A 288358-nucleotide genomic window follows, 5' to 3' on the forward strand; every position below is an offset into this window, starting at 1 on the left:
GTAAAAGAGGGGGTGGGGTGGGGTGGGGGTGACAATGCAAATAGTCCGGGTAGCCATGATTAGCTGTTCAGGAGTCTTATGGCTTGGGGGTAGAAGATGTTAAGAAGCCTTTTGAACCTAGAGTTGGAGCTCTGGTACCGCTTGACGTGCGGTAGCAGAGAGAACAGTCTATGACTAGGGTGGCTTGAGTCTTTGACAATTTTTAGGGCCTTTCTCCGACACCGCCTGGTATAGAGGTCCTTGATGGCAGGAAGCTTGGCCCCAGTGATGTACTGGGCCGTACACACTACCCTCTGTAGTGCCTTATGGTTAGAGGCCGAGCAGGATGCTCTCGATGGTGCAGCTGTATAACTTTTTGAGGATCTGAGGACTCATGACAAATCTTTTCAGACTCCTGAGAGGGAATAGGCTTTGTTGTGCCCTCTTCACGACTGTCTTAATGTGTTTGGACCATGATAGTTTGTTGGTGATGTGGACACCAAGGAACTTGAAGCTCTCAACCTGTTCCACTACAGCCCCGTCGATGGGAATGGGGGCGTGCTCAGTCCTCTTTTTTTTCCTGTAGTCCACAATCATCTCCTTTGTCTTGATCACGTTGAGGGAGAGGTTGTTATCCTGGCACCACATGGCCAGGTCTCTGATCTCCTCCCTATAGGCTGTCTCATTGTTGTCGGTGATCAGGCCTACCACTTTTGTGTCATCTGCAAACTTAATGATGGTGTTGGAGTCGTGCCTGGCCATGCAGTCATAGGTGAACAGGGAGTACAGGAGGGGACTGAGCACGGACCCCTGAGGGGCACCCGTGTTGAGGATCAGGGTGGCAGATGTGTTGTTACCTACCCTTACCACCTGGGGGCAGCCCGTCAGGAAGTCCACGATTCAGTTGCAGAGGGAGGTGTTTAGTCCCAGGGTCCTTAGCTTAGTGATGAGCTTTGAGGTCACTATGGTGTTGAACACTGAGCTGTAGTCAATGAATAGCATTCTCACGTAGGTGTTCCTCTTGTCCAGGTGGGAAAGGGCAGTGTGCAGTGCAATAGAGATTGCATCATCTGTGGATCTGTTGGGGCAGTATGCAAATTGGAGTGGGTCTAGGGTTTCTGGGATAATGGTGTTGATGTGAGCCATGACCAGCCTTTCAAAGCACTTCATGGCTACAGACGTGAGTGCTACGGGTCGGTAGTCATTTATGCAGGTTATCTTAGTGTTCTTGGGCACAGGGACTATGGTGGTCTGCTTGAAACATGTTGGTATTACAGACAGTCAGGGACATGTTGAAAATGTCAGTCCTGGTAATCCGTCTGGCCCTGTGGCCTTGTGAATGTTGACCTGCTTAAAAGTCTAACTCACATCGGCTACGGAGAGCGTGATCACATAGTCATCCGGAACAGCTGATGCTCTCATGCATGCTTCAGTGTTGCTTGCCTCGAAGCGAGCATAAAAGTGATTTAGTTCGTCTGGTAGGCTTGTGTCACTGGGCAGCTCGCGGCTGTGCTTCCCTTTGTAGTCTGTAATATTTTGCAAGCCCTGCCACATCCGACGAGCGTAGGAGCCGGTGTAGTATGATTAAATCTTAGTCGTGTATTGACTCTTTGCCTGTATGATGGTTCGTCGGAGGGCATAGCGGGACTTCTTATAAGCGTCCGGGTTAGAGTCCCGCTCCTTGAAAGCGGCAGCTCTACCCTTTAGCTCAGTGCGGATGTTGCCTGTAATCCATGGCTTCTGTTTGGGGTATGTACATACGGTCACTGTGGGGACGACGTCATCAATGAAGCCAGTGACTGATGTGGTGTACTCCTCAATGCAATCGGAAGAATCCCGGAACATATTCCAGTCTGTGCTACCAAAACAGTCCTTTAGCTTAGCATTTGCGTCATCTGACCACTTCCTTATTAACTGAGTCACTGGTTTTTACTGCTTTAGTTTTTGCTTATAAGCAGGAATCACGAGGATAGAATTATGGTCAGATTTGCCAAATGGAGGGCGAGGGAGAGCTTTGTACGCGTCTCTGAGTTTTTTTCCCTCTGTTTGAGGTTGAAATTAGGTAGAACAAATTTAAGTTTCCCTGTATTAGATAAAATTACAGTCAATTAGTGTCCCCGGCCACTAAGAGCGCTGCCTCTGGATGAGCGTTTTCCTGTTTGCTTATGGCCTTATACAGCTCATTGCGTGCAATCTTAGTGCCAGCATCGGTTTGTGGTGGTAAATAGACAGCTACGAAAAATATAGAAGAAAACTCTCTTGGTAAATAGTGTGGTCTACAGCTTATCATGAGATACTCTACCTCAGGTGAGCAAAACCTCGAGACTTCCTTAGTATTAGATTTCGTGCACCAGCTGTTGTTTACAAATATACACAGACCACCACCCCTTGTCTTACCGGAGTCAGCCATTCTATCCTGCCGTTGTAGAGTATATCCCGCCAGCTGTATGTTATCCATGTCGTCGTTCAGCCACGACTCGGTGAAACATACGATATTACAGTTTTGAATGTCCCGTTGGTAGGATATCCTTGATCTCGTCCATTTTGTTTTCCAATGATTGTACGTTGGTTAATAGGACTGATGGAAGAGGCAGATTACTTGCTCGCAGTCGGATCCTTACAAGGCACCCCGACCTACATCCACGATATCTCTGTCTCTTTCTCATGCCAATGACAGGGATTTGGGCCTTGTTGGGTGTCTGTAGAATATCCTTCGCGTCCAACTTGTTGAAAAAAAATCTTTGTCTAATACGAGGTGAGTAATCACTGTCCTGATATCCAGAAGCTCTTTTTGGTCATAAGAGACGGTGGCAGAAACATTATGTACAGAATAAATTACAAATAATGCGAAAAAACACACATAATAGCACAATTGGTTAGGGGGCCGTAAACTTCACTAATATCACTAAACTAATTCAATCTGTAAGTGGTTAGATTAATTGCAACTGTTACTAAGATGGTTGTTCAAGTTTACATGCTGTACGTGTCAGGGTGACGTGTATGCGGTAAACGAAGTCAAGCGCAGGACACCGAGCTACTGGCAGACGTACTTTACTGAACACAGTAATCAAAGTACAAAACAAACCTCCTAACAGGGAGGAACAATAACTCGCACACAAATGCAACTGCCGACCTAACGAAAAACAATCACACACAATACACCATTAGAGACAGGGGGTTATAAAGGGAATACAATGCAACATAATTGGAAACAGGTGTAAACAATAAAGACCAAACAAGACAAACACCGAAACATAGATCAGTAGCAGCTAGTACTCCGGGGACGACGAACGCCGAAGCCTGCCCGAGCAAGGAGGAGGAGCAGCCTCGGCTGAATCCGTGACAGTACGTCAGGGCTGTCCAACCCTGCTCCTGGAGAGCTACCCTTCTGTAGGTTTTCAATCCAACCCCAGTTGTTACTGACCTGATTCAGTTTATCAGGCAGCTAATTATTATAATCAGGTGTGCTAGACTAGGGTTGGAGCAAAAGCAAAAACCTAGAGTACGGTAGCTCTCAAGGAACAGGGTTGGAGGGCCCTGATGTATTTGTCTTTGTATTTATTAGGGATCCCCATTAGCTGCTGCCACTCTTCCTGGGGTCCAAACACTTATATTACATCTCAAGACATCCGTCAAGAAGCTTGGTCGCAAATTACTACGGTTTGCAACTGCACATGGGGACAAAGATCGTACTTTTTGGAGAAATGTGCTCTGGTCTGATAAAACAAAAATAGAACTGTTTGGCCATAATGACCATCAAGATGGCGTAGCAGTGCGGTCGTGGTTTTATTCTGTGTTCTAGTGTATATATCCAGTTTCTTGTTTTTTTGTCTATTTTGTATATATTTCTCAATTTTACTTTTCATTCTTTAACTAAATATACTTTTTTAACTAAATATACTTTCCCAACGTGGAAAGGATTCTATTATTTCTTTATAACTTTCATCAAGAACCTTAAGCTGAAACTAGTCTAGCTGCAACTGAATGGCTACTTGCTATTAGTCACCGTTAGCGTCTTCACCATTTTCAGTGGCCTACACTATCCACCAGCCAGCTCTAGCCTGGACAATTCATTGGCCAGTCTGCAAAGCGTGCTATCGACCCAGAGCATATCGGACTTTCTGCCGGAATCACTGGACCCTAGCGCCGGATCATCGCAACCAGCTAGCTGCAACCTGTTGTTGGCTAATTACCATTGCCCCATAGCAAGCACCAGTTAGCCTTGAGCTAGCCTCAGGCCCATCTCCCGGCTATCCACCTCTCTGTCAACCGGACGGGACCTCCTAGTGTTGACACTGAGCCCCGCCGATCCAACACGACTGGTTTGCCGATGAAATCGTCTGATGTGGTTTCAACAGGCTTCCCGTTGCGACGACCACGAAGATCCATCTGCTAGCCCCGGCCCGCTAGCACACGCAAACTACAACTGTGCTTCCTGCTAGCTGTGCTGAAGCACCAATTTGAACTGCTCTCGGACTCACATATTGCTGTTCACTGGACCTTATGATCACTCAGCTGCACAGCTGATGCCTGCTGGACTGTTCCTTTACACGGTACCCTGTACTGTTTATTCTGTTTAGCCTCAGCCCAAACTTTATCGCTATTACCAGTTGTTGTCTTAGCTCTCTCTAATAACACCTGTGATTGCTTTATGCCTCTCTCCCATGTCAATATGCCTTGCCTATTGCTGTTTGGGTTAGTTCTTATTATACAATTTCACTGTAGAACCCCAAGTCCCTCTCAAACTGCCTCAAATAGTTCCTTTGTTCCACCCCCCATACACGCCGAGACCGGCTCAATCGGTGCCTCCAGTGATGCTATCTCTTTCATTGTTACCCAACGCTTAGGTTTACCTCAACTGTACTCATATCCTTCCATATCCTTTTCTGTACATAATGCCCTGAATCTTTTCTACAACGCCCGGAAATCTGCCCCCTTTATTCTCTGTACCCAACGCACTAGAAGACCAGTACTTAAAGCCTTTAGTCATATCCTTATTCTACTCCTCCTCTGTTCCTCTGGTGATGTAGAGGCTAACCCAGGCCCTGCAGCCCCCAATATCACTCCTACTCCCCAGGAGCTATCATTTGTTGACTTCTGTAACCGTAAAAGCTTTGGTTTTCTGCACTCCTTCTAAGTTTGAGTTATTCACTGCGTTAGCACACTCCGCCAACCCTGATGTTCTAGCAGTGTCTGAATCCTGGCTTAGGAAGGCCACCAAAAATTCTGAAATTTCCATCCCCAACTATAACATTTTCCGTCTAGATAGAACTGCCAAAGGGGGTGGTGTTGCAATCTACTGTAGAGATAGCCTACAGAGCTCTATCATACTATCCAGGTCTGTGCCCAAACAGTTTGAGCTTCTACTTCTAAAAATCCACCTTTCCAGAAATAAGTCTCTCACTGTTGCCGCTTGCTACAGACCCCCCTCAGCCCCCAGCTGTGCCCTGGACACCATATGTGAATTGATTGCCCCCCAATCTATCCTCAGAGTTCGTACTGCTTGGTGACCTAAATTGGGATATGCTTAACACCCCGGCCATCCTACAATCTAAACTAGATGCCCTCAATCTCACACAAATTATCAACGAACCTACCAGGTACAACCCTAAATCCGTAAACATGGGTACCCTCATAGATATCATCCTGACTAATTTACCCTCTAAATACACCTCCGCTGTCTTCAACCAGGATCTCAGCGATCACTGCCTTATTGCCTGCGTCCGTCAGTAGAGGATGCCTGGTTGTTCTTTAAAAGTAATTTCCTCTCAATCTTAAATAAACATGCCCCATTCAAAAAATACAGAACTAAGAACAGATATAGCCCCTGGTTCTCCTCAGACTTGACTGCCCTTGACCAGCACAAAAACATCCTGTGGCGTACTGCATTAGCATCAAATAGCCCCCGCGATATGCAAATTTTCAGGGAAGTTAGGAACCAATATACACAATCAGTTAGGAAAGCAAAGGCTAACTTTTTCAAACAGAAATGTGCATCCTGTAGCACTAACTCCAAAAAGTTTTGGGACACTGTAAAGTCCATGGAGAATAAGAGAACTTCCTCCCAGCTGCCCACTGCACTGAGGCTAGGAAACACTATCACCACCGATAAATCTACAATAATCGAGAATTTCAACAAGCATTTTGCTACGGCTGGCCATGCTTTCCACCTGGCTACCACTACCCCGGCCACCAGCTCTGCACCCTCCGCTGCAACTTGCCCATGCCCCCCCGCTTCTCCTTCACACAAATCCAGACAGCTGATGTTCTGATAGAGCTGCAAAATCTGGACCCCTACAAATCATCTGGGCTAGACAATCTGGACCCTTTCTTTCTAAAACTAGCCGCCGAAATTGTCGCAACCCCTATTACTAGCCTGTTCAACCTCTCTTTCGTAACGTCTGAGATCCCCAGAGATTGGAAAGCTGTTGCGGTCATCCCCCTCTTCAAAGGGGGTGACACTCTAGATCCAAACTGTTACAGACCTATATCCATCCTGCCCTGCCTTTCGAAAGTTTTTGAAAGCCAAGTTAACAAACAGATCACCGACCATTTCGAATCCCACCGTACCTTCTCCGCTATGCAATCTGGTTTCCGAGCTGGTCATGGGTGCACTTGAGCCACACTCAAGGTCCTAAATGATATTATAACCGCGATCGATAATAGACAGTACTGTGCAGCCGTCTTCATCGACCTGGCCAAGGCTTTCGACTCTGTCAACCACCGCATTCTTATTGGCAGACTAAATAGCCTTGGTTTCTCAAATGACTGCCTCGCCTGGTTCACCAACTACTTCTCAGATAGAGTTCAATGTGTGAAATCGGAGGGCCTGTTGTCTGGACCTATGGCAGTCTCTATGGGGGTGCCACAGGGTTCAATTCTTGGGCAGACTCTTTTCTCCGTGTATATCAATGATGTCGCTCTTGCTGCTGGTGACTCTCAGATCCACCTCTACGCAGACGATACCATTTTGTATACATCTGGCCCTTCATTGGACACTGTGTTAACAAACCTCCAAATGAGCTTCAATGCCATACAACACTCCTTCAGTAGCCTCCAACTGCTCTTAAACACTAGTAAAACTAAATGCATGCTCTTCAATCGAACGCTGCTGGCACCCGCCCACCCGACTAGAATCACTACTCTCGACGGGTCTGACCTAGAGTATGTGGACAACTACAAATACCTAGGTGTCTGGTTAGACTGTAAACTATCCTTCCAGACTCACATTAAGAATCTCCAATCCAATTTTAAATCTAGAATCGGTTTCCTATTTCGCAACAAAGCCTCCTTCACTCATGCAGCCAAACATGCCCTCGTAAAAAACTGACTGTCCTACTGATCCTTGACTTCGGCGATGTCATTTACAAAATAGCCTCCAACACTCTACTAAGCAAATTGGATGTAGTCTATCACAGTGCCATCCGTTTTGTCTCCAAAGCCCCATATACTACCCACCACTGTGACCTGTACACTCTTGTTGGCTGGTCCTCACTACATATTCGTCGCCAAACCCACTGGCTCCAGGCCATCTATAAATAACTGCTAGGCAAATCCCCGCCTTATCTTAGCTCATTGGTCACCATAGCAACACCCACCCGTAGTATGCGCTCCAGCAGGTATATCTCACTGGTCATCCCCAAAGCCAACACCTCCTTTGGCCGCCATTCCTTCCAGTTCTCTGCTGCCAATGACTGGAACAAATTGCAAAAATCTCTGAAGCTGGAGACACTTATCTCCCTCACTAACTTTAAGCATCAGTTGTCAGAGCACCTTACCGATCACTGCACCTGTACACAGCCCATCTGAAATTAGCCCGCCCAACTACCTCATCCCTATATTGTTATTTATTTTGCTCATTTGCACCCCAGTATCTCTATTTGCACATCATCTCTTGCACATCTATCATTCCAGTGTTAATACTAATTGTAATTATTTTGCACTATAGCCTATTTATTGACTTACCTCCATAACTTGCTACATTTGCACACACTGTATATATATTTTCTGTTGTATTTTTGACTTTATGTTTTGTTTTACCCCATATTTAACTCTGTGTTGTTGTTTTTAATCGCACTGCTTTGCTTTATCTTGGCCAGGTCGCAGTTGTAAATGAGAACTTGTTCTCAACTGGCTTACCTGGTGTGATGTCACGAGAGGCTACACAGCTTTCAGCGGGATTGCTCAAGTAGTGCAAGGAGACCAGGTTCAACCAAAACAAGGATTTTATTAAAGGTCTTGGGAAACTAACGAAAGTATAACACAATTCTGTTCTCTGGTGGCTCTTTAAGGGTTAACAGTTCAGGGATGTCTCTTCCACATCCAAAATCATAACTCTCCCTCGCTCAAATAACTTTTCCCCAGTCTTACTGTATTCCACGTTGCAGCTAGTGGCCAACCCAGCAAAACGTCCTTCCAAATGTCCCACACGTATTTCCACAGGTGCATATATCCAAAGGTGAGTATTTCCCAAAGGTAAGTATCTCCAAATCCTTATATTCCTCATGGAAGTGGACGTGCAGCACTCTTGTCCTCCAGAGAGCCCAGGTTGGAGACTGTGTTTCTTCACCCCCCACACACCCTCTCAGTGTGTCTCTTCCCTTCCCAACCCTTCAGCTCATCAGCTCCTGATTTGTTTCAGCTGCGTGGGAAGATTGGCCATAGAGGGGTGGAGTTCCCGACCATACCAGCAGATGGAGCCATAGCTGTCTGGGTTTGCAGCCACCTCAGGGGATGTAACGTCCCTCCAGGACACAGCCTCTCGTGACATCCACATCCCCCTCCCTCGGGACCGACGTCCTCGTCGGGTAAAGGCAGCGAAGAAGGCATCACGCCGGGAGAGGGCGTCCGCATTGCCGTGGTGCTTGCCAGCCTGCTCTCTCTTCAACTCCTCCACCTCTAGGACCAGGGACTCAGCCTCCTGTTGTCTCTCCTTGAGTTTCTTACTGAACGCATCAGCCTTGGTTTTAGCAGAGTTTAGCTTCTGTTGAGCAGCTTTCAGTTCCTTCTCTCTCTCTGCCTCCGCATTCTTCATCTTGTTCTCCAACACCTTGTACTTCTCCTCTGCCTTCTTCTGGACCTCCTTACTACTGCGCAGGGTCTCCTCACACTCCTCGATGGTCCTGCGCAGCCTCTCCAGCTCCTCCTGTTGCTTAGGGAAGGAGCTCTGTTGGAGTTTAGCCTGGAGGATATCTAACTCTTCTGTCTTCATGTCTAACTGTTGCTTTAACAAACGATACCTCTCAGCGGTCCCCTTCAGACCAGACAGTTCTTTGTCCAGATTCTGTAGCTCCGTCTCTGTGTCGGTCTGGGCACCTGCCATCCCTATCAGAGCCCGGGCGGGAGTGAGCAACTCGGAGGATTGCACCGGAGCCTTCCCAGGATGAGTCTTGCCTCTCCGTTTCCGAGGTACTCGGGTTATCTTCTCCTGAGACTCTCTCCAGAGTGGGTAAAAGGCTGGGCAGTCTCGTCCAATGAGGACAGGGACGGGGAGGGAATCAACCACCCCCGCCGTCGTGTGTATGGTTCCCCGTGTGCTGGTCATTGTAAGTTCAGTAATGGGGTATTCTCTGGTGTCCCCATGGACACAGGAAACTGGGAGGACTTTCCCCGGGGTCAGACACGTTGGGCCCACCAAATCCTTACGCACCAGGGTGGCCCGGCTACCAGAATCCAGTAAGGCCTCCACATCATGGTGATTCACAGTTACCGGGCAGGTGGGGGGTCGATCTGGGCCGCCATCTACGACTCCCAAGAGCGAGGCAAAACGATGTGTGGGTGCTGAGCTGGAGGACTCCGCAGTGGGCATAGGTTCATCGGCTGGTTTCCCACACTGCCAGGAGATATGTCCCATCTCCCCACACCGGTAACACTGTCGAGGTTCCCCATCCTGGTGTACTCTTCTTGGACCCGCCTGGTTTCTGGCTCCCCCTGGAGCCGGGATAAGTCCTGACGCGGCTGGGTTCGAGACCTTGGGGTCCTTTGGACGGGTTCTTCCCATTTGTGGTGGGGCCGCACTCCTGGGGTCTTTTCGGGAAGCATTCAGCATCTCCGCTGTGGCCTGGTACTTTTCCACAGCTTCCACGGTCAGATCAGCCGTGGTCAAGGCCTGTTGACTGATGAACCGTTTTGCCTCATAAGGCAGGGCGCGTAGGTAACGATCCACCACAACGGCCTCCACCACCGCCGCTGCTGTATTCCTCTGCGGATCCAGCCATTTCCCTTGCGATTCGGACAAGTTCATGCATCTGCGCCCGAGGAGGTTGGTCTGGTTGGAAGGTCCAACTGTGAAAGCGCTGGGCCATACCAAACTTTGTGAGTCCATATCTGCTGAGGATCTCAGACTTCAGGGCATCATAGTCAGTAACCTGGTCAGGGCCCAGGTCCCGGACAGCATTCAGCGCTTCCCCGGTTAGAAAGGGGGCTAACAGACCAACCCACTGTTGCTTGGGCCAGGCTTCCCTAGTGGCCGTGGCCTCAAATGCATGCAGGTATGCCTCAATGTCATCGGTAGCTCCCATCTTAGATATAAAGTCACTTGCCTTTATTGGGCGGGTATTTTGGACCACCCTCTGTCTCTGCAACTGCAATTCCTCTGCCTTCAGAAGGTTGGCTTTCTTTTGCTCCTCCAAGAGAGCCACGTTTGCTTGCATCTGGGCTTGCTGGCCAGCAACAAGGGCTTTCAATATGTCCTCCATTTCAGTCGGCGGGGAGCCTACGGCCAACTTGGAAAACTGGGTGATCAAACCTTCGGTATCCTCCTCTGACATGCACTATTAACGCTTGAGCGTGCCCGTATTCTCCACCATCTGTGATGTCACGAGAGGCTACACAGCTTTCAGCGGGATTGCTCAAGTAGTGCAAGGAGACCAGGTTCAACCAAAACAAGGATTTTATTAAAGGTCTTGGGAAACTAACGAAAGTATAACACAATTCTGTTCTCTGGTGGCTCTTTAAGGGTTAACAGTTCAGGGATGTCTCTTCCACATCCAAAATCATAACTCTCCCTCGCTCAAATAACTTTTCCCCAGTCTTACTGTATTCCACGTTGCAGCTAGTGGCCAACCCAGCAAAACGTCCTTCCAAATGTCCCACACGTATTTCCACAGGTGCATATATCCAAAGGTGAGTATTTCCCAAAGGTAAGTATCTCCAAATCCTTATATTCCTCATGGAAGTGGACGTGCAGCACTCTTGTCCTCCAGAGAGCCCAGGTTGGAGACTGTGTTTCTTCACCCCCCACACACCCTCTCAGTGTGTCTCTTCCCTTCCCAACCCTTCAGCTCATCAGCTCCTGATTTGTTTCAGCTGCGTGGGAAGATTGGCCATAGAGGGGTGGAGTTCCCGACCATACCAGCAGATGGAGCCATAGCTGTCTGGGTTTGCAGCCACCTCAGGGGGATGTAACGTCCCTCCAGGACACAGCCTCTCGTGACATCACACAGGTTAAATAAAGGTGAAATATAAAATAAATGAAATAAAATCGTTATGTTTGGAGGAAAAAGGGGAAGGCTTGCAAGCCGAAGAACACCATCCCAACCGTGAAGCTCGGGGGTGGCAGCATCATGCTGTGGGGGTGCTTTGCTGCAGGAGAGACTGGTGCACTTCACAAAATAGATGGCATCATGAGGAAGGACAATTATATGGATATATTGAAGCAACATCTCAAGACATCCGTCAGGAAGTTCAAGCTTGGTCGCAAATGAGTCTTCCAAATGGACAATGACCCCAAGCATACTTCCAAAGTTGTGGAAAAATTGTTTAAGGACAACAAAGTCAAGGTATTGGAGTGGCCATCACAAAGCCCTGACCTCAATCCTATGTGTGGGCAGAACTGAAAAAGTGTGTGCGAGCAAGGAGGCCTACAAACCTGACTCAGTTACACCAGCTCTGTCAGGAGGAATGGGCCAAAATTCACCCAACTTATTGTGGGAAGCTTGTGGAAGGCTACACGAAACGTTTGACCCAAGTTAAACAACTTAAAGACAATGCTACCAAATACTAATTGAGTGTATGTAAACTTCTGACCCACTGGCAATGTGATGAAAGAAATAAAAGCTTAAATAAACAATTCTCTCTACTAGTATTCTGACATTTCACATTCTAAAAATAAAGTGGTGATCCTAACTGACCTAAGACAGGGAATTGTTACTAGGATTAAATGTCAGGAATTGTGAAAAACTGAGTTTAAATGTATTTGGCTAAGGTGTATGTAAACTTCCGACTTCAACTGTATCTACAACACAAAATGTATGGGAATACTATACATACAGCACCAAAAATGTAGGCTATGCATTGCATTTGTATTGGATGTGAAAATCTGATGTACATCAGTGACATCACTCATTCCCTCAGCCAATTGTCACTCACAAACTGACAAACTAGGCTCTTGCTGTATCAGTTGCCTTTGAGCTGTGTCTGTTATTTTGCAGAAGGTTGCTGGTTCTTGTCCTGCTTGGGGCATAACAAAATACAGTCCGTTACTCATTCACTGTACTGTGAGTGATTTTGGATAAAATTGTCTGAAGTGGCATGTATTATTACATTATATGCATGAACGGAAATGTATATGCGAGACCAGAAATCGGCTTGGGCATTTCTAACACGCCGGCCCATTTTGCCCCTTGAGGCCCCATTATTAGCCAAATAATGATCATTCTGCAAAACCCCCAATTAAAGGGATACTTTAGTATTTTGTCAATGAGGCCCTTTATCTACTTCACCAAAGTCAGATGAACTCGTAGATACCATTGAAGGAAATTGCTAACTAGTGCAATTGCTAACTAGCAGATGCTAGCAGAAACCCATAGACTTCCAATCATTGTGCTAACACTAGTTAGCATTGGCTCGCAAAACTACTTCTAACTTCCTTCATACTGGACACAGAGACGTGAAAATGGTATCCACAAGTTCATCTGACTCTGGGAAAAGCATTTAAAGGGACTCATTGACAAAATCCCAAAGTATCCCTTTAAGATGGACCAGCCCATCTGGTATTTTCCCAAACTGCCCTACGGCTAGACCATTTTCTGATTTGAACAGCATAGAAGTGGATAAAATTGTCTATTAAGTGGCAGTTATTATAATTTTTATTTTTTATTTTAGCATACCAGTATCATGTCAGTATCATGTTCATGCTACTGTAGATCATGGCACAGACCAGGACAGACTTGGCTCTGTCTTACATCTCAAACTGTACTATACTGCTGTAACTCAGCAATCAGTTGTTAAATAGAGGTCAATGTTCAAATACTGAGGTCAATGTTCAAATACTGTGGCAAATGAAATGTACTGACACGTCACTAATACCTGGTTGGATTCTAACATAACTTTTTACAGTACGTAACTTGAACTTCTTGTAAATTATGCATATTCATTTTAAAGGGAGACTGGGTTAGACTTTGGCGTTATGCCATAGGATATTTTAGTTACAACATACTGCATCTCAAATAGCATTTAATTAAATAACTTGAATGTATTAATTTTAAGGGGTTATATTTGTGTTTCAGGGTGGAAGCTCATGCTGTGACTTTCATATCAAATCAATTGAGGGGGTGGTTTATGGGGCAATTTCAGTGCCAACAGAAACTGTATTTACATTTTTATTTAGATATTGCATTTGAATTCAGTATTTTAGAATTTGTAATGCACAAATTGAATCGATAAATGTGACTTGTATTTCATGATTTGAAACTAAATTGAATGAATATTGCATTCAGTTTTAAAATTCAATTTCAATTTAATTGAAAATTCAAATTCAATATTTATATATTCAGTTTCAATATGGTAGATATAGCGTTTTTTGTTTGTGTATGAAGTTTACAAACTATAATTTACTATCTACGATGTTCACAGGACGCGCAGGACACGTTAGAAGGAAGTGTGACAAAAATCACAATTTGGCCCCCATAAGAATATAGTTGAAAAGCCCTGTCATAGCCCTTCTAAGGATAGTTTTCCACTCCCTATTTAATCTTGCTATTGTGACTGACTGGGTTTTAACCCAGGTCTCCTGGGTGCCACAAGACTGTGTTAGGCCACTTAGCTAAAGCTCATATACAGTGCATTCGGAAAGTATTCAGACCCCTTGATTTTTCCCACATTTTGTTATGTTACAGCCTTATTCTAAAATGTATAAAATTATTTTTTTCTTCATCAATCTATACACAATACCCCATAATGACAAAGCAAAAACATGTTTTTAAATTTTTTTGCAAATGTATTCAAAATAAAAAAAATGGAAACATTACATTTATGTAGGTATTCAGACCCTTTACTCAGTACTTTGTACTGTCATACTCAGTACTCAGTATGACGCTACAAGCATGGCACACCTGTATTTGGGGAGTTTCTCCCATTCTTCTCTGCAGATCCTCTCAAGCGCTGTCAGGTTGGATGGGGAGTGTCGCTGCACAACTATTTTCAGTTCTCTCCAGAGATATTAGATCGGGTTCAAGTCCGGGCTCTGGCTGGGCCACTCAAGGATATTCAGAGACTTGTCCCGAAGCCAATCCTGCGTTGTCTTGGCTGTGTGCTTAGGGTAGTTGTTCTGTTGGAAGGTGAACCTTCGACCCAGTCTGAGGTCCTCAGCACTCTCGAGCAGGTTTTCATCAAGGATCTCTCTGTACTTTGCTCCATTCATCTTTCCCTCGATCCTGACTAGTCTCCCAGTCTCTGCTGCTGAAAAACATCCCACTGCCACCACCATGCTTCACTGTAGGGATGGTGCCAGGTTTCCTCCAGACGTAGTGCTTGGCATTCAGGCCAAAGAGTTCAATCTTGGTTTCATCAGACCAGAGAATCTTGTTTCTCATGGTCTGAGAGTCTTTTAGGTGCCTTTTGGCAAACTCAAGCGGGCTGTCATGTGCCTTTTACTGAGGAGTGGCTTCGGTCTGGCCATTCTACCATAAAGGCCTGATTGGTGGAGTGCTGCAGAGATGGTTGTCCTTCTGGAAGGTTCTTCCATCTCCACAGAGGAACTCTGGAGCTCTGTCAGAGTGACCATCGGGTTCTTTGTCACCTCCCTGACCAAGGCCTGTCTCTCCTGATTGTTCAGTTTGGCCGTGCGACCAGCTCTAGGAAGAGTGTTGGTGGTTCCAAACTTCTTCCATTCAAGAATGATGGAGGCCACTGTGTTCTTGGTGACCTTTAATGCTGCAGAATTTTTTTGGTACCCTTCCCCAGATATGTGCCTTGACACAATCCTGTCTCGGAGGTCTATGGACAATTCCTTCAACTCATGGCTTGGTTTTTGCTCTGACATGCACTGTCAACTGTGGGACCTTATATAGACAGGTGTGTGCCTTTCCAAATCATGTCCAATCAATTGAACTTACCACAGGTGGACTCCAATCAAGTTGTAGAAACATCTCAAGGATGATCAGTGGAAACAGGACGCACCTGAGCTCAATTTCGAGTCTCATAGCAAAGGGTCTGAATACTGATGGAAATAAGGTATTTCTGTTTTGCAGAAATGTATAAAACCTGTTTTCTCTTTGTCATAATGGGGTATTGTGTGTAGATTGATGAGGAAAAAAATATTTTATCAATTTTAAAATAAGGCTGTAACGTAACAAAATGTGCAAAAAGGGAAGAGGTCTGAATACTTTCCGAATGCACTGTATATCTAAATACAAATTTTGTTGGTATGGAAATCGCTCCATAGTGGTTGTTGACATATGCAAACATTTGATATTTCCATTAGTTTGTTTTATTTCTGCCTCTTGGCTGAATGTGTTTGTATTAACTCCTCATGATGCCAGAGGCAAAATTGGAGTGACTGAAAGCACCTTTAAAACCTCTTGAACAAAATGTAGATTTCCACCTAAATAGATACATATTTTTCATGAGGTGGCCATAAACAATAACTAGTAATTCTGCATAGTTCTAAAAAAGGTGTGGAACTCACCTTTCTGGTAAAACATTTTATAAAATGCTGAGGTGTACTCACCTTTGAGGAAAGAAGCTCAAGTACATAGTACTAATATTATGAAAATATAAAACACCATACTGTATATCATTATTTTCCCTATTCAACAAAAATGGGGGAATAGGGCTTGAAATGACTGAAATGCTTTCTAAATATAGTACAAACCTAATTATAAACAACATACTATAAGATTTCACCTTATAAGTGTAAAATAAATATGATCATATTTAGTAACAGTTCAAATTTGGCCCTATTTCATATAACTGACAACAGAGCATTTTCTGCCAAGCCTCCTTGGAGTGATGCAGAGACACCATTCAAATGTCTTCAGACTCTTTACAACTTCAACTTCACACACACACACACACACGTACATACATACACACACACACACACTGACACACACACTCTCTCCTCCCTCTGGCCCCCTACCAGCCAAAAGGACTGAGACTTGTTGCACTGTAAAGCTCTGGAAATGAACATCGATCTGTGTTTGATAGGAAACAGCAAAGTAGGCGGGCTTATTTAGCTGACTATCTTCTTCTGATGATTTGATAACTCTCTCTGTCTTTTTCTCTCTTTTCTCTCTCCTTCTCTCTCTCTCTTTCCTCTCTCTCCTTCTCTCTCTTGCGCTCTCTCTCACTCACTCTCTTTCTTTCTCTCTCGCTCCCTATCTATTTCTATCTGTTTGTCTGTTTCTCTCTTTTTCTCTCTAGGAAAAAAGGTAGATAGGTTCATTGCAAACCATTCACCAGGAGCCTAACAGTGGGAGACACCTGAAGGGACACCTGAAGGGACACCCCCTCCCCAACCCCACACACACACACAAACAGCCTGATAGTCACTCACAGAGTGAGTGAGATTTTAGCTTCTGAAGTCACAGAGTCACATGTCAGAATGCAAATTATATGGCACCCAGTATGTGTGCGTCATTCACAGCTTCAGCTAGTATGAAAGTCGCTGGCGCTTGTTAGGTAGATTCTCAAGGAATGTATAAATTACACCCCAATTCATTAAGTTTTATAGTTAGCTGGAGAGAAAAGTGTGAAAGGCATGGGTGTGTGGGGGATTGTGTGTGTGCATATGTAACAGAGAGAGAGAGAGAGAGAGAGAGAGAGAGAGAGAGAGAGAGAGAGAGAGAGAGAGAGAGAGAGAGAGAGAGTGAGAGAGAGGTCGACAGGGGCAGTGGGTCTTGAGACATGTCTCGTCTGTGACACTGCCAAGCCTCTGACACAAACATACAGAGCACTCACACACAGCATCCAAGTGTACTGTAATACCCCCCTAAATTGGCCTCTTTCTTGTCTCTGTGCATTGTATCATTGTCAAGTGCGTGTGTGCGTACGTGCATGTGTGTACTTGCGCTTCTCTGCATCTGTCTGTGTATGTATGTGTGTGTGTCAGTCTGCATTCATTGTCTATGCTTTGAAGTGTTTGGGTTCCTCTCAGAAGTTTACTGTCACTGCGTCTCTAAGCGTCTGTAAGCATATAACAGTCAGCCTATTGTCAGAGCTGAATACACATCTATACACTGTCCCAGAAATATGACAATCTGTTTGAAAAGACTTGGAATAATAAAATGGGGAAGTTATAAAAACAGGCAATGTCAGTCTATACATAACAGCTCAATTTAGTAGAAATTATGGGATGGATGTAGAGGAATAATTTGTATGAATTTTGCTATTTTGAAAAGTTGTATTGAACATTCGCTGACAGTGAAAAATACATTTGTTCTCTTCATTTGATCAAGAATCAAGCTTTTCTTAGAAATTAGAAATTCAGTGTTGCACAGTATTTAGTTCATAGCGTAGGCCTACATTTTACTGATCATAAAATGAAGATACACATGATTAGGCATTGCACATGTAAGACAGCAAATACTCTGCTCAGGCTGACTGCAGGTAGTCTAGCGATTAAGAGTGTTGGATCAATAACCGAAAGGTCGCTGGTTTGAATCCCAGAGCCAACTAGGTGAAAACTCTGTCCATGTGCCCTTAAGTAAGGCACTCAACCCTAGTTCTTCTGGATAAGAGTGTCTGCAAAATTAAATAAATGTAATGCAAATGCTCCTAAAATTAAAAACAATCAGTGCATACTCTCCACCTCTCTCTCTCTCTCTGTCGGAAACATAATCTATATAGGTGTCTATATTTAATTATTTATTAAAGAATTTATAATGAAGCTTGAGGTAGATAGACAGACAGACAGACAGAGTTTAACCTTTTCACTTTTGGGGTGTCAGAGCTTGCCATTGCGCATTATATGGCGTGACACGCTTTCTCTCTCTTTCTATTTGTTTCAGAAGAGCTCTTTATGTAAGATGATACCTGCGAGTGTGGGTACCCCAGCCTACTTGCTCGAGCTCCCGCCTATCCACCATAGCGAGGGCTCTCTCTCTCTCTCTCTCTCTCTCTCTCTCTCTCTCTCTCTCTCTCTCTCTCTCTCTCTCTCTCTCTCTCTCTCTCTCTCTCTCTCTCTCTCTCTCTCTCTCTCTCTCTCTCTCTCTCTCTCTCTCTCTCTCTCTCTCTCTCTCTCTCTCTCTCTCTCTCTCTCTCTCTCTCTCTCTCTCTCTCTCTCTCTCTCTCTCTCTCTCTCTCTCTCTCTCTCTCTCTCTCTCTCTCTCTCTCTCTCTCTCTCTCTCTCTCTCTCTCTCTCTCTCTCTCTCTCTCTCTCTCTCTCTCTCTCTCTCTCTCTCCTCTCTCTCTCTCTCTCTCTCTCTCTCTCTCTCTCTCTCTCTCTCTCTCTCTCTCTCTCTCTCTCTCTCTCTCTCTCTCTCTCTCTCTCTCTCTCTCTCTCTCTCTCTCTCTCTCTCTCTCTCTCTCTCTCTCTCTCTCTCTCTCTCTCTCTCTCTCTCTCTCTCTCTCTCTCTCTCTCTCTCTCTCTCTCTCTCTCTCTCTCTCTCTCTCTCTCTCTCTCTCTCTCTCTCTCTCTCTCTCTAATGATAGCCTATCAACAGTGCGTTTTGCCTGTTCCGTACTGAGCAAGAGACCACGCTTGAAAAGAGAAGAGCATCTTCAAACCACTACCGGGCTACAGAAACCGCAGCCAGAGCACATTGGAACTAGGGGGTAGATTACCAACGGCAACACATTTTTTATGTTTCACCTGTGGCGGGAGCAAATTCAAAGCACTATTTATTCAATTTGAACGGATTTAGCGAACATAAGTGACTACACTGCCCGGCGGATGATAAGCGTTCCGGACCGGAGTTGTCGGTTTCGCGAGGAGGCAGGTTAACATTACCAGAGCGAGAAGGTGAGTGAGAGTGAAAGTTTCAGAGGGAATTAATGAATTAGCCTATAATGTCCACTATAATATACAGCCATGGGTCTAAGAACATGCAGTAATGTATGTCATTGTTAACATAATGTTAAGAGGCTTACAGTTTTGGAATTGTTGCATTTTTACAACATTGGGTCAGTGTGCTTGTTGGTCATTATAATGCCATAAATCACAGTAGGGTATGACAGTGTTGTCGGCTGTCTTGGCTCCGTCCTTTAGTTGTACAGCAGGTGTCGGTATGAAGAGCTGTGGACTATTTTAGGTTGAAATTAATATATAGTTTGGCATGACAGGGAGCATGCTGGCAGCCGATCTAGAAGCGAGAGAGTGATGATGGACTCTCGAATTTGACTCGACACGAGCTGTTGCTCTCGAAGTGGAATGAACTTGCCCATTGATGTTATGTCAGATCTTGCATGGTTGAAGTCAGTGATGTAGAGGGTAGGCAATACTATGCACTTCTAAACTCATGTAGTCATCTTTTTACTGTGTTTTAGGGTTTACCCACCTATTAGTATGAATTGAACGGGTTGCTTGCTGCACATTCACTATTAGCTGATCTAGATAAAATGTCCATCGGCATGGCTAACTAGCCTGTGATGACACGTTGACCTGATGGTCCATTCAGTTTTTTTTATACCAACCTTTACTCGTTGATTCGGAACACACCGGTGTCTTATAAACTTATGTGTCCAGTTGCAGGTGAAACTCCAAAAACTAGAGAATATTCAGATAAATATTACATTTTGCGGTTCTCGTTCCATTTTGGCAACCCCATATCAAAATCCAACACTCCAACATTTTGCTGGCTGTGTTCTGCATGCAGATTGGCCTCTAACCCAGCGGTTTCCAACTTTTTTTTTTTTTACTGTGGTACACCTAGGATAAAAATTATTGCAGCCCATGTAAAATGTCCCTATTAATTTATTTAGTGATAATGACCTCCATCTAATCTGATCCATATTGCAAATCATCTATTTTCTGTGACAAACGTTTTTTAAATAGATTAAATAGGGTTTCTTTGAACTATTATCATAGTTTGATAGTTCCTTACTCATGATTATTGATTTGTGTGTAGCCCTTTAAAAGCCTCCAGCAATCTGCACCAGAGAGAAACAAATGTAGCTCTGGTAAAATAGGTCTTAGTTTTGAAAGGTTTGAGCTAGAGAGTAGCGGTTTTCTGCATTGTAAAAGCCATGGTCCGTTTGTTTCTATGGCAGATGCTGTGGTACAGCTAAACCTAATCAGACTTGCCTGTGCTAATGATTCTGGCAGGCAAAGTAAAATTATACAAATTACTTTGCTGGTGATGCACGCCCCTCAAATTAGACAGCCTGAGCACACTGTACTTGAAACAACGATACAGATGTAACCATGTGCCTGCCATTTAGTGTATTATCTGAGCAACACTGGTGCTCCCAATCAAAATTCGACGTGCATTCCACAGGTCACGCTTATAAGTGAGCGTTCCAAAAAATTATAAAGATTAGGAAGAGTTTCTCAAGGCACACTGGTTGAAAACCACTGCACTAACCAGTAATGTAATACACATTTCCAGTTTCCATGTGGCTTTTGAGTTGTCTTAGTTTCAACAGCGCCAGGGCCGGCTCCAGAACGAATCAATTGGACAGGCATTTGATTTCCATAGGGAGCAAGTCTTTTTCACGCATGAGCAGTCCAAATGACTGCTTTAGTGGTTCTACTGTGGGTTTTATAGTAAAGACGTAATTTCTCTGTAAAACATTATTACTTTTTAATGTGGCATGAACACAACCAGTCATGATGTTTTCATCTGATTGTCAAACAAATCACTTCAAAAAGTAGGTTACCTTCGCACGTTCATCCAAAATTATTCCAGCATCCGAACAGTGCACCCACCAACTTTCCTTTAATTCGCAAGTGGCTGAAACTACCATCTCACCGGAGAAAGCATCCAAGCGAGCGAAACAGTGCCCTAGGTCTTACTATATGTAGGCCATGTTTCTGATGCTGTCTGGCCATTAAGAGTATGACAGGCTGCACATACTGAGACAGAGGGGCGCTATTTCACTCGCTTGCATGATTTACTGAGATTGATCCGTCTTTCTGTCTGCACATGTCTCGGTCAAAGAAATTATCAATATTAAAATATTTTTTGGGGGACGGGCAAGGAGATACGGTAGGGCGGGCCAGGCCTCCTAAGGCCCGCCCATAACGCCGGCCCTGAGCTGAATATTTTTGTCTCACGTAATGATTGTGCTTGATTGAGCATGGATCACTCCTAAAAACATTTATTCAAAAACACCTGTCTCTGTCCACTGTACTGTGCTGCTGAATTTAATAATTCCGATTTCGTCGCTGTCCAGCCCTTATGCTAACAGTACTTTAGCATCGGACCTTTTACTCTTGTGGCAAAATCGCAACAATCCTAGTATTGTTACAGTTAAGGGGCCGGTTTCCCAGACAGAGATTAAGCCTAGCCCTGGGATAAAAAACCCGGGATCATAGGCTTAATCTAGTTCAGGGAAACTAGCTATAGATTTTTAACCCAAACATGTGTTAGATCAACCAGCCTGTGTGTTTGGTGAAGTTGGCTATAGACACTGATCTTGGGTCAGTTTTGTATTTTCCCAATTAATGGTTAAGGTTAGGATTGGAAGAGGGGAAACTGATCCTAGATCTGCACCTAGGGGAAACTTATCCTGGAGCGTGTTTATGTACAGGATTGACTGGTATTGACCCGCAGGGGAAACTGACTGTATATATTGTTTGTAGTCTATTGCTTTGTCAACAAAAGGGTTAGACTGTATTTCACAGCCCTGTTATCCAACATAGAATAGAATACAGTATAGTAAGGGTCTTGCTATAGAATGATATATAATATGGGGTAAATGTAAAGCACTGTGACAACTGCTGCTGTAAAAAGGGTTTTGTAAAATGTAATTGATTGATTGATTTAATAGAGTAGAAAAGAAATTAAACAGCCAGCTTCACTTTAAAGCTAACAGTACAAAGTAACACTGAATCGAATAGAACAGATATAAATAACTTAAATTTTCACTCAGGAGAATACATTCACAACATTCTTCCAATTACAACATTCACAACATTCTTCCAATTATTTCCATTCAATTATTTTCTCTCACTCTTTCAACATACCTTTTACCCTTTCAAACTTTCAGACAGGAGTCTACTAGGGAAGTCACTGGTTTTAAATAGTCACACATTTTCCACAGACAGAATACACCAATTCACCCAGTCAAGTCAGGGTAGCCAGAGAAATACAGAAGATACATAGAATATAATAAAAAACATATTTTTCACTAAGGAGTAGACATACTGTACACATTGCTTCTATTTACTATACTGATGTCCTTTCTATTGCATTCTCACATGCCTCAAACATTCAAAAGGAATCTCGGGGAGTCATTGGATTTGTATAGTCACATATTTTTTTGCAAACAGAACATACCATTTCACCCAGTTAGGTCAATATTTTTAATTTTACACTCAGGACTGGACTTACTTTATGCCCTCACATCTACCATCCAGTGGCATTTATTTTCTGTCTCTCTGTCAATATTTATTTTTACCCTTTCAAACTTCTAGGGGAGTCCTTGGCTTTCTGTAATTGCGTACCATGCCTTCAGAAAGTATTCACACCCCTGGACCTTTTCCACATTTTGTTGTGTTACAGCCTGTGTTTTAAATTGATTACATTTAGATTTTGTGTCACTGGCCTACACACAATATAATGTCAAAGTAGAATTATGTTTTTAGAAATTGTATCAAATTAATGAAAAATGAAAAGCTGAAATGTCTTGAGTCAATAAGTATTCAACCCCTTTGTTATGGTAAGCCTAAATAAGTTCAGGCGTAAAAATGTGCTTAACAAGTCACATAATAAGTTGCATGGGCTCACTCTCTGTGCAATAATAGTGTTTAACATGTTTTTGAATTACTACCTCATCTCTGTACCCCAAACATACAATTATCTGTAAGGTCCCTCAGTCAAGCACTGAATTTCAAACACAGATTCAACCAACAAGACCAGGTAGGTTTTCCAATTCCTGGCAAAGAAGGGCCCCTATTGGTATATGGATGGCGTATCAATATACCCAGTCACTACAAAGATACAGGCATCCTAACTCAGTTGCCGGATAGGAAGGAAACTGCTCAGGGATTTCACCATGAGGCCAGTGGTGACTTTAAAACAGTTGCAGAGTTGAATGGCTGTGATAGGAGAAAACTGAGGATGGATCAACAACATTGTAGTTACTCCCCAATACTAACATAAATGACAGAGTGAAAAGAAGGAAGCCTGTAGAGAATATAAATATTCCAAAGCATGCATCCTGTTCACAATAATGCACTTGTCATCAAGGACTAGGGAGTTTTTTTAGGATAAAAATAAACGTAATAGAGCTAAGCAACATACACTGGGAGACAAATTCACCTTTCAGCAGGACAATAATTTAAAACACAAGGCCAAATATATACTGGAGTTGCTTACCAAGACAACATTGAATGTTCCTGAGTGGCCTAGTTACAGTTTTGACTTAAATCGGCTTGAAAATCAATGGCAAGACTTGAAAATGCCTCTAGCAGTGATCAATAATCAGCTTGACCAGTGGAGGCTGGTGGGAGGAGCTATAGGAGGATGGGGGTCATTGTAATGGAATGGAATAAATGGAACGGTATCAGACACAACAAACATACAGTGCCTTCGGAAAGTATTCAGATCCCTTAACTTTTTCCACATTTTGTTACGTTACAGCCTTATTCTAAAATGGATTTACACACAATACCCCATAATGACAAAGCAAAAACAGGTTTTTAGAAATGTTTGCAAATGTATTAAAATAAAAAAACGGAAATATTCCATTTCCATAAGTATTCAGACCCTTTACTCAGTACTTTGTTGAAGCTCCTTTGGCTGCGTTTACAGCCTCAAGTCTTCTTGGGTATGATGCTACAAGCTTGGCACACCTGTATTTGGGTTTCTCCCATTCTTCTCTGCATATCCTCTCAAGCTCTGTCAGGTTGGATGGGGAGCATCGCTGCACAGCTATTTTCAGGTCTCTACAGAGATGTCAGATCGGGTTCAAGTCCGGGCTCTGGCTGGGCCACACAAGGACATTCAGAGACTTGTCCCGAAGCCACTCCTGCATTGTCTTGGCTGTGTGCTAAGGGTCGTTGTCCTGTTGAAAGGTGAACCTTCAACAGGACAAAAATAGCCCTGGAGCAGGTTTTCATTAATGATCTCTCTGTACTTTGCTCCATTCATCTTTCCCTCGATCCTGACTAGTCTCCCAGTCCCTGCCGCTGAAAAACATCCCCACAGCATGCTGCTGCCACCACCATGCTTCACCGTAGGGATGGTGCCATGTTTCCTCCAGACGTGATGCTTGGCATTCAGGTCAAAGAGTTCAATCTTGGTTTCATCAGACCAGAGAATCTTGTTTCTCATGGTCTGTGTCCTTTAGGTGCCTTTTGGCAAACTCAAAGCGGGCTGTCATGTGTCTTTTACTGAGGGGTGGCTTCTGTCTGGCCACTCTACCATAAATGCCTGATTGGTAGAGTGCTGCAGAGATGGTTGTCCTTCTGGAAGGTTTTCCCATCTCCACAGAGGAACTATGGAGCTCTCTCAGAGTGAGCATTGGGTTCTTGGTCACCTCTCTGACCAAGGCCCTTCTCCCCCGATTGCTCAGTTTGGCCGGGCAGCCAGCTTTAGGAAGAGTCTTGGTGGTTCAAAACTTCTTCCATTTAAGAATAATGAAGGCTACTGTGTTCTTGCGGACCTTCAATGCTGCAGAAATATTTTGGTACCCTTCCACAGTTCTGTGCCTCGACACAATCCTGTCTCTGAGCTCTATGGACAATTCCTTCGACCTCATGGCTTGGTTTTTGCTTTGACATGCACTGTCAACTGTGGGACCTTATATAGACAGGTGTGCCTTTCCAAATCATGTCCAATCAATTGAATTTTCCACAGGTAGACTCCAATCAAGTTGTAGAAACATCTCAAGGATGGTCAATGGAAACAGGATGCCCATGAGCTCAATTTCGAGTCTCATAGCAAAGGGTCTGAATACTTATGTAAATACTTATAAAAACCTGTTTTCGCTTTGTCATTATGGGGTATTGTGTGTAGATTGATGAGGAAAAAAGGTAATTTAATCAATTTTAGAATAAGGCTGTAACGTTACAAAATGTGGAAAAAGTCAAGGGGTCTGAATACTTTCCGAATGCACTGTATACTTTCCCACCCAGCACATGACACCCACATATCAACTGGTCATTTTCCATTGCTGTCCAGTCCCTCTTCACACACCGCATAAAGGAGTGGTTTGCTGCTGGCTCCTTATCGCTTCGGGCACTAGTGGCCCAGCTCAAGTCCGAATTATTCTTTCTTGTATCCACTCAAAAGTCCTTTCAATTCACATGCTTATACACATTATGTTTTCCCACTACATCTAAGTTACATTTCTAAATACTAATTAACACAGTATGATTATCTATACACATTACACAATATGAATACATGAATGGACACATGAATACATGAATATACTTGATTAACTGAATAGGCTTTACAGAACTCATCACTTCCCTCTATTAAATCATAAATCTCAGATTGTTTAATTTCCATATTAAATGTCCATATACAGTTGTAGACTTTCTTGTCCTTCCTTCCCTCAGGGACCTAGACGTTTGATAGCAAAGAACTTAATAGAACAGAAAGTGAAGAAAAACAACAAAACACGACAATGGATTAATATAATCATATAGATGCATAATATAAACATTAAAAAAACGTATAGAGTCACAGCTTGAGAAAACTGGCCACTCCCACACTCTTGATCCCCACTAAAACGCTGGTCTGCTTTACTGCTGAGCTTGTCACAAAGCAGAGTTTCTAATTAACTCTGTCGTGCTTTCCCTCAGTCTTCCACCAGGGGCGGTACGTTCACAGGAGATTTTCCAAAGCCAAACCTCCTCACTGTGCTACACATTCAGGGCCACCCTGTAAACACGAGCTGGAGCCTGAATCAGCTTCACCTCATCTTGTGGTAGATTTCAGCATCACAGCCTTCCCTACGTGATAGCCCAGCAAGGCTGACAGAGCGACACCTGCCACTGCTAACGCGGCCCATAGCGCATACTCAAAAATCCAACTCAATTCACCCATAGTCCAACTCCATGCTACTCCTACAGCCTCTCACACAACATTAGTGGCATCCTGCGCTATTGCTTCCAGACTGCGGTGAGTATTGCCATGGTTTTGAATCTGTCTCCCTTTGCTGCTTCTCTCTTATCTGTAAGATCTAATAATGAGTCAGTGAGATATTCTCAGCCTTTCTCCCAGTGTTATCACAACTTCTTCCTCAAGAGCCTATCTATCGTCCCCTAATGTTGTGCTACAGTGGGTATTGGTGGGTATTATACAACGGGTGGATCTAATCCTGAATGCTGATTGGTTAAAACCACATTCAAGCCGGTGTCCATTCTACAATTTGCCACTGGCTAAATCTATGACGTTATGGGTATTGGTGGGTAATAACTACCATTACTCTCTCATCCCACGGCTTGTCCACTCCCCACCCGCCTGAGAAAACCCACCCGCCTGAGAAAACCCAAGGAGCGACATACACTATATGTACTGATGTATGTGGACACCCCTTCAAATTAATGGATTCTGCTATTTCAGCCACACCTGTTGCTGACAGGTGGTCCTCTGTAGCTCAGCTGGTAGAGCACGGCGCTTGTAACGCCAAGGTAGTGGGTTCGATCCCCGGGACCACCCATACACAAAAATGTATGCACGCATGACTGTAAGTCGCTTTGGATAAAAGCGTCTGCTAAATGGAATATTATTATTATTATTATTATTATAAAATCGAGCACACAGCCATGCAATTTCCATAGACAAACATTGGTAGTAGAATGGCCTTACTGAAGAGCTCAGTGACTTTCAACTTGGCACCGTCATTGGATGCCACCTTTCCAACAAGTCAATTCAAATAATTTCTGCCCTGATAGAGCTGCCCCGGTCAACTGTAAGTGCTGTTATTGTGAAGTGAAACTGTCTAGGAGCAACAACGGCTCACCCGCGAAGTGGTAGGCCACATTAGCTCACAGAATGGAAACGGCGAGTGCTGAAGCATGTAGCGCGTAAAAATCGTCTGTCCTCGGTTGCAACACTCACTACCGAGTTCCAAACTGCCTCTTGAAGCAACGACAGCACAATAACTGTTCATCAGGAGCTTAATGAACGCTGAATGCGAGCCAGACCTAGTCGCCCAACATCAGTGCCCGACTTTACTAATGCTCTTGTGGCTGAATGGAAGCAAGTCCCCGCAGCAATGTTCCAACATCTAGTGGAAAGCCTTCCCAGAAAAGTGGAGGCTGTTATAGCAGCAAATGGGGGACCAACTCCATATTAATGGCCATTATTTTGATATGAGATGTTCGACAAGCGGATATCCACATACTTTTGGTAATGTACTGTGTGTATATATATATATATATATATATATATATATATATATATATATATATATATATATATATATACAGTACCAGTCAAAAGTTTGGACACACCGACTCATTCAAGGGTTTTTCTTTAATTTTACTATTTTCTACATTGTAGAGTAATAGTGAAGACAACAAAAGAATGAAATAACACATATGGAATCATGTAGTAACTAAAAAAGTGTTAAACAAATCAAAATATATTTGAGATTCTTCAAATAGCCACCCTTTGCCTTGATGACAGTTTTGCACACTCTTGGCATTATCTTAACCAGCTTAACCTGGAATGCTTTTCCAACAGTCTTGAAGGAGTTCCAACATATGCTGAGCACTTGTTGGCTGCTTTTCCTTCACTCTGCCGTCCGACTCATCCCAAACCATCTCAGGGTTGAGGTCGGGGGATTGTGGAGGCCAGGTCTACTGATGTAGCACTCCATCATTCTCCTCCCTGGTAAAATAGCCCTAGTCCCACTAAGTACAATTACATTTACATTTACGTCATTTAGCAGACGCTCTTATCCAGAGCGACTTACAAATTGGTGCATTCACCCTATAGCCAGTGGGATAACCACTTTACAATTTTTTGTTTTTTTTGGGGGTAGAAGGATTACTTTATCCTATCCCAGGTATTCCTTAAAGAGGTGGGGTTTCAAATGTCTCCGGAAGGTGGTGAGTGACTCCGCTGTCCTGGCGTCGTGAGGGAGCTTGTTCCACCATTGGGGTGCCAGAGCAGCGAACAGTTTTGACTGGGCTGAGCGGGAACTATGCTTCCGCAGAGGAAGGGAGCCAGCAGGCCAGAGGTGGATGAACGCAATGCCCTCGTTTGGGTGTAGGGACTGATCAGAGCCTGAAGGTACGGAGGTGCCGTTCCCCTCACTGCTCCATAGGCAAGCACCATGGTCTTGTAACGGATGCGAGCTTCAACTGGAAGCCAGTGGAGTGTGCGGAGGAGGGGGGTGATGTGAGAGAACTTGGGAAGGTTGAACACCAGACGGGCTGCGGCATTCTGGATGAGTTGTAGGGGTTTAATAGCACAGGCAGGGAGCCCAGCCAACAGCGAGTTGCAGTAATCCAGACGGGAGATGACAAGTGCCTGGATTAGGACCTGTGCCGCTTCCTGTGTAAGGCAGGGTCGTACTCTCCGAATGTTGTAGAGCATGAACCTGCAGGATCGGGTCACCGCCTTGATGTTATCGGAGAACGACAGGGTGTTGTCCAGGGTCACGCCAAGGCTCTTCGCACTCTGGGAGGAGGACACAACGGAGTTGTCAACCGTGATGGCGAGATCATGGAATGGGCAGTCCTTCCCCGGGAGGAAGAGCAGCTCCGTCTTGCCAGGGTTCAGCTTGAGGTGGTGATCCGTCATCCATACTGATATGTCTGCCAGACATGCAGAGATGCGATTCGCCACCTGGTTATCAGAAGGGGGAAAGGAGAAGATTAGTTGTGTATCGTCAGCGTAGCAATGATAGGAGAGGCCATGTGAGGATATGACAGAGCCAAGTGACTTGGTGTATAGGGAGAAAAGGAGAGGGCCTAGAACTGAGCCCTGGGGGACACCAGTGGTGAGAGCACGTGGTGCGGAGACAGCTTCTCGCCACGCCACTTGGTAGGAGCGACCGGTCAGGTAGGACGCAATCCAGGAGTGAGCCGCGCCGGAGATGCCCAGCTCGGAGAGGGTGGAGAGGAGGATCTGATGGTTCACAGTATCAAAGGCAGCAGACAGGTCTAGAAGGACAAGAGCAGAGGAGAGAGAGTTAGCTTTAGCAGTGCGGAGAGCCTCCGTGACACAGAGAAGAGCAGTCTCAGTTGAATGACCAGTCCTGAAACCTGACTGGTTTGGATCAAGAAGGTCATTCTGAGAGAGATAGCAAGAGAGTTGGCTAAAGACGGCACGCTCAATAGTTTTGGAAAGAAAAGAAAGAAGGGATACTGGTCTGTAGTTGTTGACATCAGTGGGATCGAGTGTTGGTTTTTTGAGAAGGGGTGCAACTCTCGCTCTCTTGAAGACGGAAGGGACATAGCCAGCGGTCAAGGATGAGTTGATCAGCGAGGTGAGGTAGGGGAGAAGGTCACCGGAGATGGTCTGGAGAAGAGAGGAGGGGATGGGGTCAAGCGGGCAGGTTGTTGGGCGGCCTGCAGTCACTAGTCGCAAGATTTTATCTGGAGAGAGAGGGGAGAAAGAAGTCAAAGCATAGGGTAGGGCAGTGTGAGCAGGACCAGCAGTGTCATTAGACTTAACAAACGAGGATCGGATGTCATCAACCTTCTTTTCAAAGTGGTTAACGAAGTCATCCACAGAGAGGGAGGAGGGGTGGGGGGGGGGGGGGAGGATTCAGCAGTGAGGAGAATGTGGCAAAGAGCTTCCTAGGGTTAGAGGCAGATGCTTGGAATTTAGAGTGGTAGAAAGTGGCCTTAGCAGCAGAAACAGATGAAGAAAATGTAGAGAGGAGGGAGTGAAAAGATGCCAGGTCGGCAGGGAGTTTAGTTTTCTTCCATTTCCGCTCAGCTGCCCGGAGCTCTGTTCTGTGAGCTCGCAATGAGTCATCAAGCCACGGAGCTGGAGGGGAGGACCAAGCCGGCCGGGAGGATAGGGGACACAGGGAGTCAAAGGATGCAGAAAGGGAGGAGAGGAGGGTTGAGGAGGCAGAATCAGGAGATAGGAGGGAGAAGGATTGAGCAGAGGGAAGAGATGATAGGATGGAAGAGGAGAGAGTAGTGGGAGAGAGAGAGCGAAGGTTGCGGCGGCGCGTTACCATCTGAGTAGGGGCAGAGTGAGTAGTGTTGGAGGAGAGCGAGAGAGAAAAGGATACAAAGTAGTGGTCGGAGACATGGAGGGGAGTTGCAGTGAGATTAGTAGAAGAGCAACATCTAGTAAAGATGAAGTCAAGCGTATTGCCTGCCTTGTGAGTAGGGGGGGACGGTGAGAGGGTGAGGTCAAAAGAGGAGAGGAGTGGAAAGGAGGCAGAGAGAAATGAGTCAAATGTAGACGTAGGGAGGTTGAAATCCCCCAAAACTGTGAAGGGTGAGCCATCCTCAGGAAAGGAACTTATCAAGGCGTCAAGCTCATTGATGAACTCTCCAAGGGAACCTGGAGGGCGATAGATGACAAGGATATTAAGCTTAAATGGGCTAGTGACTGTGACAGCGTGGAATTCAAATGAGGAGATAGACAGATGGGTTAGGGGAAAAATTGAGAATGACCACTTGGGAGAGATGAGGATTCCTGTGCCACCACCCCTCTGACCAGATGCTCTCGGGGTATGCGAGAACACATGGTCAGACGAGGAGAGAGCAGTAGGAGTAGCAGTGTTTTCAGTGGTAATCCATGTTTCCGTCAGCGCCAGGAAGTCGAGGGACTGGAGGGTAGCATAGGCTGGGATGAAGTCAGCCTTGTTGGCAGCAGAACGGCAGTTCCAGAGGCTGCCTGAGACCTGGAACTCCAGGTGTGTGGTGCGTGCAGGGACCACCAGGTTAGAGAGGCAGCAGCCATGCGGGTGTGAGGCATTTGTGTAGCCTGTGCGGAGAGGAGAGAACAGGGATAGGCAGAGGCATAGTTGACAGGCTGTAGCAGATGGCTACAATAATGCAGAGGAGATCGGAATGAAATGAACTAAACATCTGGGAAAGGAGAGAGCAGGGCCTCCCTTACCAAAAAAAAATATAACTCTCCCAACTTCCACCTCAGAAACTATAATTGTTTCACTGAACCACCCGAATAAAACTCTCCCAACTTCCACTTTAGAAATTAGAATTGTTGTAAACTACAGCGGTTCAATGTTTCAAGGAATAGACTCAACTTACTTTATTCAGCTAGCTAACTATGACGCCATAGCTAACTAGCATGCTAGCATCCAATAACACACAGTTTAGCACCAATACTTGGTTACAACAAACTACCAATAGTGTGTTAACACACTAAACAGATAATTCGTGTCCGTGTCTAGTTCTTTCATAACGCAGCAATAATTAAACGTTGGCTAGCTAGCACAAATAAATTGTATTTAGTTACCACAGTACAGCTAGCTGGTAGTGTTGGCTAGCTAGCAATGGCTGCTGTGTTGACTTTGTTTGAAAAACGGCGTCGCTGCGAACCAATGTAGCTGGCTAAAAGGATATTGTATTTAGTTGCTACCGTTGCTAATAGCTACTCCAACTAGTCCAGGAGGTGAGTTAGCTAGCTAGCTTCGTGCTACACCCGGCACCGCCGCACCGCCGAATACAAAAGTAACCTACAATAACTACATACAACAACTACCCACAACAGCCCACGATGCCTACCTATAATACCTAGTAATATACAGCCCACGATGCCTACCTATAATACCTAACTACAATCTAAATACATAGTTTAAGCCTTACTCGACAAAGCCCAAGCTATGTATAAAGCCAAACTTACCCGACGCCAGCTGTCTGGGTGGCAGACTGCAATCAGTAGCTGTAATTAAGTACAGCAGCTACCAACCACCTAACGTTAATGCCTCGGATAATGAGGTTAGAAAAACAGCTGAATGGTAGGCAGCTAGCTGGCTCAATTACAGGTACTCTTAAGCGTGAAATAACATTGGAAACAACTAACCACAGTTGCTAAAAGTTACCAGTAGCTACCCGCTAGCTAGCTTTGTTGGTCCAAGTAGTGGGTTAGCTAGCCTCGTGCTTCGCCGGGGTCCGCCGAATACAATACTTACCTACAATAATTACCTACAATAACCTACAATAACCTACAATAACCTACAAAACTACCTAAGTAAACTACCTATAATACCTAACTACAATACCTACCTACAATCGAAATACATGGTTTAAGCTTTACTCAACACCAACACCATCCAGATGGGATGGCGTATCGCTGCAGAATGCTGTGGTAGCCATGCTGGTTAAGGGTGCCTTGAATTCTAAATAAATCACAGACAGTGTCACCAGCAAAGCACCCCCACACCATCACACCTCCTCCTCCATGCTTTACGGTGGGAAATACACATGCAGAGATCATCCGTTCACCCACACCGCTTCCCACAAAGTAATGGGGGTTGGAACCAAAAATCTGAAATTTGGACTCTAGACCAAATTACAAATTTCCACCGGTCTAATGTCCATTGCTCGTGTTTCTTGGCCCAAGCAAGTCTCTTCTTCTTATTGGTGTCCTTTAGTAGTGTTTTTTTTGCAGCAATTCGACCATGAAGGCCTGATTTACACAGTCTCCTCTGAACAGTTGATGTTGAGATGTGTCTGTTACTTGAACTCTGTGAAGCATTTATTTGGGCTGCAATTTCTGAGGCTGGTAACTCAAATGAACTTATCCTCTACAGCAGAGGTAACTCTGGGTCTTCCATTCCTGTGCGGTCCTCATGAGAGCCAGTTTCATCATAGCGCTTGATGGTTTTTGCGACTACACTTGAAGAAACTTTACAAGTTCTTGAAATGTTTCGTATTGACTGACCTTCATGTCTTAAAGTAATGATGGACTGTCGTTTGTCTTTGCTTATTTGAGCTGTTCTTGCCATAATATGGACTTGGTCTGTTACCAAATAGGGCTATCTTATGTATACCCCCCCCCCCCCTACCTTGTCACAACACAACTATATAGATGAATATAGATGAAAACTCTCTTGGTAAATAGTGTGGTCTACAGCTTATCATAAGATACTCTACCTCAGGTGAGCAAAACCTCGAGACTTCCTTAGTATTTGATTTTGTAAACATCAGCTGGTGCACAAAATCAAATACTAAGGAAGTCTCTTTACCACCACAAACCAATGCTGGCATTAAGATTGCACTGAATAAGCTGTATAAGGCCATAAGTCAACAGGAAAACGCTCATCCAGAGGCAGCGCTCCTAGTGGCCGGGGACTTTAATGCAGGGAAACTTAAATCAGTTCTACCTAATTTCTACCAGCATGTTAAATGTGCAACCAGAGGAAAAAAAACTCTAGACCACCTTTACTCCACACACAGAGACGCATACAAAGCTCTCCCTCGCTCTCCATTTGGCAAATCTGACCATAACTCTATCCTCCTGATTCCTGCTTATAAGCAAAAACTAAAGCAGGAAGCACCAGTGACTCGGTTAATAAAAAAGTGGTCAGATGACGCAGATGCTAAGCTACAGGACTGTTTTGCTAGCACAGACTGGAACATGTTCCGGGATTCTTCAGATAGCATTGAGGAGTACACCACATCAGTCACTGGCTTCATCAATAAGTGCATCGATGATGTCGTCCCCACAGTGACCGTACGTACATACCCCAACCAGAAGCCATGGATTACAGGAAACATCCACACTGAGCTAAAGGGTAGAGCTGCCGCTTTCAAGGAGCGGGACTCTAACCCGGACGCTTATAAGAAATCCCGCTATGCCCTCCAACGAACCATCAAACAGGCAAAGAGTCAATACAGGACTAAGATTGAATCGTACTACACCGGCTCTGACACTCGTCGGATGTGGCAGGGCTTGAAAACTATTACAGACTACAAAGGGAAGCACAGCCGCGAGCTGCACAGTGACACTAGACTTCCAGACGAGCTAAACCACTTCTATGCTCGCTTCGAGGCAAGCAACACTGAAGCATGCATGAGAGCACCAGCTGTTCCGGATGACTATGTGATCACGCTCTCCGTAGCCGATGTGAGTAAGACTTTTAAGCAGGTCAACATTCACAAGGCCGCAGGGCCAGACGGATTACCAGGATGTGTACTCAGAGCATGTGCTGACCAACTGGCAGGTGTCTTCACTGACATTTTCAACATGTCCCTGACTGAGTCTGTAATACCAACATGTTTCAAGCAGACCACCATAGTCCCCGTGCCCAAGGACTCTAAGATAACCTGCCTAAATGACTACCGACCCGTAGCATTGACGTCTGTAGCCATGAAGTGCTTTGAAAGGCTGGTCATGGCTCACATCAACACCATTATCCCAGAAACCCTAGACCCACTCCAATTTGCATACCGCCCCAACAGATCCACAGATGATGCAATCTCTATTGCACTCCACACTGCCCTTTCCCACCTGGACAAGAGGAACACCTACGTGAGAATGCTATTCATTGACTACAGCTCATCATTCAACACCATAGTGCCCTCAAAGCTCATCACTACGCTAAGGATCCTGGGACTAAACACCTCCCTCTGCAACTGGATCCTGGACTTCCTGACGGGCCGCCCCCAGGTGGTAAGGGTAGGTTACAACACACCGGCCACACTGATCCTCAACACGGGGGGCCCTCAGGGGTGCGTGCTCAGTCCCCTCCTGTACTCCCTGTTCACCCATGACTGCATGGCCAGGCACGACTACAACACCATCATTAAGTTTGCCGACGACACAACAGTGGTAGGCCTGATCACCGACAACGATGAGACAGCCTATAGGGAGGAGGTCAGAGACCTGGCCGTGTGGTGCCAGGATAACAACCTCTCCCTCAACGTGACCAAGACAAAGGAGATGATTGTGGACTACAGGAAAAAAAGAGGACTGAGCACGCCCCCATTCTCATCGACGGGGCTGTAGTGGAACAGGTTGAGAGCTTCAAGTTCCTTGGTGTCCACATCACCAACGAACTATCATGGTCCAAACACACCAAGACAGTCGTGAAGAGGGCACGACAAAGCCTATTCCCCCTCAGGAGACTGAAAAGATTTGGCATGGGTCCTCAGATCCTCAAAAAATTCTACAGCTGCACCATCGAGAGCATTCTGACTGGTTGCATCACCGCCTGGTATGGCAACTGCTTGGCCTCCGACCGCAAGGCACTACAGAGGGTAGTGCGTATGGCCCAGTACATCACTGGGGTCAAGCTTCCTGGCATCCAGGACCTCTATACCAGGCGGTGTCAGAGGAAGGTCCTCAAAATTGTTAAAGACTCCAGCCACCCTAGTCATAGACTGTTCTCATTGCTACCGCGCGGCAAGCGGTACCGGAGTGCCAAGTCTAGGTCCAAAATACTTCTCAACAGCTTCAACCCCCAAGCCATAAGACTCCTTAACAGCTAATCATGGCTACCCGGACTATTTGCACTGCCCCCCCACCCCATCTTTTTACGGTGCTGCTACTCTGTTAATTATTTATGCATAGTCACTTTAACTCTACCCACATGTACATATTACTTCAACTACCTCAACCAGCCGGTGCCCCCGCACATTGACTCTGCACCGGTACCCCCCTGTATATATAGCCTCCCTACTGTTATTTTATTTCACTTCTGCTCTTTTTTTCTCAACTATTTTTTGTTGTTTTATTCTACTTAATATTAAAAATAAATGCACTGTTGGTTAAGGGCTGTAAGTAAGCATTTCACTGTAATGTCTTCACCTGTTGTATTCGGCGCATGTGGCCAATAACATTTTATTTTATTTTATTTGATTGTCTCAAACGCATTAAGAAGGAAATAAATTCCACAAATTAACTTTTAACAAGGCACACCTGTTAATTGAAATGCATTCCAGGTGACTACCTCATGAAGCTGGTTGAGAGAATGCCAAGAGTGTGCAAAGCTGTCATCAAGGCAAAGGATGGCTACTTTGAAGAATCTCAAATATAAAATATATTTTGATTTGTTTAACACTTTTTTGGTTACTACATGATTCCATATGTGTTATTTCATAGTTTTTATGTCTTCGCTATTATTCTACAATGTAGAAAATAGTAAAAATAAAGAAAAACCCTTAAATGAGTAGGTGTGTCCAAACCTTTGACTGGTACTGTATATTTAGGTCTACTGTGGGGACCCGTGTGCCCCACAGCCTTCAGCCATGCATGAAACACGAGCCCTCACCCCAGAACTCTCCACTGCGGTGCACACAAAGGAACAACTGCCCCCTGGTTTTTCCGTTCCCCACCCCGAAGACCATGTACCCATTAATCTTAATTATGGGTAACACTCGGGAACTTGCCACATCCTGGTTTTTCTGTTCCTGCCAAAAGAGGGAATGGCCGGCAGGGATGTAGCTCAGTTGATAGTGCATGGCGTTTGCAATGCCAGGGTTGTGGGTTCGATTCCCACGGGGGGCCAGTATAAAAAAAAAAAAAAATATGTATTCACTAACTGTAAGTCGCTCTGGATAAGAGCGTCTGCTAACTGACTAAAATGTAAATGTAAAAGACCATGCACCAAAAATTATTTAAAATGAAGCAACACTAGGGAACCACCTGTAACCAGTTTTTTCTGTTCCTCCCAAAAGACAGTGCGCCGATAAGTCTTAAAAATTAGGCAACACTCAGGAACCACCTGCAACCTGGGGAGACCTGCTACAGATACAGCCGCCTCCTCCTCAGGACTACAAACCAGTTGCCTGAACCCCAGACTATAAACCAATAGTCTGGATCTGCGATGGCCAACCGCACCTGTGGTGTACCCCACCGGTCACACTGGTGTCAATAAATGATTGAAAGTTCACTACAGATACTTTAGATTCAGAAACCTCAAAAACATGTCTAGAGGGCAATCAGAATGTGTAGATGTCCCTTATGGGGCACAGGAGGCATTGGAACAAGCTTACCTTTATTTTTTGTCCGGCCACCTACACTACAGATTCTCCGTCCAACCAAATCTGCTTTCTAGGGTGAATTCCGCCAATTATTAGACAGATAAACCTTGTGCTCTATTTCTAATGTTCCTCTTAATAGAACCTGAGACAAAACCACTCTAAGTGACTTTAAAATGTTTACTCACCAGGAGTGTCATAAGCAAATGGACAAAAATCTGAATGTTACAGAAAGCTCTATACATACTTTCCCACCCAGCACGACTCCCATTGCTGTCCAGTCCCTCTTCACACACCGCATAAAGGAGTGGTTTGCTGCTGGCTCCTTATCGCTTCGGGCACTAGAGGCCCAGCTCAAGTCCGAATTCTTCTTTCTTGTATCCACTCAAAAGTCCTTTCAATTCACATGCTTATACACATGATGTTTTCCCACTACATCTAAGTTACATTTCTAAATACTAATAAACACAGTATGATCAACTATACAAATAACACAAAATGAATACATGAATGGACACATGAATACATGAATATACTTGATTAACTGGAAAGGCTTTACAGAACTCATCGGCTTAAAAAAATATATAAAAATATTATGCGCTATTACCATCAAGTACTGTATCATCTAGTATTTTCATGGCATCACGAGTTCCCGCCCAGTGCTGGGCAATTTTATTTATTTTTTTGTGAGTGGCGAGGAAGAAACATATAAACCTTTTCAAACGTCCAAAATCAAAGTATATTTTTAGTGATCAGGCTGTTATATTAATGTGCATTGTATCCTTTCAAATGTTCAGATACGTCTAAGAGTTTTTTTTATGGTCACATATTCTCCACGGACACACTATGTAGCCCTGTCTGTCTGTCTGTCTCTCTCTCTCTCTCTCTCTCTCTCTCTCTCTCTCTCTCTCTCTCTCTCTCTCTCTCTCTCTCTCTCTCTCTCTCTCTCTCTCTCTCTCTCTCTCTCTCTCTCTCTCTCTCTCTCTCTCTCTCTCTCTCTCTCTCTCTCTCTCTCTCTCTCTCTCTCTCTCTCTCTCTCCTCTCTCTCTCTCTCTCTCTCTCTCTCTCTCTCTCTCTCTCTCTCTCTCTCTCTCTCTCTCTCTCTCTCTCTCTCTCTCTCTCTCTCTCTCTCTCTCTCTCTCTCTCTCTCTCTCTCTCTCTCTCTCTCTCTCTCTCTCTCTCTCTCTCTCTCTCTCTCTCTCTTATACCCTTTGATGGCAATGACACAGGTCAAACGTTTTCTGTAAGTCTTCACAAGGTTTTCACACACTGTTGCTGGTATTTTGGCCCATTCCTCCATGCAGATCTCCTCTAGAGCAGTGATGTTTTGACAGGCCTCTCTCATCTTTTAAGTGGGAGAACTTGCACAATTGGTGGCTGACTAAAACCTTTTTTTCCCCACTGTACCCACACAGTTGTGATGACTCCTCCCCCTCAGGAGGCTGAAAGGTTATGGGAGATGACATGGAAACCGGCCACTAGGGACAACAGTGATTACTGTTACCTTCAAGTAGGTTTCAAGTAGGTTTGGTTTCTGCTAGGGCATTGTGAAGGGGGATGGCGGCTGTGTGTAAGCATCTGCCTCTGATTCCAAAGGTTGCAAATTGAAATCCAGTGCTAGAAAGTTTTTTTTTGTTTTAAGCCTATCCCAAACCTTAACCCTTACCTTAACCATTTGGAGTTAATGCCTAATCTTAAGAACTTGTAGTTGATGCCTGAAATTAAACCTAACCTTAAAAATGTGTAGTTAATGCTTAACCTTAAACACTTACAAATTGTATGTTTGGACATTTTTTGAAATGTTACGTTTGAGAAACATGGATGAACGTCTAATTCTGACGTGAGACTGTGAGAGCTGGTGGGCTACAGAGGGTGGTGAGTACGGCCCAGTTCATCACTGGGGCCGAGCTCCCTGCCATCCTGGATCTCTATACAAAGCGGTGTCAGAGGAATGCCCAACATTCTTTTAAAGACAGCCACCCAAGCCATAGACTGTTCTCTCTGCTACCACACGACAAGCGGTAGCAGTGCACCAAGTCTTGAACTAGAAGGACTCTGAAACAGCTTCTACCCCCAAGCCATAAGACTGCTAAACAAGACTGCTAAATAACTAATCAAATGGCTACCCGAACCACCTGAATTGACCCTTTTTTGCACTAACTCTCTTGCGCTGACTCTATTCTCACACACTAGACTCTACTCACACACTCACACATACTTACACTGACACCCCAACACAAACATACACACTGCAACACACACTACATACGCCCACACACACATAACACACGCACACATGCATACTGACGCCACACACACACTCACACTTTCACACTCACCACATACGCTGCTGCTACTGTCTATTATCTATCCTGTTGCCTAGTCACTTTACCCCTACCTATATGTACATAGTGACATCAATTACCTCGTAACCCTGCACATGGACTCGGTACTGGAACTCCCTGTATATAGCCATGTTATTTTTACTTGTTAGTGTTATTCGTTATTTACTGTGTATCTATTGGTCTTGTCACTATTTCTATTATTTTATTATGTTTATCTTTAACTCTGCAATGTTGGAAAAGGACCCATAGTCTACACCTGTTGTTTACGAAGCATGTTACAAATAAAATGTAATTTGATTTCATCTCCTGTCAGACTACACTGAACAAAAATATAAACGCAACATGTAAAGTGTTGGTCCCATGTTTCATTAGCTGAAATAACAAATCCCAGAAATGTTCCATACGCACAAAAAGCTTATTTCTCTCAAAGCTTTTGCACAAATTTGTTTACATCCCTGTTAGTGAACATTTCTCCTTTGCCAAGATAATCCATCCACCTGACAGGTGTGGCATATCAAGAAGCTGATTAAACAGCATGGTCATTACACAGGTGCACCTTGTGCTGGGGACTGTAAAACACCACTTTAAAATGTGCAGTTTTGTCTCAAGTTTTTAGGGTGTGTGCAATTGGCATGCAGACTACAGGAATATCCACCAGAGCTGTTGCCAGATAATTCTATGTTAATATCTCTACAATACGCTGCCTCCAACATCATTTTAGAGAATTTGGCAGTATGTCCAACCGGCCTCACAACCGCAGACCATGTGTAACCACGGCAGCCCAGGACCTCCACATCCGGCTTCTTCATCTGCAGGATCGTCTGATGGTGGGTAGGGGGGAGTGCTGAGGAGTATTTCTGTCTCTAATAAAGCCCTTTTGTGGGGGAAAACTCATTCTGATTGGCTGGCTCCCCAGTGGGTGGGCCTGGCTGCCAAGTGAGTGGGCCTATGCCCTCCCAGGCCCACCCATAGCTGCACCCCTGCCCAGTCATGTGAAATCCATAGATTAGGGCCTAATGAATTCATTTCAATTGACTGATTTCCTTATATGAATTGCAACTCAATAAAATCTTTGAAATTGTTGCATGTTGCGTTTATATTTTTGTTCAGTATATCACACACAGCGTGGGGTGACCTCTTTTCCCCAGTGTGTTTGTGTGATTGTGTTTGTACACACACACAGTACCATACCTGCAAGCCATGTCAAGCCTGAGTCTAACCAATTTATGAAAGTTGTTATTTGATATTAAATGTACAAGACATAGTCATAAGTTTGAAGTAATACTGTATTTATTTTTCTCCACTAATTTCTTGTATCTTTAATATACTGTATATGTTAACATGGGTGAGTGATTGTGATAATATTACTGACTGTTGGATTAATGATAGGGTACACACACACACACACACACAAAGTGGCATAGGAAGGTCTGAGCGTGTGTGTGTGTGTGCATGTGATGTTAAGCGTTCAAGCTGCATGGAAATATGTGACATTGCAAAGTATAGCGAGACATTTAAAGGGATTGATTTAAACAAAAGAAAAAAGAGAAAAAACCCCAGACAAAAGCATCAAACTTTCATTTTACTCTTTAAATTCCATTACAAAGGAGAGCATACACCTTTGGCTATAAGTCCAAAAACTTCCCATCACTGTGTTTGTGTGTCTTTCTGTTTCTCTCTGGCGTTCTGCCAGACTAGTACACACACACACACACACACACACACACATACAAACACACACACACACACAGCATTAGCGATCTGCTTCCACTTAAGAATTCTGTCTGCTCTGTATGATATGAAACACACACCTAGCCATTAGTGTGTGTGTGAGTGTGTATGTGTGTGTGTGTGTGTGTGTGTGTGTGAGAGAGAGTGTGCGTGCATGTGTGTGTGTGTGTGTGTGTGTGTGGGCAACTGTACGTGTGTTTGTGTGTCATTCTCAGCAGGCCACCTGACTCTTGTTTTTTTCATGATAGAATCTGTGTATGTACACCGGCTACCTTTGCACACACACACAAACACACACACATACACACACACAAACAAACAAACACACACACACACACACACTAACTGAGCATGATGATTGACAGGTTGTCCATGAACAACATTGCTGTGAACAAGCAGCTCTCACATTGAACCAGAAGGCTAACAAGGAACCTTATTTTCATATATTGCACTGTGTGTGTGTGTGTGTGTGTGTGTGTGAAATGTGTGTGTGTGTGTGTGTGTGTGAAATGTGTGTATAATAATTGGCATTGTGTATTGTAACCAGGGCGTAAGTGTAACAGTAACAATTGATTTTTGGCATCTCTCTTTCTTTTATGAATACAATAGGGGTTGACTTGTTGGACTGCTTTATAGAAGCGTATTCAATAATTATTTTCAGTAGATTCAAGACAACAATTACAAAAACTGTCATTTAATGGAGATAAGCAAATTAATCATGGATTTTTTAAAAGCGTGACTGACTTTCTGATTTGGCCTTGTTTTAGATTTGGTTAATTAAGAAATGCTAGCGGCCATGACTGAATTCAAACGTGAGTTGGTTTCCTAGTGTAGTTTGTTGTGGGTGTCTCGTCTGTTAGCAGGTGGAAAGAGTGCGCGAGCATTGCAAAATAAATGTACACATACATGTTATTAAATTATACATGTTATTCAAAACACCGCGCACGTCAACATTGTTCTATTTGTGACGCTTGACGCACTGCAAGTCCCGCCTCTCCCATCTCCTCATTGGTTTTTAGGAGCATATATCCACGTGGGTGATTGAAAGATGAACTGAGTTCCACATTCCAGTCCAGTTGGTGGTGGTAGTGCACCTTAAAGTTGGTTGCCAACCACCATATAAAGTCCAAAGAAGAAGACGAAGCCTGAAGGAGGAGAGATTACTAGAACCAAACTCGGTTTACCCTTTTATCTGTGGATTAATTGTTGGAGTAGAGGACCTTGTGCATTTCAGGTAAAATAACAACCCAATGTTTATATCGCAGGACAAATTAGCTAGCAACCGCAAGCTAGCTAGCTAAATTGCCATAAATGTTTAATGCTTTTCGACCTGTCCCCAAATTAATATAGTTGGTTCAGAGTTCGTTTTGATATTTCAACCTGCGTGTCCTGATCGCGTCTGGTGTGGGTGGACAAAATCAACATGCGCTCGATGGCGCATGCGGACGCACGTGAGTGAGCGGTGTGGTCAGCATGTTAGCCAAATTATTTTGCCAAATAGCTACAGCAGGCTGGTGTGCGACCTTGGCAAAGTTGATTTGAGTTTAAATAGCCTTTCACTGGGGCTAGTTAGGGACTGTCAATAAATTACATAATGTAAATTACACTATATTTTCATGTTGCACACCTTTTAGTTGTCTCATTAGCTAGCTAGTCGAGGTAGTTATCAAGGTAGCTACATTGCTTAGCATTAATTCGCTATTCAGAGTCTGTCAATATGTTTACAAATCACATCTTCATAGTTCCATTTCAGTCCATGCAATGTAGCTAGCTAGCTAGTTACAGTTGAAGTCGGAAGTTTACATACACTTAGGTTGGAGTCATTAAAACTCATTTTTCAACCACTCCACACATTTCTTGTTAACAAACTATAATTTTGGCAAGTCGGTTAGGACATCTACTTTGTGCATGACACAAGTAATTTTTCCAACAATTGTTTACAGACAGATTATTTCACTTATAATTCACTATATCACAATTCCAGTGGGTCAGAAGTTTTCATATACTGAGTTGACTGTGCCTTTGAACAGATTGGAAAATTCCAGAAAAGGATGTCATGGCTTTAGAAGCTTCTGATAGGCTAATTGACATCATTTGAGTCAATTGGAGGTGTACCTGTGGATGTATTTCAAGGCCTACCTTCAAACTCAGTGCCTCTTTGCTTGACATCATGAGAAAATCAAAAGAAATCAGCCAAGACCTCAGAAAAAGAATTGTAGACCTCCACAAGTCTGGTTCATCCTTGGGAGCAATTTCCAAATGTCTGAAGGTGCCACGTTCATATGTACAAACAATAGTACGCAAGTATAAACACCATGGGACCATGCAGCCATCATATACCGCTCAGGAAGGAGACGCGTTCTGTCTCCTAGAGATGAACGTACTTTGGTGGGAAAAGTGCAAATCAATCCCAGAACAACAGCAAAGGACCTTGTGAAGATGCTGGAGGAAAGTACAAAAGTATCTATATCCACAGTAAAACGAGTCCTATATCGACATAACCTGAAAGGCCGCTCAGCAAGGAAGAAGCCACTGCTCCAAAACCGTCATAAAAAAGCCAGACTACAGTTTGCAACTGCACATGGGGACAAAGATCTTACTTTTTGGAGAAATGTCCTCTGGTCTGATGACACAAAAATAGAACTGTTTGGCCATAATGACCATCGTTATGTTTGGAGGAAAAAGGGGGTGGCTTGCAAGCTGAAGAACACCATCCCAACCGTGAAGCATGGGGGTGGCCGCATCATGCTGTGGGGGTGCTTTGCTGCAGGAGGGACTGGTGCACTTCACAAAATAGATGGCATCATGAGGAAGGAAAATTATGTGGATATATTGAAGCAACATCTCAAGACATCAGTCAGGAAGTTAAAGCTTGGTCGCAAATGGGTCTTCCAAATGGACAATGACCCCAAGCATACTTCCAAAGTTGTGGCAAAATGGCTTAAGGACAACAAAGGCAAGGTATTGGAGTGGCCATCACAAAGCCCTGACTTCAATCCTATAGAACATTTGTGGGCAGAACTGAAAAAGCGTGTGCCAGCAAGGAGGCCTACAAACCTGACTCAGTTACACCAGCTCTGTCAGGAGGAATGGGCCAAAATTCACCCAACTTATTGTGGGAAGCTTGTGGAAGGCTACCCGAAACATTTGAATAAAAACTAAACCATTGAAATGCTTATCTTCTTTATACAATGTTTTTTATGCACTACAAGCCCATATTGCTAAAGTATGACCATTTCTGGTATTAGCTTGGTTTCACATGTAATATTTATATATTTATTTATTGTTTCAAATGCAGGTTGATATTTGCGCTTTAGTTCAGCCAACATCTGGGTCGTGTCAAAATGTACTTTTTTGCCAACGACAGACAGCTGATAGAGGCATGGGACAGCCCAGGCTGCCGCAATTGAAAGTGGTTTTGACCAAAGCTAGAGACTTTCTTTGGTTTACTAGTTAATGTGCGTGAGATGTTGTCAATTTCCATGATTAAAACTAAGCATTTTCCTATGTCATGTTAGCAGTGTACTGCAGTGGATGTGAGGAGCTTTTGTTAGTGCTAATGTTTACATGACTATACAACTCCACAGCAAAAAATATTCAAGTTGATGGTAAGTGTGAACTCAGATACAGCATGTCGAGAAAAATGATACTGTAGAAATACATGGTTTTTGTCGCCGCTATCAATTCTGCTCCACTAGAGTTAAACAATTTTGCTCTGTGACCGTCAACGGTGAGTCCATGCAATTCTGAGCAGACACTCTGGCAGACAGCCCTGTCAATTTAACACGCTCGTAGAGAGAGTATGGTGCACGAGATAAAGCGCGTTCAAGTGCAGGCATGCAATTACTCTCACTGCCACCGGCATTGACATTGTAGCAAATGTCCAAGGTTACAAATTGTACCAGTCTTCCTAATCCTATCATCTGAGTGACATTTATGTTGTACAATCTGGCAGTAGCTAGTTCTCCTGTCTTTGGCATAGGTTAGGTTATTAGGCCTAGGCTTCTTCTTTGACCTTCTTTCGGACACACACACACACACACACACACACACACACAATCTTAGTGCAAGAATGTCAGTGGAAAATAAGAGTCCATTACCTATCAGGTGACTTCCAACCATCGTCTACAGCCAAGGATCATATCCTATTAATACTATAGACAACTAATTAAACAGAGAGGGGGAGGGATGGAGAGATGGGGGTGAGAGAGTGAAAGAAAAAGAGAAAGGAGATAGATTGGAGAGACAGAGGTTCTTAAAAAGTGTGACGATAGTTAGGTTTTCTAAAAAGAGAGAGAGAGAGAGAGAGAGAGAGAGAGAGAGGTATAAAGAGAGAGAGCAAAAGAGAGATGAAAAAGTCTAAATAAAGTGTGGAGACAGTTGGCTTTTGCTGACAGCTGAGAGTGAAAAACTGAGTGTGAGAAAAATAGAAATACGTGTTTGATAGAGGAAGAGTGGGAGGAAGATAATTGAAGCAGTTTTTTGCAAATACATATTTTAATGTAAACGAAAAAATGGTAATGCAGGTAATTAGTATTTTATTTAAAATCCAGCCCACATGCTGGCTTTGTCACTGAGAGAGAGAGAGAGAGAGAGAGAGAGAGAGAGAGAGAGGGAGAGAGAGAGAGAGAGAGCTCAAAGACATTGCTCCTGCATTTTTAACAAAAAATATAGATTTAGAGTTAGATAAAGTAGGATTTTTTGGCAGGGACATATACAGGATGCTACCCTCCACAACATAACCTTTATTCCAAACCAAAACTCCAAACCTACAACCTGATTTTGGACGGAATTACCTGGAAAGCTTTCTACTACCAAGGATTACTATTCTCAAACTATACAGCAAATGCTCTGGAAAACAAACAGAAACCTGAAAACACCATCCAACCTGGAACTGAGTGAGTAATGTTTAGTATGAAGCTATTTTTCACTTTCAAAAACCAAGAAGAAAAATTCATTACAATGATATATTTTATATTATAAGGACTGAATTCTAAGGCTACCAAGCTTAAGCTTGCTACAAAGAGATACAATTTCAATTAGCACTGACGTGTGAAGTGAGAGGTGTCAAAGCCCTTGAGCCCAACAATGGCAGGAGAGTCGTACAGTCTACCCCCAACTAGAGGCCTTAGAAGAGGCCTTAGAAGCACCCCCACTGTTCAGAGGTCATTAAAATACAGTACCCTCTGAATGTAAAAACGACAAGACACGAAAAGAGTACAAATTGAAACTTCTTTTGGGGAAGCACGAGACACTTTTTGCTGATTTGTATAAAAATGGGAACATAAGCAACCTTATCTTCCACACAGACCATCCCCTGGCATGGCACAGTGCTATACTAGCACACTACCCCTCTGTTAAGAGGGGGGTGTTGCGACGGGGTGGAAACTCAGGATACTGGACAACGAGGACTCTGAGTCGTCTAATATTAATCTCTATAAATCTGGAACCGTTTTGGTTCAAGGCAACACCAAACAGTTCCAGCTGGACTTTCACCTAATCAAAGAAATAGCTCAGCAGGAGAAGCTGTCCCTTGAGAAAGATACCCCTACCCCCGAGCGGGTCAGACCAGACCTCTTCATTAAATAACCCCACAGAGCAACCCCAAGCAGAAACTCAACTTCCCAGCACAGAGTACTACTCCCTCATTGAAATGAAGGATAAATTCACCCAGCTGGAGGTAAGGCAGGTGGAGCTGGAACAGCAGGTGAACACACTCCAGTCAGCACAGACCCAGACAACAGTCCAGCACAACAACACCCCCTTAACTAGACCTGGAGAGCTGCAGGTGGAGAGAGACATGTCTGCACTCTGGACTGTGGTGAGACAACATCAACAGGAGAAAGAGCAGGAGCAGGAGAAGAACAGAGCACTAGAGGAGAGGATCAGAGTGCTGGAGGAGAAGGTGAGAACGATGACGGGTGACATTGAACAACCCATTAGAGAACAGCCCACCTCAGATCCTGGCCAAAGTCTCGACACCGCAGCAGAACAGTACACCCTAGACCCTGACCATAGCCTCGACATCACACCCAGACAAACAAATGAAGAACCCCAAGCCCTGGGGACCCCAACCCCTCTGAGCAACCCCCCAGTCAGACACCCTGATAGCCCTCATGACGACCCCCCCACACCCACTGAGGACATACACAAGCCACAGATTGTACTCCTTATGGACTCAAACGGGAAATACATACAAGAAAATAAACTTTTTCCAAAACACACAGTGTCTAAACTCTGGTGTCCAAATACCCAGCGCGCCCTAGACCTTCTGTCTAAGGACCGACTAGGATCACCCAGCCACATAATAATACACACAGGCACAAACGACCTGAGAACACAGCAGGAAAGGGTGGCCACATCACTCAAGGGCGTGATAGAAAAAGCTTCTTCTACTTTCCCCAACGCACAAGTGGTTATCTCAACCCTGTTACCACGAAAAGACTTCCACCCTGCTACCATACAGCGGGTAAACGCAAGTATTTCCCGTGACTGTGCATCAAAACCAAATGTCTTCCTGGCCCACCACTCCACCCTGGACGTGAACAGCCTTTACGACCAGGTCCACCTATACAAGGCAGCAGTGCCCACCTTCGCCCGGACCCTAAAGGATATCGCCCTCAACCGCAGACCCAACACCTCACACAGGAGCAACAGATCGACACCCGCCCAGACCAGCGAGACACTCTCCCAGACCTGCGGGACCCCCCCCAGGACCTACACATAGAGGACCCCCGCAGAGAGGACCTACATCCAGACCACAGCACCATCAACCACATCTACACCCCCACCCCAACCAATTAACTCCCCCCCAAGTCAACCATGCCCACACCCCATTTAGGCCCCCTCAGATCAGACCTATGCCCCTCCTACCCACCCCAAGCCCCCACTCCCACAAAGAGGGCCTCAACATGAAAGTCACACATACGCCCAGGCCGTGAGCAGGCAAACAGGCCCAACACCCACTCTTACACTAGCCCAAGCCAATGGCATGTACCAGATGCTCAGCAGGCTCTGCTCACAATTACTGGCCTGAGGCCAAACCACACAACCAACAACATTAGACACTTTATGGAACACAAAGCCTTCACTATTTCATCCTGGAATATCCAAGGCCTGAGGTCATCTGCCTTTGGCCTAAAGAGCAGGAATCTGGACTTCACCAAAGAAATCGGAAATACAGACATTGTCATCCTACAAGAAACATGGTATAGAGGAGACGGACCCACTGGTTGCCCTCTAGGTTACAGAGAGCTGGTAGTCCCATCCACCAAACTACCAGGTGTGAAACAGGGAAGGGACTCAGGGGTATGCTAATTTGGTATAGAGCAGACCTAACTCACTCTATTAAATTAATCAAAACAGGAACATTTTACATTTGGTTAGAAATTCAAAAGGAAATTATCTCAACTGAGAAAAATGTCCTCCTGTGTGCTACCTATATCCCCCACTAGAATCCCCATACTTTAATGAAGACAGTTTCTCCATCCTGGAGGGGAAATCAATAATTTCCAGACCCAGGGACATGTACTAGTCTGTGGCGACCTAAATGCCAGAACTGGACAAGAACCTGACACCCTCAGCACACAGGGGGACAAACACCTACCTGGAGGTGACAGCATTCCCTCCCCCATATGCCCCCCTAGGCACAACTACGACAACATAACCAACAAAAATGGGTCACGACTCCTGCAGCTCTGTCGCACACTGGGTATGTACATAGTCAATGGTAGGCTTCGAGGGACTCCTATGGTAGGTACACCTATAGCTCATCTCTTGGCAGTAGTACTGTAGACTACTTTATCACTGACCTCAACCCAGAGTCTCTCAGAGCGTTCACAGTCAGCCCACTGACACCCCTATCAGACCACAGCAAAATCACAGTCTACTTGAACAGAGCAATACTCAATCATGAGGCATCAAAGCCAAAAGAACTGAATAATATTAAGAAATGCTATAGATGGAAGGAAAGTAGTGTTGAAACCTACCAAAAAACAATTAGGAAACAACAAATTCAATCCATTCTAGACAACTTCCTGGACAAAACGTTCCACTGTCATAGTGAAGGTGTAAACTTGGCAGTAGAAAACCTAAACAGTATATTTGACCTCTCAGCTTCCCTATCAAATCTAAAAATCTCTAACAGAAAACCAAAGAAAAGTAATAACAGTGATAAATGGTTTGATGAAGAATGCAAAAACCTAAGAAAGAAATTGAGAAACCTATCCAACCAAAAACATAGAGCCCCAGAAAACCTGAGCCTACGCCTTCACTATGGTGAATCACTAAAACAATACAGAAATACACTACGGAAAAAGAAGGAACAGCATGTCAGAAATCAGCTCAATGTAATTGAAGAATCCATAGACTCTAACCACTTCTGGGAAAATTGGAAAACACTAAACAAACAACAACACGAAGAGCTATCTATCCAAAACGGAGATGTATGGGTAAACCACTTCTCCAATCTTTTTGGCCCTATAACAGAGAACAAACAGCAAAAAAATATACATGATCAAATGCAAATCTTAGAATCAACTATTAAAGACTACCAGAACCCACTGGATTCTCCAATTACATTGAATGAACTACAGGATAAAATACAAACCCTCCAACCCAAAAAGTCCTGTGGTGTTGATGGTATCCTCAATGAAATGATAAAATATACAGACCACAAATTTCAATTAGCTATACTTAAACTCTTTAACATCATCCTTAGCTCTGGCATCTTCCCCAACATCTGGAACCAAGGACTGATCACCCCAATCCACAAAAGTGGAGACAAATTTGACCCCAATAACTACCGTGGGATATGCGTCAACAGCAACCTTGGGAAAATCCTCTGCATTATCATTAACAGCAGACTAGTTCATTTCCTCAGTGAAAACAATGTACTGAGCAAATGTCAAATTGGCTTTTACCAAATTACCGTACGACAGACCACGTATTCACCCTGCACACCCTAATTGACAAACAAACAAACCAAAACAAAGGCAAAGTCTTCTCATGCTTTGTTGATTTCAAAAAAGCTTTTGACTCAATTTGGCATGAGGGTCTGCTATACAAATTGATGGAAAGTGGGGTTGGGGAAAAACATACGACATTATAAAATCCATGTACACAAACAACAAGTGTGAGGTTAAAATTGGCAAAAAACACACACATTTCTTTCCACAGGGCCGTGGGGTGAGACAGGGATGCAGTTTAAGCCCCACCCTCTTCAACATATATCAACGAATTGGCGAGGGCACTAGAACAGTCTGCAGCACCCGGCCTCACCCTACTAGAATCTGAAGTCAAATGTCTTCTGTTTGCTGACGATCTGGTGCTTCTGTCACCAACCAAGGAGGGCCTACAGCAGCACCTAGATCTTCTGCACAGATTCTGTCAGACCTGGGCCCTGACAGTAAATCTCAGTAAGACAAAAATAATGGTGTTCCAAAAAGGTCCAGTTGCCAGGACCACAAATACAAATTCCATCTAGACACCGTTGCCCTAGAGCACACAAAAAACTATACATACCTCGGCCTAAACATCAGCGCCACAGGTAACTTCCACAAAGCTGTGAACGATCTGAGAGACAAGGCAAGAAGGGCCTTCTATGCCATCAAAAGGAACATAAAATTTGACATACCAATTAGGATCTGGCTAAAAATACTTGAATCAGTTATAGAACCCATTGCCCTTTATGGTTCTGAGGTCTGGGGTCCGCTCACCAACCAAGAATTCACAAAATGGGACAAACACCAAATTGAGACTCTGCATGCAGAATTCTGCAAAAACATCCTCCGTGTACAACGTAAAACACCAAATAATGCATGCAGAGCAGAATTAGGCCAATACCCGCTAATTATCAAAATCCAGAAAAGAGCCGTTAAATTATATAACCACTTAAAAGGAAGCGATTCCCAAACCTTCCATAACAAAGCCATCACCTACAGAGAGATGAACTTGGAGAAGAGTCCCCTAAGTAAGCTTGTCCTGGGGCTCTGTTCACAAACACAAACAGACCCCACACAGCCCCAGGACAACAACAACAACAACAACACATTAGACCCAACCAAATCATGAGAAAACAAAAAGAGAATTACTTGACACATTGGAAAGAACAAACAAATAAACAGAGCAAACTAGAATGCTATTTGGCCCTAAACAGAGAGTACACAGTGGCAGAATACCTGACCACTGTGACTGACCCAAACTTAAGGAAAGCTTTGACTATGTACAGACTCAGTGAGCATAGCCTTGCTATTGAGAAAGGCCGCCGTAGGCAGACCTGGCTCTCAAGAGAAGACAGGCTATGTGCACACTGCCCACAAAATGAGGTGGAAACTGAGCTGCACTTCCTAACCTCCCTGCCAAATGTATGACCATATTAGAGACACATATTTCCCTCAGATTACACAGATCCACAAAGAATTCGAAAAACAAACCCAATTTTGATAAACTCCCTTATCTACTGGGTGAAAAACCACAGTGTGCCATCACAGCTGCAAGATTTGTGACCTGTTGCCACAAGAAAAGGGCAACCAGTGAAGAACAAACACCATTGTAAATACAACCCATATTTATGTTGATTTATTTTCCCATTTGTACTTTAACTATTTGCACATTGTTACAACACTGTATATATACATAATATGACATTTGAAATGTCTTTATTCTTTTGAAACTTCTGAGTGTAATGTTTACTGTTCATATTTATTGTTTATTTCACTTTTGTTTACTATCTACTCCACTTGCTTTGGCAATGTTAACACACGTTTCCCATGCCAATAAAGCCCTTAAATTGAAATTGAATTGAATTGAATTGAGAGAGAGAGAGAGAGAGAGAGAGAGAGAGAGAGAGAGAGAGAGAGAGAGAGAGAGAGAGAGAGAGAGAGAGAGAGAGAGAGAGAGAGAGAGAGAGAGAGAGAGAGAGAGAGAGAGAGAGAGAGAGAGAGAGAGAGAGAGAGAGAGAGAGAGAGAGAGAGAGAGAGAGAGGGGGGGGGGGAGAGAGAGGGGGGGGGGGGGAGAGAAATCTTTATTCTTTTGAAACTTCTGAGTGTAATGTTTACTGTTAATATTTATTGTTTATTTCACTTTTGTTTACTATCTACTTCCCTTGCTTTGGCAATGTTAACACACGTTTCCCATGCCAATAAAGCCCTTAAATTGAAATTGAATTGAGAGAGAGAGAGAGAGAGAGAGAGAGAGAGAGAGAGAGAGAGAGAGAGAGAGAGAGAGAGAGAGAGAGAGAGAGAGAGAGAGAGAGAGAGGAGAGAGAGAGAGAGAGAAAAGAGAGAGAGAGAGAGAGAGAGAGAGAGAGAGAGAGAGAGAGAGAGAGAGAGAGAGAGATGTCTTTATTCTTTTGAAACTTCTGAGTGTAATGTTTACTGTTAATATTTATTGTTTATTTCACTTTTGTTTACTATCTACTTCCCTTGCTTTGGCAATGTTAACACACGTTTCCCATGCCAATAAAGCCCTTAAATTGAAATTGAATTGAGAGAGAGAGAGAGAAAGAGAGAGAAAGAGAGAGAAAGAAAGAAAGAAAGAGAGAGAGAGAGAGAGAGAGAGAGAGAGAGAGAGAGAGAGAGAGAGAGAGAGAGAGAGAGAGAGAGAGAGAGAGAGAGAGAGAGAGAGAGAGAGAGAGAGAGAGAGAGAGAGAGAGAGAGAGAGAGAGAGAGGAAAAGAGATAGTTGGAGCTGATATACAGTATGTACCCCTACCCCTGCACATTAATTCAGTACTGGTACCCCATGTACATAGCCAAGCTGACATTGACTCAGTACTGGTACCCCATGTATATAGCCTAGCTATCATTTCTCATTATTTATTTATTCCTCGTGTGTTTTTTCTATTATTATTATTTATTTATTTAAAAAATAATAATTGTATTTTGCATCGTTGGGAAGGGCCCTAAGTAAACATTTCATTGCTAGTCTACACCTGTTGTTCACGAAGCATTTGACAATTAGTGCTATTCTTGAAGATCAAGGGGTATTAAATTAATTTGAATGACTGGAAATCTGACTCTGTTTTTTTTATTTTTTATCTAAAGATATAACCTAATCATATTATTATCTGTAGTAGAAAGCAATGGGTTAGAAGAAGCCTACATAACCAACCCATAAAATAAAATGCAACATCCATTTATGGCCAGCTATGTAAACTCTAACATAGATTTATACTGCAATAAATGTTGTTAAATTGGTAATATTCATTTTCGTCCTCTTCTAATACCTCTTAAGCAAGTTGACGTTTATTGGGATGTCTTGTCCTTGAGGCAGAACTGAGCAATTTCCACTAGATGGGCCAGCTGCAAAGTCAAAATTGGCTATATTGTAAAAATTAATAAAAACAAAAATGTGCTTAATTTAAGGTTAGGGTTAGGCATTAGGTTTAGCAGTGTAGTTAAGGTTAGATTTTAAATCAGATTGTGTGACTTTGTGGCTGTGCCAGCTACTAACCTGCGCTTCTTAAGGGGAAAGTAATCTCAAAGTAAGTGAAAATAATCAGATTACGTTACTGAGTTTGGGTAATCCAAATTTTACATTACTGATTACAATTTTGGACAGGTAACTAGTAACTGTAATGGATTACAGTTAAAAAGTAACCTACCCAAACCTGACTATGGCGGACACTGTAAAAACTCATTTCACTTTGACAATAAAACATATTTCTTTTTTACTCAGGCCATCAGTGTGTGTGTGTGTGTGTCTGCCTGTGCGTGCCTGTAAGTGCATGCATGTGTGTGTGTGTGTGTGTGCCTGCCTGTGTGTGTGTGTCTGTGTATATATTCCCACGGGGGCCAGTATGAAAAATGTATGCACTCACTAACTGTATGTCGCTCTGGATAAGAGCGTCTGCTAAATGACTGAAATGTAAAATGTAAATGTATATAATGTCTATAAATCCAACTTAATAGAGAAGAGGCTTGAATGTAAATATTAATGTTTATTAAAAGCTTAGTGCAATCAAAATTGTGCAGTTTTTCCTGTATTTTATATCATATTTGTACAACAGCTGATTAAACTAAACTGTAAAAGTGTGAAAGATAAATGTGTTATTTCCCGATAGTTGTTGGTTAAAAATGGGTGGAGTTTTGGTATACCTGGTTACCAGGCAGTATAAGTTAATAGACCAATAAAGAGAGTTTCAAACTTCTCTGCCAATAACAGCTAGTTTTCAGGTTACATATCCCTCCCATTAGGCCCCTCCGCTCTGTTGGATTGATCCCCGCTGTGGTTAATGCACCTATTTGGTGCCTTTCCCCTCCCCATTCAGACCACTCCCAGACAGTCCTAGCTCAATTCCCTTTGATGGGCAGCTGGCTTTAGACCCCCCCCACCCCCCCACCCCCCCACCACCAGCTGGGTGAAAGAGGTTCAGATGACGTGGCGGTGGGGAGGTGGTGGGTCGATGGTGTAAACTTTTGCAAATAAGAGAGACAAGGGGTAAGCATTCTTTTAAATACATCTCAGGATTTACACCCATTGGTGAGAAATAGAGAAAGGTGATTATTGACTGCTATGCCCGTTGGTCTATTAGAAAGCATGGTGGAATTACGTTATTCTACCCTTAGAGGATAATAGGTGATTGACATTCTGTACCTCGTTAATTAATAGTAGAGGAGGAGGAGTGACATGACGTTGTACTGTTGCTAAGACCATTTGTAAACATAACAAATATAAATGTCCCGTTGTGCCCATGATAAAGGAAGTAATGTGAATTAATTTGTACTACTGAAGTTGAATGTAAGAAGTTACATTCAGACCATCCTTCCTGTTGAACTCATGTTGACTTCATTAGTACAAAGTGGGCCACCTGCAGAGCTGACAGATTAATGTGCATCTCTTTACTCAGACATTCCTTTCATTCTCCTCCTCTTTTTCCTCTGAAGACTGGATACTCACAGTCCACCTTTGATTACAGCACTGTGCAGGGTTAGGATGGGAGGATGAGGGAGAGGAAAGGAGGGAGGGAGGAGGAGAGGTGAGGGAGGGGAAAAGAAGAATAGGAGGGTAGAACAAAACTATGACAATAGTTTGGCACATGCAGATCTTATGTTCTTTCTGCGTCTTCCATCACTATGGTTACCCAGCAGGGTGTGTGTTGATTGGGTCAGCAGGACACACAGATGCACACACACACACACCCTTCAATAGTGATGGATGGAGTGAAGGGGGGAGGAGAGGATGGAGGGATGTTTAAAGAAAGAAAAGAAGGAGAGAGGACTTTGATTGAAAACCTAAAGGCTTCACTACAACCTGCTTCTCTCTCTCTCTCTCTCTCTCTCTCTCTCTCTCTCTCTCTCTCTCTCTCTCTCTCTCTCTCTCTCTCTCTCTCTCTCTCTCTCTCTCTCTCTCTCTCTCTCTCTCTCTCTCTCTCTCTCTCTCTCTCTCTCTCTCTCTCTCTCTCTCTCAGCTAGGGTTCACTGAGTTTTATTTCCGCGTCACAGTTTCTCTTGGGCTGTTGCTAGGGACATTGTTTTGTATGTTTGGTTGGTCACAATATTGGAGGCTATACTGAGTACTTAGTCTTTCAAAAAAGAAAATGGATACCAACACCCTATGTTGAATCTATTTCAGCAACACGGTAGTGGAGAGCGCCACCACTGCAGCGGGCGCGCCCAGCCCCCAACAGCCCTCATTAAGAAGAGATGCAACACATCTGTGTGGGGAGGACTGTGGGCTCCAGAAATGTTTGACAGGGTGATTGGCATTTATGATTGGATTTTGTTCCACTTCCCCTATCCCCAAAGTTTAGAATGGTAAACGAATAGGGAATAAAACCTTGATTATTTTCAACTGCAAGTACTGTTTCAAAGACTTACAGATTATACACCACAAAATTGGTGCCGAAACCCAGGAAGGAAGAATTCCTCAAAGAAAACGACAAGAAAAAGGGTTAACCAGGAAATAACCATAGTCGGCCAACTTGCACGATTGAAACGGATTCGAGGAACGACAAGGACGGCTACGACAAGGACGGCTACGACAAGGACGGCTACGACAAGGTCCTGAGGCAGCAAAGCATCCCCAAACCATCACACCACCACCACCATGCTTGACCTTTGGTATGATGTTCTTACTGTGGAATGCAGTGTTTGGTTTTCGCCAGGCATAATGGGACCCATGTCGTCCAAAAAGTTGACTCAAGTTTGCCAAAAAGCACCTGGATGATCATCAAGACTCTTGGAAGAATGTTCTATGGACAGATGATTCAAAAGTATAACTTTTTGGACGACATGGTTCCAGTAATGCCTGGCGAAAACCAAACTCAACTTCCTTCAAACTGCACTTAGACATAAAATTGGTGTCCACGAGTTCATCTGACTCTGAGGAAGTAGATAAAGTATCCCTTTAACTTCCCAGTAGCAGGACAGGAAGTGTTGAATTTGCATACGTTTGTCTCAGTTACACCCAAGAAGAAGATAGCCTGCAGAAGGGTGCATTTGAGAAATCTGAGAAATAACCAAGGGGTTGACATACCCCAACTGTGCACCTCAAATTTGAAAGTGGCAAGTGAACAGACAACAAGAAACAGGGCTGCAAGTGGCCAACATCCCAATCAGAAGTGTGGACACATTTTTACATTTTAGTCATTTAGCAGACACTCTTATCCAGAGCGACTTACAGTTAGTGAGTGCATACAATGTTTTTGGGAATCGAACCCACAACCCTGGCGTTGCAAACGCCATGCTCTACCAACTGAGCTACATCCCAACGAGTTGTCTATTCAAATAGGAGGTGTTGGGAAGAATTAAGAGACTGAACAAAGCCCTAGTGGCTCTGGAGAGCACATACGGATGGCTAGTGCAAGGCACAGAAACATCAGTGTTATCAGTCACAGCTGATCATCAAGACATCAGACTAATGCACGTGAGTGGTGGAGAAGAGCAAGCGCTTTCTGAGCAATTGCGCACGTTTTGGGAAACTGAATCTATCGGTATTCACAATGAAAAAGAACAGAGTGCAACACAGTGAAATCAAGATGCACTGCAGAAGTTTGAAGAGAATGTGAAGTACATCGACAGGAGATATGAAGTAAGGCTTCCATGAAGAGAAGAACAGGTGAATCTATCATCCAATTTTGTAATGGCAGAAAAAAGATTTCAGTCTAGTAAGTCCAATGTTACCCTGTATGACCGATACAACAACGTGATTCAAGACTATATAAGGCAAGGAATGGTAGAGCAGGTGCTTAGTGATCATTCAGATAATCCTGTATACTACTTACCTCATCACGCAGTGATCAAGGAAGAGAGGACAGCTACCAAGCTCAGAGTAGTGTTTGACGCATCCTTGCATGAGAGAGAGTAATTTGTTAAGTGACTGCTTACAAACAGGGCCAAATTATAAACCCTGACCTGTTGAGTATTCTGATTAAGTTCAGGCAGCACAGGGTAGCGCTAATGGCAGACATCACGAAAGCATTTCTGCAAATCTCACTAAATGAAATGGACAGAGACTTATTGAGATTCTTATAGAGAAGTGACATCCCAATGTCAAATGAAGAAATCAAGATGTATACTCTGAGAATGACGAGAGATGCCCGGATGTAATACTCATTTCGGCTTTGACAAAAGCTGATCAGTTATACTGAACAGAAATATAAACGCAACATGTAAAGTGTTGGTCCCATGTTTCATGAGCTGAAATAAAAGATCCCAGAAATGTACCATACGCACAAAAAGCTAATTTCTCTCAAATGTTGTGCACAAATTTGTTTACATCACTGTTAGTGAGCATTTCTCATTTGCCAAGTTAATCCATCCACCTGACAGGTGTGGCATATCAAGAAGCTGATTAAAGCATGATCATTACACAGGTGCACCTTGTGCTGGGGACAATAAAAGGCCACTCTAAAATGTGCAGTTTTGTCACACCGCACAATGCCACAGATGTCTCAAGTTTTGAGGGAGCATGCAATTGGCATGCAGACTGCAGGAATGTCCACCAGAGCTGTTGCCAGATAATTTAATGTTAATTTCTCTACCATCGTTTTAGAGAATTTGGCAGTACGTCCCACTGGCCTCACAAACCCAGACCATGTGTAATCACACCAGCCCAGGTCCTCCACATCTGTCTTCTTCACCCGCGGGATCATCTGGGACCAGCCAGCCGGACAGCTGATGAAACTGTGGGTTTGCACAACCGAAGAATTCCTGCCAAAACTTTCAGAAACCGTCTCAGGGAAGCTCATCTGCGTGCTCATTGTCCTCACCAGGGTCTTGACCTGACTGCAGTTCGGCGTCGTAACCGACTTCAATGGGCAAATGCTCACCTTCGATGGACACTGGCACGCTGGAGAACACAGCAATACCGTGACAAGATCATGAAGCCCATTGCCGTGCCATTCATCCGCCTCCATCACCTCATGTTTCAGCATGATAATGCACGGCCCCATGTCGCAAGGATCTGTACACAATTCCTGGAAGCTGAAAATGTCCCAGTTCTTCCATGGCTTGCATACTCACCAGACATGTCACCCATTGAGCATTTTTGGAATGCTCTTGATCGATGTATACGACAGCGTGTTCCAGTTTCCGCCAATATCCAGCAACTTCGCAAAGCCATTGAAGAGGAGTGGGACAACATTCTACAGGCCACAATCAACAGCCTGATCAACTCTATGCGAAGGAGATGTGAAATGGTGGTCACACCAGATATTGACTCGTTTTCTGATCCACTCCCCTACTTTTTTTTAAAGGTATCTGTCACCAACAGATCCATATCTGTATTCCCAGTCATGTGAAATCCATAGATTAGTGCCTAATGAATTTATTTAAATTTAGTGATTTCCTAATATGAACTGTAACTCGGTAACATTTTTGAAATTGTTGCATGTTGCGTTTATATTTTTGTTCAGTGTAGATATGGGAATGCGCTACCGAAATCAACGAATAGCGGTAAGTAACGCAATCATGCTTGATGCATTCTCAGTATGTGAATTTTCGAAGATCGAGTATGCTTTAAATGCCAGGATGTTATACTTATTTTGGTTTTTCACAGCCACAATGCATTGTAAGAGGGGGGCTGCGAGTTCTGATAGTTAGATCTCGTCCAGTAAACAACCAAAACAACTTGGAAGATGGCGAATAGCGAAGTTTCTGTGGTAGTGTTCAGAGGTAAGTTGTTTTTGTTCTCCTTAAAATGATCGCGAAAGTTTCATCGTAACGATACATCGTTGAAAACAGATATGCAACCTGCTGCCAACCGTGCCTTTAGCGAGCTAGCTACAGTACGTGCTGTAGTAGAATTAGAAGTTATAACTGTATGAATAGTAACGTTAGCTAGAGGGTTACTTGCTTACTGTTGATTGACAACTTCATATTTAACATTAGCCTAGTTAGCTACCTAGCTAGCTGCTTGTTGTAAATACCAGAGCTGGTGTTCAAACTGTTGCAGAGTCTGATGACACTACCAGGCATTTAATTCAGTGGCGAACACGGCAGGAGAAATGAAGCAAAAAAGCTTTTGTGTAAGTCATGTGGCCATGGCACTCCAATGTGGCACTCTACAGAGTTCACACCACTCTACTTTGCTCATGTTTTGGTTAATGTTGTACTTCATCTTATGTCTATTCAGGATCTATGCGAAGGAGTGTGAACTGGAGGGGCAGCTGTCACCTGCATGGGTGAACAAGAAGTGGGAGAACCATAAGCAAAAATACACATTAAGCTACTTTATGTTATCTTGACATTTATTGCTATGCAGTACTTGGCTAATAAAGTTCCCCTTTTCTCTGAGAGCAAGAACACTTTCCCATCTATTTCCTATGCGTCACTGGCATAGTGTGAAGATATACATGTTATTAAGGTGCAAGTATTACATATTTTTTATGAGTTGAAAGCTCCCCCCACCAGAGTCAACACAGGGTGAGGCCACAGACGCATCCTGGAAGGGGTATGCGGTGATGGATGAGGCGCTGGGCGGCTCCCACTCCATCACCCCACCTGTCATCATCTCCTAATCCTCCCTAGGTGCAGCTGTGGGCTCCTCTCCCTTTCAGAAGGTTCCAGATGTGGACGCTAGAGAAGGAGCGGGAGAAGGCGGTGACTGCCAGGGAGGCACGCCTTATGGCCATTTTAGAGGTCATGAGAAGTAGTTTTATGTATTTTGTATGTACTTGATTTATAACTATTATTTATTAATTTTGTACTGATTTTAGTGAAGTTCTTTTTTTAAACCCAAAGTGGATTTCTGTCCTCAGTGAAAAGTGTTTCTTGATTGTGATAAAAAAAACTAATTGATATCGGTACATCGACTGTTGGTGTGTTTTACTTTCAACGTTTCAACATTAATAAATACACTCACACATCTGAGCTATCTTGTTGCAGGTGCTCCGGTAACAATTAGATAAGTTGAAAGAAAAAAAAAAACCTGCACACTGCTCTTGCTAGTATCACTTTTTTATTGAAGTGTACGTGTCGGCCTCTAGGCCTTTGTCAGATCTTTTTTACTAAACAAAATAAACTATCTTTGGTATAATAATTGATTTGATTTCTATAGCTCTTTTCATAACAATCTCAAAGCGTATCAAAAGCAAAAAAAACAAGCAATACAGAATCATGATTTGCCTAGCTATATTTGGCTAGGTCAACCAATAGAGGCCAAGTCTTTCAGTGCATGCATCCTCCAAAGATGGAGAGGGGACAGTTCATAGCTTGATCAGAGGAAGGTGGTCAGGGAGATGGTTGATGAAGATGGAGTCTGGTGACGATCTTATGTATTTTGTATGTACTTGATTTATAACTATTATTTATTAATTTATCTACTTATCTAGCTAGCTACTTATCTAGCTAACGTTAGCCCGAAACAACAACACTCCGGCGCTCCGCTGTAGTGAAAAGTCACTGGGTGGGGCTATATATGATCCTTTTCGTTTCATTTGCTAAGCGTTAAAAACATCAGGGAACTCAGAAAAAAACGTGCTCCGACTGTGAAAAAAACACTTTAAACGCGCAGAAATACTGGCCTAATATGTATACATTTGTTGAATCTATTTCAGCACCCGGTAGTGGAGAGCGCCGCCACTGCAGTGGGTGCAACCAGCCCCCAACAGCCCTCATTAAGAGGAGATGCGACACCTGTATGGAGAGGACTGTGGGCTACAGAAATGTTTGGCAGGGTGAATGGCATTTATGATTGGATTTTGTTCCACTCCCCCTTTCCCCAAAGTTTAGAATTGTGGACCAATAGGGAATAGAACCCAGATTGTACAGATTGGGCCCCGTGTAGCTCAGTTGGTAGAGCATGGCGCTTGCAATGCCAGGGTTGTGGGTTCAATTCCCAAGGGGGGCCAGTATGAAAAAAAAAAAAACTGTAAGTCGCTCTGGATAAGAGCGTCTGCTAAATGACTAAAATTTAAACATGTACTGTTTCAAAGACCTCTTGATTTTACACCACATCCTAGGGCAGGGTTTCTCAGTCTTGGGTCTCCCCCTGGGTACATGTTTTGGTTTTTGCCCTAGCACTACACAGCTGATTCAAATAATCAAAGCTTGATGATGAGTTGGTTATTTGAATCAGCTGTGTAGTACTAGGGCAAAAACCAACACGTGCACCCGGAGGGGGGGTTGTTGTATGGGGAGGGCCCAGGACTGAGTTTGGGAAACCCTGCCCTAGAGATGAGCATCTCTCCTTTCAAGTACGATTCAATACGCATCTAGATAAATGGGCTCCGATACAATACAGGAACGATGCTTATAGTTTAAAATGATTCAGTGCGATACGGTTTGATTAGTGCAACAAATCAATTTGGGTTCGATGCGATACGATTCGATGCACTAACATTTGTTGCATTAACACATTCATTTTTCATTATACATTTAAATCTGATACTGATGGAGCTCAGGAACTGGGCCTCTTGCTGGATTTGTCTGAGCTGACTTCTCTGAGCTGAGTGGCTGTGTGTGTGAATGATGTATATGGTGGGTGTAGGCAGCCACCTGAGCCATAGGGCAGACTGAGCATCTACAACTATTAGATTATGGTGGGCAATATGCTCCTCTCCCCCCACACACACTTTTAATCAGAAATCCCCATCACAAACTGATTAACTTGTCATTTTAGCAGATCATTGTTATTTTTCTAGCTAGTAATACAGTGAAGGAAAAAAGTATTTGATCCCCTGCTGATTTTGTACGTTTGCCCACTGACAAAGAAATTATCAGTCTATAATTTTAATGGTAGGTTTATTTGAAGAGTGAGAGACAGAACAACAACAAAAAAGTCCAGAAAGACGCATGTCAAAAAGTTATAAATTGATTTGCATTTTAATGAGGGAAATAAGTATTTGACCCCCTCTCAATCAGAAATATTTCTGGTTTCCCTGGTGTCTTTTATACAGGTAATGAGCTAAGATTAGGAGCACACTTAGGAGTGCTCCGAATATCAGCTTGTTACCTGTATAAAAGACACCTGTCCACAGAAGCAATCAATCAATCAGATTCCAAACTCTCCACCATGGCCAAGACCAAAGAGCTCTCCAAGGATGTCAGGGACAAGATTGTAGACCTACACAAGGCTGGAATGGGCTACAAGACCATCGCCAAGCAGCTTGGTGAGAAGGTGACAACGATTATTCGCAAATGGAAGAAACACAAAATAACTGTCAATCTCCCTCGGCCTGGGGCTCCATGCAAGATCTCACCTCGTGGAGTTGCAATGAATCAGCCCAGAACTACACGGGAGGATCTTGTCAATGATCTCAAGGCAGCTGGGACCATAGTCACCAAGAAAACAATTGGTAACACACTACACCGTGAAGGACTGAAATCCTGCAGCGTCCGCAAGGTCCCCCTGCTCAAGAAAGCACATATACATGCCCGTCTGAAGTTTGCCAATGAACATCTGAATGATTCAGAGGAGAACTGGGTGAAAGTGTTGTGGTCAGATGAGACCACAGTGGAGCTCTTTGGCATCAACTCAACTCGCCGTGTTTGGAGGAGGAGGAATGCTGCCTATGACCCCAAGAACACCATCCCCACTGTCAAACATGGAGGTGGAAACATTATGCTTTTTCTGCTAAGGGGACAGGACAACTTCACCGCATCAAAGGGACGATGGACGGGGCCATGTGCCGTCAAATCTTGGGTGAGAACCTCCTTCCCTCAGCCAGGGCATTGAAAATGGGTCATGGATGGATATTCCAGCATGACAATGACCCAAAACACACGGCCAAGGCAACAAAGGAGTGGCTCAAGAAGAAGCACATTAAGGTCCTGGAGTGGCCTAGCCAGTCTCCAGACCTTAATCCCATAGAAACCTTAATGCCTTGGAGAAGATCTGCAAAGAGGAGTGGGACAATATCCCTCCTGAGATGTGTGCAAACCTGGTGGCCAACTACAAGAAACGTCTGACCTCTGTGTTTTCCAACAAGGGTTTTGCCACCAAGTACTAAGTCATGTTTTGCAGAGGGGTCTAATACTTATTTATCTCATTAAAATGCAAATCAATTTGTGCAATCAGCAAGATGTGAGTTGTGTCCACTCAGGTTGCCTTCACAACTCTGCAGGTAAAACAGCATTTTCTACAGCGCATTTGGTAACAATGACCCAGCAAATTACATTGGTTGTCACCCAACTAATAAAGCCTATAATTTGACATTGCCAGAGCCATTTTACAAGCTTTTGAATGCTGAAGGTGCCGCGCAGATACAGTTGAAGTCGGAAGTTTACATACACCTTAGCCAAATACATTTAAACTCAGTTTTTCACAATTCCTGACATTTAAACCTAGTAAAAATTCCCTGTATAGGTCAGTTAGGATCACCACTTTATTTTAAGAATGTGAAATGTCAGAATAATAGTAGCGAGAATGATTTATTTCAGCTTTTATTTATTTAATCACATTCCCAGTGGGTCAGAAGTTTACATACACTCAAATAGTATTTGGTAGCATTGCCTTTAAATTGTTTAACTTGGGTCAAACCTTTCGGGCAGCCCTCCAAAAGCTTCCCACAATAAGTTGGGTGAATTTTGGCCCATTCCTCCTGACAGAGCTGGTGTAACTGAGTCAGGTTGGTAGGCCTCCTTGCTTACACACGCTTTTTCAGTTCTGCCCACACATTTTCTATAGGATTGAGGTCAGGGCTTTGTGATGGCCACTCCAATACCTTGACTTTGTTGTCCTTAAGCCATTTTGCCACAACTTTGGAAGTATGCTTGGGGTCATTGTCCATTTGGGAGACCAATTTGCGACCAAGCTTTAACTTCCTGACTGATGTCTTGAGATGTTGCTTCAATATATCCACATAATTTTCCTTCCTCATGATGCCATCTATTTTGTGAAGTGCACCAGTCCCTCCTGCAGCAAAGCACCCCCACAGCATGATGCTGCGACCCCGGTGCTTCACGGTTGGGATGGTGTTCTTTGGCTTGCAAGCAGCCCCCTTTTTCCTCCAAACATAACAATGGTCATTATGGCCAAACAGTTCTATTTTTGTTTCATCAGACCAGAGGACATTTCTCCAAAAGGTACGATCTTTGTTCCCATGTGCAGTTGCAAACCGTAGTCTGGCTTTTTTATGGTGGTTTTGGAGCAGTGGCTTCTTCCTTGCTGAGCGGCCTTTCAGGTTATGTCGATATAGGACTCGTTTTACTGTGGATATAGATACTTTTGTACCTGTTTCCTCCAGCATTTTCACAGGGTCCTTTTCTGGGGTTGATTTGCACTTTTCGCACCAAAGTACGTTAATCTCTAGGAGACAGAACGCGTCTCCGTTCTGAGCGGTATGACTGCTGCGTGGTCCCATGGTGTTTATACTTGCATACTATTGTTTGTACAGATGAACGTGGTACCTTCAGGCTGATTTCTTTTGATTTTCCCATGATTTCAAGGAAGCCTATCAGAAGCTTCTAAAGCCATGACATCATTTTCTGGAATTTTCCAAGCTCTTTAAAGGCACAGTCAACTTAGTGTATGTAAACTTCTGACCCACTGGAATTGTGATACAGTGAATTATAAGTGAAATAATCTGTCTGTAAACAATTGTTGGAAAAATTACTTGTGTCATGCACAAAGTAGATGTCTTGCCAAAACTATAGTTTGTTAACAAGACATTTGTGGAGTGGTTGAAAAACAACCTTCCGTCTTAATAATAAATAATAATATGCCATTTAGCAGACGCTTTTATCCAAAGCGACTTACAGTCATGCGTGCATACATTTTTTTTTGTGTATGGGTGGTCCCGGGGATCGAACCCACTACCTTGGCGTTACAAGCGCCGTGCTCTACCAGCTGAGCTACAGAGAACCACCTACAGTCTTCAACTGTAGGTATACATACGTATGTTAGATCAGGGATAGGCTCTCGTTGGCGCGAGTAACTGCGTTCTGTTCGCACATATTACCTGAATCTGACTGTCATACGTATTTACATGCTTAGTTCGATAGGCTACTGACGGAGAGGACGCATCAATTCAGTCACAAAAGATCAACGTTAGTGAACCGGCGGTTCGTAACATTTTAATCGATTTTCAGATCGATTCATGCTACATTTGGATCGGTATGGGCTCCTGCGGACTGAATCATTCATATCTTAAACATCTGAATGGGGGACCGATGTGTATCGGTGAATCGGTACATCTCTACAACACCCACAAATATGTGTGCAATGCTTTTTCAACAAAATCCTTTTGTGGTGTCGGCAAACTTGTATTTTCAATGGGTCACAAAGTGAAGAAGTTTGGGAACCACTGTTTGCAATGATATGGCCAGTAATTGTTTTGTACTACAGTACAGATACTGAGTGTGAACCTCCCCAGTGAATAAAGCAGTGTATCTCCACTCTCTAAAGAAACACTGGGTAGCCAGTCACTGTTATTAATATGAAATATTTAATATCTATGAATATTTCAACATGTTGGAAAATACACCTACATTTGTACCATTTATCAGACAGAACAAAAGCGGCACCGGTTTAATGCAAGGTGAAAAGTCTGGTGTGTGCGTTCGTACGTGTGTGTGTGCCTGCCTTTGCATGCCCGGATGTGTGTGCGTGTGTGCAAGTGTGTGAGGGTTCAGTCAGGAGTTAATCTCTTGATGTGGTCTTGAAACAGAATCCTATTATAGTTAATTCAGTCTGTTTTTAGTTGTTATTTATCCAATTAAAGAGTATTATTTGCTGGTGTGCGACAATTAGCATGTATTTAGGCATTAGCCCGTTTTTGTTGTTTAAATTATTGAAATCATTTGTGATTGTTCTTTTCGATGGTTTGGCATACATCTGACCATCCTGTTAGACTTTTCTTGGAGTAGCTCCATCGTCTCTGGTTAGAAAATCAGAATTCAAGGGGAACAGTTCTATTTCTCTTTCATTGCTTTCGGAAAGTAACCACATTTTGTTACGTTACAGTCTTATTCTAAAATTGATTAAATACATGTTTTAACTCATCAATCTACACACAATACCTCATAATGACAAATCAAAAACAGGTTTGTAGAAAACTTGTGCACATTTATTAAAAATTAAAAACAGAAATAACTTATTTACATACACTACAGGTCAAATGTTTTCGAACACCTACTCATTCAAAAGTTTTTCTTTATTTTACTATTTTCTACATTGTAGAATGACAGTGAAGACATCAAAACTATGAAATAACACATATGGAATCATGTAGTAACCAAAAAAGTGTTAAACGAATCAAAATATATTTAAAATAGCCACCCTTTGCCTTGATGACAGCTTTGCACACTCTTGGCATTCTCTCAACCAGCTTCACCTGGAAAGCTTTTCCAACAGTCTTGAAGGAGTTCCCACATATGCTGAGCACTTGTTGGCTGCTTTTCCTTCACTCTGCAGTCCGACTCATCCCAAACCATCTCAATTTGGTGGTTGAGATCGGGGGATTGTGGAGGCCAGGTCATCTGATACAGCACTCCATCACTCTCCTTCTTGGTAAAATAGCCCTTACACAGCCTGGAGGTGTGTTGGGTCATTGTCCTGATAGTCCCACTAAGCCCAAAGCAGATGGGATGGCGTATTGCTGCAGAATGCTGTGGTAGCCATGCTGGTTAAGTGTGCCTTGAATTCTAAATAAATCACAGACAGTGTCACCAGCAAAGCACCCCCACACCATAACACCCCCTCCTCCATGCTTTACGGTGGGAAATACACATGCGGAGATCATCCGTTCACCCACACCGCGTCTCACAAAACTAAAAATCTCCAATTTGGACTCCGGACCAAAGGATACATTTCTACCGGTCTAATTTCCATTGTTCGTGTTGCTTGGCCCAAGCAAGTCTCTTCTTATTGGTGTCCTTTAGTAGTGGTTTCTTTGCAGCAATTCGACCATGAAGGCCTGATTCACACAGTGTCCTCTGACCAGTTGATGTTGAGATGTGTCTGTTACTTGAACTCTGTGACATTTATTTGGGCTGTAATTTCTGAGGCTGGTAACTCTAATGAACTTATCCTCTGCAGCAGAGGTAACTCTGGGTCTTCCATTCCTGTGGCGGTCCTCATGAGAGCCAGTTTCATCATAGCGCTTGATGGTTTTTTGCGACTACACCTGAAAACACTTTTCAAAGTTCTTGACTGACCTTTATGTCTTGAAGTAATGATGGACTGTCGTTTGTCTTTGCTTATTTGAGCTGTTCTTGCCATAATATGGACTTGGTCTTTTACCAAATAGGGCTATCTTCTGTATACCACCCCTACCTTGTCACAACACAACTGATTGGCTCAAACACATTAAGAAGGAAAGGAATTCCACAAATTAACTTTTAAGAAGGCACACCTGTTAATTGAAATGCATTCCAGGTGACTACCTCGTGAAGCTGGTTGAGAGAATGCCAAGGGTGTGCAAAGCTGTCATCAAGGCAAAGGGTGGCTATTTAAAGAATCTCAAATATAAAATATATTTAGATTGTTTAACACCTTTTTGGTTACTACATGATTCCATATGTGTTACAGTGGGGGGAAAAAGTATTTAGTCAGCCACCAATTGTGCAAGTTCTCCCACTTAAAAAGATGAGAGAGGCCTGTAATTTTCATCATAGGTACACGTCAACTATGACAGACAAAATGAGGAAAAGAAATCGAGAAAATCACATTGTAGGATTTTTTATGAATTTATTTGCAAATTATGGTGGAAAATAAGTATTTGGTCAATAACAAAAGTTTCTCAATACTTTGTTATATACCCTTTGTTGGCAATGACACAGGTTTTCACACACTGTTGCTGGTATTTTGGCCCATTCCTCCATGCAGATCTCCTCTAGAGCAGTGATGTTTTGGGGCTGTCGCTGGGCAACACGGACTTAAAACTCCCTCCAAAGATTTTCTATGGGGTTGAGATCTGGAGACTGGCTAGGCCACTCCAGGACCTTGCAATGCTTCTTACAAAGCCACTCCTTCGTTGCCCGGGCGGTGAGTTTGGGATCATTGTCATGCTGAAAGACCCAGCCACGTTTCATCTTCAATGCCCTTGCTGATGGAAGGAGGTTTTCACTCAAAATCTCACGATACATGGCCCCATTCATTCTTTCCTTTACACGGATCAGTCGTCCTGGTCCCTTTGCAGAAAAACAGTCCCAAAGCATGATATTTCCACCCCCATGCTTCACAGTAGGTATGGTGTTCTTTGGATGCAACTCAGCATTCTTTGTCCTCCAAACACGACGAGTTGAGTTTTTACTAAAAAGTTCTATTTTGGTTTCATCTGACCATATGACATTCTCCAAATCCTCTTCTGGATCATCCAAATGCACTCTAGCAAACTTCAGACGGGCCTGGACATGTACTGGCTTAAGCAGGGGGACACATCTGGCACTGCAGGATTTGAGTCCCTGGCGACGTAGTGTGTTACTGATGGTAGGTTTTGTTACTTTGGTCCCAGCTCTCTGCAGGTCATTCACTAGGTCCCCCCGTGTGGTTCTGGGATTTTTGCTCACCGTTCTTGTGATAATTTTGACCCCACGGGGTGAGATCTTGCGTGGAGCCCCAGATCGAGGGAGATTATCAGTGGTCTTGTATGTCTTCCATTTCCTAATAATTGCTCCCACAGTTGATTTCTTCAAACCAAGCTGCTTACCTATTGCAGATTCAGTCTTCCCAGCCTGGTGCAGGTCTACAATTTTGTTTCTGGTGTCCTTTGACAGCTCTTTGGTCTTGGCCATAGTGGAGTTTGGAGTGTGACTGTTTGAGGTTGTGGACAGGTGTCTTTTATGCTGATAACAAGTTCAAACAGGTGCCATTAATACAGGTAACGAGTGGAGGACAGAGGAGCTTCTTAAAGAAGAAGTTACAGGTCTGTGAGAGCCAGAAATCTTGCTTGTTTGTAGGTGACCAAATACTTATTTTCCACCATAATTTGCAAATAAATTCATAAAAAATATTGTCTGTCATAGTTGATGTGTACCTATGATGAAAATTACAGGCCTCTCTCATCTTTTTAAGTGGGAGAACATGCACAATTGGTGGCTGACTAAATACTTTTTTTCCCCACTGTATTTCATAGTTTTGATGTCTTCACTATTATTCTACAATGTAGAAAATAGTTAAAAAAAAAAGAAAAACCCTTGAATTAGTAGGTGTTCTAAAACTTTTGACCGGTAGTGTAAGTATTCAGACCCTTTGCTATGTGACTTGAAATTGAGCTCAGGTGCATCCTGTTTCCATTGATCATCCCTGAGATGTTTCTACAACTTGATTGGAGTCCACCTGTGGTAAATTCAATTGATTAGACACGATTTGGAAAGGCACACACCTGTCTCCACAGTTGACAGTGCAAGTCAAAGCAAAAACCAGAAAATGAGGTAGATGGAGTTGTCCGTAGAGCTCCGAGACAGGATTGTGTTGAGGTACAGATCCGGGGAAGGGTACCAAAACATGTCTGCAGCATTGAAGGTCCCCAAGAACACAGTGGCCTTCATCATTCTTAAATGGAAGAAGTTTGGAACCACCAAGATTCTTCTTAAAGCTGGCCGCCCAGCCAAACTGAGCAATCAGGGGAGAAGGGCCTTGGTCAGGGAGGTGACCAAGAAACCGATGGTCACTCTGACAGAGCTCCAGAGTTCCTCTGTGTAGATGGGAGAACCTTCCAGAAGGACAACCATCTCTGCAGCACTCCACCAATCAGGCCTTTATGGTAAAGTGGCCAGACGGAAGCCACTCCTCAGTAAAAGGCACATGACAGCTCGGTTGGAGTTTGCCAAAAGGCACCTAAAGGACTCTCAGACCAAGAGAAACAAGATTCTCTGGTCTGATGAAACCAAGATTGAACTCTTTGACCTGAATGCCAAGCATCACGTCTGGAGGAAACAACGCTCCCCATCCAACCTGACAGTGCTTGAGAGGATATGCAGAGAAGAATAGGAGAAACTGCCTAAATACAGGTGTGTCAAGCTTGTAGCGTCATACCCAAGAAGACTTGAGGCTGTAATCGCTGCCAAAGGTGCTTCAACAAAGTACTGAGTAAAGGGTCTGAATACTTATGTAAACGTGATATTTCACTATGGGTAAATGTCATTATGGGTAATTGTGTGTAGATTGATGATGAGGGGGGAAACAATTTTACCAATTTTAGAATAAAGCTGTAATGTAACAAAATGTGAAAAAAGTCAATGGGTCTGAATACTTTCTGAATGCACTGTGTCTGTTCTTTCTTTGAATGTGTTTTTCACTGTCTATTCTCTCTCCTCTGCAACAGCTTGAATCTCAATCCCCCTTCTCTCCTCTCTCTCCTCTCTCTCCTCTCTCTGTCTCTGTCTCTCTCTCTCTCTCTGTTTCTCTATATACATATCCTTCTCTCGCTCACTCTCTGGCTCTATTCCTCTCTCACTTTCCCTCAGTTTCTCTGTCTTTTTCATCTCCTCTCCGCTCTCTCTCCCTCTCCCCCTCTCTCTCCCTCTCTCTCTTTCTCTCCTCCCTCTCTCTCTCTCCCTCCCTCTCTTTCTCCCCCCTCTCGCTCTCTCCATCGTTCTCTGTTTTCCCCCTATCCCTATCTCTCTCTCTCTCTCTCTCACTTTCTCTGTCATTCCCCTTCTGTCTCCCTCAACTCCCCCGGTCTCTCTCTTTCTCTCCCCCCTCTTTTTTTCTCTCTCTCTCTCTCTCTCTCTCTCTCTCTCTCTCTCTCTCTCTCTCTCTCTCTCTCTCTCTCTCTCTGTCTCAGATAAGCTGTATTAGCATGAATGACAAAGCCACTGTTGCTAAAGCGAAGTGAGATAAATATGGTAATGATCTCTTTCTATCCCTCTCTCCCTCTCTCTCTCTCCATCTCACCCCTCTCCTGCCCCCCCCTCTCTCTTTGTTTCTCTCTGTCTCTCCCCCCTCTCTCTCCTACTATCATTTAATTAATCTCATCACCGATTGCCCTCAGTCTACTCAGACAGACCTCCATGTAACATGTTATACCCACAGGGGGAGTTGAGATATTTCGGCAGATTATTATGTTCTATCAGTCGTGATGTCTTCTTAATTAATGTGGAGATTAATTGACCATGTTTATTTTGCAGGTTGGTTGGATCTAGCCTGTCAATCAAGTTATTTAACTACAGAATATGAGAGATGCTTTGATTGGCATATATTCCCTCAGGAGTTCAATGATGCTTGTCATTGTTTTCAACTTTACCCTACTTACCTCTCTCATAAGTGTGTTTCTATCACTACGTACTGTACCTTGTCAATGGCGCAAACAATTATCGTTTTAATAAATTAGATGCTGACTTAGGTAACTTGACCTCTGTCACTTTCTGGTGGAAGCAATGTTCAGAACAGATATGTGTACGGGATTTGTTTTAGAGTATTCAGATTTGGTGTGTATCCTGACAAGATGATACATTGGTTTAAGTGTGCGTGTTTATTCTGTGTGTGCATGTCTTCAGATGAAGTCTGCTGGGGTGGTGGAAGGAGGACTGTTCACAGAGAGTTACTGTAACATCTGTAATGCCCAGCTCATTTCCGAGTCGCAACGCACAGCACACTACGAGGTGAGTCTACATCACACACTCACACTCATACACACACTCATACATATGCAAGCACCACCAAACGGAAAGAGAAAGAGAGGAAGAGGCCTGAGAGAGAGGAGGAGGACAGAGGGTGTGGGGTTATCAAGAGGGGAGGCCGTGGTGCAGGGAGTTACCATGAGAGGGAGAGAGATAGGCCGTGTCCAAATACCCGTACTTGCGTTCTAATAAGTAGGCATAGAAAGTTTTATTGTGTTTACAGACAGATTATTTCACTTATAATTCACTGTATCACAATTCCAGTTGGTCAGAAGTTTACATACACTAAATTGACTGTGCCTTTAAACAGCTTGGAAAATTCCAGAAAATGATGTCATGGCTTTAGAAGCTTCTGATAGGCTAATTGACATCATTTGAGTCAATTGGAGGTATACCTGTGGATGTATTTCAAGGCCTAATTGTTGAAGGCGGTCTTCCATTCATCCCCCTCTCTGATGCGCACTAGGTTGTAGGCACTGCGTGAATCCAATTTGGTAAAGTACTTTGCACCGTGCATCTGTTCGATCACAGGGAGTATGTGAGGCAGGGGATAACTGAATTTAACCGTAGCCTTATTCAGTGTCCAGTAATCGATACGGGTGTAGACCTCCGTCCTTCTTCACGTAAAAGCAGCTGGAAGAGGCCGTAGAGGTGGACGGACGGAGGAATCCTTGGGCCAGCGTCTCCTGGATGTAGACATCCATGGCTTCGGCCTCTGTATGCGAAAGGGTAGATGTGCCCACGTGGGAGGGTAGAACCAGGCTGTAGGTCGATAGTGCAGTCCCATGGGCGATGAGGGGGCAGGCATGTGGCACGAGTCATTGAAAAAGCAACCTGTCGGTATTCCTCCGGGATAGGGACTCGGGTGGCCTGGTCCGGACTTTCCACGGAGGTGGCACAGATAGACACCGAGAGACACCTCCCCTGACACTCCTGCGACCAACCCAACAACGTCCTCTCTGTCCACGATATACTGGGGTTATGCAACTGTAACCAGGGGAGACCTAAAACTACGGGGTGTGCAGGAGAGTCTAAGATGAGGAACGTGATGCGTTCATGGTGGTTGTGATCAACTGTGAGGGAAATGGGAATCGTGGTCTGGCGCACCAGTCCTGTTCCTAGGGGACGGTTGTCTAGGGCATCGACTGGGATAGGGGGTTGTAAAGGGACTAGAGGAATGCATAATGATAAGGCCACTGACCGGTGTAGGAAATTGCCTGCAGCACCTGAGTCCACTAGGGCAGGACTCAGTGGGGGACCAGGATAGTCTGGGAAGGTGACAGTACGGGCTGGGTGGACAGAGAGGAGCAAGGCACATCCACGCCTACCTGGGAAGGTGCAGGAGCCCTCCTCGGGTCTGTTGCTTCCTTGCCTGGTTCTTCTTCTGGGACAGGTGTTCCAGGGGTGGTCCGACTCCCCGCAGTAGGAGCAGAGACCCTGTTGACGGCGCCGTTGATGTTCCTCTGGGGGAAGGTTTGTCATGCCCACCTCCATGGGCTCAGTCTCGCTGGAGGTTCCTGGGAGAGACCCGAACCCCTGGGATGGGCGACGACAGGCACACAGGAGATTATCCAGGCAGATGGCCATGGCGATGAGCTGGTCCAGCGTGAGGTCCTCATCGCGACAGGCCAGCTCAGTCTGGACGTCCGCCTGTAGCCCGCTGTGGAAAACTGTCAACAGGGCCTGGTCGTTCCAGCCAGTGAACGTAGCCACCGTCCGGAAATCCAGAGCGTACTCAGACGCTGTCCTGGACCCCTGGTGCAGACGGAGGAGACGCTCACCTCCCTTTCGGCCATCAGTTGGATTGTCTAAAATGGCACGGAAGAGTTTGGTGAAGCGCTCATAGGACTGTACTTCTGGACCGTCCCTCTCCCAGACAGCGTGCGCACACTCCAGAGCCCGGCCTGTCAGCACTGAAATCCCCAAGGCCACCTTGTCCCTCTCGGAGGCCGTCCCGGCAAGGTGGAGATCACACTGCAGGAGAAACCCCCTACAGTGAGCTGGGGTGCCGTCTAACCGCTCCGGGAGGGGCAGGTGGACGTTGCTGATCGGACCGGATGATGTAGATGGTGGTGGGGTGGCTGGAACGACCGTGAGGAGCTGGGAAGGTGGAGATGTAGCCTGCAGTTGGTGTACGGTCCGGATCACCTCGTCCATGGCAGTCCCGAGGTGCTCCAGGCACGAGTCGTGCTGTAGGAGCTTTGCTCCAACAGCGGAGAGGTCGGGATGTCCTGCTGCCTCCTGGTTTCTTGGGTCTGTCATTATGTCACAAGTGTAGAGAGGAGTAGGCAGGAGGCAATCACAGGTTTAGAACTACTGAATTTATTAAAGCACCATAGCTTGATGCGGAACGAAACCCACAGTGCAAAATATAAAGTACTCAGAAAAACAAGCAACATATACAATGACCGACAAAGACAAATGACAGAGGGAGTATATACAGTGAGGGAAGAAAGTATTTGATCCCCTGCTGATTTTGTACGTTTGCCCACTGACAAAGAAATGATCAGTCTATAATTTTAATGGTAGGTTTATTTCAACAGTGAGAGACAGAATAACAACAAAAAAATCCAGAAAAACGCATGTCAAAAATGTTATAAATTGATTTGCATTTTAATGAGGGAAATAAGTATTTGACCCCCTCTCAATCAGAAAGATTTCTGGCTCCCAGGTGTCTTTTATACAGGTAACGAGCTGAGATTAGGAGCACACTCTTAAAGGGAGTGCTCCTAATCTCAGTTTGTTACCTGTATAAAAGACACCTGTCCACAGAAGCAATCAATCAATCAGATTCCAAACTCTCCACCATGGCCAAGACCAAAGAGCTCTCCAAGGATGTCAGGGACAAGATTGTAGACCTACGCAAGGCTGGAATGGGCTACAAGACCATCGCCAAGCAGCTTGGTGAGAAGGTGACAACAGTTGGTGCGATTACTCGCAAATGGAAGAAACACAAAATAACTGTCAATCTCCCTCGGCCTGGGGCTCCATGCAAGATCTCACCTCATGGAGTTGCAATGATCATGAGAACGGTGAGGAATCAGCCCAGAACTACACGGGAGGATCTTGTCAATTATCTCAAGGCAGCTGGGACCATAGTCACCAAGAAAACAATTGGTAACACACTACGCCGTGAAGGACTGAAATCCTGCAGCGCCCGCAAGGTCCCCCTGCTCAAGAAAGCACATATACATGCCCGTCTGAAGTTTGCCAATGAACATCTGAAAGATTCAGAGGAGAACTGGGTGAAAGTATTGTGGTCAGATGAGACCAAAATGAAGCTCTTTGGCATCAACTCAACTCACCGAGTTTGGAGGAGGAGGAATGCTGCCTATGACCCCAAGAACACCATCCCCACCGTCAAACATGGAGGTGGAAACATTATGCTTTGGGGGTGTTTTTCTGCTAAGGCCTGCTAAGGCCTAGCCAGTCTCCAGACCTTAATCCCATAGAAAATCTGTGGAGGGAGCTGAAGGTTCGAGTTGACAATGTAGTATGATACAGTGCATTCGGAAATGATTCAGACCCCTTGACTTTTTCCACATTTTGTTACGTTATAGCCTCATTCTAAAATTGATTAAATTGTTTCTTCCCCTCATTGATCTACACACAATACCCCATAATGATATTTTTTTGCAAATGTATACAAAAATAAAAAAGGTAAATATGACATTTACGTAAGTATTCAAATACAATAAAATCAAATGTTATTAATCACATGCGCCGAATACAACAGGTGTAGACCTTACAGTGAAATGCTTACTTACAAGCCCTTAACCAACAATGCAGGTTTAAGAAAGACTACCAAAAAATATATAAAATAATACAAAATTAAAGTAACAAATAATTAAAGAGCAGCAGTAAAAAGAACAATAGCGAGGCTATATACAGGGTGTACCGGTACCGAGTCAATGTGCGGGGGCACCGGTTAGTCAACCCTTTACTCAGCACTTTGTTGAATCACCTTTGGCAGCGATTACAGCCTCAAGTCTTCTTTGGTATGAAGTTACAAGCTTGGCACACCTGTATTTTGGGAGTTTCTCCCATTATTCTCTGCAGATCCTCTCAAGCTCTGTCAGGTTGGATGGGGAGCATCGCTGCACAGCTATTTTCAGGTCTCTCCAGAGATGTTCGATCGGGTTCAAATCCGGGCTCTGGCTGTGCCACTCAAGGACATTCAGAGACTTGTCCCGAATCCACTCCTGCGTTGTCTTGGCTGTGTGCTTAGGGTTGTTTTCCTGTTGGAAGGTGAACCTTCGCCACAGTCTGAGGTCCTGAGCACTCTGGAGCAGGTTTTCATCAAGGATCTCTTTGTACTTTGCTCCATTCATCGTTTCCTCGATCCTGACTTTTCTCCCATTCCCTGCCACTGAAAAACATCCCTTGCTTCAACGTGGGATGGTGCCAGGTTTCCTCCAGACGTGACGTTTGGCATTCAGGCCAAATAGATCGATCTTGGTTTCATCAGACCAGATAATTCTCATGGTCTGAAAGTCCTTTAGGTGCCTTTTGGCAAACTCCAAGCGGGCTGTCATGTGCCTTTTACTGAGGAGTGGCTTCCGTCTGGCCACTCTACCATAAAGGCCTGATTGGTGGAGTGCTGCAGAGATGGTTGTCTGGAAGGTTCTCCCATCTACACAGAGGAACTCTGGAGCTCTGTCAGAGTGACCATCGGTTTCTTGGTCACCTCCTTGACCAAGGCCCTTCTCCCCCGATTGCTCAGTATTGGCCGGGCGGCCAGCTCTAGGAAGAGTCTTGGTGGTTCCAAACTTCTTCCATTTAAGAATGATGGAGGCCACTGTGTTCTTGGGGACCTTCAATGCTGCGGAAATGTTTTGCTACCCTTCCCAAGATCTGTGTCTCGACACAATCCTGTCTCGGAGCTCTACAGACAATTCCTTCGACCTCATGGCTTTGTTTTCGCTCTGACATGCACTGTCATCTGTGGGACCTTATATAGACAGGTGTGTGCCTTTCCAAATCATGTCCAATCAATTGAATTTACCACAGGTGGACTCCAATCAAGTTGTAGAATGATGAAGAAAGGAAACAGGATGTACCTGAGCTCAATTTCGAGTCTCATAGCAAAGGGTCTGAATACTTACAGTTGAAGTCGGAAATGTACATACACTAAGGTTGGAGTCATTAAAACTTGTTTTTCAACCACTCCACAAATTTCTTGTTAACAAACTATATTTTTGGCAGGTCGGTTAGGACATCTACTTTGTGCATGACACAAGTCATTTTTCCAACAATTGTTTACAGACAGATTATTTCACTTATAATTCACTGTATCACAATTCCAGAGGGTCAGAAGTTTACATAAACTAAGTTGACTGTGCCTTTAAACAGCTTGGAAAATTCCAGAAAATGATGTCAAGCTTCTGATAGGCTAATTGACATCATTTGAGTCTATTGGAGGTGTACCTGTGGATGTATTTCAAGGCCTAAACTCAGTGCCTCTTTGCTTGACATCATGGGAAAATCAAAAGAAATCAGCCAAGACCTCAGAAAAACAATTGTAGACCTCCACAAGTCTGGTTCATCCTTGGGAGCAATTTCCAAACACCTGAAGGTACCACGTTCATCTGTACAAACAATAGTACGCAAGTATAAACACCATGGGACCATGCAGCCATCATATACCGCTCAGGAAGGAGACGCGTTCTGTCTCCTAGAGATGAACGTACTTTGGTGTGAAACGTGCAAATCAATCCTAGAACAACAGCAAAGGACCTTGTGAAGATGCTGGAGGAAACAGGTACAAAAGCATCTATATCCACAGTAAAACGAGTCCTATATCGACATAACCTGAAAGGCCGCTCAGCAAGGAAGAAGCAACTGCTCCAAAACCGCCATAAAAAAGCCAGACTACGATTTGCAACTATGGGGACAAAGATCGTACTTTTTGGAGAAATGTCCTCTGGTCTGATGAATCAAAAATAGAACTGTTTGGCCATAATGACCATTGTTATGTTTGGAGGAAAAAGGGGGCTGCTTGCAAGCCAAAGAACACCATCCTAACCGTGAAGCACCGGGGTGGCAGCACCATGCTGTGGGGGTGCTTTGCTGCAGGAGGGACTGGTGCACTTCACAAAATAGATTAATTTTAAAGCTTGGTCGCAAATGGGTCTTCCAAATGGACAATGACCCCAAGCATACTTCCAAAGTTGTGGTAAAATGGCTTAAGGACAACAAAGTCAAGGTATTGGAGTGGCCATCATAAAGCCCTGACCTCAATCCTATAGAGCATTTGTGGGCAGAACTGAAAATGCGTGTGCAAGCAAGGAGGCCTACAAACCTGACTTAGTTACCACAGCTCTGACAGGAGGAATGGGCCAAAATTCACCAAATTTATTGTGGGAATCTTGTGGAAGTCTACCCGAAATGTTTGACCCAAGTTAAACAATTTAAAGGCAATGCTACCAAATACTAATTGAGTGTATGTAAACTTCTGACCCACTGGGAATGTGATTAAATTAATAAAAGCTGAAATAAATCATTCTCTCTTCTATTATTCTGACATTTCACATTCTTAAAGTATTGATCCTAACTGACCTAAGACAGGGAATATTTATTAGGATTCAATGTCAGGAATTGTGAAAAACTGAGTTTAAAAGTATTTGGCTAAGGTGTATGTAAACTTCCGATTTCAACTGTATGTAAATATAGTATTTATGTTATTTATTTGCAAAATATTCTAAAAACCTGTTTTCACTTTGTAATTTTTGGGTATTCTGTGTAGATTGCTGAGGAAAAAAATATTTAATCCATTTTAGAATAAGGCTGTAACATGACAAAATGTGGAGAAAGTCAAGGTGTCTGAATACCTTCCGAATGCGCTGTAAGTACACAGTATGAAGTTTTAGTCATTAGTAGACAAGACAGATTTCGACACGGCCATAATGCCAGATGGATGGATGCATGGATGGATGGATAGATGAATAACGGAGTGCTGGCAGTGGGTGATAACATGCCTGTGTCCAGTCCAGTCTTGCTGCTCCACTGCCCTCATTAGATCTTTCCCCTGGGAGTCAAATACCATCTTCTCCCTGCCTGTCTGTCTGTCTGCCTGCCTGCCTAACCTGCCTCCCTCCCGGCTCCTCTTTCCGTCACATCACTTTAGTGCACTTTCAGATCGCCAGGAGTGAGTGTGTGTGTGTGTCCCTAGTACCTCTTAGACTCAGCCCCAGCATTACCTCTCTCTTTGCCGCTCTTCTCTTTCTCCCTCCACCTCTCTTCTCGTTCTCCCTCCCTCTCTTCTTTCTCCCTCCATCTCTCTTCTCTTTCTCCCTCCATCTCTCTTCTCTTTCTCCCTCCATCTCTCTTCTCTTTCTCCCTCCATCTCTCTTCTCTTTCTCCCTCCATCTCTCTTCTCTTTCTCCCTCCACCTCTCTTCTCTTTCTCCCTCCACCTCTCTTCTCTTTCTCTTTCTCCCTCCCCCTCTCTTCTGTTTCTCCCTCCACCTCTCTTCTCTTTCAACCTCCCCCTCTCTTCTCTTTCTCCCTCCCCCTCTCTTCTCTTTCTCCCTCCACCTCTCTTCTCTTTCTCCCTCCACCTCTCTTCTCTTTCTCCCTCCACCTCTCTTCTCTTTCTCCCTCCAACTCTCTTCTCTTTCTCCCTCCAACTCTCTTCTCTTTCTCCCTCCCCCTCTCTTTTCTTTCTCCCTCCACCTCTCTTCTCTTTCTCCCTCCACCACTCTTCTCTTTCTCCCTCCCCCTCTCTTCTCTTTCTCCCTCCACCTCTCTTCTCTCCCTCTTTTTCTTCTCCATGATCACTGTATACACACTCACTGTACACACACTCACTGTACACACGCACTGTACATACACTCACTGTACACACACTCACTGTACACACACTCACTGTACACACACTCACTGCACACACACTCACTGTACACACACTCACTGTTCACACTCACTGTACACACACTCACTGTACACACACTCACTGTACACACACTCACTGTACACACACTCACTGCACACACACTCACTGTACACACACTCACTGTACACACACTCATTGTACACACACTCATACTATCTTGCTCCTCTCACCATCTCTCCTCTACCACTCTCCTGCTCTATCAGTCTATCCCTCTCTCATTCACTATATTCCTCCCTATATTCAATCTCACTCAACCTACCTTTGTCTTTCTCTTCTTCTCTTCCATGCCTCCTTAGGAATAGTCACACAAATGATATAATAGGGTATTAGTGGGGACTGAATGTGACTGCTTGGCAATGTAAGGAGATATCAGTATAGGGTTATGGACAGCTATGACACACACACACACACACACACACACACACACACACAGGCATGGACATACACACATGAAGGCAGGCAGGCACGCACGCACGCACACACACACACACACACACCAGGAATCTATTTCGAAGCATGTACCTAGTGCGTACCCAGTAATTTTCACTGCTCTGTATTAAAGTGAAGGTTATCAGCGTCAAGGACATTCCACTGTCATTTCACATAAAGTTATACTGATGGTATAAAAGAGTAATAGCACACACACACACACACACACACCAAAAAACAATGTTTGTGGATTCTGATGTAAGCCCGGGGATCCAGTCAGCTTATGACAGGGTCATACAGTGTTTTTGATTGTCCACTGTGAGGTAAGCCAATGTGTTTCATTGGCCCGCTGTGAGGCAACAATCTTTCTGATTGGTTAGCCCTAAAGTCAAACCAGTATTTATAATTGGTTGCTGTAAGCAGTGAGGTAAACCATAGTGTTTATCAACTGTGCAGTTGAGAAGAGATGGAATATATGTTGAAGCACTGATTACTGTAGTGAATGAAAATAAACTTGCCAATAAAACCTCTCTCTCTCTCTCTCTCTCTCTCTCTCTCTCTCTCTCTCTCTCTCTCTCTCTCTCTCTCTCTCTCTCTCTCTCTCTCGCTCTCAGAGTAAGAAACATGCCAACAAGGTCCGTCTCTTTTACATGTTACATCCAGAAGACGGAGGCCCACCGTCCAAGAGACTGAGACCAGACAACCCGGTATGTAGACACACGCATATACACACATACGCACACACACACCGAAATCACGCACACACTCATACACTCACAGTGTTGTTGCCCTCACTCTGTGGTTTCCTAATCTCTCCCAAGAACAATCTTTAACAAAACCATTAAATGATGAATCGACTTAATTTAGCAAGTTATGAGATCTCACAGTTCAGTAGTACTGTATAACAGTCTCCTGAGCATGGATTTAAAATGGATTTTACTAGAACATTTCTTTCTGTCTTTTCCTCAGGAGGTAGTGACTTTGGCATAATTTAGTCCACAGTGCAGGTAAGAGTTTTCTCTTTTAGAGGCCAGGAGTAGACTAGGAGTTGAAGTCGAAGTAGATAGGGTGTCTGTGTAAAGCTATAAGCTCTCCATTCATACTGGCTCCAGAGAGAGTTACAGGAAGCCAGAGAGCCCTGAGGGTCTGTGAGAGTGTGTGTGTGTGTGTGTGTGTGTGTGTGTGTGTGTGTGTGTGTGTGTGTGTGTGTGTGTGTGTGTGTGTGTGTGTGTGTGTGTGTGTGTGTGTGTGTGTGTGTGCATGTGCGTGATTGTGTGCTTGCGTGTATTTTGGACTCCTCTCACACACACATGCACGCAAGCACACACACACACTCACACACACACACACAGAGGTTGTGCAGTGACCTACCCTGCCATGGCCTCCAGTAGACAGATAGAGAGTTTGGCAGCTGTGCTCTAGTCCGGAGGCACTGGGCAACACAAACACACACACACAGCTACAGACTATCCCCAGGTGGGATGGGATTACACATCCGCACATGCACTCACTTTTATATTTTTCATTTCACCTTTATTCATACAAATTATTTTTTACAATGACGACCTGTCAGACAGCGAGTGCAGCACGTATAACACACAATAGGTTTAACAACAGGATACAAACAACAGTCAAATATACACATCATGCACGGTCAGTAATATGCAGCATTTAAGAGGTAGGGGGGAAACGCATGTAGTTATCAGTTAAACTCTTTATTTATTTAACCAGGTAAGCCAGTTGAGAACAAGTTCTCATTTACAACTGCGACCTGGCCAAGATAAAGCAAAGCAGTGCAATAAAATCAACAACACAGAGTTACATATGGGGAATACAAAACATAAAGTCAAAAATACAAACAGAAAATATATATACAGTGTGTGTGAATGTAGTAAGTTATGGAGGTAAGGCAATAAATAGGCCATAGTGCAAAAGAGTTACAATTTCGTATTAACACTGGAATGATAGATGTGCAAAATATGATGTGCAAATAGAGATACTGGGGTGCAAATTAGCAAAATAAATAACAATATGGGGATGAGGTAGTTGGGTGGGCTAATTTCAGAATGGCTGTGTACAGGTGCAGTGATCGGTAAGCTGCTCTGACAACTGACGCTTAAATTTTGTGAGGGAGATAAGAGTCTCCAGCTTCAGAGTTTTTTGCAGTTCGTTCCAGTCATTGGCAGCAAAAAACTGAAAGGAATGGCGGCCAAAGGAGGTGTTGGCTTTGGGGATGACCAGTGAGATATACCTGCTGGAGCGCAGACTACGGGTGGGTGTTGCTATGGTGACCAGTGAGCTAAGATAAGACAGGGATTTGCCTAGCAGTGATTTATAGATGACCTGGAGCCAGTGGGTTTGGCGACGAATATGTAGTGAGGGCCAGCCAACAAGAGCGTACAGGTCACAATGGTGGGTAGTATATGGGGCTTTGGTGACAAAACGGATGGCACTGTGATAGACTACATCCAATTTGCTTAGTAGAGTGTTGGAGGCTATTTTGTAAATGACATCGCCGAACTCAAGGATCGGTAGGATAGTCAGTTTTACGAGGGCATGTTTGGCAGCATGAGTGAAGGAGGCTTTGTTGTGAAATAGGAAGCCGATTCTAGATCTAACTTTTGATTGGAGATGCTTAATGTGAGTCTGGAAGGAGAGTTTACAGTCTAACCAGACACCTAGGTATTTGTAGTTGTCCACATACTCTAGGTCAGACCCGCCGATAGTAGTGATTCTAGTCGGGTGGGCGGGTGCAAGCAGCGTTCGGTTGAAGAGCATGCATTTAGTTTTACTAGTGTTTAAGAGCAGTTGGAGGCTACGGAAGGAGTGTTGTATGGCGTTGAAGCTCGTTTGGAGGTTTGTTAACACAGTGTCCAATGAAGGGCCAGATGTATACAAAATGCTGTCGTCCGCATAGAGGTGGATCCGAGCTTCACGAGCAGCAAGAGCAACATCATTGATATACACAGAGAATAGAGTCGGCCCGAGAATTGAACCCTGTGGCACCCCCATAGAGACTGCCAGAGATCCAGACAACAGGCCCTCCGATTTGACACATTGAACTCTATCTGAGAAGTAGTTGGTGAACCAGGCGAGGCAGTCATTAGAGAAACCAAGGCTATTTAGTCTGCCAATAAGAATGCAGTGGTTGACAGAGTCGACCACTGCATGGGCATGTTGCAGCGGAGGGTGCAGAGCTGGTTGCCGGGGTAGTGGTAGCCATGTGGAAAGCATGGCCAGCCGTAGTAAAATGCTTGTTGAAATTCTCGATTATTGTAGAGCTCGGGGCTGAGGGGGGTCTGTAGCAAGCGGCAACAGTGAGAGACTTATTTCTGGAAAGGTGGATTTTTAGAAGTAGAAGCTCAAACGGTTTGGGCACAGACCTGGATAGTACGATAGAGCTCTGCAGGCTCTCTACAGTAGATTGCAACCCCACCCCCTTTGGCAGTTCTATCTAGACGGAAAATGTTGTAGTTGGGGATGGACATTTCTGAATTTTTGGTGGCCTTCCTAAGCCAGGATTCAGACACTGCTAGGACATCAGGGTTGGCGGAGTGTGCTAACGCAGTGAATAACTGAAACTTAGGGAGGAGGATTCGGATGTTAACGTGCAAGAAACCAATGCTTTTACGGTTACAGAAGTCAACAAATGATAACGCCTGGGGAGTAGGAGTGATACTGGGGGCTACAGGGCCTGGGTTAACCTCTACATCACCAGAGGAACAGAGGAGGAGTAGAATAAGGATACGGCTAAAGGCTTTAAGTACTGGTCTTCTAGTGTGTTGGGTATAGAGAAAAAAACGGGCAGGTTTCCGGGCGTTGTAGAATAGATTCAGGGCATTATGTACAGAAAAGGATATGGAAGGATATAAGTACAGTGGAGGTAAACCTAAGCTTTGGGTAACGATGAAAGAGATAGCATCACTGGAGGCACCAATTGAGTCGGTCTCCGCGTGTATGGGGGGGTGGGACAAAGGAGCTATCTATGGCAGGTTGAGCTGGGCTGGGGGATCTACAGTGAAATAGTACAATAAGAAATAACCAAAACAGCAATAAGCAAGGCATATTGACATGGGAGAGAGGCATAAAGCAATCACAGGTGTTATTCAAGAGAGCTAAGACAACAGCTGGTAATGGCGACAAAGTTTGGGCTGAGGCTAAACATAAACAGGATGCGGTACCGTATAAAGGCATCAGCTGTATAGCTGAGTTATCATAAGGTCCGGTGAACAGCAATAGGAGAGTTCAGAGGTAGTTCGGGGGCTGCTATAGCACTGGCGAGCAAGAGGCCACGGCTAGCTTGTGCTAGCGGGCCGGGGATAACAGATGGATCTTCGTGGTTGACGTCGTAACTGGAAACCTGTTGTTATCGCATCAGACGATTTCGTCGGCAGACCAGTCGTGTTCGATCGGCGGGGCTCCGTGTCAACACTTGGAGGTCCCGTCCGGTTGACAGAGAGGTAGATAGCCGGGAGAAGGGCCTGGCTCGCGGCTAGCTCGAGGCTGATTAGCCAACAACAACGTCCATTTGATTGCAGCTATCTAGCTATGATGATCCGGTGTTAAAGGTCCAGTGAATCAGTGATTCCGGCAGAAAAACCGATATGTTCTGGGTCGATAACGCGCTGTGCAGACAGTGCAGACTGGCCGATAGTAGTCCAGGCTAGAGCTGGCTGGTAGGTAGTTCAGGCCATGGACAATGGTGAGAAACCGCTAGCGGTGGCTAATGGCAAGTAACTAGTTAGCTGGCTACTCCCGTCCGGTAGGCAGAGAGGTAGATAGCCGGGATATGGGCCTGGCTCAAGGCTAACTGGTGCTTGCTTCAGGGGCAGTGGTGATTAGCCAAACAGCAACATCCAATTCGGTTGCGGCTAGCTAGTTGCGATCCGGTGTTAATGTCCAGTGATTCAGTTATTCCGGCAAAATCCGATGTTCTGGGTGAAAATCGCTAACGGTGGCTAATAGCAAGTAGCTAGTTAGCTGGCTAGCTGGTATCAACTGGAGATTCTAGATAAAAGGTAAGTCAATAATAGAATCCGTTCCACATTGAGTGAGGCGGGTTGCAGGAAAGTATATTTTGTACAAGGATGAAAAGTGTGATAGGGAAATATGTACGAAAAATACAAAAAAATACAATAAATACAAAAAACAGGCTATTTACACAGACACACAACAAAGAACACGACCGCACTGCTATGCCATCTTGGATCATCCCTGAAAGGTTTGTTTTGAAAAGTACCAATGGATACAAAAGAGCTTAGTTTCAGTGTATTTTTTAAGGATGGTCCAGTCTCTAGCAGTGGAGAATTTAAAAGCATTTTCACCAAAGATACTGTGTATCTTGGGGATGGCTAGGTTTATGTAATTGCTGGATCTCTCTCACACACACACACACACGAGTGGTGTCACACACACACAGCAGTTGGTGAGTGTGTGTGCGTGTGCGTTTGTCTCTCTCTTTGTGTGAGTGTGAGTGTGTGTGTGTGTGTGTGTGTGTGTGTGTGTGTGTGTGTGTGTGTGTGTACGTGTGTGTACGTGTGTGTGTGTGTGTGTGTCAAACATAGAAAGTAGGTCGGAAAGGTGCTCTCAGATGAAAGAGAAGAGTTAATCAGTTTTCCTCCAGATGTCTTTCACACCTCCTTTCGCTATCTCCCTCTCTCGGTCTCCAGTTGTATATTCCTTGAGTTAGTGAGTGACTGAGTGAGTGAGTGAGTCAAAGGGAAAGGAGGAGAACCCTGCATTGTTTTTGCCACTCATCTTTTTCTTCCATAACTATACTGAACAAAAATATAAACGCAACAATTTCAAAGATTTTACTGAGTTACAGTTCATATAAGGAAATCAGTCAATTGAAATACATTCATTAGGGCCTCATCTATGGATTTCACATGACTGGGAATCTGGCGATTTTAGCATGTACAGTACCAGTCAAAAGTTTGGACACACCTACTCATTCCAGGGTTTTTCTTCATTTTTACTATTTTCTACATTGTAGAATAATAGTGAAGACATCACAACTATGAAATAACACATATGGAATCATGTAGTAACCAAAAAATGTTTGTCACGATCGTTTATGAACGAGAAGGACCAAGGCGCAGCGTGATAAGCATACATGTTTATTTAAACGAATAAACACACGACAAAACAACAAAACGTCCAAGGTAGCATACAAAACATACCTCACACGGAACAAGATCCCACAACCCACTAGTGCCAACAGGCTACCTAAGTATGGTCCCCAATCAGAGACAACGAGCTACAGCTGCCTCTGATTGGGAACCACCCTGGCCAACATAGATCTAAACATTCTAGATCTCAACATAGACAATCAACATAACACAACACGACACAGAAAATACACACCCTGACTCAACAAATGAGAGTCCTCAGAGTCAGGGCGTGACAGTACCCCCCCCCCCCCAAAGGTGCGGACTCCGACCGCGCCACATAAACATAACAGGGTAGGGGCCGGGTGGGCATTCCGCCTTGGAGGCGGATCCGGCTCCGGGCGTGACCACCACTTACTCTCCACCTCCCTGTTGCGCCCCTGGTCTGGTCTGGACCTCGGCGCGCTGCTTCCCCTCTCCTTCCTCCCACGACGTACCAAGCCCTGTCTGGACCCTGGTGTGGGAGACACCGAACCTGGAGAGGGGCTGACGTCTGGGTCTGGACTGGAACCGCTGACTGGAGCTGGACCCGACGACGGTGGATCGAACTGCTCTGGCTCCGGATTGGAGCCGCTGACCGGAGCTGGATCAGGCACCGGTGGAGCGGATTGCTCTGGCTCTGGAGTGTAGCCGCTGACCGGAGCTGGACTGGATCCCGGTGGAGTGGATTGCTCTGGCTCCGGAGTGGATCCGCTGACCGGAGTTGGACCGGACCCCGGTGGAGCGGATTGCTCTGACTCCGGAGTGGAGCCGCTGACCGGAGCTGGACTTGACCCCGGTGGAGTGGATTGCTCTGGCTCCGGAGTGGAGCAGCTGACCGGTGCCGGACCAGGCACCGGTGGAGCAGACACGGGCCGTGCCGGACTGGACACACGCACCACTGGCTTGGTGCGGGGAGCAGGAACGGGCCGGACCGGGCTGATGACGCGCACCACTGGCTTGGTGCGGGGAGCAGGAACGGGCCGTACCGGACTGGCGACGCGCACCACTGGCCTGGTGCGGGGAGCAGGAACAAGGCCGGGCCAGGCTGGCGACGCGCACCACTGGCTTGGTGCGAGGGGCAGGAACAGGCCGGGCCGGGCTGGCGACGCGCACCACTGGTTTGGTGCGAGGGGCAGGAACAGGCCGGGCCGGGCTGACGACGCGCACCACTGAATTGGTGCGAGGAGCAGGAACAGGCCGGGCCGGGCTGGCGACGCGCACCACTGGTTTGGTGCAAGGGGCAGGAACAGGCCGGGCCGGGCTGGCGACGCGCACCACTGGTTTGGTGCGAGGAGCAGGAACAGGGCGGGCCGGGCTGGCGACGCGCACCACTGGTTTGGTGCAAGGGGCAGGAACAGGCCGGGCCGGGCTGGCGACGCGCACCACTGGCTTGATGCGAGGAGCAGGAACGGGCCGGACCGTACTGGGAACACACACCACTGGCTTTGTGCGGGGAGCAGGAATGGGTCGGGCTGTACTGGGAACACGCACCACTGGCTTAGTGCAGGGATCAGGAACGGGCCGGACCGGACTGGCGACACGCACCACTTGCTTGGTGCCTAACCAGCTCCTTCTGCTGCCTAACCAGCTCCTCTCGCCGTGCCTCTACACTCTCCTTCTCCCTTATAGCCTCCTGTAGCTCCTCCCTCTGACCAAATAACTCCTGCTCCCTCTGAACCAATAGCCCCCTTAACCTGGTGGCCTCCTCTCCTAACATGCAGATCCGCCCTGTCGCTGCCTCCTGCTGCCTCGTCGTCCACACCGTGTGCCCCCCCCCCAAATGTTTTATTGGGGTTGCCTCTCGGGTCTCCGTCGTCGGCACTGTTGGCGCCGTTTCTCCTCTCCTACCTGGGCATCCTCATTCATCGCCCTCCGGTAACGGACGGCCTCTTCCTCCGTAATTCTCCCCCAACCGAGGAGGACATCAACTAATGTAACCTCCCGTTGAATTCCTGGCGTTTGCTCCTGAACACGCTGCATGGTCCTATTGTGGTGGGATCTTCTGTCACGATCGTTTATGAACGAGAAGGACCAAGGCGCAGCGTGATAAGCATACATGTTTATTTAAACGAATAAACACACGACAAAACAACAAACGAAACGTGAAGTCCAAGGTAGCATACAAAACATACCTCACACGGAACAAGATCCCACAACCCACTAGTGCCAACAGGCTACCTAAGTATGGTCCCCAATCAGAGACAACGAGCTACAGCTGCCTCTGATTGGGAACCACCCTGGCCAACATAGATCTAAACATTCTAGATCTCAACATAGACAATCAACATAACACAACACGACACAGAAAATACACACCCTGACTCAACAAATGAGAGTCCTCAGAGTCAGGGCGTGACAATGTTAAACAAATCAAAATATATTTTAGTTTTGAGATTCTTCAAATAGCCAACCTTTGCCTTGATGACAGCTTTGCACACTCTTGGCATTCTCTCAACCAGCTTCATGAGGTAGTCACCTGGAATGCATTTCAATTAACAGGCATGCCTTCTTAAAAGTTAATTTGTGGAATTTCTTTCCTTCTAAATGTGCTTGAGCCAATCAGTTGTGTTGTAACTAGGTAGGGGTGGTATATAGAAGATAGCCCTATTTGGTAAAAGACCAAGTCCATATTATGGCAAGAACAGCTCAAACAAGCAAAAGAAATGACAGTCCATCATGGAATCAAAAGGATAAACATTCACATGCAACGCCTTGGGCCAGAAGTTACGATCTTGTCTCATCGCTGCAACTCCCCTAAGGACTCGGTGAAGGTCGTGCTTCTTGACACACTGCTCGCTTAACCCGGAAGCAAGCCGCACCAATGTGTCGGAGGAAACACCTTGGAACTGACGACCGAAGTCAGCTTGCAGGAGCCCGGCCCGCCACAAGGAGTCGCTGGAGCACGATGAGACAAGGAATTCCCGGCCGGCCAAACCCTCCCCTAACCCGGACGATGCTGGGTGAATTGTGCGCCGTCCCATGGGTCACCCTGTCACGGCCGGCTGTGACACAGCATGGGATTGAACCCGAGGCTGCAGTCACGCCTCAGCACTCATTGCTGAATTTGTGTAATGTTTATTTCCAATGACCGATGAGCACTGATACATTTTATCTATAATTTCTCTGCAAATCCAGGTCTGTGCCCAAACAGTTTGAGCTTCTACTGCTAAAAATCCACCTTTCCAGAAATAAGTCTCTCACTGTTGCCGCTTGCTACAGACCCCCCTCAGCCCCGAGCTGTGCCCTGGACACCATATGTGAACTGATTGCCCCCCATCTATCCTCAGAGTTCGTACTGCTTGGTGACCTAAACTGGGATATGTTTAACACACCGGCCAACCTTCAATCTAAACTAGATGCCCTCAATCTCACACAAATTATCAACGAACCTACCAGGTACAACCCTAAATCTGTAAACATTGGCACCCTCATAGATATCATCCTGACAAATGTACCCTCTAAATACACCTCCGCTGTCTTCAACCAGGACCTCAGCGATCACTGCCTTATTGCCTGCGTCCTTAATGGGTCCGCGATCAAACGACCACACCTCATCACTGTCAAACGCTCCCTAAAACACTTTAGCGAGCAGGCCTTTCTAATTGACCTGGCCCGGGTATCCTGGATGGATAATAACCTCATTCCGTCAGTAGAGGATGCCTGGTTGTTCTTTAAAAGTGCTTTCCTCTCAATCTTAAATAAGCATGCCCCATTCAAAAAATGTAGAACTAAGAACAGATATAGCCCCTGGTTCTCCTCAGACTTGACTGCCCTTGACCAGCACAAAAACATCCTGTGGCGTACTGCATTAGCATCGAACAGCCCCCGCGATATGCAACTTTTTAGGGAAGTCAGGAACCAATATACACAATCAGTTAGGAAAGCAAAGGCTATCTTTTTCAAACAGAAATTTGCATCCTGTAGCACTAACTCCAAAAAGTTTTGGGACACTGTAAAGTCCATGGAAAATAAGAGCACCTCCTCCCAACTGCCCACTGCACTGAGGCTAGGAAACACTGTCACCACCGATAAATCTACAATAATCGAGAATTTCAACAAGCATTTTGCTACGGCTGGCCATGCTTTCCACCTGTCTACCACTACCCCGGCCACCAGCTCTGCACCCTCCACTGCAACTTGCCCATGCCCCCCCGCTTCTCCTTCACACAAATTCAGACAGCTGATGTTCTGAAAGAGTAAAAAAATCTGGACCCCTACAAATCAGCTGGGCTAGACAATCAGGACCCTTTCTTTCTAAAATTAGCCGCCGAAATTGTCGCAACCCCTATTACTAGCCTGTTCAACCTCTCTTTCGTAACGTCTGAGATCCCCAGAGATTGGAAAGCTACCGCGGTCATCCCCCTCTTCAAAGGGGGTGACACTCTAGATCCTAACTGTTATAGACCTATATCCATCCTGCTCTGCCTTTCGAAAGTATTTGAAAGCCAAGTTAACAAACAGATCACCGACCATTTCGAATCCCACCGTACCTTCTCCGCTATGCAATCCGGTTTCCGAGCTTGTCATGGGTGCACCTCAGCCACGCTCAAAGTCCTAAACAATATTATAAACGCGATCGATAAAAGACAGTACTGCGCAGCCGTATTCATCGACCTGGCCAAGGCTTTCGACTCTGTCAACCTCCGCATTCTTATTGGCAGACTAAATAGCCTTGGTTTCTCTAATGACTGCCTCGTCTGGTTCACCAACTACTTCTCAGATAGAGTTCAATGTGTCAAATCGGAGGGCCTGTTGTCTGGACCTCTGGCCGTCTCTATGGGCGTGCCACAGGGTTCAATTCTCGGGCCGACTCTATTCTCTGTGTATATCAATGATGTCGCTCTTGCTGCTGGTGACGCTCAGATCCACCTCTATGCTGACGACACCATTTTGTATACATCTGGCCCTTCATTGGACACTGTGTTAACAAACCTCCAAACAAGCTTCAATGCCATACAACACTCCTTCCGTAGCCTCCAACTGCTCTTAAACACTAGTAAAACTAAATGCATGCTCTTCAACCGAACACTGCTTGCACCCGCCCACCCGACTAGAATCACTACTCTCGGCGGGTCTGACCTAGAGTATGTGGACAACTACAAATACCTAGGTGTCTGGTTAGACTGTAAACTCTCCTTCCAGACTCACATTAAGCATCTCCAATCAAAAGTTAGATCTAGAATCGGCTTCCTATTTCACAACAAAGCCTCCTTCACTCATGCTGCCAAACATGCCCACGTAAAACTGACTATCCTACCGATCCTTGACATCGGCGATGTCATTTACAAAATAGCCTCCAACACCCTACTCAGCAAATTGGATGTAGTCTATCACAGTGCCATCCGTTTTGTCACCAAAGCCCCATATACTACCCACCATTGTGACCTGTACGCTCTTGTTGGCTGGCCCTCACTACATATTCGTCGCCAAACCCACTGGCTCCAGGTCATCTATAAATCACTGCTAGGCAAATCCCCGTCTTATCTTAGCTCACTGGTCACCATAGCAACACCCACCCGTAGTCTGCGCTCCAGCAGGTATATCTCACTGGTCATCCCCAAAGCGAACACCTCCTTTGGCCGCCATTCCTTCCAGTTCTCTGCTGCCAATGACTGGAACGAACTGCAAAAATCTCTGAAACTGGAGACTCTTATCTCCCTCACTAACTTTAAGCGTCAGTTGTCAGAGCAGTTTACCGATCACTGCACCTGTACACAGCCTGTCTGAAATTAGCCCACCCAACTACCTCATCCCCATATTGTTATTTATTTTGCTAATTTGCACCCCAGTATCTCTATTTGCACATCATCTTTTGCACATCTATCATTCCAGTATTATACGAAATTGTAACTATTTTGCACTATGGCCTATATATTACCTTACCTCCATAACTTACTACATTCGCACACACTGTATATATATTTTCTGTTGTATTTTTGACTTTATGTTTTGTTTACCCCATATGTAACTCTGTGTTGTTGTTTTTATCGCACTGCTTTGCTTTATCTTGGCCAGGATTGAAAAGGATTTGCAAGTAGATTGTTGACTTGATTCATGATGATGACTGCTTGTCTAGCTTGCTAGCAAAGATTTTGAAAGTATGATGTTGACATGATCAGTCCAATCAAAGCTACGGTAGATATAACGTAATTTGACGTAATTTTATTTGTGGCCAATGACCTTGAGCCTTCTTGGATGGTCACTTCTAATGTAAGTCTATGGCAGCACCCAAGGGGATTGAATTTTCGAGCTCTAGATTTTGCGGTGACATAGTGTCCCCATGAGTGACAGAACACTTGCCAATCACGGCGCAAATAGAGAACATTACCAACCCCTACGTTTGTTTTTTCCGCTGGATGCCCCACCACCACAGAAAGCACTGAGCTAGGCTGAAACACCTGCATTTTGGAGCTGACTAAATCAAGAAAGCAGAAAAGAGATCTTTGTATGCAACTTTATTAACTCAATTATATATATATTTTTACATTGTTTACAAACTGATATGTGACACGTATTAATGCCAAAATAACATGCCCCACCTGCCCTGAATGACGCATTGCCACTGCTGGGAATACAGATATGCATCTGTTGGTCACAGATACCTTCTTTTTTTTAAGTAGGGGCATGGTTCAGAAAACCAGGTGCGACCATAATTTTCCTCATGCAGCATAACACATCTCCTTTGCATAGAGTTGATCAGGCTGTTGATTGTGGCCTGTGGAATATTGTCCCACTCCTCTTCAATGGCTGTGCGAAGTTGCTGGATATTGGCGGGAACTGTCGCACACGTCGATCCAGGGCATCCCAAACATGCTTAATGGGTGACATGTTTGGTGATTATGCAGGTCATGGAAGAACTGGGACATTTTCAGCTTCCAGGAATTGTGTACAGATCCTTGCGACATCGGGCTGTGCATAATCATGCTGAAACATGGGGCGATGGCGGCGGATGAATGGCATGACAATGGGCCTCAGGATTTCGTCACGGTATCTCTGTGCACTCAAATGAGCTTCCCTGAGACGGTTTCTGACAGTTTGTGCCAAAATTCTTCGGTTGTGCAAATCTATAGTTTGATCAGCTGTCCAGGTGGCTGGTCTCAGACATTCCTTCAGGTGAAGAAGCTGGATGTGGAGGTCCTGGGCTGGCATGGTTACACATGGTCTGCGGTTGTGAGGCCAGTTGGATGTACTGTCAAATTCTCTAAAACAATGTTGGAGGTGGCTTATGGTAGAGAAATTAGCATTACATTTTCTGGCAACAGCTCTGGTGGACATTCCTGCAGTCAGCATGCCAATTGCACACTCCCTCAAAACTTGAGACATCTGTGGCATTGCTGTGTGACAAAACTGCGCATTTTAGAGTAGTCTTTTATTGTCCCCAGCACAAGGTGCACCTGTGTAATGATCATGCTGTTTAATCAGCTTCTTGATATGCCACACCTGTCAGGTGGATGGATTATCTTGGCAAAGGAGAAATGTTCACTAACAGGGATGTAAACCATTTGTGCACAACATTTGAGAGAAATAAGCTTTTTGTGCGTATGGAAAATTTCTGGGATCTTTGATTTCAGCTCATGAAACATGGGACCAACACTTTATATTTTTGTTCAGTATATATTTGTTATTTCTCTTTTTTCTACACTTCTACAAGTGTATATTAGTTTGTTTCCTTCTGCTTCTCTGTGTGTATAATTAGAGGCGTTTTCACACTCATCTGAACAAAGTAGAGGAGAAACAATAGGAGAGAGGGAGATGAGAGAAATAAACATGCTTTTAATTAGAAGTCTATTGTTGGGGGTAAGGTGTGGCTACACACACACACATACACATACAGACACAGACATCACACTGTTTGTCTGTGCACAGATACAAATAGGTCACATGTAAATGAGTCTCACCAGATGAGCGAGAGAGATTTGAGTAAAACCAGTCCTAGTGTCAGTCACAGTGGCGGCCCATCCATTAGGGCGTTAGCCATATCTCAGACTGCCCATCTTAATCTTTTATTTTTATTGGCCAGTCTGAGATATGGCTTTTTCTTTGCAACTCTGCCTAGATGGTCAGCATCCCGGAGTCGCCTCCTCACAGTTTTTTTTTATTTTTATTTTTTTTGGGGGGTAGATCAGCTCTATATAATAATATAATAATAATAATATGCCATTTAGCAGACGCTTTTATCCAAAGCGACTTACAGTCATGTGTGCATACATTTTTACATATGGGTGGTCCCGGGGATTGAACCCACTACCCTGGCGTAGATAGATTGTAACTTCCATCAATGTAATTGTCTGCATCACTTCCAATTGTCTGCAATTGTCTGCAATTGTCTGTATCACTTCCAATCCCCCATGTTTTATATATACAGTGGGGAGAACAAGTATTTGATACACTGCCGATTTTGCAGGTTTTCCTACTTACAAAGCATGTAGAGGTCTGTAATTTTCTATCATAGGTAAACTTTAACTGTGAAAGACGGAATCTAAAACAAAAATCCAGAAAATCACATTGTATGATTTTTAAGTAATTAATTTGCATTTTATTGCATGACATAAGTATTTGATACATCAGAAAAGCAGAACTTAATATTTGGTACAGAAACCTTTGTTTGCAATTACCGAGATCATACATTTCCTGTAGGTCTTGACCAAGTTTGCACACACGGCAGCAGGGATTTTGGCCCACTCCTCAATACAGACCTTCTCCAGATCCTTCAGGTTTCGGGGCTGTTGCTGGGCAATACGGACTTTCAGCTCCCTCCAAAGATTTTCTATTGGGTTCAGGTCTGGAGACTGGCTAGGCCACTGCAGGAACTTGAGATGCTTCTTACGGAGCCACTCCTTAGTTGCCCTGGCTGTGTGTTTCGGGTCGTTGTCATGCTGGAAGACCCAGCCACGACCCATCTTCAAATACTCTTACTGAGGGAAGGAGGTTGTTGGCCAAGATCTTGCGATACATGGTCCCATCCATCCTCCCCTCAATACGGTGCAGTCGTCCTGTCCCCTTTGCAGAAAAGCATCCCCAAAGAATGATGTTTCCAACTCCATGCTTCACGGATGGGATGGTGTTCTTGGGGTTGTACTCATCCTTCTTCTTCCTCCAAACACGGCGAGTGGAGTTTAGACCAAAAAGCTCTATTTTTGTCTCATCAGACCACATGACCTTCTCCCATTCCTCCTCTGGATCATCCAGATGGTCATTGGCAAACTTTAGATGGGCCTGGACATGCGCTGGCTTGAGCAGGGGGATCTTGCATGCGCTGCAGGATTTTAATCCATGACGGTGTAGTGTGTTACTAATGGTTTTCTTTGAGACTGTGGTCCCAGCTCTCTTCAGGTCATTGACCAGGTCCTGACGTGTAGTTCTGGGCTGATCCCTCACCTTCCTCATGATCATTGATGCCCCACGAGGTGAGATCTTACATGGAGCCCCAGACCGAGGGTGATTGACCGTCATCTTGAACTTCTTCCATTTTCTAATAATTGCGCCAACAGTTGTTGCCTTCTCGTCCTGTAGCCCATCCCAGCCTTGTGCAGGTCTACAATTGTATCCCTGATGTCCTTACACAGCTCTCTGGTCTTGGCCATTGTGGAGAGGTTGGAGTCTGTTTGATTGAGTGTGTGGACAGGTGTCTTTTATACAGGTAATGAGTTCAAACAGGTGCAGTTAATACAGGTAATGAGTGGAGAACACGAGGGCCTCTTAAAGAAAAACTAACAGGTCTGTGAAAGCCGGAATTCTTAATGGTTGGTAGGTGATCAAATACTTACAGTGGGGAAAAAAAGTATTTAGTCAGCCACTATTTGTGCAAGTTCTCCCACTTAAAAAGATGAGAGAGGCCTGTAATTTTCATCATAGGTACACGTCAACTATGAAAGACAAATTGAGAAAAAAAAATCCAGAAAATCACATTGTAGGATTTTTTATGAATTTATTAGCAAATTATGGTGGAAAATAAGTATTTGGTCACCTACAAACAAGCAAGATTTCTGGCTCTCACAGACCTGTAACTTCTTCTTTAAGAGGCTCCTCTGTCCTCCACTCGTTACCTGTATTAATGGCATCTGTTTGAACTTGTTATCAGTATAAAAGACACCTGTCCACAACCTCAAACAGTCACACTCCAAACTCCACTATGGCCAAGACCAAAGAGCTGACAAAGGACACCAGAAACAAAATTGTAGACCTGCACCAGGCTGGGAAGACTGAATCTGCAATAGGTAAGCAGCTTGGTTTGAAGAAATCAACTGTGGGAGCAATTATTAGGAAATGGAAGACATACAAGACCACTGATAATCTCCCTCGATCTGGGGCTCCACGCAAGATCTCACCCCGTAGGGTCAAAATGATCACAAGAACGGTGAGCAAAAATCCCAGAACCACACGGGGGGACCTAGTGAATGACCTGCAGAGTGCTGGGACCAAAGTAACAAAGCCTACCATCAGTAACACACTACGCCGCCAGGGACTCAAATCCTGCAGTGCAAGACGTGTCCGCCTGCTTAAGCCAGTACATGTCCAGGCCTGTCTGAAGTTTGCTAGAGTGCATTTGGATGATCCAGAAGAGGATTGGGAGAATGTCATATGGTCAGATGAAACCAAAATAGAACTTTTTGGTAAAAACTCAACTCGTCGTGTTTGGAGGACAAAGAATGCTGAGTTGCATCCAAAGAACACCATACCTACTGTGAAGTATGGGGGTGGAAACATCATGCTTTGGGGCTGTTTTTCTGCAAAGGGACCAGGACGACTGATCCGTGTAAAGGAACGAATGAATGGGGCCATGTATCGTGAGATTTTGAGTGAAAACCTCCTTCCATCAGCAAGGGCATTGAAGATGAAACGTGGCTGGGTCTTTCAGCATGACAATGATCCCAAACACACCGCCCGGGCAATGAAGGAGTGGCTTCGTAAGAAGCATTTCAAGGTCCTGGAGTGGCCTAGCCAGTCTCCTGATCTCAACCCCATAGAAAATCTTTGGAGGGAGTTGAAAGTCTGTGTTGCTCAGCGACAGCCCCAAAACCTCACTGCTCTAGAGGAGATCTGCATGGAGGAATGGGCCAAAATACCAGCAACAGTGTGTGAAAACCTTGTGAAGACTTACAGAAAACGTTTGACCTGTGTCATTGCCAACAAAGGGTATATAACAAAGTATTGAGAAACTTTTGTTATTGACCAAATACTTATTTTCCACCATAATTTGCAAATAAATTCATAAAAAATACTACAATGTGATTTTCTGGATTTTTTTTTCTCATTTTGTCTGTCATAGTTGACGTGTACCTATGATGAAAATTACAGGCCTCTCTCATCTTTTTAAGTGGGAGAACTTGCACAATTGGTGGCTGACTAAATACTTTTTTTCCCCACTGTATGTCATGCAATAAAATGCAAATTAATTACTTAAAAATCATACAATGTGATTTTCTGGATTTTTGTTTTAGATTCCGTCTCTCACAGTTGAGGTGTACCTTTGATAAAAATTACAGACCTCTACATGCTTTGTAAGTAGGAAAACCTGCAAAATCGGCAGTGTATCAAATACTTGTTCTCCCCACTGTATATATATATATATATATATATATACAGTGGCGGCTCCTGAAAAAATTCTCAGGAGGGGCAATTTTTCTGATGATTTAGGTGACCTACACACATTTAAAAAAAGATATGTCCAGCAACAACATGAAGACAGGGGCAGCATATAAGTCAATACCAGAAGCATTTATTGACTGATCTCAAAAGTGTTGGCTTACCAGGGTTGGTGGAGCCCTCAGTTTCATCTTTGCCTCGCAAAGCTAACTCAAACACTCCGCAAAACTTCACACACTGGATTAGCCGGCTGAGGATGTGGCGGTTCTTGCTAATGTCGTAGTAAATATATTTGTTATAGTGAATATGGAATATGATATGTTGAGTAAAATGTTGTGCTAAGATCTATTTAGGTCAGAGCTGGTTATAAGTTCTGTTCCTATCCAATAACAATGGACAAAAGGGTCCTATCTTGTCAGCCTTGTCAGCAGGTGGCCAAGGACAACACCCACGCCATAGGCCTCTCAGTTCTTCCAACTCACGAGTTCTTGCTCTGAGGACACACACACACACAAACACACACACACACACACATCATCACTGTTAAACACACACACACACACACACATCATCACTGTTAAACACACACACACACACACACACACACAAAAATCCCCTCTCTTAGGCTGAACATTTGAAGACAGAGAACCCGACTCAGAGCCAATGCAACAGTGACAGTAGCCTGCAGGGGACCTCGCCCAACTCATCAGGACCAATCAGAAGATCAGAACTACTAGATTGAACCTACTTCATTTATTGCATAAAATGTCTGCACACAATGTTTCGGGGCTCTCTTCAGATAATAATAATAATAATAATAATAATAATAATAATAATATATGCCATTTAGCAGACGCTTTATCCAAAGCGACTTACAGTCATGCGTGCATACATTTTTGTGTATGGGTGGTCCCGGGATCGAACCCACTACCTTGGCGTTACAAGCACCATGCTCTACCAGCTGAGCTACAGAAAGTGGATACTCATGGATGCGCATTGCAATTGTAAAATGTCAACACAATTGGAGACACCACGTCATTTTTGGAGACATGTTATTGACAGTAAACTATTGTAGATGCGACTGCTAACTAACTAAAACATTTTAGCTGGCTAGCTAATCATCTTAGCTAAATGTGGGGCAAACAATTCAGTTATTTACCGTTAATTTGAGGGATTGGGGTGAAAGAAATCGAGTTACATAGTGATACTTTACGATATACTGTATTGACAATATCGCAATATTTTAGCGCTAGTTGGCTGTACCTGCACCAAAACACCATTATTGTTCCTTCATAGCTTGTTCTCAATCTTTTCACATTGGGAGCCAATTTGTTTTCAGCACTTTTATTTCCATGACTGATCAAAACTCGTTCTCATGGCTTTCTGATCCCTCTGCAACAGACATATGGTGCGCAATAAAATCACAGTATCGAATCGCAATACGTATAGAATCATGAGACTCGCAATGCTGATGCATATATCTTATCGTGAGGTTCCTGGCAATTCCCAGCCCAAGTTCATTTGCCACAACAAATCTCTTCGCTAGCAAACGCGATGTCTTCTCCAAAACGGCAATGTGTCTCCAGCAATGTTTACTTTTTTGACGTTCTATGGCATCTCCACTTTCCAAGCATATATGACCACATGTAATATTTTGGTAAGTGATGCAAATAGTGAACTATGTAGGGCCAGGATGTAAAATATATGTAGCTGCAGCAATTTCTCTTATCTGATATGGTAAGTAATGGGGCTTAATTTATAGCTCCCTAAGAGTTTGACGAACGGGTCCGTGAACGCGATTCCAGATATATTTACCTCTGAATAAACTGCCTTTATTACACCATATCCACATCCAGTAAACTTGTGATTATCAACACTAACCTCATCGTTGTGGCGGCGGACAGCTAGCCTGTATCCCTCGTCATCCAGTTGAGTGAGTGGCAATGTCTTTTTTCGTTCGTACCAATTTTTGGAAAATCCTCGGGTGTAGGACTTTCCGCTTTAGTAGAAACCTGTTGAATTATTACATTTGGTCTGGGAGGTCCTAATTGTTTCGTTGCCAATTTATCTTCATTTGTTCGCCGACAAAAAGGAACTTCTTTCAAACAATCCACTCTTTTCTCAGTTACGTTCATGGTTACGTAACGTATGACGAAAGCGCGTAAGTGCAAGCCCACAGACACCCATTGAGATTGTATTGAAGGCTCTGAAATTTGAAAAAAATAGATTTTACATGGGGAGTCTATGACAGAAGTTCTGGGCGATTTTCAATCTGACTGAAATCGCCCCAAAAGGGGGTGGAGCCATTTGAAGCACGACTTTAGCCTGATTCGACATTTAGTGGCAGTGTGGCACTGTGGCAGATCAGACGTATAGATTACAACACTGATAACTACTGTTGCCGTGATATAAAAAAAAAAAAAAAAAATCCCTTCCTTTTCCCGTTTGGCAGTGCGTCGCCCATATCGCCCTATTGAACAGGCCGTCCCCTGTATATATATATATATATATATAATACACATACACATACACATACATATACATATATATATATATATATATATATATACATATATATATATATATATATATATATATATATATATATATATATATATATATATATATATATATATATATATATATATACACTGCTCAAAAAATAAAGGGAACACTTAAACAGCACAATGTAACTCCAAGTCAATCACACTTCTGTGAAATCAAACTGTCCACTTAGGAAGCAACACTGATTGACAATAAATGTCACATGCTGTTGTGCAAATGGAATAGACAACAGGTGGAAATTATAGGCAATTAGCAAGACACCCCCAATAAAGGACTGGTTTTGCAGGTGGTGACCACAGACCACTTCTCAGTTCCTATGCTTCCTGGCTGATGTTTTGGTCACTTTTGAATGCTGGCGGTGCTTTCACTCTAGTGGTAGCATGAGACGGAGTCTACAACCCACACAAGTGGCTCAGGTAGTGCAGCTCATCCAGGATGGCACATCAATGCGAGCTGTGGCAAGAAGGTTTGCTGTGTCTGTCAGCGTAGTGTCCAGAGCATGGAGGCGCTACCAGGAGACAGGCCAGTACATCAGGAGACGTGGAGGAGGCCGTAGGAGGGCAACAACCCAGCAGCAGGACTGCTACCTCCGCCTTTGTGCAAGGAGGAGCAGGAGGAGCACTGCCAGAGCCCTGCAAAATGACCTCCAGCAGGCCACAAATGTGCATGTGTCTGCTCAAACGGTCAGAAACAGACTCCATGAGGGTGGTATGAGGGCCCGACATCCACAGGTGGGGGTTGTGCTTACAGCACAACACCATGCAGGACGTTTGGCATTTGCCAGAGAACACCAAGATTGGCAAGTTCGCCACTGGCGCCCTGTGCTCTTCACAGATGAAAGCAGGTTCACACTGAGCACGTGACAGACGTGACAGAGTCTGGTGACGCCGTGGAAAACGTTCTGCTGCCTGCAACATCCTCCAATATGACCGGTTTGGCGGTGGGTCAGTCATGGTGTGGGGTGTCATTTCTTTGGGGGGCCGCACAGACCTCCATGTGCTCGCCAGAGGTAGCCTGACTGCCATTAGGTACCGAGATGAGATCCTCAGACCCCTTGTGAGACCATATGCTGGTGCGGTTGGCCCTGGGTTCCTCCTAATGCAAGACAATGCTAGACCTCATGTGGCTGGAGTGTGTCAGCAGTTCCTGCAAGAGGAAGGCATTGATGCTATGGACTGGCCCGCCCATCCCCAGACCTGAATCCAATTGAGCACATTTGGGACATCATGTCTCGCTCCCTCCACCAACGCCACGTTGCACCACAGACTGTCCAGGAGTTGGCGGATGCTTTAGTCCAGGTCTGGGAGGAGATCCCTCAGGAGACCATCCGCCACCTCATCAGGAGTATGCCCAGGCGTTGTAAGGAGGTCATACAGGCACGTGGAGGCCACACACACTACTGAGCCTCATTTTGACTTGTTTTAAGGACATTACATCAAAGTTGGATCAGCCTGTAGTGTGGTTTTCCACTTTAATTTTGAGGGTGACTCCAAATCCAGACCTCCATGGGTTGATACATTTGATTTCCATTGATAATGTTTGTGTGATTTTGTTGTCAGCACATTCAACTATGTAAAGGAAAAAGTATTTAGTAAGATTATTTCATTCATTCAGATCTAGGATGTGTTATTTTAGTGTTCCCTTTATTTTTTTGAGCAGTATATATATATATATATATATATATATATATATATACAGTGGGGAAAAAAAGTATTTAGTCAGCCACCAATTGTGCAAGTTCTCCCACTTAAAAATATGAGAGAGGCCTGTAATTTTCATCATAGGTACACGTCAACTATGACAGACAAAATGAGAAAAAATATCCAGAAAATCACATTGTAGGATTTTTAATGAATTTATTTGCAAATTATGGTGGAAAATAAGTATTTGGTCAATAACAAAAGTTTCTCAATACTTTTTTATATACCCTTTGTTGGCAATGGCACAGGTCAAACGTTTTCTGTAAGTCTTCACAAGGTTTTCACATACTGTTGCTGGTATTTTGGCCCATTCCTCCATGCAGATCTCCTCTAGGGCAGTGATGTTTTAGGGCTGTCGCTGGGCAACACGGACTTTCAACTCCCTCCAAAGATTTTCTATGGGGTTGAGATCTGGAGACTGGCTAGGCCACTCCAGGACCTTGAAATGCTTCTTACGAAGCCACTCCTTCGTTGCCCGGGCGGTGTGTTTGGGATCAATGTCATGCTGAAAGACCCAGCCACGTTTCATCTTCAATGCCCTTGCTGATGGAAGGAGGTTTTCACTCAAAATCTCACGATACATGGCCCCATTCATTCTTTCCTTTACACGGATCAGTCGTCCTGGTCCCTTTGCAGAAAAAACAGCCCCAAAGCATGATGTTTCCACCCCCATGCTTCACAGTAGGTATGGTGTTCTTTGGATGCAACTCAGCATTCTTTGTCCTCCAAACACGACGAGTTGAGTTTTTACCAAAAAGTTATATTTTGGTTTCATCTGACCATATGACATTCTCCCAATCCTCTTCTGGATCATCCAAATGCACTCTAGTAAACTTCAGACGGGCCTGGACATGTACTGGCTTAAGCAGGGGGACACGTCTGGCACTGCAGGATTTGAGTCCCTGGCGACTTTGTGTGTTACTGATGGTAGGCTTTGTTACTTTGGTCCCAGCTCTCTGCAGGTCATTCACTAGGTCCCCCCGTGTGGTTCTGGGATTTTTGCTCACCGTTGTTGTGATCATTTTGACCCCACGGGGTGAGATCTTGCGTGGAGCCCCAGATCGAGGGAGATTGTCAGTGGTCTTGTATGTCTTCCATTTCCTAATAATTGCTCCCACAGTTGATTTCTTCAAACCAAGCTGCTTACCTATTGCAGATTCAGTCTTCCCAGCCTGGTGCAGGTCTACAATTTTGTTTCTGGTGTCCTTTGACAGCTCTTTGGTCTTGGCCATAGTGGAGTTTGGAGTGTGACTGTTTGAGGTTGTGGACAGGTGTCTTTTATACTGATAACAAGTTCAAACATGGTGCCATTAATACAGGTAACGAGTGGAGGACAGAGGAGCCTCTTAAAGAAGAAGTTACAGGTCTGTGAGAGCCAGAAATCTTGCTTGTTTTTAGGTGACCAAATACTTATTTTCCACCATAATTTGCAAATAAATTCATTAAAAATCCTACAATGTGATTTTCTGGATTTTTTTTCTCAATTTGTCTGTCATAGCTGATGTGTACCTATGATGAAAATTACAGGCCTCTCTCATCTTTTTAAGTGGGAGAACTTGCACAATTGGTGGCTGACTAAATACTTTTTTTCCCCACTGTAGGTCGAATATGATAGTCTGCCTATAACCAGCCTGAGTAAGGCTATATCTCCAGTTTAGAGAAATTAATGTAATTGGAAATGAGCTATTATCAGTCTGGTTAATGGGATGCATGTCTGTTGAATTTGAATTTACTCAGCCAGTTAGGAGCCGTTGCGGCCGTGGCATACTACATGCTTACTAAACGGTACGTGCTAAATAGTATGCGACGATGAGTATATAGTATGCAGTTTAAGTATGTAGTACACTAGTATGGGTATCCAGACACAGCCACAGTCTGTTTTGTTTTGACACTATTCATGGAGGATTTGAAGGAGACGTACACATGCACATACAAATAATTATGTACATATTAATACTCGTAGGAGTTATCACTCTGTAGGACACTCTGTAGGACACATACAGGGAAGAGAGACATGAATGGAGAAATGCTAAGACAGGTAAAGATACAGAGAGATAGAAGAATCAGAGAGAAGGGGACAGAGATAGAGTAATGAGAGAAAAGGGAACAGAGATAGAGGAATGAGAGAGAAGGGTTCAGAGAAAGAGAAATGAGAGAGAAGGGGACAGAGATAGAGAAATGAGAGAGAAGGGGACAGAGATAATAGAATGAGAGAGAAGGGGACAGAGATATAGGAATGAGAGAGAATGGGACAGAGATAGAGGAATGAGAGAGAAGGGGACAGAGATAGAGGAATGAGAGAGAAGGGGACAGAGATAGAGGAATGAGAGAGAAGGGGACAGAGATAGAGTAATGAGAGAGAAGGGGACAGAGGTAATGGAATGAGAGAGAAGGGGACAGAGATAGAGAAGGGGACAGATATAGAGAAATGAGAGAGAAGGGGACAGAGATAGAGAAATGAGAGAGAAGGGGACAGAGATAATGGAATGAGAGAGAAGGGGACAGAGATAGAGAAATGAGAGAGAAGGGGACAGAGATAATGGAATGAGAGAGAAGGGGACAGAGATAGAGAAATGAGAGAGAAGGAGACAGAGATAATGGAATGAGAGAGAAGGGGACAGAGATAGAGAATTGAGAGAGAAGGAGACAGAGATAGAGAAATGAGAGAGAAAGAGACAGAGATAATGGAATGAGAGAGAAGGGGACAGAGATAGAGAAATTAGAGAGAAGGGGACAGAGATAATGGAATGAGAGAGAAGGGGACAGAGATAATAGAATGAGAGAGAAGGGGACAGAGATAGAGAAATGAGAGAGAATGGGACAGGGATAATGGAATGAGAGAGAAGGGGACAGAGATAGAGAAATGAGAGAGAAGGGGACAGAGATAATGGAATGAGAGAGAAGGGGACAGAGATAATGGAATGAGAGAGAAGGGGACAGAGATAGAGAAATGAGAGAGAAGGGGACAGAGATAATGGAATGAGAGAGCAGGGGACAGAGATAGAGAAATGAGAGAGAAGGAGACATAGATAGAGAAATGAGAGAGAAGGGGACAGAGATAGAGAAATGAGAGAGAAGGGGACAGAGATAGAGGGAATGAGAGAGAAGGGGACAGAGATAATGGAATGAGAGAGAAGGGGACAGAGATAGAGAAATGAGAGAGAAGGGGACAGAGATAATGGAATGAGAGAGAAGGGGACAGAGATAGAGAAATGAGAGAGAATGAGACAGAGATAGAGAAATGAGAGAGAAGGGGACAGAGATAGAGGAATGAGAGAGAAGGGAACAGAGATAGAGGAATGAGAGTGAAGGAGACAGAGATAGAGAAATGAGAGAGAAGGGGACAGAGATAGAGAAATGAGAGAGAAGGAGACAGAGATAGTGAAATGAGAGAGAAGGGGACAGAGATAGAGAAATGAGAGAGAAGGGGACAGAGATAGAGAAATGAGAGAGAAGGGGACAGAGATAGAGAAATGAGAGAGAAGGGGACAGAGATAATGGAATGAGAGAGAAGGGGACAGAGATAGAGAAATTAGAGAGAAGGGGACAGAGATAATGGAATGAGAGAGAAGGGGACAGAGATAGAGAAATGAGAGAGAAGGAGACAGAGATAGAGAAATGAGAGAGAAGGGGACAGAGATAGAGAAATGAGAGAGAAGGGGACAGAGATAGAGGAATGAGAGAGAAGGGGACAGAGATAGAGGAATGAGAGAGAAGGGAACAGAGATAGAGGAATGAGAGTGAAGGAGACAGAGATAGAGAAATGAGAGAGAAGGGGACAGAGATAGAGAAATGAGAGAGAATGAGACAGAGATAGAGAAATGAGAGATAAGGGGACAGAGATAATGGAATGAGAGAGAAGGGGACAGAGATAGAGAAATGAGAGAGAAGGGGACAGAGATAGAGAAATGAGAGAGAAGGGGACAGAGATAGAGGGAATGAGAGAGAAGGGGACAGAGATAGAAAAATTAGAGAGAAGGGAACAGAGATAGAGAAATGAGAGAGAAGGGGACAGAGATAGAGAAATGAGAGAGAAGGGGACAGAGATAGAGAAATGAGAGAGAAGGGGACAGAGATAGAGAAGGGGACAGATATAGAGAAATGAGAGAGAAGGGGACAGAGATAGAGAAATGAGAGAGAAGGGGACAGAGATAATGGAATGAGAGAGAAGGGGACAGAGATAGAGAAATGAGAGAGAAGGGGACAGAGATAATGGAATGAGAGAGAAGGGGACAGAGATAGAGAAATGAGAGAGAAGGGGACAGAGATAGAGAAATGAGAGAGAAGGAGACAGAGAAAGAGAAATGAGAGAGAAGGGGACAGAGATAGAGAAGGGGACAGATATAGAGAAATGAGAGAGAGGGGGACAGAGATAGAGGGAATGAGAGAGAATGGGACAGAGATACTGGAATGAGAGAGAAGGGGACAGAGATAGAGAAATGAGAGAGAAGGGGACAGAGATAATAGAATGAGAGAGAAGGGGACAGAGATAATGGAATGAGAGAGAAGGGGACATAGATAGCGAAATGCGAGAGAAGGGGACAGAGATGATGGAATGAGAGAGAAGGGGACAGAGATAGAGGGAATGAGAGAGAAGGGGACATAGATAATGGAATGAGAGAGAAGGGGACAGAGATAGAGAAATGAGAGAGAAGGGGACAGAGATAATGGAATGAGAGAGAAGGGGACAGAGATAGAGAAATGAGAGAGAATGAGACAGAGATAATGGAATGAGAGAGAAGGGGACAGAGATAATGGAATGAGAGAGAAGGGGACAGAGATAGAGAAATGAGAGAGAAGGGGACAGAGATAATGGAATGAGAGAGCAGGGGACAGAGATAGAGAAATGAGAGAGAAGGAGACATAGATAGAGAAATGAGAGAGAAGGGGACAGAGATAGAGAAATGAGAGAGAAGGGGACAGAGATAGAGGGAATGAGAGAGAAGGGGACAGAGATAATGGAATGAGAGAGAAGGGGACAGAGATAGAGAAATGAGAGAGAAGGGGACAGAGATAATGGAATGAGAGAGAAGGGGACAGAGATAGAGAAATGAGAGAGAAGGAGACAGAGATAGAGAAATGAGAGAGAAGGGGACAGAGATAGAGGAATGAGAGAGAAGGGAACAGAGATAGAGGAATGAGAGTGAAGGAGACAGAGATAGAGAAATGAGAGAGAAGGGGACAGAGATAGAGAAATGAGAGAGAAGGAGACAGAGATAGAGAAATGAGAGAGAAGGGCAGAGATAGAAGAAATGAGAGAGAAGGGGACAGAGATAGAGAAATGAGAGAGAAGGGGACAGAGATAGAGAAATGAGAGAGAAGGGGACAGAGATAGAGGGAATGAGAGAGAAGGGGACAGAGATAGAGAAATGAGAGAGAAGGAGACAGAGATAGAAAAATTAGAGAGAAGGGAACAGAGATAGAGAAATGAGAGAGAAGGGGACAGAGATAGAGAAATGAGAGAGAAGGAGACAGAGATATAGGGAAATGAGAGAGAAGGGGACAGAGATAGAGAAGGGGACAGATATAGAGAAATGAGAGAGAAGGGGACAGAGATAGAGAAATGAGAGAGAAGGGGACAGAGATAATGGAATGAGAGAGAAGGGGACAGAGATAGAGAAATGAGAGAGAAGGGGACAGAGATAATGGAATGAGAGAGAAGGGGACAGAGATAGAGAAATGAGAGAGAAGGGGACAGAGATAGAGAAATGAGAGAGAAGGGGACAGAGATAGAGAAATGAGAGAGAAGGAGACAGAGAAAGAGAAATGAGAGAGAAGGGGACAGAGATAGAGTAGGGGACAGATATAGAGAAATGAGAGAGAGGGGGACAGAGATAGAGGGAATGAGAGAGAATGGGACAGAGATAATGGAATGAGAGAGAAGGGGACAGAGATAGAGAAATGAGAGAGAAGGGGACAGAGATAATAGAATGAGAGAGAAGGGGACAGAGATAATGGAATGAGAGAGAAGGGGACATAGATAGCGAAATGCGAGAGAAGGGGACAGAGATAATGGAATGAGAGAGAAGGGGACAGAGATAGAGGGAATGAGAGAGAAGGGGACAGAGATAATGGAATGAGAGAGAAGGGGACAGAGATAGAGAAATGAGAGAGAAGGGGACAGAGATAATGGAATGAGAGAGAAGGGGACAGAGATAGAGAAATGAGAGAGAATGAGACAGAGATAAGGAATGAGAGAGAAGGGACAGAGATAATGGAATGAGAGAGAAGGGGACAGAGATAGAGAAATGAGAGAGAAGGGGACAGAGATAATGGAATGAGAGAGCAGGGGGACAGAGATAGAGAAATGAGAGAGAAGGAGACATAGATAGAGAAATGAGAGAGAAGGGGACAGAGATAGAGAAATGAGAGAGAAGGGGACAGAGATAGAGGGAATGAGAGAGAAGGGGACAGAGATAATGGAATGAGAGAGAAGGGGACAGAGATAGAGAAATGAGAGAGAAGGGGACAGAGATAATGGAATGAGAGAGAAGGGGACAGAGATAGAGAAATGAGAGAGAATGAGACAGAGATAGAGAAATGAGAGAGAAGGGGACAGAGATAGAGGAATGAGAGAGAAGGAACAGAGATAGAGGAATGAGAGTGAAGGAGACAGAGATAGAGAAATGAGAGAGAAGGGGACAGAGATAGAGAAATGAGAGAGAAGGAGACAGAGATAGAGAAATGAGAGAGAAGGGGACAGAGATAGAGAAATGAGAGAGAAGGGGACAGAGATAGAGAAATGAGAGAGAAGGGGACAGAGATAGAGAAATGAGAGAGAAGGGGACAGGGATAATGGAATGAGAGAGAAGGGGACAGAGATAGAGAAATGAGAGATAAGGGGACAGAGATAATGGAATGAGAGAGAAGGGGACAGAGATAGAGAAATGAGAGAGAAGGGGACAGAGATAGAGAAATGAGAGAGAAGGGGACAGAGATAGAGGGAATGAGAGAGAAGGGGACAGAGATAGAGAAATGAGAGAGAAGGAGACAGAGATAGAAAAATTAGAGAGAAGGGAACAGAGATAGAGAAATGAGAGAGAAGGGGACAGAGATAGAGAAATGAGAGAGAAGGAGACAGAGATATAGGGAATGAGAGAGAAGGGGACAGAGATAGAGAAGGGGACAGATATAGAGAAATGAGAGAGAAGGGGACAGAGATAGAGAAATGAGAGAGAAGGGGACAGAGATAATGGAATGAGAGAGAAGGGGACAGAGATAGAGAAATGAGAGAGAAGGGGACAGAGATAATGGAATGAGAGAGAAGGGGACAGAGATAGAGAAATGAGAGAGAAGGGGACAGAGATAGAGAAATGAGAGAGAAGGAGACAGAGAAAGAGAAATGAGAGAGAAGGGGACAGAGATAGAGAAGGGGACAGATATAGAGAAATGAGAGAGAGGGGACAGAGATAGAGGGAAATGAGAGAGAAAGGGACAGAGATAATGGAATGAGAGAGAAGGGGACAGAGATAGAGAAATGAGAGAGAAGGGGACAGAGATAATAGAATGAGAGAGAAGGGGACAGAGATAATGGAATGAGAGAGAAGGGGACAGAGATAGCGAAATGCGAGAGAAGGGGACAGAGATGATGGAATGAGAGAGAAGGGGACAGAGATAGAGGGAATGAGAGAGAAGGGGACAGAGATAATGGAATGAGAGAGAAGGGGACAGAGATAGAGAAATGAGAGAGAAGGGGACAGAGATAATGGAATGAGAGAGAAGGGGACAGAGATAGAGAAATGAGAGAGAATGAGACAGAGATAGAGAAATGAGAGAGAAGGGGACAGAGATAGAGGAATGAGAGAGAAGGGAACAGAGATAGAGGAATGAGAGAGAAGGAGACAGAGATAGAGAAATGAGAGAGAAGGGGACAGAGATAGAGAAATGAGAGAGAAGGAGACAGAGATAGAGAAATGAGAGAGAAGGGGACAGAGATAGAGAAATGAGAGAGAAGGGACAGAGATAGAGAAATGAGAGAGAAGGGGACAGAGATAGAGAAATGAGAGAGAAGGGGACAGAGATAATGGAATGAGAGAGAAGGGGACAGAGATAGAGAAATGAGAGAGAAGGGGACAGAGATAATGGAATGAGAGAGAAGGGGACAGAGATAGAGAAATGAGAGAGAAGGAGACAGAGATAGAGAAATGAGAGAGAAGGGGACAGAGATAGAGAAATGAGAGAGAAGGGGACAGAGATAGAGGAATGAGAGAGAAGGGGACAGAGATAGAGGAATGAGAGAGAAGGGAACAGAGATAGAGGAATGAGAGAGAAGGAGACAGAGATAGAGAAATGAGAGAGAAGGGGACAGAGATAGAGAAATGAGAGAGAAGGAGACAGAGATAGATAAATGAGAGATAAAGGGACAGAGATAATGGAATGAGAGAGAAGGGGACAGAGATAGAGAAATGAGAGAGAAGGGGACAGAGATAGAGAAATGAGAGAGAAGGGGACAGAGATAGAGGGAATGAGAGAGAAGGAGACAGAGATAGAGAAATGAGAGAGAAGGGGACAGAGATAGAAAAATTAGAGAGAAGGGAACAGAGATAGAGAAATGAGAGAGAAGGGGACAGAGATAGAGAAATGAGAGAGAAGGAGACAGAGATATAGGGAATGAGAGAGAAGGGGACATAGATAGAGAAGGGGACAGATATAGAGAAATGAGAGAGAAGGGGACAGAGATAGAGAAATGAGAGAGAAGGGGACAGAGATAATGGAATGAGAGAGAAGGGGACAGAGATAGAGAAATGAGAGTGAAGGGGACAGAGATAATGGAATGAGAGAGAAGGGGACAGAGATAATGGAATGAGAGAGAAGGGGACAGAGATAGAGAAATGAGAGAGAAGGGGACAGAGATAATGGAATGAGAGAGAAGGGGACAGAGATAGAGAAATGAGAGAGAAGGGGACAGAGATAGAGAAATGAGAGAGAAGGGGACAGAGATAGAGAAATGAGAGAGAAGGGGACAGAGATAGAGAAATGAGAGAGAAGGGGACAGAGATAATGGAATGAGAGAGAAGGGGACAGAGATAATGGAATGAGAGAGAAGGGGACAGAGATAGATAAATGAGAGAGAAGGGGACCGAGATAATGGAATGAGAGAGAAGGGGACAGAGATAGAGAAATGAGAGAGAAGGGGACAGAGATAGAGAAATGAGAGAGAAGGGGACAGAGATAGAGAAATGAGAGAGAAGGGGCCAGAGATAGAGTGAATGAGAGAGAAGGGGACAGAGATAGAGAAATGAGAGAGAAGGGGACAGAGATAATGGAATGAGAGAGAAGGGGACAGAGATCGAGAAATGAGAGTGAAGGAGACAGAGATAGAGAAATGAGAGAGAAGGGGACAGAGATAGAGAAATGAGAGAGAAGGAGACAGAGATAGAGAAATGAGAGAGAAGGGGACAGAGATAGAGAAAAGAGAGAGAAGGGGACAGAGATAGAGAAATGAGAGAGAAGGGGACAGAGATAGAGAAATGAGAGAGAAGGAGACAGAGATAGAAAAATGTGAGAGAAGGGGACAGAGATAGAGAAATGAGAGAGAAGGGTACAGAGATAGAGAAATGAGAGAGAATGAGACAGAGATAGAGGGAAAGAGAGAGAAGGGGATAGAGATTGAGAAGGGGACAGATATAGAGAAATGAGAGAGAAGGGGACAGAGATAGAGAAATGAGAGAGAAGGGGACAGAGATAATGGAATGAGAGAGAAGGGGACAGAGATAATGGAATGAGAGAGAAGGAGACAGAGAAAGAGAAATGAGAGAGAAGGGGACAGAGATAGAGAAGGGGACAGATATAGAGAAATCAGAGATAAGGGGACAGAGATAGAGGGAATGAGAGAGAAGTGGACAGAGATAGAGAAGGGGACAGATATAGAGTAATGAGAGAGAAAGGGACAGAGATAGAGAAATCAGAGAGAAGGAGACATAGATAGAGGGAATGAGAGAGAAGGGGACAGAGATAGAGAAGGGGACAGATATAGAGAAATGAGAGAGACGGGGACAGAGATAGAGAAATGAGAGAGAAGGAGACAGAGATAAGGGAATGAGAGAGAAGGGACAGAGATAGAGAAGGGACAGATATAGAGAAATGAGAGAGAAGGGGACAGAGATAGAGAAATGAGAGAGAAGGGGACAGAGATAATGGAATGAGAGAGAAGGGGACAGAGATAGAGAAATGAGAGAGAAGGGGACAGAGATAGAGGGAATGAGAGAGAAGGGGACAGAGATAAAGAAATGAGAGAGAAGGGACAGAGATAGAGAAATGAGAGAGAGAAGGGGACAGAGATAGAGAAATGAGAGAGAAGGGGACAGAGATAGAGAAAGAGAGAGAAGGAAAGATAGAGAAATCGAGAGAGAAGGGGACAGAGATAGAGAAATGAGAGAGAAGGGGACAGAGATAGAGAAATGAGAGAGAATGGGACAGAGATAGAGAAATGAGAGAGAAGGGGACAGAGATAGAGAAATGAGAGAGAAGGGACAGAGATAGAGAAATGAGAGAGAAGGGACAGAGATAGAGAAATGAGAGAGAAGGGGACAGAGATAGAGAAATGAGAGAGAAGGGACAGAGATAAAGAAATGAGAGAGAAGGGACAGAGATAGAGAAATGAGAGAGAGAGGGGACAGAGATAGAGAAATGAGAGAGAAGGGGACAGAGATAGAGAAATGAGAGAGAAGGACAGAGATAGAGGAATGAGAGAGAAGGGGACAGAGATAGAGAAATGAGAGAGGAGGGACAGAGATAGAGAAATGAGAGAGAAGGGGACAGAGATAGAGAAATGAGAGAGAAGGAGACAGAGATAGAGGAAATGAGAGAGAAGGGGACAGAGATAAGAGAGAAGGGACAGATATAGAGAAATGAGAGAGAAGGGACAGAGATAGAGAAATGAGAGAGAAGGGACAGAGATAAGGAATGAGAGAGAAGGGACAGAGATAGAGAAATGAGAGAGAAGGGGACAGAGATAAGGAAATGAGAGAGAAGGGGACAGAGATAGGAATGAGAGAGAAGGGGACAGAGATAGAGAAAGAGAGAGAAGGGGACAGAGATAGTGGAATGAGAGAGAAGGGGACAGAGATAGAGAAATGAGAGAGAAGGGGACAGAGATAGAGAAATGAGAGAGAAGGGGACAGAAATAATGGAATGAGAGAGAAGGGGACAGAGATAGAGAAATGAGAGAGAATGGGACAGAGATAGAGAAATGAGAGAGAAGGGGACAGAGATAATGGAATGAGAGAGAAGGGGACAGAGATAGAGAAATGAGAGAGAAGGGGACAGAGATAAGAAATGAGAGAAAGGACAGAGATAGAGAAATGAGAGAGAAGGGACAGAGATAGAGAAATGAGAGAGAAGGGGACAGAGATAGAGAAATGAGAGAGAAGGGGACAGAGATAATAAATGAGAGAGAAGGGGACAGAGATAGAGAAATGAGAGAGAAGGGGACAGAGATAATGGAATGAGAGAGAAGGGGACAGAGATAGAGAAATGAGAGAGAAGGGGACAGAGATAGAGAAATGAGAGAGAAGGGGACAGAGATAGAGAAATGAGAGAGAAGGGGACAGAGATAGAGAAATGAGAGAGAAGGGACAGAATAGAGAAAAGAGAGAGAAGGGGACAGAGATAGAGAAATGAGAGAGAAGGGGACAGAGATAGAGAAACGAGAGAGAAGGGAGACAGAGATAGAGAAATGAGAGAGAAGGGGACAGAGATAGAGGAATGAGAGAGAAGGGAGACAGAGATAGAGAAATGAGAGAGAAGGGAGACAGAGATAAGAAAGGAGAGAAGGGACAGAGATAGAGAAATGAGAGAGAAGGGGACAGAGATAGAGAAATGAGAGAGAAGGGGACAGAGATAATGGAATGAGAGAGAAGGGGACAGAGATAATGGAATGAGAGAGAAGGAGACAGAGAAAGAGAAATGAGAGAGAAGGGGACAGAGATAGAGAAGGGGACAGATATAGAGAAATGAGAGATAAGGGGACAGAGATAGATAAATGAGAGAGAAGTGGACAGAGATAGAGAAGGGGACAGATATAGAGAAATGAGAGAGAAAGGGGACAGAGATAGAGAAATCAGAGAGAAGGAGACATAGATAGAGGGAATGAGAGAGAAGGGGACAGAGATAGAAGGGACAGATCTAGAAAATGAGAGAGACGGGGACAGAGATAGAGAAATGAGAGAGAAGGAGACAGAGATAGAGAATGAGAGAGAAGGGGACAGAGATAGAGAAGGGGACAGATATAGAGAAATGAGAGAGAAGGGGACAGAGATAGAGAAATGAGAGAGAAGGGACAAGAGATAATGGAATGAGAGAGAAGGGGACAGAGATAGTGAAATGAGAGAGAAGGGGACAGAGATAATGGAATGATAGAGAAGGGACAGAAATAGAGAAATGAGAGAGAAGGGGACAGAGATAAAGAAATGAGAGAGAAGGGGACAGAGATAGAGAAATGAGAGAGAAGGAGACAGAGATAGAGGAAAGAGAGAGAAGGGACAGAGATAGAGAAGGGACAGATATAGAGAAATGAGAGAGAAGGGGACAGAGATAGAGAAATGAGAGAGAAGGGGACAGAGATAATGGAATGAGAGAGAATGGGACAGAGATAGTGAAATGAGAGAGAAGGAGACAGAGATAGAGAAATGAGAGAGAAGGGACAGAGATAGAGAAGGGACAGATATAGAGAAATGAGAGAGAAGGGGACAGAGATAGAGAAATGAGAGAGAAGGGGACAGAGATAGAGAGTAGAGAAATGAGAGAGAAGGACAGAGATAGAGAAATGAGAGAGAATGGACAGAGATAGAGAAATGAGAGAGAAGGGGACAGAGATAGAGAAATGAGAGAGAGGGGACAGAGATAGAGAAATGAGAGAGAAGGGGACAGAGATAGAGAAATGAGAGAGAAGGGGACAGAGATAATGAAATGAGAGAAGGGGACAGAGATAGAGAAATGAGAGAGAAGGGGACAGAGATAGAGAAATGAGACAGATAAGAGATAAGAGAGAAGGGACAGAGATAGAGAAATGAGAGAGAAGGACAGAAGAGAAGGGACAGAGATAATGGAATGAGAGAGAAGGGGACAGAGATAGAGAAATGAGAGAGAAGGGGACAGAGATAATGGAATGAGAGAGAAGGGGACAGAGATAGAGAAATGAGAGAGAAGGGGACAGATATAGATAAATGAGAGAGAAGGAGACAGAGAAAGAGAAATGAGAGAGAAGGGGACAGAGATAGAGAAGGGGACAGATATAGAGAAATGAGAGAGAGTGGGACAGAGATAGAGGGAATGAGAGAGAATGGGACAGAGATAATGGAATGAGAGAGAAGGGGACAGAGATAGAGAAATGAGAGAGAAGGGGACAGAGATAATGGAATGAGAGAGAAGGGGACAGAGATAATGGAATGAGAGAGAAGGGGACATAGATAGCGAAATGTGAGAGAAGGGGACAGAGATAATGGAATGAGAGAGAATGGGACAGAGATAGAGAAATGAGAGTGAAGGGGACAGCGATAATGGAATGAGAGAGAAGGGGACAGAGATAATGGAATGAGAGAGAAGGGGACAGAGATAGATAAATGAGAGAGAAGGGGACCGAGATAATGGAATGAGAGAGAAGGGGACAGAGATAGAGAAATGAGAGAGAAGGGGACAGAGATAGAGAAATGAGAGAGAAGGGGACAGAGATAATGGAATGAGAGAGAAGGGGACAGAGATAGAGAAATGAGAGAGAAGGGGACAGAGATAATGGAATGAGAGAGAAGGGGACAGAGATAGAGAAATGAGAGAGAAGGAGACAGAGATAGAGAAATGAGAGAGAAGGGGACAGAGATAGAGAAATGAGAGAGAAGGGGACAGAGATAGAGAAATGAGAGAGAAGGGGACAGAGATAGATGGAATGAGAGAGAAGGGGACAGAGATAGAGAAATGAGAGAGAAGGAGACAGAGATAGAGAAATGAGAGAGAAGGGGACAGAGATAGAGAAATGAGAGAGAAGGAGACAGAGATAGAGAAATGAGAGAGAAGGGGACAGAGATAGAGAAATGAGAGAGAAGGGGACAGAGATAGAGAAATGAGAGAGAAGGAGACAGAGATAGAGGAAGAGAAAGAAGGGGACAGAGATTGAAAAATGAGAGAGAAGGGAACAGAGATAGAGAAATGAGAGAGAAGGGGACAGAGATAGAGAAACGAGAGAGAAGGGGACAGAGATAGAGAAATGAGAGAGAAGGACAGAGATAGAGAAATGAGAGAGAAGGGACAGAGATAGAGAAATGAGAGAGAAGGAGACAGAGATAGAGAGAATGAGAGAGAAGGGGACAGAGATATGAGAGAAGGGGACAGAGATAGAGAAATGAGAGAGAAGGGGACAGAGATAGAGAAATGAGAGAGAAGGGACAGAGATAATGGAATGAGAGAGAAGGGGACAGAGATAATGGAATGAGAGAGAAGGAGACAGAGATAGAGAAATGAGAGAGAAGGGGACAGAGATAGAGAAGAAGGACAGATATAGAGAAATGAGAGAAGGGACAGAGATAGAGGAAATGAGAGAGAAGTGGACAGAGATAGAGAAGGGGACAGAGATAGAGTAATGAGAGAGAAAGGGACAGAGATAGAGAAACCAGAGAGAAGGAGACAGAGATAGAGGGAATGAGAGAGAAGGGGACAGAGATAGAGAAGGGGACAGATATAGAGAAATGAGAGAGACGGGGACAGACATAGAGAAATGAGCGAGAAGGAGACAGAGATAGAGGGAATGAGAGAGAAGGGGACAGAGATAGAGAAGGACAGATATAGAGAAATGAGAGAGAAGGGATAGAGATAGAGAAATGAGAGAGAAGGGACAGAGATAATGGAATGAGAGAGAAGGGGACAGAGATAGTGAAATGAGAGAGAAGGGACAGAGATAATGGAATGATAGAGAAGGGACAGAAATAGAGAAATGGGTGAGAAGGGACAGAGATAGAGAAATGAGAGAGAAGGGGACAGAGATAGAGAAATGAGAGAGAAGGAGACAGAGATAGATGAAAAGAGATAGAAGGGGACAGAGATAGAGAAGGGACAGATATAGAGAAATGAGAGAGAAGGGGACAGAGATAGAAAATGAGAGAGAAGGGGACAGAGATAGAGAAGGGGACAGATATAGAGAAATGAGAGAGAAGGGGGCAGAGATAGAGGAATGAGAGAGAAGGGACAGAGATAGAGAAGAAAGAGGGGACAGATATAGAGAAATGAGAGAGAAGGGACAGAGATAGAGAAATGAGAGAGAAGGGGACAGAGATAGAGAAATGAGAGAGAAGGGGACAGAGATAGAGAAATGAGAGAGAAGGGGACAGAGATAGAGAAATGAGAGAGAAGGGGACAGAGATAGAGAAATGAGAGAGAAGGGGACAGAGATAGAGAAATGAGAGAGAAGGAGACAGAGATAGAGAAATGAGAGAGAAGGGGACAGAGATAGAGAAGGGGACAGATATAGAGAAATGAGAGAGAAGGGGACAGAGATAGAGAAATGAGAGAGAAGGGGACAGAGATAATGGAATGAGAGAGAAGGGGACAGAGATAGAGAAATGAGAGAGAAGGGGACAGAGATAATGGAATGAGAGAGAAGGGGACAGAGATAGAGAAATGAGAGAGAAGGGGACAGATATAGATAAATGAGAGAGAAGGAGACAGAGAAAGAGAAATGAGAGAGAAGGGGACAGAGATAGAGAAGGGGACAGATATAGAGAAATGAGAGAGAGGGGGACAGAGATAGAGGGAATGAGAGAGAATGGGACAGAGATAATGGAATGAGAGAGAAGGGGACAGAGATAGAGAAATGAGAGAGAAGGGGACAGAGATAATAGAATGAGAGAGAAGGGGACAGAGATAATGGAATGAGAGAGAAGGGGACAGAGATAGAGAAATGAGAGAGAAGGGGACAGAGATAATGGAATGAGAGAGAAGGGGACAGAGATAGATAAATGAGAGAGAAGGGGACCGAGATAATGGAATGAGAGAGAAGGGAACAGATATAGAGAAATGAGAGAGAAGGGGACAGAGATAGAGAAATGAGAGAGAAGGGGACAGAGATAGAGAATTGAGAGAGAATGGGCCAGAGATAGAGTGAATGAGAGAGAAGGGGACAGAGATAATGGAATGAGAGAGAAGGGGACAGAGATAGAGAAATGAGAGAGAAGGAGACAGAGAAAGAGAAATGAGAGAGAAGGGGACAGAGATAATGGAATGAGAGAGAAGGGGACAGAGATAGAGAAATGAGAGAGAAGGGGACAGAGATAATGGAATGAGAGAGAAGGGGACAGAGATCGAGAAATGAGAGTGAAGGAGACAGAGATAGAGAAATGAGAGAGAAGGGGACAGAGATAGAGAAATGAGAGAGAAGGAGACGGAGATAGAGAAATTAGAGGGAAGGGGACAGAGATAGAGAAATGAGAGAGAAGGGGACAGAGATAGAGGGAATGAGAGAGAAGGGGACAGAGATAGAGAAATGAGAGAGAAGGAGACAGAGATAGAAAAATGTGAGAGAAGGGGACAGAGATAGAGAAATGAGAGAGAAGGGTACAGAGATAGAGAAATGAGAGAGAAGGAGACAGAGATAGAGGGAAAGAGAAAGAAGGGGACAGAGATTGAGAAGGGGACAGATATAGAGAAATGAGAGAGAAGGGGACAGAGATAGATAAATGAGAGAGAAGGGGACAGAGATAATGGAATGAGAGAGAAGGGGACAGAGATAATGGAATGAGAGAGAAGGAGACAGAGAAAGAGAAATGAGAGAGAAGGGGACAGAGATAGAGAAGGGGACAGATATAGAGAAATGAGAGATAAGGGGACAGAGATAGAGGGAATGAGAGAGAAGTGGACAGAGATAGAGAAGGGGACAGATATAGAGTAATGAGAGAGAAAGGGACAGAGATAGAGAAATCAGAGAGAAGGAGACATAGATAGAGGGAATGAGAGAGAAGGGGACAGAGATAGAGAAGGGGACAGATATAGAGAAATGAGAGAGACGGGGACAGACATAGAGAAATGAGCGAGAAGGAGACAGAGATAGAGGGAATGAGAGAGAAGGGGACAGAGATAGAGAAGGGGACAGATATAGAGAAATGAGAGAGAAGGGGACAGAGATAAAGAAATGAGAGAGAAGGGGACAGAGATAATGGAATGAGAGAGAAGGGGACAGAGATAGAGAAATGAGAGAGAAGGGGACAGAGATAATGGAATGATAGAGAAGGGGACAGAAATAGAGAAATGGGTGAGAAGGGGACAGAGATAAAGAAATGAGAGAGAAGGGGACAGAGATAGAGAAATGAGAGAGAAGGAGACAGAGATAGAGGGAAAGAGAGAGAAGGGGACAGAGATAGAGAAGGGGACAGATATAGAGAAATGAGAGAGAAGGGGACAGAGATAGAAAAATGAGAGAGAAGGGGACAGAGATAGAGAAGGGGACAGATATAGAGAAATGAGAGAGAAGGGGACAGAGATAGAGGGAATGAGAGAGAAGGGGACAGAGATAGAGAAGGGGACAGATATAGAGAAATGAGAGAGAAGGGGACAGAGATAGAGAAATGAGAGAGAAGGGGAAAGAGATAGAGAAATGAGAGAGAAGGAGACAGAGATAGAGAAATGAGAGAGAAGGGGACATAGATAGAGAAATGAGAGAGAAGGGGACAGAGATAGAGAAATGAGAGAGAAGGGGACAGAGATAGAGAAATGAGAGAGAAGGAGACAGAGATATAGGGAATGAGAGAGAAGGGGACAGAGATAGAGAAGGGGGCAGATATAGAGAAATGAGAGAGAAGGGGACAGAGATAGAGAAATGAGAGAGAAGGGGACAGAGATAATGGAATGAGAGAGAAGGGGACAGAGATAGAGAAATGAGAGAGAAGGGGACAGAGATAATGGAATGAGAGAGAAGGGGACAGAGATAGAGAAATGAGAGAGAAGGGGACAGATATAGATAAATGAGAGAGAAGGAGACAGAGAAAGAGAAATGAGAGAGAAGGGGACAGAGATAGAGAATGGGACAGATATAGAGAAGTGAGAGAGAGGGGGACAGAGATAGAGGGAATGAGAGAGAATGGGACAGAGATAATGCATTGAGAGAGAAGGGGACAGAGATAGAGAAGTGAGAGAGAAGGGGACAGAGATAATAGAATGAGAGAGAAGGGGACAGAGATAATGGAATGAGAGAGAAGGGGACAGAGATAGAGAAATGAGAGTGAAGGGGACAGAGATAATGGAATGAGAGAGAAGGGGACAGAGATAATGGAATGAGAGAGAAGGGGACAGAGATAGATAAATGAGAGAGAAGGGGACCGAGATAATGGAATGAGAGAGAAGGGAACAGATATAGAGAAATGAGAGAGAAGGGGACAGAGATAGAGAAATGAGAGAGAAGGGGACAGAGATAGAGAAATGAGAGAGATTGGGCCAGAGATAGAGTGAATGAGAGAGAAGGGGACAGAGATAATGGAATGAGAGAGAAGGGGACAGAGATACAGAAATGAGAGAGAAGGAGACAGAGAAAGAGAAATGAGAGAGAGGGGGACAGAGATAATGGAATGAGAGAGAAGGGGACAGAGATAGAGAAATGAGAGAGAAGGGGACAGAGATAATGGAATGAGAGAGAAGGGGACAGAGATCGAGAAATGAGAGTGAAGGAGACAGAGATAGAGAAATGAGAGAGAAGGGGACAGAGATAGAGAAATGAGAGAGAAGGAGACAGAGATAGAGAAATTAGAGAGAAGGGGACAGAGATAGAGAAATGAGAGAGAAGGGGACAGAGATAGAGGGAATGAGAGAGAAGGGGACAGAGATAGAAAAATGTGAGAGAAGGGGACAGAGATAGAGAAATGAGAGAGAAGGGTACAGAGATAGAGAAATGAGAGAGAAGGAGACAGAGATAGAGGGAAAGAGAAAGAAGGGGACAGAGATTGAGAAGGGGACAGATATAGAGAAATGAGAGAGAAGGGGACAGAGATAGAGAAATGAGAGAGAAGGGGACAGAGATAATGGAATGAGAGAGAAGGGGACAGAGATAATGGAATGAGAGAGAAGGAGACAGAGAAAGAGAAATGAGAGAGAAGGGGACAGAGATAGAGAAGGGGACAGATATAGAGAAATGAGAGATAAGGGGACAGCGATAGAGGGAATGAGAGAGAAGTGGACAGAGATAGAGAAGGGGACAGATATAGAGTAATGAGAGAGAAAGGGACAGAGATAAAGAAATCAGAGAGAAGGAGACATAGATAGAGGGAATGAGAGAGAAGGGGACAGAGATAGAGAAGGGGACAGATATAGAGAAATGAGAGAGACGGGGACAGACATAGAGAAATGAGAGAGAAGGAGACAGAGATAGAGGGAATGAGAGAGAAGGGGACAGAGATAGAGAAGGGGACAGATATAGAGAAATGAGAGAGAAGGGGACAGAGATAGAGAAATGAGAGAGAAGGGGACAGAGATAATGGAATGATAGAGAAGGGGACAGAAATAGAGAAATGGGTGAGAAGGGGACAGAGATAAAGAAATGAGAGAGAAGGGGACAGAGATAGAGAAATGAGAGAGAAGGAGACAGAGATAGAGGGAAAGAGAGAGAAGGGGACAGAGATAGAGAAGGGGACAGATATAGAGAAATGAGAGAGAAGGGGACAGAGATTAAAAAATGAGAGAGAAGGAGACAGAGATAGAGGGAAAGAGAAAGAAGGGGACAGAGATTGAGAAGGGGACAGATATAGAAAATGAGAGAGAAGGGGACAGAGATAGAGAAATGAGAGAGAAGGGGACAGAGATAATGGAATGAGAGAGAAGGGGACAGAGATAATGGAATGAGAGAGAAGGAGACAGAGAAAGAGAAATGAGAGAGAAGGGGACAGAGATAGAGAAGGGGACAGATATAGAGAAATGAGAGATAAGGGGACAGAGATAGAGGGAATGAGAGAGAAGTGGACAGAGATAGAGAAGGGGACAGATATAGAGTAATGAGAGAGAAAGGGACAGAGATAGAGAAATCAGAGAGAAGGAGACATAGATAGAGGGAATGAGAGAGAAGGGGACAGAGATAGATAAGGGGACGGATATAGCGAAATGAGAGAGAAGGGGACAGAGATAGAGAAATGAGTGAGAAGGGGACAGTGATAATGGAATGAGAGAGAAGGGGACAGAGATAGTGAAATGAGAGAGAAGGGGACAGAGATAATGGAATGATAGAGAAGGCGACAGAAATAGAGAAATGGGTGAGAAGGGGACAGAGATAAAGAAATGAGAGAGAAGGGGACAGAGATAGAGAAATGAGAGAGAAGGAGACAGAGATAGAGTGAAAGAGAGAGAAGGGGACAGAGATAGAGAAGGGGACAGATATAGAGAAATGAGAGAGAAGGGGACAGAGATAGAGAAATGAGAGAGAAGGGGACAGAGATAATGGAATGAGAGAGAATGGGACAGAGATAATGGAATGAGAGAGAAGGAGACAGAGAAAGAGAAATGAGTGAGAAGGGGACGGAGATAGAGAAGGGGACAGATATAGAGAAATGAGAGAGAAGGGGACAGAGATAGAGGAAATGAGAGAGAAGGGGACAGAGATAGAGAAGGGGACAGATATAGAGAAATGAGAGAGAAGGGGACAGAGATAGAGAAATGAGAGAGAATGGGACAGAGATAGAGAAATGAGAGAGAAGGAGACAGAGATAGAGAAATGAGAGAGAAGGGGACATAGATAGAGAAATGAGAGAGAAGGGGACAGAGATAGAGAAATGAGAGAGAAGGGGACAGAGATAATGGAATGAGAGAGAAGGGGACAGAGATAGAGAGGGACAGATATAGAGAAATGAGAGAGAAGGGGACAGAGATAGAGAAATGAGAGAGAAGGGGACAGAAATAATGGAATGAGAGAGAAGGGACAGATATAGAGAAATGAGAGAGAAGGGGACAGAGATAGAGAAATGAGAGAGAAGGAGACAGAGATAGAGAAATGAGAGAAAGGGGACAGAGATAGAGAAATGAGAGAGAAGGGGACAGAGATAATGGAATGAGAGAGAAGGGACAGAGATAGAGAAGGGACATATATAGAGAAATGAGAGAGAATGGGACAGAGATAGAGAAATGAGAGAGAAGGGGACAGAAATAATGGAATGAGAGAGAAGGGGACAGAGATAGAGAAGGGGACATATATAGAGAAATGAGAGAGAATGGGACAGAGATAGAGAAATGAGAGAGAAGGGGACAGAAATAATGGAATGAGAGAGAAGGGGACAGAGATAGAGAAGGGGACATATATAGAGAAATGAGAGAGAATGGGACAGAGATAGAGAAATGAGAGAGAAGGGGACAGAGAAAGAGAAATGAGAGAGAAGGGGACAGAGATAGAGAAGGGGACAGATATAGAGAAATGAGAGATAAGGGGACAGAGATAGAGGGAATGAGAGAGAAGTGGACAGAGATAGAGAAGGGGACAGATATAGAGTAATGAGAGAGAAAGGGACAGAGATAGAGAAATCAGAGAGAAGGAGACATAGATAGAGGGAATGAGAGAGAAGGGGACAGAGATAGATAAGGGGACGGATATAGCGAAATGAGAGAGAAGGGGACAGAGATAGAGAAATGAGTGAGAAGGGGACAGTGATAATGGAATGAGAGAGAAGGGGACAGCGATAGTGAAATGAGAGAGAAGGGGACAGAGATAATGGAATGATAGAGAAGGCGACAGAAATAGAGAAATGGGTGAGAAGGGGACAGAGATAAAGAAATGAGAGAGAAGGGGACAGAGATAGAGAAATGAGAGAGAAGGAGACAGAGATAGATTGAAAGAGAGAGAAGGGGACAGAGATAGAGAAGGGGACAGATATAGAGAAATGAGAGAGAAGGGGACAGAGATAGAAAAATGAGAGAGAAGGGGACAGAGATAATGGAATGAGAGAGAATGGGACAGAGATAATGGAATGAGAGAGAAGGAGACAGAGAAAGAGAAATGAGTGAGAAGGGGACAGAGATAGAGAAGGGGACAGATATAGAGAAATGAGAGAGAAGGGGACAGAGATAGAGGGAATGAGAGAGAAGGGGACAGAGATAGAGAAGGGGACAGATATAGAGAAATGAGAGAGAAGGGGACAGAGATAGAGAAATGAGAGAGAATGGGACAGAGATAGAGAAATGAGAGAGAAGGGGACAGAGATAGAGAAATGAGAGAGAATGGGACAGAGATAGAGAAATGAGAGAGAAGGGGACAGAGATAGAGAAATGAGAGAGAAGGGGACAGAGATAATGGAATGAGAGAGAAGGGGACAGAGATAGAGAAGGGGACAGATATAGAGAAATGAGAGAGAAGGGGACAGAGATAGAGAAATGAGAGAGAAGGGGACAGAAATAATGGAATGAGAGAGAAGGGGACAGATATAGAGAAATGAGAGAGAAGGGGACAGAGATAGAGAAATGAGAGAGAAGGAGACAGAGATAGAGAAATGAGAGAGAAGGGGACAGAGATAGAGAAATGAGAGAGAAGGGGACAGAGATAATGGAATGAGAGAGAAGGGGACAGAGATAGAGAAGGGGACATATATAGATAAATGAGAGAGAATGGGACAGAGATAGAGAAATGAGAGAGAAGGGGACAGAAATAATGGAATGAGAGAGAAGGGGACAGAGATAGAGAAGGGGACATATATAGAGAAATGAGAGAGAATGGGACAGAGATAGAGAAATGAGAGAGAAGGGGACAGAAATAATGGAATGAGAGAGAAGGGGACAGAGATAGAGAAATGAGAGAGAAGGGGACAGAGATAGAGAAATGAGAGAGAATGAGACAGAGATAGAGAAATGAGAGAGAAGGGGACAGAGATAGAGAAATGAGAGAGAAGGGGACAGAGATAGAGGGAATGCGAGAGAAGGGGACAGAGATAGAGAAGGGGACAGATATAGAAAAATGATTGAGAAGGGGACAGAGATAATGGAATGAGAGAGAAGGGGACAGAGATCGAGAAATGAGGTGAAGGAGACAGAGATAGAGAAATGAGAGAGAAGGGGACAGAGATAGAGAAATGAGAGAGAAGGAGACAGAGATAGAGAAATTAGAGAGAAGGGGACAGAGATAGAGAAATGAGAGAGAAGGGGACAGAGATAGAGGGAATGAGAGAGAAGGGGACAGAGATAGAGAAATGAGAGAGAAGGAGACAGAGATAGAAAAATGTGAGAGAAGGGGACAGAGATAGAGAAATGAGAGAGAAGGGTACAGAGATAGAGGGAAAGAGAAAGAAGGGGACAGAGATTGAGAAGGGGACAGATATAGAGAAATGAGAGAGAAGGGGACAGAGATAGAGAAATGAGACAGAAGGGGACAGAGATAATGGAATGAGAGAGAAGGGGACATAGATAATGGAATGAGAGAGAAGGAGACAGAGAAAGAGAAATGAGAGAGAAGGGGACAGAGATAGAGAAGGGGACAGATATAGATAAATGAGAGAGAAAGGGACAGAGATAGAGAAATCAGAGAGAAGGAGACATAGATAGAGGGAATGAGAGAGAAGGGGACAGAGATAGAGAAGGGGACAGATATAGAGAAATGAGAGAGACGGGGACAGAGATAGAGAAATGAGAGAGAAGGAGACAGAGATAGAGGGAATGAGAGAGAAGGGGACAGAGATAGAGAAGGGGACAGATATAGAGAAATGAGAGAGAAGGGGACAGAGATAGAGAAATGAGAGAGAAGGGGACAGAGATAATGGAATGAGAGAGAAGGGGACAGAGATAGTGAAATGAGAGAGAAGGGGACAGAGATAATGGAATGATAGAGAAGGGGACAGAAATAGAGAAATGGGTGAGAAGGGGACAGAGATAAAGAAATGAGAGTGAAGGGGACAGAGATAGAGAAATGAGAGAGAAGGAGACAGAGATAGTGGGAAAGAGAGAGAAGGGGACAGAGATAGAGAAGGGGACAGATATAGAGAAATGAGAGAGAAGGGGACAGAGATAGAGGGAATGAGAGAGAAGGGGACAGAGATAGAGAAATGAGAGAGAAGGAGACAGAGATAGAGGGAAAGAGAGAGAAGGGGACAGAGATAGAGAAGGGGACAGATATAGAGAAATGAGAGAAAAGGGGACAGAGATAGAGAAATGAGAGAGAAGGGGACAGAAATAATGGAATGAGAGAGAAGGGGACAGAGATAGAGAAATGAGAGAGAAGGGGACAGAGATAGAGAAATGAGAGAGAAGGAGACAGAGATAGAGAAATGAGAGAGAAGGGGACAGAGATAGAGAAATGAGAGAGAAGGGGACAGAGATAATGGAATGAGAGAGAAGGGAACAGAGATAGAGAAGGGGACAGATATAGAGAAATGAGACAGAAGGGGACAGAGATAGAGAAATGAGAGAGAAGGGGACAGAAATAATGGAATGAGAGAGAAGGGGACAGAGATAAAGAAATGAGAGAGAAGGGGACAGAGATAGAGAAATGAGAGAGAATGAGACAGAGATAGAGAAATGAGAGAGAAGGGGACAGAGATAGAGAAATGAGAGAGAAGGGGACAGAGATAGAGGGAATGCGAGAGAAGGGGACAGAGAGAGAGAAGGGGACAGATATAGAGAAATGATTGAGAAGGGGACAGAGATAATGGAATGAGAGAGAAGGGGACAGAGATAGAGAAAGGAGAGAGAAGGGGACAGAGATAATGGAATGAGAGAGAAGGGGACAGAGATAGAGAAATGAGAGAGAAGGGGACAGATAGAGGAATGAGAGAGAGAAGGGGACAGAGATAGAGGAATGAGAGAGACGGGGACAGAGATAATGAAATGAGAGAGAAGGGGACAGAGATAGAGAAATGAGAGAGAAGGGGACAGAGATAATAGAATGAGAGAGAAGGGGACAGAGATAGAGGAATGAGAGAGAATGGGACAGAGATAGAGGAATGATAGAGAAGGGGACAGAGATAGAGGAATGAGAGAGAAGGGGACAGAGATAGAGGAATGAGAGAGAATGGGACAGAGATAGAGGAATGAGAGAGAAGGGGACAGAGATAGAGGAATGAGAGAGAATGGGACAGAGATAGAGGAATGAGAGAGAAGGGGACAGAGATAGAGGAATGAGAGAGAAGGGGACAGAGATAGAGGAATGAGAGAGAAGGGGACAGAGATAGAGGGATGAGAGAGGGGACAGAGAGGGGCTAACTCTAACACGATCGCAGCAGGAGACACCACAGGGGAGGATGAGAAGAGGGATGGAGTTTGTGTGTGAGAGTGAGATGGATTGAGAGAACCCATTTCACCTCCTTGAAAGTAGAGAGAGAAATATTGGGAAAACCCTCTTTACCTTGTAGACAAAAGATATGAAGATAAAAAAAACAGAGAGAAACAGTGACATGGACAGAGATGGAGAGAGTGCCCATTATTTACCCACTAGACGTGTCCATAGACCGGTTGGTTGTTTAGCAACAAAACTGGCAAGTGCGCAACTATTGAGAAAAACAGACGGGTTTGGCTTAGATTGATGACAACATAAAAATGATATTTCGTCTCCAATGTTTATTGTCTCTCAAATACATCGTTGCAATTGCTGGTTAGCTAGCTGACAAATTTTTTCCATATAGCATTGACCTGAAATCAGTCAAAACACTTCAAGACAAGGGCCTCCCGAGTGGCGCAGTGGTCTAAGGCACTGCATTGCAGTGTTGTGGCGTCACTACAGCTTGGGGTTCGATCCCAGGCTCTGTCACAACCGACCTTGACCGGGATTCCCATAGGGCGGCGCACAATTGGCCCAGGGTCGTCCGGGATAGGGGAGGGTATGGCCAGGGGGCTTTTCTTGGCTTATCACACTCTAGCGACTCCTTGTGGCAAGCTGGGCGCCTGCAGGCTATCGTCAGTTGAACGGTGTTTCCTCCTACACATTGGTGCAGATGGCTTCAGTGTTAAGCCAGCGGGTGTTAAGAAGCGCGGTTTAGCGGGTCATGTTTTGGAGGACGCATGACTCGACCTTCACCTCTCCCGAGTCTGTCCGGGAATTGCAGCGATGAGACAAGATCGCAATTGGATATCACGACATTGGGGACAAAAAAGGGGGTAAAATTACAATAATAATAAAAAAAATCCTCTAAAAAAGACATGGTATCAAGAACAAGATGAAACTAGCTTAAACGAGTAATTTACGCTTTTCCACGTGGCAGTTTATTGTCATTGTCGCTAGCTATCTGGCCATCCAGAATCACAACAACTCACAGACTTCTGCCATATTGAAGCGTGCACATTGTTTTCATGACGTTGTTAGCTAACCCATCTATAGAGAGGAAACACAGACAAACAGAGACAGAAAAAGAGAGAGAGAGAGAAAATAAAAAGAGAAGCGCAAAGAGAGAAATGAAGAGAAAGGAGAGAGAGAAAAGAGCGCTGGAAGGTAGAGGTGTACCAAACTCTCAGTTCCTTTATGTGATGTTAACACACACAGACACATGCACATACACAGACACACAGACACACAAACACACAAACAACACGAAAGACACATTTCTATCATTGCACTTTATTGTTCATCTCCTCTGCCTCAATTTGACACCTGGGCGAAAAAGAAGGAGTGGTGTGAAAAGAAAGAGTGAGAGAGAAATAGAGAAAGGGAGAGAGAGGGAGGAGGAGAACTGTGCCAACAGATCCTCACCATCCCTCTCCTCATCCTGTCCTCTCTCTACTCCACTCCACTCCATTCCTCTCCATTCCTCTCCTCTCCATAGACAGTTCAGCAAAGAGGTGCACAGGAATATGTGCTATGCTTATTGTAACATGTTATCTCTCTCTCTCTCTCTCTCTCTCCCTCCCTCCCTTCGCCTCCTCATCTCCTCCACTTCTATGTCAAAGATAATAAAACAGAACCACTATAGTAAATACTACAGTAATGTCTGCAAAAGCACTACATTAAATACTATAGTATACTATAGTAATATCTGCAAAAACACTATAGTAAATACTACAGTATACTACAGTCCGCAAAAACACTACAGTGAATACTATAGTATACTACAGTCCGCAAAAACACGACAGTTTTTTAACTATAGTGATACTACAGTATTTATACTAAAGTAAACTGAAGTATTTTTTATGTGGGTCCTCTCATCTCATTAGGACAGAGGTGAACAGCAGTAAGTGCTATACTTTGTATGACATGTTTTTTCTCTCTTTCTTCTCCTCCCCTCCATTCTTCTCTCCTCTCCTCCCTTCAGGACAGTGCAGAGACAGAGGTGGACAGGAATAAGTGCTGTACTTTGTGTAATATGTTCTTCACGTCGGCCATCGTGGCCCAGTCTCACTACCAGGGCAAGACACACGCCAAGAGAGTACGACTGGTACTGGGAGAAACACCCAGCTTACCTACTGCTACCAACAGCCCTACCACCACAGGTAACACAGACAGACATATACGTTTGCACGCACGCACGCTCACACACACACACACACACACACACACAATCTTCCACGTGCGCCTACACACACACACACACAAGCTTGCACACACACAAGCTTGCATGCATGTACACACACCAGACACACTCACTCACACATGCGTGCACCCCACACCACCCCCCTCCCCCAAACACATACACGCACACAGACTGATTGAACTGTCTATCTGTTTACATATGTGTGTGGATTTATCTCACACCTTTTAGTGAGCTCTTCCCTGGAACACACACACATTCACCTAGTTTAAAAAAAGAATAATGTGGTAAAAGAACAACTCTCATATATCCCTGAACGAAGTGTGCGTGTGTGTGTGTGTGTGCACGTTTGTGTGTGTTTATGTGTGCATTTGTATGCGTATGAAACACAATCCATTCCATTTAACACACATCAGACCAAGGTCATAATCGACGCAGCCAACAGCTTTCATAGAACTGACCCATTTGTCTACCTACCAGAACAACAGAGTGCCTTAGGGTACAATGTGCTATTGTACACTGTTCTCTGGATGCTTTAGGTTTGTCCTTGCCATTCACATATGCCTGCAAGATTGCAACAACATCCAGATTATTGCATGCCATACCTACAAACTCTCACAGTCTCACGTCAGAATTAGACGTTCATCCATGTTTCTCAAACGTCAAATTTCGAAGTTGTTCCAAACATCACATTTCTAAGTGTTTAAGGTTAAGGTTAGGCATTAACTCAGAATTTTTAAGGATAGGTATTAACTCCGAATGGTTAAGGTTAGGTATTAACTGCAAATGGTTAAGATTAGGGTTAAGGTTTGGGAGAGGCTTAAAGCGAAAATATCAAAAACAACTTTCTATTGCTGGATTCAAACATGCAACCTTGGGACTCAGAGGCAGATGCTTACGCCCATCCACCATGCCCTAATAAAACCGAAATGTACTTGAAGGTAGCAGTGCTCACTGTTGCCCCTAGTGGCCAGTTTAAACATAATCTCCCGACGTCCTCAGACATGGATGGACGTCGAATACTGACTTGCATCACGGGTGACCTGCCTGGCCATACAGTGTATCGGCTAAATATTGTGTGTGTATGTGATGACGATAGCATGACATATGGTGTATTGGCTGAGGAAAGCTTTAATCCTTAATACCCATTGGGAAACAGCCGTGTCCACTCTCAGTGCCCAATAGCTTGGGCAGCCTTTCAACTATAACTCTCTCTCCTTCACCTTTGCTCTCTTTCGCTTGTGCTTTCTCACTTGCTTTCTCTCTCTCTCTTTCGCTCTCTTGCTTTCCCCCCCCCCCCCAACCCACACACACACACACATACAAACAGACCCATATTGTGAATTAATTCTAATGTTAAGGGAAGAATTTGAATAGAGAAAGCTGTACCGAGCGCAGTGCTGCCTTCCTTTAGGTCCTTTCAGAATGGACACATGATCCAACGGCGCACTTAGCGGACGATGTCTCTACGTGGTGTTTTGAAACACGTTACATCTTCGGCTGTTATAGGAACGATGGTTGAGATAATGCCAGGAGTGTGCAAAGCTGTCATCAAGGCAAAGGGTGGCTATTTGAAGAATCTCAAATATAAAATATATTTAGATTTGCTTAACACTTTTTTGGTTACTACATGATTCCATATGTGTTATTTCATAGTTTTGATGTCTTCACTATTATTCTACAATGTAGAAAATAGTAAAAATAAAGAAAAACCCTTGAATGAGTAGGTGTGTCCAAACTTTTGACCGGCAGTGTATTTACATTACATATTTATATTTCAGTCATTCAACAGACACTCTTATCCAGAGTGTCTTACAATCATACAGCTGAGGAAGGTGAAACGATGTAGCACGAGCATTGGAAGTAAAACCTGTTCAATCATTTCAAAAAAATAAAGATTGAAAAATACCAAATGTGTGTATGCTTCATCTACTAACTGATTCAACATAGACCTTGATTGATAATAGGTTTGCCTTCACATTATTCTCTACTAGAGTAAGGCTCAGGGTTCAAAATCACTATCAGACAGCTTTGCTAGACAGTGTGTGTGTGTGTGTGTGTGTGTGTGTGTGTGTGTTCAGTTCATTTGTCCTGTCCACACCCCCTATTGGAAACCAGCCCTCAACCCCGAACTGATCAATACTTCTATTGGATTCCACTTTACACCGAACACGCCAACATAATCCCTCATTCACTCATTCACTCATACAGACACACACACACACACACACACACACAGACACGCACACATACAGACACACACACACAGAGAGAGAGAGAGAGAGAGAGAGAGAGAGATAGAAGCGCACAGCCAGACGCAAACCAGTGTCTAGGGAGTGGCATATGTTTACAATAGAAAAAAAACTATCTAGTAAAGGAAGTGATCACTGCAGATAGTATTGGATTTAAATGGAAGTTTGGGTTAACTTTGAAAAAAAGGCTTACATTTCTAGCTCCAACAGTGCAGTAAAATATCTCGCAAATACAATACAAATTCACAAATAATCCAAAAATCTAAACAAGAAATCAAGAAATGACAGAACGGGTCCAATTAACAATTCTACTTCTTGAATGTCAGTTCGATTAGCTCACACACACACACACACAAACACACACACACACAACGTGTCAGTTTGGTGAAGGTGCTTTCAGGGAAGTTGCCAAGGTTTAGTGACAGACAGACATGGGAGGAAGGAAAGAATGGGAGAGAGAGAAGAAAAAAGGAAGATACGTGGAGGAGGATGGATCAGGAGAGATTAGAATCACAAGTAACCTTCAGCGCGCGCACACACACACACACACACACACACACACACACACACACACACACACACACACACACACACACACACACACCCTTTCATCATCACTCAGGGAGGAGAGCTTTTCCCTCGGTCCCCTCAGACAAGGTGATAGCTGCAATAAGATCTAATAGTTTCCCTTCCAAATTCGACGTGTTATGGATGAACGTCTATTTGACGCATTCATTCTGCGTGGTAACTCAAAGAGCTAAGTTTTGGTATTACAGTTTTTTTTGATTGCTTAAGCACGATTTTCAAAACAGGGCCCGTGTTTTCAAAACACTACACACAATTAGCACAACCACACACCCAATTAGCAAAACACTACAGATCCTTTGCAAAATTAAACACTCTTGTAAAAACTATACACTTCTTTTTAAAAACCACACTTTGTTACCATATGAAACACACCACGTTTCACATTACTATACTCTGTTTGCCTGAGTTACACTCTGCTGTGATAAACCTAAAACACTTTTAGCACTTCTACTTCCCTATGATTAGAGTAGGCTACTCTCAACAAAGTACAAATATAATGTAAATTCACCAAACACTACACAAGACCAATGTTGCAGACTGAAGAAACTCATTTATTTCTCAACACGCCCAAAATGTTGACATGGAGATTCATAATACTGTAACCAATGTCACTTACGTATTGTAAGTTCAAAAAAATAAAAATAAATAACTAGACATTGTCTCTTCGCCTAGCTGGATCTGGCCAGAGAATTTCATCAACATCGCAGGCAATGTCTGTCATTAGCAAGACACCTTGGAAAGAAACGTCTTGAATGACGAATCCATCCTTGCATTGCTGCTACCTCCATCTGGTCACAGGCCTCCCATGGCTTGGATGAGGGGTACCTCAGCCTGGAGACGGAGATCATATACCTTCCACCGCCATGCCGAGAAAAACTCTTCTATAGGGTTGAGGAATGGAGAGTATGGTGGAAGATATAGGACGGTGAAATGTGGATGTTGCTGAAACCAGTTCTGAACCAGAGCAGAGCGGTGGAAAGACACATTGTCCCAGACAACAATGTATTGCATATGATCGATTTGATTTGCTGCTGTTATGTTGTGCAATTGGTCCAAGAATGTAAGTATGAGTGCTGTGTTGTAAGGGCCCATATGGGCATGGCGGTGGAGGACCCCATTCTGTGTAATGGCTGCACAGAGTGTTATATTACCCCCACGTTGCCCTGGGACATTGACTATAGCCCTGTGGCCAATGATGTTTCTTCCCCTCCCTTCGTGTTCTCGTCAGGTTGAACCCAGCCTCATCTACGTAAATGAACTCATGCTGGATCTCCTCTCCATCCATTCGTAAAACTCTCTGAAAAACAGTGTCAGGCAAAATTGTGTAGTTCAGTGTAGATCTAGTATACATATTACAGTACAGTAAAAGATTATGAGACAGTATGCAAGATCACACTGCTAAAGTGAATACATACCTCTGCATAATCATGCCGCAGTCGTTTCACCCTTTCGGAATTGCGCTCGAAAGGCACTCCGATAAATTTGCTTCATTTGAATATGTTTTTTTTTTAGATGCGTGCCAGTGTTGATGTTGAGACCTGATGGATATCGTTGAAAATGGCGTGGTTATTGACAATGTTAGCTTGGAGCTGCTTGAGTGTTATAGCATTGTTGGCCAAAACCATGTTTACTATCTCCCTCTCTTGCTGTTCTGTGAACATAGGAGGCCTTCCCCCTTGTCGTCCCTGACCCTCAATCCTATGTAGAAAAAAAAAACAGTATACAATAGTACAGTAATTTCACAGGAAAAGGTAACAGAAGTGCTGATAGTGCATAGAATATAGTACTGTAAGCAGTTACTGAAACCGTGCAGATGTTTTTGATATGCTGATATTTTTACAATACCTATTTTCCAGTCGAAATGTTCTCATCACACTTGCCACTGTATATCGGCTTAGATTTGGCTGTACTCGCAGTCCAGCCTCCCTCAGCTGTCAGGCCGTGGTTGACAATGTGGTCAACCAGTGTTGCGCTGGATCTCATTTATCAGATCCGGTCCTCTTTTTGAGCACCTTCTTGTCTTCCTCTTCCTCTTCCTCTTCCTCTTCCTCCTCTTCCTCCCCTTCCTCCTCCTCCTCCTCCCTCCTCGTTCTCCTCCTCGTCCTCCTCGTTCTCCTCGCTCGTCGTCCTCCTCCTCCTCCTCCTCCTCGTCTTACTCTTTCTCTGACTCTTTCCATTGTGCTTGAAGACCGATGAACTCACCTGCTGCTTTTTTATAGTGCTTATACACCTGATTGGTGTGTCTACAATTAAGCAAACGAGTGTTTGCACACCTGATGACTGTGTTGAACCAATTGGTTGGACGGTGTGGTAATTTGACAGTCAGTGCTTTGGTATTGCAAGGACGTGACTTCATGATAGATTTTTGTGTGTAATGTATGTTAAGTGTGTTTAGTGTTTTGCAAATCACTGTGTGTAGAGTTTTGCAACAAGTGTAAGGTTGACAATGTGCTTATAGTTGTGCAAATATGGGCTGATGTTTTGCTTCTTGAGTGTAAGGTTTTGCTAATAGTGTACTACTTTTAATTTTAGTGTGTAAGCAATCCAAAAAAACTGTAATTCCGAGTGGTTAGGGTTAGGGCTAAGATTGGGGAAGGCTTAAAACAAAATAATGAAAAGCAATGCACAAAGCACTGTCATCAAGTATTCTCACAGCTTGCTAGAGCATTGTGAACTGTGCACTCCAGCTCCGAGCATCACGAATGCTGGGCAATCGTTTTTCATTTTTTTGTGAGAGCCGAGGAAGGCATATATTGACGTTCACATTACATTTTCATACATCCAAAATCAATTTCTAGTGATCAGGCTGGACAGCTATCTAAACACACACACAGCCAGAGTGACAGCTAGGGCAGTGTGTGGTGGATACACTTGAGAAGTAAAGAGAGGTAGAGAGTGGAGGATGAAACGATGGAATGGGAAAAAGGCCATAAAGTACCTGTGCCTCCTATCCCTTCAATTGCCCATCCGCATCCCTATAACCACTCTCTGCTCGGTCAGTAGGCGCAGTCCTCCTCCTCTTCCTTCTCCTCCTCCTCCTCCTCCTCCTCCTTGCTCTCTCTCTCTCTCTCTCAATTCAGTTCATAGATGCTTTATTGGCATGGGAAACATATGTTTACATTACCAAAGCAATCTTTGTCTCTCTCTGTCTCTCTCTGTCTCTCTCTCTCTCTCTCTCTCTCTCTCTCTCTCTCTCTCTCTCTCTCTCTCTGTCTCTCTCTGTCTCTCTCTGTCTCTCTCTCTCTCTCTCTCTCCTCCCTCCCTCCCATTGTCATTATCATACACTCCAGTCCCTCTGTAAAAAGCACTTCCTTCTGCCTCACTGTGCACAGAGCACACAGAGAGAGTGAAAAAGCGAGTGATAGAAAAAAGGAGGGTGGAGAACAACAAGGTCTCTCTCCCTGTTGCTGCTCAGCATGCGTTGTTCCTTTGAACTGTCAGCACATCAAACCCCACTGTTGCCCTCACAGCCAAAATCACAAGCACACATACACACTCTATATATATTATGTAGTTCTCTATGTAGTTATTTTCTCCTCTCTGGAGGACAGGAATTAATAATTCTCTCTATCTATCTTGTGTGTGTGTGTGTGTGTGTGTGTGTGTGTGTGTGTGTGTGTGTGTGTGTGTGTGTGTGTGTGTGTGTGCGTGTGTATACGTGTGTGTGGGTTTGCATGTGTGTGGGTTTGCATGTGTGTGTGCATATGTGTAGAGTGGGAGTTGGTGAGAGATACAGAGAGACAGCCCTAGATACTGTAACTATGTGAACAAGGACCCATTTAGCCAAAGTATTTCTAACTAACGAGCTCACAGCATTACCAACACATGCACACACTCCCCTCTCTCTGTGTTCAAAAACACACACCTAAGACATGGACAAGGCAATAATATATCCTAATAACCTACAGAGCCATCAGATATATTATACAGGTATACCTTGAGCATACAAAACATTAAGAACACCTGCTCTTTCCATGACATAGACTGACTAGGTGAATCCAGGTGAAAACTATGATCCCTTATTGATGTCACTTGTTAAATCCACTTCAATCAGTGGGAGAGGAAACAGATTAACGTGCAACTCAATATTAGGAAGTTGTTCCTAATGTTTGGTATACTCTGTGTACAACTGACAATGTCAAATATGTGATGAAGATATGAAGTGGAAAATGAAATGGTGTTTTCTGAGTAGTGCTCTAGAGATGCTAACACAGTGTAGATGGTAGAAGTAGACAGTTGGACAAGCCATCTTGCATCATAGCTTTTATCACACTACAGTATTTGGCTATGGACCTAACAAACCCCTCTCTCTGCTCTCACCAAGCACATGTTCAACACTGACCCACAAGAATTACATTTACATTTACGTCATTTAGCAGACGCTCTTCTCCAGAGCGACTTACAAATTGGTGCATTCACCTTATAGTCAGTGGGATAACCACTTTACAAAAAAAAAAAATGGGGTGGGGGGTGTGTGGGGGGATTAAGGGGGGGTAGAAGGATTACTTTATCCTATCCCAGGTATTGCTTAAAGAGGTGGGGTTTCAAGTGTTTCCGGAAGGTGGTGAGTGACTCCGCTGTCCTGGCGTCGTGAGGGAGCTTGTTCCACCATTGGGGTGCCAGAGCAGCGAACAGTTTTGACTGTGCTGAGCGGGAACTGTGCTTCCGCAGAGGGTAGGGGGCCAGCAGGCCAGAGGTGGATGAACGCAATGCCCTCATTTGGGTATAGGGACTGATCAGAGCCTGAAGGTACGGAGGTGCCGTTCCCCTCACAGCTCCGTAGGCAAGCACCATGGTCTTGTAGCAGATGCGCAGCTTCAACTGGGAAGCCAGTGGAGTGTGCGGAGGGAGCGGGGTGACATGAGAGAACTTGGGAAGGTTGAACACCAGACGGACTGCGGCATTCTGGATGAGTTGTAGGGGTTTAATGGCACAGGCAGGGAGCCCAGCCAACAGTGAGTTGCAGTAATCCAGACGGGAGATGACAAGTGCCTGGATTAGGACCTGTGCCGCTTCCTGTGTAAGGCAGGGTCGTACTCTCCGAATGACGTAGAGCATGAACCTACAGGATCGGCTCACCGCCTTGATGTTAGCGGAGAACGACAGGGTGTTGTCCAGGGTCACGCCAAGGCTCTTCGCACTCTGGGAGGAGGACACAACGGAGTTGTCAACCGTGATGGCGAGATCATGGAACGGGCAGTCCTTCCCCGGGAGGAAGGGCAGCTCCGTCTTGCCAAGGTTCAGCTTGAGGTGGTGATCCGTCATCCACACTGATATGTCTGCCAGACATGCAGAGATGTGATTCACCACCTGGTTATCAGAAGGGGGAAAGGAGAAGATTAGTTGTGTGTCGTCTGCGTAGCAATGATAGGAGAGGCCATGTGAGGATATGACAGAGCCAAGTGACTTCGTGTATAGCGAGAATAGGAGAGGGCCTAGAACTGAGCCCTGGGGGACACCAGTGGTGAGAGCACGTGGTGCGGAGACAGCTTCTCGCCACGCCACCTGGTAGGAGCGACTTACTGGTCTGTAGTTGTTGACATCCGAGGGTTTTTTGAGAAGGGGTGCAACTCTCGTTCTCTTGAAGACGGAAGGGACATAGCCAGCGGTCAAGGATGAATTGATGAGCGAGGTGAGGTAAGGGAGAAGGTCACCGGAGATGGTCTGGAGAAGAGAGGAGAGAATAGGGTCAAGCGGGCAGGTTGTTGGGCGGCCGGCCGTCACAAGTCGCAAGATTTTATCTGGAGAGAGAGGGGAGAAAGAAGTCAAAGCATAGGGTAGGGCAGTGTGAGCAGGACCAGCAGTGTCATTTGACTTAACAAACGAGGATCGGATGTCGTCAACCTTCTTTTCAAAATGGTTGACGAAGTCATCCACAGAGAGGGAGGAGGGGGGAGGGGGAGGAGGATTCAGCAGGGAGGAGAGGGTGGCTGTCAAGAGTGCTGATGTGGAAGCGGTGGTGAAGTCAAGCGCAGGACACAGAGGATAAGTCAAGACGACTTTACTAATAAACTCTATAGGTACACAAAATAAACGGCCTCAAAACACTAGAGGCGAACAAATACGCGGAGTGCGTAAAACAACACGAATAGCCAAGGTACCGAACCTATACATTCAAGACAAGAGGACAATAACACACAAATGCAAACATAAAACAGGGGAACTTATAGGTGACATAATCAATACAGAATACGAAACAGGTGCACCAACTAGACATGACAAAACAAACATCGAAAACATCAAGCGGTAGTAGCTAGTACTCCGGGGACGACGAACGCCGAAGCCTGCCCGAGCAAGGAGGAGGAGCAGCCTCAGCGGCATCCGTGAGAGTACCCCCCCCCCTTGACGCGCGGCCCCAGCCGTGCGCCGACCCCGGCCTCGGGGACGGCCAGGAGGACACGGAGCAGGGCGCGTGGGATGACTCCGGTGGAACTCCGTCAGGAGGGAGGGATCTAAAATGTCCCTCCAGGCACCCAGCACCGTTCCTCCGGACCGCACTCCTCCCACTCCACGAGATACTGCAGACCCCATCCGACGTCTCGAATCCACGATGGACCGGACAGAGTCGCCGGAGCCCCCTCGATGTCCAGTGGGGCGGAGGAGTCTCCCGTATCTCACTGTCCTGGAGTGGACCAGCTACCACCGGCCTGAGGAGAGACACATGGAACGAGGGGTTAATGTGATAATCATTAGGCAGTTGTAACCTGTAACATACCTCGTTCAATCTCCTCAGGACTTTAAATGGCCCCCACAAACCGCCGATCCAGCTTCCGGCAGGGCAGGCGAAGGGGCAGGTTTCGAGTCGAGAGCCAGACTCGATCTCCAGGTGCGTACACTGGACCCTCACTGCGGTGGAGATCGGCGCTCGCCTTCTGCCTACGGATAGCCCGCTGCAGATGTACATGCGCAGCGTTCCATGTCTCCTCCGAGCGCCGAAACCACTCATCCACCGCAAGAGCCTCGATCTGGCTCTGATGCCATGGTGCCAGAACCGGCTGATACCCCAACACACACTGGAAAGGGGTCAGATTAGTAGAGGAATGGCGAAGAGAGTTCTGGGCAATCTCCGCCCAGGGGATATACCCGACCACTCCTCCTGCCGGTCCTGGCAATATGATCTCAGAAACCTACCCACATCCTGGTTCACTCTCTCCACCTGCCCATTACTCTCAGGGTGGAAACCTGAGGTAAGGCTAACCAAGACCCCCAAGCGTTCCATGAACGCCCTCCAGACTCTAGAGGTGAATTGGGGACCCCGATCAGACACTATATCCTCGGGTACCCCGTAGTGCCGGAAGACGTGGGTAAACAAAGCCTCAGCAGTCTGTAGGGTAGTAGGGAGACCCGGCATTGGGATGAGACGACAGGCTTTAGAGAACCGATCCACAACGACCAGAATGGTGGTATTCCCCTGGGAGGGGGGAAGGTCCGTGACAAAATCTACCGAGAGGTGAGACCACGGCCGTTGTGGAACGGGTAGGGGTTGTAACTTCCCCCTGGGCAGGTGTCTAGGTGCCTTACACTGAGCGCACACCGAGCAGGAGGAGACATAAACCCTCACGTCCTTAGCCAAGGTTGGCCACCAGTACTTTTCGCTAAGGCAGTGCACTGTCCGGCCAATACCAGGGTGTCCAGAGGAGGGTGACGTATGAGCCCAATATATGAGACGATCACGAATCTCGAGCGGAACGTACGTCCGCCCCACTGGACACTCCGGAGGAGTAGGGTCGGTGCGTAACGCACGCTCGATTTCCGCATCGACCTCCCACACCACCGGTGCCACCAGACAAGACTCCGGCAGTATGGGAGTGGGCTCAATGGACCTCTCCTCTGTGTCATATCGCCGGGACAGGGCGTCTGCCTTACCGTTCTGGGACCCTGGGATGTAAGTGAGCTTAAACACAAACCGGGCCAGAAACATGGTCCACCTAGCCTGATGAGGGTTCAGTCTCCTAGCTGCCCGGATGGACTCCAGGTTACGATGTCAGTCAGAATGAGAAAAGGGTGTTGAGCCCCCTCAAGCCAATGCCTCCACACCTTTAGGGCTTGAACCACGGCTAGCAGCTCCCTGTCCCCCACGTCATAATTACGTTACGCCGGGCTGAGCTTCTTAGAGTAAAAAGCGCAGGGCCGTAGTTTAGGGGGCGTGCCTGAGCGTTGAGACAGTACAGCCCCAATACCGGCCTCTGACACGTACACCTCCACCTGGAACGCTAAAGCGGGATCCGGATGCGCCAACACCGGAGCAGAGGTGAACAGGTCCTTCAGTTTACCAAACGCCCTGTCCGCCTCAGCTGGCCCCCCTTCAGCAGGGAGGTGATGGGAACTGCTACCTGTCCAAAACCCCGGATAAACCTCCGGTAGTAATTGGCAAAACCCAAAAACTGCTGCACCTCCTTAACCGTGGTTGGAGTCTGCCAATTACGCACGGCTGAAATGCGGTCAATCTCCATCTCCACCCCTGACGCGGACAATCGATGGCCCAGGAAGGAGATGGACTCCTGGAAAAACAGACATTTCTCTGCCTTGACATACAAGTCATGCTCCAACAGCCTACCCAACACTCGACGCACCAGGGCTACATGCTCGGCTCGTGTAGAAGAGTACACTAGTATGTCGTCAATATACACTACTACACCCTGCCCATGCAAATCCCGGAAGATCTCGGCCACAAAGGATTGGAAGACTGAAGGAGCATTCATTAACCCGTATGGCATGACGAGATACTCATAGTGACCCGAGGTGGTACTAAATGCTGTCTTCCATTCATCTCCCTCCCTAATGCGCACCAAGTTGTAGGCGCTCCTGAGATCCAGTTTTGTGAAGAAACGCGCTCCGTGTATTGATTCCGTCATACTCGCAATCAGAGGGAGTGGATAACTGTATTTCACAGTGATCTGATTGAGAGTACGGTAATCAATACACGGGCACAACCCTCCATCCTTCTTCTTCACAAAAAAGAAACTCGAGGACGCAGGGGAAGTGGAGGGCCGTATGCATCCCTGTCTCAGAGACTCGGCTATGTATGACTCGGCTACCTTCTCCTCTTGAGACAGAGGATACACATGACTACGTGGAAGTGCAGCACCTGCCTGGAGGTCTATCGCACAATCCCCCTGTCTATGAGGTGGAAATCGCGTCGCCCTAGTCTTGCTGAACACGAGTGCCAAATCATCATACTCAGGAGGAATGTGCAGTGCGGGCAATTGGTTCGGACTTTCCACCGTGGTCGCCCCTACGGAAACACCTAGACATCGCCCAACACACTGGTCAGACCACTCCTTGAGAGCCCTCTGTTGCCACGAAATGGTGGGGTCATGGGCGATTAACCAAGGAAGCCCCAGTACCACGGGATACGCAGGAGAGTCGATCAGATATAACTGAATGATCTCCTCATGACCCCCCTGCGCCTTCATCTTTAGTGGCGCTGTGACCTCCCTAATCAACCCAGATCCCAACGGATGGCTATCTAGGGCATGAATAGGGAAAGGCACATCTACTGGTAGGCGGGGAATCCCTAACTTAACAAAAAAATTACGATCAATAAAATTCCCAGCTGCGCCTGAATCGACTAGCGCCTTATACTGGGAATGAGATGCAACCTGGGGAAATATTACTGGTATACACAGGTGAACAACAGAGAGCTCTGGGTGAGTTGGGTGCCTACTCACCTGGAATGACTCCCCAGTGCGTGACCTGTTACCTCGATCCCCTGGAGGCCCTCCCCAGCACCGTACCGCAGTGTGTCCTCTACGGCCACAGTTGGTGCAGGGGACGGCCTCCCTCCGGATCTCTCTCCGAGCTCCATAGGGCTCGGCTTGGAGGTGCTGGGGGATGGAATGGACGGCCCCAACTCCGGACGTCCGCGGGTAGCCAGCAGGGTATCCAGACGGATTGACATGTCCACCATCTGGTCGAAGGTTAGATTGGTGTCCCTGCAGGCCAACTCTCGTCGAACGTCCTCTCGCAGGCTGCACCGATAGTGGTCGATGAGGGCCCTCTCATTCCACCCCGCATCCGCCGCTAGAGTCCGGAAGTCCAGGGCGAACTCCTGTGCGCTCCTCTTCCCCTGTCGGAGGTGGAACAGACGCTCCCCCGTCGCTTTACCCTCTGGGGGATGATCGAAAACAGCCCTGAAGCGGCGGGAGAACTCCGCGTAGCTGATGGTGGCGGCGTCTATTCCCCTCCATTCGGCATTGGCCCACTCCAACGCCTTGCCGGAGAGACAGGAGATGAGGGCGGAAACGCTCGTATCCCGAGGGCGCCGGGTGTATGGTTGCCAGGTAGAGTTCCACCTGAAGGAGGAACCCCTGACACCCGGCTGCGGTGCCATCATATGCCCTCGGGAGCGAGAGCCGAATCCCACTGGACTCTGGAGCTGGTATGATGGGGCTGGCCGATGGTGGTGGTAAGGTAGGAGGAGGTGTGGGCAAGCCTCCTCTTTCCCATCGGCGCAGGGTGTCCATGACGTCTTGCATGGCGGAGCCGAGTCGCTGGATCATGGCGTCCTGGCTGCTGACCCGATCCTCCAGTGACTCGGTCACCGCCGCTGCTCCTGCTGACTCCATAGGTGGTGTGTTATTCTGTCAAGAGTGCTGATGTGGATGCGGTGGTGAAGTCAAGCGCAGGACACAGAGGATAAGTCAAGACGACTTTACTAATAAACTCTATAGGTACACAAAATAAACGGCCTCAAAACACTAGAGGCGAACAAATACTCGGAGTGCGTAAAACAACACGAATAGCCAAGGTACCGAACCTATACATTCAAGACAAGAGGACAATAACACACAAATGCAAACATAACACAGGGGAACTTATAGGTGACATAATCAATACAGAATACGAAACAGGTGCACCAACTAGACATGACAAAACAAACATCGAAAACATCAAGCGGTAGTAGCTAGTACTCCGGGGACGACGAACGCCGAAGCCTGCCTGAGCAAGGAGGAGGAGCAGCCTCGGTGGCATCCGTGACAGTGGCAAAGAGCTTCCTAGGGTTAGAGGCAGATGCTTGGAATTTAGAGTGGTAGAAAGTGGCTTTAGCAGCAGAAACAGATGAAGAAAATGTAGAGAGGATGGAGTGAAAAGATGCCAGGTCCGAAAGGGAGTCTAGTTTTCCTCCATTTCCGCAATGAGTCATCAAGCCACGGAGCTGGAGGGGAGGACCGAGCCGGCCGGGAGGATAGGGGACATAGAGAGTCAAAGGATGCAGAAAGGGAGGAGAGGAGGGTTGAGGAGGCAGAATCAGGAGATAGGAGGGAGAAGGATTGAGCAGAGGGAAGAGATGATAGGATGGAAGAGGAGAGAGTAGCGGGAGAGAGAGAGCGAAGGTTGCGACGGCGCATTACCATCTGAGTAGGGGCAGAGTGAGCAGTGTTGGAGGAGAGCGAGAGAGAAAAGGATACAAAGTAGTGGTCGGAGACATGGAGGGGAGTTGCAGTGAGATTAGTAGAAGAACAGCATCTAGTAAAGATGAGGTCAAGCGTATTGCCTGCCTTGTGAGAAGGGGGGGACGGTGAGAGGGTGAGGTCAAAAGAGGAGAGGAGTGGAAAGAAGGAGGCAGAGAGAAATGAGTCAAAGGTAGACGTAGGGAGGTTGAAGTCCCCCAGAACTGTGAGGGGTGAGCCATCCTCAGGAAAGGAACTTATCAAGGCGTCAAGCTCATTGATGAACTCTCCAAGGGAACCTGGAGGGCGATAAATGACAAGGATATTAAGCTTAAATGGGCTAGTGACTGTGACAGCATGGAATTCAAATGAGGAGATAGACAGATGGGTCAGGGGAAAAATAGAGAATGTCCACTTGGGAGAGATGAGGATTCCTGTGCCACCACCCCGCTGACTAGATGCTCTCGGGGTATGCGAGAACACATGGTCAGACGAGGAGAGAGCAGTAGGAGTAGCAGTGTTTTCAGTGGTAATCCATGTTTCCGTCAGTGCCAAGAAGTCGAGGGACTGGAGGGTAGCATAGGCTGAGATGAACTCTGCCTTGTTGGCAGCAGAACGGCAGTTCCAGAGGCTGCCTGAGACCTGGAACTCCACGTGGGTGGTGCGTGCGACCACCAGGTTAGAGAGGCAGCAGCCACGCGGTGTGAGGCGTTGGTATAGCCTGTGCGGAGAGGAGAGAACAGGGATAGACAGAGGCATAGTTGACAGGCTACAGAAAATGGCTACAATAATGCAAAGGAGATCGGAATGAAATGAACTAAACATCTGGGAAAGGAGAGAGCGGGGCCTCCCTCACCACAACACCCAAATATAACTCTCCCAACTTCCACCTCAGAAACTATAATTGTTGTAAACTACAGCGGTTCAATGTTTTCTAGGAATAGACTAACTTAGTTTATCCAGCTAGCTATGCAATGCATACTCAGATGCACAAACATACACATACAGTCCACACATTTGGATGCACTCCCACTCACACACACACCTTTACATGCATACACGCACACACACCCTCACGCAAACATACACAGCTCACACTTTCAAATGCATGCTCTAACACGTCATACCCTAATGCAGTCATCCTCACACAAAAACACTCACACACACTCCCCTGTGTGTCTGGCGTCTGTGAGTCATGAGTGACCTGTTGTATCGCTCCATGCCACACGCACACACAGACACACACAGACACACACACACACACACATACACACACACACACAGAGACAAACATGCACACACACAACACACTCACAACACACACACACCACAGTCTGTGACCCCGGATCACATCCTGTCGGCACCAGGGCTATTAATGGACTGTCTCCATGGTAACCAGGCTGCCATTTTAAAACAGGGTCACCTGGAAGACATCCACTTCTCTTTTTTATCTTTACAGAAGATGTGGGGGAAGAGAGGACTGTCTGATGAATGGACACACACACTCACACTACATGACCAAAAGTATGTGGACACCTGCTTGACGAACATCTCATTCCAAAATCATGGGCATTAATATGGAGTTGGTCCCCCCTTTACTGCTATAACAGCATCCACTCTTCTGTCATGCTGAAACAGGAAAGGCCTTCCCTAAACTGTTACCACAAAGTTGGAAGCACAGAATTGTCTAGAATGTCATTGTATGCTGTAGCGTTAAGATTTCCCTTCACTGGAACTAAGACGCCTAGCCCGAACCAAGAAAAACAGCCCCAGACCATTATTCCTCCTCCACCGAAATTTACAGTTGACACTATGCATTGGGGCAGGTAGTGTTCTCCTGGCATCCACCAAACCCAGATTCGTCTGTCAGACTGCCAGATGGTGAAGCGTGATTCATCACTCCAGAGAACGCGTTTCCACTGCTCCAAAGTCCAATGGCGGCGAGCTTTACAACACTTCAGCTGACGCTTGGCATTGCGCATGGTGATCTTAGGGTTGTGTGCAGCAGCTCGGCCATGGAAACCCATTTCATGAAGTTTCCAACAAACAGTTAATGTGCTGATGTTGCTTCCAGAGGCAGTTTGGAACTTGGTAGTGAGTGTTGCAACCGAGGAAAGACGATTTTTACGCGCTACACGCTTCAGCACTCGCCGGTCCCGTTCTGTGAGCTTTTGTGGCCTACCACTTCGAGCCTGCGCTGTTGTTGCTCCTAGATGTTTCCACTTCACAATAACAGCACTTACAGTTGACCGGGGCAGCACTAGCAGGGCAGAAATTTGACACACTGACTTGTTGGAAAGGTGGCATCCTATGACAGTGCCACTTTGAAAGTCATTGATCTCTTCAGTAAGGCCATTCTGCTGCTAATGTTTGTCTATGGAGATTGCATGGCTGTGTGCTCGATTTTATTCACCTGTCAGCAACGGGTGTGGCTGAAATAGCCTAATCCACTGATTTGAAGGGGTGTCCACATATGTTTGTTTATAGTGTATTAGCAACCAAACAAACGACCCACATACACAAAACATATAACACACACACAAAACACACTGACAAGCACACATGTGATTTACACATATACACACACACACACACACACACACACACATTACCTCCACAGTCTGAGAGTAAGATGGCTGTTGGCCTTTCTCTGACCCTCATCTGGCCTTCATAGATCAGGCCGGGAGCAATCTATCGCTCTGTGCTCGCAGCAGTCCCCTGTGAGGTGGTCTGGCCAGGTACCTTATTGGCTGTGTGTGTGTGCGTGTGTGCGCGTTAGTGTGACTCTCGACACCACGCTAATGTTTTAATGTAGATGTAATTTCCAATGGACTCATTGCAACAATTGGAATTGATTAATGTTTGTAGTCTTATTTATTTGAGATGATTTTAATGTGCTCTTCTCCCTTTTTTCTCCTCCCTCCTCCTTTTCCTCCCTCCCTTCTGTTTATATTGTTGTCTCTTCTCTTCTCCTTCCTGCCCTCCTCTCTCCCCCTCCCTTAATTTTCCTATCACCCTCCCTCTCCCTTTCTTCCCGCCCCCTTCTGTCTCCTCTCCCTTTTCCCTCACTCCCCCAGACTCATCCCCCTCCACCCCCCAGCCCAGTGACCCCACCCCTCCCCATCATCCTCCTGCCCTACCATGGCCCTCCTCTCTACCACACCCGGTGGCGGTGGTGGGTAGTGGTGGTGGGAGTGGTGAGACAGGGAAGTACTGCTGTCTGTGTGGAGCCTGGTTCAACAATCCTCTGATGGCCCAGCAACACTATGAGGGGAAAAAACATCGCAGGAACGCAGCCAGAGTGCGACTACTGGAGCAGCTAGCTGGCAGTCTGGACGCTACTGAAACTACAGGTGAGGAGACAAAGGTTAGAGGTCAGGCATTAAGGGTTAAAGTTAGGCTTAGCAGCACTGCGAGGGAAAGAAACACTACAGGAACATAGCATGGTATAACTGGAGCAACTGGCAAGACATTTGGACAGTGGTGGTAGGATCCATATGTATAATTTTGGATTATAATACTTTATAAGAAGTGTTTTTAAATGTTGCACTTGTTTTTTAAAAGCTTTATAAAGAATTCATAGAGATTGGACTTTTGCATCACACTCAATTGAACTAAAGTCATAAAATAGCAGATCAATAGATACATTAATCACAGAGCAAACAAGTGCTGTTCATTCTGCATTTTATATGACACACACACATTACATAACTTGACATTTATTCTGTTGGCAGGCTGGCCTGTTATAAGCTGTTTCCATAGTAAACTGCTTGTGTTATTTTCCTATCACACACACGTGCACTCACACACACACACACACACACACACACACACACACACACACATACATACATACACACACACACAGACACACAAAGGCACACACACACAGATGGTGAGTGAGTGGGAAAGCTGTCCCGGTTAAGTACCCTGTGTGCACCTGATGCCACTCAATCAAGACTAATATAATAATAATCAACAGATATGAGTGAGTGGGTGCAACAATATGGCCCAGTTTACAGTCTAACGCACTGTATTATATCATAGTGATGTAGCGATTGAGGCAGGATCAGCAAGAGTGGGACTTGAACCAGAGACCCTCTAGTTAACGGAACAATAAGGGCCTGAACAAGACTGTGCTAGCGTGCTGAGCTAAGACCTATAGGAATTAACTATGGGGAGTAGGACATGTTGAACATTTGAAATAGAGAGAAGACCGATAAGCACAGAGGAATACAGTGAGATAGTCACTTTAACTCTACCCATATGTACATATTAACTCAATTACCTCGACTAACCTGTGCCCCCGCACATTGACTCTGTACCGGTACCTCCTGTATATATCCTCCCTACTGTTATTTTATTTTAGTGCTGCTCTTTAATTATTTGTGTTTTTATTTTTTACTTTTATTTCTTACTTCACTTATTTTTCTTAAAACTGCATTGTTGGTTAAGGCTTGTAAGTAAGCATTTCACTGTAAGGTCTACAACTGTTGTATTCGGCGCATGTGGCAAATAACATTTGATTTGATTTGAGAGGGAATTTAGGCCCTTGTAAGGGTTGGTGTGAGGTGTAACCCAGGTGCGATGCAGGATAGACAGTATGGACAGATGGTGAAACAAGGATCTTTACTGGTGGTCCCAAAACCAGGATACAAAATAACGGACTTAAATAAAGGAGGAGCAAATTGGTCTCCAAAAACAGGCTGACAGCAAACATACGAAACACTAACTACGACTGAAAACAACAATGAAACAGGGAGAACACTTCTCAAGTACCTGTACATACGTCTCGCGATCAGACACTGATTAGTACTGTTTGGCATCGAGAAACTAGAGCAAGGGAACACAGGGAAGTGAGGGCATAAATACACAGGTGACACTAATAGGATCATGATTAGTCCAGACTGTGAGTGAGGAGGTGCTTAAGGTTGTCGGAGGATGACACCTAGTGGGTCGCTCCAGAACTGCAACCCCCTCCTGTAACAGGCCCTATTGCTATTAATCATCTATATTATTATTATATTAACCTTTATTTAACTAGGCAAGTCAGTTAAGAACAAATTCTTATTTACAATGACGGCCTACTCTGGCCGAACCCAGAGCCAATTGTGCGCCGCCCTATGGGACTCCCAATCACGGCCAGGTTGTGATACAGCCTGAAATCGAACCAGGGTCTGTAGTGACCCCAATTGCACTGAGATGCAGTGCCTTAGACCGCTGCGCCACTCGGGTGTGAATTTTCTTCTTTTTCCATTCCCTTTCCTCAACTTCTATCCCGTTCTCAGTCCCCCTCTTCTTGTTTTTGAATCATATTCTTTGCTGTACATCCCTCCCAGTCTTTCACTGTTCTGTGTGCATGTGTATGCGTGTGAGTGTGTGTGTGTGTGGGTGTGTGTGTGTGGGTTCATGTATCCCTAAGGACTACTAGCGGGGTACTAATCATGTCATTCATCATCCTCAATAGCTTCCCATGCATTGCAGCTGACACACACACACACACACACACACACACACACACACACACACACTGTGATCTGATTTGATCGCTCCACCTACACACTGTACAATATGACTCTAAGTGATCTATTACACTAGTGTAGGTGGGAGTGAAACAGCATGTTTCTTTTAATCACTACATAAATGATTCTATATATTTTATATTATATAAAATTACAAGTGACTCAGTGCCCTGTGCAGACAAGTCAAACCACCGAAAAAGGAAACACACCTACAGTGCCTTCAGAAAGTATTCACACCCCTTGACCTTTTCCACATTTTGTTGTGTTACAACCTGAATTTAAAAAGGATTAAATAGAGTTTTCTTTTTTGTCACTGGCCCACACACAATACCCCATAATGTCAAAGTGGAATTATGTTTTTCGAAATTTTAACTAAGTAATAAAAAATGAAAAGCTGAAATGTCAATAAGTATTCAACCCCTTTGTTATGGAAAGCCTAAATAAGTTCAGGAGTAAACATTTGCTTATAGACCCCCTAAAGTCTAATGACACACCGGTGCTTCAATCTAAGTAACATAATAAAAAAATCCCCATCAAAATCTGTCCGTTTTAGCTAGAGATATATTTTTTTGTTGCATGGGCTGCGTCTCAATCCACCACTTCTGCCCATGGCCCCATCCTGCATCGGCAGTGGAAAGTGGCAGAGCTACAGCGCTGTTTGTCAGACTAGGAGACATCCCAAAAATCGGTTTTCTAATGGAAACACTTTAGCATCTGAATGGTTTGTAGACTCCCACGAACACGACGGTGTTCTCTGTTTTGCTCTACGACCCCCACAACTGTCATGGGTCTCGTCTGAAGTCGGCAATGCTGATGTGCCAACTTTTGTCTGTAGCGTCTGTCACGATCGTTTACGGACGAGAAGGACCAAGGCGCAGCGTGATACGCATTCATATTACTTGACGACTAAACACACGACAAAACAACAAACGAAACGTGAAGTCCAAGGTAACACACAAACAGACCTTACACGGAACAAGATCCCACACCCCACTAGTGCCAACAGGCTACCTAAGTATGGTCCCCAATCAGAGACAACGAGCTACAGCTGCCTCTGATTGGGAACCACCCTGGCCAACATAGATCTAAACGATCTAGAAACTAACATAGACAAACCCAACACAGAAAATACACACCCTGACTCAAAAAATACAAGTCCCTTGAGTAAGGGCGTGACAGCGTCCAAACTGTTACTAACTGTTTTGCTCTACGACCCCCACAAGTGTCACGGGACTCGTCTAAAGGTAACCCATAAAAATGAATGGAAGAATGGAGGTAGTTTTGTGCCAACAAAAATAAGGGATGAAATGTGTCCAAAAATATATATATATTTCCTGACCTTTCTTATATCTCCTAGATATAGGACAGACACTTCAAAACCTTATTCCTTTTTATGTCTTTTTTGACTGTCTTTTTTTTGCCATTTATGAATGTGTTATTCAATGCAATCTATGGGCTATAGTAGTAAAGGTCAAATTCAATTAACTAAAAAAATTTTTATACCTAAAGGGGTCCTAAAAATCCAAATCAAATAGCTAAATTATGCATGGTATGACCTTCTTAAAACAATTCCATATGTCAGCTTAGACATTGTGTGTAGATGGGTGAGAAAACAAAACAAAATGTGGAATTAGTCAAGGGGTTTGAATACTTTCTGACGGCACTTTGTTATTCAACATAACTATATTATTTCAAAATGGCTTTATGCTCCATGCAACAGTATACATTTTTTAATTCAGCTTTTCTATTGTTTTGTAATGCATTCCATTTTATACTGGCATTCTCACCTGGTGTAACTCTCAGTCAGTGAATAGTATATACAGTGGGGAAAAAAAGTATTTAGTCAGCCACCAATTGTGCAAGTTCTCCCACTTAAAAAGATGAGAGAGGCCTGTAATTTTCATCATAGGTACACGTCAACTATGACAGACAAAATGAGAAAAACAATTCCAGAAAATCACATTGTAGGATTTTTCATGAATTTATTTCCAAATTATGGTGGAAAATAAGTATTTGGTCAATAACAAAAGTTTCTCAATACTTTGTTATATACCCTTCGTTGGCAATGACACAGGTCAAATGTTTTCTGTAAGTCTTCACAAGGTTTTCACACACTGTTGCTGGTATTTTGGCCCATTCCTCCATGCAGATCTCCTCTAGAGCAGTGATGTTTTGGGGCTGTCGCTGGGCAACACGGACATTCAACTCCCCTCCAAAGATTTTCTATGGGGTTGAGATCTGGAGACTGGCTAGGCCACTCCAGGACCTTGAAATGCTTCTTACGAATCCACTCCTTCGTTGCCCGGGCGGTGTGTTTGGGATCATTGTCATGCTGAAAGACCCAGTCACGTTTCATCGTCAATGCCCTTGCTGATGGAAGGAGGTTTTCACTCAAAATCTCACGATACATGGCCCCATTCATTCTTTCCTTTACACGGATCAGTCGTCCTGGTCCCTTTGCAGAAAACAGCCCCAAAGCATGATGTTTCCACCCCCATGCTTCACAGTAGGTATGGTGTTCTTTGGATGCAACTCAGCATTCTTTGTCCTCCAAACACGACGAGTTGAGTTTTTACCAAAAAGTTATATTTTGGTTTCATCTGACCATATAACATTCTCCCAATCCTCTTCTGGATCATCCAAATGCACTCTAGCAAACTTCAGACGGGCCTGGACATGTACTGGCTTAAGCAGGGGGACACGTCTGGCACTGCAGGATTTCAGTCCCTGGCGGTGTAGTGTGATACTGATGGTAGGCTTTGTTACTTTGGTCCCAGTTCTCTGCAGGTCATTCACTAGGTCCCCCTGTGTGGTTCTGGGATTTTTGCTCACCGTTCTTGTGATCATTTTGACCCCACGGGGTGAGATCTTGCGTGGAGCCCCACATCGAGGGAGATTATCAGTGGTCTTGTATGTCTTCCATTTCCTAATAATTGCTCCCACAGTTGTTTTCTTCAAACCAAGCTGCTTACCTATTGCAGATTCAGTCTTCCCAGCCTGGTGCAGGTCTACAATTTTGTTTCTGGTGTCCTTTGACAGCTCTTTGGTCTTGGCCATAGTGGAGTTTGGAGTGTGACTGTTTGAGGTTGTGGACAGGTGTCTTTTATACTGATAACAAGTTCAAACAGGTGCCATTAATACAGGTAACGAGTGGAGGACAGAGGAGCCTCTTAAAGAAGAAGTTACAGGTCTGTGAGAGCCAGAAATCTTGCTTGTTTGTAGGTGACCAAATACTTATTTTCCACCATAATTTGCAAATAAATTCATAAAAAATCCTACAATGTGATTTTCTGGAATTTCTTTTCTCAATTTGTCTGTCATAGTTGACGTGTACCTATGATGAAAATTACAGGCCTCTCTCATCTTTTTAAGTGGGAGAACTTGCACAATTGGTGGCTGACTAAATACTTTTTTTCCCCACTGTATATTCATGGGCCAGATAAATGCAGTATGGGTTATATAATTATATATTATTCTATTACTCTCTCACGCACATGCGCACACACACACACACACTCACCCTTACACGCACACACACACACACACATCCACAAACACACCCATACTGTATGCTCATAAAAGCTCTACAGTCTCACTGCAGAATTAGACGTTTATTTAAGTTTCTCCAAACGTCAAATTTAGAAGATTAAGGGTTAATGTTTTGGAAAAGGTTAAAACATTACGTTTAGGCAATCATTCCGAATGTTTAAAGTAAGGGTTAAGGTTTAGGATAGGGTAAAAAAACAACAACAACAACAAAAAACAGGTGGTTACCACTGGGATCGAACACACAACCTTCTGATCCAGAGTCATACATCCGCCACCCTCGTCCACAACACCCTAGCAAAACCCAAGCCTACTTGATGTTAATAGCGCTTACTGTTGCCCTTAGTGGCCGGTTTTGAAGGCATTTACCTACGTCCTCAGGAATTTCGAAGTCACTCTTGAGTGATGTGCCTGAAAACCAAGCATGCATGCATACATACACGATCTCATACATCTACATGTACACATTGCTCTATCCTGAGTGATGCATCTGCAGATTCACCACTCCTGGGTTTAATTAGGTTAAATTATAACACAACCAGCACACACACTCACACAAACATTCTCTGTGTGTAATTAGCATGGATTAGAACACGCTGTGGCCTCCCGCCGTATTGCATTATTAACTACGCACCATGTGGGGACACAGTGTGTGTGTGTGTGTGTGTGTGTACGTGTCTGTGTACGTGTCTGTGTGTGTGTGTGTTAGCATTCGGTCAGCTCGGGCCCGTCGTGTCGGAAACAATAATCAAAAAATGGCTTATCAATGGAAACAAGCACGCAGCATTGACATCACTCACACACGGTGACACACACATATATCTATACAGTGGGGAAAAAAAGTATTTAGTCAGCCACCAATTGTGCAAGTTCTCCCACTTAAAAAGATGAGAGAGGCCTGTAATTTTCATCATAGGTACACGTCAACTATGACAGACAAATTGAGGAAAAAAAATCCAGAAAATCATATTGTAGGATTTTTAATGAATTTATTTGCAAATTATGGTGGAAAATAAGTATTTGGTCACCTACAAACAAGCAAGATTTCTGGCTCTCACAGACCTGTAACTTCTTCTTTAAGAGGCTCCTCTGTCCCTCCACTCGTTACCTGTATTAATGGCACCTGTTTGAACTTGTTATCAGTATAAAAGACACCTGTCCACAACCTCAAACAGTCACACTCCAAACTCCACTATGGCCAAGACCAAAGAGCTGTCAAAGGACACCAGAAACAAAATTGTAGACCTGCACCAGGCTGGGAAGACTGAATCTGCAATAGGTAAGCAGCTTGGTTTAAAGAAATCATCTGTGGGAGCAATTATTAGGAAATGGAAGACATACAAGACCACTGATAATCTCCCTCGATCTGGGGCTCCACGCAAGATCTCACCCCGTGGGGTCAAAATGATCACAAGAACGGTGTTGCATCCAAAGAACACCATACCTACTGTGAAGCATGGGGGTGGAAACATCATGCTTTGGGGCTGTTTTCTGCAAAGGGACCAGGACGACTGATCCGTGTAAAGGAATGAATGAATGGGGCCATGTATTGTGAGATTTTGAGTGAAAACCTCCTTCCATCAGCAAGGGCATTGAAGATGAAACGTGGCTGGGTCTTTCAGCATGACAATGATCCCAAACACACCGCCCGGGCAACGAAGCAGTGGCTTCGTAAGAATCATTTCAAGGTCCTGGAGTGGCCTAGCCAATCTCCAGATCTCAACCCCATAGAACATCTTTGGAGGGAGTTGAAAGTCCGTGTTGCCCAGCGACAGCCCCAAAACATCACTGCTCTAGAGATCTGCATGGAGGAATGGGCCAAAATACCAGCTACAGTGTGTGAAAACCTTGTGAAGACGTTTGACCTGTGTCATTGCCAACAAAGGGTATATAACAAAGTATTGAGAAACTTTTGTTATTGACCAAATACTTATTTTCCACCATAATTTGCAAATAAATTAATTAAAAATACTACAATGTGATTTTCTGGATTTTTTTTTCTCTTTTTGTCTGTCATAGTTAATGTGTACCTATGATGAAAATTACAGGCCTCTTTCATCTTTTTAAGTGGGAGAACTTGCACAATTGGTGGCTGACTAAATACTTTTTTCCCCCACTGTATACAAACACATACACTATAAATACAAGAGCATCTGCCATTCGGCTATTTCAGTCACACCCATTGCTGACAGCTGTATAAAATCGAGCACACAGCCATGCAATCTCCATAGACAAACATTGGCAGTAGAATGGCCTTACTGAAGAGCTCAGTGACTTTCAACGTGGCACCGTCATAGGATGCCACCTTTCCAACAAGTCAGTTCGTCAAATTTCTGCCCTACTAGAGCTGCCTCGGTCAACTGTAAGTGCTGTTATTGTGAAGTGGAACCGTCTAGGAGCAATAACGGTGCAGCCACGATGTGGTAGGCCACACAAGCTCACAGAACGCGACCGCCGAGTGCTGAAGCGTGTGGCGTGTAAAAATTGTCTGTCCTAGGTTGCAACACTCACTACCAAGTTCCAAACTGCCTCTGGAAGAAACGTCAGCCCAATTACTGTTCGTCGGAATGAATGCATAGTACCAACTGTAAAGTTTGGTTGAGGATGAATAATGGTATGTGGCTGTTTTTCATTGATCGGGCTAGGCCCCTTAGTTCCAGTGAAGGGAAATCTTAGCGCTGCAGCATAAAATGACATTCTAGACAATTCTGTGCTTCCAACTTTGTGGCAACAGATTGGGAAGGCTCTTTCCTGTATCAGCATGACAATGCACTCGTGCACAAAGCGAGGTCCATACAGAAATGGTTTGTCGAGATCGGTGTGGAAGAACTTGACTGGCCTGCACAGAGCCCTGACCTCAACCCCATCTAACACCTTTGGGATGAATTGGAACACAGACTGTGAGCCAGGCCTAATCGCCCAACATCAGTGCCCGACCTCACTAATGCCCTTGTGGATGAATGGAAGCAGGTCTCCGCAGCAATGTTCCAACATCTAGTGGAAAGCCTTCCCAGAAGAGTGGAGGCTGTTATAGCAGCAAAGGTGGCACCAACTCTATATTAATGTCCATGATTTTGGAATGAGATATTCGACGAGCAGGTGCCCACATACTTTTGGTCATGTATTGTATATGTACACACATTTCCCCTCTAAAAAAAATGACAAAACAATTATAAGCTGAGGAAGAAAAAAGGAGGATGACGTCAATCATCTCTGTCACCACACACACACATACACATACACATACACGCACACACATACACACACACATACACACACACACCATCAACCCTTAAGCCCATACGTTAGTTTCTCGCCAGTCTTAGTTTTGTTATGCTTTCTTAATGACAACATGTCTTTGATAGCTTCAGAAAGGGAAATGAAGTGTGTGTGTGCATGCGTGTGTGTGAGTGCTTGCATGTGTGTCAGTGTGTGTGTCGGTGTGTGTGTGTGTATATAACAAGCTTCGGTTCGTGTAAGGAGCTTTGTGGAGGAGATGAGGGTTCGGCTGACAGTGGCTGAGGATTATCTGAAAGAAACAGCCTTAAAGAGTGTGTGTGTCCTCAACAGGGACCATCAAAGTTCTTAGCTTTCATCTTTAATTATTTGAGAAAAGTGACTCCCAAAACACACAGCCCTGTCGAGAACAGTCATATTATAACAAAAAAAATGTATTGTCAGATACAGATGTATTGTCTGACTCACTGATGATGCATAATAAATATTAAAGCTAGAATTCATAGTTTCTGCATCCATTTTTGCACTAATACATTTATGATATACAGTATACCCATTGATTCTTGAAGAATGCAAGTTATAAATGCGTCATGAGCTTAGTTCAACTGTCGTACCCCATCAGAACCCAAAATATAAGTTTGTTTTACTCCAATGTTTGTAAACAATGTAGATGCAAACAAACCCTGTGTAGCCTCAAAACATGGTTAAAACTATAATGTTGATATCATGGATGGCCTGTCCTTTCTTCCATACACTGTAAAAATATATATATATATTTGGATCAACCTAAAGACACTACTTCAGCTGGTTACAGGTAAATGAGTTAGGTTTTCTTAACTGAAAAATACTACATTTGTTGAAACCAAATATATGATTCAATGCCAACTGTTTTATTTGATTATTATCAAACCTATATTTCAGGTTGCAACCTATTTCTTTAAACATTCAACATACTTTCCCCCTTTGGTTAAACCCAATAAATAGCAAAAACAAACTATTATTTCATGTAAATTCAACTAATTTTTTCATCTTGTTCCAAGTTCATTTTTTTATTAGGAATTACCTATCACATTTCTTCAATTGGGTTACAAGCAATTACATAAATTCCCTGTAAATCAAAAAATTAAGTTGGTTCAGTAACTTGAAATAATGTTTCCAAACATATTCTTTTCACAAGACTTTCACATTTAGTAGCCACAAAATCATAATCAAGCATTTGCTACCTTAACATAAAAACCTTATCTTACATTACAGATGCTGGCAGTGTACACATTTTTGTTTGAATAACGAATACAATAGACCACATTAACTGGAATGACATTCACTCTCACAGGTGGGCAACAATAACAAACTGAAAGTCTTGCACGCAATAAGCCACACCTCCAACTCTTCTACATTGCCCACCCGTAGCTTCAGAAAGGGAAATTAAGTGTGTGTTTGTGTGTGTGTTTGTGACCTGAGGGCTGTGATATACTACATTATACAGTCCTGGCCTCATCCCAGCAGTGACCTGTCTCTCCTCTGGAGTATATTAGCTAGTACTTCATCTTCCAACATGCTTTGCCAATTACTGCCTCAAAAGGTCAAAGGATCATGGAGCACATCACCAACTCATAAATCTCACAGACAGTAATGAAAGTAGAGGAATGAGCATACTGGCACACACACACACACACACACACACACACACACACACACACACACACAAACAACCACAATGACTGCAGGGACAGTAAAAGACCTCCAACCAATAATTTTCTGAATATGTGAATGTGCAGGACACTGTGTTATCACATAGAATATTTTTGTTCTCTGGGTGACATATCCTGTCTAGTTATACCCTCTCAGTGTGGAAGTCCATAAATATTTTAAATACACAGGGGTCAATTTATTCAAAATATACATTATGCGCTTACATGTTTTCTTTCAAATGACATAAATGAGAGTTGTACCAACTGGGGTAATTTTGACCCTAGAGTCATATTTTTGATCATAGCCCAAAAGTGGTTAATTAAATTCTTCCAAATGTTCATGACTTTGTCAATCAACTCGTTCTTAATAAATCTAAATAATTGTTTAGTGATTTTGTATCAATCTGGACTTTTAAAAATGCAAGTGCGTTGGGGTCATTTTGACCCCAGCCAAAAAAAACGAATTCTTCCGATATTCATTTGAGAGATAGGAACTTTTTTTGAATATAGGTTTCTTTGGGGACATAACTACAAGTTACCCATACCACCAGAGGGAGCTACCTTCTGAATGTCTGAGTGCTGTATTGGTGTGTATCTTCCGAAAAATATTCTACTGAAATGTTTATATAAATACCAGAATTCCTAAAATACCCTAAAATATTCTGTATGTGCAACTTGTTATGGTATTTTGGTTGCTATAACATTTGTTTTGAAATGACTTTGATGCCTAAATAAAATGGCATCCTGCCGTAGGCTCTACTACTCCCATTGTTTCACTAGCAGCAATGCTAATGCTGGCTGAAGGGGTAAGTAAATAAAGAAAACTAAGCCATATTTTACCCCGAGTGGCGCAGCGGTCTAAGGCACTGCATCTCAGTGCTTGAGGCTTCACTACAGACCCCCTGGTTCGATTCCAGGCTGTATCACAACCGGCCGTGATTGGGAGTCCCATAGGGCGGCACACAATTGGCCCAGCGTCGTCCGGGTTTGGCCGGTGTAGGCCGTCATTGTAAATAAGAATGTGTTCTTAACTGACTTGCCTAGTTAAATAAAGGTAAATTAAAAAAATATATATATATATATACAGTGCCCTCCACTATTATTGGCACCCCTGTTTAAGATGTGGTCGAGGACTTCCAAAAATTCTCCTTTTTTTTTAAACAACATAGAACCCAAATGCAAAAAAAGAGAAAAATCCAACCTTTTATTTAAGTACATTACTTTGGTGGTAAAAAAAAAAATCACACATTTAGAAAAAAAAAAACTTGAAATCATGTGTCCCACAATTATTGGCACCCCTGATGTTAATACTTTGTACAACCCCCTTTTGCCAACAAGACAGCACTTAATCTCCTCCTATAACATTTCACAAGATTGGAGAACACAGAGAGAGGGATCTTTGACCATTCTTCTTTGCACAATCTTTCTAGATCATCCAGTGTCCTGGGTCCTCTCTTATGCACTCTCCTCTTTAGCTCGCCCCACAGGTTTTCGATTGGGTTGAGGTCTGGGGACTGAGATGGCCATGGGAGGACCTTGAGTTTGTGACTGCTGAACCATTTTTGTGTAGATTTTGCCACATGTTTTGGATCATTATCCTGCTGAAAGACCCAATGACGACCCATCTTCAGCTTTCTGGCAGAGGCCATCAGGTTTTTATTTAAAATGTCCTGGTAGTTCAAAGCGTTCATAATGCCATGCACCCTAACAAGGTTCCCAGGGCCTTTGGAAGAGAAACAGGCCCACAGCATCACACATCCTCCACCATACTTCACGGTGGGCATGAGGTGCTTTTCGGCATACTCATCTTTTGTTTTACGCCAGACCCACTTAGAGTGTTTGTTGCCAAAAGCTCAATCTTAGTCTCATCTGACCAAAGCACACAATCCCAGTTGAAGTCCCAGTGCCGCTTAGCAAACTCCAGACGTTTACGTTTGTGAGTGTTAGTGAGAAAAGGCTTTTTCCTTGCATGCCTCCCAAACAGCTTGTTGGCATGTAGAGAGCGTCTGATGGTTGTTTTGGAGACTTTGTGACCCCAAGATGCCACTCTTTGATGCAATTCTGTGACAGTGAGCTTAGGACTTTTTTTTACTTCTCTTACCATCCTCCTCACTGTGCGTTGTGGCAAGATAAACTTGGGACCTCTTCCAGCCTTGTTTGTCACTGTTCCAGTTGTTTTAAACTTCTTAATGATTCCTCTGACTGTAGATACGGGCAAGTTAAGGCGAGTGGCTATTTTCTTGTAGCCATTGCCTGACTTATGAAGGTCGACACAAATCTGCCTTACTTGAATGGTGTGTTCTCTTGTCTTTGCCATGTTGACAAATGGGTAAGAGAATTAGGCCTCTTTTTCACGTCATATTTATACCCCAGGGAAACAGGAAGTCATGAATTACTAATTAAAGTTCCTAGATACCCTGACCAACTTTAGCAACTACAGAAAAATATATTTTTTAAAAAATCAATTAAAATTTTCAGCGGAATTGTTAGGGGTGCCAATAATTGTGGGACACATGATTTCAAGTTTTTTTTTTCTAAATGTGTGATTTTTTTTTTTACCACCAAAGTAATGTACTTAAATAAAAGGTTGGATTTTTCTCTTTTTTTGCATTTGGGTTCTATGTTGTTTAAAAAAAAAAGGAGAATTTTTGGAAGTCCTCGACCACATCTTAAACAGGGGTGCCAATAATAGTGGAGGGCACTGTATATATTTGGTCATTGTCTCTCAGGATCAATGGAATATCATTGTTTGTCAATACAATTAAGAATATTTCAACTCAGATTTTACTGAGTTACAGTTCATATAAAATTAATTAGTCCCTAATCTATGGATTTCACATGGCTGGGAATACAGATATGCATCTGTTGGTCACAGATATCAATAAAAAAAAAGTAGGGGTGTGGATCAGAAAACCAGTCAGGATCTGGTGTGACCACCATTTGCCTCATGCTGCACGACACATCTCTTTCACATAGAGTTGATCAGTCTGTTGATTGTGGCCTGTGGAATGTTGTGCCACTCCTCTTCAATGGCTGTGCAAAGTTGCTTGATATTGGCAGGAACTGGAACACGCTGTCATACACGTCGATCCAGAGTATCCCAAACATGCTCAATGGGTGACATGTCTGGTGAGTATGCAGGGTACTGGGACATTTTCAGCTTCAAGGGAATTGTGTACAGATCCTTGCGACATGGGGCCGTGCATTATCATGCTGAAACATGAGGCGATGGCGGCGGATGAATGGCACGACAATGGGCCTCAGGATCTCGTCACAGTATCTCTGTGCATTCAAATTGCCATCGATAAAATGCAATTGTGTTCGTTTGTATGTAGCTTATGCCTGCCCATACCATAACCCCCACCGCCACCATGGGGCACTCTGCTCACAACATTGACATCAGCAAATCACTCAACCACATGATGCCATACACACTGTCTGCCATCTGCCCGGTACAGTTTAAACTGGGATTCATCTGTGAAGAGCACACTTCTCCAGTGTGCCAGTGGCCATCGAAGCTGAGCATTTGCCCACCGAAGTCGGTTACGATGCCGAACTGCAGTCAGGTCAAGACCCTGGTGAGGACGACGAGCATGCAGATGAGCTACCCTGAAACAGTTTCTAACAGTTTGTGCAGAAATTCTTCGGTTGTGCAAAACCACAGTTTCATCAGCTGTCCGGCTGGCTGGTCTCAGATGATCCCGCTGGTGAAGATGCCAGATGTGGAGGTCCTGGGCTGGGGTGGTTACACATGGTCTGCGGTTGTGAGGCCGGTTGGATGTACTGCCAAATTCTCTAAAACGACATTGTAGGCGGCTTATGGTAGAGAAATTAACATTAAATTCTCTGGCAACATTTCTGGTGGACATTCCTGCAGTCAGCATGCTAATTGCACACACCCTCAAAACTTGAGACATCTGTGGCTTTGTGTTTTGTGACAAAACTGCACATTTTAGAGTGGCCTTTTATTGTCCCCAGCACAAGGTGCACCTGTATAATGATCATGCTGTTTAATCAGCTTCTTGATATGCCACAGCTGTCAGGTGGATAGATTATCTTGGCAAAGGAGAAATGCTCACTAACAGGGATGTAAACAAATTTGTTCACTAAATTTGAGAGAAATAAGCTTTTTGTAGATATGGAAAAGTTCTGTGATCTTTTATTTCAGCTCATGAAACATGAGACCAACACTTTACATGTTGCGTTTATATTTTTGTTCAGTATAATTCTATGTACACTCAATTTACAATGTTACCATGGGTTGAAGAACTGAATGTGGCAATTTTCAGAATGAATCAAGCCACCGTTTTCTTTCCTTTGTGCGTAAAGGCTCTCCAAACCTGTTTTTTATGATTCATAAATACTTTCCTAAACCTAAATAATCTACAAGATCAGATCATTTTTAAATCTACCAATTGGTGGTAAAATGGAGACGAATATGCATATACAGTGCCTTCAGAAAGTATTCATATCCCTTGACTTATTCCACATTTTGTTGTTACAGCCTGAATTCAAAATTGATTAAATGTATTTGTTTTCTCACCCATCTGCACACAATAACCCATAATGACAAAATGAAAACATGTTTTTAGAAATCTTTGCAAATTTATTGAAAATGAAATACAGAAATATGTAATTTACATAAGTATTCACACCCCTGAGTAGAAGCACCTTTGGCAGATATTACAGCTGGGAGTCTTTCTGGGTAGGTCTCTAAGAGATTTCAACACCTGGATTGTGCAACATATGCCCATTATTCTTTAAAGAATTCTCCAATCTCTGTCAAATTGGTTGTTGATCATTGCTAGACAACCATTTTCAGGTTTTGTCATAGATTTTCAAGATTTAAGTCAAAACTGTAACTCGGCCACTCAGGAGCATTCACTGTCTTCTTGATAAGCAACTCCAGTGTAGATTTGGCCTTGTGTTTTAGGTTATTGTCCTGCTGAAAGGGGAATTAATCTCCCAGTGTCTGGTGGAAAGCAGACTGAACCAGGTTTTCCTCTAGGACTTTGCATGTGCTTTGCCCCAAAACTCCCCAGTCCTTAACGATTACAAGCAAACCCATAGCATGATGCAGCCGCCACTATGCTTGAAAATATGTGGTATTTTCAAAACGTCCTGTTTGCAACAAGGCACTAAAGTAATACTGCAAAACGTGGCAAAGCAATGTATTGTATTGTATTTGCCCCAAAGATAACACTTTGTATTCAGGACAAAAAGTGAATTGCTTTGCCACGTTTTGCAGTATTACTTTAGTGCCTTGTTGCAAACAGGACGTTTTTGAAAATAAAATATTCTGTACGTATTTAAAGGGATGGCTTAAGATAAATGTGCTGAAAACCCTTTTTAATTAAAACTCCACAAGAAAATATGTTGGCCAGCAAGTAGGAGGGTTTTCATTTACATTTACATCATTTAGCAGATGCTCTTATCCAGAGCGACTTACAAATTGGTGCATTCAACTTATGATAGCCAGTGGGACAACCACTATTTTTATTTTATTTTATTTTTTATGGGGGGGTGGGTGAGGGAGGGGTAGAAGGATTACTTTTATACTATTCCAGGTATTCCTTAAAGAGGTAGGGTTTCAAGTGTCTCCGGAAGGTGGTCAGTGACTCCGCTGTCCTGGCATCGTGGGGGAGCTTGTTCCACCATTGGGGTGCCAGAGCAGAGAATAGCTTTGACTGGGCTGAGCGGGAACTGTGCTTCCGTAGAGGTAGGGGGGCTAGCAGGCCAGAGGTGGATGAACGTAGTGCCCTCGTTTGGGTGTAGGGTCTGATCAGAGCCTGAAGGTAAGGAGGTGCCGTTCCCCTCACAGCTCCGTAGGCAAGCACCATGGTCTTGTAGTAGATGCGAGCCTCAACTGGAAGCCAGTGGAGTGTGCGGAGGAGCGGGGTGACATGAGAGAAGTAGTAGTTGAATGAAATGTATTCAAAGTGTGCAAGGTAGCCACACCTGATTAAGGTAAGTCTGAATACCAAATACTGAGAAGTGCGTAGGAAAGGCGTACATTTCCTAAGTCTGAATCGGGTCCCATGAGCTCTCTCAACATGAGACTAGCCTACTCTATTAACCCCTCTCTCTCTTTCTCTTTCCCTCTCTCCTTTTTCTGAAGTCACTGCCTTTTATTTTCCTCTCCCTCTCTCCCCTGTCCCTCTCTATCTCACTCTCTCTGCCCCCCCCCCCCTCTCTTTTTCTTTCTTTTTTTCTCTCTCTCCATCTCTTCTTCCTCTGTCTATTTTTGGTCCTTAATTCTCGACCACCTGCAAACCGTCTAATTAGCTCACATCTGTTACTGCGCTGTTCATCTCATCTCATCACACACTCTCACACTCTCTCACACACACTCTCTCACACACTCTCTCACACACACACACACACACACACACACAAACACACCCATCTCAGCAGCGCTGCACACGGCTGGCTCCCCTCCATTCTTCCATCCTTCCATCCCACTGAAATCGCATAAATATATCTGCATTGCTTAGAAGTACACACATTCACACATACACACACACACACACACTGCACACACACACACACACACACACACACACACACACACACACTAAGACACACACACGCTCTGGCATACACATAGGAAGAAAGCAGAAAGCAGCAATCTTGATCTAAAAATACCTCTCGCTCTCTGTTAATGACTAGTATAGTATCATCAAGTCATACTGCAAACACTACAGCAATTACACCACAGTAATTTTCTCAAGTAAAATTACTCTGCATTGGAGTCAGCTGTAATTCATTGGAAATACATTTCCTAAGCATACAGTAGGCTTGTCTTTGTACATTAGATATGCTTTACAATGATGATGATAGTGATGGTGGTGGTGGTGGTGATTAAGATGATCATGATGACGATGATGATGATGATGATGATGATGACAATTCCGATGATAATTACAATGGCAATGACAATGATAATGATGATGTCTGTGTTTGTCTCTCGTCAGGTCTCCGCAGCAGTTACTCCTGCAGTGTATGTAGTGTGGTGTTGAACTCCATTGAACAGTACCATGCTCACCTCCAGGGCTCCAAGCACCAGAACAAGTAAGTTGATAACACTAACTATGGCGCACGGAAGAGAGAGGGAGAGAGAGAGGGGGGGGAGAGAGCATGACAGAGAGACAGAGAGTTACCAGGTCTAACAGAGGTTCAACACTGGGATTACGCGTGTGCAAACCGTGAACAGGACGTCAGCGCAGTCATTTCCAGAAACGGAATCAGTTGCACTCGGTCTCTTCTGCAAGGAATCTATTGACTTTGGTTCCAATATGGGTAGCCTATATGACAACAACCATATTTCTCATTACATCAAAAATAAAGTTGAGTAAAAATTCTACAACCATCTGCAGTCAATTAATTAACCTTGTTCATGAATCAACAAATGAACCATAGCTGGCTAGCTGGCTGTACTTTGCAGAACAAATGCACATCAATTCATTTTGTTGACAAAACCAGAGAGGAAGAGGCAAAGTGAGAGGGTCGACTCATGGAATGCAGCGATAAGCAGACTGATCAGCAGGCCGATAAGCAGACCACCTGCCTTCCCGCCTTTGGGACAACGACTCCCATTGTTAGGGCGGAGACAAGATAATCTGGTTATTATATACAGTATCTCTGACAAAACATATCTGGTTCACCGAGGACAGATGCTACAGCATTCTATGCTTTTTCTTTGGACAAAGTGTTCTTGTATTGGGAATTACTGGGGTCATACAGCAAAGCGTGCTTCTCAACTTTGATGAATGTGTGTCATCCATTTTGCCAACTTTGACCTGTCCTGTCAAATCGGAATATCTTCCAAGGAGGGTTGGGGGAGGGGTCTACTCAACAGCATTCTGTTCATCAGCTGGTTTGAATGTTTTCTAAAAAGCATTGGTACTATAGATACAGTATAACAACCTATCTCCAATTATGAACTACAGTTGCGTTTATATATTTGTTTTACAAACAGGTAGGCCCACTGCTATTGTGTGGACATAGCCTACTACTATTATTAATGTTTCTATTACATTTTCATACAATGAAGCTGAGAAGTAAGTGTAAAAAAATTATTTGTACCAATTATTTCAGGCACTTTGTATGGTGTTTAGGTGCATGGATCCGAGAAATATAGACTCCAAACATAATTTGACATTACTGCTACACCAGCCGCACAACGTCTACGCTTTACGCACACGCCGATGTAGCAGGTAACATTGACTATAGCAGGCCTATCAACTCTGTATCACGCAAGTCTCACAGACGTGGATTTGACCCGTGTGGTGTAGCTGGGCCGTAAGAGGGTCTAGTTGTTGTGGCATAAGTGCTCAGAGAATAGTAATAATCTACATTATAATGTTATGATCACGTGAAGCTAATCAATAACGTGTTGGTGTAAAATGTGTGATTTTATACAAATCTCTCCCTCTCTAAATAAGAAACAAGCACGTATACAGGCAAACACACACAAACACGGTTCTGCTCTATGCATCCTCCCACTCAATGAGTCCCAGCAACATGTTGTCTGTCAAGGTAGAATCCATCAGAGTGTGTGTGTTTGTGTGTGTGTGTGTGTGTTTGTGTGTGTGTGTGTGTGTGTGCCTGCTACGTGTGTACGTTCACATGCACAAGTGTGTGTGTGTGTGTGTGTGTGTGTGTGTGTGTGTGTGTGTGTGTGCGTGTGTGTGTGTGTGTGCAATTGTTTTCCTACATTATCAGGATCCCAATGTCCTAACATTTCACCTTAATCTACCTGTGTACGTTCACATGTAAAAGTGTGTGTCTGTGTCTGTGTGTGTGTTTTTACGTGCACATGGGCGTGTGCATATTTGCACGAGTGTTTGGTTTGAGGCAATATTCCTAATGATGTATAAAGTTATAGGAATGAAGTGCATAATAAAGACAGATCCGTGTAAAACAAAACTTATAAGACAGCAGCTCCTTTTTTACCCCAATTTCGTGATATCCAATTGGTAGCTACAGTCTTGTTCCATCGCTGCAACTCCCATACGGACTCGGGAGAGGCCAAGGTCGAGAGCCATGTGTCCTCCGAAACAAGACCCTGCCAAGCCGCACTGCTCGCTTAACCCGGAAGCCAGCCGCACCGGAGGAGGAAACACTGTACTGCTGGCTACCGAGGTCAGCTTGCAGGCACCCAGCCCACCACAAGGAGTCGCTAGAGGATGATTGTTTCTTTGTGAGAGTAGTGTAGCTCGGTGGAGCTACTCGTACCTTGTTATTGCCGGGGTAGATATTTCCCCTGTGCCTGTTATTGTTGGAGCTATCGTTACCTTGTATTGCCAGGGTAGATTTTCCCCTGTGCCTGTTTGTTTGTCGCTATCCAGCACTATGTGTGTACAACGGAATAGGCTCTGCATTCGGTGATTACCCTCCTGCGCCTGACTCCTTCTATCACACTCATCACAAGTATATACATACGAAGTGGGTAAAACATTATGTAAACATTATTAAAGTGATCAGTGTTCAATGACTGTATACATAGGCCAGCAGTCTCTAAGAGTACAGGGTGGGAGCTGGCTAGTAACAGTGACTAAAGTCCAGGACAGGGTACTGGGCAGAATTAGATGTTCATCCATGTTTCTCAAAGTTGTACCAAAAGTCAAATTTCAAAGTGTTAAAGGTTAAATTTAGGCATTAACTCCAAATGTTTAAGGTTAGGGTTAAGTTTAGACATTAACTTCAAATTGTTAAGGTTAGGGTTAAGTTTAGGCATTAACTCCACATTTTTAAGGTTAGGGTTAAGTTTAGGCATTAACTCAGAATTCTTAAGGTTAAGCATTAACTCCAAATGGTTAAGGTAAGGGTTAAGGTTTGGGATAGGCTTAAAACGAAAATACAAAAAAACAACTTTATCGCTGGACGTGCAATCTTTGGAAGCAGAGGCAGATGCTTACGCCCATCCACCATCCCTGTCCACAACGCCAAACCAAAGTCTACTTGAATGTAACATCGCTCACTGTTTCCACGTCATCTACCGACGTCCTCAGACATGGATTGACGTCGAATACTGACTTGTATCACGGGTGACCTGCCTGGGAGGCCGGCTAGTGGTGACTTTAACAATCTGATGGCCTGGAGATAGAAGCTGTTTTCCAGTCTCTCGGTCCCACCTTTGATTCACCTGTAATGTCTCCGCCTTCTAGATGGTAACGGGGTAAACAGGCTGTGGCTCAGGTGGCTGAGGTCCTTGATGATCCTCTTGGCCATCCTGTGACCCCAGGTGCTGGAGATGTCCTGGAGGGCAGGCAGTGTGCCCCCAGTGATGCGTTGGGCTGACCGCACCACCATCTGGAGAGCCCTTCGGTTGCGGGCACTGCAGTTGTATACCAGGCGGTGATATAGCCGACAGGATGCTCTCAATGGTGCATCTGTAGAAGTTCATGAGGGTCCACATTTTTCTTCAGCTTCCTGAGGTTGAAGAGGCGCTATTGTGCCTTCTTTACCACACTGTCTTTGTCGATGGAACATTTCAGGTTGTCAGTGATATGCATGCCAAGGAACTTGAAGCTTTGTGTGAATATGACAGGACTTCAGTACACAAACACACAAACACACCGGACACTATCTGTAACAGAGGGTTTATAGGTCACTATAAGAGGAGATGACAGGGGTGGCAGCACTTTCACCTATACTCTGTCTGTCTGCTAATCACCACTCAGTACAGCTGATTTACACTGTCGAGAGAGTGAGAGAGAGAGAGAGAGAGAGAGAGAGAGAGAGAGAGAGAGAGAGAGAAGATGTAAGCAAGAGAGAGAGCGAGAGAGAGAAAGAGATGGGAAGTAAAGAGAGAGAGAGAGAGAGAGAGAGGGAGAGAGAGAGAGAGAGAGAGAGAGAGAGAGAGAGAGAGAGAGATTGCAAGATAGAGGTAGACAGAGAGTTAGGGCTGGCACGATAATTGTATAACCATGTAGCCAACGATTATGGATGAAGATTGTGAATAAAACAAAATAACCCTCATAACCGTTCTAATACCTTCATTTTATTGTATTGTTATGTAAATATATCCAATATACCCAATAGCAGTAGTGTAAAGATGCAAAAATGATTATACCATCTCTGCTGAAATTAACATTTAGTGTGGACATTTATAAGTGAATGTGAATCCGAGACAAGGTTATGAAAACCGAAAGTGAAATCCATGCTAGGCTAGCAAACATAATATATACAGTGGGGGAAAAAAGTATTTAGTCAGCCACCAGTTGTGCAAGTTCTCCCACTTAAAAAGATGAGAGAGGCCTGTAATTTTCATCATAGGTACACGTCAACTATGACAGACAAATTGAGAAAAAAAATCCAGAAAATCACATTGTAGGATTTTTTATGAATTTATTTGCAAATTATGGTGGAAAATAAGTATTTGGTCAATAACAAAAGTTTCTCAATACTTTGTTATATACCCTTTGTTGGCAATGACACAGGTCAAACGTTTTCTGTAAGTCTTCACAAGTTTTTCACACACTGTTGCTGGTATTTTGGCCCATTCCTCCATGCAGATCTCCTCTAGAGCAGTGATGTTTTGGGGCTGTCGCTGGGCAACATGGACTTTCAACTCCCTCCAAAGATTTTCTATGGGGTTGAGATCTGGAGACTGGCTAGGCCACTCCAGGACCTTGAAATGCTTCTTACGAAGCCACTCCTTCGTTGCCCGGGCGGTGTGTTTGGGATCATTGTCATGCTGAAAGACCCAGCCACGTTTCATCTTCAATTTCCTTGCTGATGGAAGGAGGTTTTCACTCAAAATCTCACGATACATGGCCCCATTCATTCTTTCCTATACACGGATCAGTCGTCCTAGTCCCTTTGCAGAAAAACAGCCCCAAAGCATGATGTTTCGACCCCCATGCTTCACAGTAGGTATGGTGTTCTTTGGATGCAACTCAGCATTCTTTGTCCTCCAAACACGACGAGTTGAGTTTTTACCAAAAAGTTATATTTTGGTTTCATCTGACCATATGACATTCTCCCAATCCTCTTCTGGATCATCCAAATGCACTCTAGCAAACTTCAGACGGGCCTGGACATGTACTGGCTTAAGCAGGGGGACACGTCTGGCACTGCAGGATTTGAGTCCCTGGCGGCGTAGTGTGTTACTGATGGTAGGCTTTGTTACTTTGGTCCCAGCTCTCTGCAGGTCATTCACTAGGTCCCCCCGTGTGGTTCTGGGATTTTTGCTCTCCGTTCTTGTGATCATTTTGACCCCACGGGGTGAGATCTTGCGTGGAGCCCAGATCGAGGGAGATTATCAGTGGTCTTGTATGTCTTCCATTTCCTAATAATTGCTCCCACAGTTGATTTCTTCAAACCAAGCTGCTTACCTATTGCAGATTCAGTCTTCCCAGCCTGGTGCAGGTCTACAATTTTGTTTCTGGTGTCCTTTGACAGCTCTTTGGTCTTGGCCATAGTGGAGTTTGGAGTGTGACTGTTTGAGGTTGTGGACAGGTGTCTTTTATACTGATAACAAGTTCAAACAGGTGCCATTAATACAGGTAACGAGTGGAGGACAGAGGAGCCTCTTAAAGAAGAAGTTACAGGTCTGTGAGAGCCAGAAATCTTGCTTGTTTGTAGGTGACCAAATACTTATTTTCCACCATAATTTGCAAATAAATTCATTAAAAATCCTACAATGTGATTTTCTGGAAAAAAAATCTCAATTTGTCTGTCATAGTTGACGTGTACCTATGATGAAAATTACAGGCCACTCTCATCTTTTTAAGTGGGAGAACTTGCACAATTGGTGGCTGACTAAATACTTTTTTTCCCCACTGTATGTGTGCAAAAGCTGCACACTGCAACTGCATGACCACTGCGTGATATACTTGTTTACTGCAGTTTCTAGGCAACAAAAAGCTACGCGCTGAGAGGAGATGAGAGGGGTAAATAACATGCCTTAATTTAGCAATTTTTTCGGTTATACAAATAACCATAACCCTAAATTCCAGGACCATCACAGCCCTACAGAGAGTCAGACAGAAAGCTTAGTGGGTAAGAGCGTTGTGCCAGTAACCGAAAGGTCGCTGGTTCTAATCCCCGAGCCGACTAGGTGAAAAATCTGTCGATGTGCCCTTAAGCAAGGCACTTAACCCTAATTGCTCCTGTAAGTCGCTCTGGATAAGAGCGTCTGCTAAATGACTAAAATGTAATGTAAATGTAAAGAGAGAGAGGGAGGAAGAGAGGGAGGATAGAAGTGCATGCAGATAGGAAGGAGATTTAAAGTGGACAGAGAGCTAAGCACCACATTGCTGACTGATGTAAGGTTTCAGTGCTTCAAAGGTGGTAAGGGTGAATAAAAGAGAAGATAGAGGGATAAAGGAGGATGGAGGGATAGAGGGGGCAGGGGGAAGAGGGATAAAGAATGGAGTGAGAGAGAGAACCGAGGGTTAGCTGTGAGGCCACTGAATCAGCTAGACTCAGTGTCAGCGCAAAGTAGAGTTGGACTTATGTGGAGTTGAATGTGCAAGACTAAGTCCCTTTGAGAGGGAGCGAGAGAGATGGAAAAAGATTGATGGAGCAGGACAGGGAGATTGAGGAAAAAGGGAGAGAGATGGGAGGGTGTGAAACAAAGTGATGGAGAGGGGTAGAGAGACGAGAGAGAGAGTTGTATGAAGCAGACTGTGTTTTAAGGGTGTGTGTATTGATGAGGTGTCAGAAGAGTAATCTCCAGTCACTGTAAAGGTGTTTATCTGTGTGCGCACCTGTATCGAGGTTCCAACTCACTAGCCACATATTGGCCCATCTCTTCCCAAACAACTGAGTAACCGCTGAGTCTGTGTGTGTGTGCGTGTGTGTGTGTGTACGTGTGAGTGTGTGTGCGTGCGTGTGTGTACGTGTGAGTGTGTGTGTGTACGTGTGAGTGTGTGTGCGTGCGTGTGTGTATGTGTGAGTGTGTGTGCATGCGTGCGTGTGTGTACGTGTGAGTGTGTGTGCGTGCGTGCGTGTGTGTTGTCCTGCATCACAGCACATCAGCGCGCATCTCTTCTATTAGACTATAGTCAGGGGGCAGAGAATTATGTGATTGCAAATAATGCCCCTGTCACAACCTATTGTGCTGTATAGTTTGTGAGCTGTCACATAACACACACACACACACACACAGAGAGAGAGAGAGAGAGACACAAAGCAGAGGTTTATCACTGAAGCAATTTTAGACTTGCCTAAATAAATAAAGGTTAAATAAAATAAAATAAAATAAAATAAAAATTCACTAAAGTACAACTTTGTTCCATGGGGAAGGCTTCTCATTTAAGCAGGGAAAGAATGCTGAGAGAGTTTGTGTGTACGTGCGGACGTGTGTTTGTGTGAGTGTGTCAGATGGATGGGCTTCCAGAGTTTTAGGCAGGACATTTTAAGCGAGTGTTCCTCTCCCTCAGGAGTAAGCTATCTAATATAGTACACAGAGTGTTTGGCTACTGAGAGAGAGAATGTGTGCGTATGGTGTTTGTGTGTGTGAGCGTGTGCGTGTGGTGTTTGTGTGTGTGTGTGTGTGTGTGTGTGTGACAAGCTTCGGTTCGTGTAAGGAGCTTTGTGGAGGAAATGAGAGTTCAGCTGACAGTGGCTGAGGATTATCTGAAAGCATAAAAACAGCCTTAAGGAGTGTGTGTCTGTGTTTGTGTGTTTGTGTGTGTGTGTGTGTGTGTGTGTGTGTGTGTGTGTGTGTGTGTGTGTGTGTGTGTGTGTGTGTGTGTGTGTGTGTGTGTGTGTGTGTGTGTGTGTGTGTGTGTGTGTGTGTGTGTGTGTGTGTGTGTGTGTGTGTGTGTGTGTGTAAATTGTAAAGAGCCATTTCCCTCTCACTTCCCTCAACAGGGACCATCAAATGTATTTTATCTTTAATTATTTGAGAAAAGTGACTCCCAAAACACACTCAACCCTGTCGAGAACGTTCATATTATGTATTTTCAGATACAGATGTATGGTCTGCCTCACTGATGTTGCATAATAAATATTAAAGCTAGAATCCTTAGTTTCTACATCCATTTTTGCCCGAATAAATGTATGATATACAGCGCATTCAGAAAATATTCAGACCCCTTCACTTTTTCAAAAGTTTGTTACGTTACAGCCTTATTCTAAAATTGATTAAATAAATAAAAAATCCTCATCAATCTACCCACAATATCCCATAATGACAAAGCGAAAACAGGTTTTTAGAAATGTTTGCAAATTTATTAAAAATAAAAAACAGAAATACCTTATTTACATAAGTATTCAGACCATTTGTTATGAGAAATTGAACTCAGGTGCATCCTGTTTCCATTGATCATCCTTGAGATGTTTCTACAACTTGATTGGAGTCCACCTGTGGTCAATTCAATTGATTGGACATGATTTGGAAAGGCACACACCTGTCTATATACGGTCCCTCAGTTGACAGTGCATGTCGGAGCAAAAACCAAGCCATGAGGTCAAAGTAATTGTCTGTAGAGCTCCGAGACAGGATTGTGTCGAGGCACAGAAAATGGCCTTTAAATGGAAGAAGTTTGGAAGACTCTTCCTAGAGCTGGCCAAACTCAGCAATCGGGGGAGAAGGGCCTTGGTCAGGGAGGTGACCAAGAACCTGATATGTCACTCTGACAGAGCTCCAAAGTTCCTCTATGTAGTTGGGAGAACCTTCCAGAAGGACAACCGTTTCTGCAGCACTCCACCAATCAGGCCTTTATGGTACAGTGGCCAGACAGAAGCTACTCCTCAGTAAAAGGCACATGATAGCCCACTTGCAGTTCGCCACGACTGGGGTGAATTTTGGGGCAAAGGTTCACCTTCCAACAGGACAACGACCCTAAGCACACAGCCAAGACAATGCAGGAGTGGCTTCGGGACAAGTCTCTGAATATACTTGAGTGGCCCAGCCAGAGCCCAGACTTGAACCCGATCGGACATCTCTGGAGAGACCTAAAAATAGCTGTGCAGCAAAGCTCTCCATCCATCCTGACAGAGCTTGAGAGGATCTGCAGCGAAGAAATTAGAAACTCCCCAAATACAGGTGTGCCAAGCTTGTAGCGTCATACCCAAGAAGACTCGAGGCTATAATCGCTGCCAAAGGTGCTTTAACAAAGTACTGAGTAAAGGGTCTGAATACTTATGTAATTGTGACCGACCGGCTCGATTCGGTCTTATGTAGCAAAATTAGAAATGTAGAGCTAGAAAATGGTATATCATACACTACAGTTGAGGAACAATGGGAAAGTAATTCTGCTTTGAAAGTTGATAAACTTGCAACCTCACTTTTGAGAAAATGGCCCTTGAATGTTTTGGTACCTACTGGAGAGCTCTTCTTTGTCTACACCCATTCAGCATTGTTCACACCCTCTTAAGCTTTAGCCCCGCCCATCTCTTTAAAGATTCACATGTGAGGCTATGTACTAAACAACCAAAGATTTCAAGACTAAAGGCTGTTTTATACTATGGGTGTGTTCAAAAATGTAATCTGGAGTGCCAGAGTGTGCTCTGGGCGTTCGTAAACTCAGAGCGTTGTCAGATTGTCCGTTCGTAAATTCAGAGCGTTTAGATCTCGGAGCGTTCAGAGCGCACACTGGATGCTCTGGCCGAGGAGTAGGGTTGATCCGAGCATTCTGACCTAACAACAGCAGTCAAGCACCCAAGCTAACTGGCTAACGTTGGCTAGCTTGCTAGCTACTTCCATACACAAATGAGAGAACAGCTCACTCTGACCATTTTACTTGTCCTAGCAGAGCTGGTTAGGCTGTTTTTATGTTATCCAGAGCGTTGATGACTGCAACTGTGCTGCTGGCAACCATTTAATTATGCTTTTTTGCCAACGTTTACTGACACCAGCCATATTCAACAGTTATTCTGCACTCTGGCACACTCAGACGAGAGTGCTCTGAATTCGGAGTAGATAGCCAGAGCGAATTTACCAGCTACGTCTATCGACAGTTGTCGCAGTGACATCATAAACATTCTATTGAAATAGTTACTTACATAGTGGAGTCTTTTGTTTAGACATGTAGCTAGCTAGGTAAACAATGAACCATAATCCCAACTCATAACGTTACTACCCTGCATGAATCTGCAAGTAGCTAACCAACCTGGTTCAATGTTATCTAGCTAACATTAGGCTATAACTAGCAATGCAAATGGTTCTGAGATACGAATAATATTACTACACAGATCATACACGTAACGTTAGCTATCTAGCCAGCCAGCTAACATTAGCTAGCTAGCTAACAGTACACTTTAACTTGAAATTAAAACGACTTTCTGACTATATTTGAAACGTGTAATATCTGAAAATGTAGCTAGCTAGACTCTCTTACCCATATACGTGGATGGACGCTTCTCCCTCTCTGTCACGGATGCCATGGTTGCCCTTACTTTGAAGATGTAATCCGGAGACAGATGTTTTACAACAGCCTTCTGTGTATTCTCTTTTCGACACCGTCTGCATATTTTCTCCATCTCCTTAGCTATCATACTCTAATTCCACTGATTTCAAAACTCGGTCCTCCAGAAAGTGGAGAGCAACACTATGTGATATCTTTTTTTTAAAAGCCGCGTTAGAACAGATTACCTACACATACTGACCAGCTCATATTATAGACAGAAGCGGGCTACATGGCAGACCAATCCGAACTCATCTCTCGGTATGTCCAGCCCACTCATTATCTCAGCCAATCATGGCTTGCCGGAAGTTTGCTGTCTTTTTCCATAGCTAAACCAAATAGGCTTGTAATTTAACAATTTTATTAGTACTTACAGATGGCATACAAGTTTGTTATTAAGGCACATGAAAGTTCACTTGTTCCAGAAGGCATTTCTGCCCAAAAAACGCATTTTGCAAAAAAAAAAAAAAAAAAAAGAGTTACGTTCAAATGGCACTCCTGTGAAGTAGTGAGGCGTGACATTCTTTTGCTTTGTTATCATCGGTTATTGTGTGTAGATTGATGATAAAAACAATTTTGGGGGGAATAAGGCTGTAACGTAACAAATTGTGGGTAAAGTGAAGGGGTCTGAATACTTTCTGAATGCACTGTTTACCCATTGATTCTTGAAGAATAGAACTTGCCTCATGAGCTTAGTTGAACTGCCGTACCCCATCAGAACCAAAAATATACGTTTGTTTTACTTCAATGTTTGTAAACAATGTAGATGTAAACAAACCCCGTATAGCCTCAAAACATGGTTAAAACTATAATGTTGAAATCATGTATGGCCATGGATCAACCTGAAAACATTACTTCAACTGGTTACAGGTAAATGAGTTAGGTTTTCTCATTTGAAAAATACTATATTTGTTGAAACCAAATATATGATTCAATGCCAACTGTTTTATTTGATTATTAACAAACCTATATTTCAATTTACAACCTATTTCTTTAAACATTCAACTTACTTTTCTCCTTTGGTTAAACCCAATAAACAGCAAATACGAACTCATATTTCATGTAAATACAACCCATTTTTTCATCTTGTTCCAAATGCATTTTTTTATTTGGAATTACCCATCCACATTTCTTCAATTGGGTTACAAGCAATTACATAAATTCCCTGTAAATCATTAAATTAAGTTCGTTCAATAACTTGAAAAAATAACAAACTGAAAGCCTCACCCCCAATAAACCACACCTCCAACTCTTCTGCATTGCCCCCACCGCTATTGAATGCGCATGAGGTGTTCAAAGCAATTTAGAAGCTTTCATTCCATAAAGAAAAATCACATTGATCTGTCGAATTTATTTGATTTCAGACAAATTGAATAGAATAGGTTGAAAGAACCAAAGCACTTCATATGAACAACAGCGTCGTCCCACTTTTTACATTGTAGCTCTATCTATGAATTTGAGAGTGGTAACATCTATCCATGCCCATCCCTCAGCTTTTTAACAGAGGCGGGCTGACAGCTTTGTTATTGTTTCAATTAAGGATTCTAGCTTTAAAGCCCCGTCTAGAAACAGCCTTATAAAAAAGGATAAAGCTTAGAAAACTGGGACTAAGGGAAAGGGGATAGGGTTGAAGACAGATAAGCTATAGAGAAAGTTCTCCTCTCTGTAGAATACTGATACCTGGGCCTCCCGAGTGGCGCAGCGTCGTCCGGGTGTAGGGGAGGGTTTGGCTGGCTAGGATGTCCTTGTCCCATTAAGCTCTAGCGACTCCTGTGGCGGGCCGGGCAAATGCACGCTGACACGGTCGCCAGTTGTAAGGTGTTTCCTCCGACACATTGGTGCGGCTGAATTCCGGGTTAAGCGAGCAGTGTGTCAAGAAGCAGTGCGGCTTGGCAGGGTCGTGTTTCAAAGGACGCATGGCTCTCGACCTTCGCCTCTCCCGAGTACCTACGGGAGTTGCAGCGATGGGACAAGACTGTAACTACCAATTGGATATCATGAAAAAGGGGTAAAAAATTAAAAAGAATACTGATGCCTACACCAAGCTAAATACACAGTACAGTGGCCCTCTTATAACTGAAAACTCAACTTTGAAGTGCAGTACATTTCCCAGTGTCCCAATTCAAGTAAATTACTTCTAAATGCTCCTAATAATACTCTGGTGCAAACTAGGGCTGGGCAATATATCAAATTAATTTGATTAATTTGAATGTACACTACCAGTCAAAAGTTTGGACACACCTACTCATTCAAGGGTTTTTCTTTATTTTTACTATTATTTACATTGTAGAATAATAGTGAAGACATCAGAACTATGAAATAACACATATGGAATCATGTAGTAACCAAACAATTTTTAAACAAATCAAAATATACACTGCTCAAAAAAATAAAGGAAACACTAAAATAACACATCCTAGATCTGAATGAATTAAATAATCTTATTAAATACTTTTTTCTTTACATAATTGAATGTGCTGACAACAAAATCACACAAAAATTATCAATGGAAATCAAATGTATCAATCCATGGAGGTCTGGATTTGGAGTCACACTCAAAATTTAAGTGGAAAACCACACTACAAGCTGATCCAACTATGATGTAATGTCCTTAAAACAAGTCAAAATGAGGCTCAGTAGTATGTGTGGCCTCCACGTGCCTGTATGACCTCCCGACAACGCCTGGGCATGCTCCTGATGAGGTGGCGGATGGTCTCCTGAGGGATCTCCTCCCAGACCTGGACTAAAGCATCCGCCAACTCCTGGACAGTCTGTGGTGCAACGTGGCGTTGGTGGATGGAGCGAGACATGATGTCCCAGATGTGCTCAATTGGATTCAGGTCTGGGGAACGGGCGGTCCATAGCATCAATGCCTTCCTCTTGCAGGAACTGCTGACACACTCCAGCCACATGAGGTCTAGCATTGTCTTGCATTAGGAGGAACCCAGGGCCAACCGCACCAGCATATGGTCTCACAAGGGGTCTGAGGATCTCATCTCGGTACCTAATGGCAGTCAGGCTACCTCTGTCGAGCACATGGAGGCCACCCCACACCATGACTGACCCACCGCCAAACCGGTCATGCTGGAGGATGTTACAGGCAGCAGAACGTTCTCCACGGCGTCTCCAGACTCTGTCACGTCTGTCACATGTGCTCAGTGTGAACCTGCTTTCATCTGTGAAGAGCACAGGGCGCCAGTGGCGAATTTGCCAATCTTGGTGTTCTCTGGCAAATGCCAAATGTCCTGCACGGTGTTGGGCTGTAAGCACAACCTCCACCTGTGGACGTCGGGCCCTCATACCACTCTCATGGAGTCTGTTTCTGACTGTTTGAGCAGACACATGCACATTTCTGGCCTGCTGGAGGTCATTTTGCAGGGCTCTGGCAGTGCTCCTCCTGCTCCTCCATGCACAAAGGCGGAGGTAGCGGTCCTGCTGCTGGGTTGTTGCCCTCCTACAGCCTCCTCCACATCTCCTGATGTACTGGCCTGTCTCCTGGTAGCGCCTCCATGCTCTGGACACTACGCTGACAGACACAGCAAACCTTCTTGCCACAGCTCGCATTGATGTGCCATCCTGGATGAGCTGCACTACCTGAGCCACTTGTGTGGGTTGTAGACTCCGTCTCATGCTAACACTAGAGTGAAAGCACCGCCAGCATTCAAAAGTGACCAAAACATCAGCCAGGAAGCATAGGAACTGAGAAGTGGTCTGTGGTCACCTCCTGCAGAACCACTCCTTTATTGGGGGTGTTTTGCTAATTGCCTATAATTTCCACCCGTTGTCTATTCCATTTTCACAACAGCATGTGAAATGTATTGTCAATCAGTGTTGCTTCCTAAGTGGACAGTTTGATTTCACAGAAGTGTGAATGACTTAGAGTTACATTGTGTTGTTTAAGTGTTCCCTTTATTTTTTTGAGCAGTGTATTTTATAATTGAGATTCTTCAAATAGCCAACCTGTCACGCCCTGGCTCTGGGGACTCTTATATGTTGAGCCAGGGTGTGGATTTTCTATGTGTGATTTTCTATGTTGTGTTCTAGTTCGTGTTTTCTATGTTGGCCAGGGTGGTTCCCAATCAGAGGCAGCTGATTCTCGTTGTCTCTGATTGGGAACCATACTTAGGCAGCCTGTTGGCACTAGTTATTTGTGGGATCTTGTTCTGTATAGGTTTGTGTTGGTGAACCTGTAGACTTCACGTATCGTTTTGTTCGTGTGTTAAGTACGTTAAACTTAATAAAAGATGTACGCCTATCACGCTGCGCCTTGGTCTGACTCTTACAACGATCGTGACAGAAGATCCCACCAATATAGGACCAAGCAGCGTGTGCAGGAGCAAACGCTGGGTATGGAACAGGAGGTTACTCTGGTAGATGTCCTCCTCGGTTGGGGGAGAATCACAGAGGAGGAGGCCGTCCGCTACCGGAGGGCGATGAGGGAGGATGCCCAGGCAGGAGAGGAGAAGCGGCGCCAACCGGGTCGTCGTCGGACAGGCGAGAGGCAACCCCAAGAAATGTTTTGGGGGGAGCACACGGCATGGACGACGGGGATGCTGGAGGCAGCTACAGGACGTATCGGCGGATTAGGAGAGGAGGCCACCAGGTTTGGGGGGCTGGAAGGGAGGTTGGCGGAGCCTAGAGGTAGAGCAGAGCCAACTCCCCGTACTCAGGCTAGGCAGCGTGAGACTGGGCAGGTTCCGAGTTATGCGGAGCTGCGTACTGTGCCGCGAGTGGTCCGGCACAGTCCTGTACGTCCTGTGCTAGCACCACGCACGTGTCGTGCTAAGGTGGGCATACAGCTAGGACGGAGTGTGCCGGCTCAACGCTCGTGGCCTCCAGTACCCCTCCTCGGTCCCGGATATCCTGCGCCAGTGCCACGTGCTGTAGTGCCAGTGTGTTAAATGTGCAATGAGCATAAAAAGACTCATTTATATCAAGAATTGTCTAAATAAGCATTTTCTTAACCAGGTAGGTCACTTGATTTCAATATCTTAACAAAGTGAACAGGCTATGTTGTTCAAACAGTTGGAGTTGGACAGGAGGGTATATTCATAACAGTTGAACTGTTCTACCTTGTTAGCAAGCAAATACTTCCTAGTTGGCTAGATTTTAAATAGAAAGATGAGCTATCTACTCACTAGCATATGGGCTTGTGCTTGAGAGATTGTTTATGAGACCTGTGTTAATTTTCTATAATGTCTGCTACAATAAGTTGCTCATTATAGTGGGTGTGCATTGTGCATGGTTATGGTTGAATTTGGAACAAAAATTGCATTTTCATAGACATACTTAAAAGCCAAAACAGTGATTATTGCAAAAAAGCAGGTTAAACTATTTTGATAAAATAATACAATTATTAGTGTGTCTTATGGTTGTGGAAGGAGGATTTAGCCTAGGTATAATTTCACATGCAGTGTATTGACTTTTAATTTTACAGCAAAGCTTATGTAGTGAAACTGTAAAGAACTGTTTTATATATATCGTGAATCACCTGAAAAGCTGACATTCTTTTCGGGGGGAATGGATCAGCTTAATATTGCAGATAGATTGTATCTTCTATCAATGTAATTGTCTGCATCACTTCCAATCCCCCATGTTATTTTTTATTTTTTATATATATATTCCCCTTTATTACTTTTCAACCCCACCATCCTTTCCCTACTTGGAGTAAATTAGTGAACAACAACGCCCAGGCCTCTACTTCCGGTCTATACTTACTATCTACACCTTATGGACAGAGTTAATTTTACAATAATTATATATATATATATATATATATATTTATTTTTTTTGCTCCTGAACTTCTTCTACTCTCAACCTCTCCGATCATTTTCATGATGTCCATCCGGTTTGCTTCTAAATGCCATATCTTTCTAACTGTGCTCTTTCCCAAAAGCTCCCAACATACAACCTATATACTTATTATGGACACAGTATGCTTACATTATTAGCTATCTTTGTTATTATTTGTTGTTATTTGTTATTAGTCCCATCCTTCAACTCTATTCAATACCTCCCATCTATCTCTTAACACCATCCATATATGATTTCTATTTGCCATATATATTTCAACCGTACTGTGATGTTTTACAAAAGTTCTGAACCTTTCTATTCTCATTGCTTCTACAGATTGTGAATTAAAAATAAACATTTTTGCTAAAAGTATTATTATATTATTGATTGATTGACTATGACTTTTCAGATCACCCAGTAATGCTATCTGCAAGGTTAGTTCCAGGTAAATATTGCAATCCTTTAGCCATTCCTGGACCTGTGTCCAAAAACAAGCTACAAATGGACAGAACCAAAGCTGACATTTGTTGGTTATATCACCCAGCCCTGGTGCAAACTGTCACAAGTCACAATTTTTTCCATTTATCGAGAGTTGACTGTAGCAGACACACACACACACACACAGTCAACTCTATAGCAACAGACCTATCTCTGTATTGTCATTATGTACAATGCTAATACATGTACATATTTGCGATGATTATGATAACTCGTACTGTTACTGACCTCTTGTCCAGGGCTAAAGGGTATGTGTGTGCATGTGCGTGTGTGTGTGTGTGTGTGTGTGTGTGTGTGTGTGTGTGTGTGTGTGTGCGTGTGCGTGCGTGCGTGCGTGTGTGTGCGTGCGTGTGTGTGTGTGTAACCTCTCAGTTGTAATGTTAGTGTCTGTCCTAAGGGTACATGGTTGTGAGACTGCAGACAAGCCATTCAACCTTTTAGCCCTGGACACACACTCAGTCACACACTGGACACACACACACATAGACACACGCATACCCACAGCATATGCAAGTGGGTATAAAAGCAGTCCATCTCACGTGGACTAATAAAGTACATCTTCTCTCTCTCTCTCTCTCTCTCGCTCTCTCTCTCTCTCGCTCTCGCTCTCTCTCTCTCCTGTCAGCCCCTGGCGAGGTCTCTCTCTCTCCTGTCAGCCCCTGGCGAGGTCTCTCTCTCTCCTGTCAGCCCCTGGTGAGGTCTCTCTCTCTCCTGTCAGCCCCTGGCGGGGTGTAAGGTTAATTCAGGACTACCGCTTGCTCACACCCATTCCACACGCCCCCACTCCCTCCATCCAGCCCTCTCTCTAAAACAAAAGATCGGTCTTACTCCCTAACGTCTGACAAGTGAGGATTTAAAATATGCCCTCAGCCAGCAGGCCAAAAATAAACAAAAACAACAACACACACACTATATGCGTGAACAAAACACCCACTCACGCACACTTTCACAACCACACACACACACTATCACATTATCCTGTATGTACTTTGAGCTCTTAGCAAAGTAGTGGAAGGTCCATTACTCGTAGGCAGAAGAGAAGAGTAATGTAAAAACACACACACAGTGTATGCATGTACACACACACGTTGGTTTTACTATCCAAGTGGGGACCCAGAAATGTATTCCCACACTGTAAATGGAAATAAAAGTGTGAGGAGGAGAAGAGGTCACTGGCCTCTATTGAGCTCTCTCTCTATACTACTCTAATAACATTGACATTGCTGTCAGTTTGATAGAGGGTTGAGAGCTGTGCTCACTTCATATCGACTCAACACAGGCAGGTGTGCGTGTCCCACACCTCGAGGGACAGATTATTGCAGGTGCATTGCTTCTTTAATGTCAGAGTGCCATATCGAGGCCAATGCTTTCAATGAGGAGGAGAGGTGGAAAAGGAGAGGAGAAGAGGAGATGAGGTGGAGTAGAGTAAAAAGAAGAATGAGGATAAATAAAGAGAAGAGTTGTCTTTGGGCACCTGCACACACACACCTGCTATTTCTCTCACTCGTTTTCTCTGTCTCTCTCTCCGCTCTCTCTTCTCTCTCTACACACACACACCTTAAAACAAACACACCTGATATAACTCTTGATTCCTCTAAGGAGTTTCGATTGGAGGTGTTTGAATGTTTATTTCCCGTGATATAAATGTTAAAATGAGTCAGAATAGTAAGTAAACAACATTAAACTATATCATCACCTCAGGCTTGAATAGGTAGATCTACAGTGTTACAGAATATAGTGTAACTTTAAAAGCCTCATGCTGGAAGAAATGCCATAAAAGAGTAGTGTGTAGTGCTGAGTGATTAACCAAAATGTTTTGGGGTGTTATTAAACAACTAATTGACCAACGTCGGTTCAATTACTTGAATTCCATTTAGTTTGGGTTTTTTGTGAACCCAACATTTCTCTAGAGAGAAATCAAATAATTCACGACAGATATCAAGTCAAGAACACTGTAGGACGCTAGGCTAAAGGGAGTTGTAGTTTTCATTAAGCAAATATTCAACCTAGTTCAGTGCAGAAACATGGTAATTAACTACAATGACCATAATCCATTGCACCATTTTTTTCAGGCTCAGACAGATCAGAGTGGGTTTCACTCTCGCCAAAATCTGTCCAAAATAAGCCCTATGCGTTTCTATGGGCTTATTTTGGACCTAAGCTTGTTGCATGCCTTCCCGCCTTTGGGACAACAACTCCCATTGTTAGAGCAGAGACATGAGTATCTCGTCATTATATATATATATCTCTGGACGGATAAACTTTTATGCCTGAGACGTTAGGTTAGATGCACACAGACCGCATGAGAGAGGAATGTACACAACACAACAACGAGAGGGACAGAGATAGTTCGTGAAAGTATGCCTTATCTTATCTTATCAGCTCTGCAGCATACTTAGGCACCAGTGGTGGCTGGTGGGAGGAGCTATAGGAGGATGGGCTCATTGTATTGGCTGAAATGGAACGGTATCAAACATATCAAACATCTGGAAACCACATGTTTGACTCCGTTCCATTAATTCCATTCCAGACATTACAATGAGCCCGTCCTCCTATAGCTCCTCCCACCAGCCTACACTATTAGGCAGGCTAGCTAAATAGTATGACTAAAGACAGTACAGTATGGGGACTCGGGGAGAACATAATGTTAGATGACCTGGCTGGCTGACTGCTACTGCCTGAACAGAGATGAGATGATTAGTTTAAGGAATTAACCTCTCACTCGACATCAACAAAACAAAGGAGATGATCGTGGACTTCAGGAAACAGCAGAGGGTGCACACCCCTATCCACATTGACGGGACCGCAGTGGAGAAGGTGGAAAGCTTCAAGTTCCTTGGCAAACTGAAAAGGTCCACACACGCAGACAGTGTGGTGAACAAGGCGCAACAGAGCCTCTTCAACCTCAGGAGGCTGAAGAAATTTGGCTTGTCACCTAAAACCCTCACAAACGTTTACAGATGCACAATTGAGAGCATCCTGTCAGGCTGTATCACCGCCTGGTACGGCAACTGCACCGCCCGCAACAGCAGGGCTCTCCAGAGGGTGGTGCGGTCTGCCGAACGCATTACCGGGGGCAAACTACCCGCCCTCCAAGACACCTACAGCACCCGATGTCACAGGAAGGCCAAAACGATCATCAAGGACATCAACCACCCGAGCCACTGCCTGTTCACCCCGCTATCATCCAGAAGGAGAGGTCAGTACAGGTGCAAGAGAGCTGGGACCGAGAGAATGAAAAACAGCTTCTATCTCAAGGCCATCAGACTGTTAAATAGCCATCACTAGCACATTAGAGGCTGCTGCTGCCTATTGAAATCACTGGCCACTTTAAGAAATGGAACACTAGTCACTTTAATAATGTTTACATATCTTGCACTACTCATCTCATATGTATATACTCAAATCAAATCAAATTTTATTGGCCACATGCGCCGAATACAACAGGTGTACACATTACAGTGAAATGCTTACTTACAGCCCTTAACCAACAATGCATATATTTTTTATAAAAAAAGTAAAATAACACAACAACAAATAAGTGTTGACAAGAAAAGAGCAGAAGTAAAATAAAATAACAGTAGGGAGGCTATATATACAGGGGGGTAACGGTGCAGAGTCAATGTGCAGGGGCACCGGCTAGTTGAGGTAGTTGAGGTAATATGTACATGTGGGTAGAGTTAAAGTGACTATGCATAAATAATTAACAGAGTAGCAGCAGCGTAAAAAGATGGGGTGGGGGTGGGGGGGCAGTACAAATAGTTTGGGTAGCCATGATTAACTGCTCAGGAGTCTAATGGCTTGGGGGTAGAAGCTGTTGAGAAGTCTTTTGGACCTAGACTTGGCACTCCGGTACCGCTTGCCATGCGGTAGCAGAGAGAACAGTCTATGACTTGGGTGGCTAGAGTCTTTGACAATGTTGAGGGCCTTCCTCTGACACCGCCTGGTATAGAGGTCCTGGATGGCAGGAAGCTTGGCCCCAGTGAGGTACTGGGCCGTACACACTACCCTCTATAGTGCCTTGCGGTCGGAGGCCGAGCAGTTGCCATACCAGGCGGTGATGCAACCAGTCAGGATGCTCTCGATGGTGCAGCTGTAGAATTATTTGAGGATCTGAGGGGGAATAGGCTTTGTCGTGCCCTCTTCACGACTGTCTTGGTGTGTTTGGACCATGATAGTTCGTTGGTGATGTGGACACAAAGGAACTTGAAGCTCTCAACCTGTTCCACTACAGCCCTGTCGATGAGAATGGGGGCGTGCTCAGTCCTCTTTTTTTTCCTGTAGTCCACAATCATCTCCTTTGTCTTGGTCACGTTGAGGGAGAGATTGTTATCCTGGCACCACACGGCCAGGTCTCTGACCTCCTCCCTATAGGCTGTCTCATCGTTCTCGGTGATCAGGCCTACCACTGTTGTGTCGTCGGCAAACTTAATGATGGTGTTGGAATCGTGCCTGGCCATGCAGTCATGGGTGAATAGGGAGTAGAGGAGGGGACTGAGCATGCACCCCTGAGGGGCCCCCGTGTTGAGGATCAGTGTGGCAGATGTGTTGTTACCTACCCTTACCACCTGGGGACTGCCCGTCAGGAAGTCCAGGATCCAGTTGCAGAGGGAGGTGTTTAGTCCCAAGATTCTTAGCTTAGTGATGAGCTTTGAGGGCACTATGGTGTTGAATGCTGAGCTGTAGTCAATGAATAGCATTCTCACGTAGGTGTTCCTCTTGTCCAGGTGGGAAAGGGCAGTGTGGAGTGCAATAGAGATTGCATCATCTGTGGATCTGTTGGGGCGGTATGTAAATTGGAGTGGGTCTAGGGTTTCTGGGATAATGGTGTTGATGTGAGCCATGACCAGCCTTTCAAAGCACTTCATGGCTACAGACGTCAGTGCTACGGGTCGGTAGTCATTTAGGCAGGTTATCTTAGTGTCCTTGGGCACGGGGACTATGGTGGTCTGCTTGAAACATGTTGGTATTACAGACTCAGTCAGGGACAAGTTGAATATGTCAGTGAAGACCCTTGCCAGTTGGTCAGCACATGCTCGGAGTACATGTCCTGGTAATCCGTCTGGCCCTGCGGCCTTGTGAATGTTGACCTGCTTAAAAGTCTTACTCACATTGGCTACGGAGAGCGTGATCACATAGTCTTCCGGAACAGCTGGTGCTCTCATGCATGCTTCAGTGTTGCTTGCCTCGAAGCGAGCATAGAAGTGGTTTAGCTCGTCTGGAAGTCTTGTGTCACTGGGCAGCTCGCAGCTTTGCTTCCCTTTGTAGTTTCAAGCCCTGCCACATCCGACGAGCATCAGAGCCGGTGTAGTACGATTCAATCTTAGTCCTGTACTGACTCTTTGCCTGTTTGATGGTTCGTCGGAGGGCATAGCGGGATTTCTTATAAACGTCCGGGTTAGAGTCCCGCTCCTTGAAAGCGGCAGCTCTACCCTTTAGCTCAGTGCGGATGTTGCCTGTAATCCATGGCTTCTGGTTGGGGTATGTACGTACGGTCACTGTGTGGACGACGTCATCAATGCACTTATTGATGAAGCCAGTGACTGATTTGGTGTACTCCTCAATGCTATCTGAAGAATCCCGGAACATGTTCCAGTCTGTGCTAGCAAAACAGTCCTGCATCTGCGTCATCTGACCACTTTTTATTAACCAAGTCACTGGTGCTTCCTGCTTTAGTTTTTGCTTAGAAGCAGGAATCAGGAGGATAGAGTTATGGTCAGATTTGCCAAATGGAGGGCGAGGGAGAGCTTTGTATGCGTCTCTGTGTGTGGAGTAAAGGTGGTCTAGAGTTTTTTTCCCTCTGGTTGCACATTTAACATGCTGGTAGAAGGTAGAACTGATTTAAGTTTCCCTGCATTAAAGTCCCCGGCCACTAGGAGTGCTGCCTCTGGATGAGCATTTTCCTGTTCACTTATGGCCTTATACAGCTCATTCAGTGCAATCTTAATGCCAGCATTGGTTTGTGGTGGTAAATAGACAGCTATGAAAAATATAGATGAAAACTCTCTTGGTAAATAGTGTGGTCTACAGCTTATCATAAGATACTCTACCTCAGGCGAGCAAAACCTCGAGACCTCCTTAGTATTTGATTTTGTGCACCAGCTGTTGTTTACAAATATACACAGACCGCCACCCCTTGTCTTACCGGAGTCAGCCGTTCTATCCTGCCGATGTAGCGAATAGCCCGCTAGCTGTATGTTGTCCATGTCGTCGTTCAGCCACGACTCGGTGAAACATAATATATTACAGTTTTTAATGTCCCGTCTAATTTATTTTCAAATGATTGAACATTGGCTAATAGGATTGATGGAAGAGGCAGTTTACTCGCTCGCCGTCGGATCCTTACAAGGCACCCCGACCTACGTCCACGATATCTCCGTCTCTTTATCTTGCGAATGACGGGGATTTGGGCCTTGTCGGGTGTCTGTAGGATATCCTTCGCGTCTGACTTGTTGAAGAAAAAATCTTTGTCCAATACGAGGTGAGTAATCGCTGTCCTGATATCCAGAAGCTCTTTTTGGTTATAAGAGACGATGGCAGAAACATTATGTACAGAATAAATTACAAAACATGTGGAAAAACACACATAATAGTACAATTGGTTAGAGGGCTGTAAAACGGCAGCCATCTTCTCCGGCGCCATTCAAGTGCTGAATTCTATTCTATAATATTCTACTGTATCTTATTCCATGCCACTCTGTCATTGCTTGTCCATATATATATATATATATATATATATATATATATATATATATATATACAGTGAGGGAAAAAAGTATTTGATCCCCTGCTGATTTTGTATGTTTGCCCACTGACAAAGAAATTATCAGTCTATAATTTTAATAGTAGGTTTATTTGAACAGTGAGAGACAGAATAACAAACAAAAAAATCCAGAAAAACGCATGTCAAAATGTTTATACATTGATTTGCATTTTAATGAGGGAAATAAGTATTTGACCCCCTCTCAATCAGAAAGATTTCTGGCTCCCAGGTGTCTTTTATACAGGTAACGAGCTGAGATTAGGAGCACACTCTTAAAGGGAGTGCTCCTAAGCTCAGTTTGTTACCTGTAAAAAGACACCTGTCCACAGAAGCAATCAATCAATCAGATTCCAAACTCTCCACCATGGCCAAGGCCAAAGAGCTCTCCAAGGATGTCAGGGACAAGATTGTAGACCTACACAAGGCTGGAATGGGCTACAAGACCATCGCCAAGCAGCTTGGTGAGAAGGTGACAACAGTTGGTGCGATTATTCGCAAATGGAAGAAACACAAAATAACTGTCAATCTCCCTCGGCCTGGGGCTCCATGCAAGATCTCACCTCGTGGAGTTGCAATGATCATGAGAACGGTGAGGAATCAGCCCAGAACTACACGGGAGGATCTTGTCAATGATCTCAAGGCAGCTGGGACCATAGTCACCAAGAAAACAATTGGTAATACACTACGCCATGAAGGACTGAAATCCTGCAGCGCCCGCAAGGTCCCCCTGCTCAAGAAAGCACATATACAGGCCCGTCTGAAGTTTGCCAATGAACATCTGAATGATTCAGAGGAGAACTGGGTGAAAGTGTTGTGGTCAGATGAGACCAAAATGGAGCTCTTTGGGATCAACTCAACTCGCCGTGTTTGGAGGAGGAGGAATGCTACCTATGACCCCAAGAACACCATCCCCACCGTCAAACATGGAGGTGGAAACATTGTGCTTTGGGGGTGTTTTTCTGCTAAGGGGACAGGACAACTTCACCGCATCAAAGGGACGATGGACGGGGCCATGTACTGTCAAATCTTGGGTGAGAACCTCCTTGCCTCAGCCAGGGCATTGAAAATGGGTCGTGGATGGGTGTTCCAGCATGACAATGACCCAAAACACACGGCCAAGGCAACAAAGGGGTGGCTCAAGAAGAAGCACATTAAGGTCCTGGAGTGGCCTAGCCAGTCTCCAGACCTTAATCCCATAGAACATCTGTGGAGGGAGCTGAATGTTCGAGTTGCCAAACGTCAGCCTCGAAACCTTAATGACTTGGAGAAGATCTGCAAAGAGGAGTCGGACAAAATCCCTCCTGAGATGTGTGCAAACCTGGTGGCCAACTACAAGAAACGTCTGACCTCTGTGATTGCCAACAAGGGTTTTGCCACCAAGTACTAAGTCATGTTTTGCAGAGGGGTCAAATACTTATTTCCCTCATTAAAATGCAAATCAATTTATAACATTTTTGACATGCGTTTTTCTGGATTTTTTTGTTGTTATTCTGTCTCTCACTGTTCAAATAAACCTACCATTAAAATTATAGACTGATCATGTCTGTCAGTGGGCAAACGTACAAAATCAGCAGGGGATCAAAAACTTTTTTCCCTCACTGTATATATATATATATATATATATATATATATATATATATATATATATATATATATATATATATATATATATATTTCTTAAATGCCATTCCTTACTAGATTTGTGTGTATTGGGTATATGTTGTGAAATTGTTAGATATTACTTGTTAGAAATTACTGCACTGTCGGAGCTAGAAGCACAAGCATTTCGCTACACCCGCAATAACATCTGCTAAACACGTGTATGTGACAAATAAAATTTGATTTGATTTGAAATTATAACTAGGTAATATCCACAACTGAAATATTGTATTATTTCATAGTAATTTCCTATTTGTCTATTGATGTCTACCCAATGTGGACATGATCAGAGACAATGGAATATTTTCCAAGTTTTGGCAATTGAATGTTCACTGTTTCTGGCTTTGGAATTTCTATTAAATAGCTCTAATGTCATTGTAACGTCATTATTTCATAATGCATTTAATGTTTAAAAAACATAATCGAAACCGAAATCAAAAACCTTGATTTAGCTTTTTTTTATCGATCCGAAACCGAACCGACCTCAAAAAGCACTAATCTCTCAGCACTAGTAGTGTTCCATAACAAAAATATAACCAATCCAGCAAATGCATTACGTGATGTTGTGGCTTGAAACCAGTTTAGGATTTTCACTGAAAAAATTTGAAGTTTGAGTTCAAATGCTGTTTTGTCCATTTTTCCTGCTCTCCCCTCTTCTCACCCTGCCCCTAGCACTAAACCTAAACCTCAGCCCTGTCTCCTCGTATCCAAACAGGTTTTAACCTAGTCTATATTGACAGTGCTAGGGCGTACGCACACATACGCACGCACGCACACACACACACATTCTCTCTCTTTCGCTCTCTCTCTTAAACACACTCTCTATGACACACACGCACACAAACGCACGCACGCTACTGTAAAAAAAAACATTAGTAAGGAATCTCAGTGGCAAAGCCCATTTAGGAATCAGACTTTCTTTCACATGTCTTTAGACACATGGTCCTCTAGAGACGTATGTGGGGAGAGGTAGTGAGGGGAGAGCGGAGGGGATGTTAGAGGTGGGGTGATATTGAGGTGAGGGTGAAAAGGGGTGAGGTGAGGGGAGATGAGATGAGGCAAGAATGGAGTGAGGTGAGGGGAGGCTTGGGTAAGGATGGGTGAGGTGAGGGGAGATGAGGCAAGAATGGGGTGAGTTGAGGTAAGGCTGGGGTAACGATGGGTGATGATAGAGGACATTTCAGGTTGGATTCCTTTTTCAGGATTCATATCAGGAGAAACACCTAGACTATGGACATTGAATGTTATATGCATGTAGAAATCTTACAGATTGCACCTTTAAGTGCAAAACAGTGCAGTTTTATTTTACTTTCACTGAACCATGACTAGTAGAGTGCAAAAGCCTGTCGTAATATAGCCTGAAAACACACATGCACGCACCAGTGGAGGCTCCTCAGATGAGGAAGTGGAGGACCATCTTACTCAGTGAATTTCAGAAATATAAAAATAGTGAAACATTAAAAAAGTTATCCTTTTTAGATAAAACTATACTAAATATATTCACTTCACCAAATAACTGATTAAACACACTATTTTGCAATGAAGGTCTACAGTAGCCTCAACAGCACCCTCTAGGGTAGCACCATGGTGTAACCGGAGGACAGCTACTGTATTTTCCGTCCTCCTCTGGATACCAGAATTTTGACTTCGATACCGATACCAGGTTTAGTATCAAGATACTCGATACCATCACGATACTCGATACCAAAACGATACCACAACAACTACAAAAAGAAGGCATATTAGCCAAACTCACAGTATGGCACTTGATCCAGACATAAACTCAGCTACTGCTTCGTTCAATCGTTGGGTATCTTTTGAGTTCAATATCATTACATTTGAACATTTTCATGTAAATGTTTTAGAGACAGCCATGTATGCATTAATGAATCAATTATACAATCAACCAATCACTTTGACTTTGTTTTTACCAATCTAGCTACAAAACAACATCATGGTAATCATTTATTTGAAAGGTAAATCTTTATTGATGAACTGGGTAAAACAGGATTTGCGTAGGTCTATTCACAATACAGGTGAATGCATATTATTCAATAGGAGTGTGTGCATGCATTGAGTTATTGAGCTTGTTTTAGCTGTTATCATTGGGCAACAGATGACAAACAGTCCCTTCCATTTAGGACTTGTTTTATTGGCAACTGCTAGGATACATTTTTTATTGTACTGATCAACAACATTTGCATAGAAGAAGCAATCTATTATTTTATAAAAGTGTGCGCTGTCTCTTTAAGAAAGTAATTATGTAATTTGCCAGGCAGAGTGGCTGTGGAATCTGACTTTGTGCCTATGGAATCCAGTGAAAACCAGATGGGAGGCGAGGGAGACGAGGAAGGAACTAGTTTTTGGTGGCGAGGTAGACAAAGTTAATTGATAAAGTTTTTGGTGATGATCAGCTTTGAATCAGCATATTTAGCATTATGGTTATCACTAACAAAGTACTAGGGTAGTGCATTCAGCTGTAAACTAGAAAGGGAAGTTAGCCTAACAAAGCAGCCTAGACAGCTCTAGCAATGAATGAGTAAGTAGAGCAGGGACTTTGCTCTTTGTGCTATGAAGGGGCTGCGCTGATACAGACTTGATCCGCTCAATCACATGAGACACATTTGACAGAAGTACCGAACGCAACAAGAATTCTAGTACCGAAACGGTTTGTTTTTTTAGCGAAAAAGTACGTTTTGTTATACCCAAGGCTGTAATTGCTGACAAAGGTGCTTCAACAAAGTACTGAGTAAAGGGTCTGAATACTTATGTAAATGTACTATTTCTAAAAACCTGTTTTTGCTTTGCCATAATGGGGTATTGTGTGTAGATTGATGAGGGACAAAAACAATTTAATCAATTTTAGAATTAGGCTGTAACGTAACAGAATGTGTAAAAGGTCGAGGGGTCTGAATACTTTCCGATGGCACTGTATATCTTGATTACATAAGTATTCAACCCCCTGAGTCAAAACATGTTAGAATCACCTTTGGCAGTGATTACAGCTGTGAATCTTTCTGGGTAAGTCTCTAAGAGCTTTGCACACATGGATTGTACAATATTTGCACATTATTCTTTTTCAAATTCTTCAAGCTCTGTCAACTTGGTTATTGATCATTGCTAGACAGCCATTTTCAGGTCTTGCCATAGATTTTCAAGACAATTTATATAAAAACTGTAACTAGGCCACATAGGAACATTCAATGTCTCTTGGTAAGCAACTCCAATGTATATTTGGCCTTGTGTTTCAGGTTATTGTCCTGCTGAAAGGTGAATTTGTCTTCCTTTGTCTGTTGGAAAGCAGACTGAACCAGGTTTTCCTCTAGGATTCCGTTTATTTTTAACCCCCCAAAAAACTCCATAGTCCTTGCCGATGACAAGCATACCCATAACATAATGCAGCCACCACCATGCTTGAAAATATGAAAAGTGGTACTCAGTGTTGTGTTGTGTTGGATTTGCCCCAAACACAACTTTGTACTCAGGACAAAAGTTTTTTTGCAGTATTACTTTAGTGCCTTGTTGCAAACAGGATGCATGTTTTGGAATATTCTTATTCTGTAGTCTTCCTTATTTTCACTCTGTCAATTAGGTTAGTATTGTGGAGTAACTACAATGTTGTTTTCTCCTATCACAGTCATTAAAACTCTGTAACTGTTTTAAAGTCACCAAATCCCTGAGCGGTTTCCTTCCTCTCCGGCAACTGAGTTAGGAAGGACGCCTGTATCTTTGTAGTGACTGGGTGTATTGATGCACCATCCAAAGTGCAGTTAATAACTTCACCACGCACAAAGGGATATTCAATATCTGCTTTTTTACCCATCTACCAATAAGTGCCCTTCTTTGCGAGGCATTGGAAAACCTACCTGGTCTTTGTGGTTGAATCTGTGTTTGGAATTCACTACTCGACTGAGGGACCTTTCAATTATCTGTATGTGTGGGGTACAAAGATGAGGTAGTCATTCACAAATCATGTTAAACACTATTATTGCACACAGAGTGAGTCCATGCAACTTATTATGTGACTTGTTAACTTATTTAGGCTTGCCATGACAAAGGGGCTGAATACTTATTGACTCAAGACATTTCAGCTTTACATTTTTTATTAATTTGTAAACGTCTTTCTAAAAACATAATTCCACTTTGACATTATGGGGTATTGTGTGTAGGCCAGTGACACAAAATCTAAATGTAATCAATTTTTTAAATCAGGCTTTAACACAACAAAATATTGAAAAATCAAGGGGTGTGAATACTTTCTGAAGGCACTGTAGGCTGTGTAGCAGTGGTTAGCGGTTATGGTATGAATGTTTGGCTTGAAGAGATTTTTATGCCTGGTCTCAGACAGCTGTTGTGTTGTACACTGAAGTACACAAGCCAAGGGAAAAGGTGACAGGAGGAAAACGCGTAGATGCGAGAAGGAATTATACAATGAGCAAAGTGATGATGCTGTATGTGGCTGCTATGAAAGTGAACTGTGTGTGCGGATGACAGGAGTGTATTCACTCCGCCAATTCTGTTGTATACCATTTCTTAACACTAGAACTGCTGGGTCTCGAGGGACCCACTTTAAAGCTAACGAGCAATCATTCGGTCTGCAACATTCTAACAGTGTAATGAATACATTTCATATACAGTGGGGGAAAAAAGTATTTAGTCATCCACCAATTGTGCAAGTTCTCCCACTTAAAAAGATGAGAGAGGCCTGTAATTTTCATCTTTTTCATTTTCATTTTTTTGGTGGCTGACTAAATACTTTTTTCCCCACTGTATGGTATTGCTAAAATAATCATTTGGTTGTGTTTAGGGCTGTGGCGGTCACAAAATTTCGTCAGCTGGTGATTGTCAAGCAAATAACTATCGGTCTCACGGTAATTGACCATTAATTAACAAAAACACATTTAGCATCTTCTGGCTTCCACACATAGCCTACAAGTCACTGATACCAGTCACTGCATTTTAAAAAGTAGAATAAATCCATGTCATATAGCCTACACCTTCACAATTAATCCATTATTTATTTTAGACAGGTCTAAAGAAGCATGATATTAAGAAAATAATAGCATACTCCGAGTTGGCTATGCCAAATGGCTGTGGGCTACACTAGTTCATTTAGCAGACAAGATTTACTTAGAATTCCGTGGCATTATTTTATTTTATTTTATAGTATGAAGAATACAATACAAGTTCAACAAATGTTGGACTATATGTTTTTATTTTTAATACATTGTAAGGATGCATGACTCTAATCATGATTTGAAAAAAGTCACTTGAAAGGCATGAGCTCTGCTTTGTTTTTTGCGCAGGCTATACACACTTCATTAGTCTCTCATTCACAATTTGACAAGCACTTGATAATTCCTCGAATTTCACGGCGGCATCTTCTTTGTGGCCGTAATGCACCCTAAAAAAATCCAGGCCTTTTGCGGCCAGTGGCCGTTGTGCCCTTGGCCCGGAGTGCTGCGTGCCCTTCTCCCTGAGTGCTGTGTGCTCCTAAGCACCTCTCACTCACATGGCTCTCCATCAGGTGATCGGGTCTTTCTCACAGGCTACAAGTGAAGACAGACACATCGGGGACGCAACTGCGCACGTCCTTATCCAATTCCGAGGTGCATATTGAAGATATTGGAAGAACTGTCCACATTTACTTTTCGTCAGGCAATAAGATGAGTAGGCCTAACGAATAGCAAAAGCACTAGCCTATGTCAATCTACTATCCCCCATAGTACAAAAGTCAACCTTTTCTATTCTGTGTGAGAAATAAATATTCCAAACATAGTCTGGGACAGTTGTGGGATGCAATAGATCCCGAATTAATACAATCACTAGCATCCAAAAACATTTTTTACGAAATGTGGCTGACGCAACAGATCAGAACATTTAGCTTAAAATGTTGATAAACTATTAGGCTATTTCTTCACATTATGAACTCAGCAATTAGCACATGGTAGGAGGCTATAAGCGCGAATGTTCCATTAGTGGAAAACACCATTATCAAAGTGACCGCAAATGCAATTATGCATGTAACGCGGACAAATTCAAAGACGAAGAGTTGGAAGAGGAGGAGTAGGAGGAAGAGGAAGTGGAAGAGGAAGAAGAGGATGAGGGCAAAGAAGAGAAGGAAGGAGAGCCATCTCTGATGAGATTAGGGCAACACTTGTTGATCATGTGGTCCTCTGTATCTCAGCTGGTAGAGCACGGCGCTTGTAACGCCAAGGTAGTGGGTTCGATCCCCAGGACCACCCATACACAAAAAAATATGTATGCACGCATGACTGTAAGTTGCTTTGGATAAAAGTGTCTGCTAAATGGCATATATTATAAAAGTGCATTTTTATGGTGAAAATGATCTTCCCCAAACTTGAAACTCATCGCTGCTTATATATGCCAGTTAGGCTCTACACTCCTTGTAAAGCGGATGAATGTACTTAATTTTAAGAAGTTATTTGTCCATTTTAGTTGTGATACAAACCTTATCAAAACATATAGGCCTATGGGCTAGGCTACATGAGGTGTGCGACTATGATTAGAAATGTTTTTTTTTTTATGCTAGGCATCATTCACAAGTGATAATATATCATTAATAAGTGATAGGCTAATATTGTCACCCATCAGACTATTCTTGATTTAATCTTTACATATACTAAATAATATATGTGTGAAATTTGTTTTGATTTACAATGGACCATTATCATGCACCTTTCTCGAAACAGGGGCAGTGGGAAAAAACACGTCATCTTTGCACTTAAAGAGCGAATGGAGGACACTTTTCTGGTGGTTCATTTTCATGCCAGCCAGGTAGGCTATACTCCTGATGTAAAGATAAACAATGTGCTTAATATTAGGAAAGTTGAGAAATAAATATAATAAAATAATAATAATAATTTACCATTTAGCAGACGCTTTTATCCAAAGCGACTTACAGTCATGTGTGCATACATTTTTACGTATGGGTGGTCCCGGGGATCGAACCCACTACCTTGGCGTTACAAGCGCCATGCTCTACCAATTGAGCTACAGAGGACCTACATACCTATATAGTAGGCCTAGCCTGTAGAAAGCTGATGGGATCATCCTCTTTTTAGTAGAGGCCATCACTCTGTTTTCTCGCGCAATTGCATAGCCTAAAGAAATGTTGCGCAACATGAGCTCATGGGCTCTCATGAAGTGTTTGATTAGATTTTCGAACACATTTGCATTGATGTCAGAGTGATTAGAGGGACAATAGAGTGCTAAGTACCAGGCAAGTTTGGTAGGCTACTAATGACCATCAGCAGCATCAGAGCTTGGAGAAGCGTAATTACCGTGACTAAGCGGTCACGTGGAATTTGACTGCCTTCATGACTCGTGACCACCGGTGTGGCGGTAATACGGTCACAGCAACAGCCCTAGTTGTGTTCATGAAGGTGTTAGGTAACATTAGAATACAAATAACAAAATAGCATTTTCATTAGTTTATGTTAATGTAGGCTATATCTAAAATAAAAAAACACCAAAATTCAAGTGTTCAATACATTTTATTAGTGGAGTGCCTTTGTTGCAACTATAAAATAGAAAGCATATGTGTTGGAACACGGTAACAGCTTCTTTTTATACATTTATACATATACAAAACATGCAGTCAAATTTTTTAAACAGTAGCCTAAACATCATTATAAGCGCCAAGTGTGCTTGATATACAGTGAAAATCTGCACAAAAACAGTAATGGCATTATAATGAATATAAGTGTCGATATGACAGCAGCCAAAAATAGTCAATAATTGTCAGCTCGTGCTTACATGGTGTGCATTTTCACGCAGTGGCATCAGTTGGATTTCATTTAGCGGTTATCCCTTGTCCTAACAGTCGACACAAATCTTTGCCACTTTCACTTGCTCCCACAAACACCTCACTTGCAGGTGACACAAGTGTCTTGGGTTCTGTTCTTTGTGCATCTGGCAACCTGGCACTGTCTCCTCCCTGGGAGCTGTGCACAACTTGGCTTGCGCAAAGGCTTGCGTGGAATCTTTGCTGCTGCCTTGGCCCTCATATGTCTCTCACGTAGTCCGTATGCCAGAGTCATGATGAAGTCTCTCCTGGGCATGGTGTTGTTCATGCACTGCTTGAACAACACGTGTGGGTTGATAGCAGCCAAGTCAAACATGTTGTAGAACACAGCAACAGGCCAGTGGCGAGTGCCTCCTTTCACAGAATACAGCCATGCCATCTGATCCAAAACATCAACCTATGGAACAGAATAGAGTAGAAAACATTAGTATTATTTTCCAATGTGAAAAACAACACGTTTGATACAGAAGAGCATAATGCATTGCAAGTTTATATGACAATGCTTATTATGTAATATTGGTTGTAGTGCATTATAGTATCCGCTTTTCTCCTTATTGTGTCCCCGTTGATGGCAACTGTCGGATGCATGGTGCTCATGACAGAAACGTTCTTTCTTAGCTTGCATTGGTATAGTGTGAGTGTTGTCTTGTCATTCTTCAGCACCATTGTGGAATACAACGACTGTGCAGGTGCCTTATTTTGCGTAGAGGGAGCTCCTTTCTCGCTTTGTTCATGGTGCCGACTAGGCTTGTTTTATTTGCAAGCAACTTGTTCGCCAATGACAGTGAAGTGAAGAAATTGTCCATGGTGTCATTTCTCCCTTTGCCAACGGAAGGTTCCACAAGCCTCATCACCACATTCTCGACACTCGCTCACCTGCTGCCCGATGTGGATCTTTTCCCAGATATGGAAAGCCGTTCAACATGTACTTGGTGTCGACGTCAGCGGCTAACCAAAACTTAATTCCAAACTTGCCGGGATTAGTCGCAATGTATTGCGTAAAGCCGCAACAAGATTTTGTTGGGAACAATTATTCATCAACAGTGATGTTCTCTCCTGGTTTGTAACATGCAATGCTGTTCTGTACAAACTTGTTCCAAACGTCGGATACCATGGCAAAGGTCTCTGTTTCCATTCATCTTGTTTCTTTGTCATCAAAATGGAGGTAACGCATGATCTCTCTGAAGCGATCCCGTGACATGCTTTCTCCAAAGAAAGGTCTCCCATACATGTCTGACCAGAAGCTCTCCATATACACGCTCTTTCCACAGAATGCTCCACAGACATAGAGGATTGAAATGAACACTTCCAGCTCATCAACATACAGATCCCAGGCAGTGTCTCCTTGCTCTCTGTGCGCCTCAGCCACAGTACAGTCCCTGATGTGCTATAGCATGTCCATGTCACATAAACAACGAAAGCTGGTGAGTGCGTTGCTGATGTTGTTTTTTGCTTGAGATGTTTGGCCTGCTCTCTCAGTGATTACATTTTGTGCTGATAATCAGCCCGTAGCATTGTCACCAGCTTCTATCCAAACGGTGCCACCCCTTCCTCTTTCCTGTCTCACTGTTTCAATTGGTGGTGGTGCGGACACCTGCTCAGTGGGCACCGTTTGGGCCTTTTTGCGCTTAGGCCTCAGAGGTGTAGGTTCAGGCTGAGGCTCAGAATCAGAAGAATAATCATCAGGGATGTCATGATTCATTTCTTCCCCACCATCTGAGTCGTTTTTATTCAGATCTTAGTAGCTGTAACGCATCATGTGCGTCCATTCCTCTTGGTCTTCTTGACATTGAAAATTACGCACACTCTCACTGTGTACTCCAAATAGGCCAGAGTAGACTGATAAGACTGCTTGGATTTGGTGGACTGATATAGGGTACATACCATTTTGAGATTATAATTAGAATAGATCAATACACTAGAATGGCCTGCCCTATTCTTCATTCACAATTGGTGATTACATAATTATGCATCGTTCGCTTCCTCTTGCTCATCAACTCACCCATTCTCCCCCTTTCTCCCCCATCATTGTTATATGAGTGAAAATAGTTTTGGTATATTTTAGGTTCAGTTTCGAGGCAATTATCCGAGTGATTATCAACTGGGCACTGCACCTTCCAATGAGCGGAGCAGGCTGTCGGGGAAACAAACAATCAAATAATGACATGCCCTCCTAACACTGGTTATAACTCCAATTCTGTTTGTGATATTACGATTCTAACAACGGCAGTGTGTTCAATAGACTTATTTAGGAAAAGTCAAGGACGGAGGGGGGCATAATTAATGAGCAGTCAAAATGACTGCTTTAGTGGTTCAAGCGTTAAACGGAAGCAAACAGAACGAAACAGGGAGGGACATACCTGAAGTTTTTCAATAGAAACTCCAGTTTTAGTTGCAAAACGACTGTTGGACTAATGATTACACCCAAGATCAGCTAGATGCAGGCAAGAGTGTGCAAGGCGGTATTGAATGTGTCACTGTCTGTCACCAATTTGTCTCTCGACCGGTGCACCTACGTTATAAACTTTCATTTGTAAACTAGGTTGTAGCAACCTCATGATGGGTATAGGGCAAATTCGAGTATCATGTAGTAGCCTAAACCTTTCGATGTTACATTGATCTGGGTGAATGGAATATGAATGACAGTCATCCAATATGCTGTAATAGAAATAAGACCATGCTCATAAAAAAAATTGTCCTCCCTAATCTTGAACGACATCAACCGCCAGTGGCATTCACGCACATGTGCACACATGACTGCACACACACGCACACACACACACACACACACACACACACACACACACACACACACACACACACACACACACACACACACACACTGAACTGTGAATGTTAGAGTACAAAGGTTGTCTCTTATAGGCTGAAACACATTTGTCTGAAGCCAAACCAGTATATGTTTCCTGTCAGTGGTGTGTGTGTGTGTTGTGTGTGAGGTGAAATGGGGCAGAGACAACTATAGCTACCCTGGGGTGAGATGGGGAGAGAGATGAGACAGCTGAACTTATCTTGGGTAGAGAAAAAAAAGAGAGCACTGTCTGTGAATAAAGTGCAGAAAAATGTAACTCAGTGCATAGTGTTAATATGCTGTTTGGATCCCAGACACAATACCAGAAATGGAAAACTAAAGTGTAGAGGAGGCTGCTCTTGCCTATATGTTTATTTTTCTCCCGATTTTTCTATAATTTGCTGAAAATCAAATGTCTTGTTAAATGTATTCACTCCACTATGCCCTCATTAAGCAATAACAGTCCTCAATCAAACAAATCTCATTGTTTTAATAGATTTTTTCAAAATGGCCGCCTGCGGCGTCTCTTTGTCTCTGTGTAATAATGCGGCTAGCGTAGGAAACGTTTAAACATAATCACTAGGAACATGATAAACCCAGAATCCCTTGGTAATTACTTATATTAAAAACCAGAGCGATTTATTTACTCTCTATCTCCATCCATTTGTACGTTTGAGAACAGTTGGAATGGGAAGCGTTTTGGAACAAGTGCCAAAGTGAGGAGATTGTAAAATTGGATTATTGGATAACAGCTTACATTGATGCTTGTGTACTCTCTGTATGCTTCTCTCTGTATGTTTCTCTCTGTATGTTTCTCTCTGTATGTTTCTCTCTGTATGTTTCTCTCTGTATGTTTCTCTCTGTATGCTTCTCTCTGTATGCTTCTCTCTGTATGCTTCTCTACGTCTTCAACAAAACGTCTTCCAAAAAAAAACAGGCATCCAAGTGAAAGCAGCAGAGGATTAAACTGTTATATTTTAGGCTGACTTTCAGTAGACTTCAGTGATTTCAATATTTCATAATTGTGGGCATAGGAATATAACCACAAAGTCAAAATACAGAGACGGTTAAAGGGATGTTCCACCTCAGTGTGTCTGATGATTTCAAACATTTCCTCTTGACTTGTGTTCAATATCCCACAGAATCTTACTCACTCATGTTCTTCTCTCTGTTCTCTATTTCAGCTTGAAGCAGGTCCAGCAGTAAAGCACTGGGATCAGAGACCTGTGGACATATGTAGAATGGGAAAATGGGAATACTAAACATGGGAATGCAGATCTTCGTAAAACGAAGACTCACCCTGGCAATTTTGGTTCTTGGAATTTTGGAAGACTGAGAGACTTCTACAGAGGGCTCAGGAGTGTGTGTGTGTGTGTGTGTGTGTGTGTGTGTGTGTGTGTGTGTGTGCGTGCGTGCGTGCTTGCGTGTGTGTGTGTGTGTGTGTGTGTGTGTGTGTGTGTGTGTGTGCGCTTAGGAACAACTTTAATCTTACAATGTCTTGAAGGTTACTAAGGACCTAAGTGTTTTATATGTGTACTTTAAACCCACAGCAGTCAGAATAACATTGGGTATTGCTGGCGATCGCCATACTACTTGAGTGTGTCCCAAATGGCATCCTATTCCCTTTATAGTGCACTACTTCTGACTAGGGCCCATAGGGCTTTGGTCAAAAGTAGTGCACTATATAGACTCCTTTTGTGAATCATAATCTTACAATCTAACTAACTGATGTCAGTGTTACCCAGAGCGGTGATAACCATTATATTGATAGTCATAGAGTAGAAGAAACAATATCATAATCACCACTATATCAACTATATCACTGTATCAAGGCCCCAACACATACTATATATTAATATTTTATAAGTATATTCATACAATATATTTTCCAAACGCCTGGAGGTTATCTGTGCAACAGCTTTGGTTCTCAGTGTGTAGCCCATAAACATATATTGATATGTATAATAATAAATATATGAACATTTAGTGTAGGGGGTTTAAGGATACAATCTGTAACTTTAATATCCTCAGTGGCTACTCAATGTACTGCAAACACACTTGGCCAAAAAGCTAAATACATATCTACTGGTTACATCTGCTAAACCCCACTCTCCTCAGTTTATACACAAGGACAGTTGCAGCACTTCTGACTAGAATGGAAAGTTACAGATTGCAAATTGAAACAACCACATAATACAAGCATACAGTAGTAAGTTAAACTAAGGGTCAGTATGTATGGTTCAGTAAACATTCCTATGTTTAGTACCTCTGTGATTAATGATGTCATACATGCGACAGTGTCAGTCAGAATCCCTTTTCTCCGAAACAATATGAGAGACGACACCATTTGTCTTTGGGTCATTTTCAAAATGTCAGCCATATTGACATGCACTACAAGACACCCAAGGGAGTAGGTTGACATTTCCTCTAGCCACTGATCTAGAGTCAGTTTTGGGTTTCCTGAAATCACTGGAATATAGGACTTGCTGTATGGTTTATGGCACTCACTAACAAAGTGTTATTGTTCACCTTGAGAAGGCCATGAGAAGTCACTTTGCCTCTACCAAAACATTCGGTAAGAGATCAATGGAACGCAGACCGTGAGGGATACCACATAGATGCTGTCATTGGCATTCATTCAAAAAAGCTGATGTAATAAAGTGGATATTCATCAAATCTGTCATCACTTATGTGTTCTAACAGGCCCACAATGTGGTTACTAAAATCCGATTTGGATATATTTATATCTGTTTTTACTGCATAATATTTAAGTTGTCCTTTTCGGGTTTAGAATTTGTTAAAATCTAACTTCTAACAACATTTCGGATAAGCTGGTAGCATATAGCCAGTTAGAAATTGGTTTTGGAAGTCGTTTTTTAAGTGTAATGCAGTTGATTGGTTACGATGACGTGATCATGTATTGGGGTTGACATCCATGCAAGCATTATTATACCTCAACATAGTGTGAAATACACATTTAAACAGTAGCCTAAATGTAGTCTTATTTTAATGGTTAGCAATAAGGAGATTCTGGATCTATCCCCACGTGGGACGCATGTGTGGCATTTCCATGGTTTTAGTCAAATTCTTACCTGATCTAACAGTTTGCTACCAATCTATCCTTGTCAGGAGAGAAGCCCATGCATGGGCATCTCTAGCTACTGTGTAAGGGCTGGATTCAATCCGTATGGCGGAAGTATCGCGGAAGATCCGCGTTAAAATGTAAAGGTAATTTCTGATTGGACCGACATATGCAGTGTTTACTGTCATATGCAGTGTTTACCGTCATATGCAGTGTTTACCGTCATATGCAGTGTTTACCGTCATATGCAGTGTTTACCGTCATATGCAGTGTTTACCGTCATATGCAGTGTTTACCGTCATATGCAATGTTTACCGTCATATGCAGTGTTTACCGTCAATGCAGTCTCCGTCACTGCGGGAACATTGCCTTTAATTGTCAATCGCACTATAAAGCAGATATACAGCACTACGGATTGAATAGAGCCCTAAATCCTAGCTATCTAAAACGCAAGAGAAGGAACAGATTTCACAGCTTCATGCTATGCCGTGTTTCTGTTTGTTGATGTTGTTGAGAGTTTCATTTATTTTTCCTCTGTGAAGTGGTAAACACATGGTTGAATAGATTTCATGCTTTTTGACCTGATTGGATATTCTGTTTTGTGTCTGGAATGGCAGGGTATGGTTTTATGTAGTCAGGACTTTTAAACAACCATGTCAATGTGAGTTTCAAGGGATGGGTTTTAATGAAGAATAAATAAATACATGTTTTCTGTAAATATGTGGTAGCTGCAGGTTAAAAATGGTGTGGTTTTCTAGATCTGTTAAGAGTTTTGTAATAATAGGGTACAACACATTACATCAGTACCTGTGTTGAGTTGTGATTATGATTATGAGATAATAATTGCTAAGGTAGTTTAACTAATTATTACAACCGTGATACAGAGATATTAAATATGTATGGTAGAAATGGCCATGGATACATAGATATTGGATACATAGATATTAAATATGTATGGTAGAAATTGAATAATGGTTGATCCTTCCTGTCTGCTAAACAATATTATCAGTGGTCAAAACTGGTTGAAATGATGTCATTACAACCATATTGCAACCATGTTGTTGTAAACTGGTTGAAGTGATGTCATTACAACCTTATTTCAACCATGCTGTTGTAAACTTGTTTAAGTGATGTCATTAGAACCATATCACAACCATGTTGTTGTAAACTGGTTGAAGTGATGTCATTACAACCATGTTGTTGTGCACTGGTTGAAGTGAAGCCATTACAACCAGCTTTGCCTGCTGGGATGAAATAGCAATACACTCCATATAAATGTATCAGTGTTCAAGCTTCACATTACATGTCTGTTCTTGGGTTTTCTTGGGACTAGCTATTTACCTAGGACTTTATTGGAACCCTAAATGTGAACTCAAAATGGCCACCACTGAGCTGGCATAGAAACTAGCTCTACATGGCCACACTGAGTTGAAAAGAGGAGTACACAAGACCGGGTTGAAGCTGAATCACTGAATAAGAGTTGAAGTTGAACATGAACTGTAAGAACCCTGGGCACACACTGGTTGAATCGACATTGTTTAACCAACATGAAATATATGTTGAATTTACGTCTGTGCCCAGTGGGATTTGACTAAATGAGCGACCATACAAACACGGCAACATTGTGTCAACCTTGAGACAACATAGCTGTGAAGTTCTCCCAACGTTGCCTGCAAGGTTATAGTAAGGATAGATCTTTGGACCTGCTAACTGATTCATGCCTTATAGCTACAGCTACAGTGTATGGGAAGGACAATCATTACACTGACTCTCTATCTATGAGCTATGAAGAAACACCAGTTCACTGAGAGGCCTTGTAAGCGCAAAGAAATGACTCACTCATGTATATTACATTTTACATTTGAGTAATTTAGCAGACGCTCTTATCCAGAGTGACTTATAATTAGTACATTCATCTTAAGATATCTAGGTGAGACAACAACACATCACGATCGTATCAAGTACATTTTCCCTCAACAAAGTATTTACCACAAAGTCAGTGCTAGTAGGAGAAGTTGGGGACGGCGTGAGGGTTATTTAAGATACTCTTCAAAGAGGTAGGGTTTCAGAAGTTTTTGGAAGATGGGCAGAGATTCCGCTGTCCTGACTTTAGGGGCAAGGTTGTTCCACCATCGGGGTGCCAGGACAGAGGAGAGCTTTGACTTTGCTGAGTGGGAGCTTCCCTCCTGTAGGGGTGGGATGGCCAAAAGACCAGAGGTGGCGGAATGGAGTGCTCGGGTTGGGATGTAGAATTTGACCATAGCCTGAAGGTAAGGAGGGGAAGTTCCCCTTGCTGCTCCGTAGGCAAGCACTAGGGTCTTGAAGATGATGCAAGCTTCTCCCGGAAGCCAGTGGAGTGTTCGGAGGAGCGGGGTGACATATGAGAACTTCGGAAGTTTGAACACCAGGCGGGCCTCCCCCCGTGCCACATCTATTTCTGTTCATGACACAAACAAGTTATAAATAGCTCTAAGGTATGCAATGACTGAAATGACAAGAGGAAAACTGACGATGCACTACCCAATTTCGAAATTGCACCATGTGCATTCTACTATTACAACTTTAAAGAGTAAGTTGAAAGTTTAATCTTAAGTCAACAACAGCTATACTAATGTCAACACAAGCTATAGGTTGAACTGGAGTGTGTGCATCATGTACACACATCTCATGCTCTGGAGAGGTTCTGTATGACGATGATTCACTGTGACTTACATTGTGCTACATGCTGTTATGAGATGTTATGAGTACGATAGAACGCTATGATGGAATGTTATGTGGGTGGATGTACTGTATGTTTGTGAATATGAGAACTGCCATGGAGAGTGGGAATTTAGCTGTAAGACTACTGTGTGCACAATTATAAACACACCCAATGATGATGATGATACATTTTCTCTTTCAAATCTGACATCTTAGTCTCCTGATGTCTTTGTTCCCTCTCCTTGTGGATCTTTTACATTTTAATAGTCTGCAATGGTTGGGCCACACACATCACACACACACACACAACTGTTTGTGACAGCTCCTCCTACGTCTCCCATGACATACACACACACACACTGATCCTTGATTCAGACAGGGGAGACGGACGCTAGCACACAGCAGATGTGGAGGATGGGTTGGACAGATTGGATATATCACACCCATACTTTTATGACACCATGTTGGGTATGCATACAGTAAAAGACCTCAGAGCAATGGATGTCTTTAATGCAGAAACTGATCTACAAGGGCAACAGACTTCAAATCAAATCAAATTGTATTTGACACATGCGCCGAATACAACAGGTGTAGACCTTACCGTGAAATGCTTACTTACAAGCCCTTAACCAACAAGGCAGTTAAAGAAATAGAGTTAAGAAAATATTTACTAAATAAACTAAAGTAAAAAATTCAATAAAAAGTAACACAACAAAATAACAATAACGAGGCTATATACAGGGGGTACTGGTACCGAGTCAATGTGCGGGGGTACAGGTTAGTCGAGGTAATTTGTACATGTAGGTAGGCGTAAAGTGACTATGCATAGATAATAAACAGCGAGTAGCAGCAATGTAAATAGTCCGTGTGGCCATTTGATTAATTGTTCAGCAGTCTTATGGCTTGGGGGTAGAAGCTGTTAAGGAGCCTTTTAGACCTAGACTTGGCTCTCCGGTACCGCTTGCCGTGTGGTAGCAGAGAGAACAGTCTATGACTTGGGTGACTGGAGTCTTTGAAAATGTTTTGGTCCTTCCTCTGACACCGCCTAGTATATAGGTAAATTGTATATACAGTACCAGTCAAAAGTTTGGACACACCTACTCATTCAAGGGTTTTTCTTTATTTTTACTATTTTCTACATTGTAGAATAATAGTGAAGACATCAAAACTATGAAATAACACATATGGAATCATGTAGTAATCAAAAAAGTGTTAAACAAAAAAAAAATGTATTTTATATTTGAGATTCTTCAAATAGCCACCCTTTGCCTTTATGACAGCTTTGCACACTCTTGGCATTCTCTCAACCAGCTTCACATGGAATTATTTTCCAACAGTCTTGAAGGAGTTCCCACATATGCTGAGCACTTGTTGGCTGCTTTTCCTTCACTCTGCCGTCCGAATCATCCCAAACCATCTCAATTGGGTTGAGATCGTGGGATTGTGGAGGCCAGGTCATCTGATGCAGCACTCCATCACTCTCCTTCTTGGTAAAATAGCCCTTACACAGCCTGGAGGTGTCTTGGGTCATTGTGCTGTTGAAAAACAAATGATAGTTCCACTACGCCCAAACCAGATGGGATGGCGTATCACTGCAGAATGCTGTGGTAGCCATGCTGGTTAAGTGTGCCTTGAATTCTAAGTAAATCACAGACAGTGTCACCAGCAAAGCACCCCCACACCATAACACCTCCTCCTCCATGCTTTAAGGTGGGAACTACACATGCGGAGATAATCCGTTCACCCACAACAATCGCGTCTCACAAAGACACGGCGGTTGGAACCAAAAATCTCTTATTTGGCTCCAGACCAAAGGTCACATTTCCACTGGTTTAATGCCCATTGCTCGTGTTTCTTGGCCCAAGCAGGTCTCTTCTTATTATTGGTGTCCTTTAGTAGTGGTTTCTTTGCAGCAATTCGACCATGGCCTGATTCACACAGTCCCCTCTGAACAGTTGATGTTGATATGTGTCACACCCTGGCTCTGGGACTCATTATGTTGAGCCAGGGTGTGTTCATTCTATGTGTTCTGTTTCTATGTTGGGTGTTCTAGTTCGTCATTGTCTATGTTTGACTGAGTGACTCCCAATCAGAGGCAACGAGTGTCAGCTGTTTGCTGGTTGTCTCTGATTGGGAGCCATATTTAACTGTCTGTGTTTCACTTTGGGTTTGTGGGTTTTTGTTCCGTGTTCGGTCATTGTCACCGTGGACTTCACGAGTCGTTTATTGTTTTGTGTAGTGTGCTTATTATCACTGACGGTAATTAAAGTCATGTTTGTTTCTCACGCTGCGCCTTGGTCTACTCATTACTACGACGATCGTGACAGAAAAACCCACCAAACCAGGACCAAGCAGCGTGTCCAGGAACACACGCAGGAGGTAACGCTGGTGGATGTCCTCCTCGGCTGGGGGCAGATTACGAAGGAGGAGGCCGTCCGGTACCGGAAGGCGATGAAGGGGGAGATCCAGGCAGGAGTGGAGAAGCGGCGTCAACCGGGCCGTGGTCGGACAGGCGAGAGGCACCCCCAATAATTTTTTAGGGGGGGGCACACGGCATGGGCGACTGGGCAGCAGGAGGCTGCCACAGGGCGAATTGGGAGATTAGGAGAGGAGGCCACCGGGTTTTGGGGGCCAGAAGGCAGGTTGGCGGAGCCTGGATGGAGAGCAGAGCCAACTCCCGTACTCAGGCATGGCAGCATGAGACTGGGCAGGTTCCGCGGTATGCGGAGCTGCGCACTGTGCCACGAGTGGTCCGGCATAGTCCGGTACGTCCTGTGCGAGCACCCCGCACGTGTTGTGCGAAGGTGGGCATGCAGCCAGGACGGAGTGTGCCCGGCTCAGCGCTCGTGGCCTCCAGTGCCTCTCCTCGGTCCCGGATATCCTGTGCCAGTGTCACGTGCTGTTATGCCAGTACGGGTACACAGCCCTGTACGTCCTGTGCTGATGCCTCACACAGAGTGTGTGAAGGTAGGCATTCAGCCAGGACGGGTTGTGGCAGCTCTTCACTCCAGGTCTCCTATCCGTCTCCATAGCCCAGTCCGGCCTGTCCCTGCTCCACGCACCAAGCCTACGGTGTGCGTCGCCAGCCCAGTCCGGCCTGTCCCTGCTCCACGCACCAAGCCTACGGTGTGCGTCGCCAGCCCGGTCCGGCCTGTTCCTGCTCCACGCACCAAGCCTACGGTGTGCGTCGCCAGCCCAGCCCGGCCTGTCCCTGCTCCACGCACCAAGCCTACGGTGTGCGTCGCCAGCCCAGTCCGGCCAGTTGCTGCTCCACGCACCAAGCCTGCGGTGTGCGTCGCCAGCCCAGCCCGGCCTGTTCCTGCCACCCGCACCAAGCCTACGGTGTGCGTCGACAGCCCAGCCCGGCCTGTCCCTGCTCCACGCACCAAGCCTACGGTGTGCGTCGCCAGCCCGGTCCGGCCTGTTCCTGCTCCACGCACCAAGCCTACGGTGTGCGTCGACAGCCCAGCCCGGCCTGTTCCTGCCACCCGCACCAAGCCTACGGTGTGGGTCGACAGCCCAGCCCGGCCTGTCCCTGCTCCACGCACCAAGCCTATGGTGTGCGTCGACAGCCCAGCCCGGCCTGTCCCTGCTCCACGCACTAAACCTACGGTGCGCGTCGCCAGCCCGGTCCGGCCTGTTCCTGCCACCCGCACCAAGTCTACGGTGCGCGTCGCCAGCCCGACCCGGCCTGTTCCTGCCACCCGCACCAAGTCTACGGTGCGCGTCGCCAGCCCGACCCGGCCTGTTCCTGCCACTCGCACCAAACCTACGGTGCGCGTCGCCAGCCCGGTCCGGCCTGTTCCTGCCACTCGCACTAAGCCAGGGGTGCGAGAAGTCAGCCTGGTAAGGCCCGTTCCTCCTCCACGCACCAAGCTAGGGGTGCAAGTCGACAGACTGGACCAGGGGCACTATGGGGGGTGTATTGGAGGGTGGTGGTCAAGGCCGAGCCAGAACCGCCGCCGAGGAGGTATGCCCGCCCAGCCCTCCCCTGTTTTGTTTAGTTGAGGCGCGGTCGCAGTCCGGCGCCTTTAGGGGGTACTGTCACACCCTGGCTCTGGGACTCATTATGTTGAGCCAGGGTGTGTTCATTCTATGTGTTCTGTTTCTATGTTGGGTGTTCTAGTTCGTCATTTTCTATGTTTGACTGAGTGACTCCCAATCAGAGGCAACGAGTGTCAGCTGTTTGCTGGTTGTCTCTGATTGGGAGCCATATTTAACTGTCTGTGTTTCACTTTGGGTTTGTGGGTTTTTGTTCCGTGTTCGGTCATTGTCACCGTGGACTTCACGAGTCGTGTTTTGTTTTGTTTAGAAACTTTAACTAATTAAAGTCATGTTTGTTTCTCACGCTGCACCTTGGTCTACTCATTACTACGACGATCGTGACAATATGTGTCTGTGACTTGAACTCTGTGAAGCATTTATTTGGGCTGCAATTTCTGAGGCTGGTAACTCTAATGAACTTATCCTCTTCAGTAGAGGTAACTCTGGGTCTTCCATTCCTGTGGCGGTCCTCATGAGAGACAGTTTCTTCCTAGCGCTTGATGGTTTTTGCGACTGCACTTCAAAGTTCTTGAAATGTTCCGTATCGACTGACCTTCATGTCTTAAAGTAATGATTGACTGTCATTTCTTTTTGCTTATTTGAGCTGTTCTTGCCATAATATGGACTTGGTCTTTTACCAAATAGGGCTATCTTCTGTATACCCCCCCACATTAAGTGGTATCAAAATATTGACTGAAAAATTAAGAAGGCAAAGTCTGAAGTCTATACGTCCTCATTCAAACCATCCATCATTCCATAATATCAGTAAGTGATTTAGAAGAAGAGATAGAGAGAGAGAGAGAGAGAGAGAGAGAGAGAGAGAGAGAGAGAGAGAGAGAGAGAGAGAGAGAGAGAGAGAGAAGAACATTTAGTATCAATGTTTTTTCCTGCTATTCTAACCTTAACTACAGGAGATGACAAAAGGGCCTAAGATAAATAAGGAATAAGAGGCAGCTATAACTCAACCTCTCTCTGATGAGTTAGTGGATGTGAGAGTAGGGCTGAATTCATACTGTTACACTCCATCTATATTCATAAGGAATCTCAGTGCCTACACAGAGAGAGAGAGGAAGAAAGGGTGAGAGGGAGAGAGAGAGAGAGAGAGAGGGGGACGACAGATGGGGAGAGAGGGAGAAGGACACAGACAGAGAGAAAGGGGAGAGAAAGGTAGGGGAGATAGGGACAGATACAGACAAGGAAGGAGAGAGATAGAGAGACGTAGAGAGAAAAAGGGAGGGGGGAAGAGAGAGGAAGAGAGAGAGGGCGATAGACAGAGACAGAGAAAGGCATGGAAAAAGAGAGAGAGGCAGGGAGAGAGAGAGGCATGAGCAGAGAGAGAGAGAAAGAGGCAGGCAGAGAAGAAAGAGGCAAGGAGAGCGAGTGCGAGAGTGTGTGTGTTTCTAGGTGGATTGCAGCCAAGGTAATCTGAATAATGTAACTCAAGGACACTTCTTCATTGCCTGAGGCTCAGAACTCTACCTCTCTGATGGCACTATACTGGTTTCTCTATTTAACCTCTATCAAGCCCGCTTAATCTCTGTGAAATGAATTTCATTTCATTTTAACAAAGAGGGTGGCCAGCAGAAATTGGTGGGATTGGCTGAGGGAAACTGAGGGTTGGGATGTGGAACTGGAGACAAGTGGGAGTGAAGTTGCTGGGCGGGGATAGAATGATGTGGAACTGGAGACAAGTAGGAGTGAGTTGCTGGGTGGGGGGGTAGAATGATGTGGAACTGAAGACAAGTGAGAGTGAGTTGCTGGGCGGGGGGTAGAATGATGTGGAACTGGAGACAAGTGGGAGTGAGTTGCTGTGCGGGGGGTAGAATGATGTGGAACTGGAGACAAGTGGGAGTGAGTTTCTGGGCGGGGGGTAGAATGATGTGGAACTGGAGACAAGTGGGAGTGAGTTGCTGGGTGGGAGGTAGAATGATGGTGCGTTGTTGTTTTCTGTTGTTGTTTTCCTTTGTTTTTGTCTCTTTTCTCTTTTGTTAATTTTGTTGGTTGTTGGCGCATTGGGTGGCTGGTGGTTTTGGTTGGGTTGAAGAGGGACGGTGGCTTGGGGGGCTGGAGATGGGGTGTTTGGAGGTGGGGAGTGGAGGGGGAGTTTTTTGGGGGGGTGGACTGTGGTGGGATCTTGGATGGTTGAGGGGCAGCTCTCGTGGGGAACTGTGGGGGGATCTTGGATGGTTGATGTCCTGGTGGTTGGGACCTTGGGCCGGTGGCCGAGAGATTGCTGGTTCGAGTCTCCAATTCGACTGGGTGGGGGATCTGTCCTTGTGCCCTTGGGCGGGACGCTTGACCCTGGTTGCTCCTGTGGGCCGCTCTGGATGGGAGTGTCTGCTGGATGACTGAATGTAATGTAAATGTTAAGCGGCTTCACTGCAGGTAGATTGTATATTTTCAAATAAAAAATAAAAATAATATAGTTTATTTGATATGGGATTGATACATATAAAACATTCACACACTCGATGATCAACATTTGTGTTAGTTTACAGCATGAACTCGTTGATGTAAAATAAACAACTGAGACTTGGCCCAAGACAGCAAAAGCTCCAATATTGTTTCCTTACTTTAAAAGAACATGTGCAGACTGCCAGACATTAGATAGGAAGGTAAAATAGTCCGAATATTTTCCAGCACTTCCATGTCACTAGAAAATGTCCTTAAAGCATTATGATGGTGAAGCTGCCACGTCCGTTTTGGATATTACAAACTACAAAAAAGTTACTTCAAACAACAAACACAGTTTTAGCACAGTGGAGGCTGCATCATGTTATGGGTATGGTTGTAATCGTTAAGGACTGGGGAGTTTTTCAGTATAAAAAGAAATGGATTGGAGCTAAGCACAGGCAAAATCCTAGAGGAAAACGTGGTTCAGCCTGCTTTCCTCCAGACAATGGGAGATGAATTCAGCAGGACAATAACCTAAAACACAAGACCAAATACACACTGGAGTTGCTTACCAAGAAGACAGTGAATGTTCCTGAGTGGCCGAGTTATAGTTCTGACTACTTGAAAATCTTTGGCAAGACCTGTGCTTCCAACTTTGTAGCAACAGTTTGGGGAAGACACTTTCCTGTTTCAGCATGACAATGCCCCTGTGCACAAAGCGAGGTCTATACAGAAATGGTTTGTCGAGATCGGTGTGAAAGAACTTGACTGGACAACACAGAGCCCTGACCTTAACCCCATCGAACACCTTTGGGATGAATTGGAATGCCAACTGTGAGCCAGGCCTAATCGCCCAACACCTGACCTCACTAATGCTCTTGTGGCTGAATGGAAGCAAGACCCCGCAGCAATGTTCCAACATCTAGTGGAAAGCCTTCCCAGAAGAGTAGAGGCTGTTATAGCAACAAAGGGGGGACCAACTCCATATTAATGCCCATGATTTTGGAATGAGATGTTCGACGAGCAGGTGCCCACATACTTATGGTCATGTAGTGTATACTGTATATATATATTACGTGTTTTACAAGTTTGAGACCCATACCTAGGTCTGAAGGGTGAAATTACGTAAAATAGCACACACACACACACACACACACACACACACACACATACATGAGTCATAGCAGCTGACAAGGGCAGAGCTTCACCTTGAACCTTGTAGCCTTAAGCCACCCAGCTACCAAGCAAATGGCTGCTGTGGAGAGTACTCTGTCTGTCTGTCTGTCTGTCTGTCTGTCTGTCTGTCAGTCTCTCTCTCTCTCTCTCTCTCTCACACACACACACACACACACACACACACACACACACACACACACACACACACACACACACACACACACACACACACACACACACACACACACACACACACACACACACACACACACACTGCTCCAGGACACACACACACACACTTGAACATGTCGCTACTGAAAACTCATCAATGGCTGTTCCAGCCAGGTCACTCGAGATTCAAGGCGATATTCGACATTTGGCCCTCTATTGAATTTCGAAATCCCGATGTGGCCCTCGAGTGAAAAAGTTTGCCCACCCATCGTATAGAGATACAGCGCTTGTCTTATTTAATTGCTTCAGGAGGGCACAAACAAGCACACGTGCACACACACACATGTACGCACGCACACACAAACACACACACACACACACACAATTAGTACATGTGACTACAAAGGGACTAGCCATGAGGCATCTGCTATTGTTAGATCGCAGACTGACTTTGAGTCTGGCAGAGGCTAACTGTTTTGTTTTGGGCCAAGCTAGCTGGAACAAGTCACACAGCAAATGTGGATCATAAACCACGAACTGCTGCTATTATTCATTTAATCCAAGATCTGCTTATTTAAAGTAACTGTCCAGTTAAAATCTCACTTTTAAAAGTTAATACTCTGTTAACTCATAACCAATAATGTTGTTGACTCATCTTGTACTCATATTTGTGGCCAAAGCATACGTTTGAGGGAAGAAAACACTTTGAAAACCCCACCTCAAACTTTTATCACAAACAGACCGTTTAAAAAATGTTTGGTATTTCCTCATACAGGATGAGCTGGCCAATCAGCGGTCTACTCGCATAAATATTTTTTATGACCTGTATACGCCCACACCATTCTGTTGTTGGGGTACGCCCACACCATTCCAACAAAGAAAAGCTGCTTTTTGACATACTTAATTACACTTTTTTGTAAGGAAAACTATTTCACTCATACTGTAATTAATTGTAGGTCGAATGTCATAGAAATCTGGAAACACTGGACAGTTACTTTAACCACTTACCCTAACCTTAACTATTACAGAGAGTGGCCGAGCCAACTACATGAGATCAGTGATGGTAGCAAGTACAAACACAACATTCTATACTTAGCAGGAACATATGTGATATACACATGGTGTAGTATGCACACACACAATTTCTACTGTTAGCAAAAGTAGTTGTGACATGTACATGCTTGAGTGTATAATAATAAGTTGCCATGTCTGAGCCAGTGGCTCATAGTGAATGGTAAGTGACCTAAATTCAACATGCCACCATTCGTTATGAAATGCACATGTGTCACGCCCTGGCTCTGGGGACTCTTGTATGTTGAGTCAGGGGGTTAGTTTCGTTGTGTAGAGTATATGTTTCGTGTTTCTATGGTATGTTCTAGGTTATGTGTTTCTGTGTTGGCCGGGGTGGTTCTCAATCAGAGGCAACGAGAATCAGCTGTTACTTGTTGTCTCTGATTGGGACCCATACTTAGGCAGCCTTGTGTGCACTTGTTATTCGTGGGATCTTGTTCCGTGTTGGTTTGTATTGTATAACCGAGGACTTCACGTATCGTTTTGTTGTTTTTGTTCGTGTGGTGAATTAAATAAAAGTATGTACTCATATCGCGCTGCGCATTGGTCCGCTCATTATGACGATCGTGACAGAAGATCCCACCAAAACAGGACCAAGCAGCGTGCCCAGGAGCAGACAGCCAGGACTTGGGAGGAGATCTTGGACAGGCAGGGGTCCTGGACTTGGGAGGAAATCCAGGCCGGTATGGATCGCCGTCCGTGGGAGGAGACGGTGGAGGCGCGCCATATAGAGGAGCAGCGGCGCCAACCGGGCCGACGTCGGACACGCAAGAGGCAACCCCAAGAAATGTTTAGGGGGGGGCACACGGCATGGACGACGGGGCTGCTGGAGGCAGCTACAGGGCGAGTTTGGGGATTAGGAGAGGAGGCCACCGGGTTTGGGGGGCTGGAAGGGAGGTTGGCGGAGCCTAGAGGTAGAGCAGAGCCAACTCCCCGTACTCAGGCTAGGCAGCGTGAGACTGGGCAGGTTCCGAGGTATGCGGAGCTGCGTACTGTGCCGCGAGTGGTCCGGCACAGTCCGGTATGTCCTGTGCGAGCACCACGCACGTGTCGTGCTAAGGTGGGCATGCAGCCAGGACGGAGTGTGCCGGCTCAACGCTCGTGGCCTCCAGTACCCCTCCTCGGTCCCGGATATCCTGCACCAGTGTCACGTGCTGTAGTGCCAGTGCGAGTACACAGCCCTGTACGTCCTGTGCTGATGCCTCACACAGAGTGTGTAAAAATAGGCATTCAGCCAGGACGGGTTGTGTCAGCTCTTTGCTCCAGACCTCCAGTCCGTCTCCACAGCCCGGTCCGGCCTGTTCCTGCCCCTCGCACCAAGCCTATGGTGCGCGTCGCCAGCCCGGCCTGGCCCGTACCTGCCCCTCGCACCAAGCAAATGGTGCGCGTCGCCAGCCCGGCCCGGCCTGTTCCTGCTCCCCGCACCAAGCCTATGGTGCGCGTCGCCAGCCCGGCCCGGCCCGTTCCTGCTCCTCGCACCAAGCCAATGTTGCGCGTCGCCAGCCCGGTCCGGCCCGTTCCTGCTCCCCGCACCAAGTCAGTGGTGCGCGTCGGCAGCCCGGTCCGGCCCATTCCTGCTCCCCGCACCAAGCCTGTGGTGCGCGTCGTCAGTCCGGCACAGCCCGTGCCCGTTTCACCGGTGCCTGGTCAGGTACCGGTCAGCTGCTCCACACCGGAGCCTAAGCAATCCTCTCCACCGATGTCCAGTCCAGCTCCAGCCAGCGGGGCCAGACCAGACCAGGGGCGCTACGGGGGGGTTGTTAGAGGGTGGTGGTCACGCCCGGAGCCGGAGCCGCCTCCGAGGAGGAATGCCCACCCGGCCCCTCCCCTGTTGGGTTTATGTTGGCGCGGTCGCAGTCCGCGCCTTTGGGGGGGGGGTTACTGTCATGCCCTGGCTCTGGGGACTCTTGTATGTTGAGCCAGGGTGTTAGTTTCGTTGTGTAGAGTCTATGTTTCGTGTTTCTATGGTATGTTCTAGGTTATGTGTTTCTGTGTTGGCCGGGGTGGTTCTCAATCAGAGGCAACGAGAATCAGCTGTTGCTTGTTGTCTCTGATTGGGAACCATACTTAGGCAGCCTTGTGTGCACTTGTTATTCGTGGGATCTTGTTCCGTGTTGGTTTGTATTGTATAACCGAGGACTTCACGTATCGTTTTGTTGTTTTGTGTATTTGAAAGTACTAAAATAAAAGTATGTACTCGTATCACGCTGCGCCTTGGTCCACTCCTTTCGACGATCGTGACAACATGATAGTTCAGGCTTTCCCAAACTCGGTCCTCAGGACCCAAGGGGTGCACGTTTTGGTTTTTGCCCTAGCACTACATAGCTGATTCAAATAATCAACTAATTATCAAGCTTTGATCATTTGAATCAGCTGCGTAGTGTTAAGGCAAAACCCAAAACGTGCACCCCTTGGGGTCCCGAGGACCGAGTTTGGGAAATGCTGGGATAGTTTGTGTGTGGAGTGGGAAGAGTGGTATCAAATGGATCAAAGACTGCCCTAGATCTTCCAAAGTAGTATACAGTCTATCAATGTCAAGAAACATTGTCAAGAAAAACATGATAACTTTATGGTACATGTGATGGTGCAGTCCACCCATAGTGTTCTTCACTCGCTACATAAGAAATACTGGAACATACTGGCTATAGAAAATTTAGGCCAAACCTTAGTTGATTATGGCATATTTGAAATGGTGAAATTATTTATTTTCATGGGAATTTCCTACTGTCCACTAGGGGCAATGAAAGCGCCTATCAAATCTAGTAGGCTCGCAACGAGCTAGGGTGTTGGGAATGGGCTTGAGGATGAGCTTAAACAGCGGGCTACGGCTCCGAGGATCGTGGGTTCAATCTCAGTGCTAAGCACTTGCTTTGTAATTTTTGTTTTTCTGTTTTAACCCTATCCCAAACCTTAACCATTACCTTATCCACTCAGAATTCATACCTTAACTTAACCATTTCATAGCAGCCACATACAAACAGCATGATCACTTTGCTCGTTGTATAATTCCTTCCCCACGTCTACGCGCTCTTCTTTTCCATTCGCTTGTGGACTTCAGTGCACAACACAATAGCTGTCTGTGACCAGGCCAGTAAACCTTTCCAAGCCAAACCTTCATACCATAACCGTTAACTGCTACACACAGCCTACATCGTTGTCACCATATTAGCTAACGTCATAATCAACATAGTTACTAGAACTAACGTGTTAGTAAACCCACTACAATCATGCAGTAAAGTGTACAGCAAGCAGTTTAGCAGTTACACTGGCGGGCCCTGATGGTAATAAATTAATAAAACCAGTGTTGGATAGCTTTAGCCAGCTAGCTAACATAGCATCCCTCTCTGTTTGAGCCGGGTGTTTGAGTAGGCTAAACTAGCTAACTGCATTAGCTAGCTAAGTATGTGAAAGTGAACATTTAAAAAATACAATGAAATCTCTCTCTCTCTCTCTCTCTCTCTCTCTCACTTCTCCTTCATTTTTGAAGAAATTAATTTGTTCAAAACTGTTCAGCTATTCTCTTCCTCTCTCTTTGAGTCAATTAGTCACCACATTTTATGCACTGTAGTGCTAGTTAGCTGTAGTTATTCTTTCAGTACTAGATTACTTCTCTGATCCTTTGATTGGGTGGACAACATGTCAGTTAATGCTGCAAGAGCTCTGGTAGGTTGTAGGACGTCCTCCGGAAGTCGTCATAATTACTGTGTAAGTCTATGGAAGGGGGTGAGAACCATGAGCCTCCTAGGTTTCGTATTGAAGTCAATGTACCCAGAAGAGGACGGAAACTAGCTGTCCTCCGGCTACAACATGTTGCTACCCCAGAGAATGCTGTTGAGGCTACAGTAGACCTTCATTGCAAAACAATGTGTTTTAATAAATTATTTGGTGACATGAAAATATTTAGTATAGTTTTATCAAAAGAAAGTATAACTTTTTTTATGTTTAACTACAATAAAAATAATCTGAAATTCACTGAGCAGGATGGTCCTCCCCTTCCTCCTCTGAGGAGCCTCCACTGCACTCCATAATCTACAGACGGCACCACAGACGGCCCCACACGGCATTATCATAATTTTCGCAACTTGCTTTGAGAATATTACACAAAATTAGTGACAATGTTTTTTGCACGAAAGTTCAAAATCATGAATCTAACTTAGCCCAGAAGTATTGTTTTAATTTTGCTGTTGTTCCTATCCAGAAATGGCACTTTCTGTTTTGTCAAATGGAGAGATTTTACACAATGCCAAACAATCTCATACTAAAAAGCTTTTTGGTGTTGTGCTCTGCAGCTGGCTACTGAGATTTTTATTTAAAACGCAGGTCTGACGCACACACAAACACACACACACTGCTGTTTCATACTTAATGCACCACTGTCTAATCTCAGATGCCATACCATATGCGTATGTGTGTGTGCCTGCGTGGGTGTGTGTGTCTGTGTGTGTGTGTGTGTGTATGTGAGTGTGTGTATGTGTGTGTGTGTGTTTGGCAGATACAGCAGGATACAGTAGCGTACACACAGTGCATATCCTCTGAAATATTCATTAGAAGAGGCACTCTCTATTTAAAAAATATTTCACCATCTGGAAAGTTTCAGATTAAATCTGTTTATGTTTGTTCAGTGAACAAACAGCTAATATGCATTCTGACAACAAAACTTGCATATAACATTTGTGTGTACAATTTACTTTTAGTCTAAAATGTTTGCATGTTTCTTTTTCACTTAAGTCATTCACATAAACTATTTGACGTTATCCTATGTCTAGGGCCCTGTTTTGTGGTAATCATGTCACATGACCTGGTTTGAACCTTTATTTTAAGCATTTTCCAGAAATGAGAATTAGACCAAAAAAAATCTGAGGATTGTGCTGGAACATCTGACATAAAAAGACAATGGCAGTTCAATGAAAAAGCTTTAAAAAAATGTTAAAATCCAGGTTATGTGACATGGTTAACCAAAACATAGGGCCCTAGACATAGGCTAAGGTCAAGTAGTTTATGTCACATGCATGGGTTCTTGCCGATACTTGCTGTATTTGAACACACTGCCCATTTTTCCCCTTGAGGCCCAAGTAATGCTAAATTCTGCCCAAACTTCCAAATCTAGATAGGCCCACTGAGCTAAAGGAGGACCAGCCCGTCTGGCATTTGCCCAAACTGCCCTATGACCAGTCCGTTTCTGGATATGATGATACTCCAAAACCATTGCCTTACTTCTGACACATTACTTATTCATTAAAATTCTCCTCTCCTCCTCTACTCTATCCCTATCACTAGTGTGTTTGCAGAGCCGTTTCATGTCACCATGTAGACAGACAGAAAGACAGCAGGAGTGTGTCAGTGTGTCTTGCTGCAGGTCACCAACCTTTCTCACGTCAGTAGGTAGCTAATAGCCAGGAGGAGTACAGCGTTTCAATTAAGGCTCTCAGTTGAGCAGAACATTTCATTTTTGAGACATGGGCTGAATCCAAAACAGACACTTATATAAAATTATTTTATTAGTGTGTCAGAGAAGTGCCTGAGTGTGTGTGTGTGTGTGTGTGTGTGTGTGTGTGTGTGTGTGTGTGTGTGTGTGTGTGTGTGTGTGTGTGTGTGTGTGTGTGTGTGTGTGTGTGTGTGTGTGTGTGTAGAGGGATGGAGAGAGGGAAACGAGGGATAGACATGAAGAAGAAGAAAAAGAAGAACAAGAACAAGAACAAGAACAAGAAATCAATTAATCACAATTTTAACGGTGAAGGAGGCCCATCACTAATATATTATTATAAAACTGTACATATTCCTACGTGTTGAAGTATTTATTAAAAAACCTTAATTGCATATGTTCAATGTGAGGGTTGTGATATTTTATGCTGGTTCATCATTATAATGCAACTCTATGGATGATGTGAAGCTTATAATAATAATAATAATAATAATATATAATATGCCATTTAGCAGACGATTTTATCCAAAGCGACTTACAGTCACGTGCGCATACATTTTTACGTATGGGTGGTCCCGGGGATCGAACCCACTACCCTGGCGTTACAAGCGCCATGCTCTACCAATTGAGCTACAGAGGACCACATACTTATAATATAACCAGCAAAATATTTCCAACTTGTTTGCTAAAGCTAACTCTCTCTCCTCTGCTCTTGTCCTTCTAGACCTGTATGCTGCCTTTGATACTGTGAACCATCAGATCCTCCTCTCCACCCTCTCCGAGTTGGGCATCTCCGGCACGGCTCACTCTTGGATTGCGTACTACCTGACCGGTCGCTCCTACCAAGTGGCGTGGCGAGAATCTGTCTCCGCACCACGTGCTCTCACCACTGGTGTCCCCCAGGGCTCAGTTCTAGGCCCTCTCCTATTCTCGCAATACACCAAGTCACTTGGCTCTGTCATATCCTCACATGGCCTCTCCTATCATTGCTACGCAGACGACACACAACTAATCTTCTCCTTTCCCCCTTCTGATAACCAGGTGGCGAATCGCATCTCTGCATGTCTGGCAGACATATCAGTGTGGATGACAGATCACCACCTCAAGCTGAACCTCGGCAAGACGGAGCTGCTCTTCCTACCGGGGAAGGACTGCCCGTTCCATGATCTCGCCATCACGGTTGACAACTCCGTTGTGTCCTCCTTCCAGAGTGCGAAGAGCCTTGGCGTGACCCTGGACAACACCCTGTCGTTCTCCGCTAACATCAAGGCAGTGACCCGATCCTGTAGGTTCATGCTCTACAACATTCGGAGAGTACGACCCTGCCTTACACAGGAAGCGGCACAGGTCCTAATCCAGGCACTTGTCATCTCCCGTCTGGATTACTGAACTCGCTGTTGGCTGGGCTCCCTGCCTGTGCCATTAAACCCCTACAACTCCTCCAGAATGCCGCAGCCCGTCTGGTGTTCAACCTTCCCAAGTTCTCTCACGTCACCCCGCTCCTCCGCACACTCCACTGGCTTCCAGTTGAAGCTCACATCTGCTACAAGACCATGGTGCTTGCCTACAGAGCTGTGAGGGGAACGGCACCTCCGTACCTTCAGGCTCTGATCAGTCCCTACACCCAAACGAGGGCATTGCGTTCATCCACCTCTGGCCTGCTGGCCCCCCTACCTCTGAGGAAGCACAGTTCCCGCTCAACCCAGTCAAAACTGTTCGCTGCTCTGGCACCCCAATAGTGGAACAAGCTCCCTCACGACGCCAGGACAGCGGAGTCACTCACCACCATCCGGAGACACTTGAAACCCCACCTCTTTAAGGAATACCTGGGATAGGATAAAGTAATCCTTCTACCCCCCCTTACCCCACCCCAAAGAAAAAAAGAAAAAAAACATATTGTAAAGTGGTTATCCCACTGGCTATAAGGTGAATGCACCAATTTGTAAGTCGCTCTGGATAAGAGCGTCTGCTAAATGACGTAAATGTAATGTAAATGAGGTCTGCCTTTTTACAGCAGTTTAACAACATTAACTTGAACGAGAAAGAGACAAGGAAGTAGGCTGCAAACACACACACACACACACACACAAACACACAAACACACATACACACACACACAAACAAACACACACACACACACAACCTTAGATTTAGATTTAATTGGGATCCCCATTAGCCGACGCCAATGGCGACAGCTAGTCTTCCTGGGGTCCGACACATTACAAAAAACACATTACAGACAAAAATACTTTACAATTTATGTACATTTAAAAACATTAACATAGACATTACAGACTTGCACGCATACGTTACTACATATACAGTACATATGCCTTAACTAGGTTAACTGTAAGGTTCTGAATTTATTTTCTTTGTTCACCTTGTGTTCTTCAACGTAGCCCTGTTTCTTTGTGTTCTTGAATGTAGCCCTGTCTTTCATTTTTGTTAATTGATTTCACCTGTGTTAGTTACTCACCTGGTCTCATCAGCTCCTTATTTAGTTCAGTTCTTTCTGTTTGTGCCTTGTGAGTTATTGTTCGTTTTGACTCTACTAAGCCTTTTCCTAGCTCGTTTGTAAGAACCAGTTTTAGCCTTCAGTCCTAGATTTGTTTCACCTGCCTGTTTACCTACCTGTGTATGACCATTGCCTGCCTGTAACCATGATTCCTGCTTTTTGCGAAGGCGTAATAAACACCTGCCGTGCTCTGCGCGTGAATCTACACCTTTTTCTCCCTGAGTATTCATTACATTAACTAGGTAAGATAGGGGAGAGGCGTTGTGCTATGAGGTGTTGTTCTCTTTGTATTTTAAAGTTCATTTTACTGTTTCATTGAGTCATTTGAGATGGGAGTTCCATGTGATCATGGCTCTATGTTAGCCAAACTCAACTAGCGGAACGCGGTCCAGGTCCGGACCCAGAGAAGGGTCAATCCGGACCGGACAACATCGCATTTTGTTATATAAAAGTCAATGCATTATTTTTAGACAGCTTTAAAAAAATCTACCGGGCGCAGCGGCCTCTTTAACTCAGCAACCTCTCTTTCTCACTCTCCCTCTCGAAGCAACATCCGCCTCTACAAGTGCCCCGTCTAATCCATTCGTTGGGTTATGTCTTACCCAATCACATTAATCAAAATATCCTCCGCGGAACCTTGGGACAAGCAGGCAGAAAGAAACCAAAAGATTTGACTGCGGTTCAACTGTAAATATCACAGATAGAATGAGCTTGCTTACCAGTATCTTTGTTAATATGGCTTGTAAAAAATAAATAAATGTCACGCCCTGACTCAAGGGACTTGTATTTGTTGAGTCAGGGTGTGTATTTTCTGTGTTGTGTTTGGCTATGTTGATTGTCTATGTTAGATTCTAGTATGTCTAGATCTATGTTGGCCTGTGTGGTTCCCAATCAGAGGCAGCTGTCGCTCGTTGTCTCTGATTGGGGACCATACTTAGGCAGCCTTTTGGCACCTGTTAGTTGTGGGATCTTGTTCCGTGTAAGGTATGTTAGTGTGCTACCTTGGACTTCACGTTTCGTTTGTTGTTTTTGTCGTGTGTTTATTCGTTTAATAAACATGTATGCTTATTACGCTGCGCCTTGGTCCTTCTTGTTCGTAAACGATCGTGACAATAAAATAGTTGACTCTGAAAAGTCAGAACTGTATTTATTCATTCTCCCCGCAACTAGCACAAAACCAATGTGCCTGATATGCAGTGAGTCCGTAGCTCTCGTGAAAAGTGCCAATGTTAAGCACCATCATGACACCAGGCATAGTAAATTCGATCAGACGTATCCCCTGAACACGGATGTGAGAACAAACAAGATTAACCAACTCAAATCCCAATATGAGAGGTCCACCAAAGTCCTTGTCAATTCCCTGACAGCCCAACAACGTGCAATGGAGTGTTCACTGAGGATAGCTTGGGTTTTGGAAAAACAAATGCTGAGATGGTAAAAGAATGCATGTGTGAAGTTGCTGACACCTTGCTTGAAGGTAAAGGAAAAAATCAAACAGATCCCACTGTCAGATTCCACAGCAATGAGGAGAACTGAAATATTAGCTGAAGATTTAACTTCACAACTTGATGAGGACATTCAGAATGCACCATGCATTTCATTAGCTGTGGATGAATTAACAGATAACACTGATAATGCCCAGCTTCTGGTGTTTGTCACATTTTATAACAAAACAAAGAATTCTGTGAGGAGCTGTTGGGCTTAACAAATCTAGAAGCACACATGCAGGGAGAGGATATCCATGAGGCCATCAAAGGGATACTGACAAAAAGGGGGATAGATCTGAAGTCAGTAGTCTCCATCACCACAGATGGAGCTCCAGCCATGATAGGAAGAGGGAGGGGACTGGTTGCGCGTTTGAAAAAGGACCTCCCTGACCTGACATCATATCACTACATCATCCATCAATCTGTCCTGTGAGCCAGTCTGGGAAAATAGTATTCTGAGGTCATGACAACGATGATGAAACTGATCAACTGTTTTAGAGCAACATCATCCCTACAACATCGCCTGCTACGAGGCATTCTGAACAGGCCAATGCCAATTTTGATGACTTACTACTGCACAACAATGTCAGATGGCTGAGCAAAGGCAGGGTTTTGGAACACTTTTGGGCCATTAAGGAGGAAATCAAAGATTTCTTATCAGAGCAAAAGAGTGACAAGGCAACTCAATTTTCTGAGTTTTTGGAAGATGAGGAGAAGGTGGAAACAGTTGCATTTTTGACAGACATTACATCACACCTTAATCAACTGAATGTTACGCTGCAGGGACGGGACAACACAGTGTGTGATATGATAACAGCAGTCCGGCCTTTCCAGAAGAAATTTAAGCTTTTCAAGAATGATCTCCAGGGAGAACTTGTCCACTTCCCCAATCTTCTGGTGCAAATGCAGGGAGACAAAGATGTTCCAAACCATATTGATTTCATCCAGAAGCTGATGGATAACTTCAAGGCTCGCTTCGATGACTTCACTGTTGGAAGAGAACTGCTGATGCTCATCCATAACCCCTTCTTGGTCACAAATGTGACAAAGTTGTCAGAAGAAGCAAAACAGATCTTCAGATGGGTATATGTTGCATCACTGCAAATGGAGTTGATTGAGCTGCAAGAAATTATGGCTTTGAAGGAGCAGGATGGTGACCCTGTCACTTTCTGGGGAAAGATGGTGCCTGTAGCTGATGTCCCTGTTCTCAAGAAACTGGCACAATACATCCTGACTCCACATTTACATTTTACATTTTAGTCATTTAGCAGACGTTCTTATCCAGAGCGACTTACAGTTAGTGAGTGCATACATTTTTCATACTGGCCCCCCGTGGGAAATGAAACCACAACCCTGGCGTTGCAAGCGCCATGCTCTACCAACTGAGCTACAGGGGACTAGCCTGTGAATCAGCCTTCTCCACAATTAACTTTATTAAAAACAAATACCGCACCAGGCTCACCAATGAACACCTGCAGCAGTGTCTCAGGGTTGCTTTCACACCATTTGTGCCAAAGTTCAAAGTATTGGCAGGAGACAGAAAGTGTAATTTCTCTCATTAATGCAGGGCAAGGCACAGAGTGACTTATACATTAATATTGCATGGCTCAAAATGACGTTCTGTGCATTCAGATTTTTGTTTTGTTTCAACTCTCCTTTGTTCTCCAGAAAAAGAAAAAAATATATATATATATATTCAAGGCCCATGTACAATGGTTCACAGTGCACTTTTTGCATAGACAATTATGCAACCACTTTTGTTCTTCAGCAATGTTGATGCAATGTTGCACATGTTTCCTTTCGAAATAAGTTGTAATTAATTCAAATTCTTAGTCTGATTTAATGAAACTAAATGTACATTTAAACACAATAATGTTTCTCACAAAAACAAATTTTGTTGCAGTCAATCTCTCCTCTTCTTTGAGCCAAGAGAGACTGCCATGCATAGTGTTGACATTAGCCCTCTGTGTACATTGAAGGTCAAGACATGCTGCTCTGTTCTGGCCAGCTGCAGCTTTTCTAGGTCCTTCTTTGCAGCACTTGACCATATCACCAGGAAATAGTCAAGATTAGATCAAACTAGAGCCTGCAGGACTTGCTTGATCTACTGTGGTGTTAAAAATACTGAGTATCTCTTTATCACAGACATACCTCTCCCCATCATTACAGCAATTGAATCAATATGCCTTGACCATGACAATTTACAGTCTAAGGTGACACCAAGGAGTTTAGTCTCCTCAACTTGCTCAACAGGCACATCATTCATTACCAGATCCAGCTGAGGTTTAGAACTTACGAAATGATTTGTACCAAATATAATGCTTTTGGTTTTAGATATATTCAGGACTAGTTCATTACTAGCCACTGTGACGTCACGAGAGGCTACACAGCTTTCAGCGGGATTGCTCAAGTAGTGCAAGGAGACAAGGTTCAAACAAAACAAGGATTTTATTATAGGTCTTGGGAAATTAACGAAAATATAACAAAATTCTGTTCTCTTGTGGCTCTTTAAGGGTTAACAGTTCAGGGATGTCTCTTCCACATCCAAAATCATAATTCTCACTCGCTCAGATAACTTTTCCCCAGCCTTACTGTAGTCCACGTTGCAGCTAGTGGCCAACCCAGCAAAAAGTCCTTCCAAATGTCTCTCACGTATTTCCACAGGTGCATATATCCAAAGGTGAGTATTTCCCAAAGGTAAGTATCTCCAAATCCTTATATTCCTCATGGAAGTGGACGTGCAGCACTCTTGTCCTCCAGAGAGCCCAGGTTGGAGATTGTGTCTCTTCACCCCCACACACACTCTCAGTGTGTCTCTTCCCCTTCCCAAACCTTCAGCTCATCAGCTCCTCATTTGTTTCAGCTGCGTGGGAAGATTGGCCATAGAGGGGTGGAGTTCCCGACCATACCAGCAGATGGAGCCATAGCTGTCTGGGTTTGCAGCCACCTCAGGGGGATGTAACGTCCCTCCAGGACACAGCCTCTCGTGACATCACACATCCCCCTCCTCGGGACCGACGTCCTCGTCGGGGTAAAGGCAGCGAAGAAGGCATCACGCCGGGAGAGGGCGTCCGCATTGCCGTGGTGCTTGCCAGCCTGCTCTCTCTTCAACTCCTCCACCTCTAGGACCAGGGACTCAGCCTCCTGTTGTCTCTCCTTGAGTTTCTTACTGAACGCATCAGCCTTGGTTTTAGCAGAGTTTAGCTTCTGTTGAGCAGCTTTCAGTTCCTTCTCTCTCTCTGCCTCCGCATTCTTCATCTTGTTCTCCAACACCTTGTACTTCTCCTCTGCCTTCTTCTGGACCTCCTTACTACTGCGCAGGGTCTCCTCACACTCCTCGATGGTCCTGCACAGCCTCTCCAGCTCCTCCTGTTGCTTATGGAAGGAGCTCTGTTGGAGTTTAGCCTGGAGGATATCTAACTCTTCTGTCTTCATGTCTAACTGTTGCTTTAACAAACGATACCGCTCAGCGGTCCCCTTCAGACCAGACAGTTCTTTGTCCAGATTCTGTAGCTCCGTCTCTGTGTCGGTCTGGGCACCTGCCATCCCTATCAGAGCCCGGGGCGGGAGTGAGTAACTCGGAGGATTGCACCGGAGCCTTCCCAGGATGAGTCTTGCCTCTCCGTTTCCGAGGTACTCGGGTTATCCTCTCCTGAGACTCTCTCCAGAGTGGGTAAAAGGCTGGGCAGTCTCGTCCAATTAGGACAGGGACGGGGAGGGAATCAACCACCCCCGCCGTCGTGTGTATGGTTCCCCGTGTGCTGGTCATTGTAAGTTCAGTAATGGGGTATTCTCTGGTGTCCCCATGGACACAGGAAACTGGGAGGACTTTCCCCGGGGTCAGACACGTTGGGCCCACCAAATCCTTACGCACCAGGGTGGCCCGGCTACCAGAATCCAGTAAGGCCTCCACATCATGGTGATTCACAGTTACCGGGCAGGTGGGGGGGTCGATCTGGGCCGCCATCTACGACTCCCAAGAGCGAGGCAAAACGGTGTGTGGGTGCTGAGCTGGAGGACTCCGCAGTGGGCATAGGTTCATCGGCTGGTTTCCCACACTGCCAGGAGATATGTCCCATCTCCCCACACCGGTAACACTGTCGAGTCTCCCCCTCCTGGTGTACTCTTCTTGGACCCGCCGGGTTTCTGGCTCCCCCTGGAGCCGGGATAAGTCCTGACATGGCTGGGTTCGAGACCTTGGGGTCCTTGGGACGGGTTCTTCCCATTTGTGGTGGGGCCGCACTCCTGGGGTCTTTTCGGGAAGCATTCAGCATCTCCGCTGTGGCCTGGTACTTTTCCACAGCTTCCACGGTCAGATCAGCCGTGGTCAAGGCCTGTTGACTGATGAACCGTTTTGCCTCATAAGGCAGGGCGCGTAGGTAACGATCCACCACAACGGCCTCCACCACCGCCGCTGCTGTATTCCTCTGCGGATCCAGCCATTTCCTTGCGATTCGGACAAGTTCATGCATCTGCGCCCGAGGAGGTTGGTCTGGTTGGAAGGTCCAGCTGTGAAAGCGCTGGGCCATACCAAACTTTGTGAGTCCATATCTGCTGAGGATCTCAGACTTCAGGGCATCATAGTCAGTAACCTGGTCAGGGCCCAGGTCCCGGACAGCATTCAGCGATTCCCCGGTTAGAAAGGGGGCTAACAGACCAACCCACTGTTGCTTGGGCCAGGCTTCCCTAGTGGCCGTGGCCTCAAATGCATGCAGGTATGCCTCAATGTCATCGGTAGCTCCCATCTTAGATATAAAGTCACTTGCCTTTATTGGGCGGGTATTTTGGACAACCATCTGTCTCTGCAACTGCAATTCCTCTGCCTTCAGAAGGTTGGCTTTCTTTTGCTCCTCCAAGAGAGCCACGTTTGCTTGCATCTGGGCTTGCTGGCCAGCAACAAGGGCTTTCAATATGTCCTCCATTTCAGTCGGCGGGGAGCCTACGGCCAACTTGGAAAACTGGGTGATCAAACCTTCGGTATCCTCCTCTGACATGCACTATTAACGCTTGAGCGTGCCCGTATTCTCCACCATCTGTGACGTCACGAGAGGCTACACAGCTTTCAGCGGGATTGCTCAAGTAGTGCAAGGAGACAAGGTTCAAACAAAACAAGGATTTTATTATAGGTCTTGGGAAATTAACGAAAATATAACAAAATTCTGTTCTCTTGTGGCTCTTTAAGGGTTAACAGTTCAGGGATGTCTCTTCCACATCCAAAATCATAATTCTCACTCGCTCAGATAACTTTTCCCCAGCCTTACTGTAGTCCACGTTGCAGCTAGTGGCCAACCCAGCAAAAAGTCCTTCCAAATGTCTCTCACGTATTTCCACAGGTGCATATATCCAAAGGTGAGTATTTCCCAAAGGTAAGTATCTCCAAATCCTTATATTCCTCATGGAAGTGGACGTGCAGCACTCTTGTCCTCCAGAGAGCCCAGGTTGGAGATTGTGTCTCTTCACCCCCCACACACACTCTCAGTGTGTCTCTTCCCTTCCCAAACCTTCAGCTCATCAGCTCCTCATTTGTTTCAGCTGCGTGGGAAGATTGGCCATAGAGGGGTGGAGTTCCCGACCATACCAGCAGATGGAGCCATAGCTGTCTGGGTTTGCAGCCACCTCAGGGGGATGTAACGTCCCTCCAGGACACAGCCTCTCGTGACATCACACCACCCATTCCAAAACTGACTGCAACTCTTTGTTTAGGGTTGCAGTGATTTCACTAGCTGTGGTTGCTGATGTGTATAATGTTGAATCATCAGTGTACATAGACACACAGGCTTTGTTTAATGCTCGTGATAGATCATTAGTTAAAACTTTGAACAGTAAAGGGCCAAGAGAGCTGCTTTGCGGAATACCACACTTTACATGTTTTACATTACAGAAGCTTCCATTAAAGAAAACCCTCTGTGCTCTATTGGATAGATAGCTCTCAACCTATGATATGGTAGAGGATGTAAAACCATAACACATACATTTTTCAAATAACAGAATAAGGTAAATAATAGCAAAGGCTGAAATGAAGTCTAACAATACAGCTCCCACAATATTTTTATTCTGATTATTACTTTCAGCTAATCATCAGTCAATTGTTTCAGTGCAGTACATGTTGCGAACACTTCTCTATAAGCATGTTGAAAGTCTGTTGTTAATTTGTTCACAGAGAATAGCATTCTATCTGGTCAAACCATTATTTTTCCAAAAGTGTGCTAAGAGCCAGCAGCAAGCTGATTAGTCGGCTGTTAGAACCAGTAAAGGACGCTTTACCATTCTTGGGTAGTGGAATGACTTTAGCTTCCCTCCAGGTCTGAGGACAAACACTTTTCTCCAGGCTCAGATTAAAGATATGACAAACAGGAGTGGCAATATAGTCCGCTACCGTCCTCAGTAGCTTTCCATTTAAAGATGCACTATACAGAAATCACTCCGCCATTTCCTGGTTGCTAAAATTCTAATAGTTCGCCTAATTTCAGTTTATGTGACAAAACAAGCAATTATAGTCTAGAGAATCATTGTATTATCTAAACCGCTGTGAAATATATTTTCCATAACAAAAATAGTATTTTCTGCTGTTTAAGCCTGTGTTCAAAACCAAAAGTAAAAGACGCAAAAATGAAACTTATGAACGGGAAGCATAGAAATAGCGCACATAGAACAGATCTACCGCTTCTTAGACTTGCTTTCAATGAGAATCACATACAGTGGGGAAAAAAAGTATTTAGTCAGCCACCAATTGTGCAAGTTCTCCCACTTAAAAAGATGAGAGAGGCCTGTAATTTTCATCATAGGTACACGTCAACTATGACAGACAAAATGAGAAACAAAATTCCAGAAAATCACATTGTAGGATTTTTTATGAATTTGCAAATTACGGTGGAAAATAAGTATTTGGTCAAAAACAAAAGTTTCTCAATACTTTGTTGGCAATGACACAGGTCAAACGTTTTCTGTAAGTCTTCACAAGGTTTTCACACACTGTTGCTGGTATTTTGGCCCATTCCTCCATGCAGATCTCCTCTAGAGCAGTGATGTTTTGGGGCTGTCGCTGGGCAACACGGACTTTCAACTCCCTCCAAAGATTTTCTATGGGGTTGAGATCTGGAGACTGGCTAGGCCACTCCAGGACCTTGAAATGCTTCTTACGAAGCCACTCCTTCATTGCCCGGGCGGTGTGTTTGGGATCATTGTCATGCTGAAAGACCCAGCCACGTTTCATCTTCAATGCCCTTGCTGATGGAAGGAGGTTTTCACTCAAAATCTCACGATACATGGCCCCATTCATTCTTTCCTTTACACGGATCAGTCGTCCTGGTCCCTTTGCAGAAAAACAGCCCCAAAGCATGATAATAATAATATGCCATTTAGCAGACGCTTTTATCCAAAGCGACTTACAGTCATGCGTGCATACATTATTTTTTTTGTGTATGGGTGGTCCCGGGGATCGAACCCACTACCTTGGCGTTACAAGCGCCGTGCCCTACCAGCTGAGCTACAGAGGACCACCCCCCATGATGTTTCCACCCCCATGCTTCACAGTAGGTATGGTGTTCTTTGGATGCAACTCAGCATTCTTTGTCCTCCAAACACGAAGAGTTGAGTTTTTACCAAAATGTTATATTTTGGTTTCATCTGACCATATGACATTCTCCCAATCCTCTTCTCGATCATCCAAATGCACTCTAGCAAACTTCAGACGGGCCTGGACATGTACTGGCTTAAGCAGGGGGACACGTCTGGCACTGCTGGATTTGAGTCCCTGGCGGCGTAGTGTGTTACTGATGGTAGGCTTTGTTACTTTGGTCCCAGCTCTCTGCAGGTCATTCACTAGGTCCCCCCGTGTGGTTCTGGGATTTTTGCTCACCGTTCTTGTGATCATTTTGACCCCACAGGGTGAGATCTTGCGTGGAGCCCCAGATCGAGGGAGATTATCAGTGGTCTTGTATGTCTTCCATTTCCTAATAATTGCTCCCACAGTTGATTTCTTCAAACCAAGCTGCTTACCAATTGTAGATTCAGTCTTCCCAGCCTGGTGCAGGTCTACAATTTTGTTTCTGGTGTCCTTTGACAGCTTTTTAGTCTTGGCCCTAGTGGAGTTTGGAGTGTGACTGTTTGAGGTTGTGGACAGGTGTCTTTTATACTGATAACAAGTCCAAACAGGTGCCATTAATACAGGTAACGAGTGGAGGACAGAGGAGCCTCTTAAAGAAGAAGTTACAGGTCTGTGAGAGCCAGAAATCTTGCTTGTTTGTAGGTGACCAAATACTTATTTTCCACCATAATTTGCAAATAAATTCATAAAAAATCCTACAATGTGATTTTCTGGATTTTTTTTCTCATTTTGTCTGTCATAGTTGACGTGTACCTATGATGAAAATTACAGGCCTCTCTCATCTTTTTAAGTGGGAGAACTTGCAAAATTGGTGGCTGACTAAATACTTTTTTTCCCCACTGTATCTATGACTCACATTTTATGTGAATTTGGTCAGTCGCTCAAAATCTTACATATTGCAGCTTTAAGTAGACAATACCAGGTGGTTTCTCATTATTGATGAACTTCACTTTTTTGTCATTATTAGGTATTTTATGCCTGAATATGATTGCTCGCAGTTTCTTGTTGGCATTTCATGCCTGAGTTTGTGATGAATGAGCTTTCTGATTCAATGACAGGTGGAGTTGAATTAGTCTTTCTGCCCATAATTTTCATTTAATGTACTCCAAAGCTTTTTTCCATCATACTTTATTTATTTTAGTTTCATAATACAGTTTCTTCTTGTTTTTAATCAGTTTAGTCACATAATTTCTCAATTTAAAGCAAGTTTGCCAAACAGATGTGCAGTCACAATTTTGTTGGTGTGTGTGGACCATGTTAATTCCTTAGTGATGTGGACACAGAGGAACTTGAAGCTCTCGACCTGCTCCACAACAGCCCCGTCGATGTGGATGGGGGCGTGCTAGACCCTCCATTTCCTGTGGTCCACAATCAGCTCCTTTGTTTGGCTGACTTTGAGGGAAAGGTTGTGCCAGGTCCCTGACCACACTGCCAGGTCCCTGACCTCCTCCCTATTGGCTGTCTCATCATCGTCGGTGATCAGGCCTACCACTGTCGAGTCGTCAGCAAACTGAATGATGGTGTTGGAGTCGTGCGTGGCCACACAATCGTGGGTGAACAGGGAGTACAGAAGGGGACTAAGTACGCACCCCTGAGGGGCCCCCATGTTGAGGGTCACCGTGGCGGATGTGTTGTTGCCTACCCTCACCACCCGGGGGAAGCCGGTCAGGAAGTCCAGGATCCAGTTCCAGAGGGAGGTGTTCTTCCTCTTGAGCGGACAGCTTGATGAAAACCAGTCTATATTCAGGGCACCCAGAAAATAGACCTCTCTGTTAATATCACATACACTACCAAGCATTGCACACATATTATCCAGATATTGACTGTTAGCACTTGGTGGCCTATAGCAGCACCCCAAAAGAAGATGCTTTAGATGAGGAAAGTGAACTTGCACAACACTTCAACAGCATTAGACATGATATCCTCTCTAAGCTTTCCAGGAATATGGCTCTGAAAATATACAGCAACACCTCCCACATAGGCATTCCTGCTCTACAGCTACTGCTGTATCATCAACGGAATGATCTAAATGAGTCTCAGAGATGGCCATTATATGAATATTATCTATTGTTAGCAAGTTATTGATTTTATTAACCTTCTTTCTAAGGCTACATATATTAATATGGGCTATTTTTAGCCCTTTCTTGGGTAGCTTATCAGAGACAGACATAATATATAAAAATAAAAAAAACAATGATGAAAATAAGATTGTTCAACCAATAAAGCACCTGTGAGTGTCAGTTGGTCTATGTGTAAGTGTGTGTGTGATGTGAGGCTGAAGCTATTGACCCAGAAGCTAGGCTCTCTCACTACTCCCAGGCTTTTGGGAGGGAGGGTGGACAATTAGCCTGTTATAGCGCATGTAAGCAATGTTCCCACACTCTCTGGCAGCTTTCATGGCTGGGATAAGTTCTTTCCGCCTCCGGTGCACAGCTTCCAAGTAGTCCTCGTTGAGGAAGATGTTGGCTCTCTCCAGAACAGCCATCTTGTCTTTGAACTATAGTAACTTCCCCACTGGGCCAGTTGCAGGTTTTCCAGTCCTGTGGGCACGCTCCACCTCAATCCTCTTATGATCCATCTGCAGCTTTTCTGTGATCATTTTCCTCACTTTCTCCTCAGACTCCGTCAAGTTCTATTTCCATTTTGGTCATTTAGCAGACGCTATTTTCCAGAGTGGCTTACAGGAGCAATTAGGGTTAAGTGCCTTGCTCAAGTGCACATTGACAGATTTTTCACCTAGTCGGCTCTGGGACTCGAACCAGCGACCTTTCGGTTACTGGCCCAACGCTCTTAACAGCTAGACTATCTGCCCTTTTCACGTGGAGACTCCGGTATGCCATCCACAACAATGTTATTCCATCTGGATTGTCCCTCTAGATCAGGGATCATCAACTAGATTCAGCCGTGGGCTCATAATTTGTAGACTGCAAATTAACCGCAAGAAGCCCAAACATATATCATGTTTGACTAAAACATAATAATTTCAAACCTTGCTTACATTTGTATACGATCACATCTTTCTATTATGTGTGGGACTACTTAAGAACAGATTTCTTAAATTAAAATCACTTGGAGCTGATTTCCTGGTGTTTTTACAGTATTTTATGTCCCCCCCCCCCAAAATATATAATAATAAATAAATAAAAATTGCTCAGAAAACTTGTGGGACCAAATAAAAAGCGTGTGGGCTGCTATTTGGGGAACCCTGCTCTAGATAATCTATTTTACTAGTCATTGTTAATAATGATTCACAGACTGTGCTGATGTCATCTCTCGTGGACATACAGTTTGTTGTCATCTTGTGGCAATCCTCTTTCAGGACATCCACCTCTCTCTGGGAGAACTGCAAGCTGTTCTTAAGGTCCTGGACCTCCCTGGTCAGATCGTCCATTCTTTTGTTAGTTGAATCACCATTTTTTTGTGTAAAGGTGCAATTATCTGAGTACATTAACCAGTTAAATGTAACTAAATGGAATCGAAATTGTAATCTACGTAATCCCCAAAAGTAATTATTTATCATGAAAGGCCCATAAACAATAAGTAGCAATGCTGCATACTCAAAGAAATATTTTTTTTAAATAAATTGCTGAGGTGTAGTCACTTTTGAGGACACAAGCTCAAGTACACAGTACAATGATACAAATATGAAAATATGAAATATTTTATATTATGTATTTCCTATTAAACAAAACTGTATGAATAAGACTTGAAATTACGTATATGCTTTCTAAATATAGTATAATGAAATTATAAAATGGTTAACTATAAGATTTCACCTTCCTTATAACTGTAAAATACATATTTGTATGTTTAGTGTTAGAGAAAATGTGCATATTTTCAAAAGGTCTCTCTTGATCAAAACGTCTGCCCCCATCGTTGTGAATGTCTCACAGAGCTCTAGTGTGGCTTCCTGAACTCGTAAGGAACTCGCCTTTCATCTCGTATTAATATTGTCCGTCTACGACAAACAGTGTTTTTTATTAATTATTATGGCTATAAATGTATCTCTGAATTTGCTACCGTGATGAAACTACTCTCTCCTGATGCGCTGCTATATAACTATTGCAGGCATGTGCTTTGTCGGTGACTGTGATGTAGGGTTCAGCCAGGAGTTGATGGACAGTTGGAAGAGCGAATGAAATGGTAGGAGGTACATCCCAGCTTCAAGTGGTTTCAGATATCTTACATCACACAGGCTCAGAAAATATATTACTGTGTCTGTGGGAACCAGGTCTATCGCTCAATGCAAGCCATTCCAATGTATGGTGTCCACAGATCAATATATAAGCAAAAAATGTTGGCCGGAACCGGTAACAGAACCACGCAGGTCCCCTTAATAGGGGACTTTAAATCTTTAATACAAGGGAACCAGGGTTTCGGGGTTCTCACTGTATCTTGGTTTATTGACTCTTCTATTTTCATGAGCCCCTTTTTGTTTTTGGAACAAAAGAGTTAGAGTTGGTAATAACAATGTAATCACAATACTGTGGGTCCCTTTCACACAAAATGAACCCCTTTTCAAAGTTCAAAATTACAACCAAATGTATACAATAAATGCCTCTGTTGCCTACTTTTAGTAACACAGAAAATAGACAACAAGACAATAATATTTAAGCAAAATCCTGGACACAATCGTGTACACAATGAGTGTATGACTTAACCTATGGAACAAAATATAATAGATTACATTGCTTTAGCAAAAAGAACGCTTCACTCTCTGTATTTCCTATACAGACTAAATCTATAAAAATATAACTTTGTATGAAAGTAAAAATTCAGACATAAACAAACAAGTAGCCTAATCACAAAACATTCCTACTTTGTTGTTTGACAATACAGACTTATCAAAGCAAAAAGTTTGTGAGGACCATAATCTAAACTGTCACTGTCACTTAAAGCCCACTTTATCACTTTATGGCTATTAATAATGTCCGTCCTTTCATTAGAATGTTCTTCCCTTTGTAGTGATTAATGTCCCATGGAAACTTTAGCTAGTAGTGTCCCATGGATATGTTGCTAGCATTTAGCCACTGTCTTAGCATTAGCTAGTATCTTCATGTTACTAGTATTTTCTTCTTAGATTACGAAATCCAATCCTTCAAACAACGTTAGCTATAATGTCTCAGTTCTTATGTAGAATACGATTTATTATGGAGATGAGATAATTCACTTCTTTTACTTGGCCGTGAGTTCCGTCAGGCTATCTCCGACCTCCTCTGGCTGTCCTATCCTCGGACTTGCGTGGTGATTGTACCCAAGAAACAGCAGACCGATGTCGGATACGCCTCCTCTGCTCCTCGCTGGAGTCACTGTCTCCACCGACGAGAGAGAGAGAGAGAGAGGTCTAGACCACTCTGTAATCTGCCATTCATATGACTATTTTTCACCTGCCTCCAAGGGGCTAGGGTGGAGGGAGGGGGAAATGGGGAGGAGAGGAGAGAGGATAGGAGGGAGGGAAGCACAGGAGGCTGCTGAGGGGATAACGGCTCATAATAATGGCCGGAATGGAGCAACTGGAATGGCATCAAACACCTGGAAACCATGTGTTTGATGTATTTGTTACCATTCCACTGATTCTGCGCCAGTCCATATCACGAGCCTGTTCTCCCCAATTAAGGTGCCACCAACCTCCTGTGGAGGGAAGGTGTTTTTGAAACATTTCTCTGTAAGATGTATTTTTCTATTACACCGATGATACGCTTCACTCTCTGCACATCGCAGATAGAGTTCTCTCATATGGCATAGACCTTACTTCCAGCTGCTACATATTTAACTGTACTCCTTTTCTCCTACCCTTCTCCCCTCCTCTCTCTATCCCCTCTCCCTCTCATTTTGCCTTTCCTTCCATTTACAGTACCTTACCTCCAGCTGCTCTCTCTCTTTCTCTCCCTATCTCTTCCTCTCCTCCTCTCCTGCCTCTATCATACTGCATGGACATTACCGCCAGCTGCTTCAGTATAACTTGGGAATGTTATGTTTTTTATGTATTGAAAAAATTAACAGCTTTGCTTATAAATGTCCATATCATGCTGACACTGTCAAATAAAATGTTACCAGGGTAGCTAACTCTGTGTTGTGCCTCTTTCTTTCTATTGTGGAGAATGATCACACAGCCTACAAATATCTCTTTTAGCGTTTTATAAATAAGGGAATCACTTTATGTAAAGCAAACAAAAACACATGAATAGTGCTTTATAAAGCTTTATAATACATGATAAGCTATTGTTAAAGGGTTTTATAGAGCCTAATATGTGTAAAACGATCTTGTCTATGTTTTCAAACCAGTATGCTATAATACATTATGCACCATATTCTTTTATGGATAATGAACAACATTATAGTTCATTATCTATAAAAGATCATACAGAGTTTTATAACTGCCAGCAAGACAATAACCTCAAGCACACATCAAAATCCACAAAGAAATGGTTAATGGACCACAAAATCAACATTTTGCAATGGCCATCTCAGTCTCTGGACTTGAACACCATTGAAAACCTGCAGATGAAGGATATCAAGGATCTGGAAGATTCTGTATGGAGGAATGGTCTAAGATCCCTCCCAATGTGTTCTCCAATCTCATACAGTAAAACATTTTACAAAAAGGCTCAGTGCCATTATAATTTCAAGATATTGAAAACAGGGGTGCAAATAGTTATTTGGAGATTTTTTGTATTACTTGTTGAACAAAATCTCTTTCTCTGAGCAATTGTATTAGCATAAAATACAATATAACTCAGTATTTGTATTACTTTTTTGCTAACCTTTATCAAGGGTGCCAATAATTTTTGACCTGACTGTATGTGCTTCATAGAAAGTGTTACCTAGAACTCTCTCTCTCTCTCTCTCTCTCTCTCTCTCTCTCTCTCTCTCTCTCTCTCTCTCTCTCTCTCTCTCTCTCTCTCTCTCTCTCTCTCTCTCTCTCTCTCTCCTCCTGCACCTCTCACTCTGTTCTCCTCTCCTTCTCCCGCTCCTCCACTATCATAGTCATAGAACTGACTTCCAACTGCTCTACCTCACTTTCTGGACCTCACCTCCCACTGCTACTCCTCTACTCCTCTCTCCTTCCCCCTCATCTCCCCTCTTTTTCTCTTCTCTCTTTATTACACTGCATAGACTATACAGTACCTCCAACTGCTACTCCTCTACTCCTCTCTCCATAGACTGTACAGTACCTCCAACTGCTACTCCTCTACTCCTCTCTCCATAGACTATACAGTACCTCCAACTGCTACTCCTCTACTCCTCTCTCCATAGACTATACAGTACCTCCAACTGCTACTCCTCTCTCCATAGACTATACAGTACCTCCAACTGCTACTCCTCTACTCTTCTCTCCATAGACTATACAGTACCTCCAACTGCTACTCCTCTACTCCTCTCTCCATAGACTATACAGTACCTCCAACTGCTACTCCCCTACTCCTCTCTCCATAGACTATACAGTACCTCCAACTGTTCTACCTCTTTCCCTACTTCTTCCTCCCCTCTCCCTTCCCACTGTCTCTCAGTATACGTGGCCATATGCAGGAATCAAACTCAAACCACAATCATTTACATTTACATTTACGTCATTTAGCAGACACTCTTATCCAGAGCGACTTACAAATTGGTGCATTCACCTTATAGCCAGTGGGATAACCACTTTACAATATTATTATTTTATTTTTTGGGGGGGTGGGGTAAGGGGGGGTAGAAGGATTACTTTATCCTATCCCAGGTATTCCTTAAAGAGGTGGGGTTTCAAGTGTCTCCGGAAGGTGGTGAGTGACTCCGCTGTCCTGGCGTCGTGAGGGAGCTTGTTCCACCATTGGGGTGCCAGAGCAGCGAACAGTTTTGACTGGGCTGAACGGGAACTGTGCTTCCGGCAGAGGTAGGGGGCCAGCAGGCCAGAGGTGGATGAACGCAATGCCCTCGTTTGGGTGTAGGGACTGATCAGAGCCTGAAGGTACGGAGGTGCCGTTCCCCTCACAGCTCCGTAGGCAAGCACCATGGTCTTGTAGCAGATGAAAGCTTCAACTGGAAGCCAGTGGAGTGTGCGGAGGAGCGGGGTGACGTGAGAGAACTTGGGAAGGTTGAACACCAGACGGGCTGCGGCATTCTGGATGAGTTGTAGGGGTTTAATGGCACAGGCAGGGAGCCCAGCCAACAGCGAGTTGCAGTAATCCAGACGGGAGATGACAAGTGCCTGGATTAGGACCTGTGCCGCTTCCTGTGTAAGGCAGGGTCGTACTCTCCGAATGTTGTAGAGCATGAACCTACAGGATCAGGTCACCGCCTTGATGTTAGCGGAGAACGACATGGTGTTGTCCAGGGTCACGCCAAGGCTCTTTGCACTCTGGGAGGAGGACACAACGGAGTTGTCCACCGTGATGGCGAGATCATGGAACGGGCAGTCTTTCCCCGGGAGGAAGAGCAGCTCCGTCTTGCCGAGGTTCAGCTTGAGGTGGTGATCCGTCATCCACACTGATATGTCTGCCAGACATGCAGAGATGTGGTTCACCACCTGGTTATCAGAAGGCGGAAAGGAGAAGATTAGTTGTGTGTCGTCTGCGTAGCAATGATAGGAGAGGCCATGTGAGGATATGACAGAGCCAAGTGACTTGGTGTATAGCGAGAATAGGAGAGGGCCTAGAACTGAGCCCTGGGGGACACCAGTGGTGAGAGCACGTGGTGCGGAGACAGATTCTCGCCACGCCACCAGGTAGGACACAATCCAGGAGTGAGCCGCACCGGAGATGCCCAACTCGGAGAGGGTGGAAAGGAGGATCTGATGGTTCACAGTATTAAAGGCAGCAGACAGGTCTAGAAAGACAAGAGCAGAGGAGAGAGAGTTAGCTTTAGCAGTGCGGAGCCTCCGTGACACAGAGAAGAGCAGTCTCAGTTGAATGACCAGTCTTGAAACCTGACTGGTTTGGATCAAGAAAGTCATTCTGAGAGAGATAGCAAGAGAGTTGGCTAAAGACGGCACGCTCAAGAGTTTTCCAGCTTCCAACTAATCCATTGGAACCTACAAAAATGCTGCTCTGACGTCAGTCTTTTCTTTGAAAAACCCCTAGGTAAGTAAAATTTGGAATAGTGATGTTTAGCTGTGCATCATAAAAACGCACATGCACACGCACATGAACACACACATACACACACTTAAACTTCTGCTCCTAGACTTTCCGCTAAGAAAGCTCTAGCCAGGTATGTTAATGGTGTGTATGTAAGAATGCTGTTCATTGACTATAGCTCAGCATTCAACACCATAGTACCCTCCAAGCTCATCATTAAGCTCGAGGCCCTGGGTCTGAAGCCCGCCCTGTGCAACTGGGTCCTGGACTTCCTGACAGGCCACCCCCAGGTGGTGAAGGTAGGAAACAACATCTCCACTTCGCTGATCCTCAACACTGGGGCCCCACAAGGGTGCGTGCTCAGCCCTCTCCTGTACTCCCTGTTCACCCATGACTGCGTGGCCAAGCACGCCTCCAACTCAATCATCAAGTTTGCAGACGACACAACAGTAGTAGGCTTGATTACCAACAATGACGAGACCGCCTACAGGGAGGAGGTGAGGGCTCTGGGAGTGTGGTGCCAGGAAAATAACCTCTCACTCAACATCAACAAAACAAAGGAGATGATCATGGCCTTCAGGAAACAGTAGAGGGTGCACCCCCCTATCCACATCGACGGGACCGCACTGGAGAAGGTGGAAAGCATCAAGTTCCTTGGCGTACACATCACCGACATCACTGAAATGGTCCACCCACGCAGACAGTGTGGTGAAGAAGGCGCAACAGAGCCTCTTCAACCTCAGGAGGCTGAAGAAATTTGGCTATCACCTAAAACCCTCACAAACTTTTACAGATGCACAATTGAGAGCATCCTGTCGGGCTGTATCACCACCTGGTACGGCAACTGCACCGCCCACAACCGCAGGGCTCTCCAGAGGGTGGTGCGGTCTGCCGAATGCATTACCGGGGGCAAACTACCAGCCCTCCAAGACACATACAGCACCCGATGTCACAGGAAGGCCAAAAAGATCATCAAGGACATCAACCACCCGAGCCATTGCCTGTTCACCCCACTATAATCCAGAAGGCGAGGTCAGTACAGGTGCATCAAAGCTGGGACCGAGAGAATGAAAAACAGCTTCTATCTCAAGGCCATCAGACTGTTAAATAGCCATCACTAGCACATTAGAGGCTGCTGCTGCCTATTGAAATCACTGGCCACTTTAAGAAATTGAGCACTAGTCACTTTAATAATGTTTACATATCTTGCACTACTCATCTCATATGTATATACTGCATTCTATTCTATAATATTCTTCTGTATCTTAGTCCATGCCGCTCTGTTATTGCTTGTCCATATATGTATATATTCTTAAATCCCATTCCTTACTTTTTTGTGTGTATTGGGTATATGTTGTGAAATTGTTAGATATTACTGCACTGTCGGAGCTAGAAGCACAAGCATTTCGCTACACCCTTTATAACATCTGCTAAACACATGTATGTGACAAATAAAATGTGGTTTGATTTGATTTGATTTGGTGTATAGTCGGATTGTCTGTGTGTGTGTGTGTGTGTGTGTGTGTGTGTGTGTGTGTGTGTGTGTGTGTGTGTGTGTGTGTGTGTGTGTGTGTGTGTGTGTGTGTGTGTGTGTGTGTGTGTGTGTGTGTGTGTGTGTGTGTGTGTGTGTGTGTGTGTGTGTGTGTGGATGTGTTTAACTATACTTGTAGGGACCAGAAGTCCTCACAAGAATAGTAAACAAACTAACATTTGAAGTCCCCACAAGTCTCCACAAGGTAAAATATTATTTCTAGGGGGTTTAGGGTTAAGGTTAGAATTAGTGTTAGGGTTAGAATTAGGTTTAGGCTTAGGAGCTAGGGTAAGTTTTAGGTTTAGGGTTAGAAGCTAGGGTTAGGTTTAGGGTTAAGGTTAGGTTTTCGGGTTAGGGTTAGGTTTAAGGTTAGGGAAAATAGGATTTTGAATGGGACTGAATTGTGTGTCTCCACAAGGTTAGTTATACAAGACTCTGTGTGTGCGTTTGTGTGTGTGTGTGGTGTGTGTGTGTGTTTCTCTCTGCTCTCTCAGAGCGGTGCCTGTGGCTGCTTGGCAGAAATGAGCCGTAATCATATTAGACTCTGATTGCCTTTCTCTGAAAATACATAAAACATGGGACAGAATTAGCATTGAGTTTCTGTTCATTAAATACCACCTGTCAGAGACAAATACTAAACAAATAAGCAATTGCATCAACCTGGCTTGTTGGTTGAATTTGCGTATTTGCAAAACATCAGCGTAAACAGTTTTGGTCTCGTTTATGGTCTGGAGGTCAAGAAAAAATCAATGACAGGTATATTTCAAGTTACTGTACATTCATGTTTGTTGGAAATCAAATATGATATAAAAATAAATGAAGTTGCACACTCTAGAATGTAGATAGGCTCTCTAATGCCCCTCTTGAGTCCAAGCCTTTGTCACGGATTCAGCCGAGGCTGCTCCTCCTCCTTGCTCGGGCAGGCTTCGGCGTTCATCGTCCCCGGAGTACTAGCTGCTGCCGATCTATGTTTCGGTGTTTGTCTTGTTTGGTCTTTATTGTTTACACCTGTTTCCCATTATGTTGTATTGCGTTCCCTTTATCACCCTCTGTTTCTCATTGTGTATTGTGCATAATAGTTTTTCGTCTTTTCGGCAGTTGCCCATGTGTGCGGGTTGTATTGTTCCTCTCTGTATGAGGTTGCCTTTTGTACTTTGGATTTGCACTGTATCCAGTAAAGTATCTGCCAGTAGCTCGGTGTCCTGCCCTTGACTTCGCCTACCGCATACACGTCGCATTGACAGAATTACGCACCCCAAGACATGGAGTCAGCAGGAGCGGCGGTGCCAGCTGGATCTATGGAAGAGCGCGTAGATCAACAAGCGGCCATGATCCAGGCTCTCGGCACCGCCATGGAACGGGTGGTGAGCACCATGGAGCGATGGGAAAGAGGAGGTTTGCCTACACCTCCTCCGACGATACCACCACCATCAGCTATGCCCATCGCTTCACCTCCGGGGTCCAGTGGGATTCGGCTCTCGCTCCCGACGGCTTATGATGGCACAGCTGCCGGGTGTCAGGGTTTCCTGCTCCAGGTTGAACTCTACCTGGCAACCATCCACCCGGTGCCCTCGGGATACGAGAGCGTGTCCGCCCTCATCTCCTGTCTGTCCGGCAAGGCGTTGGAGTAGGCCAACGCCGAGTGGGGGGGGATAGACGCCGCTACTGTCAACTACGCGGAGTTCACCTGCCGCTTCAGGGCAGTATTCAATCATCCACCAGAGGGTAAAGCGGCGGGTGAGCGTCTATTCCACCTCAGACAGGGGAAGAGGAGTGCGCAGGAGTTCGCACTGGACTTCTGGATGCTGGCTGCCAACGCGGGATGGAATGAGAGGGCCCTCATCGACCACTACAGATGTAGCCTGAGGGAGGACGTGCGTCGGGAATTGGCCTGCAGGGACACCAACCTAAACTTCGATCAACTGGTGGACATGTCGATTCGCCTGGACACCCTGTTGGCTACCCGCAGACGTCCGGATTCGGGGCCATCCATTCCATCCCCCAGCACTTCCGAGCCGACCTCTATGAAGCTCGGAGGTGTTGGTACTAGGAGAGATACCAGGAGAGAGGCCGTCCCCTGCAACAACTGCTGGTCGGTGCTGGGGAGGGTCTCCTAGGAATCGAGGCAGTAGGCCGTGCACTGATGAGTCATTCCAGGTGAGTAGGCGCCCAACTCACCCAGAGTTCCCTGTTGCGCATATGTGTATTAAAGTTGTGTTTCCCGAGGTTTCTCCTCATTCCCAGTATAAGGCGCTAGTAGATTCAGGCGCAGCTGGGAATTTTATCGATCGCCAGTTCACCTACAAGTTAGCGATTCCTATTGTTCCAGTGGATGTGCCCTTCCCTATCCATGCCCTAGATAGCCGCCCTTTGGGGTCTGGGTTGATTAGGGAGGTCACGGCGTCTCTCAGGATGAAAACGCAGGAGGGCCATGAGGAGATAATTCGTTTGTATTTGATTGACTCTCCTGCGTTTCCCGTGGTGTTGGGGCTTCCCTGGTTGACGTCTCATGATCCCAACATTTCATGGCAACAGAGGGCTCTCAAGGGATGGTCTGATCAGTGTGTCGGGAGGTGTGTGGGTGTTTCTTTAGGGGCCACGATGGTGGAAAGTCCGAACCAAGTTCCCACCATGCACATTCCACCTGAATATGCCGATTTGGCTCTCGCCTTCTGTAAAAAGAAGGCGACTCAATTCCCACCCCATCGACGGGGGGATTGTGCAATAAACCTCCAAGTAGGCGCTGCGCTTCCCCGAAGTCATGTGTATCCTCTGTCTCAGGAGGAGACGGCGGCTATGGAAACATATGTCGCCGAATCGCTGAGACAGGGATACATACGGCCGTCCACTTCCCCTGCGTCCTCGAGTTTCTTATTTGTGAAGAAGAAAGATGGGGGTTTACGCCCGTGTATCGACTACCGTAGTCTCAATCAGATCACCATCAACTATAGCTATCCTCTCCCTCTGATTGCTAGTATGACGGAGTCATTACACGGGGCGCGATTCTTCACAAAATTGGATCTCAGGAGCGCGTACAACCTGGTGCGCATTAGGGAGGGAGATGAGTGGAAGACAGCGTTCAGTACCACCTCGGGTCACTATGAGTACCTCGTCATGCCATACAGTTTAATGAATGCTCCTTCAGTCTTCCAATCGTTCGTGGATGAGATTTTCCGGGACTTGCATGGACAGGGTGTAGTGGTGTATATTGATGACATTCTAATATACTCCACTACCCGAGCCGAGCATGTGTCCCTGGTTCGTCGGGTGCTTGGTAGACTGTTGGAGCATGGCCTGTATGCAAAGGCGGAGAAATGTCTGTTCTTCCAGGAGTCCATCTCCTTCCTGGGACACCGGTTGTCCGCGTCAGGGGTGGAGATGGAGAATGACCGCGTTTCAGCTGTGCGCAATTGGCAGACTCCCACCACGGTGAAGGAGGTGCAGCGGTTCTTGGGTTTTGCCAATTACTACCGGAGGTTTCTCCGGGGCTTTGGGCAGGTAGCAGCTCCCATTACCTCCCTGCTAAAGGGGGGTCCGGTGCGTCTGCAGTGGTCGGCTGAGGCGGACAGGGCTTTTAGGCGTCTGAAGGACCTGTTTACCTCGGCTCCAGTGCTGGCACATCCGGATCCCTCTTTGGCGTTCCAAGATGAGGTGGATGCGTCCGAGGCTGGGATCGGTGCTGTACTGTCTCAGCGCTCAGGTACGCCACCTAAACTCCGCCCCTGTGCTTTCTTTTCTAAGAAGCTCAGTCCGGCGGTGCGCAATTAGGATGTGGGGGACAGGGAGCTGTTAGCTGTGGTGCAAGCCCTGAAGGTGTGGAGGCATTGGCTTGAGGGGGCTAAACACCCTTTTCTCATTTTGACTGACCATCGTAACCTGGAGTACATCCAGGCGGCGAGGAGGCTGAACCCTCGCCAGGCTAGGTGGGCTATGTTTTTCACCCGATTTGTATTTACGCTCACCTATAGACCAGGGTCACAGAACACTAAGGCAGACGCCCTGTCCCGACTATATGACACAGAGGAGAGGTCCATTGAGCCCACTCCCATACTTCCGGAGTCTTGTCTGGTGGCACCGGTGGTATGGGAGGTTGATGCGGACATCGAGCGGGCGTTACGTACCGATCCTACTCCCCCACAGTGTCCAGAGGGTCGGAAGTATGTGCCGCTCAAGGTTCGTGATCGATTAATATATTGGGCTCACATGTCACCTTCCTCTGGTCATCCTGGTATTTTGATCAGACAGTGCACTGCCTTAGTGGAAAGTACTGGTGGCCCACTTTAGCTAAGGACATGAGGGTTTATGTTTCCTCCTGCTCGGTGTGCGCCCAGTGTAAGGCGCCTAGACACCTACCCAAAGGGAAATTACAACCCCTACCCATTCCACAACGACCGTGGTCTCACCTCTCGGTGGATTTTGTCATGGACCTTCCCCCCTCCCAGAGGAACACGACGATCTTGGTCGTTGTGGATCGGTTTTCAAAGGCCTGCCGTCTCATTCCTATGCCAGGTCTCCCTACAGCCCTACAAACAGCTGACGCCCTGTTTACACACGTCTTCCGGCACTACGGGGTACCTGAGGATATAGTATCTGATCGGGGTCCCCAGTTACATTTACATTTTAGTCATTTAGCAGACGCTCTTATCCAGAGCGACTTACAGTTAGTTTATTTTTCATACTGGCCCCCCTTGGGAATCAAACCCACAACCCTGGCGTTGCAAACGCCATGCTCTACCAACTGAGCTACATCCCTGCCGGCCATTCCCTCCCCTACCCTGGATGATGCTGGGCCAATTGTGCGCCGCCCCATGGGTTTCCCGGTCGCGGCCGGCTATTACAGAGCCTGGATTCGAACCAGGATCTCTAGTGGCACAGCTAGCACTGCGATGCAGCGCCTTAGACCACTGCGCCACTCGGGAGTCTGGAGGGCGTTTATGGAACGTCTGGGTGTCTTGATTAGCCTTACCTCAGGTTTCACCCCGAGAGTAATGGGCAGGTGGAGAGAGTGAACCAGGATGTGGGTAGGTTTCTGAGGTCCTATTGCCAGGACCGGCAGGGGGAGTGGTCGGGATATATCCCCTGGGCAGAGATAGCCCAAAACTCACTCCGCCACTCCTAAACTAACCTTACGCCTTTTCAGTGTGTGCTAGGTTATCAGCCGGTCCTGGCACCTTGGCATCAGAGCCAGATCGAAGCCCCTGCGGTGGACGAGTGGTTTCGGCGCTCAGAAGAAGCCTGGAACGCTGCGCATGTCCATCTACAGCGGGCGATCAGGCGGCAGAAGGCGAGCGCCGATCGCCACCGCAGTGAGGCCCCGGTGCATGCACCGGGAGATCGGGTCTGGCTCTCGACCCGAAACCTGCCCCTTCGCCTGCCCTGCCGGAAGCTGGGTCGGCGGTTTGTGGGGCCATTTAAAGTCCTGAGGAGATTGAACGAGATCTGTTATAGGTTACAACTGCCCATTAATTACCGCATTAACCCCTCGTTCCATGTGTCTCTCCTCAGGCCGGTAGTAGCTGGTCCACTCCAGGAGAGTGAGGTACGAGAGGCTCCTCCGTCCCCTTTGGACATTTAGGGGGCTCCGGCGTACTCAGTCCGTTCCATCTTGGATTCGAGGCGTCGGATGGGGGGCCGGCAGTATCTCGTGGAGTGGGAGGGGTACGGTCCAGAGGAACGGTGCTGGGTCCCTAGGAGGGACATCCTAGACCCCTCCATGTTGAGGGATTTCCACCGGAGTCATCCGACTCGCCCTGCTCCGCGTCCTCCTGGCCGTCCCCAAGGCTGGGGTCGGTGCACGGCTGGAGCCGCGCGTCAAGGGGGGGGGGGGGCTATTGTCACGGATTCAGCCGAGGCTGCTCCTCCTCCTTGCTCGGGCAGGCTTCGGCATTCGTCGTCCCCGGAGTACTAGCTGCTGCCGATCTATGTTTTGGTGTTTGTCTTGTTTGGTCTTTATTGTTTACACCTGTTTCCCATTATGTTGTATTGCGTTCCCTTCATCACCCTCTGTTTCTCATTGTGTATTGTGCGTAATTGTTTTTCGTCTTTTCGGCAGTTGCCCATGTGTGCGGGTTGTATTGTTCCTCTCTGTATGAGGTTGCCTTTTGCACTTTGGATTTGCACTGTATCCAGTAAAGTATCTGCCAGTAGCTCGGTGTCCTGCCCTTGACTTCGCCTACCGCATACATGTCGCATTGACAGCCTTGGTGGGGGTGATACCTACAAGGTTCCTAAAATTCTAAATCAAATAGGGAAATGATCCAACGTATGACCAACTTAAAACAATGTTTTAAGTTGGTCATACCATGGATAATTTCCCTATTTGATTTAGAATTTTAAGACCCTTGTAGGTATCAAAGAAAATATAAAAACAACATTGAATTTGGCCTTACTGCTATTAGCCCATAGTTGCGCATTGAATAACACATTCAACATGGTAAGACAGATAGTCAAAAAATTTATCAAAAGGAATGTATCTAATTAAATGTCTGTCCTATATCTGAGAGATAGTATTTAACCCCTTTGTTTTTGGCACATTCTACCACCTATTCACTTTTGTTAATTTTTACCACCCAGTACCTGGTTACCGTCAGACAACGGGGTATTAGTTTGTAGTTCAAACCGTTCTGACCTTACAGACGATTTTTGGAGAAGACCTGTTCGGAGTTGGGACGTCGCCATCACCGACTTGAGATGAGTCCCGTGGAGCTTCTGGGTGTCGTAGAGCCAAAACACACTTTTGATATTGAGTTCAAAATAGTTTCTAGCTCAAACCACTAGGAATTCACAGACGCTTTCGGCATCCTCTCATGTCAAATCAAATCAAATGTTATCTATCACTTGTGCCGAATACAACTGGTGTAGACGTTACAGTTAAAGGCTTGGTTAAGAACCTTTCCAACGATGCAGAATAAAACATACAAAATAATAATTGTAACTAACACAAGAGGAATAAAATAAAATACACAAGAATGGAGCTACAGTATATACAGGGAGTACCAGTACCAGATCAATGTGCAGAGGTACGAGGTACTTGTGGTAGATATGTACTGTACATGAAGCCAGGGTAAAGTGACTAGTAATCCAGATAGATAATAATAAGAGTAAAATAAAGAACAGAGTAGCAGCAGCAAATGATAAAAGTACAACTGTGTGTGTGTGTGTGTGTGTGTGTGTGTGTGTGTGTGTGAGTGTGTGTCTGTATGTTTGTGTTGAGTTGGTATGCGTGTGTGTGTTATGTGTGTGTGCTTATGGTGTGTATATAAAGTATAGTGAGTGTGTGTAGGGCCAGGGCAAGATAGAGTCAGTGCAAATAGTTTGGGTACCAATAATTGACTATTTAGCAGTCTAGCTATTTAGCAGTCTTATGGCTTGGGGGTAGAAGCTGTCTCAGAGCCTGTTGGTCCGAGAGCCGATGCACCGGTACCGTTTGCCGAATGGTAGCAGAGTGAACAGTCTATGGCTTGGGGGGCTGGAGTATTTGGCAATTATTTGGGCCTTCCTCTGACACGCCTGATATAGAGGTCTTGGATGGCACGGAGCTCGGCCCTAGTGATGCACTGGGCTGTACGCTCCACCCTTTTTAGCACTTTGCAGTCAAGGGGCGGTGAAATTCCCATACCAAGCAGTGATGCAGCCAGTCAAAATGCTCTCAATGGTGCAGCTGTAGAACCTTTTCAGGATCTGAGGGTCCATGCCAAATCTTTTCAGCCTCCTGAGGGGGAAGAAGTGCTGCCGTGCCCTCGGGTGTATGTGGACCATGTTAAGTCCCAGGTTCCCTAGATTGGTGATGAGCTTGGAGGAGACTATGGTGTTGAATACTCAGCTGTAGTCTATCAACAGCATTCTCACATTTCCCCTCTTGTCCAACTAGGAAAGAAGTCCAATTGAGATTGGGTCATCTGATGATCCGTTGGGGCGGTATGCGAATTGGAGTGGGTCTAGGGTGTCTGGGAGGATGGTGTTGATGTGTGTCATGACCAGCCTTTCAAAGCACTTCATAATTACAGATGTGAGTGCTACAGGGTGATAGTAATTTAGGCAGGTTACCTTGCAGCTCTTGGGAACAGGGACAATGGTGGTCAGCTTGAAACATGTTGGGACTGGGACAGGGAGAGATTGAAAACATCTGTTTAGACACCTGCCAGCTGGTCTGCACATTCTTTGAGAACGTGCCCTGGTATTCCATCTTCTGATTGTTAACCTGTTTTAACGTCTTACTCACATCGGCCACAGAGAGCGAAATCACACAGTCATCTGGAAAAGAAGGGGCTTTCACGCAAGGCACAGTGTTATATTCCTTGAAGCGAGCATAAAAGGCATTTAGTTAGTTTGGGAGTTCTGCATCGCTGGGCAGCTCATGGCTGGGTTTCCCTTTGTAATCTGTTATCACCTGCAAGCCCTGTCACATACGATGAGCATCATAGCCAGTGTAATAGGATTCCACCTTCCTCCTATATTGTCCTTTTGCATGTTTGATGTCTCGTCGGAGGTCGTAGTGGAATTTCTTGTATGTGTCCATGTCCCGTTCATTGTAAGCCTGTAGCTCTAGCCTTTAGCCCAGGGTGGATGTTGCCTGTAATCCATGTTTTTTGGTTGGGATACGTTCTTATAGTCACACTTATTGATGAAGCCTGTGACTGTTGTGGTAAACTCCTCCATTTTATCTGATGAATCCATCCCTGAACATATCCCAGTCTGTACTAGCAAAAAGTATTGTACCCTCGCGTCTGCTTTGTCTGACCACTTCCGTATTGAGCGCATCACTGGTACTTCCTGTTTGAGGTTTAGTTTGTAAACAGGAAGCAGGAGAATAGGCTCTATAGACGCATCAGTTCCGCATTGGCGTAAGGATGCTTGGGCATTTCCGGAAACCGGAAAAAAAACATTAACAGTGACAATAGACCGTTATGATGGCAGAGATGAAGTTTACAAGGTGTTTGCTGGAGTTGCCTAAAGTATCTGTTAATGATATACGGAGGGTCGTCCGGACATCCAGTACGACACCACGTAGCAAACTGGATAAAGGCTTCAAATTTTACGTTTCTTATTTTCTTTGCAACTTTGAAGGTAATATGCTAATGCTAGCTAGCCTGAGCTAGAAGCCTTGCTTTGGTGTTTTAAGTCATGACTCCGTCCTGCTTCAGGTTAATCATACTTTAAATAAAGTTTAATCATGTGTATATACAGTGGGGGAAAAAAGTATTTAATCAGCCACCAATTGTGCAAGTTCTCCCACTTAAAAAGATGAGAGAGGCCTGTAATTTTCATCATAGGTACACGTCAACTATGACAGACAAAATGAGGAAAACAAATCCAGAAAATCACATTGTAGGATTTTTTATGAATGTATTTGCAAATGATGGTGGAAAATAAGTATTTGGTCAATAACAAAAGTTTCTCAATACTTTGTTATATACCCCTTTGTTGGCAATGACACAGGTCAAACGTTTTCTGTAAGTCTTCACAAGGTTTTCACACACTGTTGCTGGTATTTTGGCTCATTCCTCCATGCAGATCTCCTCTAGAGCAGTGATGTTTTGGGGCTGTCGCTGGGCAACACGTACTTTCAACTCCCTCCAAAGATTTTCTATGGGGTTGAGATCTGGAGACTGGCTAGGCCACTCCAGGAACTTGAAATGCTTCTTACGAAGCCACTCCTTCGTTGCCCGGGCGGTGTGTTTGGGATCATTGTCATGCTGAATGACCCAGCCACGTTTCATCTTCAATGCCCTTGCTGATGGAAGGAGGTTTTCACTCAAAATCTCACGATACATGGCCCCATTCATTCTTTCCTTTACACGGATCAGTCGTCCTGGTCCCTTTGCAGAAAAACAGCCCCAAAGCATGATGCCCCCCCCATGCTTCACAGTAGGTATGGTGTTCTTTGGATGCAACTCAGCATTCTTTGTCCTCCAAACACGACAAGTTGAGTTTTTACCAAAAAGTTATATTTTGGTTTCATCTGACCATATGACATTCTCCCAATCCTCTTCTCGATCATCCAAATGCACTCTAGCAAACTTCAGACGGGCCTGGACATGTACTGGCTTAAGCAGGGGGACACGTCTGGCACTGCAGGATTTGAGTCCCTGGCGGCGTAGTGTGTTACTGATGATAGGCTTTGTTACTTTGGTCCCAGTTCTCTGCAGGTCATTCACTAGGTCCCCCCATGTGGTTCTGGGATTTTTGCTCACCGTTCTTGTGATCATTTTGACCCCACGGGGTGAGATCTTGCGTGGAGCCCCAGATCGAGGGAGATTATCAGTGGTCTTGTATGTCTTCCATTTCCTAATAATTGCTCCCACAGTTGATTTCTTCAAACCAAGCTGCTTACCTATTGCAGATTCAGTCTTCCCAGCCTGGTGCAGGTCTACAATTTTGTTTCTGATGTCCTTTGACAGCTCTTTGGTCTTGGCCATAGTGGAGTTTGGAGTGTGACTGTTTGAGGTTGTGGACAGGTGTCTTTTATACTGATAACAAGTTCAAACAGGTGCCATTAATACAGGTAACGAGTGGAGGACAGAGGAGCCTCTTAAAGAAGATGTTACAGGTCTGTGAGAGCCAGAAATCTTGCTTGTTTGTAGGTGACCAAATACTTATTTTCCACCATAATTTGCAAATAAATTCATTAAAAATCCTACAATGTGATTTTCTGGATTTTTTTCTCTCAATTTGTCTGTCATAGTTGACTTGTACCTATGATGAAAATTACAGGCCTCTCTCATCTTTTTAAGTGGGAGAACTTGCACAATTGGTGGCTGACAATACTTTTTTCCCCCACTGTACCTCTCACTTCATGTGTTTGTACTTTTATGTAATTATCAGGTAAAAACAGGGCTACAAATGAGATCTCTGTGAGAGCCCACTACTACCGCTCAATGAAGAAACTAATGCCACCACACCAGCTGAGAGTAGGACTAGATTAAGTGACACATTCAAAGTTCTGTTGAACTTGTTCAAGGTTCCGTTCAACACATGTTTTACTCGTTTAATGTTACCACAGCTTTGATTGCCATTGCTAAGAGAACACTTTAGAACTTTAGTGGTTTTCACGATAGCTGAACAGTGGTAGCCTAATACAGACTAGGGTAGCTGAGTGGGAATTGCCATGCTTTGTTGTTGGGTCTGTTGTAAACAAATTGGAGTTTGGTTTGAAATGAAAACAATAATGAGATTACTACTTTTTTCCTGACTTGATGACTGCAATGACAGTAACATATTCCACTCAGCTACTCTTCAAACTGCTGATGTTCTACTCAAAACTGTCCTGTCATCTTTACTTCTTTCTTTATAAACATATGGCCCAACTTCCTTGCTTTTGTACTTGATGTTTCTACTTTTCAAGAGGAATTAGGAGCAAAACCTTCACTCTACTGTTGTTATTGATACTAGGCTACAATGTTGCACCACTCACCTACTGCTCTGCCAATACTCTTTGAAGGTAGGTAAATGGCACAAGACAATAGGTAAGTGGTGGGAGACAGTATAGCCAAGTGGTGCAAGACAGTAGGAAAGTGATGCAGAAAGCACAAAAGTGACACGAGACAGTAGATAAGTTGCTTACACCAGTAAAAAGTAGAAAGAACAAGTTTTGCTCCTACTCCTGCTGCTGTAGACCCTCGTCTTTCAAAACCCATTAAATTATGCTTCTGTGTATTTCAGATGACATTGCGTGATTCACAGCCAGTTCTGCTTGTTAAAAGCTACTGTTCCTGTGTGGCTGGGTGTGGGATATGCAATCATTTGGTTGCATTACTATATCAGTCTGCCCATTACTCTGAATGTGGCATGTCTGTCGTCCCTCCTGTACTTTCGTGCACTGAAACAGAGCAGAAGTGGCATAAACCACGAACAATGGTTTGTATCATTTCAATCCCAGACAGTTGTGTCACATGCATACTAGCATCTCTCCTAATACCATCTCATAAATAAATAGGGAGTGAAGCCAGGACCTGTGGATGCTATGGTTGTAGTGAAGCCCAAACCAGATGCTACTCCGGCAAGCGGAATTAGGTATGCAGAGTCCAATTAAATAGGCAGACTACAATGTGTTGCGAAATAAAAGTTATTAATCGCTGTTAGATGTCTAGAAGATGGCTGGAAGAGCTGTCATCCCGTTTTTGAAAGGACACTTTCGTACGTTTACACGTCATCGTGTTATAAGTCAAGACGAAGTATTACAAGTAAAAACATTAACATAAACATTAAGATAAACAACAACAACAACGAAAATTAACCGTTTCGGATGTTTTTGACGACAAGCATTCAATGCTAGCATACGGTAGCACAGCATTGTACGATAACCGGAAGTTTACATCCATCCTGAGATTTAACCGGAAATACGTCATGCTTGCCTGTGCATTGAGTCATGGTCAGATTTGCCATAGGGATGACGAGGGAGGGCCTTGTATGTGTTTCTGTGGGTAGAATAAAAGTGGTCTAGAGTTTTAGCGCAGGAGAAGTCTGACAAATACAGGCTTTCTGAAGCACCTGTCTACCACATAGGCAAATGGCCAACACTGGCGAATTAAGTGGATTGCGATGCAGCCCATGCAAAATACACAAAGTCTCTTGCATAAACACACAGAGTTTTATAAAACGTGATGACGTCACTGATTTCTGTGTGGGCGCGGACATCAACCTCTCCAACCAATGTTTCGGCACAGTGCCGAAACGTTGGTTGTATTAAATGGTTGGGAGCATATCTAGAGTGCGCACCTTCCTTTATTTATTTTTAAACAGTTTACCTTCCATTAGTAAGCACCTCTACAAAAATGTTTGGGTGTGCAAGCTCATGCTTTTTACTAGAACATCAAATATAGAACCAAAATATGATGTTAAAGGTGGAGCTATTAACATCCTGCTTACAGTATGTACTATGATGCATGATATGTATATAATCATACTGAATATATTGTAAATTAAATGACAAAAGGTAGGGGCTAGAGATTGATGTGGGATTGGGTGAAAGTCTTTAGCCTACTATTAACACAGTATGATGTCATCACAAAGGAACATAGCCTATACTAAACTCCATCAAAGCTAGTCCTTACTCACACCCTGTTCTCTGCTATATGAGGTATCTTGCGATGTGTTTAGTCACGCTAAATATGCACTGCATAGTAGTACATACCATTTTTACACCCTGTTCCCTTCTGCAATGAATACATTCTAGTCTAGCCGCAGCCTGTGTGTGTCTGTCTCTGTCCCTTATGCCCTATGAGGTAGCAAGCCAAGTGGTGTTATATCCATATTTATCTTGTCTCGACACACACACACACACACACACACACACACACACACACACACACACACACACACACACACACACACACACACACACACACACACACACACACACACACACACACACACACACACACACACACACACCCTTGTCTGTGACCTCCCTAGGTTGTCACTGAGCTGTCAACACCTCCCCGCTCGGAATATCATAGCTGTCAATCAAAAGGTTTCCTTTGCTGACTAGCTCATACCGTCCGGGTAATGCACCTACGAACGTGGTTTGAAATGTGTCTTAAAATATCCGATTCCATGTTATTTTTGGCAGTTCACACTGCAGGAAAAATAACAGATTCAAATCAGAAATGCAAATAAATAGTATTTGAGTCACTTCAAACTGCCAATGTGAACACGGCTTAAGAGCTTTGCACACATGGATTGTACAACTCCAGTGTATATTTGGCCTTGTGTTTTAGGTCATTGTCCTGCTGAAAGGTACATTTGTCTCCCAGTGTTTGTTGGAAAGCAGACTGAACAAGGTTTTCCTCTGGGATTTTTCCTGTGCTTAGCTCTATTCCGTTTCTTTTTATCCTAAAAAACTCCCTAGTCCTTGCCAATGACAAGCATACCCATAACATGATGCAGCCACAACCACGTTTGAAAATATGAAGAGTGGTACAAAGTGATGTGTTGTGTTGGATTTGCCCCAAATATAACGTGTTGTATTCAGGACATAAAGTTCACTTCTTTGCCCAGTTTTTTCAGTTTTACTTTAGTGCCTTATTGCAAACAGAATGCATGTTTTGGAATATTTTGATTCTGTACAGGCTTCCTTCTTTTCTCTCTGTCATTTAGGTTAGTATTGTGGAGTAACTACAATGTTGTTGAGCCATCCTCCGTTTTCTTCTTTCACAGCCAGTAGCTCTTTCCTGCAGTCAAATGACCTAGTGGCCTCATGGGTGGAATGTTATTAATATTTTTCATAATTTCATAATTAATAAACATTATTTCAGAAAGCCTGGCTAAAATCCAGTGTTTCTATGTCAAACAGTTTAGTTATTTTTCAGTCTTCTGTGATATATATAAAGTGTAGTAATGGAATGCAAACTAAAAATGGAATACATTTCAACTCTATTTCTGACATGGTGTCTTCTTTTACAGATGTCTTCTTTTTTTAAGCCCATAACAATGTGTGTGTGGTTGAAAAGTTCTTTCAAAGTAGATTTGTTTAAGACTACCAAAAAACACCCTGTGTGACCCTGATTTAGCCCACTGCAGTAAAAGGCAAAACTCTGTAACTGTTTAAAGTCACCATTGGCCTCATGGTGAAATCCCTGAGAGGTTTCCTTCCTCTCCGGCAACTGAGTTAGGAAGGACGCCTTTTTAATTTTTACCCATCTACCAATAGGTGCCCTTTTTTTGCCTCCCTTGTCTTTGTGGTTGAATCTGTGTTTGAAATTCACTGCTCGACTGAGGGACCTTACAGATAAATTGTATTTGTGGGGTACAGAGATGAGGAAGTCATTCAAAAATCATGTTAAACACTATTATTGCACACAGAGTGAGTCCACGCAAATTATTATGTGACATGTTAAGCAAAGTTTTACTCCTGAACTTATTTAGGCTTGCCATAACAAAGGGGTTCTATACTTATTTACTCAAGACATTTTAACTTTACATTTTTTATTAATTTGTAAAAACATAATTCTACTTTGACATTATGTGGTATGGTGTGTAGGCCAGTGACACAAAATCTAAATGTAATCCATTTAAAATTAAGGCTTTACACAACAAAATGTTGGGGGGTGTTATGTGTGTATCAGCCAGGACTGTAGCCAAACAAGAGTTTTATCGCACGTGGCAACCGTTTGTACACACTCTAAAAAATTAATGTAAAAAACATTCTAGTTGATTCAACTAATTATTATTTAGTAACTTGTTCCACAGCCTTTTTTTGTTTACACAACTTGTCGGTTAAAGTGTTACCTGAATGTAACATTTTTAATTCGCCCAACTTTTGCTCCAACATGAGAAAACGTAGGCAAAAAATATGTCAACTTAAAATGTATGTGCTCAATTTGTCTTAAATGTTAATTCAACTAGAAAGTATTATTTTTGGCATCTTACCTAAAAATAGTCTGGGGAACTAGTTACACACACAGCGCTTTTAACATAAAATGTTTTCAACGTACATATTTGACACACATGATTACATTGTGCATGTTCATTTATACAGTAATTATTATTATCATTATTATTCAATGTCCTCACCTGGGATTTGAACTGACAACCTCTTGGTTCATGGCATTCCGAGCTTCCTGCTATGACATCATGTCTGTATCAATTATCAGTTAATCTGACTATTCTCTCATCATTGATTTGATTTACTTATTTAAGCTATTTTTGTTTTTTCTGTGTAGTTGTGTAATGTTGGTGGGGCATATTACTATGTTTTAATGTCACTCCTTAATCTCTATGATAAATGAAATCATTTTTTCTTGAGTGTACTTTTAACAGAGATACAGGAATGCTGTGAGCCAAGACGTTGTGAAGTAATGTTTGAATACTAATTACTGTATAAATTAACATGCACAATGTAATCATGTATGTCAACGCGTGTCAAATATGTGAGTTGAAAACATTGTATGTTAAATGCACTGTGTGTAACTATATAGTTCCACAGCCTTTTTGGGGGGAAAATGCCAAAATAATAATAGTTGAATAAACATTCTGTATGAAACAAATTGAGCAAATGCATCCTTTTAAGTTGACAAACATTTTGCCTACGTTTTCATGTTGGAGCTAAGTTTGGGCCAACTAAAAAACATAATTCAGGCTGTGGAACCAGTTGCTTAATAATATTTAGTTGAAACAACTAGATGTTATTTTACAGTGCATTCACTCTGCCAAAGCAATACACAGTTACAGTAACTCACCCTTCTAGATAACTTGAAACAGTCTAACCAGGTATTGTGTCTTGAAGTCGCCAAGGCTAGTTAGCCAACTTATTAAGCCAATTAGCTTCAGCTGGCTGGTGTGTGAACATGGCAAAGTTAGTTTGACATTTCATAGCCTATCTCTGGGGAAAGTTAGCGACGATCAATAAATTACATAATGTAAATGGAACAATATTTTCATGTTGCACATGTTTAAGTTGTCTCATTAAATGCTTTAAATATTTGCGCTACGAATTGATGATTACTTGGGTGCTGTCAGCTGTGGGCATGTGGGCAGGATTGAAATAAACCCAACCCAAGGAAAACTGTTACAGTACCCTTCATTCTGGATAATTAAAAATATATAAATTATCTTGCAAATTTCAGTTTTGGACAAGACTGATTTTATGACCAAAATTATCCTATTTACACTTTGCAGTCAATTTTGACAGTAGAATAAATGTTTTCATAGATGCCACACAGGCCGTTTTCAAAACAAGAAGTCTCTTTTTAGGGGCAGTCGCTCTTTAAGCAGATCAAAATCGATTAAAATGGAGAGAAACAGGTAATAAAAGCACAGCAATTATTTTTTAGTTTGACTTGATATGTGATGTTTGGTAGATTTAATAGGCCAGTTAGTTGTTGAATTAATGAGCTGTCACACAGAGGTGCAAACCCACACACGCATCTCAGAGTGGCTGAAATGTGCTTTGATGGGCACTGTGGATACAAATCTAAATTAAGTTAACTTAAGCCATTTATCACAACCATTCTCTGTATTTCTCTGTCTGGCTGGCTGGTATCGGCGGGTGCAGAAGCCTCTCTCTCTAAACGAAGACAAGAACCATGCAAATGCTTCTATTCTTTTTGAGTCCAAACTCTAATGGATTATGCGCTTTCAACCCCTTTTTGGAATAGTAAAGTTAAGTGATGGCAAGCCGGTTTATTTCCATTGAAGATTGTTGGGGAATTGTAATGCCCCAAGGGCAATAAATACTGGAACATTGTCGCTTAGGATTTTAAAAAACTGCTAAATGACCATGATATCATTGCTAAATCATTGCGTGAAATATTTGTATATTCTTACAGGAGGTTTTGCTTGTTACTTTGTTACTCTGTTTATGATTTATGATTTTTATGCGGATCCCCATTAGCTGTTGAAGAAGCAGAAGCTATTTTAAGAACACTACGACTAAAGAACAATACGACTGTGTCTGATGAGTTTGCTGTTTCAGTGTGTGGAAAATAAGAACTGATTTCCTGCACATCACACATAAACCGCTTTTGCCAAGAGCATGAGATTAATTAGTTGTATTATTTTAGCCTGAAAAACAATTGATTGGGTTTCCATCCTCTTAGCTCTTACGTCATGAAAATGTACTAACACCAAGGCCAACCCAGCTATATGAATCAGTGTCGAAGTGCAATGTGCAGAAGTACATCATAGTATAACAGTAACAGGTGATGCAAGACACAAACATGCTCTTACTTTAAAAATTGCCAGTACGTTTCTGTCATATCTTAATTGAGGGAGGAATAAGTAGTGTGAGAAATGTGGGCTTGTAGATGTCCTGATTGTAGCATTCTGGAAGAGGAAGTTAAGAGGGAGATGGAAATGAGGTTAAGAACATCCGAGGAAGAGAGTGTCCTGCCTTCCTGGGAATGTAACATGACAGTACTGGAGAGCACACACACAGACACACAGACACACACACACACACACAGACCCAGACACAGACACACACACAGACACACACACACACACACAGACACACAGACACACACACAGACACAAACACACACACACACAGACACACACACAGACACACACACAGACACACACAATGGAGCAGCAGGATTTAGTGTGAAGTAAAATATGAAGATTCAGGAGGAATCTACTTCCAGGACCGAAGAAAGAGAGCAACTCCATTTAGCTGTCAGCCTGTTGACTAGCATAACATCACACACACACACACACTCTCTCTCCCTCTCTATTTCTCACTCACACACACAAACACACACACTCACAACCCTGCCTATATGTCTTTCTTCATACACTAAAATATTAGCGTGAGCTGTGTTTTGAGAGGTTAACTGTGCATACATAAATAGTTAAGTGTTGGACTAGCCTGGTATTTAGACTGGAATAACTCAAAGGTTGTCACTACCTCATACATATTTAAATATGCATCACTGACTTGGAGTGTGTGTGTCTTTGACCTGGATTATTGCTCTAGGTAGGCCATAGAACACACAAACAATCATGCACGTATGTGGATGCACGCACACACGCACACACGCACACACACACACACACACACACACACACACACACACACACACACACACACACACACACACACACACACAAACATGCATTCATACACACACACACACACACACACACACGCACACACACACACACACACACACACACACACACACACACACACACACACACACACACACTGCAGCTCTGCATGTCTGAAGAGAACTAAATCCACAGCCCAATAAAACCCCATGGCACCCCAGTCCATATCAAGGTGTTCTGCCAAAAATGATCACAGAGTGCCCCCAATTCAGGACACATGCACTGATGCAAGCACGCTGTGCTAGCACACACACACACACACAAACACACCACAGGAATACACACATCAGGACACAGGGGGCTGTTGTATCCAGGTTTTAAATATAGGGACTTATTTCTGTGCTTTTTAACATGTGCCTATTGCCTGATTGCCTTGGCTGCTGTAAACTCCTGAGAGTGTAAGCACTGAAGCACTGACTACTTAATCTACAGAAAGACCAGGATTACTCTTTGCAGCACACACACAAGATCTCGCGGTTTGACCAATTTCATTTCAGATTCCAAAATGTTTCCATGTTTCTCCAAACGTCAAATTTCGAAGGTGCTCCAAATGTCAAATTTCAGTGTTTTTGCAGCATGAATTGTTCCACTGCTGTTGTCGGAGCCTCGCGGCTGGTTAAGTTTAGGCATTTATTCTGAATGGTTAAGAGTTCAAGTTTGGATAGGGTTAAAACAAAACAAAAATAAAACTAGTGCCTATCACTGGGATTGAACATGCAACCCTCAGAGCCAGAGCTCGAGGTTTACTCCCAGCCCTGTCCACAATGCCCTAGCAAAACCCAAGCCTACTTGATGGTAATAGCGTTCACCGTTGCCCGAGTAGTTGGTTTTGAAGGCATCTCCTGACGTCCTGGGTACCTGGACGGACGTTGGATTTTGAAGTGGATCTTGAGCGACCTGGCTGCACTTTTTAGCCCATTCTGATGGGAGGTAATAGGGCCAACAGTACTACGGAAGGCTCCTGATCAGTTCTTCCTACCAAATGAATAGCTGAAGATAAATAGCCAATTTAACTCAACTATATGGTTAATGACTTTTATGATGAAGTCCACCAACGGAGTCGAGCAGTGAAGAGGGTTCATTTCGCCCAAGGTCAATACTTAATTTTTTTAATTAGCCTCCCGAGGCGGCGCACAATTCAAGATGATGCCGACAGATAGGGCAGCTCTGCTTCTAGCTCCTAAGCAACTTTGCAGTATTTTTTGTTGTTGTGTGTGTTATTTCTTACATTATTAGCCCAGACATATTTTTGTGTTATTACATACAGCCGGAAATAACTTTTGGATATCAGAGCGGTGGTAACTCACTAGCATTACGACCAGGAATACGGCTTTCCCGAATTGTATCCTTTTTCGTACCTCCCAGGGCAATTGAACTGATTCCAGAGGCTGATCCAAAACACCGCCAGCGGAGAAGAGGTATTCGGAGTGGATTTCTAGTCTGACTCAGGAGGTGGGCACACCATCCACCGATTCCAAGTATATTACTCGCTAATGTTCAGTCTCTAGATAATAAAGTAGATGAGCTAAGGGCGAGGATCTCCTTCCAGAGTGACATCAGGTATTGTAACATACTCTGTTTCACGGAAACATTGCTCTCTCGGGATATCCTGTCTCCGTCCATTCAGGCAGCTGGGTTCTCAGTACATTGCGCAGACAGGAATAAAGAACTCTACAGAAAGAAGAAAGGTGGAGGTGTGTGTTTCATGATTAACTAGTCATGGTGTGATTGTGATAACATACAGAAACTCAAGTCCTTTTGTTCACCCGACCTAGAATACCTCACAATCAAATGCCGACCGTATTAATCCCAAGAGAATTATCTTTGGTTATAGTCACAGCCGTGTATATTCCCCCTCAAGCCAATACCACGACGGCCCACAAAGAACAACACCGACTTTATGCAAACTAGAAATCACATATCCTGAGGCCGCATTTATTGTAGCTGGGGATTTTAACAAAGCAAATTTGAGGAAAATGCTACCGAAATTCTGCCAACATATTGACTGTAGCACTCGCTCTGAGAAAACATTGGACCGCTGCTACTAGGCTTATCGAAAGGCCTACAAGGCCCTCCCCCGCCATCCCTTCGGAAAATCTGATCACGACTCCATTTTGCTCCTCCCTTCCTATAGGCAGAAACTCAAACAATAAGTACCTGTGCTAAGGACTATACAACGCTGGTCTCACCAATCAGAATCCAGGCTTCAAGATTGTTTTGATCACGCGGGTAACTGGGATATGTTCCGGGTAACCTCTGAGAATAACATCGACGAATACACGGATACGGTGACTGAGTTCATCAGGAAGTATATAGGAGATGTTGTACCCACTGTGATTATTAAAACCTACCCAAACCAGAAACTGTGGATAGATGGCAGCATTCGCGCAAAACTGAAAGCGCAAAACACCGCATTTAATCATGGCAAGGTGACTGGGAATATGGCCGAATACAAACAGTGTAGTTATTCCCTCCGTAAGGCAATCAAACAGGCAAAACGTCAGTACAGACACAAAGTGGAGTCGCAATTCAATGGCTCAGACACGAGACGTATGTGTCAGGGTCTACAGACAATCACGGACTACAAAGGGAAAACCAGCCACGTCGCGGACACCGACGTCTTGCTTCTGGACAAGCTAAACACCTGTGCCACTGACGCGGCACGCTACCAAGGACTGTGGGCTCTCCTTCTCTGTGGCCGACGTGAGTAAGACATTTAAGCGTGTTAACCCTCGCCAAGGCTGCCGGCCCAGAAGGCATCCCTAGCCATGTCCTCAGAGCATGCGCAGACCAGCTGGCTGGAGTGTTTACGGACATATTCAATCTCTCCTTATCTCAGTCTGCTGTCCCCACTTGCTTCAAGACGTCCACCATTGTTCCTGTACCCAAGAAAGCAAAGGTAACTGAACTAAAGGACTATCGCCATGTAGCACTCACTTCTGTCATCATGAAGTGCTTTGAGAGGCTAGTTAAGGATCATATCAACTCTACCTTACCTGACACCCTAGACCCACTTCAATTTGCTTACCGCCCCAATAGATCCACAGACCACTGCACACTGCCCTATCCCATCTGGACAAGAGGAATACCTATGTAAGAATGCTGTTCATTGACTATAGCTCAGCATTCAACACTATAGTACCCTCCAAGCTCATCATTAAGCTCAGGGCCCTGGGTCTGAACCCCGCCCTGTGCAACTGGATCCTGGACTTCCTGACGGGCCACCCCCAGGTGGTGAAGGTAGGAAACAACACCTCCACTTCTCTGATCCTCAACACAGGGGCCCCACACTCCCAGGGCCCCCACGTGCTCAGCCCCCTCCTGTACTCCCTGTTCACCCATGACTGCTTGGCCACGCACGCCTCCAACTCAATCATCAAGTTTGCAGACGACACAACAGTAGTAGGACTGATTACCAACAATGACGAGACAGCCTACAGGGATGAGGTGAGGGCCCTGGGAGTGTGGTGCCAGGAAAATAACCTCTCACTCAACGTCAACAAAACAAAGGAGATGATCGTGGACTTCAGGAAACAGTAGAGGGAGCACGCCCCTATCCACATCGACGGGACCGTAGTGGAGAAGTTGGAAAGCTTTAAGTTCCTTGGCCTACACATCACTGACTATCTGAAATGGTCAACCCACACAGACAGTGTGGTGAAGAAGGCGCAAAAGCGCCTCTTCAACCTCAGGCTGAATACATTTGGCTTGGCACATACAACCCTCACAAACTTTTACAGATGCACAATTGAGAGCATCCTGTCGGACCGTATCCCCGCCTGGTACGGCAACTGCACCGCCCGCAACCGCAGGGCTCTCCAGAGGGTGGTGCGGTCTGCCGAATGCATTACCGGGGGCAAACTACCTGCCCTCCAGGACACCTACAGCACCCGATGTCACAGGAAGATCATCAAGGACAACAACCACCCGAGCCACTGCCTGTTCACCCCGCTATCACCCAGAAGGCGAGGTCAGGACAGGTTCATCAAAGCTGAGACCGAGAGACTGAAAAACAGCTTCTATCTCAAGGCTATCAGACTGTTAAATAGCCATCACTAGGCGGCTTCCACCCGTTTACGTAACCCTGCACCTTAATAATGGAACACTAGTCACTTTAATAATGTTTACATATTTTTGCTTTACTCATCTCATATGTATATACTGTATTCTATTATATTTTACTGTATTTTAGTCTATGCCACTCTGATATTGCTCGTCCTAATATTTATATATTTCTTAATTCCATTATTTTACATTTACATTTGTGTGTATTGTGTGTATTGTTGTGAATTGTTAGATATTACTGCACTGTTGGAGCTAGAAACACAAGCATTTTGCAACACCTACAATAACATCTGCTAAATATGTGTATGTGACCAATAACATTTGATTTGAATTGGCCCAGCGTCGTCTGGGTTAGGGGAGGGTTTGGCCGGCCGGGAAGTCCTTGGTGGGCCGGGTGCATGTACGCTGACACGGTCATCAGTTTTACGGTGTTTCCTCCGACACATTGGTGCGGCTGGCTTCCGGGTTAAGCGAGCAGTGTGTCAAGAAGCAGTGCGGATTGACAGGGTCGTGTTTCGGAGGACGCATGGTTCTCGACCTTCACCTCTCCCGAGTCAGTACAGGAGTTGCAGCGATGGGACAAGACTGTAACTACCAATTGGATATCACGAAAATTATTAAACGCTTACCTTGTACCAATGTTTGCCAATATTGTGTATATGTTTACGTGCCCCTGTGGTAAGACTATGTGTGCCAAACAAAAATATGTTTAAAAATAAGAATATCTGAACACAAAACAGCGATCCGCACTGGCAATATTGAACATGCTATGGCAAAACACTACTTATAAGTCAAACACAGCCCACTTTCTTCTTTGCGCTTTGTGGGCCTGGAACAGGTCACATCCATCACAGGTGGAAACCTCCCTAAAATGCTCTCACAATGAGAGGTGTTTTGGATTGATAGATTAAATATCATGCATCCTTGAGGTCTACATGATCATTTCTCATTCAGACCTTTTTTGTAGATTATTTGGCTGTGCTGTATTTTGAACGCTTATATATATGAATATTTTCCTACATTCAATCACAATCTTTCTATCCAGATGTCAATTTTTTATACCCCAAAGCATATATTTTTGTAGGCTTTACTGTGCAATAGGAAGTAACTAAGTGCGCTACAATTTCAAAAATATCCTACATGTCATCAAAATACCTAAATGCTATTTATTGAATTCATTCCGCTGATCTGTGTAGTTGTATATGTATTTGTATGTATATTGTAACCATCGTTGGGTCACTAATGTTTTTATTACCACTGTGTACTGCCCTCACACAGGTGCAGTGGAGTGTATTCATGGATGCCGAGGGAAGCCAGGCTTCCCCAAATATTTGACCAATAGAAAAATACAAATGATAAAATAATGTATATTTCGTCTGTGTCTGTGTTTTCATAATTTTTCGTCAATTTGCAAGTGGCTGAATCTCACCGGAGAAATCATCTGAGCAAGGGAAACAGCGCCCCTCTGTCTCAGTATATGTAGCCCATGTATCTGATGTTGCCGCAGTAGCATATCATTGATTGATGCCAGATAGCATTTGGCCTCACTTGATAAAAAATATATAAAATAATTGACCAATCAGCATTGAGTGGGCTCAACTGTGGGTTGTCCTGGTACAGCAAAACACCCCCAAGGGAGGCCAGTTTGGATTTGGCTTCAGACCAATCAAATCACTTTCTAAGCAAAATCTTAATTTCAGAAATACGTGTCTGTTTCTGGTCTGCTTGTCTTGATGTCCTGCTGTAGCTAGCTTGCTAAATCGGCAATTTCTTAAGCCATGGATGGAGATGGGGATTTGGACTTGTGGTTTTGACTTAATTCTCTGTACAGGCCAATTCTGATCTAACCATAAATTAATATGTTGTGCCACTGGCCTGAGACGACTGAAGCTCAATATGTAGCGTAGTAGGCTCATGTTAACTAACTAGCTAACTTAGCATTGTTGCCCATGCGAGGAAGTTAGGCTAGCAAGCATTTTAGCTAGGTAACCTATGACAACAAAACTAAAAGTGTACTGTATGACAGAGCCATAGACCGTTTGCCAACATGAAAGAGAGGAGGATGGCATTGGCGTTCAACTAGTAGTACTGTAGGGTGAGTAAAAAAAAAATAGTTGTACTTGCATGCGCACACACGCACGCACACACAAACATTTGTACCATGGAAAGCCACATGATATTTAGCAACATTGATTGGACAATTTTTTGGGGGGTATCTTTACATTTGTTTTCAGTGTATTAAAGTAAGCACACAGTTGAAGTCGGAAGTTTACATACACCTTAGTCAAATACATTTAAACTCAGTTTTTCACAATTACTGACATTTAATCCTAGTAAAAATTCCCTGTCTTAGGTCAGTTAGGATCACCACTTTATTTTAAGAATGTGAAATTTCAGAATAATAGTAGAGAGAATGATTTATTTCAGCTTTTATTTATTTGATCACATTCCCAGTGGGTCAGAAGTTTACATACACTCAATTAGTATTGGGTAGCATTGCCTTTAAATTGTTTAACTTGGGTCAAACATTTCGGGTAGCCTTCCACAAGCTTCCCGCAATAAGTTGGGTGAATTTCAGCAAACAAGGAACTACAGAGGACAAACATAGGTACAAAGTAAATGTTTAATCATTTTTATTTTTTAGAAGTATTGACCTTGGGCGAATCGATGTAGTCGGAGCTGAATTCTACAAACTGTCGTCATTGCTTGACTCCATTGGTGGAGTTCATCATAAACTTAATTCACCATGGAGTCGAGTTTAATTAGCTACAGGTAAAGAGACATTTGCCTATGTTCAATCAGATTGAGCGTTAAAAAGCATTAACCAGTGTTGGCCGGATAGCAGAAGTTTGGGCGGTGTTGGAGGTGTAACTAGCAATTGCTATGTCCCGCCCACCTGAGGATCAGTCTTTTTTCAGCAATCTACTTCCTGTGTTTGAGGAGTGCAAAATCCACTTATCACTTCAATCTCCCTTGATTGATTGCTTTCATTTTACTCATGCGACTCTTTCATACTCTTGCTTGTGCCTGACGTTTTTTCCAATTAACGTTACGACCGTGGAAATATTTGTAATGACCTGTCAAACACACCCCGGTAATGGCTGAAATGGGCTCAATGGAATACATTGTCTTTCAGTTGCATCTATAAGAACGCTAAAGATTCATCGGGGATTCAAGATATTGTCTAGACACTTACAGTGCATTCGGAAAGTCTCCAGACCCCTTCACTTTTTCCACATTTTGTTACGTTACAGCCTTATTCTAAAATTGATTAAATAGTTGTTGTTTTTTCCTCATCAATCTACACACAATACCCCGTCAAGCCACCTGGCTTGACGGGGATTGAGCTGCTTCGCTGACTGGATGTATGCAAGATTTTTATGATCCGTCCAAACGATGAAGGGTTGTTCCGCCCCCTCCAACCAATGCCGCCACTCCTCGAGAGCCAGCTTAACGGCGAGCAGTTCACGATTGCCAACATCATAATTCCTCTCTGCCTGAGAAAGTTTCCGTGAAAGAAAAGCACAGGGATGCAGTTTGTTATCTTCCGGTGAACGTTGTGACAACACCGCACCTACCCCAGTGTCGGATGCATCCACCTCCACGACAAACTGGCGGTCGGGGTCAGGCTGCATCAGAATGGGAGCCGAGGCGAAGCGATGTTTCAGCTCTTCGAACGCTGATTCGGCCCCTTCATTCCAAGCGAACGGTAGTGAGATGGAGGTGAGAGCGGTGAGTGGCGCAGCAATGCGGCTGTAGTCCTTGATGAACCTCCTGTAGAAGTTCGCAAACCCCAGGAATCGTTGAAGTTGTTTGCGGGTGGAGGGGGCTGGCCAGTCCGTGACAGCAGAGATCTTAGCTGGGTCCATCCGCAACTCCCCCTGAGCTATTATGTAACCCAAAAAAAGAGGTTTCGGACACATGAAATTCACATTTCTCCATCTTCACAAATAGTTTGTTCTCCAACAACCTTTGCAACACCTGGCGCACATGCAGTTCATGTTCCTGGGAGGACTCTGAGAAAATCAGGATATCATCCAGATAGACAAAAACAAAACGATTCAACATGTCCCGAAGGACATCATTCACTAGTGCCTGAAAAACAGCAGGGGCATTAGACAAACCAAAAGGCATAACCAGATACTCAAAATGTCCCAAGGGTGTGTTGAAGGCAGTCTTCCATTCATCACCTTTACGAATGCGCACCAGGTGATACGCATTTCGTAGATCCAGTTTCGTAAAGATAGTAGCACCATGAAGGAGGGGAAAAGCAGAATTAATTAAAGGCAGAGAATACTTGTTCTTAATGGTGATGTTGTTGAGTCCACGGAAATCAATACAGGGTCTGAGGGTCTTATCCTTCTTTCCAACAAAAAAGAATCCCGCTCCTACAGGTGACGAGGAAGGACGAATAATACCTGCCGCCAAGGAGTCCCGAATGTAGTTCTCCATAGCCTCCGTCTCCGGGCGGGAGAGATTGTACAGGCGACTGTTAGGGAGAGGGGCTCCTGGCTGGAGGTCAATGGCGCAGTCGTATGGCCGGTGAGGAGGAAGAGAAGTAGCTCTGTGTTTGCAGAAAACGGATGCCAGGTCATGATACACGTCAGGGACAGCAGAGAGATCCATGGACTCCAGTGGAGGTTGAGGCACAGTGCTGGCAGGGGTCTGAGCAGAACACAAACAGTTCACATGACAAGATGTGCTCCATGAAACAATTCTACCTGTCACCCAATCAATGTGTGGATTGTGTCTTATGAGCCAGGGGATACCAAGGACCAGGGGGGTATGTGGGCAGTCAATTATGTGAAATTGAATGTTCTCCTGATGATTACCCGACACTCTGAGACAAATAGGAACAGTCTGATGAGTAATACGGGTCAACAATTGTCCATTTAGACCCTTAGCCTGCAGCGGACGGTCCATAGGAACAGTCTCTAAATCCATTTGTTGAGCCAACTCTTGATCCAAAAAGCTTTCATCGGCACCAGAGTCAACCAGCGCACTAACAGGGAAATTCTGGGACTGCCACTGGAGGGATGCCTGGAGCAGAATGCGGGGAGAAGAGGAAGAATCCGCTGCTCGGCTCACCAAAACTTCTCCCATTAATGATGAGCCGGCCCTTTTCCCGGACGAACTGGGCAGGAAGGAACGAAATGACCAGCTTCTCCACAATACAGGCAGACCCGAGCCTGAATACGATGTGCACGCTCCTCTGAGGACAACCGTGCATGACCCACCTCCATGGCTTCGGGTTCAGTGCTCCTAGTATCGACTCGGGAAGACTCTGCCTTCTCCGTAGGGAAGAGGCGGGGAGGAGTTGGTTGACGACAGACAGGTTGCTTGGAACTAACACTCCTCTCCCGGCGGCGCTCCCGAATCCGATTATCCAACCTGATGGTGAGTGAAATAAGATTATCCAGCGTAGGCGATTCATCATATGACACCAATTCATCTTTCAAAGTCTCAGACAAAGCATTAATGAACACTCCTTGTAAGGCCTCATCATTCCAACCACTCACTGCCGCTAAAGTCCGAAACTCCACTGCCATCTCCGCCACACTGCGAGACCCCTGCCGAAGAGAAAACAACCGTTTAGCAGCCTCCTTGCCCCGTACGGGGTGGTCGAAAACCTTCCTCATCTCAGTGGTGAAGGCAACGTAAGCGTTGCAAATGTCCGACTGACTCTCCCAGACCTCGGATCCCCAGGAACGAGCGGAACCGCTAGTAGAGTTGATAAGGTAGGCAATACGGGCTCTTTCTGAGGCATAGGTGAGGGGCTGTTGTTCAAACACTAACGAGCATTGAGTCAAAAAATCACCACAGGTTCCCATGTTCCCGTCATAGCGCTCTGGAGCAGGAACAAAAGGCTCTCTGATCTGGGCTGGAGGAGCAGGAAAAACAGGCGGAGCAGGAGAAGGAGCAGTTTGTATGCCATGAACGATGGGTGCATTATTAACTTGGGTAGTAAGGGCAGACACTTGATTGGTGAGTAATTGAACCTGATTACGCAGCATCTGACTGTTCTCAGAAATAGTCTTAAACAAAGTATCATGTTGGCCAAGTAAAATGCCCTGATTGGCTATGGCAGTCCGAATTTGAGTGCCCTCTGGGGTGGTATCCGAGCTACTGTCTGCTGGGTTCATGTGGGTCAGATCATACTGTCACGATTTAACTGGATATGAACCCAAATGCAGACAACTACACCGAGCCAGAGAAGGTTTAACAGGTTTATTTACAAAGTTCAATTGTCCAGGTTTCCAAAAATAGGGGAAGAGCGAGTCCAGGTCTACAGGGAGGGTAACAGATCCAGGTTCTGAGCAGGAGTGGTACCGTAACGTCCTAGTGTCCGTGGTGAGTCCAAAAGGGAGGTCCAGTAGTGGAAAGCAGGATGGTGGTGGCAGGAGTGAAGCGGAGGCAGGAGTCAGGTTCCAATAATCTGTGGCACAGGAGAAAAGTAAATAGAACAGGCCAAAAACACAAAGAGCGAAAACAAGCAGGTTGAGTCAGCAGCGAGACTAACATGGTCGTCTTGACTATGATCTGACGATGAGTGGCAAGTTTGACCGGGTCTTTAAGGCTGAGGTGATTATGGTGAATGAGCTGCAGCTGGAACCCTGACTCCCGCACACCAGACTTCACTCCTGCAATCAAGAACAGACAGAGGGGAGGGGGAGAGCAGAGCGAGAGCTACCTAGCAGCAGTAGGCCTAACACCCAGTCTGCTCCAGCACAGTGTGCTCGAGCCCAGGTCAACCTACCAGCCTCTAAGTCTGCTCCAGCCCAGGTCAGCCAACCAGCCACCCAGTCTGCTCCAGCCCAGGTCAGCCAACCAGCCCCCCAGTCTGCTCCAGCCCTGGTCAGAATACCAGTCTCCCAGTCTGCTCCACCCAGTCACCCACAACTGCAATCCTTATTGATTCAAATGGGAAGTTCTTAGTCCAGGAAAGATTATTCCCTAGACACCAGGTGTATAAATTATGGTGTCCTACAACTGACAGTGTAATGCAGCTACTCAGTCAGACCAGGATTGACACCCCCGACAACATCATCATCCACACTGGCATAAACGACCTTCATGCCAAAGGTGAAAATGTAGCTGGGGCAGTGAGAAGAGTAGCAGAACGGGCACAGGCTATGTTCCCAACAACCAATATTGTTGTGTCCACCCTCCTACCAAGAAAAGACTTCCCAGGAAAGTTGATCGAAAAAATAAATCAACAGATCACTGTGGACTGTGCCTCACTGCTCAACGTCAGAACGGCTCACCACCCCACTCTGACATGTGAACATTTATACGATAATGTACATCTTGATCAGGACAGTATCAGAACCTTTGCCAAGGACCTAAAGGATGCAACACTTGGCAGGGACCCACACACCCATCACCCCAGCAATAGAGGCCCCCCGCCCCACCTTCTGAAACAACAGTACCCCCACCATCCCCAGGAGAGAAGAGCCAGACACGGCTTATTACAGCACAGCTCTACAAGACCGGGCCCAACACAGCACAGATTTACCAGACCAGACCTGCCTCAGGACAGCACGACCAGACCCGGCCCGCCTCAAGACAGCACGACCAGACCCGTCCCACCACAACACAGCTCTACTAGACCCGGCCCATCACAACACAGCTCTACTAGACCCGGCCCATCACAACACAGTTCTACTGGACCCGGCCCATCACAACACAGCACTGACCACTACTCCAGGGTCGGGCAGAACACTGTCCTTCAGAGAAGTACACCACATGATGCAGTCCACACCATGTATCATTCAGATCATCAGCCTACATATGCTGAGGTAACCTCTGGCAAAAGACACCTAGAACTATCAGAGATAGGAGTGGTGCGCCAACTACTGCATCTAATATGCAGACTACTGGGCTAGACAAACCCTTTAATTCACACGCACGCACACGCGCACACACACAGGGTTGCAGATTGCATTGCATTGTACATATTTTTTGGGGCCATTCTTATTAATTTGTTTACAACTATCCTTTATTTTATTGGCACTGGTATTATAATAATAGTGATGTGTAATGGTATGTGTGTGTGTGTGTGTATGTGTATGTATATATATATATATATATATATATATATATATATATATATATATATATATATATATATATATATATATATATATATATATATATATATATTGTATGTGTATATGTATGTATGTATGTGTATATATATGTGTATATGTATGTATGTATGTATGTATGTATGTATGTATGTATGTATGTATGTATGTATGTATGTGTATATGTATATATATATACATATATATTACTATTATTATTATTATTAATTATTTTTTTTCAATGTACTTTACTCAAACCAGTGAATATCACTTATTATAAATGAGATCATTAACTATCAGCTCTTGGAATATCCAGGGCCTGTACTCTTCACATTTTGGTTATAAAACAACAAATCCAGAATTGATTAAAAACATCAAGGGACAGGACATCATAATCCTACTGGAAACATGGTGTCATGGAGACATAGATACTCAGTGTCCCTCAGGCTATAGAGAAAGTTTACTACCATCAATCAAACATAAAAATTTTAAACGGGGCCGAGACTCAGGTGGAATCATAATTTGGCATAAGCAGGACTTAGCACTGAATGAAATGAAAAAAAGGTACTAATCACATTTGGTTAAAACTTAACAAAGGTACAATCTATTGTGACAATGATGTATACATATGTGCAGCTTATGCTCCTCCTTCAGATTCATCATATTATGATGATCAGTTTTTTGACAATCTCCATACAGAAATCATTCAATTTCAGGCAGAGGGTAAAGTGCTTCTTTGTGGAGATTTCAATGCAAGAACAGGTTCTGAGCCTGACTACACTGATGCGGGAGGTAACCACCACATATTTGGACACCCCTCCTTGTACAGTAGCCCAATTATAAATAATAGAAACAGTCCTGACCAAATACTGAACAAAAATGGGAAGGAGTTAGTGCATCTTTGTCAAGCCTTAGGCCTGTACATGCTTAATGGTAGAATCAGAGGGGACTCTTTAGGTCAGTTTACTTACTGCTCAGCTCTTGGGACAAGTGTAGTCGATTAACTTCTGGCTGCTTCCCTGATGTCTGGAACCAGGGGCTCATCTCCCCTATCCACAAAAGTGGAGACAAATCAGACCCCAATAATTACAAGGGAATTTGCGTAAACAGCAACTTGGGAAAGGTTTTCTGTAGCATTTTGAATTCAAGAATTCAAACCTTTCTTCAAGAAAAAAAATTAATAAGTAAATGTCAAATAGGCTTTCTCCCTAACCATCGCACTACTGACCATATATACACCTTACACACACTAATTAATAAACACGTCCACCAAAAAAAAGAGGGCAAAATCTTTGCTTGCTTTATTGACTTTAAAAATCATTTGATTCTATTTGGCATGAAGGGCTATTCTACAAAATTCTCCAAAGTGGGCTTGTTGGTAAGGTGTATGACTTAATAAAATGTATGTACACAGAAAACAAGTGTGCAATAAAAATCTAAAACCAAAGAACATAATTATTTTCACAACGTCAAGGTGTGAGACAAGGCTGCAGTTTGAGTCCAAATCTTTTCAACATTTAAATCAATGAATTAGCAGACATGTTGGACCATTCTCCAGCCCCAGGACTCACACTATTTGACACAGAGGTAAAATACCTGCTATATGCTGATGACTTGGTACTTCTATCACCAACCAAAGAAGGTCTTCAACAGAACCTTAACATTCTAGAGCAATATTGCCATAATTGGGCCCTGGCAGTAAATTTCAAAAAAACTAAAATCATGATTTTCCCAAAAAAAAACAGATGTCAGAAACACAAATATAAATTCACCCTGAACAACACCATAATTGAACAAACTAAAATTTACACATACCTTGGTCTGACCATATCTGCATCGGGAAACTTTAATATGGCAGTGAATGCACTCAAAGAAAAATCCTGCAGAGCATTGTATGCAATAAAAATGAAATTATTCAAAATCAACATCCCAATTAGAATTTGGTCCAAAATATTTGACAGTGTAATCCTACCAATAGCTCTTTACGGAAGTGAGGTTTGGGGGCCACTCAATAAACTGGACTTTAAAATGTGGGACAAACATCCAATTGAAGCCCTACATGCAGAATTCTGTCGGAAAATTCTACAAGTCCAGAGAAATACACCAACTAATGCATGTAGGGCAGAATTGGGCCGCTTTCCAGTAGTAATGAAAATACAGAAAAGATCATTAAAATTTTGGCTACATCTAAATTCAAGTCCAAATTCAAGTCTGCTATTTAAAGCACTCCAAACCCAAGAGCTGAGCCCAGAAACAAGCCCTCTCAGTCAGCTGGTGTTGGACCTAACCAACCAAGCTGACACCAGCACTGCTTCAAAAGAAAGAATTCCAATGAACAAAATCATGAACCAATCAAAGGACTCATATTTACAACATTGGAAAAACGAAACAAAATCCCAAAGCCGACTAAATTGCTATCTGACCCTAAACAGAGAATATGAATTGGCTGATTATCTCTACTCGTTCAGTGATACGAAGCAGAGACAGATCCTTACCAAGTACAGGCTTAGTGACCATCAATTGGCAACAGAAACCGGCAGACATAAAAAGACATGGCTACCCAAAGAGGAGCGTATATGTGGTCACTGCACGACAGGGGAGGTAGAAACAGAGATGCACTTTCTTCTTTACTGTGATAAATATTCCTCACAAAGAGATTCATTATTCACAGAAATGACTACATTTATTCCAAATTTTAACTTATTAAACCCAGAGGAAAAACTAAAAATACTCATGGGCGAAGGAGCAATGGCTCCTCTTGCAGCCAAATATGTATTTGCCTGCCATAGCCTGAGGGACACTGAATAATAACATCTGCATAGTAAATAGTAACGTACTTATTATTATTATTGTTATTACCATTATTATTGTTGTTTATCATTCCAAATAGTAGTGGTATGGGTGGTAATGGTAATGATGGCAGTTTAATGATGGTGGTGGTAGTAGTGGTAGTAATGATGATGGTAGTTGTAGTACTGATATAATGGTTAAGATGACCGTTATTTAGTTATAAGTTAGTTATAGTTTCATTTTCCATATTTAGATTTGTATATTTATTATATTTCTACTATTGACTGTTACCATTTTATTGTTGTTATTTATTTATTTATTATTATTTACTACCATTTTTTATTATTATTTGTTATTCTTTATTATTTTATTACAATGTATATTGTATACATTGTTGTTTTGGCAATATTGACGCAATGTTTTTCATGCCAATAAAGCAGCTTGAATTGAATTGAATTGAATTGAGAGACTGAGAGAGAGAGAGAGAGAGAGAGAGAGAGAGAGAGAGAGAGAGAGAGAGAGAGAGAGAGAGAGAGAGAGAGAGAGAGAGAGAGAGAGAGAGAGAGAGAGAGAGAAAGACAGAGAGAGAGAGAGACAGAGATAAAGACAGAGAGAGAGACAGATAAAGACAGAGATATAAAGACAGAGAGAGAGAGACGGAGCGAGACAGATATAAAGACAGAGAGAGAGAGAGAGAGAGAGATAAAGACAGAGAGAGAGATAAAGACAGAGAGAGAGATAAAGACAGAGAGAGAGAGACAGAGATAAAGACAGAGAGAGAGAGAGACAGAGAGCCAGAGAGAGAGACAGAGAGAGAGAGAGACAGAGATGCTCAAAACAATAAATCATATCTAACCTGGCCATAGAGATGGTGTTCTCTCTCACATTTCCCCAGGTGTACTGTCTCATGCCTCCATGTTGACTCTGCCAAATATCACACAGTTCACGTGTTACAATGAGGCGTTTAAAAAAAGTCCTTGCGGCTATATTAGGTTCTTTTGTATTTCTATCTAAACCACTGACTGTGCAGTTAAAATCCCCAGCAATAAATAAATAATCTTCATTATTACATTTCTCAATGGTATTTGATAATGTCTCTAAAAAACATACCCTCTCAACTGCCACCACTGGGGCATATACATTTATCAGACACATAGTGATGTTTTCATACCTCGCTCTAACTTTTAATAACCTCCCCTCAACTACCTCTTCAACTTCATATGACAAAGCAAAAACCCTTTTGAGAACAAGATGGCCACACCCCCACTTTTTGAGTTTTTATGACTACACACCACTGTTCCCCCCCACTCCTGTTGCCACATAACTTAATTTTCCAAATTACTATGCATTTCTTGTAGAAAACGTATGTTACTTCCCTTTCCCCTAATTAACTCATACACTATGGCTCTTTTTTTAACGTCTCTCGTCCCATTTACGTTTAAAAAAGAAATCTTAAAACTGCTCATGGATGAAAATAAAATACAGAAGAAGACCCAGAAACCACATCTCTCTATAGAGTTAAGGCTGCGACTGAACTCTTTCATTTTCTTTAGAATTTACATCACTTATCACTCTCGTGACCACTTTCTTGAGTCTAGCAATTTCAGGGCTTGTCAAACCTCCCCCTGTTATTTTTGACATCAGAAAATGTGTGTCAAAAGGCTGATGTGGATGCGGTGTTGGAGTCAGGCGCAGGACACAGAAGCTTAGTCGATCCGACTTTAATAGTCACAGGAGCAAAATACAAATCCAACGGGCCTCGTAAACAGGAGGCGAGCGAATACGCAGAACAGTGCGTAAAGTGCGAACAGCACTAACAATAAGAAAACAAATAACCTACACCAACAGACAGGCGTACAACGACACACAACTACAAACAAAACCAAAGGAAACTTATAGGTGACATAATCAATACGTGATCTGGAACAGGTGCACTAATCAGACAAAACCAAACAAACATAGATAACATCAAACGGTGGCAGCTAGTACTCCGGGGACAACGAACGCCGAAGCCTGCCCGAACAAGGAGGAGGAGCAGCCTCGGCGGAATTCGTGACAGTACCCCCCCCCCCCCCTTGACGTGCGGCTCCAGCCGTGCGCCGACCCCGGCCTCGGGGATGGCCAGGAGGACGTGGAGCAGGGCGCGTAGGATGACTATGATGGAACTCAGTCAGGAGGGAGGGATCTAGAATGTCCCTCCTAGGCACCCAGCACCGTTCCTCCGGACCGTACCCCTCCCACTCCACGAGATATTGTAGACCCCCCATCTGACGTCTCGAATCCACGATGGACCGGACTGAGTACGCCGGAGCCCCCTCGATGTCCAGTGGGGGCGGAGGGGTCTCTCTTATCTCACTCTCCTGGAGTGGACCAGCTACCACCGGCCTGAGGAGAGACACATGGAATGAGGGGTTAATGCGATAGTAATTAGGCAGTTGCAACCTGTAACACACCTCATTCAATCTCCTCAGGACTTTAAATGGCCCCACAAACCGCCGGCCAAGCTTCCGGCAGGGCAGGCGAAGGGGCAGGTTTCGAGTCGAGAGCCAGACTCGATCTCCAGGGGCGTAGACTGGACCCTCACTGCGGTGGAGGTCGGCGCTCGCCTTCTGCCTGCGGATGGCCCGCTGCAGATGTACGTGGGCAGCGTTCCACGTCTCCTCCGAGCGCCGAAACCACTCATCCACCGCAGGAGCCTCGATCTGGCTCTGATGCCATGGTGCCAGAACCGGCTGATAACCTAACACACACTGAAAAGGGGTCAGGTTAGTTGAGGAGTGGCGGAGAGAGTTCTGAGCCATCTCTGCTCAGGGGATATACCCCGACCACTCCTCCGGCCGGCCCTGGCAATAGGATCTCAGAAACCTACCCACATCCTGGTTCACTCTCTCCACCTGCACATTACTCTCAGGGTGGTAACCCGAGGTAAGGCTAACCGAGACCCCCAAGCGTTCCATGAACGCCCTCCAGACTCTAGAGGTGAATTGGGGACCCCGATCAGACACTATATCCTCGGGAACCCCGTAGTGCCGGAAGACGTGGGTGAACAAAGCCTCAGCGGTCTGTAGGGCAGTAGGGAGACCCGGCATTGGAATGAGACGACAGGCCTCAGAGAACCGATCCACAACGACCAGAATAGTGGTATTCCCCTGAGAGGGGGGAAGGTCCGTGACAAAGTCCACCGAGAGGTGAGACCACGGCCGTTGTGGAACGGGCAGAGGTTGTAACTTCCCCCTGGGAAGGTGTCTAGGCGCCTTACACTGAGCGCACACCGAGCAGGAGGAGACATAAACCCTCACATCCCTAGCCAATGTTGGCCACCAGTACTTAACACTAAGGCAGTGCACTGTCCGGCCAATACCTGGATGTCCAGAGGAGGGTGACGTATGAGCCCAATAGATGAGACGATCACGGACCTCGAGCAGCACGTACGTCCGACCCACTGGACACTCTGGGGGAGTAGGGTCGGTGCGTAACGCCCGCTCAATTTCCGCGTCGACCTCCCATACCACCGGTGCCACCAGACACGACTCCGGCAGTATGGGAGTGGGCTCAATGGACCTCGCCTCTGTGTCATACCACCGGGACAGGGCGTCTGCCTTACCGTTCTGGGACCCTGGGATGTAAGTGATCTTAAAAACGAACCGGGTCAGGAACATGTTCCACCTAGCCTGACGAGGGTTCAATCTCCTCGCTGCCCGGATGTACTCCAGGTTGCGATGGTCAGTCAGAATGAGAAACGGGTGTTGAGCCCCCTCAAGCCAATGCCTCCACACCTTAAGGGCTTGAACCACGGCTAACAGCTCTGTTGCCATGAAATGGTGGGGTCATGGGTGATTAACCAAGGAAGCCCCAGCACCACGGGATACGCAGGAGAGTCAATGAGGTACAACTGAATAATCTCCTCATGACCCCCCTGCATCTTCATCTTTAGTGGCGCTGTGACCTCCCTAATCAACCCAGATCCCAACGGGCGGCTATCTAGGGCATGGACAGGAAAGGGTGCATCAACGGGCAGGAGGGGAATCCCTAACTTAGAACAAAATTTCCGATCAATAAAATTCCCAGCTGCGCCTGAATCGACTAGCGCCTTATGCTGGGAATGAGATGCAGCCTGAGGAAATACCACAGGTATACACAAGTGAACAACAGAGAGCTCTGGCTGAGTGGGGCGCCTACTCACCTGAAATGACTCCCCAGTGCGCGACCTGTTGCCTCGATTCCTCGGAGACCCTCCCCAGCACCTAGCCGCAGTGTGTCCTCCACGGCCACAGCTGGTGCAGGGGACGGCCCCCCTCGGGTTCTCTCTCCTACTCTCTCTTGCGCCAGCACCCCCGAGCTCCATCGGGCTCGGCTCGGAGGTGCTGGGGGATAGAATGGACGGCCCCATCTCGGGACGTACGCAGGTGGCCAGCAGGGTATCCAGATGTCCACTAGCTGGTCGAAGGACAGATTGGTGTCCCTGCAGGCCAGCTCTCGACGAACATCCTCACGCAGGCTACACCGATAGTGATCGATGAGGGCCCTCTCATTCCACCCCGCATCCGCCGCTAGCGTCCGTAAATCCAGGGCGAACTCCTGTGCGCTCCTCTTCCCCTGTCAGAGGTGGAACAGACGCTCCCCCACCGCTTTACCCTCAGGAGGGTGATCGAAAACTGCCCTGAAGCGGCGGGAGAACTCCGCGTAGCTGATGGTGGCGGCGTCTATTCCCCTCCATTCGGCGTTGGCCCACTCCAACACCTTGCCAGAGAGACAGGAGATGAGGGCGGAAACGCTCTCGTATCCCGAGGGCGCCGGGTGTATGGTGGCCAGGTAGAGTTCCACCTGAAGGAGGAACCCCTGACACACGGCTGCGGTGCCATCATACGCCCTCGGGAGCGAGAGCCGAATCCCACTGGATTCCGGAGCTGGTCTGGTGGGGCTGGCCGATGGTGGTGGTAATGTAGGAGGAGGTGTGGGCACGCCTCCCCTCTCCCATCGGCGCAGGGTGTTCATTACCTCCTGCATGGCGGAGCCGAGTTGCTGGATCATGGCGTCCTGGCAGCTGACCCGATCCTCCAGCGACTCGGTCGCCGCCGCTGCTCCTGCTGACTCCATGTATGGTGTGTCGTTCTGTCAAAAGGCTGATGTGGATGCGGTGTTGGAGTCAGGCGCAGGACACAGAAGCTTAGTCAATCCGACTTTAATAGTCACAGGAGCAAAATACAAATCCAACGGGCTCGTAAACAGGAGGCGAGCGAATACGCAGAACAGTGCGTAAAGTGCGAACAGCACTAACAATAAGAAAACAAATAACCTACACCAACAGACAGGCGTACAACGACACACAACTACAAACAAAACCAAAGGAAACTTATAGGTGACATAATCAATACGTGATCTGGAACAGGTGCACTAATCAGACAAAACCAAACAAACATAGATAACATCAAACGGTGGCAGCTAGTACTCCGGGGACAACGAACGCCGAAGCCTGCCCGAACAAGGAGGAGGAGCAGCCTCGGCGGAATTCGTGACAATGTGCTGATTCAATAAACAATTCACTTTCAGGAAAAACATCTGTTACATTATAATTCTTCATATATTTCTTCCCTTTTGTCAATTTCAGAAATTGACGTACCTTCTCAATCCCATACCTCCCTTCCACCCCATTTATCTCACTATTTTGTTGTGACGCATCAGATGACTCACTCTCGCTATCCTCCCCAGAAGAAAACTCCACCATCTCTACAACCTGTTCATCCTCGACTGATTTATCAATCTCTACCTTCCTCTTGGAATTAGACCCTTCACCACCCCTTCAATTCTTCCTCTTACTCCTCTGCACTTTGAAAACAGCTGCTTCCTTTTCCATTATTTCAATCTCCTCTTGACCTCCAATTTCATTTTCCAGCATCACCTCAGCGTCTGCTGTCGCAATCTCACCGACTGTTTCCCCTCCCTCTTTGTTCTGATCTAACACAATTGCCCCCGTATCCACACTGCTTTCCTTTCCTACTTTTCCAACCAAATCTGCCCACCTTCTCCCTTCCCCTGCAACCATAGCATGTTCATCCCTTCGCGGTGGTGCATTAGCTGCACCAGCACTAGAGCTGCTACCAGGCTCTGCACGCTTGTTCTCGGGACAATTACGTACCAAATGCCCTTCTCTTCCACAGCCAAAGCATTTCATTGATTCAGTAGAAGTGTAGAAGACATAATCAAACACATCAATCTTAAAACTGAATGATTTTAAATAAATGTTTCAGCAAAGGAGATTTGTATCCAAAAAGAACCTTCTTTATTGTAGATACAAGTTGACCATGACGAGATAACTCTCGCTCCAACACTTCATCTCTAACAAATGGTGGCATGTTAGAAAGTATAACTTTCTTAGCCGGATTCATAAGAGGAAATACCGACGTCTGTGTCTCCCGCAACACAACACCACTCTCAACTATCGTATTCACCTTTTCAATGGAATCTAAGAATATCACTACAGCGCTTTTCATCCTTGAGGCTGATTTTATTCTATCATACCCAATGATAGCACAAACTGCTAAGCTACATTCTTCCACTGAACACCCGGCCGCAGCAGGAATCTTTACTCCATGCCGCCGACTACGTTTTTGAAACTCCAAACCTCCTCGAGTGGCCATTGCAACCAGCCCCACCCGCTGGTTGTGCCCTCGCGAAAAACAACCTCAACGATCCCACCACCTCTATACGTGCTTAGTGATAGTTAGACAAGATAACCTTAAAACAACTAAACCAATCAATATATATATATTGTTAGAAATAGCGTAATTCAAATCTGGTATTGGAATAAGAGAAAACATAATCAAGAGATATTCAATCCAAGCTAAATTTATTAAATGCAAAATGTATGTATGATAAGTATGATGGTTCGTATACGGGCTCACTGAAATACCACGCAGGGCAGACAGAGAACTGGCTTCCTCATTACAAGTCCTTCCTTAAATACCCTGACAGTTTTAGTTCCCGCTCCTTGCTGGGCCTATCAGGGTAGAGGTTGAGTGTGGTTTAGACTTACTCAACCTATCGCTGGCGCTCAGGCTGGTCCCAGCCCCTTGGCGCTCCACTGTTGCCAGGTGTCTAGTTGTTTTGCAACTTATCCAGAAAGTCAGCACTTTTGTAGTACACGTCCTTGAGTATGATGGTTTAACAAAGAGGCAGTGTGTATGTGTCTGTGAGAAATACAAGTTCTTATCTCATCCTACCCCCTAACGTTCCTCACATGAATCACAGATTGTTATGTGAAATAATTTATATCAGTACAGTACAAACCTTTTATGTTTAATCATTAATGCATTCTTTCTAAGCTAGTCATCACATCTAGTTACAAGAGAATAGAACCCCACAATATATACACACCGAAACCCAATAGAGTGAAAATAATTCCAGTCGCTCTCACAATCACTCCTGCTTCACGACTCACTCCCAGCATGCACTCCGACGAGAGAGAGAGAGTTAAAGACAGAGAGAGAGAGACAGAGATAAAGACAGAGAGAGAGAGAGACAGCGATAAAGACACAGAGAGAGAGACAGAGAGAGAGAGAGAGAGACAGAGAGAGAGAGAGGAAGATGAGAGAGAGAGAGAGAGAGAGAGAGAGAGAGAGAGAGAGAGAGAGAGAGAGAGAGAGAGAGAGAGCAGATAAAGACAGAGAGAGAGAGATACAGAGATAAAGACAGAGAGAGAGAGAGAGAGAGAGAGAGAGACAGAGGGAGAGGGAGAGATACAGAGAGAGAGAGAGAGAGAGAGACAGAGACAGAGAGAGAGACAGAGATAAAGAGAGAGAGACAGAGAGAGAGAGAGTGTGCTTGTGTTTCCATCATTAATAAGTCAGTCTGACAGGAAATTAGATTCTGAGGTTACTATGATAATAGAATATGTTCCTTTAGCAGAAGCTCAATTCTCTCTCTCTCTCTCTCTCTCTCTCTCTCTCTCTCTCTCTCTCTCTCTCTCTCTATTCACTTTATTGGAATAACATAACAATGTACGTATTGCCAAAGCGTACTTTGGAGATTAAATTATACATTTAATATCATTTAAAATAATAATAATCAATATTGTCAATGGGACAACAGTAACAACAATAACCAAGGGTCAAAACAATCATACATTGAACAATAACAATGGCATAGAGGACATGTGCAGGTTGGTTGGTCTGTCAGAAACTGTCCCTCATTAGATCGCAGGCAGCAATGTAGTGCGCTGCCAACCCACAGCTCTCTGCTTCCTCCCCCAACAGGACAGGTAGCCTATTCTCATCAGAGAGGTCTTTGAAACCTTGAATAATGGTTTCAAATTTGGGGAAATGACACTAATTGTTTTATATATTTTTTTGCATATTGTCAGGAATTGCAGCTCTGTCTCGGGTTCTGCTGTGGTGCAGTGGTTGCACAGCCTTTCCTCCACAGGGAGCCAGGTTTTCCTGTGTCTACCCTTCTCAATGGCAAGGCTCTTTGCTTTGTGCTTGTATTTCGAAACAGGTAATGTAGTTTTGTTTTGACTGTTTTGTAATTTGGTAGAACAGGTTTGTGAACTCAGCCCCAGGATCAGCTGGATGAGGGGACTCAAATAGCATTCTCTCTCTCTCTCTCTCTCTCTCTCTCTCTCTCTCTCTCTCTCTCTCTCTCTCTCTCTCTCTCTCTCTCTCGCTCTCTCTTTCTCTCTCTCTCTCTCTCTCAATTCAATTCAATTTAAGGGCTTTATTGGCATGGGAAACGTGTGTTAACATTGCCAAAGCAAGTGAAGTAGATAGTAAACAAAAGTGAAATAAACAATACATATTAACAGTAAACATTACACTCAGAAGTTCCAAAAGAATAAAGACATTTCAAATGTCATATTATGTGTCTCTTATATGGTCATAGGAAGTGCAGCTCAGTTTCCACCTCATTTTGTGGACAGTGTGCACATAGCCTGTCTTCTCTTGAGAGCCAGATCTGGCTTCTCAATAGCAAGGCTATGCTCACTGAGTCTGTACATAGTCAAAGCTTTCCTTAAGTTTGGGTCAGTCACAGTGGTCAGGTATTCTGCTACTGTGTACTCTCTGTTCAGGGCCAAATAGCATTCTAGTTTGCTCAGTTTTTTTGTTAATTCTTTCCAATGTGTCAAGTAATTCTCTTTTAGTTTTCTCATGATTTGGTTGGGTCTAATTGTGTTGTTGTCCTGGGGCTCTGTTTGTGAACAGAGCCCCAGGACCAACTTGCTTAGGGGACTCTTCTCCAAATTCATCTCTCTGTAGTTGATGGCTTTGTTATGGAAGGTTTGGGAATCGCTTCCTTTTAAGTGGTTATAGAATGTAACGGCTCTTTTCTGGATTTTGATAAATAGCGGGTATCGGCCTAATTCTGCTCTGCATGTATAATGTTGTGTTTTTCGTTGTACACAGACAATATTTTTGCAGAATTCTGCATGCAGTCTCAATTTGGTGTTTGTCCCATTTTGTGAATTCTTGGTTGGTGAGCGGACCCCAGACCTCACAACCATAAAGGGCAATGGGTTCTATAACTGATTCAAGTATTTTTAGCCAGATCCTAATTTTATGTTCCTTTTGATGGCATAGAAGGCCCTTCTTGCCTTGTCTCTCAGATCGTTCACAGCTTTGTGGAAGTTACCTGTGGCGCTGATGTTTAGGCCAAGGTATGTATAGTTTTTTGTGTGCTCCAGGGCAATGGTGTCTAGATGGAATTTGTATTTGTGGTCCTGGCAACTGGACCTTTTTTGGAACACCATTATTTTTGTCTTACTGAGATTTACTGTCAGGGCCCAGGTCTGACATAATCTGTGCAGATGATCTAGATGCTGCTGTAGGCCCTCCTTGGTTGGTGACAGAAACACCAGATTATCAGCAAACAGTAGACATTTGACTTCAGATTCTAGTAGAGTGAGGCCGGGTGCTGCAGACTGTTCTAGTGCCCTCGCCAATTCGTTGATATATATGTTGAAGAGGGTGGGGCTTAAACTGCATCATTGTCTCACCCACAGCCCTGTGGAAAGAAATGTGTGTGTTTTTTGCCAATGTTAACTGCACACTTGTTGTTGGTGTAAATTGATTTTATAATGTCCTATGTTTTTCCCCCAACCCCACTTTCCATCAATTTGTATAGCATACCCTCATTTCAAATTGACTTTGCCTTTGTTTTGTTTTGTTTGTTTGTCAAATAGGTGTGCAGGGTGAATACGTGGTCTGTCGTACAGTAATTTGGTAAAAAGCCAATTTGACATTTGCTCAGTACATTGTTTTCACTGGAAATGAGCTAGTCTGCTGTTAATGATAATGCAGAGGATTTTACCAAGGTTGCTGTTGACGCATATCCCACGGTAGTTATTGGGGTCAAATTTGTCTCCACTTTTGTGGATTGGCGTGATCAGTCCTTGGTTCCAAATATTGGGGAAGATGCCAGAGCTAAGGATGATGTTAAAGGGTTTAAGTATAGCCAATTGGAATTTGTGGTCTGTATATTTTATCATTTCACTGAGGATACCATCAACACCACAGACCTTTTTGGGTTGGAGGGTTTGTATTTTGTCCTGTAGTTCATTCAATATAATTGGAGAATCCAGTGGTACTCTTTAATAGTTGATTCTAAGATTTGCGTTTGATCATGTATATTTTTTTGCTGTTTGTTCTTTGTTATAAGGCCAAAAAGATTGGAGAAATGGTTTACCCATACATCTCCGTTTTGGATAGATAGCTCTTCGTGTTGTTGTTTGTTTAGTGTTTTCCAATTTTCCCAGAAGAGGTTAGAGTCCATTGATTCTTCAATTACATTGAGCTGATTTCTGACATGCTGTTCCTTCTTTTTCCATAGTGTATTCTGTATTGTTTTAGTGATTCACCATAGTGAAGGCATAGGCTCAGGTTTTCTGGGTCTCTATGTTTTTCGTTGGATATGTTTCTCAATTTCTTTCTTAGGTTTTTGCATTCTTCATCAAACCCTTTGTCATTGTTGTTACTTTTCTTCGGTTTTCTGTTAGAGATTTTTAGATTTGATAGGGAAGCTGAGAAGTCAAATATACTGTTTAGGTTTTCTACTGCCAAGTTTACACCTTCACTATTACAGTGGAACGTTTTGTCTAGGAAGTTATCTAAAGGGGATTGAATTTGTTGTTGCCTAATTGTTTTTTGGTAGGTTTCGACACTACTTTCCTTCCATCTATAGCATTTCTTAATATTATTCAGTTCCTTTGGCTTTGATGCCTCTTGATTGAGTATTGCTCTGTAGACCGTGATTTTGCTGTGGTCTGATAGGGGTGTCAGTGGGCTGACTGTGAACGCTCTGAGAGACTCTGGGTTGAGGTCAGTGATAAAGTAGTCTACAGCACTACTGCCAAGAGATGAGCTATAGGTGTACCTACCATAGGAGTCCCCTCGACGCCTATCATTGACTATGTACATACCCAGCATGCGACAGAGCTGCAGGAGTTGTGACCCGTTTTTGTTGGTTATGTTGTTGTAGTTGTGCCTAGGGGGGCATATTGGGGAGGGATTGCTGTCACCTCCAGGTAGGTGTTTGTCCCCCTGTGTGCTGAGGGTGTCAGGTTCATGTCCAGTTCTGGCATTTAGATTGATTTCCCCCTCCAGGATGGAGAAGCTGTCTTCATTAAAGTATGGGGATTCTAGTGGGCGGCAGGTAGCTTAGTGGTTAAGAGTGTTGTACCAGTAACCGAAAGGTCGCTGGTTCTAATCCCCAAGCCGACTAGGTGAAAAATCTGTCAATGTGCCCTTGAGCAAGGCACTTAAC

General features: G+C 44.4%; 1 protein-coding gene across 1 annotated transcript; it reads left to right on the forward strand.

The window, feature by feature from the left end:
- The first annotated feature begins 18883 nt into the window (after positions 1–18883).
- On the forward strand, positions 18884–202274 carry LOC121574846 (zinc finger matrin-type protein 4-like). The gene is made up of 7 exons (XM_041887479.2): positions 18884–19162; positions 72083–72187; positions 81142–81234; positions 129701–129878; positions 147227–147502; positions 165120–165216; positions 202043–202274. The coding sequence occupies exons 2-7, from the start codon at positions 72083–72085 to the stop codon at positions 202062–202064; spliced, it is 771 nt and encodes a 256-aa protein (XP_041743413.1). The 5' UTR covers positions 18884–19162; the 3' UTR covers positions 202065–202274.
- The last annotated feature ends 86084 nt before the right edge of the window (positions 202275–288358 follow it).

The sequence above is a fragment of the Coregonus clupeaformis genome, chromosome 1 (assembly GCF_020615455.1).
Source record: "Coregonus clupeaformis isolate EN_2021a chromosome 1, ASM2061545v1, whole genome shotgun sequence".
NCBI lineage: Eukaryota > Metazoa > Chordata > Actinopteri > Salmoniformes > Salmonidae > Coregonus > Coregonus clupeaformis.

Coding starts and splice junctions, on each gene's coding strand:
- LOC121574846 (XM_041887479.2), top strand. CDS start 72,083: ATGAAGTCTGCTGGGGTGGTGGAAGGAGGACTGTTCACAGAGAGTTAC. Junction 72,188..81,141: donor AACGCACAGCACACTACGAG/GTGAGTCTACAT, acceptor TCTCGCTCTCAG/AGTAAGAAACATGCCAACAA. Junction 147,503..165,119: donor GGACGCTACTGAAACTACAG/GTGAGGAGACAA, acceptor GTCTCTCGTCAG/GTCTCCGCAGCAGTTACTCC.